The sequence below is a fragment of the Parasteatoda tepidariorum genome, chromosome 8 (genome assembly GCF_982258835.1).
Source record: "Parasteatoda tepidariorum strain Cologne lab strain chromosome 8, Ptep-v5.0, whole genome shotgun sequence".
Taxonomy (NCBI): domain Eukaryota; kingdom Metazoa; phylum Arthropoda; class Arachnida; order Araneae; family Theridiidae; genus Parasteatoda; species Parasteatoda tepidariorum.
In genome coordinates, this window is record NC_141762.1 from 37,376,322 (window position 1) to 37,641,172 (window position 264,851).

The following is a 264,851-nucleotide window of genomic DNA, read 5'->3' on the forward strand; positions in this document are numbered from 1 at the left end:
TATAGAGATTATTAAGCCTGTAATACAAGGTTTATCTGTAAGAATACTAAATTTTGTTTTTAATTACTTAAAATATGACAAATGTCTGCAGTGAAAAAAATGCGCAATTTTCTATTACTTTGATATAATTAAATAACGTATTGTGTCTATATCCTATTAATATCATTATTGAAATTTTCGTGTTGTTAAAACCGTCTACACCAACATTTTTTAAAAGAAGACTAAGGCATACTTATTTGAAAACCTTGTAGTTCTTTATACATATTTTATTTCATAGCCGTCTTTGAGCAACTGATCTAATTCTGGGCTTACACAATCGATGCTCAACTACGTAGCCATGAGATTTTTAAACATATCCAAGAGGTAAGGGAACTTTTGGATCAAGAATTGAGACAAACTAGCCTTCGTGGAGCACTTTTTGATGTAACTAACCTTCATCTGCGTTACATGGAGAGGAAAACTACGAAAGACTTCTTTAAGCCCGACAGCAAGGGGATTCTAATCCATAATCCTTCTACCACTGAGGATAATTTACGTCAGCACTGTGGTCGGTACGAGCATTGTATTCGTATCAGTCAGCCACTGCTGGAATTCGAACCTAGGTCATCTCATTGGAAAGTGAACGCACTGTCACCTATCTTTTTACACATATTATAATTTTAATAAGTATGAGCAAACCGAACTGAAGAAAAGTGGAGACAAAATAAATGAATGACTAAAAATGTATACTTTTAAATAGGCACTTCTAAGAGTAATCAAATGTAGTGAAATTTTGCCTATCAGATGAAAAGAGAAAAACAAATTAAAAACTTGGTTCCAAGATTATAGAATTAATGTATGATGTTTAAATATTTTTCCATTGTTTTCTCTTTGAATAAATATTTAAAAGCCTGGTGAGCCAAATTACCCAGACAGCCAGAGTAACTTTGCTCAACACTTGTTTTCTATTAAAAACTGCCTCCAAAGTATTTTATTTGGAAATTTTAACCCTAGGGAGATAAAATGAGCAGAAATGTGCTTGAATAAACTATTTACGGTAATCATAAATTCTATCTATACTAGGCACTCGCTAACCCTTTGGCGCAGAATTTTTATTAAACATGTTTTTCATACTTTTTTATTATTTTGTATTAATTTAGATCAAAATAAGTGAAAAGTATTATTTATGCTCATCATTTTAATTATTCCTATTTATGAAATACAACATGACACACAGATGTCTTTTTCTGTATTAAAGATAAAATCTTCCAAACACAGCTCACTTCCAAGCAATTTTTCAAATTTACACTTACTTAGATCTAAGAGAAACAGTTATTCATCATTAAAATTTCCTCAATTTACAAAATCAATTATTGATACATTTTTGAATATGAATGGAGAGAAAAATACTTTTTTTAGGATTTTATATTTTAGTACAAATATAATTCCGATAATTTAACAGATTTTTTACTTACAATTAGGTGACTTTTTATAATTAAAAAATACCAAAATATATTTTTGCTTGTAAATTGGAGAGTCAGAAAAAAATACATTAAAGGGATAGCCGTGCTCCATCTGCGTCAAAGAGTTAAATTGTTAGATTCTCGTTATCTATTAAAATTTAGCATATAACTATTAACAGAAATAATAAATAAGGTGATATAATATGTTGGTACACATAGTAACTCACAATGTTTAAAAAAAATGCTGAAAATCTTTATAGGAAAATAAAAATTAACCTTATTGTTTCTCTAGATGGAGTTTTTAAGAAAAAAAGAAAGTTGATTAGAGAAATGCTGAATTCATCCATTTTTCTCATGACAATTCAGTGGTCGGAAGTAGCTATTGTATTCGCTATTATATTTTGTTGTTACTCGATTAAACTTGTTTCTGAGAACAAGTTAAAAAGGCCAAAAGCATTAGTTTAATTCTAAGAACTTGAACCTATTTTTAACTATCACTTGTAAACTTTGGTTTCGTAATTATTGATATAGAAAGCACCTTATGACAGATTTACTGAAATTAATGAAATATTTAACAAAAAACGGTTGCGTTCCCTTTTTTCTTTTTTTTTTTTAGTTGATTTTTTTAACAGTTGCTAACACATTTTTAGAAGGAATAAAAAATCAAATAAACATAGTACTACATCCAATTAGGGTCGGGATAGCCAGGTTGGTAGGGCGCTAGGCCCATGTCCGAGAGTTCGTGGGTTCGAACCCAGCCGGCCGAAGACTCCCCGTGTAGTAAAGTGACTGCTGCATGTTAAATCTGTCGAGTCCTCCATGTTCCCATAACCCTCCATGTTCCCATAACAAATCAATACCTCTGGGGGTACTGGATTGGAGATCGATCGTTCTCTGATTCAGGTCAAAATTACGATCTGTGGATGGGATGGATGTATGAATGGGTCCGCCCTATAAACGGGTGTGACGCATGGTGTGGTGGAAGTAGAATACTTGACCATAGATGGGGCCACTGGAAAACAAGAACAATCGCACCCTCTCTGCTTAAACAGGCATACGTCAAAAACAACAACTACATCCTATTGAAGAAACTTTTAATAAAAAAAGTGTGTACCATGAGTCACGTGCGCATAAAAACAACGCTTTATTCCAATTAGTTTGTTTCATCTTAATTTTTACACTCCATATAAGTTGCTAGTGTTTTACTTTTTTATAAGGAAACAATGCAACAGGGGAGAGAAAGTTCGCTGAAATTTGAGTTATGACGATGTCTTAATGCGTTCTTAACACTTCTCCGTAAAAATGAACTAGATAAGACATTGCTTTTCCAAAACGCCTTTATAAGGGATGTGGTTAGCATTGATAAAAGGTTCACTGAAAAAAATTCTCAGAAAAACTAATAGAAAAATCTCCGCCGGAAAGTCTGGAGGAAAATTTAATCTCATTTCATTTTCTTTATTAAAAGTTCCACATGTTATTATTATGCGGAACAGAACATTTAGTTTCGAGATTAAAAAATGCCTGCAACAGAATTTGATAAAAAAAAAATAATAATAATCTGCTACGCCCACCATCGGGTTACTGAAGTTTAAATTGCAGTAATCTGTGCTTCGCCGTTCGTAAATAACACAGAAGCCATGCATATAAAAATTTATTCCAGAGCACAACTTTTCAGTTTTAAACGTTTAGTTTTTCAGTTTTTTTTCTTCTTTTTTTTCCTAAATTTTCAGTGCATTGCTACATTTTTTAAATTTTTTGCATTAAAAGAGAAAGACAGAGAGAATAATTTTTTTCGCGTCTGGGGAATTCAAGGAAATTAAGTGGCTATATTGTAACCGAAAGAACAAAAGAATAGATTTTCAATTATTTTATGGTAATTAACAAGTATTGCCTATGTATTTATCTTTGTTGAACCATGAAGTTTTTGTTTTTCTATTCTCTTTATTGTCTTTTCATCGTTCATGACCCAGGATTTAATTGTATTTTTAATATTTTCTCTGTTTTTTCGTTTTTTTTTTCCCAAAAGATTTGGGTTTTTTTTTCCATTTACTTTTACGCAACTTAAAGTTTACACTTGTTTTGGAAACTGATTTTATTATTTTTCTATGAAAAACTAATGAATAAAAATGATTCTTGTTAATAACTTTCTGAAGGGAATTCATTGTATTTTCATTGTTTAAAATATTTATATTATGCACTTCAGAAATACTTTATTTCCAAAAACGATTACTCAAAATCAATTTTAAATATTTTAGATATAGATTGGTACCTCATATAGTGATTCGATAAATATGCTTATTTTAGTGAAGATGTATAATGATACTTTAAATACCCACCAAGAACCATTTTTGTATTCCCCTCTGAAAAAGGAACGTTGTTTAACCCTTTATAAGCCAGGAGGAAGTATACTTTTCATCAACTTTGTTTATTTTTAAATGTCGAGGGCTATTTTCCTTTCTATGAGTAGTGCAACAATTTTCTGATTACTTCAGAAAATATAAAAAATACCAATGATGGGCTTCGTTTACATAAATATGTGTAACAGTAAAGGTTCGCGTGGTGTCAAAAAGAGAGACCAACTCTGGGAAGCTACTCTAGTGCTCTGTTTGTTAGCTCTTTTGATCATTTCTCATCGATTTTATTTGTAGTTATAATCACAAAATTTATAAACTTAATTATAAGCACACAAGTTTTAAGTCAATTCTTACAACAGGTTGAATTTTGAAAATGCAATCCACCAAATAAATCGTCTTAAATATCAAATTAATTTCGGGTAATGGGATGAAGGATTTTTTTTATTTATAAATCTCAATTCAAAATTATTTTAACGTATATTACTGGAAAAGAAAAGACAATATAATGGTTTAAGGCAAGTTTTCTTCTGGGAAAGGGAATTGTTTAACAACCATTGAGTAAAATATTAAAGGCAGTTATTTCTGTTTCTTTGCCCGAAACATTTGATAAAAAATGGAAAGAAAATAAGTTACCCACAGTGGATTCTTTAATGCATTTTTCCTTTAACAAAGGAGTGCGTTATATCGTAAGTGATATACATTTTAATTTATTAAAGTTTTTTTTTTCTTTTTAACTTTCAAACAGTCAATCCAAAACTGTTGAAAAGACATGAATATGAAAGTGAAGTTACACAGTCATTTGTGAACTTTAAAGTTTTAATATGCGATGTTTTACCTTTCCTTAAACTTACAATTAAATGCGTCAATAAACAAGCCAAAAAGTTTCTTTAAGTCAATAATTTCATTTGGATAATGCTATGAATTATTTTTTTATTTTATTAACTGGTAAATTTTTTATATAGATTAAAATATAAGCAGATTTTTCAAAATAATAATAATAATAATAATAATAATAGCAGAGTTAACCGGGTTGAAATATTCCACGCGTTGAACTACAGCAGTAGATGAAAAATATTTGTTACTACGTTTTTATTTCAAAAATGTGGTATTACTGTTGGTTACTTCGTTTTTATTTACTCGCTTTCGTGACTATGAAGTTGGAATCTTGCAATCAGAATTCAGCAGCTATTTTCTGGCAAAATAAAACCTCATATCTTTACTGAATCTTCGTGCTTGATAGCCAAGCAAATTTTATTTTAAATGCTAATTTTCAGACGACAGCAGACAGAATTTATAGTTATTTTATCTTCCGGTAGAATTTATCGTCAATCGAATTTTTCCTAATGAAACATAAGTTGCAATTTCCCAGACCACTCAAACAGAATTTATCATCAATCGAAATTTTGACTTCTTTCCGACTAATTCCTTTTAATTTGTCCTAGAGTGATCAAATTGAATTAGAGCTCTTGCTTGGTGAATTATTTTCCTGACCACTTAAGCAGAATTTATCGACAATCGAAATTTCTACTTCTTTCTGACTAGTTAGAGTGATCAAAATTGAATTGTAGCTCTCGCTGGGAGATAATATTCAGCACAGATGCTTAGTTCATACATTCGCTTCCTGAAGATTTACAAGCAGCAGTTATTGCCAATCGAAATCGCAAGAGAAGTTATTGCAATACAACACGCAAATAAGTTATTATAATTATTTATAAACTACCCTTTTTAAGTAGTTTTATAAATGGATATTGCGTTTTTATCACAAAAGAGAGAGAGAAACAAAACGCATGGCATTATATTATTTCCAGTTTGTCCAATATCAACATCTTTTTTTTTATATCCCAGCTGAAAATTTCCTGCTTTGTTTTTGAAAGTGCCATGCCATCGAAAGTGCCATACCATTTGAAAGTGATACCTGTCCTTTGTTGTTTTATATCTGAGAAAAACATTGTTATTTTCTCTCTTCTTTTCCATTTGAAAAGCGCAATTTTTTTTCCTTCATTTTATTATAAATCTATAGTTAGTTTACATGCTCTAAACCGGAAAAATGGTGCCTATGCTCTTTTTTACTAAAATAATTATTTATTTATCTTTGTTTTACTTTTATATGTATGTAATACAAAAATTAAATACTTTTGTATTAATAAAAGCATTAAAACTTCATTCCTTTTCATTAAATATCTTTAGTAAAAGATAAGGGTAGAAATTCTATTTTGGGACTTCAAGGCTAAAAACATGCCAATGAATAATAATTAGATTAATACTTCAAAAGAGAAGTTATTTTAAGATCTTTCACTTCCATATAAGGAAAGATTAAACGATTTGCTTTGAGTAATAAATAAATTTGATGAGGCGTAAGAATACAGAAAAAACCATATGGCTGGACTTTTTACTCTTTTTAATCATCCTATAAAATGCAGAGCGCTAATTTTTGCGTGGCTTTTTGTTGTTTGTTTTGCTAACATAAAATCCGTCAGCTTAGACGGGATATCGTTTCCCCCTCTCCCGCTTTGGAGAGGGGTTAAACTGCTATTTCACCATCGCAACTTAATAAAAGAAGATTATGCACAACTGGACTCTTCAATCATGTTGCTCTCAATACTAATTTACTAAAAAATCATTAGATGTATATATATATTTTAATTTTTTTTTTTTACCTGGAGTGGAAAAAAAACTCACTTCTAACTTTTTCTTAAAATATATATTTTATATTGTTTTACCTCTGTCGATGGTATAGCTTGTTCTCAAAACAATAAACGTTCTCCATATTCTTCTAACTTCCGAGCAAACTCAGAAAACAAAGGAACTCTTGAGTTCAGTGCCATCGGGACAAACTAACTTTTATTGCAGACTAAATTAATCTCACATTTTGTAAGAGCAAAACCTTTCCATGATTAGCCCCACAGAAACGAGACTCTAATAAAAGAATATTTTTTTTGTTTGTTCAGGGAAATATTTGCTACGAGCTATGATTCAAAAGGCAAGAAAAAGATCCAAAATACATTTTGCTAAGCCTTAAAAAAAAGCTCCACAGAAACGAGACTCTAATAAAAGAATATTTTTTTGTGTGTTCAGGGAAATATTTGCTACGAGCTATGATTCAAAAGGCAAGAAAAAGATGCAAAATACATTATTCTAAGCCTTAAAAAAAATTCTAACCAAGATTTTCCAATTCAAATCAAACTCTCGGTTTACACCTGACAATAATCCCCTTAAAAACGCTTCCTTTCTTAATTCCAATAATATACAGCTGTTCGAAGATTAGACAAAGAGGATCACGGGCGAATGCCCTTGGCATCATTTAGGATTACTTGGCGAAACTAAGGATGTAAACACTCCAACCCTGTGAGAGCGAACACGCGAATCTTTGAAATCATGTTTTAGAACCAAAACGCAACGGATACGGTGCATGATGCTGTGGCCTCAAAGTTGCCTTTTTAGAAAAATTATTTTATTTCTTGTAGATGATAGTTGTGGGTAGACATGTGTTTTTAGAATGATGCTTAGCATATGTGACTCGGATCTTTGGTTGTGGAAAGTTGGAATTTCTTTTTTTTAGTAAATTTTAAAGTGACTTGTAGCGTCTCAACAGTAAAGTTTTAAGAGAATCTTATTGGAATGATTTAGAGAACTTGAAAAGAATAATTCATGTAAGTATTTGATTAATATCTTTTGAGCATGGTATAATAGTAGCTTATTAGAAAGAAATTTACGTTACTTTGAGTTATTTAAACGCATTCAGTTGCGAACTAGAATTTGAGTCGAAGCAAATGTGGATATTTCATGTAAGTTATTGCTTTTAATAATTTAATTCAGAATGAATTGTAAAAAATTGTTCTAATTTAATAAGTGCAAGGTTGTTGAAAATAAGAAAAAAGCATTATTTTCAGTTTTTTTTAACAATGATAGAGCTGTTTAATAACTTAAAAAAAGGATCTCAAAATTTATTAACTCAGTTTCTGATTAAATTATTCTTGTTTCAATTTTATAAAGTCATATAGTTGCATCTATATTAACTCAAAAAGGAATTTAGAAAGCAATATAAAAATAAGTCACATTTTTAAATGGTTTTGAGAAGCGTTTTTGGAAAGAAACACCACGATTTTCTTGATTCGATTATGTATTGAGGGGAAATTCTCGAAATTTGCATCCATCAGAAAACAATACTAAAAAACGGATGTAAAAGAAAAATCTCATGGGAAACAAAGTGTGGCTTATTTTGATATTGTCTTAAGCTCTTCATTTATATGAAGCCAGTAGTAAAACTCTAGTAGTTCGATGCTATAAACTACCTAGATGAATCGAAGTGTTTTTAAAAAAAACTAGGCGTAAGCTTTTCCAATTCCTGAAAAAAAGGAAAAGAAATATACTGTAATTTTCTTTTTAATATTCCAGTGTATAAATAACCAATTTTCGTGTATCTACTCTTAATCCTTTTACTCAGCCATAAGATTTCAGATAAACAAGAGTTTTGCATTTACATCAAACTAAGTTTCTAACAGCTCTTGATTTATTTACCTTTAATCTGTATTATTTTTGGAGTATTAAAAATAATTTCTTTAAAATTTGCATTCTATTTAATCATAGAAAAATATTTTCGTATCAAACTCTTGAAAGCCGTTTATAAATACTAACCTTTCGAATTGTTGTAAATTTTTAGTATTTTCAACAAAATGTAATTTTTTTTACCGTCTAATTTTATATGCTTACTGTCATTATGGTTCACAATGGTTTACTATTTTTGTTCTGTACTTGTTCGGGCATAGAAAAATATTTAAATCTGAGTAAATGTTTTAAAACCTAAAAATGTATTCACAGTTCTAATAACTAAATCAAAAATTGTTATGCCTGTAAGATTTATTTAATTGGTGTTTTTACATCAGAACATTTTTAATCGTTTTGAAATATTCAAAATAGATTAATGACATTTTAATTGTTTGCTTTTTTTCAAAAAAAAAAAATAGTTGGAAATGAAATCGTTTGCATGTTGCAAAATTAAAGATATTGTTGCTTCATTTTTTAAATGTAATACCGAATTAACATTAAGTCAGTTGAATAAATTGTGCACTTTTAATTTTTATTGCGAAATTGTTCAAATTAATTTCCTACCTTATGTAACAGAAGTTTATTAGAACGTAAAGCAAGCCAAGCAATGAATTCTATTATTAAGTTATATAGTAAGAGTAACCGGTTGAGATTAAACTTGACCTTGATGAAACTTTCAAATGATTTCAAAGTATTTCTTTTAAACTACGTGAAATTAAAGCATTGTATTGGAGAACAATTTCATATTAAGAGGTAGGGATTCACGCGTAAATCTTTAGAAATATATAAATATACCATATAATATACAATATGCTTTCAATAAATTTTAAGCATTTTAGAAAGAAAATTGCATCTGATTGACGCAGAATTTTTACTAAGCATATTCTTAATACTTTTTTTTTCATTATTCTGTGTTAATTTAGATCAAAATAAGTGAAAAATATGATATTTAGCTTTGTAATAATTTATGATAGTCTTTTTCTGCGTTATAGGCTAAAATTTTCCAAACACTACTCAGTTTTACTCACTCACACTCTACTCAGTTTACAATATTTTTCAAATTTGCGTTTATTTAGATCTAAGAAAAACAGTTATTCATCATATTGAAATTTCTTTTATTTACAAAATCAATTATCAATAAATATTTGAATATGAATAAAAAATTTCAAGCAAATTTTTTTTTAAATTTTGTATTTTAGTACAAATATTATTCCGATAATCCAACTGATTTTTTTAGTTACTGTTTCTTATAACTAAAAAAATAACAAAATATATTTTATTTGTAATTAGAGAGTCAGGAAAAAATATATAAATTTGACACCGGTGTCCTATCTGCTTCAAAGGGTTTAGAAAAAGCAAAATCTTCGATTTCATAAATTTTTAGCAAATATTTTTACGATAAAATTTTTTTTTAGTAAATTCAATGCTTAACTGTTATTAAGCGATACAGTATAATACTTTGCAATTACGTGCAATTTCGACATAAAATAATTTTAATCTTTTAAGCTCTATTTTGAAAAAATGCTCTTTCGGTCGAAACAAAGTATGACCAATAGTGAGATAAGTAATGTAATTAGTAGATTGATAGTAATGAGATCTTTTTTTTCTTTTTTTTACAGAAGAATCCCTAAATTTCAAATTTTAACTGAAATATTCTCAATGTTACTATGCCCCAATTTTTCACACATTTTCTTTTCCATTTTTTTAATGTTATCAATTGCTAACTATATTGAAAATATATGTTGATTTTTAATCATGTTATGAACAAAACATTATAGCTTCGCTAATCCTTCACAAGAAAAAGTCTTCTAACTGCCCCCCCCCCCCAAAAAAAAGTAGAACAAATTCCCAAATGCTTATATAAGCATGGATTTATGAAAATATAGTGAAAATTATTTTTGTTGGAAAATGCTTGTTTATTAGTTTTCTTTTATTTATTGATAGAGATTTTTTTTAGTTTTAAATAAGGAACAGAAATTTGAAAAGGAAAAGCAAGTATTTAAAAACTCAGATTGTTTTTTTTATCATAAAATTGCATACATTCAGAGTTTATATTTAAAAGGAATAAAAAGAATCATACTTTTAAATCACTCGATTCAATGTTTAAAATTTAAGCCAACTTTTTATTGCCTATCCTTTTTAGTTTCTTTTACTCTTTAGGTTGAAAAAGATTTCAAAAAGTAAATATTTACCCTCTTTAATAAGCTTTACTGAAATTTTAAAGTCACTAGTCTGTAAAATAATTATTTTATAATTACAGTTCCTTTCAGTTATCTAAATTAGTAACCTTATCAATTTTATCAAAACTAAATCTAATTTTAATTAAAGAAAATCAATTGGAATTAATTCTAAAAATCTGTTGAAATTCTATAGATTAAAAAAGCTTTATATTATAAAAAAAAACTTGAAGTAATTATATCTATAGAAAAAAATTTTTTAATAACCTTTGCTTTTTGAGAATTAAACGCTACACATAAGTTTCAAAACGCTACACATAATAGTTTTGCAGATTATGCTACTGAATCTTGTAGGTTACGTGCTATTTGGTTAAAAAAAAAAGTAGCTTTGGTCAATGAATGTGACTTGATTGTATTCATTAAAATTTACAGAAACAGTAGTTTTATTATCAGTAGATGGGCAATATGCCTTGGCCGGAATAATAGTATAATTTAACATACATTGATGGAAATTTCAACAATGCATATCCTTTCTTTTCATGAAATAACTCTGCATCCGACTTGCTGACATTCATCAACGCTTGTTCCAACAATGCATTGGCGGATATATATTTAATTTCAGGGTCTCTGCAAATATTTGTTTCTCTTAATGCATGCTGAAAATGATGCGCACTTGGCAGAATTTTTATGATTTCAAGTTTTATGAGATATTCTTATCTTTTTAAAACCTTAAAATAAAGAGTAGATAGATAGTATTGAGAATAGCTATCCTCTTTTTTTATACCAATCTTATCATTGACATTTCATAAAACTGATGGAATTTCATGGGAAGGCTTAGCTGCAACTAAATCATAAAGCAATAGGTGATACTCAAAGAGTTAAATTATTTCAAATTTTATCTTTTGAAGATAATGCCATTCCTGATTATGAAAGTTTAGTCGTTCTTGTGATCGTGTAATTTTGTTTGGAAAAGCAGTTAATGTACAGAAAATCGTTAATAGTATTTTAATGACTTTTGCAAAACACAACCTAATGACTAGTGCAGAATAATGATAGAGAACAAGGTTGCACTTCAAAATAACTTATAGAGTGTACTCCAAGGTATACTGCAAAAAAATAGTGAATAATTGCCGTTATTTTTGGTGTATAGGTAAACTAAATGCATTTTTATGTACAGAACTTTAAATGTCGTTCAGAAAATTTAACAAAATAACTACTGCTTGAAAGAATTAGAGCGAATATAAAACAAAAATTTCACTTGTTATTTTTAAAGAAATGTTTTTGCAGTGAAATAATAAATTGATTTTAATGAGCATGAAAATATATGTTTTCAGAAAATAATCAAAAAATGAATAAATAAAACTATAACATTAAAAAAATTAATAAAAAAGGACTACATGCGAAAAGAAGTTCTAGTGTGACTCAACACCGAAAATGGTGGCAACTATGCAATAATTTTTTTACTGTGTAGGAATAAAAAACAAAACTTAAATAATCTTAAAAAAATATAGTACTTTAACTAGCTGTCAAAAGCTGTTCCTAGTCATAACCAGTAAAAGTGCACATTTTGACAATTATCGGTTAATATTTTGAGAGGGAGCTGTTGTTGCCAATTTTTAGTCGTAGCTTTCGTAAATAATAATTGTTAACCTAATTTTGTTGTCTGCATTTTACTAAAATAGATATTTATGTTATAAAAACATATCAAATAATTTCTCAAAATTATTTTCTTGCTTATGATTACGTAACTTTACGATTTTAAAGAAGGGCTACGGTTTTTTGTAACAGTAAGAGAGAAAATTCAGCATACGCTGCAGTCACGTTTCTAGCCTTGACATGAGCGAACCTTTGAACACCTTTGAACTTTAAAAAGATCATGAAGCGTGAGTCATATGTTCTTAATACATAAATATTTCTTATTAAATTACAGGCAATAAAATTATCTAAAGAATTATTTTTCATAATAAAAGCATGCAAATTCTATAAAAATTACACCAACAGCTGCGCATCGTCGATATATTTTATTTTAAAACCGTAGTTGAACAGCAGATCCAATTTTGGGTTTACGACTAATGTTCAACTCCGTAACATTGTAATTTTGAACCCAATCCAGAAGACAAGGAACTTTCTTGATCAACTAATGGGAGAAATTTGCCTTCGTGGTGGAATTTTTGCTGGAACTAGCCTGCATTTGCGTTACATTGAGAGGAAAACCTCCCACGGTTAGTCTGAGACGTCATGGGGACTCTGACCCGTAATCCGTCAACCACTGAGGACCACGTCAGCACAGTGGTTGATACAGGCCTAGTGCGGAATTAGTATCAACCAGCCATCACTGGGATTCGAACCCAGTTCACCTCATTGAGAGACGAACGTTCTATCCCCTGATCTACCACGGCTCCCGTCAACATATTAAACGTTATTTGGCAAATTTTGCACATAACTAGTACTAAATGTGACTTTTAGCTTCTATTAAAAATTGAATTGCGAAACTTTTTTCACAGTGTACCCCACCCTAGTATGTACACTCCAAAAATTAAAATGATGTAAATGATTTACCGAATCCAGTGATCAACTTGAAAGAAAATAAGAAAATAAAAAATATTCTTCGGGTCCTGGTGAAAATAGGATTAATTTAAGATTAATTTTTTATCATTGCCCTTCAATATTAAAAACTCACAATTTACATTCATATAATAAGCATAAAAACTCACAAATTTCAATATAGTTGTTTATGAATGATAGAGTAGACAAAAAAGTATGTTTTCAAGAAATTGGAAAATAAAACGAAACTCCAATTTTATTTAAAGTAATGATAAAATGACGATAGAGACAATTTCCTAATTGGCCATCTAATTGACCGTTGCACATAAGAATTTATTTATTGATAAAATGAAAGCATGTGGAAGAAACATAATTTGGATTCATAATTTGTTTAATAAAAGATGTAAATGCTATAAAAATTCCCGATTGAAGAGGAAATTGTATATTTCATAGAAATTTAATATTCTTTCTCTTTGCAAACAGCCAATATTCTTTTGCAAAGCGCATAACTAATTAGAAAAATCTCCAGTATTTTTTAATGAGCTTGACTGTAAAAATACAGGCAGGTTAGAAAATACAGATCCCTAATTTAATTAGCCTGATACTTAAAAAAAAATTCGAAGTTGAAAATATAGATGACTAATCTAATTAGCCTGAAACATTGCAAAATACCGGCGAGTTTTGCGAAGAGCCGGATTTTTAAATTAGCCCGTGACAAATACATGTTGGGATATGTTAAAATGAAATCGGAGGAAAATTGAAAGGAATCTAGTCTGAGAGTAGAGAAAATCAATATTTTAAGAAATCTCCATCAAAAATTAGCGAAAACTTATTTCTTCCATACGCGGGTCAATGCATAAAGTGCTGCATCATATTTATTAATTTTGCACCTGAATGCAAGATTTATATATAAGAGAATTATGCTTATTTTCTTGATTTCGCAGTTTTAATGTATCTCGAACGATCAAAACTATCTTCAAAAATGGGAAATTTAAAAATATTGTTAACAATTTTATGATTTAGCTTATCAGAATGATTAGTACTTTGCATACCCCTTTAATTTAATTAACATATGAAGAATCTCAAATCTAAACAATTTAATTTATTTTTGTGCCATCCGTTGAAAATAAGGTATTTCATTCTTTTAAAAAAAATTTTAATTTTAATTGTTAATCTGAATTTAATTCACACAAGATTCTTTGAGCTAGTGCTTCACAGTATGACAAACCCTTATGACAATAAAGCCGCTTAAATTCTCCTTTCGACTTTATATGTTTTCCTTTTATGTTTTGATGTCTTTTCCATTAGGATGAATATTTTAAGTTTTATTGCTATTTTTGCTTTTATTTTACTAGATAAAACTATCTAAATGTGTAAGCCCCCTAGATACTTAACTAATTTCTGTTATAAACTGGTCCCATGCCCCCCCCCCAGACACTCTAGGGATCTTTCCGTTTGTGTGCCATGCTTAGCTTTTCCCCCTTTGGGATTTTGTTATCTTATGTACGTAATGTCGTTTTTATTTGGCGTAGTATAGCCACCCCTGCCGTTTGTATCCTTAAACTTACCATTCAATTAATTTCCAAAAGAGTAAAAACTAAAATCGTTAGGCATAGAGGATAAAATATCAAAATTTTGCTTGGCCAATAATTTGCCAATAAATTCTCTTTTGACAGGAACTTAACTATGTTAAGCCAGGTCTAAGTAATGATTCTTTGACTTTACATCTTTTGCTGTATTGAAAACTACATTTTAACTGTATTACTGCCAAACCGTTATAGGTGTCTCCGTTATTCCGAGTATTTAAACGTCTCACGGCTTATTTACGACGTTGAAGTCACGTGATATTCAAATAAAAGCTTTATATTTGAGTTTGTTTGAAGTAGGAAGTGAAGTCTTAGTAAAATCGTTTGTTTACTCAACGCCTACCTGAACATACAATTGTTTTCTAATTTTTCCATTTATATAGCACGGCCCAGCGGAAAAGGCGTTTTTTTACTAACTTAGCTGCTCAAAAGCAAGCAGTCGTAAACAGCGACCGTGACACCGATATCTAAACATTTCTACATTTATCTAGGCTTTTTCAAAAGAAAATATTTAAAGCCTAATTTTCCAACAAATTGTTTACTTCCAAATTTAGAAATTGTTTGTTTTTTGGGTAGTTGAAAACTGTATGCATTAACCTCCCTTTGAATATGGCATGTATAGTAATGTCACTAGATAACATTAAAACATCTGTTTTGAAAAAATTAAATATTTCAATTATTTTACGAGTTGTATATTTCAAACACCCACAGCTAAGGGACACTTATTTGTAGAGTTTACTAATTATAGATTTTCCTAACCTAACCTAATAGCTTTCCCTCACCAAAATAACTTTATCACAAAATATATATTGCCAATGTAGTAAACTCCTGCAATCAACAGAATACTCAGTTATTGTAGAGAATGCCTGGCGTTTTTAGTCAAGCAATCTCTACAATGAATTAAATAATATACAACTTATTATAAGCTTTGCGTTGTAATTGGGTAGAATACTTGTAGCTTTTTTTCTCCTTTGGGCCGATGGGCGTCGCAAGGGTTCAATTTTTATGGGAGACGAAATTAAAATTCGCAATCAGAATAGTTCTTTAAATTTTGAACATAAGAAAATTTATTACGTCTGGAAAAATATTTTTATCTCTTGTTTTCAATTTTGATAAATTTAAATCTATAACTTCATTATTATTTTCTTTGTATAAAATATTGAGGGAGACTTTAAGATATTTATAATTATTGAGGGGGAGATGTACCCATCCTACTCGGCGGTGACGACGCCCGTGTGTCATTCTACGGAAGGCTTAGTTTCACATTGACGATAACACGTGCATAGCTCAACAAAAAAAAAATATATGAATTAAAAAATATTTAATTTTAGTACCCTACCCCTCATATATTCAATTAGATCATTTGAATCTATTAACTAGGTATTAAATCAAGAATTTTTAAAAAAAAATGAAATTCGAATTTTTAACGAAGTTATATGCAAAAACAAAAAAAAGTTTTTCGAACAATTTAATAAATAAGTTAAGCCTTGTTAAATTAGCTAAGCTTAAAGTAAGAAAATACTCTTCGATCAATATCTAGGCAATTATGATTTGCAAAAATCTGTAAGAATCTTAATGAGCCAGGTGAATTCGTTTTCTAGAAATCATATCAAAAAGAGAATTATATTTAAAAAAAACTTTTTTTCTTACTTTTTTTTCTCTATAATTATTAGTTGTTAAAAGTATGCGGAAATTAGAGTACTCTTTTGCAATATGATTATGAGTAAGAACCCAACGTTAAAATAACAAATAATTTATGCATTAAGAACCTGGACGCGTTTAGTTGCAACAAACTGTTCACCTTCATCAGCAGGGTAACATGACGAGACTTGCAAAAGCAGAGATTATTCAAAACGAACGATGTTTTGTAAAAGTGAAGTTAAGTATCAGCAGGTTGCGTCAGCCAATTTAATTAATGATTATTTAACTATTTATCAATGATTAAATTTTATAAATTATTTGTCATTTTTTATGTTATGACAAGCAATGATTACCTTGTTTCCACCCTGCTTAACACTTAATGATCATTATAACATTTTAATTTTATAACTGTCGTTAAACAGCCGATCAAATTATGAGTTAACTACTACCAATGCTCTGAAGCCTTTTTAATTTGAATCCAATCCACAAGATATCTTGGAAAGAGTATTGGGAAAAATTTTCCTTTACGAAGGACTTTTTATGGAACTAACACGCATTTGCGTTCTTTGTAGAGGAAAATCACATAAACCTCCCACGGTTAGCCTGACGCAGGGGGACTCTAACTCACGATTCGTCTTCCATTGAGGATACTTTGACGGCAGCACTGTTCTCTGTGCAAGCCGGGTGCGGAATTCATATCGATCAGCCATCGCTGGGAATCGAACCTGGATCATGTTCTTCAATCATTTCTGAGAATACATACGGGAAAACAAATATCACCTTGACCAATCAATTTCGATCAAATTTTGTATTTTATTTTGTCATTTTGCTTGGAAGTATTTTTGGACAAGCAACATTTTTAATTATGCGCAAAAGGCTTCAATTGACTTAAAAAGTTCCTGAGAGATGAAACAAGCTGAAGATGACTTTTAAGTTGAAACGTCTAAATGCTTTCTGCCTCACCCCAATATTTTGATTGTCAAATATCTAAAATAAAGGCACCTTATTTCCTGGAAGTACGCTTCTGAGTCTGATCTCGTAACTTAATTCGAAAACTTAAATTTTCGATCACTCTTTTAACTAAACTATTATAACAATATTTTCAATGTGGATGCTCACCATGTTTTAAAAGTTTTTTTTTGACGCTCCAATTCTGTCACAAAAATGGATATTTCTTAAGAAATACTTATTTGAAGTCAGCCCTCCAAACCTGTCAGATTGACAGTCATGCGTAAAAGTCATTCATGATAATTTGCTGTTTTTTTCTTTTTTTTTTTCTCGTACACAAGTATTAGCAAATTTAATTAGATTTAAAATATGCATTCATTACTGTCTAGTGTTTTAAACAATTTTGTTTTATTATATGAAGATAAATGTAATTAATAAAATAAATATTGAGAAAAAAAACTGAACTGTAAAATGAGATCATTGTCAGTTTTGTATTCATCGGAATATGCGATTGCCAGATAAGAAACTTTTTTCTTTAAATAAAAGTAGGCCAACAAGTGGTACATATCTTTCTTCTGTTATTGAAGAGTTAGTTTGTCATTAAAAGAAAGAGAAACACGTGTATTTAAAGTAAACTTAATGAACTGAGCTTCCACAGAAACCCCGTTTAAGCTATCCGTGGATGAGATTTAGAATAATGATAGCTGCCTTTCCGTTACATTTTTTTACGGAACCTTATTTAGAAATTTATTATAATTACATCCAGTGTTTTGAAAAAAAATCTTTAATAAGCATTTTGTTATTTAAATGTGTACCTATTTAAATATAATAGAAAAAAAAGTATAACAAAAATTGTTTACTGATTTAAAAGATACACGCGCCATGCATAGAAATATGTTAAAAATAAAGTTTTGTTAGTTTTTTTTTTCCGCTTGTTTTAGTTCGCGCATTATTTTATTAGAACTGGTCAATCCAACATTTCCTCCGGAACAATTAGTTCAACAATTCAATCGGAATAATTAGTTCAACATTCAACTCTTTCAACAAATGTTTTCAGGATTCGATATATTAGTCAATGAAAAAATTCGTTTTTTATTCACAAGTCACTTTCAGACACTGAAAAATACTTAGGGCGTTAAAAAGAAGAAAAATCCTCTATATTTATCTAAACCAATGGTTCCCAAATGGTATTCTACGGAACCTTAAGATTCCGCGGAAAAGTTAAAAGGCGTTCCTGAATACTTTAAATATTCTTTTTTTTATAACCTTTTTAAAATTTAATTATATTTTGATCCAACCAATAATCAATTATTTATTTCGATCACCTTTACAAAATGATTGAAAATAAAATGCCAATAAGAGAGAAACAGCTATTTTTTAAAGTATATATATGTATATACATTTATGAAAAGGTTATGCATTTGTAATAGAATACAATAGTATTTTCTATTGCCCTTTTCAAGTCAAAATAAAATTACTAAATTCATTAATAAAGAAGTATGCTTCCCTTATAACCATTTTCAACCTTTAAAGCAGTTTATTTTTCATTTTATAATAATACAAAAACAAATTTTTAGTTAAATTTAATTCGACTGCAAATTCAAATGTCGAACATAAAGCGAATTTAAAATTTTTAATGATAAAATGAAAAACAAAATTTCATTCCTCTTTATTTAAAGTATAAAAATATAAATATATTAATATATGTTTCAAATATAAAAAGTTATTGTCCATCAAAAGTACAATTTTGTACTTATACCTATTTACATGTCTGATATTGCTATTTAGACAAATGAGGCTTTGCTTCTTACAAATTTTTTATTATAACTTTAAATAAAAATTAAAATAAGATGCAATTGTTTCGGAGATAAATAAGTTATATTCATAAACGGATATAAATCAATTATATTTAAAACCCTGATTCCTTCTAAACAATTTGCTTCATAGACTTCATTTTTAAAAAAAATGGGGTTAGCAGAAAAAAGTAAGAAATAATGCCTCACTTGTCTAGGTGACAGTATGAGGCGCGTAAATGAGTAAAAGTAAAAATGCATACAAAACTATTAGTCCTATTGACTTGGGAATGATTTATTCAATTTAAGTGTAATAAAATTCATTACAAGCAATACACAATTTTTTAGATAGGAATGTTTAAGTTTCTCCTCTCTAATACGAGCCGTTTAAAACTAATATTTATCAACAAAAAAGTTTTTTTAAATAAAAATTTATGCATTTACGAGTTAATAGATTACAATACAATGGATTAGTGGTGGTGGAAATCGATATCAATATATGATACTATTTTTATTAAAATCATATACTATATTTACTGAAATCAGCATCCAAAAATCGATCAGAATCGGCAATTTGTTTCTTAACACTTTTTTGGTAGCAAGTTTGTATAATCTAAAAGTATGACATTTTCTGAAAGAAATCCTCCAAAATGTATGCCTTTGAATCAGTGAGGCACTTTCTTGTATTCTTATCTTGTATGCACTTTCTTGTATGCAATAGAACTCAGTTGAACTTTAAACGCGAATGTCTCAGAACCAATTCTTTTATCTGACTTATAAAATATATAACAAGTCGATGGACTGATTTGAGTTGATGTAAGCATGTTTTATAATCAGTCCTACCATTTTGAAATATAGTACTTTATTTAATATTTTTTTAATTTGACTTTATCTGATACTTTGATATTTTTTTAATTTGACTTATTTTTTTAATTTGATTTTAATATTTTTTTAATTTGACTTAAAAATAATATAATCATAATTTGACTTTATGATTATATTATTTCTTTTATTTGACTTTTGAATAAACAGTCATTAAAAAATGTTTGAACTGCAGCTCGCAGAATTAAAAAAAAATTGATTAAAATTGTTAAGGAAATTTTCAACCATAAGATCGAAAATTTTCATCCTCAAAACGCGCAAATTTTCAAATATTAATAAATCGTTGGAAAAAAGTCTCAACTGTTCAGTTTTCTTGCAAACATCTCCCAAAAGTGAATTTCCTTTATGAAGAACGTTCCTTAACCTAAATTCATGCTTATAAATAAAAAATATTTATGGAGTTATTTAAAAAAAAAAAAAAGAAAAGAAAAAAGAAACAGTCATTTACTCAAATTAAACTAGAAAATCGTGGTTTTTACAATAGCTAGTTTGCTGACCTTTACTTAATAAGATCATCGAGAGAAAAAAATCGAGTTAACACTTTATATCAAATGATTCTTACTTCATTAAAATTCTAAGCCATCTTTTCTTCAGTTCCCGAACTAAGTTATTTATTTTTAATATCCCAGAAAAGGTGACATTTTTAGATCTAAATTTGACGATGTTTTTCATACATTTCAGCTGCTATGTCACGCTTCAAATGTATTTTTGTGAAAGTTCTTCTGTCATTATAGAAATGTCCGTTTGTCGTGATGTAATTTTCTTTAACGAGATGTTATATTTAGAACTGGAGACAATTTATGAGAAATGCTTGAAACAGTTTTCTTAGATAAGTACCCTCAGAATATAAAATTGGATAAAGATTTGTTTATTAATTTTTCGAGGAAAAATTTAGCTTTTTTTAAGTTAAGAAAATACGTGAAACATTTTAATCAGCCAAATTGCTTTTATTAAAACTTATTCCAAATATAAGTTTATTAAACTATTTTCCTTTTGCTTAAGAATAGTACTTAATGATTCACGTGAAACTTTAGTTCTCAGAATATTTTTGATGATTATTTAAAATGGAATTTAGGTTTCTTTTCAAAAATTATCTTCAAAAAAAGAGAAAATCTTAGTTTTGTTCAACATTTAAGATATTTAAGTCCAAAACTGGGGGAAAAATTCTTTATTATTCTACCAAAACTACTCAGCGAGTGAGTAACAAAAAAGTGATTCAAGCTGGTTTTAAAATCGAAATGATCAAAATTTACTTCCAAATATTTGTTAACTTTCAAACAATAGCTGCAAAATTAGCCTCAATCAGAAGTTTTGATGTGCCTTATTTTATTAAAAAAAGTAGTATAAAGTAAAAAAGCCTCCTTTTCAACTTGCCGTTTTGTAAATAGAGCATAAGGGCCATCTTGAAAATTTTTCATTGTTATGAAAACAGTTGTAAAGTATGAAGACAGTTTTTTGGTAACAAATTATTCTATATTAAATTTGGAAAAAATTTGGAAGTTATTTTTAATTGAAAATGTGAATTAGGAGCAGGGCATCATTAGGGAAATAAGTCTAAAACCCTTATATTTTTTAAAGTATCATAAGTATAGTACATAAGTATAATAAATTAGAATTGGGCTTTCAAAACACAAAACAAAAAATATTTGTCGAAGCATGTTTAATGCATGGTTTTTCATTATTTTGACAAACAAACCTGTAGGGAGATTAAAATTTGCAATCCTTGCGCTATATTTAGTCCTGTTATGAATTTGTTTCTGGTGTTTATACATAAGCTAAAAAAGATTAAAATAAGACTAATTATGGCTTACTTCGAAGTGAAAACTTAAAAGAACTGCTGTTAAATGCTTGTTTTTTTTCCCTCGTAATATAGTCAATATATTGTAATTAGAAATTTAATATTTTCCTTTCAAAAATGCCATTTCTCTTTCACTGTTATTTTTTTTAAAATTAATTTCATGAAAGCAACCATAAGATTAAACAAATTATGAATTATAAGTTGGATCTAAATATGGGCAGAGAGGGGCTTCGAAACTCATCTCTGGTCATAAGAAATGCTAAATCGCGGAACCACTTTAACTCTTCCATAGAACCCTGGGGTTCCGGGGAACACCGTCTGGGATCCGCTGCAATACAGCTTCAGAGCATTCTCATAAATTTTCGGAATCTCAAGCGAGAGATCATAGAACTTTTTCTACATAAACTTTAACTAAAAAAGTTTCTTTCAGTTTACCAATCAATACATACGGATCTCCGTTTATTTATTTTCTTTAATTTAAGATATTTTTGCGGTAAAAAGGTTTTTTAAAAGGGAATGAATTTTTCCTTGTAAGTCAAAGTAGAAAAATTCATAATGAAAAAGACATGCTAGTCTCAGTAAAATTTAAACGTGTTTCAAGCTTCACTGAGAAATGAATATAAAAATGAACCTTGTAAGAAGCATAAAAATTGTTATTACTGTTCGTAAACATGCACTTTGAATAATCATTGAAACAGTCATAAATTATAATAATGGGTAATATTTTGTTTACTAAACGATATTTGTTAGTATGAATTAATTTGGAATCACCATTTATAATGATGGCGCACTTAAAACTTTGTTTGTAAAAAGAAGAGACGGGCCACTTCTTAATGCGACTTAAAATATTAATGTGCTATTCAAAGGACAATTTTAGCATTTTAATTGCTCTCTTAATTACACTGGGCTACAAATTTTCAAAACGTTCCCACTTCTTAGATGAATATGGTAAATCCCTAATGAATTCAACGCGCTAAACTGGAAAAAGCTGAATTTGTTACTTTTCTTTTTAAATTCGAACACGTTATTTGAAAAAGTGTGTGATTATATAACGTATTGGGAATACTTTTATCTGCTTCGGCCTTTCCAGTTTCATTATAAAACCCCTCTTTGCCTGCTTGTTATATTGAGTATCTGTACAACTCTTTAATCTGAGGCCTGAAAGAAACATCTTCAAATTTTGATACAGTGAATCGAGGTAATATGAATATGTACTAAATACTAACTCATCCTCTTTGTGCCCTTGAGTCTCCTTGACTCATCCTTGAGTCTTTTTCTCCACACCCTCCTGTCTCTGGCCAGGCAACGCGCTTTTCCCCCTCCAGTTAATCCTGCTCTACTAAGATCTTCTTTAATGCATCTTTGACATGGTAGTCTCAGTCTCCCTCTTTTTCTCTTTTCGTCAGGAGCCCATGAGCTTGCAACATTTGCATGATTGTTTCTATTTGTTCCATGTAGTAAATAAAATCTATAATGCATCTGAGCAATGTATCAAGTTGACCACCTGCCTAAGTTGACATTTATTATCAAGAACTGAACTTATCCTATTTAATAAAAGGGAGCAAAATCTTAATCTGACTATCTGTCTAGCGTGCATGTTGACTTTTGAATTTATCTAATAATGTTATTGAATTCTATCCTAAACCCTTCGTTTGCTGACTGAGAGAAAACGAATTTAAAAATATTTTTATGCGATTAAGTTAGGTTAGTTAGAATTTCCCTAAATAGGATAAATTGTATTAGAAACGAACTTAAGAAATTGATCATAAGTGAGAAAAAGCAAGAGCTTTTTGTTTTTGTAAATATAATAAACAAACTGCTAAATGTTGAAATAAACATAGTGCGTTCTCTAATCTCATTGATTCTTGCGTACTGTATATTCATCTTATATTAAAGGAATCACTTTAACAATAAGTTCGTGCAATCGATTTCATTTGAAAGTTAGATAAAATTTTATAGTGTTTAAAAAAATTAATTATATTGATCTACATTTTGATTAAAAATATGAATACAATGATATAATAAAGAAAAACTGACTACTTTTCTCTAAGTTGACCTCAAAGACAAAACACTGCAAGTTATCAATTTACACAAGTTTTGCATTATATTAAAGCCCTTTTATTACTAAAAAAAACGTTAATATCCATGCAAAGAGAAACAAATACCTTTTTTCAATGTAATATTCGTGTTCAGAACGTTAAATTCAATGGGACTGATAAGCAACCACGTACGAAGCAATTTCATTGTTGCCGAGTGTTATCTCTGAGTAAATCTCATCGGAAAGGTTTGTAATGTTTCGTGATATGCAAAAGATGCTGTCAATATTTTCAACTAAAAATTGCGGTATGTGTAATATAATTCTGATTTACATTATCTGCTGTGTTGAAAGTCTTATGAATTATTCTGATAAGGTCTTAACCAATGTTTTCTCACAGAAGATTTCCTACTGTTTATTTTTATCATGAGAGCTATATTCGAATAGGTAAAAGTGTAAAATAAAATGTTATATCAAGCAAAGCTTTTTTAAATAGATTTCGAGGCACTGAGTTTGAATACATTAATTTTAGGCAACATGAATGTTTTCTATTTGCGATCTACATGAAAAGAAAATTGTGATGTATGAAAATAAAAAAAAGGAAAAGGGGCTAATCAACATGTTAAGTATATAATCAATAAGAGGGCTGTCTTGCGAAATTGAAGTGATAACTTACTTACAATTCATGTAAGTCATCTTACGAATCATCATCAGTCTTCGAATACATCAGTCTACGAATTCGTATATTTCAGGTGTGTATATAATGCTCAAAGTTTCACAAATTCCAATGTTTGCTTAAGAGAAGTTTAATCTTACCATGAGTATGTTCAATTTCTAGAGAAACAGGTAAAAATATGACAGAGTTCAGGTATAAAAAGATTAAATTTATTTTCAAATAATGTTTACTGAGAAATTTCTACTCTATTTTATTTACCAAAGCCAACCATTGTTAGACTAAAACTTTTCATAACGGATAAAAAATTCATACCGGTGGTTGTTAACCTAGTGTGGTCCTCACGGAAAATCTCAATTCTATATTCCATTCTTCGTGACAATTGACAAGAAGGAATGCGAGAAGAATGAGAATTAGTTTTGTCATTCTCACAGAGATTTTAAAACTTAAGGTCGTAAGTTTGTTGTCCAATTTCACTGTCGTTGCTCCCACGCTCACGGTTTTATGTCTTCAGGGCAATAAAGAAGATTAAAGCTCCGAAAAAAAATAGAAGAAAGTGTTTTGCTGTACTTAGCTTATCTTGACAATAAGAAAAGGAAGTCTAAGCTTTATTTGGGGGAAATCAGTCATGCGTTGCGTCTGGTATATTTCGTTGAGATTCCAAATTTTTTTCAAGCTTTTTTTATTTCATTTTGACTGTTTTAGATGCAACTATTAATTTACAAGACTGATGCAATAACTCCATTAATATTATGTAAATCACATATTAATTAAATCTGCCTTAGAGTGTCCTCCAGCTGATGTAATCCATTTCTTTACTCAGTTGTAAAAACATCAACAACAATCTTTGAAGCCCTCTTTTTATACTGCTGTTTAACTCTGACATCCCTTGTATTTTCTACATCCTCAAAACTTAATCGTTTAGCTAATTTTGGAAACAAAAAGTTTGCAAGATATTTGTTCAACAGTATTGGGGATTTTGTAATTGCCATAACCTTCAGTACCAAAACCTTTGCCGAATGAACAAGGTATAAGGATGTCCAAATCTTGAAGGAAATCTCATCGTCTAAATTCAGCAGCATTCTGAACTAGCTCCAAACTTATAAAAATTTGCACAAAATGAGAATAAGGCTTTGATTTTGATAATTTTAATTTTGGTGGAAAAATGTAGTCGCATTAATGATTTTTAAAAAGCTTAAAATTCTTCAGTTTAATCTGTTGCTTACCAGCTACTGGGAAAATTTTTCGTCAGGAAAAGTGAAGTTTTTATCAGAATCTTCACAGTTGCCTAGCAACAGAGTGATTTAATCAAATTTCTACAGAACAATTTATCCCCCCCCCTTCAAAACCTCCCCTAAATATCGCAATGTTTCCTTGTTGAATTCCTGCTGGAATCATATAAAAAGTGATTAAAAATTATGTAATAATAAATAAATAAAAAAGGACACTCAAATATTGCAACATTGTATAGAAGGGCATTTAAGAAGTATAATCTTATCTACTTTATGTTAATATTAAAATTTCGAAATTAAATTCGAAATATAAATCTTCGGTTCTTGTTTAGAATGGCTTGTATTTTACAAAAAGATAATTTTTAATTCATAAGAACAATTTTACTTTTATACATTCATTTACAAATTTGAAAAGACACTGTTTTGATATAGTACCCTTTACAGTTAATAAATTCAAAGAGTTATGTAAAAACAAAATAGACTTTTGATGACTTTCTGAATTCGCTGAATTTGTGATACCTTGTTTTTTTTATTTCTCTGAATACTAATTTTAATAAGTTAAATTGTAAAAATCAAACACAACTGAAGTAGATTTTATTTTGATCAAAAGATAGTCCTACACGCATCGGAAATCAATCAATAAGTTTCATCTATTCAAAACGTTTATTAGCGTATATCAAACTCTAGCATTGTTGCAAATATCGAAACGCAAACAATTCATCACGCTATGTACCCAAGAAATGGAGTTTCCGATTTTGCATGCTGCTGCTAATGAAAATTAATAAAAAAAATCTAACAACTCTGAAGATTTTCCGGGCGAAATCATTCGATGACTTCCTAGTAGCGATCGCTTAGTCTTGACTTGAAGTGTTATGGAATCTGATTCTTTGAAAGAAGACGTGCGCATTAAATTAGAGATTAAAACCCATTGAACCGTGAAAAGATATCCTTTGTTGATGCCGGAAAATCAAAGAGCAGATAAATATTGCCGGTAATCGGGCATGCAAGTACTAATTAAGTGTGCACTCTTTATGAATGCGCTGGATCGGTTCATAGGCAAGCATCGAATCTGAGTTTCGTTAATTGACAGGAAGTAAAATATTCTTGGAAATTATTATTTTTTACATCCTTCATGTAACAAAAAGATTTCAAAAAGTAAAAGAAACGTATGCTCCAATTTCCGAAATCAATTATGTTAAATGAATTATTTTTAGTTTCGCGAATGTCCAATTGTAGCTTGTGAATGACTGTTAATGTTCTTATTAATTTATTTAAAATGTGTCTTGGAGCATTGTATTTCTCCTCTTCGAATCAAATGTAACTAATTTAGAATGTTTTAATTTCTTTTTAAAGTTTTAAAAAAATCAACTACGATAATATTACGTCACCAAGATAAATAAAATAAAAACAGTTTCAGTTTGCCAGGAAAAATAAAATAAAAACAGTTTCAGTGAATCATCAACAAAAACTATTAAAGCTTTGATTTTAAACTGCAAATCTTATCGAAAAGGATTCTCTGAACTTAAAAATGAACGATTAGCTTAAATATTTAACAAATATTACTTCTTTGCATTTCATTCGTAAGATGCTATTAAACTAGCAACTATAAAATACCTATTATTCAGAATTTTACATCTTAATTTTTAGTTATCACTTTATTTAGTTGCTTCCCGGTATTGTACGGTTATAAGTGTGCAGCTTGCAGTGAGTTAAGGTTTGTCTTATAAGATTTTAAAGTTTCTTTTTCTTTTTTTTACCGCAAACCCTTGAAAGAACTTAGATTGCAAGAGATTAAACGTTAAAAAAAAACGCCAATTTGGTGATTTTTTTTTATCTAGAAAAATAACTCTGAATTATTCTTCGGAGATTCGAAGCTAAGCCTAAACAATGCTGCGTTGGGGTGACTTTTCAAATATTAAAAAAGTATGCAAATACTTTTTATTTTGTCCTTATATTGACATTTTCCACCATTTTCACTGTCAAGAAAGCGCTGGCAAATAGTGGACTAAATGTAACAATAAGTAGCAAGTCGTTAACAGTTTATGGATTCAGATAAGTTGCAGAAATAGCATATTCTCTAAAAACGTTATTTGAAATAAGGACAGCCTTTGAAAAACATCCTTAAATAAAAAAATTTAATATAATTTAAGGCTATCGAGGAGAATGGCGTAAGTCAAAACAGCTCCAACTACGACAAAAATAACACTTCTCTGTAATGGCATCACTTTCCAAGCTGTCAGATGGATGTCTTTTCGAACAAAAAGTAACAAATATCTGTAATGTTTTGACAGATTTTCATATTTCCCTCCTATTTTATGCACTAAGGTGTGAATTTCTGATGCTGATTCTGACATCCAAGAAGCTGACAACGTAATAAAAACAAATCCTACAAACTGATTAATGCTAGTGCAAAGTATTAGCTCTTTAAGCTGCCTGCTGGGCACAACTTCCCCGTGAATAAAAATGCATAAGCAATAATGTACCATTGCTGCAACAATAATAATTGTTAAAAACACTAAAAACGATAGTTCATTATCCATATTCTCAACTAAAGAAGATAGTCTAATGTATCTTCGTCTGAAATTGTTGAAATCTACCACTCGTTCAACTGATAGAGATTTTTTCAGATTTTCAAACAGCATTTTTAACTGGTAACAGACTGAAACGTAATAAAAAGCAAAGCAATTCAAAGGAAGTAACAGACAACTTGCGTTCACAATTGACACTACGGCTCCAATTATAGAATCTGGTCGTAGACTCAACTCAATATTACACTTGAAAATCCATAAAGTAAGCATCGTGCTCGATGAAATCCACAATATAATAAAAACCTTGAATTTCAGGCTTAAGAGAAACAGACCTCTTTTAAAACATGCGGCTATTGCCACTAGTCGATTATATTTCAATATTATGGCACACCGAAATATAATGAGGGTCAAATTAGACGCGAAATAACTGAAAAATAATAGTGCTATTAGGTCGTTTTTAATGATGATAATAGTTGAGCAACTTGCAGTTATAACTGGAATCAGCATTATTGTTGTCATTATAATCTTCAAAAAGATGCGTTTTAGATGGTTTTTTGAAGCAATGTCTGTGGAAAATATCAATGCCAAAAAAAGAAAATTGAATATGATTTTATAAATATTTTTCATCTTGTTAATGGTTTCCTGCACAATTTTAATCCTTGGTGACTTTCTTAAGCTTCCTAAATGTAACGCCTATCTCCGTGTATGTTTAGAACGATGTTATGCAAAAATCAGAGTAAAATGTTTCCAACAATTTAAAAACTATATTATTTCACATTTAATTTTTTCTTAACAAGCAAAAATCATTCATATCTTTTCAGCTCGTGACTTTGGCATGCGAGAGGAAATCAATCTATTCTTAGAGATTCTCTCGTACGTCTGCTTAATACATTTGCAAATAGTTCGAAAAACCATTGCAGGGTCATGACCTTATATTCATTTTATGAAATTGTCGTTTATAATTCTCACTACCAAACACATTTTAAATTCGAAAGCCCAGAAAGGATAAAAAAAAAAAACTTTAGATAATCTCTTGGCTGCAGGTTTTAACGATTTATAGGCAATGCATGAACTGCTTAACTTATTTTAGCGAAGAATATTAAAACAACTACATCTTACTTGCTTGCATCGCAAGAGCCTATGCACATTTGGAGATTCCTTCCCTCTGTTGCACATTCCTTATCATTCTAAATTGTTTTAGAAAATTTTATTTTGATAAGGCTATTTTTTTTTATCTCCATTTAGAACTCCAAACTGTCTTTCAAAAGTATAAAGTTGATTATTTTAATTATTACGTGTCCATATTCTTCAAAACTGCTTATTTCCAACTATAAATACTTCAACAAATTTGATAATAAAACCCCTTCAGTAAATATTCTATAATTTATTCAAACACCGGACATAAATTGATGCCATGAATATTTTCCTATTATACTAAACATCTGAATATCAGTCATTTTCCTGTTAAGTGTTACGTTAATTTTTTTAGCAAATATCTGGGAAAAAAACACCAATACGAATAAAAGAAAATTGAATATAATTTTATAAATGTTTTCAATCTTATCAATAGACTCCTGCACATTCCTTGATGACTTTTCAATTTCTCGAAGAAAAAGAATAGAACGGTAAATGCAACCAAATTTTCAAAATTATTAAGAAACACTACTATTTTACAATTACAATCATCAAATAACTTTTTTTTTCTTAATTATTAGTGACTTTTTAAGAATCTTGAACAAAGACGAATAGTTCTCTTCATTTAAATTAACTAGTTTTTTATTAATTCAAAAATGTGATTACATTTAAATACTTGTTATCTACTCTCTCTGAATCACAAAGGAACGAGGTAGTGGTTGAAGTAACAACTATCTGAAGAAAAGAGAAATTTTTCCGTTTCAAATTTGCTTCCTATTAAATACTATCTTGTAAGTAAATTATATAAATTATAATAAAGATTTTAATCATTTTTATAAATTGTGGTTTTGTATCTTTCCTATAACAAAAACACAGATACAATTGAATATTTACTTCGTTGCCAAAGTAACCGAAGTTATTACCTTATACGAATAAACTTACTATCCAAAAATTTATTTTGTAATGTCTGGTAAAGAATAGCAACTCTTACGTCATAAACAACGACTATCTAAAATGTTATTTATTTATTTTTTGCAATATTCTTTATTGGTACTTTGCAGTAATCTACAGTATAATTGAATTTTTTTCTAAAGAAAAAAGGACCATATCGGATATTACCTTTTTCGAAACACCGAAAATATTATCAATAACTTAAAATATAAATGGTATTGAATGATTCCATAACAATGCGGCATTATAATTGTTTTGTTACTATAAGACAGTGCTGTACAATTGAATAATATTAATAACTATAATATTTATCGATTTACTCTTCGATGTAAAATTTCATTTAGCACATTTTTCATACTTTATTTTGTATTAATCTTGGTCAAAATTAGTGAAAAATTTAATATTTAGTATTTTAATAATTTATGATTATGAAATACTGCATGAAACACCCAAATCTCTCAAACACAGCTCGCTTCCTAACAATAATATTTGTTCGTAATTAGAGTGTCTGAAAATATTTATATAAAGAGTACCGGGGTTCCATCAAAGGGTAAATAAGATAATAATGATTAAATACTAATTATAGAAGGAAGTATGTATTAGTTTGGAATATTTATCGAAATTCTTTTGTTGATTTTTATTTTGCACCCTTAAAGTTTCAAATGAATGTTTTATATACAATCTCTGTGATTTGAATCGGCATAGTGTATTTTTTTTATGAAATGGTGTAAAATTATTGCTATCTACAAAACATAAGAGGCGTTCCTTCTATAAATTTTAAGATAATACATATTAAAACTATCGAAAAATCAAACGGTAACTTTTATTTTAAATCTATGTGACTGTTAGCTTATTTTTGAGAGAGAAAAAATGATATCCATTTGTGGTTTCTGATCGACATAAAATGCGGTAAATACATTTCTGAATTTTAATGTATTACAAAGAATTCTTAAGTTACCTAGAGTACGGGAGAATTCAGATTACAAAAGAATTCCTGAATCAAGTATCGGGGAAAATTTGCTTTCGTGGAGGACTATTCTGATGAAACTAACTCGCGTTTGCGTTACATAGGGAGGAAAACTACGAAAACTTTCCACAATCAGTGTGACGGCTAGGAGACTATAACCCTCAATAAAACCATATCATTAGCATAACCATATTATAGAGCAAAATGGTCGATACTACGGTTCTAGTTAAACATGGTTCATTTTATTAAGATTGTACAAGATTTTGGTTCTAAATTCCGATATCATGGTTATTTTTCTGAGTGTGAAGGCTCCCTAAGTGCGCAATTGCTCTGAAGAATTAGAAGGATGCTTTGAAATTTTCTAAATATCGATTAGAATTGACTATAAAATTATTTTTAGACACTTTAAAAATATTCAATTTTATAGAAATTAATTGCGGAATCTGAACTGTTATTGTTAAGAATTGGGGTTCAATCCCTAGCTTGGAGCCCACCCAGCGTCAGATCGATGGATACCAGCTGGTCTAGGAAGTAACAGTGACCTGTGCGCAATGCTGGCCACATTGCCATAATCATACAGTTGGTCACGAAATTGTGAATCCGTAACATCCATGACCCCCTGGCCGACAACGGGATTTTGCGGGAATCCTTCACTTTTTTTAACTGAAGAATCATTTAAATATTGAAGTCTGCATCAAAATAAGTATACTTAAAGCAAGCTTTTTCTATTAAGAGCATGAAGTGTAGCTCAACAAAAATTAAAAACCAACTGTTTAAAAAAAAATTTAGAGATAAGATTGCATTGAAAATTGTTTTTATTGCGAAGTGGGCGTTAATAGATAAAATTTAGAAACTCATAATCTTGTAGTGAAAGCGATGAGTGATATGAGGATTATTCAGGTTTATGAGTGGACACATTTAAAAAAAAAAAAAGATAGTATCAAATTCATAACTTCCTGAATCTCAGTTTCTTCTCTTTTTTCACATCAAAAGAGTAACTCAAATCTTTGTCCTATTTTTTTCCCTTGCTATTTTACCATGAAAACAAAGGCAAACCTTACTTTTGTTGCCAGCCGATTGTTGTGACGTATTAGAGGGTCACATATTTTGCATGATTTACGTGAGGCATGGTCATATTCAAGCATTCTTTTCTTAGACTACACCCTAGTTTATAAACTGTATGCTTGGCTGCTTTTTCACTAAAAATCGGCGAGCGTTGATCGTTTTATATAGAATTTTTTTCCCAAAAGGTGTTTAAGAGATGAAATGATACACTATATTGAGCAGGGAAATGATGGATATTTTTTTATTAGAAAAAAAAAGCATTTTATCGTATAATGTGATAAAAATATCATTTCGTTTTATTCTATAGAATTCAGCGTTCACTGTGAATGACGTTTGAAATTTCATGCGTGATTCAATTGATAAATTTCACGGAAATGTTTCTATTAAAAACTTTCTCTATTTGTATAATATTTAAAATGATCTATTTTTACTCCATTTTGGAAACATTTTATTAATTTGAAGAGAGATGACTACATATTTCGTTATCACTTTGTTAAAAACTTGAAAAAGGGACCATTAAATTACTCAGCCCATCTTTGGGTGGGGACTTATTATGATGTTGAGGTATTTGTGTAAAATCTCATCAACTGGGAGGTTTATGCGCGCATTTCACCAAATTGACATCATATTGTAAGCAATGCATTTTTAATGGGAATTAAAGCAAAACAAAAAACAAAAGATTTAAAAAGAATTTCTGCTTTTTTAGAACATACGATAAAAAAAATTTGGTGCGATTCATTGCGAAATAACTCAAAATAAAAGTACTTTAAATTCATTACATTATAAATCCTTTCACCAAACCTTAAAACACTTTGAATTCATTATACCTCAAAAAGAAAAAATATATATTATTTCATTATTCATTCATAAAAAATATATATATTCATTATTGGCGGAAAATCATTTTGTTTGGAGATATTGTTTGGTCAAGTTATAAATGGTCGACGAAATTATACACAAGAATGGTTATTGAGAATTTTCCTTTTTTCACCTGGACTAATCGAAGTGTACCTGGATAAAGATAAATTCATTACCCTCCTTAAAAGTGAATATTTGTTTTTCTTGTGTAGTTTTTGAAATTGTTCATTTCTTAATTAAAATTTGAATAATTTATAATGACTCAGATAAAATAAAAATAATAACATTTGGTACATTTTAAAGTGAGGGGATCAAGTTGAGGGTATTTTATTATAGACTATGTCAACCTTCAGCTATCAAAAGTTACCTCTAAATCGAATCGAGTAAACATGTCTTATATACTAGTGAATTGGTATTTAATATTTGTAGTGGTAGTTATACCACAAAGTCACTCAAAATAGTTATCTCAGTTTTTTTTTAGAAAGTTTAGGGGACTCTTTTTGACTTCCTTTATTCAGCTTTAATTGTTTAAGAAAATTTTCTTTTATGATAAGTAAGTTAAATTTTTAAAATTATAAAATATCTTTTTTTTTACCTCTTATTGACTTACAATGTCTTAATTTCTGTTCGGAAGTAACAATATACACAAGAAACTGATAAATAAAAGAAAATATACTCTAAATAGGATACTTGAGAGCGGGTAGCTGAATGTGGTATTCAAAAATGATTTCCATTATATTTTTTAAAATCATACTTGTCAATTTTCCATAAAATATTGTGAAATGTTGCAGCATTTTCTGTATCCCTATAAAAACTGGAATTAATTCTGGCTAATAATTATTTATTTTTATGCTACCCTTATTAATTACGAGTATTTAATGAATTAGTAATGCACAACTGTAAAATATTTATCCTTTCAATATCCCACAAATAAAGTTAAAGTTTTAGTCTTATCCAGAGTTGATTACCATAAATTTTTGAAGTTTTACAATATGTTCTTAGATCTTGAATGACAACCACTACCTTCCCTTTATGAGCTATTCAAATGAAACAAGTAATTTGTAGTTCTATTTTGAAATGTCATCGAATGCCTTAAAACAAAATGTTAAAAATATTCTGAGGCTAATTGTGGTTAAGTCTAATTTACTTCGACATTGTTCACTGTAAAATAATTTCATGTATTATATTTTTTTAAAAAAATTCCTCTTCTCTGCAAGGGAACGAATCTATATATTCGTACTTCTCGACAGCTGCATGTTAACTTACGACTTTACATCAACAAAAAAATAATAATAATAAACGAAAAGATCCCCCCATCGTAGAAGAGTAACTCGTGTTACGAGAACGAGGGATATTTTAAGAAATTCACCACAAAGCCCATGGAGGTTTTTTAATGAGCTATTTTATTGAAAAATCTTAAGTATATTCTTACTGTTGATAAAAGAAATGTTGCATAGCTGGATTGAATTGAAAGTTAGAGAAAATATTAGTTTATTCGTTATATTTTGTTCTTTTTCACGTTTCAGAATGTATGAAAGAAGAAAATTGAATTCCTGTTTATAAATAATCATTTTTTTAGTACATGCTCATGTAGTATTCCCTGGAATTATAACCTCACTATGTTCTTCGCCATCTTTAGATCAATTATTTAAATTGTTGAAAACTTTGAATTCTTATTTTTTATCTCTACAGGTAATAATTACATTTTTAAATCAATAGATAAAGCCAGAAGTTGTTACTTTTATATAAAATTTTGTCTGTAAACCGACCATAGATTGCAATATAACAGTACACAGAATTTCCAGCACGAAATAAATAATAATTAAATGCCTTTTAAACTATTAAAATGAGCTTCTTAACCCCATGATTTACTCTTTAGGTTACAGAAAAAGTTATGGACGTTTTATTTGGTCGAGATATTTCATTTTAAATTAAAAAATTAAATCTGTAACTAGACGATAAAATTAAGAGATTTGTTGATTCAAACGTGATTTTTAAAGATAATTTATTGTTGTAAAGTATTCCTACTTGTGATTGGCTATAAAAATAATGAACATTTATGGTCGAAAATTATTAGCCTATTGTTCAAAGAATTATTAAGATCTAACTTTTATATACATATGCTTAGGGTTTAACAAAGGAGCTGTTAATATTATAATGTTTTAACGCTGGAAAAGCGGTCCATTTTTCATTAAATAAGTCACTCTTCAAACTTGTATGAATAAATTGTGAATGAATAACTTGTTATTTAGCATGTGATAAATAAATTGTTATTGAGCATTAGAGTTAATATATAAGTCGAATCGTAACCGTGTACTAGATATAATTTATAAATAATGACTCTTAGGGTTTATCAAGATTAAGCCATTTTGCAAAAGATCAGAATATGAAAATGTACAATTTTATTTGCTTCCTTCCCTCTTTGTAATGTTAGATTTTCAAGGTGTTTATCTTCTGGCAAATGGGTTCTATGGTCCAGCCAGAGTTTTGCACTGTATAACCACTTCTGGATCTTGGGCCTTTTATTATCTCTTATGCAATGAATTTATTCTAGTATTAAATGTTACAATGTTGAAGAGGTTTATTGAATATTACAAATGAACTTTTAAATGTTTATCTGTCAATTATGTGAACTCTCAGAGAAAGATATTGTGAAGTTAAATCAATTTTCAGTGAATGTATTGTGACACTCTTGTGTATTCAAGGTGAAATAGATAATCGTCATTTATAACCTTTTTTTGTCATAGTTAAAATTAATTTTTGAAACTTAAATCAAATATTATAACCAATGAAATTTTTGTTTTTTAGAATGGAGGAAGTCTACGTCATCCGCTTACGGGGAGTACCTTCAACATCAACTTCAGAATCTTCATCAGCTGTTGACACAAATGATCTCATTCGTGGATCAGTCCTCGGTCTAGGCGTTCTACACTGCATATTTGGAATCCTGGTACTCATCTTCGGTGCCCTCAAGACGACACTGGAACACGAACCTCCCGCTACAGTTTTCGGAACCTTATTTGGCCCGGTTTTTGTCGCTACTGGCCTATCTGCTATTATGTCCTGGAAGCGTCCATTTCGCAAACTCAAAATTAAAGTCTTCTTCGGTTTCTCAGTCATTTCTTTACTCAGCTCCGCGACATTTCTTGGATTTTGCTTATTAGGTGTTGTCTATTTTCATAGTGTTCCACGTGTGTTTGGCGAAGGAGCTCACGTGACCGCCAATGCTATAATATCAGCTCTTGGCGAGATGATTGTCGCTGCTCTGTCAGTCTTGACCGCTGGCAGTGCAGTTTGGAAATGCTTGCAATGCGGTGCTTTTCGACCAGCAAACCTACAACAGCAGTCTACCCGTCAAAAAGTCATCGTCAAAACTGACATAGTCGGTGGTCAGTCAGCCGCTGAAATGCAGGGGGCACTCCACGAGGAAATGGTTCGTCATGTTAGCCCTCACTGTATTATTTCTTTGCGCGCCACAGATGAGCAAAGAAATGTGATTAAAAAGGTCCAAGAGTACCTTCATTCTCAAGATGAGCTTAGTTTTACGTTTTCTGATCCCAGCACATTACATGATGAACAAGATTTGGGTGTCGACTCTCAAAACTGGCGAAATGATGTTATGTCTGTGAGCTCGAACAACGGCATTCAAAATATTGAGCAGAATGATCAGAAATCCGATAATATTTGTCAGAACTGTGCTAATAACGATCAAATTAGAGACCAAAGTATTCAAAACAAAGATAAAACTGTTCAGAAGACTGATACATTGCCAGATGACAGCATACCGTTATAGTTTTTTAATCAGATAGTATGCTTATAATAAAATAAAGCTCTGTGATAGTTTTATTGTCATAGAAATTTTCTGGGCTGATGTGCCATATTTGAAGTTTCTATTAAATGTACCGATTTGTATTGTTTTAGTGAAATATCATTTCAGTTGTACTAATTTACATAAAATTTTGTGTAATGAATTTTACTTTGTATGATACATATTGTTTAAATGTTGACAAAAATGGCACCAATACACAATTGTTCGTTTAATAAAGTGTTTCTGAAATTTTAAAAGTCTTTTAAGTAACAAGTATATTAAAATTGTACAGAGACGCAATATGATCTGTTCAAAGATTGTTGTCCCAACAAAATTATTGTTCCATTGGATAAATACAAGTTCCACGCCCCCATTTTTTCCTTTCCATGCATTCCTACTTTCATTTTGAGTCAGAGGCAGTTTGTAGAAATATTTAATTTTATTACTTCGCATGTGTGTAACATTATAAGAATCTAATGCCATCATTAGCTTTTGTGCTAACTTAGCACTCAGACCACTTGTATCAATGTCATAAAGTTTCTTTCTTTAAATAAAAATTGTCGATGTGCTTCAGTAAAACTTTAAAAAGCTCCCTATATATGAGCATTTCGTTTAAAACTTTGCTCAGCAGAGAAAGTTTTACGATTATCCAGTAAAACGTTTAATTATGAATAACCATATGAACTCGTATTTTTTTAATAAACATCTAAGATCTGACTTTTTTTTTTCAAAAATAGGAAACAGTGATGAGTCTACAGAGGTATCTATGTTTATTATATATCTTTACATACTTATTAAGCGTTTATCATTATTATTACCTTTGCCGGTTTTGAAATTATTTTGAATTTTTTTAATTTTTCCACAAAACATAAATGAGCGTTTAAAAAAAAAGCCTGTGACATAGTTGTGGAATGAATTCATATAGACTAGAACGAAAATTAGGTTATAAAGTGTGTTTGTTTTGTTTAATGGCTGATATCTTAGAAAAAGAAGTTAATTCCATTAGTCTTAAACTTGTAGCGTTAAATTCTTTTTGCTGTATTTTTTTTCAGTTTTTCATTTTACTTCCATTTATTTTTTATTTATTTCCAATTTTTTTAATACAAATAAACTATATTTTGATCAAATTTTAAAAGTAAATATTTAGTTGCATATTTGATATTGGAAACAAAACTTTAAATGTAATTTGCCATTGAAAATCCTATATCACGTAGAAAAATTCAGGAAAGCTCAAAATTATACTTTTGACTCGAAAATTATAACAAAATTTCCCGATTGTTCTTATCGTAGCTTACTTACAAAAAAACACTCCCAAGCAAAACTTTTATAATTCGATGAAAATTTTACAGGTATTAGAAAGACTGGTGGAGAATCCATAACCTGAAAAAATCCAGCTAAATTTAACTGGTAAAGCTATAAAAAATTAATAAAAATCGATATTTTAAACACCAAATACAACCTAGCGTGATGAGAATCAAAGGAAGAAAAAAAATCCGATTTCCAAAATTAAGTATTCAAGTTTTCTTTGTGTGATTTGAAATTTGTGGGAGAGTAATTTTGCCTCCAAAACTGTTTGAAATGCGATTAAAATATGCATTTTGTATTTCATAGTGCATTTTCAGTTATTCTTTACACGAAGGTAAACGAACTAGCTATAAGCTTTAATTTTTTCATGTGTTTCCGAAAGAGTAGTTTTTAAATTTTTTTAAAAATTTAATCAGCATTACATTCTTAATTTTTCCTTATAATTAAAGTGTGTTTGGTGCAGCATGTCCCTTTTTGGTTTTTGTGCTACTAAACCCTACATTCAACTCACTTCCTTATAAGTAAAGGGTATACGCTATTTTATTGAAAAGTATTGTTGGTGGAATTGTTTTTTTAAACTTTTATTTTTTAAAAAATTATTGTTTGCGACTTTCAAAAAAAAATTTTTCATAATAGATAAATATTTTCAATAAGGTATGGATGTTGTATATCTAGTTTTCTATTCAGTATTTTTAGTTCACAAAAATAAAAAAAATCGTCAAGTTTTGATAGTTGTAGGATTTCAGGAACTCTAACTATATTTTCAATATTATTTTTCTCCACTATATATATATTTATCTAGCATCTAAAAATTTCAGTGCTTTGCTTGAGAACGTTTTTATGTTAGCAGGTCCCGTACTTGCACTCAATTAAGTAACAAATCAATCATAAGTATATAAATATATAGTTTGGTCATCCTAAGTAGTTCTATATAAAATGTCATACTACATCTTTTTTTCCATTTTAAACAAAACTTTAAAATTTCGTTTTCTTTTTTTTTTCTTCCCCCTTTTGTGAAATATTTTCATTTTTTCTCCACATTCTTGCCCATTTTTTAAAGTCATTTTTCTATTTCTTTCAATAGTTTTGTCTTCCTATCGATGCTTCCCTAAAAAAATTATTTTCTCTATTATGGTACGCCAACATTTTTACGTCAATTTAAAATTGAAAGGTTAAAGAATTCGATGTGTGATTTTTAGAAATTTACTCATTAAAAGAATAAAGAAATGGGTATTAAGATATATAAATGGTAGCAGGACAAAACAACTAATTATTCAAGTAGATGTTTACTATTTTAATAACTTATTAACTTTTGCTCTACATCATTCTAATAGAATGGTATAACTCTTTTACAATCAATCTTCAACTAACGTTAAAATTTCTAAGAGAAAGAGGGGGTAAAAGAAATCGCTTGAGTTTGGCAAAGACTCAGTGTTCGCAGCGTTTTAATGGTTTAGTGGCGTCATCTATGGTAATGTATGTAAACTAATCTAAAGAGAGATTAATCAAGAAAAATACTTTTTTAAATTTTTAAAGAAATTTAAATAATTTTTAATTCGGTGGCAATTTTTACATTTACGCAATGAAATTTTCCCAATTTCAAGAATTCGTTTAGACATATTTTCAATTATTAATTTTCTGAAAAAAATTTTAAGTTTTGAGCATCAAATTTTAATTTTCAAATGAAAATTAGGAAGGGAACTTACAATATTTTAATTAGTAAATCATGATTTAATATGAGCGCATGAAAATTAGTTTTATTATGATTCCAAATTCAATTTTTTTTTCTCTGGATATTAGCTTAAACTTAAAAATTCAACTTTTGACTTCAATTTAAATTTCTGACTAAAGGGATTCAATGTGGGACATTAATATAAAAAATAATAAAAAAGTGCAATAAATTGAAGCTTATCTTCAAAACAAAGTATTTATAGTTGACATGACTTTTGGGGTAGCAAGTATCTTCTCCCCACTTACAAACGTCTTCGATTGCAAACGTATACATCGTACATTAAATAATTAATAATAATTTTCTACTTTTACGCATGATAGATTCACTATTTAGCCTCCAAGGTGTATGAAATAAGAGTAAGAAAATAATATATAAGTTAAAAAATTGTCTTGAAGTAACTAATTAATAAATTTAACTGTTTTTAATATTTTTTCATATGAGACTACTTTACCTCATCCACATTATACCATTTTTTTTATTTATTCATTTTTTTTTTTTTTTTTTTGTGGTCAAACATTACAGAAAGATATGATAGAATAGATTTTTTTAGGAAATGTTTAAACCAAATAATGAGATGTGGCAAAATTTTTTATAAAAAAAAAAAAAAGGAAAAGGAAAAGAAATTTTAACAATTTTAAGCTACAATAAAGTAAATTTATATAGACATTTTTAAGACCCTAGGTGTGATTAACACCTGCCTTCATGCTTCTGAAATTCCATATCAGGTGAAAAAATTACTCTTCAATGCAGTTGTAATAAAATTGGAAAATTTTTTAGTTCATGATTGCAGTCATTGTTCGAAACTCTTTTTCATCATCATAATTAGCCAGACAGCCTAGTGCCTATCTTTGAATTTTTCCCCCTCTGCGTCTGTGTACAAATGGTTAATTCGAATGTTAGTGATGCTTAGTAAATTAATTTTTTAATGCAGAGTTATCGTTGATTCAATAAATATCAATGTGATGATAAAGATTACTAGCATAGAAAATTACGTGGTTTACCTGGAAACTTTTCTGAATTATTTTAATTTTATACCCCTCCAGCGGATGAAGCTTACATTCTTTATTAAGATAAATTTTTATGTCCATTGCTTGAAAATTTTAAAAAAACAAATTGCTATATAGCACATTTAGAATTTAATAAACTTTTATTTGTGGGAATTAAAAATTTGTTTTGTACGATTTTTTCCATAGATGGCAGCATCATCTCTCATTAGTATGAAAGTCAAACACTAGATGGCGCTAGCGTTTTATTTTGAAAAATTAATTCACTGTTCAATTTGATAAATGGGGTTTCTGTATTTAACGCTGACATCTGGTTAGGTTATAATAAATTTTTAATAACTGATGAGGAATAGGGAAGCAAAAAATTAGAAGTAAACTACAATTATTTTGAAAATTACAGTTGAATTATTTTGTACCAAAGGAACATATAAGTACTTATACTACTGAATTTAAGTTTTTTTTTTTATTTACTTCATTAATTTTTGCAAAGCAGTTGATATTTTTTCTATTAACTTTGATTAACTTCAGGTCAAGATTAAAATATGAACTATATTTTACGTGTTAGAAATAAAAATTATTTTTTTGAAGACATTTATAAAGAATATTTGGAATTACTGTAATTTTTTTCGATTTTTTTTATTTACTTCATTAATTTCTGCAAAGCAGTTCATATTTTTTTTATTAACTTTGATTAATTTCAGGTCAAGATTAAAATATGAACTATATTTTACGTGTTAGAAATAAAAAAAAAAAATTTTGAAGACATTTATAAAGAATATTTAGAATTACTATAATTTTATTTCGCACTACATTCAATTTGGTTCTCCTTCACTCAAAATTCAATTGATGGAAATTTAAAATAAATAATATATAATTTTTATAGATAAATTTAAGCATAATTCGATTATTCCCTCTTATTTTCCTAAAACGTCAAATATAGTTAACTAACATTTCACAAATTTTTTTCAAAAATAAGTTTAGAATTGCTATTGATTATTACCATTAGGACCCATCTTTTTTTTAAATACTACATAAGCTGATAAGGATAAATTATTTTTAATAATCTTTATATGTATCTTCATAATATTTATTATCTTCAGCACTACTTTCATGTCATGGGACTCGCAAAGACTCGTCTTAAAGCTTAATTATTTAATCTATTGTTATTTAGAAGGGAAAAAAAGAGAAAAACAAGACTAAAGTGGGACTAGTTTTAATTTACCAAGTCTCAAAAAAATAATTTTGTAACTTTTATAAAAGTTTTCTTTAAATCCTAGTGATTACTTGAAAGACTACTTTCAAGTATGCATAGTTTTTAATTAGAATATTTGAAGTTGTTCTGGAAATGTTGAGGTTAACTTTAAATATGATTTGCAATAATTTGCCTACTACTACGCATAGAAAAAAGAAATTAAAGAATTCTTATGACCTAATAAAAGTGTGTTGAAGTTTTGAAATGATTGCAAAATTAAACTAACTTTGTTTACCTCAATTTTAATTACACTACCACTTTAAGTATTGAAGGAATTTATTATGTTTGTCTCGTTTACTATGCATATATTGTATCAGGGTTTATATAAAACCTCACATGAAAATTCAACAGTGCAACGAAAAAGAAACTAACTGAATATGTCATCGGTAGTATAAAAATGCTCGATTATGTAAAGCATTATAACTGAACTGAAGACTATTCTGGAGTGGGTTACTTTTTCAACATCTCTCTGGTGAGTAGTAAAAATTCAAAATAACATAATTTCGATATTCAAGGTTGTTATGTTTTTGATACGCCTTCCTCATAATTGATTTGTCAGATTTTGACTTCTGTTTCTCTTCTCTTAAAGAATTATTTGCGGCCTTTAATGTGTATTCTTTGATAAAATATTTGACAAAGATTCTAACAATTTAGTATTAAAAATGTTCAAAAGCAATCAAGGTTAGTACACATAATCTTCTCGTAATCTTTTTTCGTTCCAAAATGACAGTTTGTGACCTCACAAGCTTAACTTTTGAACTAAGCCATTATTTTCTCGATTCGCTGTTAAATTCTATAAAGCTAGAATAATATTAAGACTATTTCAATACAACTTTACCTAATGATCTTTAGTATTTTTTTTTCTATACAGGTAATATCTAGATGGAATATTTATTTAATAATGTTTTAAATGCATTTTAAAAAAAAAAAACTCATTTCATTTTCATTTAATCATAATAATTCTCTCATAAATAGAAATTCAGTATATTCAAGAATGCTTACACAATTATAAAATTATTTAAATAAATTTCAAGTTTTCCCTAGCGAAATCTTATATGTGAGGTTATTAGTAATAAATAAAGCTTCAATAAAACCTCTAAATAGAAATACATTCTATTAGTATTTAATGTGTGGACAAATTAAAACATAAATCTGAGACTTCAATATAATTGTTAATACATGAAGAACCTTGTAAGATGTGATAGCTAAAGTCCAGTGAGCTTGTGCCATTAAAATTAATTGAATTTACTTTTAAAAAAATATGTGCATTTGTGTATTTTCTTTCATTAAGAGTTAAATTTTAGACGACTATTGGAATGTGTGGAATAGTGTATAATGAGTATATGAATAAAGAGTTCAAATTTCAGAAAAGGAATTTATTTTTTCGTTAACAGTACATAATATATTTCAATTAAAAAAAGATACTGATGTTATCATAAATCAGGAGCATCCGAATATTGATGTAAAAATTGAGATAGTGATAAAAAAAAAATATAGACTTTTATCTTGTATAGAATTTGTGCATTTAACACAATTTCTTCTTCATGGGTTTCCAGATTGAAAAATGGATTTAAATAAAACCAGTTTCAGCTTCTGAATATTATTTGAAATAGAAAGTTCTGGATGAAAGTTCTTCTTATTTCGGCATCACATTAAAATATTTTTAAAAGTATCGAACAGTTTTGCGTATAAAGCCAATATTAGGTTAAGCACGTTATATTGTTTCAATCATGGAAAGTAATTTGTTTTTGGAGTATAAAATAATGAACAAATTATTTCGATTCCAAATTCTGTAACAAAATAAAATCTTGTTTACAGTTTGACTGTTGTGGGAGAGTCATCAAGTTTCGGATGCACCTATAACAGGATGTCCACCATTGACGAGAATCTAAATAAAAATATCTTAGTGGTTCTGTTAATTACGATTCCTTTTTAAAAACTTATTAAATTTACACAATTTCGGATTCGTCAGAGAAATTGTAATTAATTAAGTCATTTGGTATAAAGGTCATCACGTGGCCGGTAGACACTCTGTATAACAATGCTCTAGAAATATATTTTAACTTTACCTTAATTCTGAAGATTATATGACATTCACATATATTATTCGAGTCCTGGATATAATAGCTGGAATAGATGTGAATTGAGACCTCAATTCTAGAAATTATATGACATTCGCGTATATTCGTAGTCGAGGATACTGACTTTACTTCTTTGATGGCAAGGCATTTACCTTGAGTTAAGTAAGTTCATTTCTTGATCAACTTAATTACGTTGTGTTTCATTATTGCTGTTTTCTTTCAAATGCTATAACTTGCTGGAAACATAGGTCTTGTCTGTTTTAAACAAAATACTGAACTTTTATTTTACTTCTTGAAACAAACAGTATGGAAATTAACTGAATATGTCCTTTTTTCTTCGTTTTTACGACCGTCTGCAATATGCTCAAGTAACTCATAATCAGGTAGTTAATAATGTGAGCGATCATAACTCATCATATTTCTCTCATCACATCCGTCATTTGATCAAAGGAACAACCAATTTAGCAGTAACGAAAACAGCGGTTAATTAAATATCGAAGTAATAGTAACTAAAAAAAACAGCACACAGCTGAAATGATTCTGTAAAGAAAATAAGATACATTAGTTGTGATAGGACGATACATAAGAAAATAAGTTTAAACAGAATTTGAGCAATAAGTAAAAATATAACTGCTTCTTTAGCATTAAGGAACTGAGCACTTCAAGTAGTTGACTGGGGTTTTTAACATACTTATAAGTGGGTTTTTAACTTACTTATAAGTGCTAACTAGTAGCACGAACAAATAAAATGTTCTGTTTGGTGAAAGTTTCCGAATTGTCAATTCATTTAACTTAGTTTATTATGTTTTTTTGTTAAAATATTTAAAATTTTATAAAATTTATTTTGGTGTGGCCTCCTCCTCCCCATAAAGCCACCCGTACCACCCTCAATATATATGCATACACAAGCATAAAAGAAAGAAACAACTAATATCATTTTATGCAGAACTAATCCTATTGAAGATATCAGTTTATCATTATGTTCCATTAAACATATTTGTGAGATAAATGATCAGTGAAATGCATCACAAATTCATAATTCATTGTAGTTAAACTCTACCTTGTATCACTGTTTTTGGTTAAATGTTTAAAATTTTATAAAATTTATTTTTATGTGGCCTCCTCCACCCCATAAAGCCACCCGAACCACCCTCATTTGAATGCTTATATCAGCATAAAAACTTTATAAGCAACATATTTTGTAAAGCTAATAACATTTAAATATCTATTATCAGAGTTTTATTGAGTTTTTTTTTATATACGATTGATATTTTGTAAAATATATCTCGATTTATTTTTCTTTGTGAGCATTGAAGTTCCATTTGGCCTAGACGTAATAGTTCAACAGAACTGATTGAAATTTTATAAACTTTATTTTACGTCGCTTCTTTCATCCCATAAAGCCACCCGATCCACTATCTAACAATGTGTATTTATATATTTATATAAGCATATAACTCCGCCGTCTTTATTATGAGCATCTGTATGATGAAACTCATCACATTTAAATTCCAATAACCATGTCTGTTTATTTGAGTACAATTTAAAAACTTTTTATAATATATTTTTTTTAATGTTATAAAATTTATTTTGTCTTTCTTTCACTTCAGAAATCCATTAGGATGAATTTAATGAGTGAAAATATAAAATTAAAGAACGAAATTTTTACAGAACTTATCAAATGCATAATTTAGTTACTGCACTTTATATTTAATTACGGACGAAGTCATTTTGTTTAAAGTTGGGGATGTAATTGAACTAAATAGTTAAATTCATAACTATTAACTATAGAGGTTTATTGGACTTTATTAATGTAATTAATATTTTTATTGTTTCGAAAATTATAGTGTAGATTATTTGTAATGAACTATATTGCCTCATGACTTTGCTTTAATTTATTTAAAATCATTATTTGATTTATTTATGCAATATCAAAAAAAGTTTAAAATAATTATTAAGTCAGAAATAATTTTGGAACATTCAGACTAATTTTATTTCCTTCGTTGGATCTTCAAAGCAGTGAATTGCTGGATTCGCTTATAAATTTTAAAAAGTTTCAAAAAACGTTTGTCAGTAAAATAAACTCATTGACTTAAAATCTTACCTTCATAAAATAAGTTTTTTTTTCTTTTTTGCCAAAATTTCGGACAAATTTTTTATGCCAGGAAATATTATGTTCTGCGACAAAACCTCGAATTACTTACGTAAGAAGATAAGAAGGAGTTAATAATTATATTTCTATTAATTCAAATTCAGTACCTTTGAATAACTGACAGATGAATCTCACAAAAATTTCATTTAAGAATAATTGTACTTACAAATACACATAGCTATTCGTACTGGTTAAAGAAATATAATATAATCCTTACCCTAAGGTTGCATTATCTATCAGCATGAAAATGTTAGAATTATTAATAGTTAATTCACTTTATTAAAATAGTTCTCTTCTAATCTGACATGATAATGTCTTGATACTTCAAAGAATCACCAAAAATATTTAATTAAAAATAAGGACTAACATATTTAACCTTTTTTTGTTGTATTTTTTAATTAATAATAACAGCAATAAAACATCAATCTCACCTACGTTTTCAATCTAGGGTGATAGTTAACTTTTGTTTTGATCTTACTAAATTAAGATAGTTGTACACTCGTTAACATCTTGTGGAATAGAAAATTTAGGTTGCAAATTTTAGTTAGGCAATACGTAAGTTACTGCGACCTCAGACAGTGTAGCCTTATAGAAGAGGCATACTTAATCTCGTTGTTGCTTAAAGAATAGCTAATATTAGTGAATGCTTAGTAGCTATTAATACTACTTATTTGGTGGTTTGAAACATTTTTGATTAAGTATAGTCAGACTGACAACACTGAGCCGGAAAGGGTTAATCTGTAAAAAAAATCTTAACAGTAATATTTTGTTGTTTTTATTTGACATGCTTTAACAACAGAAGGAGAAATTATTATTACTTTTTTTTTTTTTTTGAAATTCATTTTCCATGGAGATATTGATTTTATAATAAAGATTTTTAAATTTATTACAAATTTCCTAATTTTTTTTGTTAACTTTTGTTTACAATTAGAAACTTTAACTGCCAAGTATTATCTTTCTTCTTTTTTAAAATTGATTATTATTTCTAAATTTGCATCCAAAAAAGTGATACAATTTTATAAAATAACATTCTCAATATTTGAAATATCGTAAAACACGTAAATAAAATAATACTTAGCCGATACAATACCTGGTATGCCTATCACTTAGGTTTAGTATAAGACATTACTAAGGACTGAAAATAATTTCATAAATAACAGTAAAACTCAAATCAGTATGATAAAAATTTAAATACTTAATTGAGCTTTTAGAGCAAACCAAGATGAATCCATCAGTTGCAGTACTTAGTTTTTGACTGAGTGGTTTGTCAAAATTGAGCTATCTCCTCAGTCTCAAAGTTTCGTTGACAATATAAATTTAACAATCTTGATACGAATTTAAAATTAAGAATTTATTTATGCATTGCATTCAATTGTTTTAAATAATGGAAAAAAGGACATTCAATTCTCCTTATTCATTCCACTTTCATTACAAATTCATATTTAACAAACAATTTACTCAAACATGAAAAACAACCTTAAAGCAACATTCTTTGATCGAAATTATATTTTAAAGAAGAATATTAGAAGAGGGCTGTAAAATAATTTCATCAAATTATCTAACAAGAAATTTTTAATAATACTTATAGTTAAAGATTTAAAAATATCTATAATAATTTATATGATGAAGAAAAATAGGGAGAACCAAATTCAAACTTTTCTAATGTAATACAATTTTAATAAAGGAATATTATAAAATATGTAAGTGTCAGACTATTCTCAATTTCAAACCTTTCTCTAAAGTCAATTTTTTTTTACAATCGGGTCAAAAAATTCTTAAACTTCGTATGCCTAACATAAGAAAATTTTAACAGTTCATTATATTTTAAATGAGTTTATCAGAATATAATTCATTATTCGTTGCCAAGATCGAATTCATTATCAGATAACTTATAATTTGAAAACCACACATAAAAAACCAAGATTATAAATACTTTCAATACCTCAAACTTTCATTGACATCATTAATTTGGACGATTTCCAAACTGCTTCAAACTAAAGAATAAATTTATCGATATTCATCGGCTAATTATCAATTTACTCAAATTCAGAAAATCTCTCAGTAAAAATCGTAAAAAAACTAATTAAAAACTTCGATGACACTGTGAAATTATGCACTTTCAAACTACTAATAATTACGCAATTTACTTATATATATTCACTTATACCATGAAAAGGAACATGGTTAAACTTCTCTCAGGTAAACAATTTTAACTAAGGACACACTTTCTAATAGTTAGGTTAATACTACTATTAATTTCGAATAACTAACACAAGCCACGCTTTAGCAGTGAAAAATAATATTTCAATATTTAACATAGTTCGTCAATAATCTTAATTCTTTAAGAAATTACTAATACATTATTTTAAAAACATCCATAAAAATTCTCTATATCCGTACCTTCAAAACCTCAAACTTTCGTTGATGTTAAAAATTCAATAAACTTTACTTTGCTCTAAGCAATCGTATCAAGATGAAAATCAACAGAGTCACACTCCTCACAATTACTAATCAATAACTCAAAATTACACATAAAAAAAACCTCTATAAAAATACATTCATAAACTCGAAATTTTTAAGACTTAATGAATTTAATCACCTTTACTTTACTCATACGATGAAAAGGAACAGGGCCACACTACTCTCGAAGACAATTCAATTACTTAAAACCACTAATAAAAACATCTATGTCGAAAACTTCAAAAGCTCAAAATTGTAGAAATTATGAATTTATCACTTCTAATTTAAATAAACGATGAAAAGGAAGAGGGTCAAATTTCTCTTAATTCTAAACTTTTCACTAAGGAAACACTTTTTCATAGAAAGGCTCCTACAACTGTTAATTTTGTACCAATAGTACTAGCTACTTTTCAGCAGTGAAAAAAAATCTGAATATCAATCATGATTTATAGTCAATCTTACATCAAATTACTAATTCATTCTTTTTTAGAACAACACATTAAAACCCCTATTTGCATTCCTCAAAATTTCGATGACGTTATTAATTTAATGACATTTAATTAGCTTATACGATGAAAAAGAACAGGGTCACACTCTTAATTACAATTCAATAATTTAAAATTGCTCGTAAAATAACCTCTATGACTAAAACCTTCGCTACCTCAAAATCACGAAGACGTTATAAATATAATCACCTTAACTTAAACGATGAAAATCAACTGGGGTCACACAACTCTATATAGCATTTCAATTGCTTTAAACCACTAATAAGAAAAAACCCTCAAATATTGATGACATTTAAAATTTAATCACATACGATGATACGATTTTATACGATGATGAGGAACAGGGTCACACTTCTCTCAATTTTAAACTTTTCACTCAGGAAACACATTTTCATAGTAAGGTTCATACTACTCTTAATGATTGCTCGTCAATCTGAACTTTTTCAAATTACCAATTTTTATTTTATTTTGTAACTACTCATAAACACCTCCATAACCTCAAAATTTAGATGACATTATGAATTTATTTACTTTCAAATATATTTATAACTAAAAAATTAACCTTTATTTTTCTTATTTATTTATCCGATGAAATTTGGGATAAGGGTCACACTTCTCACGCTTTAACAATTTTAACTAAGGGCACACTTTTTCATAGTTTCATACTCTGTAGCAGTGAAAAAAATATTTGAATATCTATCACGCTTTGTCGTCCAACTTCCATCAAATTACTAATTCATTCTATTCTAAAACAACTCATAAAAACCTCTATTTATACTCTTCTAAATTTCGATGACGTTATTAATTTAATGACCTTTTATTTGCTTAGACGATGAAAAAGAACAGGGTCACACTTCTCTTATATTCAAGACAATGAATTTCTGTACTTTCAAATATACTTATAATTAAGGAATTAAGATACTCATTTATGCGAAGAAGATGGGGATTAGGATATGGGGCTAGATGATGATGATTATTATTACTTTAAAGAAAATCTCATTGCCAATTTTCAGTATGATCGACAAGATATTCCATGTAATAACAATCGCCAGAAAAAACATTTTAATGAGAAACGGAATTAGCCAATTATTGAGAAGAAATTTAGATCTGAATGTAGATGTTTCCATTGTGGGGAATTATGACACTTTAAGAAAAACTTTAGACATCGAGATTTAGAAAAAAATTACGATAGAAGTTGGAAATATAGTAACCAACAATCCGACTGTAAAAATATATCGCCAAATGTTTCCCGAAAAGTACCAAATTCTTATATCGAAACAAATGTTAATTCGAAGGACACAGAGTCTAGTTGGCTTAATATTGGTAAATTAAGTGGCACTAAGTCTGGAAATGTTGCCAAGAGTAATTCTAAAAGAAGCCAATCGACTTCCAAAAGAACAATAGTCCCGCCAACCATTGTACCTGAAGAAATGGAACCAATTACTAAAGTAAGTAAGAATGTGATTATAGATTGGGAAGAAAATATTTTTGAAAAAGTCTCTAATTGGAGTTCTCCAAGTTTTGAAGAGAATAAAAGAAAAAGAAATAAAGCTTATTTTCGTAAGGCATTCGAAAAATTTGATAAGTGTTAGAAATATTTTTATAGAGGATCGGAAGGAACAGAACCAAATAGTAGGAGCAGAAATAGATATGATATTGGAAGTTAGTCCATGCGTACTAAACACAGAAATAAAAAGTGCAGTACCAAAAGACGAATTGGTCGACGGAGTTTTTAGAGAGATAGTAAAGGTGGTTGAAGAAAAGGAATATCAAGTCATCCAAGAAAAAGTTGAGATGAAAAATTAAGGAAAAGATGATGCCCAAGTCAATCGAGTCAGTTTTGTGGTAGAAATTGTAGAAGATGAAATAGCACATCCAAAGGGCCAGAAAGAAGCATCATATGCAGATATTTTTTTGTCGGAAAATTGTGAAATGGTTTTGGTTGAAAATTATAAAGTTTGCCAGAAAGATGTAGATGTAAGAATTGAAAGGATTTCGGAAGTAAAATTTAGTAAAATTCATGTTAGTACTGAATCATCAGTTATGGAAGAAAAGATGAAGATTAATTCCAATAAAGGTTGCAAAAGTTTGCCAGAGATTGTGGGTGACAAAATGGGGACTAAGGCATTAGTTACAGAGAAACGTAAAAGATTTTCGACTAAAATAGTATCGAATAGTACTAAAAATAATATTGAAACCAAAGTGGTTAATTTGCCCTGTAGGAATGAACAATTTTGTTCAAGAAAGAAAACTCCAGCAAATGCTAAACAAGTAAAAATCTTTCATAAGAACTCTGTTATGAATGGAAGTGTCCAGGAAAGGAGCCAATGGCGAAAAATCAATGCCAAAATAAAAAGAAAAAAAAACTTTGATAGAATTAGCGTCACGCAAAGAGTTAAACTAAAATGGTCGCCAAATAATTTTGATCGCAAATTCATCGATACACGATTGACACAAAAAAAAGAATCGATTTCGAGAAAACTTAAAAGTTTTTGAGGATAAAAGTAAAGATGAAAATTTTCACAGCCAAATGTAATTTCGATCATGGAACCAAAGCGACCAAGTATAAGTGCAGAAGATATGCGCCATATTGGAAAAATTACAGTGTTAATAAAGTAAGATTGAAAGAAAAGTTCAATCATTGGTGCAAGAAGCAGAAATCTAGTGTCCTTGGCAGAGTTATTAAAATTTGCCAAAAAATTGATCAGTGGAACTGGAAGTTTAAGACAAGAATTGTGGTGAGAAAAAAACTGGTAAAAGAATATTGACATCTACAAAACTACAGAAGTCATTGCACTATGAAATTCGTCAATTATCCATATTTGGCTAACGAAGTAAAAATAATAATGAAAATATAATCTTTACTCGCCAAACGATGGTAGTAAAGTAGAACAATAATTAAGACTTAGGTTTTTTCTTATTAAACTATAAAACTAAAACAGTTTAAATAATAATTCAAGATAGGTTTTATAAACCATTTCACTTCAAATGATTTTTATTTAAATAATAAGATTTTTTTGCTATTTCTTTAGTTCTTTTGCTTTGTTTTACATATTGTTTATTTAATTGTAAACAGTATGTTGTGATGTTATGTTCAGATTAGTCTTATTTCTTTATTCATATGTATGATTTACTTTTTTAAAAAATTACCTCGTAGAGAAATTAGTTGCTATTTGAATTAAAGCTTTAATTAAGCTGGAAATATTGAAAAAAAAACATATTGAAGTTTTTGAAATTGAAACAGTTAAGTTTAATTTTAAAAAGTGTTTAAAATGATTATACTTGAAAATGAAACATAAGTGCTAAGCGAATTTGTTTGTAGAGAAAAGTGCTAGTGTTCTTAAATATGTTATTAGTTTTAGTTATGTACATAAATATTAATAAGATTGAGTTGGAATCTAATTATATGAAGCTTAAAAAAGTTAAGTATATTGTTTGAACTTAAAACTAGTGAGATACCAAGATAAAAATAAGCACTTAGAAAAAACAATCTGGTTAGCTTCAGTCTTTAGATATTGTTGTAGTCTTTAGATATGTAAATAGTTACAGTTATTTGCATTTATTTTATGTGAAGTTAAATTGCAATATCTATTTATATTCTAATTTTATTTTGAATATTTTAGTTAGATATCTAAATTGAGTTACAACTGAATTGTCTACTAATGTTTACTGCAAGAGTCGAAAATAATTTAGTAATTTTAAAGTTTTAAAGTTAATATTTGTACATCACTTCTAATGTAAAAATTGTATCTTGCAATTAATTTGGCAATTAGAAAATTTTATTTTAGAAGTGAAATGTTTTAATTATAACATAATGCATTGGTTTCAACCTAAAGTTTAACAAAAAATACGCAAATAAGTTCATAAATAACTTTTCCTTTATTTTCTATGGAAAAGTTCTTCCAAGGGGAGAGGAGTTATAAAGTCCAAAAATATAAAAAAGATAATTGGTTTGTAAAAGCATAAATAAAAGTAAAAATATTTAAAAACAACGGTCTGGCAAAAGCACAAATAAAATAAAATAAATACATGAAAAGAAAAATTTAAAAACATAAAAGCAGACGATTATTGTTTGGAATTAAAGTTCCCTTATATCCCGTTACGGGGTTTTCTTGTTGTTTTATGATCTATTCACTATCCCGTTACGGGTTATTCATATTTGTTACTGTTTGTGAATAAAAGTTTTTTATAAAAAAGCTGAACAGTTCCTTAATATAGATTGATACGCTAAAAGGGTCACACTTCTCTCAATTTTAAACTTTTCACTCAGGAAACACATTTTCATATAAGCTTCATACTACTCTTAATGATTGGTCGTCAATCCTGAAACTTTTTCAAATTACCAATTTTTTCTTATTTTGAAACTACTCATAAACACCTCCATAACCTCAAAATGTAGATGACATTAAGAATTTATTTTCTTTCAAATATATTTATAAAAATTAGTTCAAATATATTAAAAAATTAACCTTTATTTTTCTTAATCATTTATCCGGTGAAAATTGAGACAAAGGTCACACTTCTCACTCTTTAACAATTTTAAATAAGGACACACTTTTTCATAGTTAGTTTCATACTCTATAGCAGTGAAAAAAATATCTAAATATCTATCACGATTTGTCGTCCAACTTCCATCAAATTACTAAATCATTCTATTTTAAAACAACTCATAAAAACCTCGATTTATACTCCTCTAAATTTCGATGACGTTATTAATTTAATGACCTTTTATTTGCCTAGACCAGTGGTGCGCAAACGTTTTTCGACTGCGACCCCTTTTGTAGAGAGAAAATTTTTGGCGACCCCTAGAGATAAATGTTCACAAATACGATGTATATTTTGAGCATTTCTTTCGTTTCATCGAATAAAAACATCATCATATTTGACTCATATTAATTTTATTTATAATTTTAAGAAAATACTTTTTGTATAACACAAAAATCATTAATTGCCCTTTAATGAAATGTATGTGGCTGCAAGTTTCTAATTATCTCATCGATGTTTGGTTGTATGTTGCTAATTGCAATTCGCATATCATCTTCAGGGTTTAAACGCGAGCGGTATTTAGTTTTTATTGAAACTAGTTTGCTAAATCCAGTTTCACATAAATACGTTGATGCAAATTGTATTAACACTCTAATGGCATTCTTGCATAAAACGGGATATTGTTTTTCCACGGATAGCCAGATAGAGAATATATTACGCATTACGGTCAAAGAAAGAGTGGACAGCATGAAATTGCAATTAAACAGTGAGTTACGGCGCTTCACTCTTTATATGTACACTGTATAGTATGCAGCATGCAGGGATAATGCATTTCATAAAAATTTGGCGACCCCCACAGGGTTCGCGACCCCTACTTTGCGCACCACTGCCGTATAGTATGCAGCATGCAGGGATAATGCATTTCATAAAAATTTGGCGACCCCCACAGGGGTCGCGACCCCTAGTTTGAGCACCACTGGCCTAGACGACGAAAAAGAACAGGGTCAAACTTCTCTTATATTCAAGGCATAATGAATTTCTGTACTTTCAAATATACTTATAATTATGGAATTAAGATAGTCATTTATGCGGTACAGAAGGGGATTAGGGTCACACTTTTCTATATTTATCAATTTTAACTAAAGACAAAGTTTATTATACTTCGGTGCAAACTACACTTAATTTTAGTAGTGAAAAAAAAATCTGAATATCTTTGTGATACGTCCTCAATCTTAATTCATTATTCAATTTTTCGTTGGCGTTATAAATTAATGACGTTTTGGTTGCTTATACGATGATAATCAACAGGGTCACACTCTTAATTACAATTCAATAATTTAAAATTGCTCGTAAAATAACCTCTATGACTAAAACCTTCACTACCTCAAAAACAGAAAGACGTTATAAATATAATCACATTAACTTAAACGATGAAAATCAATAATTTTTCTTATTCATTTATGCGCTGAAAATTAGGAAGGGTCACACTTCTCACGATTTTAACTAAGGACACACTTTCTCATAAATAGGTTCATACTCTATAGCAATGAAAAAATATTTCAGAATATTTATCATGATTTGTCGTGAAACTTTCATCAAATTACTAATTCATTCTATTTTAAAATAACTCATAAAAACCTCCATTTATACTCTTCAAAATTTCGATAACGTTATTGATTTAATGACCTTTAATTTGCTTAGACGATGAAAAAGATATTTATCATTTAAGATATTTATCATATCACATATTCATTATTAGATGGGGATTAGGGTCACCCTTTACTCTATCAATTTTAACTAAGGACAAAGTTTCTTATATTTCGGTGCATACAACACTTAATTTTAAATCAATAATAAAAGCTACACTTTAGCACTAAAAAAAAAACTGAATATCTATCATGATACGTCCTCAATCTTGATTTCATTATCAAATTACCAATTTCACTATTTCAAAACTACTCTATAAAAATCTTAATATCAATACCAACAAAACCTCAATTTTTCGTTGGCTTTATAAATTAATGACGTTTACTTTGCTTATAAGATGATAATCAACAGGGTCACACTCTTAATTACAATTCAATTTTTTAAGATTGCTCTTAAAAAAACCTCTATAACTAAAACCTTCACTACCTCAAAATCACGAAGACTTTATAAATATAATCACCTTAACTTAAACGATGAAAATCAACAGGGTCACACAACTCTATATAGCATTTCAATTGCTTTAAACCACTTAAAAAAAAAAGCTCAAATATAGATGACATTTAAAATTTAATCACATACGATGAAAATACGATGATACGACTTTATACGATGAAAAGGAACAGGGTCACACTTCTCTCATTTTTAAACTTTTCTCTCAGGAAACACTTTTTCATAGTAAGGTTCATATTACTCCTAATGATAGGTCGTCAATCTTGAAACTTTTTCAAATTACCAATTTTTTCTTATTTTGAAACTACTCATAAACACCTCCATAACCTCAAAATTTAGATGACATTATGAATTTATAGGCTTTCAAATATATTTATAACTAAAAATTTAACCTTTATTTTTCTTATTCATTTATCCGATGAAAATTGGGAAAAGGGTCATACTTCTCACGCTTTTACGATTTTAACTAAGAGCACACTTTTTCATAGTTAGGTTCAATCACTATAGCAGTGAAAAAAATATCTGAATATCTATCATGATTTGTCGTCATACTTTCGTCAAATTACTAATTCATTCTATTTTAAAATGACTCATAAAAACCTCTATTTATACTCTTCAAAATTTCGATTAATTTGCTTAGACGATGAAAAAGAACAGGGTCACACTTCAATTATATTATAGACATGATGAATTTCTGTACTTTCAAATATACTTATAATTAAGGAATTAAAATACTCATTTCTGCTGTGAAGATGAGGATTAGGGTCACACTTTTCTCTATCAATTTTAACTAAAGACAAAGTTTCTTATATTTTGGTGCATACTACACTTAATTTTTAATCAATAATAAAAGCTACACTTTAGCAGTGAAAAAAAATATTTCTGAATATATATCATGATACGTCCTCAATCTTGATTCATTATCAAATTACCAATTTACACTATTTTAAAACTAATCTATAAAAATCTTAATATCAATACCTTCAAAACCTCAATTTTCGTTGGCTTTATAAATTAATGACGTTAACTTTGCTTATACGATGAGAATCAACAGGGTCACACTCTTAATTACAATTCAATTTTTTAAAATTGCTCCTAAAATAACCTTTAAAACTAAAACCTTCACTATCTCAAAATCACGAAGACGTTATTAATATAATCACCTTATTTTAAACGATGAAAATCAACGGGGTCACACAACTCTATATAGCATTTCAATTGCTTTCAACCACTTAAAAAAAAAAGCTCAAATATAGTTGACATTTAAAATTTAATCGCATACGATGAAAATACGATGATACGACTTTATACGATGAAAAGGAACAGGGTCACACTTCTCTCAATTTTAAACTTTTCACTCAGGAAACACTTTTTCATAGTAAGGTTCATACTACTCCTAATGATAGGACGTCAATCTTGAAACTTTTTCAAATTACCAATTTTTTCTTATTTTGAAACTACTCATAAACACCTCAAAAACCTCAAAATTTAGATGACATTATGAATTTATTTGCCTTCAAATATATTTATAACTAAACAATTAACCTTTATTTTTCTTATTCATTTAACCGATGAAAATTGGGATAAGGGTCACACTTCTCACGCTTTTACGATTTTAACTAAGGGCACACTTTTTCATAGTTAGGTTCAAACACTATAGCAGTGAAAAAAATATCTGAATATCTATCATGATTTGTCGTCATACTTTCGTCAAATTACTAATTCATTCTATTTTAAAATGACTCATAAAAACCTCTATTTATACTCTTCAAAATTTCGATTAATTTGCTTAGACAATGAAAAAGAACAGGGTCACACTTCAATTATATTATAGACATGATGAATTTCTGTACTTTCAAATATACTTATAATTAAGGAATTAAAATACTCATTTATGCGGTGAAGAAGGGGATTAGGGTCACACTTTTTTCTATCAATTTTAACAAAAGACAAAGTTTCTTATATTTAGGTGCATACTACACTTAATTTTAAATCAATAATAAAAGCTACACTTTAGCAGTGAAAAAAAAAATCGGAATATCTATCATGATATGTCCTCAATCTTGATTCATTATCAAATTACCAATTTACACTATTTTAAAACTACTCTTTAAAAATCTTAATATCAATACCTTCAAAACCTCAATTTTTCGTTGGCTTTATAAATTAATGATGTTTACTTTGCTTATACGATAATAATCAACAGGGTCACACTCTTAAATACAATTCAATTTTTTTAAATTGCTCGTAAAACAACCTCTATAACTAAAACCTTCACTACCTCAAAATCACGAAGACGTTATAAATATAATCACCTTAACTTAAACGATGAAAATCAACAGAGCCACACAACTCTATATAGCATTTCAATTGCTTTAAACCACTAATAAATAAAAACCTCAAATATAGATGACATTTAAAATTTAATCACATACGATGATACGATTTTATACGATGAAAAGGAACAGGGTCACACTTCTCTCAATTTTAAACTTTTCACTCAGGAAACACTTTTTCATAGTAAGGTTCATACTACTCCTAATGATAGGTCGTCAATCTTGAAACTTTTTCAAATTACCAATTTTTTCTTATTTTGAAACAACTCATAAACACCTCGAAAACCTCAAAATTTAGATGACATTAAGAATTTATTTGCTTTCAAATATATTTATAACTAAACAATTAACCTTTATTTTTCTTATTCATTTAACCGAAGAAAATTGGGATAAGGGTCACACTTCTCACGCTTTTACGATTTTAACTAAGGGCACACTTTTTCATAGTTAGGTTCAAACACTATAGCAGTGAAAAAAATATCTGAATATCTATCATGATTTGTCGTCATACTTTCGTCAAATTACTAATTCATTCTATTTTAAAATGACTCATAAAAACCTCTATTTATACTCTTCAAAATTTCGATTAATTTGCTTAGACAATGAAAAAGAACAGGGTCACACTTCAATTATATTATAGACATGATGAATTTCTGTACTTTCAAATATGCTTATAATTAAGGAATTAAAATACTCATTTATGCGGTGAAGAAGGGGATTAGGGTCACACTTTTTTCTATCAATTTTAACTAAAGACAAAGTTTCTTATATTTAGGTGCATACTACACTTAATTTTAAATCAATAATAAAAGCTACACTTTAGCAGTGAAAAAAAAAATCGGAATATCTATCATGATATGTCCTCAATCTTGATTCATTATCAAATTACCAATTTACACTATTTTAAAACTACTCTTTAAAAATCTTAATATCAATACCTTCAAAACCTCAATTTTTCGTTGGCTTTATAAATTAATGACGTTTACTTTGCTTATACGATAATAATCAACAGGGCCACACTCTTAAATACAATTCAATTTTTTTAAATTGCTCGTAAAACAACCTCTATAACTAAAACCTTCACTACCTCAAAATCACGAAGACGTTATAAATATAATCACCTTAACTTAAACGATGAAAATCAACAGGGCCACACAACTCTATATAGCATTTCAATTGCTTTAAACCACTAATAAATAAAAACCTCAAATATTGATGACATTTAAAATTTAATCACATACGATGAAAAGAAACAAGGTCACACTTCTCTCAATTTTAAACTTTTCACTCAGGAAACACTTTTTCATAGTAAGGTTCATACTACTCCTAATGATAGGTCGTTAATCTTGAAACTTTTTTAAATTACCAATTTTTTCTTATTTTGAAACTACTCATAAACACCTCGAAAACCTCAAAATTTAGATGACATTATGAATTTATTTGCTTTCAAATATATTTATAACTAAGAAATTAACCTTTATTTTTCTTATTCATTTAACCGATGAAAATTGGGATAAGGGTCACACTTCTCACGCTTTTACGATTTTAACTAAGGGCACACTTTTTCATAGTTAGGTTCAAACACTATAGCAGTGAAAAAAATATCTGAATATCTATCATGATTTGTCGTCATACTTTCGTCAAATTACTAATTCATTCTATTTTAAAATGACTCATAAAAACCTCTATTTATACTCTTAAAAATTTCGATTAATTTGCTTAGACAATGAAAAAGAACAGGGTCACACTTCAATTATATTATAGACATGATGAATTTCTGTACTTTCAAATATACTTATAATTAAGGAATTAAAATACTCATTTATGCCGTGAAGAAGGGGATTAGGGTCACACTTTTCTCTATCAATTTTAACTAAAGACAAAGTTTCTTATATTTCGGTGCATACTACACTTAATTTTAAATCAATAATAAAAGCTACACTTTAGCAGTGAAAAAAAAAATTTCAATATCTATCATGATCCGTCCTCAATCTTGATTCATTATCAAATTACCAATTTACACTATTTTAAAACTACTCTTTAAAAATCTTAATATCAATACTTTCAAAACCTCATTTTTTTCGTTAGCTTTATAAATTAATGACGTTTACATTGCTTATACGATGATAATCAACAGGGTCACACTCTTAAATACAATTCAATTTTTTAAAATTACTCGTAAAACAACCTCTATAACTAAAACCTTCACTACCTCAAAATCACGAAGACGTTATAAATATAATCACCTTAACTTAAACGATGAAAATCAACAGGGCCACACAACTCTATATAGCATTTCAATTGCTTTAAACCACTAATAAATAAAAACCTCAAATATTGATGATGACATTTAAAATTTAATCACATACGATGAAAATACGATGATACGAAGAAAAGGAACAGGGTCACACTTCTTTCAATTTTAAACTTTTCACTCAGGAAACACTTTTTCATAGTAAGGTTCATACTACTCCTAATGATAGGTCGTCAATCTTGAAACTTTTTCAAATTACCAATTTTTTCTTATTTTGAAACTACTCATAAACACCTCAAAAACCTCAAAATTTAGATGACATTATGAATTTATTTGCTTTCAAATATATTTATAACTAAAAAATTAACCTTTATTTTTCTTATTCATTTAACCGATGAAAATTGGGATAAGGGTCACACTTCTCACGCTTTTACGATTTTAACTAACCGCACACTTTTTCATAGTTAGGTTCAAACACTATAGCAGTGAAAAAAATATCTGAATATCTATCATGATTTGTCGTCATACTTTCGTCAAATTACTAATTCATTCTATTTTAAAATGACTCATAAAAACCTCTATTTATACTCTTCAAAATTTCGATTAATTTGCTTAGACAATGAAAAAGAACAGGGTCACACTTCAATTATATTATAGACATGATGAATTTCTGTACTTTCAAATATACTTATAATTAAGGAATTAAAATACTCATTTATGCGGTGAAGAAGGGGATTAGGGTCACACTTTTTTCTATCAATTTTAACTAAAGACAAAGTTTCTTATATTTAGGTGCATACTACACTTAATTTTAAATCAATAATAAAAGCTACACTTTAGCAGTGAAAAAAAAAATCGGAATATCTATCATGATATGTCCTCAATCTTGATTCATTATCAAATTACCAATTTACACTATTTTAAAACTACTCTTTAAAAATCTTAATATCAATACCTTCAAAACCTCAATTTTTCGTTGGCTTTATAAATTAATGACGTTTACTTTGCTTATACGATAATAATCAACAGGGTCACACTCTTAAATACAATTCAATTTTTTTAAATTGCTCGTAAAACAACCTCTATAACTAAAACCTTCACTACCTCAAAATCACGAAGACGTTATAAATATAATCACCTTAACTTAAACGATGAAAATCAACAGGGCCACACAACTCTATATAGCATTTCAATTGCTTTAAACCACTAATAAATAAAAACCTCAAATATTGATGACATTTAAAATTTAATCACATACGATGAAAATACGATGATACGAAGAAAAGGAACAGGGTCACACTTCTCTCAATTTTAAACTTTTCACTCAGGAAACACTTTATTATAGTAAGGTTCATACTACTCCTAATGATAGGTCGTCAATCTTGAAACGTTCTCAAATTACCAATTTTTTCTTATTTTGAAACTACTCATAAACACCTCAAAAACCTCAAAATTTAGATGACATTATGAATTTATTTGCTTTCAAATATATTTATAACTAAAAAATTAACCTTTATTTTTCTTATTCATTTAACCGATGAAAATTGGGATAAGGGTCACACTTCTCACGCTTTTACGATTTTAACTAACCGCACACTTTTTCATAGTTAGGTTCAAACACTATAGCAGTGAAAAAAATATCTGAATATCTATCATGATTTGTCGTCATACTTTCGTCAAATTACTAATTCATTCTATTTTAAAATGACTCATAAAAACCTCTATTTATACTCTTCAAAATTTCGATTAATTTGCTTAGACAATGAAAAAGAACAGGGTCACACTTCAATTATATTATAGACATGATGAATTTCTGTACTTTCAAATATACTTATAATTAAGGAATTAAAATACTCATTTATGCGGTGAAGAAGGGGATTAGGGTCACACTTTTTTCTATCAATTTTAACTAAAGACAAAGTTTCTTATATTTAGGTGCATACTACACTTAATTTTAAATCAATAATAAAAGCTACACTTTAGCAGTGAAAAAAAAAATCGGAATATCTATCATGATATGTCCTCAATCTTGATTCATTATCAAATTACCAATTTACACTATTTTAAAACTACTCTTTAAAAATCTTAATATCAATACCTTCAAAACCTCAATTTTTCGTTGGCTTTATAAATTAATGACGTTTACTTTGCTTATACGATAATAATCAACAGGGTCACACTCTTAAATACAATTCAATTTTTTTAAATTGCTCGTAAAACAACCTCTATAACTAAAACCTTCACTACCTCAAAATCACGAAGACGTTATAAATATAATCACCTTAACTTAAACGATGAAAATCAACAGGGCCACACAACTCTATATAGCATTTCAATTGCTTTAAACCACTAATAAATAAAAACCTCAAATATTGATGACATTTAAAATTTAATCACATACGATGAAAATACGATGATACGAAGAAAAGGAACAGGGTCACACTTCTCTCAATTTTAAACTTTTCACTCAGGAAACACTTTATTATAGTAAGGTTCATACTACTCCTAATGATAGGTCGTCAATCTTGAAACGTTCTCAAATTACCAATTTTTTCTTATTTTGAAACTACTCATAAACACCTCGATAACCTCAAAATTTAGATGACATTATGAATTTATTTGCTTTCAAATATATTTATAACTAAAAAATTAACCTTTATTTTTCTTATTCATTTAACCGATGAAAATTGGGATAAGGGTCACACTTCTCACGCTTTTACGATTTTAACTAAGGGCACACTTTTTCATAGTTAGGTTCAAACACTATAGCAGTGAAAAAAATATCTAAATATCTATCATGATTTGTCGTCATACTTTCGTCAAATTACTAATTCATTCTATTTTAAAATGACTCATAAAAATCTCTATTTATACTCTTCAAAATTTCGATTAATTTGTATAGACAATGAAAAAGAACAGGGTCACACTTCAATTATAATATAGACATGATGAATTTCTGTACTTTCTAATATACTTATAATTAAGGAATTAAAATACTCATTTATGCCGTGAAGAAAGGGATTAGTGTCACACTTTTCTCTATCAATTTTAACTAAAGACAACGTTTCTTATATTTCGGTGCATACTACACTTAATTTTAAATCAATAATAAAAGCTACACTTTAGCAGTGAAAAAAAATCTGAATATCTATCATGATACGTCCTCAATCTTGATTCATTATCAAATTACCAATTTACACTATTTTAAAACTACTCTTTAAAAATCTTAATATCAATACCTTCAAAACCTCAATTTTTCGTTGGCTTTATAAATTAATGACGTTTACTTTGCTTATACGATGATAATCAACAGGGTCACACTCTTAAATACAATTCAATTTTTTAAAATTACTCGTAAAACAACCTCTATAACTAAAACCTTCACTACCTCAAAATCACGAAGACGTTATAAATATAATCACCTTAACTTAAACGATGAAAATCAACAGAGCCACACAACTCTATATAGCATTTCAATTGCTTTAAACCACTAATAAATAAAAACCTCAAATATAGATGACATTTAAAATTTAATCACATACGATGATACGATTTTATACGATGAAAAGGAACAGGGTCACACTTCTCTCAATTTTAAACTTTTCACTCAGGAAACACTTTTTCATAGTAAGGTTCATACTACTCCTAATGATAGGTCGTCAATCTTGAAACTTTTACAAATTACCAATTTTTTCTTATTTTGAAACTACTCATAAACACCTCGAAAACCTCAAAATTTAGATGACATTATGAATTTATTTGCTTTCAAATATATTTATAACTAAAAAATTAACCTTTATTTTTCTTATTCATTTAACCGATGAAAATTGGGATAAGGGTCACACTTCTCACGCTTTTACGATTTTAACTAAGGGCACACTTTTTCATAGTTAGGTTCAAACACTATAGCAGTGAAAAAAATATCTGAATATCTATCATGATTTGTCGTCATACTTTCGTCAAATTACTAATTCATTCTATTTTAAAATGACTCATAAAAACCTCTATTTATACTCTTCAAAATTTCGATTAATTTGCTTAGACAATGAAAAAGAACAGGGTCACACTTCAATTATATTATAGACATGATGAATTTCTGTACTTTCAAATATACTTATAATTAAGGAATTAAAATACTCATTTATGCCATGAAGAAGGGGATTAGGGTCACACTTTTCTCTATCAATTTTAACTAAAGACAAAGTTTCTTATATTTCGGTGCATACTACACTTAATTTTAAATCAATAATAAAAGCTACACTTTAGCAGTGAAAAAAAAAATCTGAATATCTATCATGATACGTCCTCAATCTTGATTCATTATCAAATTACCAATTTACACTATTTTAAAACTACTCTTTAAAAATCTTAATATCAATACCTTCAAAACCTCAATTTTTCGTTGGCTTTATAAATTAATGACGTTTACTTTGCTTATACGATGATAATCAACAGGGTCACACTCTTAAATACAATTCAATTTTTTTTAAATTGCTCGTAAAACAACCTCTATAACTAAAACCTTCACTACCTCAAAATCACGAAGACGTTATAAATATAATCACCTTAACTTAAACGATGAAAATCAACAGGGCCACACAACTCTATATAGCATTTCAATTGCTTTAAACCACTAATAAATAAAAACCTCAAATATTGATGACATTTAAAATTTAATCACATACGATGAAAATACGATGATACGAAGAAAAGGAACAGGGTCACACTTCTCTCAATTTTAAACTTTTCACTCAGGAAACACTTTATTATAGTAAGGTTCATACTACTCCTAATGATAGGTCGTCAATCTTGAAACGATCTCAAATTACCAATTTTTTCTTATTTTGAAACTACTCATAAACACCTCGAAAACCTCAAAATTTAGATGACATTATGAATTTATTTGCTTTCAAATATATTTATAACTAAAAAATTAACCTTTATTTTTCTTATTCATTTAACCGATGAAAATTGGGAAAAGGGGCACACTTCTCACGCTTTTACGATTTTAACTAAGGCACACTTTTTCATAGTTAGGTTCAAACACTATAGCAGTGAAAAAAATATCTGAATATCTATCATGATTGGTCGTCATACTTTCGTCAAATTACTAATTCATTCTATTTTAAAATGACTCATAAAAACCTCTATTTATACTCTTCAAAATTTCGATTAATTTGCTTAGACAATGAAAAAGAACAGGGTCACACTTCAATTATATTATAGACATGATGAATTTCTGTACCTTCAAATATACTTATAATTAAGGAATTAAAAAACTCATTTATGCCGTGAAGAAGGGGATTAGGGTCACACTTTTCTCTATCAATTTTAACTAAAGACAACGTTTCTTATATTTCGGTGCATACTACACTTAATTTTAAATCAATAATAAAAGCTACACTTTAGCAGTGAAAAAAAATCTGAATATCTATCATGATACGTCCTCAATCTTGATTCATTATCAAATTACCAATTTACACTATTTAAAAACTACTCTTTAAAAATCTTAATATCAATACCTTCAAAACCTCAATTTTTCGTTGGCTTTATAAATTAATGACGTTTACTTTGCTTATACGATGATAATCAACAGGGTCACACTCTTAAATACAATTCAATTTTTTAAAATTGCTCGTAAAACAACCTCTATAACTAAAACCAACTCTATATAGCATTTCAATTGCTTTAAACCACTAATAAATAAAAACCTCAAATATTGATGACATTTAAAATTTAATCACATACGATGAAAATACGATGATACGAAGAAAAGGAACAGGGTCACACTTCTCTCAATTTTAAACTTTTCTCTCAGGAAACACTTTTTCATAGTAAGGTTCATACTACTCCTAATGATAGGTCGTCAATCTTGAAACTTTTTCAAATTACCAATTTTTTCTTATTTTGAAACTACTCATAAACACCTCAAAAACCTCAAAATTTAGATGACATTATGAATTTATTTGCTTTCAGATATATTTATAACTAAAAAATTAACCTTTATTTTTCTTATTCATTTAACCGATGAAAATTGGGATAAGGGTCACACTTCTCACGCTTTTACGATTTTAACTAAGGGCACACTTTTTCATAGTTAGGTTCAAACACTATAGCAGTGAAAAAAATATCTGAATATCTATCATGATTTGTCGTCATACTTTCGTCAAATTACTAATTCATTCTATTTTAAAATGACTCATAAAAACCTCTATTTATACTCTTCAAAATTTCGATTAATTTGCTTAGACAATGAAAAAGAACAGGGTCACACTTCAATTATATTATAGACATGATGAATTTCTGTACTTTCAAATATACTTATAATTAAGGAATTAAAAAACTCATTTATGCCGTGAAGAAGGGGATTAGGGTCACACTTTTCTCTATCAATTTTAACTAAAGACAACGTTTCTTATATTTCGGTGCATACTACACTTAATTTTAAATCAATAATAAAAGCTACACTTTAGCAGTGAAAAAAAATCTGAATATCTATCATGATACGTCCTCAATCTTGATTCATTATCAAATTACCAATTTACACTATTTTAAAACTACTCTTTAAAAATCTTAATATCAATACCTTCAAAACCTCAATTTTTCGTTGGCTTTATAAATTAATGACGTTTACTTTGCTTATACGATGATAATCAACAGGGTCACACTCTTAAATACAATTCAAATTTTTAAAATTGCTCGTAAAACAACCTCTATAACTAAAACCTTCACTACCTCAAAATCACGAAGACGTTATAAATATAATCACCTTAACTTAAACGATGAAAATCAACAGGGTCACACAACTCTATATAGCATTTCAATTGCTTTAAACCACTTAATAAAAAAAAGCTCAAATATAGATGACATTTAAAATTTAATCACATACGATGATACGATTTTATACGATGAAAAGGAACAGGGTCACACTTCTCTCAATTTTAAACTTTTCACTCAGGAAACACTTTTTCATAGTAAGGTTCATACTACTCCTAATGATAGGTCGTCAATCTTGAAACTTTTTCAAATTACCAATTTTTTCTTATTTTGAAACTACTCATAAACACCTCGAAAACCTCAAAATTTAGATGACATTATGAATTTATTTGCTTTCAAATATATTTATAACTAAAAAATTAACCTTTATTTTTCTTATTCATTTAACCGATGAAAATTGGGATAAGGGTCACACTTCTCACGCTTTTACGATTTTAACTAAGGGCACACTTTTTCATAGTTAGGTTCAAACACTATAGCAGTGAAAAAAATATCTGAATATCTATCATGATTTGTCGTCATACTTTCGTCAAATTACTAGTTCATTCTATTTTAAAATGACTCATAAAAACCTCTATTTATACTCTTCAAAATTTCGATTAATTTGCTTAGACAATGAAAAAGAACAGGGTCACACTTCAATTATATTATAGACATAATGAATTTCTGTACTTTCAAATATACTTATAATTAAGGAATTAAAATACTCATTTATGCCGTGAAGAAGGGGATTAGGGTCACACTTTTCTCTATCAATTTTAACTAAAGACAACGTTTCTTATATTTCGGTGCATACTACACTTAATTTTAAATCTATAATAAAAGCTACACTTTAGCAGTGAAAAAAAATCTGAATATCTATCATGATACGTCCTCAATCTTGATTCATTATCAAATTACCAATTTACACTATTTTAAAACTACTCTTTAAAAATCTTAATATCAATACCTTCAAAACCTCAATTTTTCGTTGGCATTATAAATTAATGACGTTTACTTTGCTTATACGATGATAATCAACAGGGTCACACTCTTAAATACAATTCAATTTTTTAAAATTGCTCGTAAAACCAACCTCTATAACTAAAACCTTCACTACCTCAAAATCACGAAGACGTTATAAATATAATCACCTTAACTTAAACGATGAAAATTAACAGGGCCACACAACTCTATATAGCATTTCAATTGCTTTAAACCACTTAATAAAAAAAAGCTCAAATATAGATGACATTTAAAATTTAATCACATACGATGAAAATACGATGATACGAAGAAAAGGAACAGGGTCACACTTCTCTCAATTTTAAACTTTTCTCTCAGGAAACACTTTTTCATAGTAAGGTTCATACTACTCCTAATGATAGGTCGTCAATCTTGAAACTTTTTCAAATTACCAATTTTTTCTTATTTTGAAACTACTCATAAACACCTCAAAAACCTCAAAATTTAGATGACATTATGAATTTATTTGCTTTCAGATATATTTATAACTAAAAAATTAACCTTTATTTTTCTTATTCATTTAACCGATGAAAATTGGGATAAGGGTCACACTTCTCACGCTTTTACGATTTTAACTAAGGGCACACTTTTTCATAGTTAGGTTCAAACACTATAGCAGTGAAAAAAATATCTGAATATCTATCATGATTTGTCGTCATACTTTCGTCAAATTACTAATTCATTCTATTTTAAAATGACTCATAAAAATCTCTATTTATACTCTTCAAAATTTCGATTAATTTGTTTAGACAATGAAAAAGAACAGGGTCACACTTCAATTATAATATAGACATGATGAATTTCTGTACTTTCTAATATACTTATATTTAAGGAATTAAAATACTCATTTATGCCGTGAAGAAGGGGATTAGGGTCACACTTTTCTCTATCAATTTTAACTAAAGACAAAGTTTCTTATATTTCGGTGCATACTACACTTAATTTTAAATCAATAATAGAAGCTACACTTTAGCAGTGAAAAAAAATCTGAATATCTATCATGATACGTCCTCAATCTTGATTCATTATCAAATTACCAATTTACACTATTTTAAAACTACTCTTTAAAAATCTTAATATCAATACCTTCAAAACCTCAATTTTTTCGTTGGCTTTATAAATTAATGACGTTTACATTGCTTATACGATGATAATCAACAGGGACACACTCTTAAATACAATTCAATTTTTTAAAATTGCTCGTAAAACAACCTCTATAACTAAAACCATCACTACCTCAAAATCACGAAGAAGTTATAAATATAATCACCTTAACTTAAACGATGAAAATCAACAGGGTCACACAACTCTATATAGCATTTCAATTGCTTTAAACCACTTAATAAAAAAAAGCTCAAATACAGATAACATTTAAAATTTAATCACATACGATGAAAATACGATGATACGAAGAAAAGGAACAGGGTCACACTTCTCTCAATTTTAAACTTTTCACTCAGGAAACACTTTATTATAGTAAGGTTCATACTACTCCTAATGATAGGTCGTCAATCTTGAAACTTTTTCAAATTACCAATTTTTTCTTATTTTGAAACTACTCATAAACACCTCGAAAACCTCAAAATTTAGATGACTTTATGAATTTGTTTGCTATCAAATATATTTATAACTAAAAAATTAACCTTTATTTTTCTTATTCATTTAACCGATGAAAATTGGGATAAGGGTCACACTTCTCACGCTTTTACGATTTTAACTAAGGGCACACTTTTTCATAGTTAGGTTCAAACACTATAGCAGTGAAAAAAATATCTGAATATCTATCATGATTTGTCGTCATACTTTCGTCAAATTACTAATTCATTCTATTTTAAAATGACTCATAAAAACCTCTATTTATACTCTTCAAAATTTCGATTAATTTGCTTAGACAATGAAAAAGAACTGGGACACACTTCAATTATATTATAGACATGATGAATTTCTGTACTTTCAAATATACTTATAATTAAGGAATTAAAATACTCATTTATGCGGTGAAGAAGGGGATTAGGGTCACACTTTCTTCTATCAATTTTAACTAAAGACAAAGTTTCTTATATTTAGGTGCATACTACACTTAATTTTAAATCAATAATAAAAGCTACACTTTAGCAGTGAAAAAAAAATCGGAATATCTATCATGATATGTCCTCAATCTTGATTCATTATCAAATTACCAATTTACACTATTTTAAAACTACTCTTTAAAAATCTTAATATCAATACCTTCAAAACCTCAATTTTTCGCTGGCTTTATAAATTAATGACGTTTACTTTGCTTATACGATGATAATCAACAGGGTCACACTCTTAAATACAATTCAATTTTTTAAAATTACTCGTAAAACAACCTCTATAACTAAAACCTTCACTACCTCAAAATCACGAAGACGTTATAAATATAATCACCTTAACTTAAACGATGAAAATCAACAGAGCCACACAACTCTATATAGCATTTCAATTGCTTTAAACCACTAATAAATAAAAACCTCAAATATAGATGACATTTAAAATTTAATCACATACGATGATACGATTTTATACGATGAAAAGGTACAGGGTCACACTTCTCTCAATTTTAAACTTTTCACTCAGGAAACACTTTTTCATAGTAAGGTTCATACTACTCCTAATGATAGGTCGTTAATCTTGAAACTTTTTTAAATTACCAATTTTTTCTTATTTTGAAACTACTCATAAACACCTCGAAAACCTCAAAATTTAGATGACATTATGAATTTATTTGCTTTCAAATATATTTATAACTAAAAAATTAACCTTTATTTTTCTTATTCATTTAACCGATGAAAATTGGGATAAGGGTCACACTTCTCACGCTTTTACGATTTTAACTAAGGGCACACTTTTTCATAGTTAGGTTCAAACACTATAGCAGTGAAAAAAATATCTGAATATCTATCATGATTTGTCGTCATACTTTCGTCAAATTACTAATTCATTCTATTTTAAAATGACTCATAAAAACCTCTATTTATACTCTTCAAAATTTCGATTAATTTGCTGAGACAATGAAAAAGAACAGGGTCACACTTCAATTATATTATAGACATGATGAATTTCTGTACTTTCAAATATACTTATAATTAAGGAATTAAAATACTCATTTATGCCGTGAAGAAGGGGATTAGAGTCACACTTTTCTCTATCAATTTTAACTAAAGACAAAGTTTCTTATATTTCGGTGCATACTACACTTAATTTTAAATCAATAATAAAAGCTACACTTTAGCAGTGAAAAAAAAAATCTGAATATCTATCATGATACGTCCTCAATCTTGATTCATTATCAAATTACCAATTTACACTATTTTAAAACTACTCTTTAAAAATCTTAATATCAATACCTTCAAAACCTCAATTTTTCGCTGGCTTTATAAATTAATGACGTTTACTTTGCTTATACGATGATAATCAACAGGGTCACACTCTTATATACAATTCAATTTTTTAAAATTACTCGTAAAACAACCTCTATAACTAAAACCTTCACTACCTCAAAATCACGAAGACGTTATAAATATAATCACCTTAACTTAAACGATGAAAATCAACAGAGCCACACAACTCTATATAGCATTTCAATTGCTTTAAACCACTAATAAATAAAAACCTCAAATATAGATGACATTTAAAATTTAATCACATACGATGATACGATTTTATACGATGAAAAGGAACAGGGTCACACTTCTCTCAATTTTAAACTTTTCACTCAGGAAACACTTTTTCATAGTAAGGTTCATACTACTCCTAATGATAGGTCGTCAATCTTGAAACTTTTTCAAATTACCAATTTTTTCTTATTTTGAAACAACTCATAAACACCTCGAAAACCTCAAAATTTAGATGACATTAAGAATTTATTTGCTTTCAAATATATTTATAACTAAACAATTAACCTTTATTTTTCTTATTCATTTAACCGATGAAAATTGGGATAAGGGTCACACTTCTCACGCTTTTACGAATTTAACTAAGGGCACACTTTTTCATAGTTAGGTTCAAACACTATAGCAGTGAAAAAAATATCTGAATATCTATCATGATTTGTCGTCATACTTTCGTCAAATTACTAATTCATTCTATTTTAAAATGACTCATAAAAACCTCTATTTATACTCTTCAAAATTTCGATTAATTTGCTTAGACAATGAAAAAGAACAGGGTCACACTTCAATTATATTATAGACATGATGAATTTCTGTACTTTCAAATATACTTATAATTAAGGAATTAAAATACTCATTTATGCCGTGAAGAAGGGGATTAGGGTCACACTTTTCTCTATCAATTTTAACTAAAGACAAAGTTTCTTATATTTCGGTGCATACTACACTTAATTTTAAATCAATAATAAAAGCTACACTTTAGCAGTGAAAAAAAAAATCTGAATATCTATCATGATACGTCCTCAATCTTGATTCATTATCAAATTACCAATTTACACTATTTTAAAACTACTCTTTAAAAATCTTAATATCAATACCTTCAAAACCTCAATTTTTTCGTTAGCTTTATAAATTAATGACGTTTACATTGCTTATACGATGATAATCAACAGGGTCACACTCTTAAATACAATTCAATTTTTTAAAATTACTCGTAAAACAACCTCTATAACTAAAACCTTCACTACCTCAAAATCACGAAGACGTTATAAATATAATCACCTTAACTTAAACGATGAAAATCAACAGGGCCACACAACTCTATATAGCATTTCAATTGCTTTAAACCACTAATAAATAAAAACCTCAAATATTGATGATGACATTTAAAATTTAATCACATACGATGAAAATACGATGATACGAAGAAAAGGAACAGGGTCACACTTCTTTCAATTTTAAACTTTTCACTCAGGAAACACTTTTTCATAGTAAGGTTCATACTACTCCTAATGATAGGTCGTCAATCTTGAAACTTTTTCAAATTACCAATTTTTTCTTATTTTGAAACTACTCATAAACACCTCAAAAACCTCAAAATTTAGATGACATTATGAATTTATTTGCTTTCAAATATATTTATAACTAAAAAATTAACCTTTATTTTTCTTATTCATTTAACCGATGAAAATTGGGATAAGGGTCACACTTCTCACGCTTTTACGATTTTAACTAAGGGCACACTTTTTCATAGTTAGGTTCAAACACTATAGCAGTGAAAAAAATATCTGAATATCTATCATGATTTGTCGTCATACTTTCGTCAAATTACTAATTCATTCTATTTTAAAATGACTCATAAAAACCTCTATTTATACTCTTCACAATTTCGATTAATTTGCTTAGACAATGAAAAAGAACAGGGTCACACTTCAATTATATTATAGACATGATGAATTTCTGTACTTTCAAATATACTTATAATTAAGGAATTAAAATACTCATTTATGCGGTGAAGGGGATTAGGGTCACACTTTTTTCTATCAATTTTAACTAAAGACAAAGTTTCTTATATTTAGGTGCATACTACACTTAATTTTAAATCAATAATAAAAGCTACACTTTAGCAGTGAAAAAAAAAATCGGAATATCTATCATGATATGTCCTCAATCTTGATTCATTATCAAATTACCAATTTACACTATTTTAAAACTACTCTTTAAAAATCTTAATATCAATACCTTCAAAACCTCAATTTTTCGTTGGCTTTATAAATTAATGACGTTTACTTTGCTTATACGATAATAATCAACAGGGTCACACTCTTAAATACAATTCAATTTTTTTAAATTGCTCGTAAAACAACCTCTATAACTAAAACCTTCACTACCTCAAAATCACGAAGACGTTATAAATATAATCACCTTAACTTAAACGATGAAAATCAACAGGGCCACACAACTCTATATAGCATTTCAATTGCTTTAAACCACTAATAAATAAAAACCTCAAATATTGATGACATTTAAAATTTAATCACATACGATGAAAATACGATGATACGAAGAAAAGGAACAGGGTCACACTTCTCTCAATTTTAAACTTTTCACTCAGGAAACACTTTATTATAGTAAGGTTCATACTACTCCTAATGATAGGTCGTCAATCTTGAAACGTTCTCAAATTACCAATTTTTTCTTATTTTGAAACTACTCATAAACACCTCGATAACCTCAAAATTTAGATGACATTATGAATTTATTTGCTTTCAAATATATTTATAACTAAAAAATTAACCTTTATTTTTCTTATTCATTTAACCGATGAAAATTGGGATAAGGGTCACACTTCTCACGCTTTTACGATTTTAACTAAGGGCACACTTTTTCATAGTTAGGTTCAAACACTATAGCAGTGAAAAAAATATCTAAATATCTATCATGATTTGTCGTCATACTTTCGTCAAATTACTAATTCATTCTATTTTAAAATGACTCATAAAAATCTCTATTTATACTCTTCAAAATTTCGATTAATTTGTTTAGACAATGAAAAAGAACAGGGTCACACTTCAATTATAATATAGACATGATGAATTTCTGTACTTTCTAATATACTTATAATTAAGGAATTAAAATACTCATTTATGCCGTGAAGAAGGGGATTAGTGTCACACTTTTCTCTATCAATTTTAACTAAAGACAACGTTTCTTATATTTCGGTGCATACTACACTTAATTTTAAATCAATAATAAAAGCTACACTTTAGCAGTGAAAAAAAATCTGAATATCTATCATGATACGTCCTCAATCTTGATTCATTATCAAATTACCAATTTACACTATTTTAAAACTACTCTTTAAAAATCTTAATATCAATACCTTCAAAACCTCAATTTTTCGTTGGCTTTATAAATTAATGACGTTTACTTTGCTTATACGATGATAATCAACAGGGTCACACTCTTAAATACAATTCAATTTTTTAAAATTACTCGTAAAACAACCTCTATAACTAAAACCTTCACTACCTCAAAATCACGAAGACGTTATAAATATAATCACCTTAACTTAAACGATGAAAATCAACAGAGCCACACAACTCTATATAGCATTTCAATTGCTTTAAACCACTAATAAATAAAAACCTCAAATATAGATGACATTTAAAATTTAATCACATACGATGATACGATTTTATACGATGAAAAGGAACAGGGTCACACTTCTCTCAATTTTAAACTTTTCACTCAGGAAACACTTTTTCATAGTAAGGTTCATACTACTCCTAATGATAGGTCGTCAATCTTGAAACTTTTACAAATTACCAATTTTTTCTTATTTTGAAACTACTCATAAACACCTCGAAAACCTCAAAATTTAGATGACATTATGAATTTATTTGCTTTCAAATATATTTATAACTAAAAAATTAACCTTTATTTTTCTTATTCATTTAACCGATGAAAATTGGGATAAGGGTCACACTTCTCACGCTTTTACGATTTTAACTAAGGGCACACTTTTTCATAGTTAGGTTCAAACACTATAGCAGTGAAAAAAATATCTGAATATCTATCATGATTTGTCGTCATACTTTCGTCAAATTACTAATTCATTCTATTTTAAAATGACTCATAAAAACCTCTATTTATACTCTTCAAAATTTCGATTAATTTGCTTAGACAATGAAAAAGAACAGGGTCACACTTCAATTATATTATAGACATGATGAATTTCTGTACTTTCAAATATACTTATAATTAAGGAATTAAAATACTCATTTATGCCATGAAGAAGGGGATTAGGGTCACACTTTTCTCTATCAATTTTAACTAAAGACAAAGTTTCTTATATTTCGGTGCATACTACACTTAATTTTAAATCAATAATAAAAGCTACACTTTAGCAGTGAAAAAAAAAATCTGAATATCTATCATGATACGTCCTCAATCTTGATTCATTATCAAATTACCAATTTACACTATTTTAAAACTACTCTTTAAAAATCTTAATATCAATACCTTCAAAACCTCAATTTTTCGTTGGCTTTATAAATTAATGACGTTTACTTTGCTTATACGATGATAATCAACAGGGTCACACTCTTAAATACAATTCAATTTTTTTTAAATTGCTCGTAAAACAACCTCTATAACTAAAACCTTCACTACCTCAAAATCACGAAGACGTTATAAATATAATCACCTTAACTTAAACGATGAAAATCAACAGGGCCACACAACTCTATATAGCATTTCAATTGCTTTAAACCACTAATAAATAAAAACCTCAAATATTGATGACATTTAAAATTTAATCACATACGATGAAAATACGATGATACGAAGAAAAGGAACAGGGTCACACTTCTCTCAATTTTAAACTTTTCACTCAGGAAACACTTTATTATAGTAAGGTTCATACTACTCCTAATGATAGGTCGTCAATCTTGAAACGATCTCAAATTACCAATTTTTTCTTATTTTGAAACTACTCATAAACACCTCGAAAACCTCAAAATTTAGATGACATTATGAATTTATTTGCTTTCAAATATATTTATAACTAAAAAATTAACCTTTATTTTTCTTATTCATTTAACCGATGAAAATTGGGAAAAGGGGCACACTTCTCACGCTTTTACGATTTTAACTAAGGCACACTTTTTCATAGTTAGGTTCAAACACTATAGCAGTGAAAAAAATATCTGAATATCTATCATGATTGGTCGTCATACTTTCGTCAAATTACTAATTCATTCTATTTTAAAATGACTCATAAAAACCTCTATTTATACTCTTCAAAATTTCGATTAATTTGCTTAGACAATGAAAAAGAACAGGGTCACACTTCAATTATATTATAGACATGATGAATTTCTGTACTTTCAAATATACTTATAATTAAGGAATTAAAAAACTCATTTATGCCGTGAAGAAGGGGATTAGGGTCACACTTTTCTCTATCAATTTTAACTAAAGACAACGTTTCTTATACTTCGGTGCATACTACACTTAATTTTAAATCAATAATAAAAGCTACACTTTAGCAGTGAAAAAAAATCTGAATATCTATCATGATACGTCCTCAATCTTGATTCATTATCAAATTACCAATTTACACTATTTTAAAACTACTCTTTAAAAATCTTAATATCAATACCTTCAAAACCTCAATTTTTCGTTGGCTTTATAAATTAATGACGTTTACTTTGCTTATACGATGATAATCAACAGGGTCACACTCTTAAATACAATTCAAATTTTTAAAATTGCTCGTAAAACAACCTCTATAACTAAAACCTTCACTACCTCAAAATCACGAAGACGTTATAAATATAATCACCTTAACTTAAACGATGAAAATCAACAGGGTCACACAACTCTATATAGCATTTCAATTGCTTTAAACCACTTAATAAAAAAAAGCTCAAATATAGATGACATTTAAAATTTAATCACATACGATGATACGATTTTATACGATGAAAAGGAACAGGGTCACACTTCTCTCAATTTTAAACTTTTCACTCAGGAAACACTTTTTCATAGTAAGGTTCATACTACTCCTAATGATAGGTCGTCAATCTTGAAACTTTTTCAAATTACCAATTTTTTCTTATTTTGAAACTACTCATAAACACCTCGAAAACCTCAAAATTTAGATGACATTATGAATTTATTTGCTTTCAAATATATTTATAACTAAAAAATTAACCTTTATTTTTCTTATTCATTTAACCGATGAAAATTGGGATAAGGGTCACACTTCTCACGCTTTTACGATTTTAACTAAGGGCACACTTTTTCATAGTTAGGTTCAAACACTATAGCAGTGAAAAAAATATCTGAATATCTATCATGATTTGTCGTCATACTTTCGTCAAATTACTAGTTCATTCTATTTTAAAATGACTCATAAAAACCTCTATTTATACTCTTCAAAATTTCGATTAATTTGCTTAGACAATGAAAAAGAACAGGGTCACACTTCAATTATATTATAGACATAATGAATTTCTGTACTTTCAAATATACTTATAATTAAGGAATTAAAATACTCATTTATGCCGTGAAGAAGGGGATTAGGGTCACACTTTTCTCTATCAATTTTAACTAAAGACAACGTTTCTTATATTTCGGTGCATACTACACTTAATTTTAAATCTATAATAAAAGCTACACTTTAGCAGTGAAAAAAAATCTGAATATCTATCATGATACGTCCTCAATCTTGATTCATTATCAAATTACCAATTTACACTATTTTAAAACTACTCTTTAAAAATCTTAATATCAATACCTTCAAAACCTCAATTTTTCGTTGGCATTATAAATTAATGACGTTTACTTTGCTTATACGATGATAATCAACAGGGTCACACTCTTAAATACAATTCAATTTTTTAAAATTGCTCGTAAAACCAACCTCTATAACTAAAACCTTCACTACCTCAAAATCACGAAGACGTTATAAATATAATCACCTTAACTTAAACGATGAAAATTAACAGGGCCACACAACTCTATATAGCATTTCAATTGCTTTAAACCACTTAATAAAAAAAAGCTCAAATATAGATGACATTTAAAATTTAATCACATACGATGAAAATACGATGATACGAAGAAAAGGAACAGGGTCACACTTCTCTCAATTTTAAACTTTTCTCTCAGGAAACACTTTTTCATAGTAAGGTTCATACTACTCCTAATGATAGGTCGTCAATCTTGAAACTTTTTCAAATTACCAATTTTTTCTTATTTTGAAACTACTCATAAACACCTCAAAAACCTCAAAATTTAGATGACATTATGAATTTATTTGCTTTCAGATATATTTATAACTAAAAAATTAACCTTTATTTTTCTTATTCATTTAACCGATGAAAATTGGGATAAGGGTCACACTTCTCACGCTTTTACGATTTTAACTAAGGGCACACTTTTTCATAGTTAGGTTCAAACACTATAGCAGTGAAAAAAATATCTGAATATCTATCATGATTTGTCGTCATACTTTCGTCAAATTACTAATTCATTCTATTTTAAAATGACTCATAAAAATCTCTATTTATACTCTTCAAAATTTCGATTAATTTGTTTAGACAATGAAAAAGAACAGGGTCACACTTCAATTATAATATAGACATGATGAATTTCTGTACTTTCTAATATACTTATATTTAAGGAATTAAAATACTCATTTATGCCGTGAAGAAGGGGATTAGGGTCACACATTTCTCTATCAATTTTAACTAAAGACAAAGTTTCTTATATTTCGGTGCATACTACACTTAATTTTAAATCAATAATAGAAGCTACACTTTAGCAGTGAAAAAAAATCTGAATATCTATCATGATACGTCCTCAATCTTGATTCATTATCAAATTACCAATTTACACTATTTTAAAACTACTCTTTAAAAATCTTAATATCAATACCTTCAAAACCTCAATTTTTTCGTTGGCTTTATAAATTAATGACGTTTACATTGCTTATACGATGATAATCAACAGGGACACACTCTTAAATACAATTCAATTTTTTAAAATTGCTCGTAAAACAACCTCTATAACTAAAACCATCACTACCTCAAAATCACGAAGAAGTTATAAATATAATCACCTTAACTTAAACGATGAAAATCAACAGGGTCACACAACTCTATATAGCATTTCAATTGCTTTAAACCACTTAATAAAAAAAAGCTCAAATATAGATAACATTTAAAATTTAATCACATACGATGAAAATACGATGATACGAAGAAAAGGAACAGGGTCACACTTCTCTCAATTTTAAACTTTTCACTCAGGAAACACTTTATTATAGTAAGGTTCATACTACTCCTAATGATAGGTCGTCAATCTTGAAACTTTTTCAAATTACCAATTTTTTCTTATTTTGAAACTACTCATAAACACCTCGAAAACCTCAAAATTTAGATGACTTTATGAATTTGTTTGCTATCAAATATATTTATAACTAAAAAATTAACCTTTATTTTTCTTATTCATTTAACCGATGAAAATTGGGATAAGGGTCACACTTCTCACGCTTTTACGATTTTAACTAAGGGCACACTTTTTCATAGTTAGGTTCAAACACTATAGCAGTGAAAAAAATATCTGAATATCTATCATGATTTGTCGTCATACTTTCGTCAAATTACTAATTCATTCTATTTTAAAATGACTCATAAAAACCTCTATTTATACTCTTCAAAATTTCGATTAATTTGCTTAGACAATGAAAAAGAACAGGGACACACTTCAATTATATTATAGACATGATGAATTTCTGTACTTTCAAATATACTTATAATTAAGGAATTAAAATACTCATTTATGCGGTGAAGAAGGGGATTAGGGTCACACTTTCTTCTATCAATTTTAACTAAAGACAAAGTTTCTTATATTTAGGTGCATACTACACTTAATTTTAAATCAATAATAAAAGCTACACTTTAGCAGTGAAAAAAAAATCGGAATATCTATCATGATATGTCCTCAATCTTGATTCATTATCAAATTACCAATTTACACTATTTTAAAACTACTCTTTAAAAATCTTAATATCAATACCTTCAAAACCTCAATTTTTCACTGGCTTTATAAATTAATGACGTTTACTTTGCTTATACGATGATAATCAACAGGGTCACACTCTTAAATACAATTCAATTTTTTAAAATTACTCGTAAAACAACCTCTATAACTAAAACCTTCACTACCTCAAAATCACGAAGACGTTATAAATATAATCACCTTAACTTAAACGATGAAAATCAACAGAGCCACACAACTCTATATAGCATTTCAATTGCTTTAAACCACTAATAAATAAAAACCTCAAATATAGATGACATTTAAAATTTAATCACATACGATGATACGATTTTATACGATGAAAAGGTACAGGGTCACACTTCTCTCAATTTTAAACTTTTCACTCAGGAAACACTTTTTCATAGTAAGGTTCATACTACTCCTAATGATAGGTCGTTAATCTTGAAACTTTTTTAAATTACCAATTTTTTCTTATTTTGAAACTACTCATAAACACCTCGAAAACCTCAAAATTTAGATGACATTATGAATTTATTTGCTTTCAAATATATTTATAACTAAAAAATTAACCTTTATTTTTCTTATTCATTTAACCGATGAAAATTGGGATAAGGGTCACACTTCTCACGCTTTTACGATTTTAACTAAGGGCACACTTTTTCATAGTTAGGTTCAAACACTATAGCAGTGAAAAAAATATCTGAATATCTATCATGATTTGTCGTCATACTTTCGTCAAATTACTAATTCATTCTATTTTAAAATGACTCATAAAAACCTCTATTTATACTCTTCAAAATTTCGATTAATTTGCTGAGACAATGAAAAAGAACAGGGTCACACTTCAATTATATTATAGACATGATGAATTTCTGTACTTTCAAATATACTTATAATTAAGGAATTAAAATACTCATTTATGCCGTGAAGAAGGGGATTAGAGTCACACTTTTCTCTATCAATTTTAACTAAAGACAAAGTTTCTTATATTTCGGTGCATACTACACTTAATTTTAAATCAATAATAAAAGCTACACTTTAGCAGTGAAAAAAAAAATCTGAATATCTATCATGATACGTCCTCAATCTTGATTCATTATCAAATTACCAATTTACACTATTTTAAAACTACTCTTTAAAAATCTTAATATCAATACCTTCAAAACCTCAATTTTTCGCTGGCTTTATAAATTAATGACGTTTACTTTGCTTATACGATGATAATCAACAGGGTCACACTCTTATATACAATTCAATTTTTTAAAATTACTCGTAAAACAACCTCTATAACTAAAACCTTCACTACCTCAAAATCACGAAGACGTTATAAATATAATCACCTTAACTTAAACGATGAAAATCAACAGAGCCACACAACTCTATATAGCATTTCAATTGCTTTAAACCACTAATAAATAAAAACCTCAAATATTGATGACATTTAAAATTTAATCACATACGATGAAAAGAAACAAGGTCACACTTCTCTCAATTTTAAACTTTTCACTCAGGAAACACTTTTTCATAGTAAGGTTCATACTACTCCTAATGATAGGTCGTTAATCTTGAAACTTTTTTAAATTACCAATTTTTTCTTATTTTGAAACTACTCATAAACACCTCGAAAACCTCAAAATTTAGATGACATTATGAATTTATTTGCTTTCAAATATATTTATAACTAAGAAATTAACCTTTATTTTTCTTATTCATTTAACCGATGAAAATTGGGATAAGGGTCACACTTCTCACGCTTTTACGATTTTAACTAAGGGCACACTTTTTCATAGTTAGGTTCAAACACTATAGCAGTGAAAAAAATATCTGAATATCTATCATGATTTGTCGTCATACTTTCGTCAAATTACTAATTCATTCTATTTTAAAATGACTCATAAAAACCTCTATTTATACTCTTCAAAATTTCGATTAATTTGCTTAGACAATGAAAAAGAACAGGGTCACACTTCAATTATATTATAGACATGATGAATTTCTGTACTTTCAAATATACTTATAATTAAGGAATTAAAATACTCATTTATGCCGTGAAGAAGGGGATTAGGGTCACACTTTTCTCTATCAATTTTAACTAAAGACAAAGTTTCTTATATTTCGGTGCATACTACACTTAATTTTAAATCAATAATAAAAGCTACACTTTAGCAGTGAAAAAAAAAATCTGAATATCTATCATGATACGTCCTCAATCTTGATTCATTATCAAATTACCAATTTACACTATTTTAAAACTACTCTTTAAAAATCTTAATATCAATACCTTCAAAACCTCAATTTTTTCGTTAGCTTTATAAATTAATGACGTTTACATTGCTTATACGATGATAATCAACAGGGTCACACTCTTAAATACAATTCAACTTTTTAAAATTACTCGTAAAACAACCTCTATAACTAAAACCTTCACTACCTCAAAATCACGAAGACGTTATAAATATAATCACCTTAACTTAAACGATGAAAATCAACAGGGCCACACAACTCTATATAGCATTTCAATTGCTTTAAACCATTAATAAATAAAAACCTCAAATATTGATGATGACATTTAAAATTTAATCACATACGATGAAAATACGATGATACGAAGAAAAGGAACAGGGTCACACTTCTTTCAATTTTAAACTTTTCACTCAGGAAACACTTTTTCATAGTAAGGTTCATACTACTCCTAATGATAGGTCGTCAATCTTGAAACTTTTTCAAATTACCAATTTTTTCATATTTTGAAACTACTCATAAACACCTCAAAAACCTCAAAATTTAGATGACATTATGAATTTATTTGCTTTCAAATATATTTATAACTAAAAAATTAACCTTTATTTTTCTTATTCATTTAACCGATGAAAATTGGGATAAGGGTCACACTTCTCACGCTTTTACGATTTTAACTAAGGGCACACTTTTTCATAGTTAGGTTCAAACACTATAGCAGTGAAAAAAATATCTGAATATCTATCATGATTTGTCGTCATACTTTCGTCAAATTACTAATTCATTCTATTTTAAAATGACTCATAAAAACCTCTATTTATACTCTTCAAAATTTCGATTAATTTGCTTAGACAATGAAAAAGAACAGGGTCACACTTCAATTATATTATAGACATGATGAATTTCTGTACTTTCAAATATACTTATAATTAAGGAATTAAAATACTCATTTATGCGGTGAAGAAGGGGATTAGGGTCACACTTTTTTCTATCAATTTTAACTAAAGACAAAGTTTCTTATATTTAGGTGCATACTACACTTAATTTTAAATCAATAATAAAAGCTACACTTTAGCAGTGAAAAAAAAAATCGGAATATCTATCATGATATGTCCTCAATCTTGATTCATTATCAAATTACCAATTTACACTATTTTAAAACTACTCTTTAAAAATCTTAATATCAATACCTTCAAAACCTCAATTTTTCGTTGGCTTTATAAATTAATGACGTTTACTTTGCTTATACGATAATAATCAACAGGGTCACACTCTTAAATACAATTCAATTTTTTTAAATTGCTCGTAAAACAACCTCTATAACTAAAACCTTCACTACCTCAAAATCACGAAGACGTTATAAATATAATCACCTTAACTTAAACGATGAAAATCAACAGGGCCACACAACTCTATATAGCATTTCAATTGCTTTAAACCACTAATAAATAAAAACCTCAAATATTGATGACATTTAAAATTTAATCACATACGATGAAAATACGATGATACGAAGAAAAGGAACAGGGTCACACTTCTCTCAATTTTAAACTTTTCACTCAGGAAACACTTTATTATAGTAAGGTTCATACTACTCCTAATGATAGGTCGTCAATCTTGAAACGTTCTCAAATTACCAATTTTTTCTTATTTTGAAACTACTCATAAACACCTCGATAACCTCAAAATTTAGATGACATTATGAATTTATTTGCTTTCAAATATATTTATAACTAAAAAATTAACCTTTATTTTTCTTATTCATTTAACCGATGAAAATTGGGATAAGGGTCACACTTCTCACGCTTTTACGATTTTAACTAAGGGCACACTTTTTCATAGTTAGGTTCAAACACTATAGCAGTGAAAAAAATATCTAAATATCTATCATGATTTGTCGTCATACTTTCGTCAAATTACTAATTCATTCTATTTTAAAATGACTCATAAAAATCTCTATTTATACTCTTCAAAATTTCGATTAATTTGTTTAGACAATGAAAAAGAACAGGGTCACACTTCAATTATAATATAGACATGATGAATTTCTGTACTTTCTAATATACTTATAATTAAGGAATTAAAATACTCATTTATGCCGTGAAGAAGGGGATTAGTGTCACACTTTTCTCTATCAATTTTAACTAAAGACAACGTTTCTTATATTTCGGTGCATACTACACTTAATTTTAAATCAATAATAAAAGCTACACTTTAGCAGTGAAAAAAAATCTGAATATCTATCATGATACGTCCTCAATCTTGATTCATTATCAAATTACCAATTTACACTATTTTAAAACTACTCTTTAAAAATCTTAATATCAATACCTTCAAAACCTCAATTTTTCGTTGGCTTTATAAATTAATGACGTTTACTTTGCTTATACGATGATAATCAACAGGGTCACACTCTTAAATACAATTCAATTTTTTAAAATTACTCGTAAAACAACCTCTATAACTAAAACCTTCACTACCTCAAAATCACGAAGACGTTATAAATATAATCACCTTAACTTAAACGATGAAAATCAACAGAGCCACACAACTCTATATAGCATTTCAATTGCTTTAAACCACTAATAAATAAAAACCTCAAATATAGATGACATTTAAAATTTAATCACATACGATGATACGATTTTATACGATGAAAAGGAACAGGGTCACACTTCTCTCAATTTTAAACTTTTCACTCAGGAAACACTTTTTCATAGTAAGGTTCATACTACTCCTAATGATAGGTCGTCAATCTTGAAACTTTTACAAATTACCAATTTTTTCTTATTTTGAAACTACTCATAAACACCTCGAAAACCTCAAAATTTAGATGACATTATGAATTTATTTGCTTTCAAATATATTTATAACTAAAAAATTAACCTTTATTTTTCTTATTCATTTAACCGATGAAAATTGGGATAAGGGTCACACTTCTCACGCTTTTACGATTTTAACTAAGGGCACACTTTTTCATAGTTAGGTTCAAACACTATAGCAGTGAAAAAAATATCTGAATATCTATCATGATTTGTCGTCATACTTTCGTCAAATTACTAATTCATTCTATTTTAAAATGACTCATAAAAACCTCTATTTATACTCTTCAAAATTTCGATTAATTTGCTTAGACAATGAAAAAGAACAGGGTCACACTTCAATTATATTATAGACATGATGAATTTCTGTACTTTCAAATATACTTATAATTAAGGAATTAAAATACTCATTTATGCCATGAAGAAGGGGATTAGGGTCACACTTTTCTCTATCAATTTTAACTAAAGACAAAGTTTCTTATATTTCGGTGCATACTACACTTAATTTTAAATCAATAATAAAAGCTACACTTTAGCAGTGAAAAAAAAAATCTGAATATCTATCATGATACGTCCTCAATCTTGATTCATTATCAAATTACCAATTTACACTATTTTAAAACTACTCTTTAAAAATCTTAATATCAATACCTTCAAAACCTCAATTTTTCGTTGGCTTTATAAATTAATGACGTTTACTTTGCTTATACGATGATAATCAACAGGGTCACACTCTTAAATACAATTCAATTTTTTTTAAATTGCTCGTAAAACAACCTCTATAACTAAAACCTTCACTACCTCAAAATCACGAAGACGTTATAAATATAATCACCTTAACTTAAACGATGAAAATCAACAGGGCCACACAACTCTATATAGCATTTCAATTGCTTTAAACCACTAATAAATAAAAACCTCAAATATTGATGACATTTAAAATTTAATCACATACGATGAAAATACGATGATACGAAGAAAAGGAACAGGGTCACACTTCTCTCAATTTTAAACTTTTCACTCAGGAAACACTTTATTATAGTAAGGTTCATACTACTCCTAATGATAGGTCGTCAATCTTGAAACGATCTCAAATTACCAATTTTTTCTTATTTTGAAACTACTCATAAACACCTCGAAAACCTCAAAATTTAGATGACATTATGAATTTATTTGCTTTCAAATATATTTATAACTAAAAAATTAACCTTTATTTTTCTTATTCATTTAACCGATGAAAATTGGGAAAAGGGGCACACTTCTCACGCTTTTACGATTTTAACTAAGGGCACACTTTTTCATAGTTAGGTTCAAACACTATAGCAGTGAAAAAAATATCTGAATATCTATCATGATTGGTCGTCATACTTTCGTCAAATTACTAATTCATTCTATTTTAAAATGACTCATAAAAACCTCTATTTATACTCTTCAAAATTTCGATTAATTTGCTTAGACAATGAAAAAGAACAGGGTCACACTTCAATTATATTATAGACATGATGAATTTCTGTACTTTCAAATATACTTATAATTAAGGAATTAAAAAACTCATTTATGCCGTGAAGAAGGGGATTAGGGTCACACTTTTCTCTATCAATTTTAACTAAAGACAACGTTTCTTATATTTCGGTGCATACTACACTTAATTTTAAATCAATAATAAAAGCTACACTTTAGCAGTGAAAAAAAATCTGAATATCTATCATGATACGTCCTCAATCTTGATTCATTATCAAATTACCAATTTACACTATTTAAAAACTACTCTTTAAAAATCTTAATATCAATACCTTCAAAACCTCAATTTTTCGTTGGCTTTATAAATTAATGACGTTTACTTTGCTTATACGATGATAATCAACAGGGTCACACTCTTAAATACAATTCAATTTTTTAAAATTGCCCGTAAAACAACCTCTATAACTAAAACCAACTCTATATAGCATTTCAATTGCTTTAAACCACTAATAAATAAAAACCTCAAATATTGATGACATTTAAAATTTAATCACATACGATGAAAATACGATGATACGAAGAAAAGGAACAGGGTCACACTTCTCTCAATTTTAAACTTTTCTCTCAGGAAACACTTTTTCATAGTAAGGTTCATACTACTCCTAATGATAGGTCGTCAATCTTGAAACTTTTTCAAATTACCAATTTTTTCTTATTTTGAAACTACTCATAAACACCTCAAAAACCTCAAAATTTAGATGACATTATGAATTTATTTGCTTTCAGATATATTTATAACTAAAAAATTAACCTTTATTTTTCTTATTCATTTAACCGATGAAAATTGGGATAAGGGTCACACTTCTCACGCTTTTACGATTTTAACTAAGGGCACACTTTTTCATAGTTAGGTTCAAACACTATAGCAGTGAAAAAAATATCTGAATATCTATCATGATTTGTCGTCATACTTTCGTCAAATTACTAATTCATTCTATTTTAAAATGACTCATAAAAACCTCTATTTATACTCTTCAAAATTTCGATTAATTTGCTTAGACAATGAAAAAGAACAGGGTCACACTTCAATTATATTATAGACATGATGAATTTCTGTACTTTCAAATATACTTATAATTAAGGAATTAAAAAACTCATTTATGCCGTGAAGAAGGGGATTAGGGTCACACTTTTCTCTATCAATTTTAACTAAAGACAACGTTTCTTATATTTCGGTGCATACTACACTTAATTTTAAATCAATAATAAAAGCTACACTTTAGCAGTGAAAAAAAATCTGAATATCTATCATGATACGTCCTCAATCTTGATTCATTATCAAATTACCAATTTACACTATTTTAAAACTACTCTTTAAAAATCTTAATATCAATACCTTCAAAACCTCAATTTTTCGTTGGCTTTATAAATTAATGACGTTTACTTTGCTTATACGATGATAATCAACAGGGTCACACTCTTAAATACAATTCAATTTTTTAAAATTGCTCGTAAAACAACCTCTATAACTAAAACCTTCACTACCTCAAAATCACGAAGACGTTATAAATATAATCACCTTAACTTAAACGATGAAAATCAACAGGGTCACACAACTCTATATAGCATTTCAATTGCTTTAAACCACTTAATAAAAAAAAGCTCAAATATAGATGACATTTAAAATTTAATCACATACGATGATACGATTTTATACGATGAAAAGGAACAGGGTCACACTTCTCTCAATTTTAAACTTTTCACTCAGGAAACACTTTTTCATAGTAAGGTTCATACTACTCCTAATGATAGGTCGTCAATCTTGAAACTTTTTCAAATTACCAATTTTTTCTTATTTTGAAACTACTCATAAACACCTCGAAAACCTCAAAATTTAGATGACATTATGAATTTATTTGCTTTCAAATATATTTATAACTAAAAAATTAACCTTTATTTTTCTTATTCATTTAACCGATGAAAATTGGGATAAGGGTCACACTTCTCACGCTTTTACGATTTTAACTAAGGGCACACTTTTTCATAGTTAGGTTCAAACACTATAGCAGTGAAAAAAATATCTGAATATCTATCATGATTTGTCGTCATACTTTCGTCAAATTACTAGTTCATTCTATTTTAAAATGACTCATAAAAACCTCTATTTATACTCTTCAAAATTTCGATTAATTTGCTTAGACAATGAAAAAGAACAGGGTCACACTTCAATTATATTATAGACATAATGAATTTCTGTACTTTCAAATATACTTATAATTAAGGAATTAAAATACTCATTTATGCCGTGAAGAAGGGGATTAGGGTCACACTTTTCTCTATCAATTTTAACTAAAGACAACGTTTCTTATATTTCGGTGCATACTACACTTAATTTTAAATCTATAATAAAAGCTACACTTTAGCAGTGAAAAAAAATCTGAATATCTATCATGATACGTCCTCAATCTTGATTCATTATCAAATTACCAATTTACACTATTTTAAAACTACTCTTTAAAAATCTTAATATCAATACCTTCAAAACCTCAATTTTTCGTTGGCATTATAAATTAATGACGTTTACTTTGCTTATACGATGATAATCAACAGGGTCACACTCTTAAATACAATTCAATTTTTTAAAATTGCTCGTAAAACCAACCTCTATAACTAAAACCTTCACTACCTCAAAATCACGAAGACGTTATAAATATAATCACCTTAACTTAAACGATGAAAATTAACAGGGCCACACAACTCTATATAGCATTTCAATTGCTTTAAACCACTTAATAAAAAAAAGCTCAAATATAGATGACATTTAAAATTTAATCACATACGATGAAAATACGATGATACGAAGAAAAGGAACAGGGTCACACTTCTCTCAATTTTAAACTTTTCTCTCAGGAAACACTTTTTCATAGTAAGGTTCATACTACTCCTAATGATAGGTCGTCAATCTTGAAACTTTTTCAAATTACCAATTTTTTCTTATTTTGAAACTACTCATAAACACCTCAAAAACCTCAAAATTTAGATGACATTATGAATTTATTTGCTTTCAGATATATTTATAACTAAAAAATTAACCTTTATTTTTCTTATTCATTTAACCGATGAAAATTGGGATAAGGGTCACACTTCTCACGCTTTTACGATTTTAACTAAGGGCACACTTTTTCATAGTTAGGTTCAAACACTATAGCAGTGAAAAAAATATCTGAATATCTATCATGATTTGTCGTCATACTTTCGTCAAATTACTAATTCATTCTATTTTAAAATGACTCATAAAAATCTCTATTTATACTCTTCAAAATTTCGATTAATTTGTTTAGACAATGAAAAAGAACAGGGTCACACTTCAATTATAATATAGACATGATGAATTTCTGTACTTTCTAATATACTTATATTTAAGGAATTAAAATACTCATTTATGCCGTGAAGAAGGGGATTAGGGTCACACTTTTCTCTATCAATTTTAACTAAAGACAAAGTTTCTTATATTTCGGTGCATACTACACTTAATTTTAAATCAATAATAGAAGCTACACTTTAGCAGTGAAAAAAAATCTGAATATCTATCATGATACGTCCTCAATCTTGATTCATTATCAAATTACCAATTTACACTATTTTAAAACTACTCTTTAAAAATCTTAATATCAATACCTTCAAAACCTCAATTTTTCGTTGGCTTTATAAATTAATGACGTTTACTTTGCTTATACGATGATAATCAACAGGGTCACACTCTTAAATACAATTCAATTTTTTAAAATTGCTCTTAAAACAACCTCTATAACTAAAACCTTCACTACCTCATAATCACGAAGAAGTTATAAATACAATCACCTTAACTTAAACGATGAAAATCAACAGGGTCACACAACTCTATATAGCATTTCAATTGCTTTAAACCACTTAATAAAAAAAAGCTCAAATATAGATGACATTTAAAATTTAATCACATACGATGATACGATTTTATACGATGTAAAGGAACAGGGTCACACTTCTCTCAATTTTAAACTTTTCACTCAGGATACACTTTTTCATAGTAAGGTTCATACTACTCCTAATGATAGGTCGTCAATCTTGAAACTTTTTCAAATTACCAATTTTTTCTTATTTTTAAACTACTCATAAACACCTCGAAAACCTCAAAATTTAGATGACATTATGAATTTATTTGCTTTCAAATATATTTATAACTAAAAAATTAACCTTTATTTTTCTTATTCATTTAACCGATGAAAATTGGGATAAGGGTCACACTTCTCACGCTTTTACGATTTTAACTAAGGGCACACTTTTTCATAGTTAGGTTCAAACACTATAGCAGTGAAAAAAATATCTGAATATCTATCATGATTTGTCGTCATACTTTCGTCAAATTACTAATTCATTCTATTTTAAAATGACTCATAAAAACCTCTATTTATACTCTTCAAAATTTCGATTAATTTGCTTAGACAATGAAAAAGAACAGGGTCACACTTCAATTATATTATAGACATGATGAATTTCGGTACTTTCAAATATACTTATAATTAAGGAATTAAAATACTCATTTATGCCATGAAGAAGGGGATTAGGGTCACACTTTTCTCTATCAATTTTAACTAAAGACAAAGTTTCTTATATTTCGGTGCATACTACACTTAATTTTAAATCAATAATAAAAGCTACACTTTAGCAGTGAAAAAAAAAATCTGAATATCTATCATGATACGTCCTCAATCTTGATTCATTATCAAATTACCAATTTACACTATTTTAAAACTACTCTTTAAAAATCTTAATATCAATACCTTCAAAACCTCAATTTTTCGTTGGCTTTATAAATTAATGACGTTTACTTTGCTTATACGATGATAATCAACAGGGTCACACTCTTAAATACAATTCAATTTTTTTTAAATTGCTCGTAAAACAACCTCTATAACTAAAACCTTCACTACCTCAAAATCACGAAGACGTTATAAATATAATCACCTTAACTTAAACGATGAAAATCAACAGGGCCACACAACTCTATATAGCATTTCAATTGCTTTAAACCACTAATAAATAAAAACCTCAAATATTGATGACATTTAAAATTTAATCACATACGATGAAAATACGATGATACGAAGAAAAGGAACAGGGTCACACTTCTCTCAATTTTAAACTTTTCACTCAGGAAACACTTTATTATAGTAAGGTTCATACTACTCCTAATGATAGGTCGTCAATCTTGAAACGATCTCAAATTACCAATTTTTTCTTATTTTGAAACTACTCATAAACACCTCGAAAACCTCAAAATTTAGATGACATTATGAATTTATTTGCTTTCAAATATATTTATAACTAAAAAATTAACCTTTATTTTTCTTATTCATTTAACCGATGAAAATTGGGAAAAGGGGCACACTTCTCACGCTTTTACGATTTTAACTAAGGGCACACTTTTTCATAGTTAGGTTCAAACACTATAGCAGTGAAAAAAATATCTGAATATCTATCATGATTGGTCGTCATACTTTCGTCAAATTACTAATTCATTCTATTTTAAAATGACTCATAAAAACCTCTATTTTTACTCTTCAAAATTTCGATTAATTTGCTTAGACAATGAAAAAGAACAGGGTCACACTTCAATTATATTATAGACATGATGAATTTCTGTACTTTCAAATATACTTATAATTAAGGAATTAAAAAACTCATTTATGCCGTGAAGAAGGGGATTAGGGTCACACTTTTCTCTATCAATTTTAACTAAAGACAACGTTTCTTATATTTCGGTGCATACTACACTTAATTTTAAATCAATAATAAAAGCTACACTTTAGCAGTGAAAAAAAATCTGAATATCTATCATGATACGTCCTCAATCTTGATTCATTATCAAATTACCAATTTACACTATTTTAAAACTACTCTTTAAAAATCTTAATATCAATACCTTCAAAACCTCAATTTTTCGTTGGCTTTATAAATTAATGACGTTTACTTTGCTTATACGATGATAATCAACAGGGTCACACTCTTAAATACAATTCAATTTTTTAAAATTGCTCGTAAAACAACCTCTATAACTAAAACCTTCACTACCTCAAAATCACGAAGACGTTATAAATATAATCACCTTAACTTAAACGATGAAAATCAACAGGGCCACACAACTCTATATAGCATTTCAATTGCTTTAAACCACTAATAAATAAAAACCTCAAATATTGATGACATTTAAAATTTAATCACATACGATGAAAAGAAACAAGGTCACACTTCTCTCAATTTTAAACTTTTCACTCAGGAGACACTTTTTCATAGTAAGGTTCATACTACTCCTAATGATAGGTCGTTAATCTTGAAACTTTTTTAAATTACCAATTTTTTCTTATTTTGAAACTACTCATAAACACCTCGAAAACCTCAAAATTTAGATGACATTATGAATTTATTTGCTTTCAAATATATTTATAACTAAGAAATTAACCTTTATTTTTCTTATTCATTTAACCGATGAAAATTGGGATAAGGGTCACACTTCTCACGCTTTTACGATTTTAACTAAGGGCACACTTTTTCATAGTTAGGTTCAAACACTATAGCAGTGAAAAAAATATCTGAATATCTATCATGATTTGTCGTCATACTTTCGTCAAATTACTAATTCATTCTATTTTAAAATGACTCATAAAAATCTCTATTTATACTCTTCAAAATTTCGATTAATTTGTTTAGACAATGAAAAAGAACAGGGTCACACTTCAATTATAATATAGACATGATGAATTTCTGTACTTTCTAATATACTTATATTTAAGGAATTAAAATACTCATTTATGCCGTGAAGAAGGGGATTAGGGTCACACTTTTCTCTATCAATTTTAACTAAAGACAAAGTTTCTTATATTTCGGTGCATACTACACTTAATTTTAAATCAATAATAGAAGCTACACTTTAGCAGTGAAAAAAAATCTGAATATCTATCATGATACGTCCTCAATCTTGATTCATTATCAAATTACCAATTTACACTATTTTAAAACTACTCTTTAAAAATCTTAATATCAATACCTTCAAAACCTCAATTTTTTCGTTGGCTTTATAAATTAATGACGTTTACATTGCTTATACGATGATAATCAACAGGGACACACTCTTAAATACAATTCAATTTTTTAAAATTGCTCGTAAAACAACCTCTATAACTAAAACCATCACTACCTCAAAATCACGAAGAAGTTATAAATATAATCACCTTAACTTAAACGATGAAAATCAACAGGGTCACACAACTCTATATAGCATTTCAATTGCTTTAAACCACTTAATAAAAAAAAGCTCAAATATAGATAACATTTAAAATTTAATCACATACGATGAAAATACGATGATACGAAGAAAAGGAACAGGGTCACACTTCTCTCAATTTTAAACTTTTCTCTCAGGAGACACTTTTTCATAGTAAGGTTCATACTACTCCTAATGATAGGTCGTTAATCTTGAAACTTTTTTAAATTACCAATTTTTTCTTATTTTGAAACTACTCATAAACACCTCGAAAACCTCAAAATTTAGATGACATTATGAATTTATTTGCTTTCAAATATATTTATAACTAAGAAATTAACCTTTATTTTTCTTATTCATTTAACCGATGAAAATTGGGATAAGGGTCACACTTCTCACGCTTTTACGATTTTAACTAAGGGCACACTTTTTCATAGTTAGGTTCAAACACTATAGCAGTGAAAAAAATATCTGAATATCTATCATGATTTGTCGTCATACTTTCGTCAAATTACTAATTCATTCTATTTTAAAATGACTCATAAAAATCTCTATTTATACTCTTCAAAATTTCGATTAATTTGTTTAGACAATGAAAAAGAACAGGGTCACACTTCAATTATAATATAGACATGATGAATTTCTGTACTTTCTAATATACTTATATTTAAGGAATTAAAATACTCATTTATGCCGTGAAGAAGGGGATTAGGGTCACACTTTTCTCTATCAATTTTAACTAAAGACAAAGTTTCTTATATTTCGGTGCATACTACACTTAATTTTAAATCAATAATAGAAGCTACACTTTAGCAGTGAAAAAAAATCTGAATATCTATCATGATACGTCCTCAATCTTGATTCATTATCAAATTACCAATTTACACTATTTTAAAACTACTCTTTAAAAATCTTAATATCAATACCTTCAAAACCTCAATTTTTTCGTTGGCTTTATAAATTAATGACGTTTACATTGCTTATACGATGATAATCAACAGGGACACACTCTTAAATACAATTCAATTTTTTAAAATTGCTCGTAAAACAACCTCTATAACTAAAACCATCACTACCTCAAAATCACGAAGAAGTTATAAATATAATCACCTTAACTTAAACGATGAAAATCAACAGGGTCACACAACTCTATATAGCATTTCAATTGCTTTAAACCACTTAATAAAAAAAAGCTCAAATATAGATAACATTTAAAATTTAATCACATACGATGAAAATACGATGATACGAAGAAAAGGAACAGGGTCACACTTCTCTCAATTTTAAACTTTTCTCTCAGGAAACACTTTTTCATAGTAAGGTACATACTACTCCTAATGATAGGTCGTCAATCTTGAAACTTTTTCAAATTACCAATTTTTTCTTATTTTGAAACTACTCATAAACACCTCAAAAACCTCAAAATTTAGATGACATTATGAATTTATTTGCTTTCAGATATATTTATAACTAAAAAATTAACCTTTATTTTTCTTATTCATTTAACCGATGAAAATTGGGATAAGGGTCACACTTCTCACGCTTTTACGATTTTAACTAAGGGCACACTTTTTCATAGTTAGGTTCAAACACTATAGCAGTGAAAAAAATATCTGAATATCTATCATGATTTGTCGTCATACTTTCGTCAAATTACTAATTCATTCTATTTTAAAATGACTCATAAAAACCTCTATTTATACTCTTCAAAATTTCGATTAATTTGCTTAGACAATGAAAAAGAACAGGGTCACACTTCAATTATATTATAGACATGATGAATTTCGGTACTTTCAAATATACTTATAATTAAGGAATTAAAATACTCATTTATGCCATGAAGAAGGGGATTAGGGTCACACTTTTCTCTATCAATTTTAACTAAAGACAAAGTTTCTTATATTTCGGTGCATACTACACTTAATTTTAAATCAATAATAAAAGCTACACTTTAGCAGTGAAAAAAAAAATCTGAATATCTATCATGATACGTCCTCAATCTTGATTCATTATCAAATTACCAATTTACACTATTTTAAAACTACTCTTTAAAAATCTTAATATCAATACCTTCAAAACCTCAATTTTTCGTTGGCTTTATAAATTAATGACGTTTACTTTGCTTATACGATGATAATCAACAGGGTCACACTCTTAAATACAATTCAATTTTTTAAAATTGCTCGTAAAACAACCTCTATAACTAAAACCTTCACTACCTCAAAATCACGAAGACGTTATAAATATAATCACCTTAACTTAAACGATGAAAATCAACAGGGCCACACAACTCTATATAGCATTTCAATTGCTTTAAACCACTAATAAATAAAAACCTCAAATATTGATGACATTTAAAATTTAATCACATACGATGAAAAGAAACAAGGTCACACTTCTCTCAATTTTAAACTTTTCACTCAGGAGACACTTTTTCATAGTAAGGTTCATACTACTCCTAATGATAGGTCGTTAATCTTGAAACTTTTTTAAATTACCAATTTTTTCTTATTTTGAAACTACTCATAAACACCTCGAAAACCTCAAAATTTAGATGACATTATGAATTTATTTGCTTTCAAATATATTTATAACTAAGAAATTAACCTTTATTTTTCTTATTCATTTAACCGATGAAAATTGGGATAAGGGTCACACTTCTCACGCTTTTACGATTTTAACTAAGGGCACACTTTTTCATAGTTAGGTTCAAACACTATAGCAGTGAAAAAAATATCTGAATATCTATCATGATTTGTCGTCATACTTTCGTCAAATTACTAATTCATTCTATTTTAAAATGACTCATAAAAATCTCTATTTATACTCTTCAAAATTTCGATTAATTTGTTTAGACAATGAAAAAGAACAGGGTCACACTTCAATTATAATATAGACATGATGAATTTCTGTACTTTCTAATATACTTATATTTAAGGAATTAAAATACTCATTTATGCCGTGAAGAAGGGGATTAGGGTCACACTTTTCTCTATCAATTTTAACTAAAGACAAAGTTTCTTATATTTCGGTGCATACTACACTTAATTTTAAATCAATAATAGAAGCTACACTTTAGCAGTGAAAAAAAATCTGAATATCTATCATGATACGTCCTCAATCTTGATTCATTATCAAATTACCAATTTACACTATTTTAAAACTACTCTTTAAAAATCTTAATATCAATACCTTCAAAACCTCAATTTTTTCGTTGGCTTTATAAATTAATGACGTTTACATTGCTTATACGATGATAATCAACAGGGACACACTCTTAAATACAATTCAATTTTTTAAAATTGCTCGTAAAACAACCTCTATAACTAAAACCATCACTACCTCAAAATCACGAAGAAGTTATAAATATAATCACCTTAACTTAAACGATGAAAATCAACAGGGTCACACAACTCTATATAGCATTTCAATTGCTTTAAACCACTTAATAAAAAAAAGCTCAAATATAGATAACATTTAAAATTTAATCACATACGATGAAAATACGATGATACGAAGAAAAGGAACAGGGTCACACTTCTCTCAATTTTAAACTTTTCTCTCAGGAGACACTTTTTCATAGTAAGGTTCATACTACTCCTAATGATAGGTCGTTAATCTTGAAACTTTTTTAAATTACCAATTTTTTCTTATTTTGAAACTACTCATAAACACCTCGAAAACCTCAAAATTTAGATGACATTATGAATTTATTTGCTTTCAAATATATTTATAACTAAGAAATTAACCTTTATTTTTCTTATTCATTTAACCGATGAAAATTGGGATAAGGGTCACACTTCTCACGCTTTTACGATTTTAACTAAGGGCACACTTTTTCATAGTTAGGTTCAAACACTATAGCAGTGAAAAAAATATCTGAATATCTATCATGATTTGTCGTCATACTTTCGTCAAATTACTAATTCATTCTATTTTAAAATGACTCATAAAAATCTCTATTTATACTCTTCAAAATTTCGATTAATTTGTTTAGACAATGAAAAAGAACAGGGTCACACTTCAATTATAATATAGACATGATGAATTTCTGTACTTTCTAATATACTTATATTTAAGGAATTAAAATACTCATTTATGCCGTGAAGAAGGGGATTAGGGTCACACTTTTCTCTATCAATTTTAACTAAAGACAAAGTTTCTTATATTTCGGTGCATACTACACTTAATTTTAAATCAATAATAGAAGCTACACTTTAGCAGTGAAAAAAAATCTGAATATCTATCATGATACGTCCTCAATCTTGATTCATTATCAAATTACCAATTTACACTATTTTAAAACTACTCTTTAAAAATCTTAATATCAATACCTTCAAAACCTCAATTTTTTCGTTGGCTTTATAAATTAATGACGTTTACATTGCTTATACGATGATAATCAACAGGGACACACTCTTAAATACAATTCAATTTTTTAAAATTGCTCGTAAAACAACCTCTATAACTAAAACCATCACTACCTCAAAATCACGAAGAAGTTATAAATATAATCACCTTAACTTAAACGATGAAAATCAACAGGGTCACACAACTCTATATAGCATTTCAATTGCTTTAAACCACTTAATAAAAAAAAGCTCAAATATAGATAACATTTAAAATTTAATCACATACGATGAAAATACGATGATACGAAGAAAAGGAACAGGGTCACACTTCTCTCAATTTTAAACTTTTCTCTCAGGAAACACTTTTTCATAGTAAGGTACATACTACTCCTAATGATAGGTCGTCAATCTTGAAACTTTTTCAAATTACCAATTTTTTCTTATTTTGAAACTACTCATAAACACCTCAAAAACCTCAAAATTTAGATGACATTATGAATTTATTTGCTTTCAGATATATTTATAACTAAAAAATTAACCTTTATTTTTCTTATTCATTTAACCGATGAAAATTGGGATAAGGGTCACACTTCTCACGCTTTTACGATTTTAACTAAGGGCACACTTTTTCATAGTTAGGTTCAAACACTATAGCAGTGAAAAAAATATCTGAATATCTATCATGATTTGTCGTCATACTTTCGTCAAATTACTAATTCATTCTATTTTAAAATGACTCATAAAAACCTCTATTTATACTCTTCAAAATTTCGATTAATTTGCTTCGACAATGAAAAAGAACAGGGTCCCACTTCAATTATATTATAGACATGATGAATTTCTGTACTTTCAAATATACTTATAATTAAGGAATTAAAATACTCATTTATGCCGTGAAGAAGGGGATTAGAGTCACACTTTTCTCTATCAATTTTAACTAAAGACAAAGTTTCTTATATTTCGGTGCATACTACACTTAATTTTAAATCAATAATAAAAGCTAATTTAGCTGTGAAAAAAAAAATCTGAATATCTATCATGATACATCCTCAATCTTGATTCATTATCAAATTACCAATTTACACTATTTTAAAACTACTCTTTAAAAATCTTAATATCAATACCTTCAAAACCTCAATTTTTTCGTTGGCTTTATAAATTAATGACGTTTACATTGCTTATACGATGATAATCAACAGGGACACACTCTTAAATACAATTCAATTTTTTAAAATTGCTCGTAAAACAACCTCTATAACTAAATCCTTCACTACCTCAAAATCACGAAGAAGTTATAAATATAATCACCTTAACTTAAACGATGAAAATCAACAGGGTCACACAACTCTATATAGCATTTCAATTGCTTTAAACCACTTAATAAAAAAAAGCTCAAATATAGATGACATTTAAAATTTAATCACATACGATGATACGATTTTATACGATGAAAAGGAACAGGGTCACACTTCTCTCAATTTTAAACTTTTCACTCAGGAAACACTTTTTCATAGTAAGGTTCATACTACTCCTAATGATAGGTCGTCAATCTTGAAACTTTTTCAAATTACCAATTTTTTCTTATTTTGAAACTACTCATAAACACCTCAAAAACCTCAAAATTTAGATGACATTATGAATTTATTTGCTTTCAGATATATTTATAACTAAAAAATTAACCTTTATTTTTCTTATTCATTTAACCGATGAAAATTGAGATAAGGGTCACACTTCTCACGCTTTTACGATTTTAACTAAGGGCACACTTTTTCATAGTTAGGTTCAAACACTATAGCAGTGAAAAAAATATCTGAATATCTATCATGATTTGTCGTCATACTTTCGTCAAATTACTAATTCATTCTATTTTAAAATGACTCATAAAAATCTCTATTTATACTCTTCAAAATTTCGATTAATTTGTTTAGACAATGAAAAAGAACAGGGTCACACTTCAATTATAATATAGACATGATGAATTTCTGTACTTTCTAATATACTTATATTTAAGGAATTAAAATACTCATTTATGCCGTGAAGAAGGGGATTAGGGTCACACTTTTCTCTATCAATTTTAACTAAAGACAAAGTTTCTTATATTTCGGTGCATACTACACTTAATTTTAAATCAATAATAAAAGCTACACTTTAGCAGTGAAAAAAAATCTGAATATCTATCATGATACGTCCTCAATCTTGATTCATTATCAAATTACCAATTTACACTATTTTAAAACTACTCTTTAAAAATCTTAATATCAATACCTTCAAAACCTCAATTTTTCGTTGGCTTTATAAATTAATGACGTTTACTTTGCTTATACGATGATAATCAACAGGGTCACACTCTTAAATACAATTCAATTTTTTAAAATTGCTCGTAAAACAACCTCTATAACTAAAACCTTCACTACCTCAAAATCACGAAGACGTTATAAATATAATCACCTTAACTTAAACGATGAAAATCAACAGGGCCACACAACTCTATATAGCATTTCAATTGCTTTAAACCACTAATAAATAAAAACCTCAAATATTGATGACATTTAAAATTTAATCACATACGATGAAAAGAAACAAGGTCACACTTCTCTCAATTTTAAACTTTTCACTCAGGAGACACTTTTTCATAGTAAGGTTCATACTACTCCTAATGATAGGTCGTTAATCTTGAAACTTTTTTAAATTACCAATTTTTTCTTATTTTGAAACTACTCATAAACACCTCGAAAACCTCAAAATTTAGATGACATTATGAATTTATTTGCTTTCAAATATATTTATAACTAAGAAATTAACCTTTATTTTTCTTATTCATTTAACCGATGAAAATTGGGATAAGGGTCACACTTCTCACGCTTTTACGATTTTAACTAAGGGCACACTTTTTCATAGTTAGGTTCAAACACTATAGCAGTGAAAAAAATATCTGAATATCTATCATGATTTGTCGTCATACTTTCGTCAAATTACTAATTCATTCTATTTTAAAATGACTCATAAAAATCTCTATTTATACTCTTCAAAATTTCGATTAATTTGTTTAGACAATGAAAAAGAACAGGGTCACACTTCAATTATAATATAGACATGATGAATTTCTGTACTTTCTAATATACTTATATTTAAGGAATTAAAATACTCATTTATGCCGTGAAGAAGGGGATTAGGGTCACACTTTTCTCTATCAATTTTAACTAAAGACAAAGTTTCTTATATTTCGGTGCATACTACACTTAATTTTAAATCAATAATAGAAGCTACACTTTAGCAGTGAAAAAAAATCTGAATATCTATCATGATACGTCCTCAATCTTGATTCATTATCAAATTACCAATTTACACTATTTTAAAACTACTCTTTAAAAATCTTAATATCAATACCTTCAAAACCTCAATTTTTTCGTTGGCTTTATAAATTAATGACGTTTACATTGCTTATACGATGATAATCAACAGGGACACACTCTTAAATACAATTCAATTTTTTAAAATTGCTCGTAAAACAACCTCTATAACTAAAACCATCACTACCTCAAAATCACGAAGAAGTTATAAATATAATCACCTTAACTTAAACGATGAAAATCAACAGGGTCACACAACTCTATATAGCATTTCAATTGCTTTAAACCACTTAATAAAAAAAAGCTCAAATATAGATAACATTTAAAATTTAATCACATACGATGAAAATACGATGATACGAAGAAAAGGAACAGGGTCACACTTCTCTCAATTTTAAACTTTTCTCTCAGGAAACACTTTTTCATAGTAAGGTACATACTACTCCTAATGATAGGTCGTCAATCTTGAAACTTTTTCAAATTACCAATTTTTTCTTATTTTGAAACTACTCATAAACACCTCAAAAACCTCAAAATTTAGATGACATTATGAATTTATTTGCTTTCAGATATATTTATAACTAAAAAATTAACCTTTATTTTTCTTATTCATTTAACCGATGAAAATTGGGATAAGGGTCACACTTCTCACGCTTTTACGATTTTAACTAAGGGCACACTTTTTCATAGTTAGGTTCAAACACTATAGCAGTGAAAAAAATATCTGAATATCTATCATGATTTGTCGTCATACTTTCGTCAAATTACTAATTCATTCTATTTTAAAATGACTCATAAAAACCTCTATTTATACTCTTCAAAATTTCGATTAATTTGCTTCGACAATGAAAAAGAACAGGGTCCCACTTCAATTATATTATAGACATGATGAATTTCTGTACTTTCAAATATACTTATAATTAAGGAATTAAAATACTCATTTATGCCGTGAAGAAGGGGATTAGAGTCACACTTTTCTCTATCAATTTTAACTAAAGACAAAGTTTCTTATATTTCGGTGCATACTACACTTAATTTTAAATCAATAATAAAAGCTAATTTAGCTGTGAAAAAAAAAATCTGAATATCTATCATGATACATCCTCAATCTTGATTCATTATCAAATTACCAATTTACACTATTTTAAAACTACTCTTTAAAAATCTTAATATCAATACCTTCAAAACCTCAATTTTTTCGTTGGCTTTATAAATTAATGACGTTTACATTGCTTATACGATGATAATCAACAGGGACACACTCTTAAATACAATTCAATTTTTTAAAATTGCTCGTAAAACAACCTCTATAACTAAATCCTTCACTACCTCAAAATCACGAAGAAGTTATAAATATAATCACCTTAACTTAAACGATGAAAATCAACAGGGTCACACAACTCTATATAGCATTTCAATTGCTTTAAACCACTTAATAAAAAAAAGCTCAAATATAGATGACATTTAAAATTTAATCACATACGATGATACGATTTTATACGATGAAAAGGAACAGGGTCACACTTCTCTCAATTTTAAACTTTTCACTCAGGAAACACTTTTTCATAGTAAGGTTCATACTACTCCTAATGATAGGTCGTCAATCTTGAAACTTTTTCAAATTACCAATTTTTTCTTATTTTGAAACTACTCATAAACACCTCAAAAACCTCAAAATTTAGATGACATTATGAATTTATTTGCTTTCAGATATATTTATAACTAAAAAATTAACCTTTATTTTTCTTATTCATTTAACCGATGAAAATTGAGATAAGGGTCACACTTCTCACGCTTTTACGATTTTAACTAAGGGCACACTTTTTCATAGTTAGGTTCAAACACTATAGCAGTGAAAAAAATATCTGAATATCTATCATGATTTGTCGTCATACTTTCGTCAAATTACTAATTCATTCTATTTTAAAATGACTCATAAAAATCTCTATTTATACTCTTCAAAATTTCGATTAATTTGTTTAGACAATGAAAAAGAACAGGGTCACACTTCAATTATAATATAGACATGATGAATTTCTGTACTTTCTAATATACTTATATTTAAGGAATTAAAATACTCATTTATGCCGTGAAGAAGGGGATTAGGGTCACACTTTTCTCTATCAATTTTAACTAAAGACAAAGTTTCTTATATTTCGGTGCATACTACACTTAATTTTAAATCAATAATAAAAGCTACACTTTAGCAGTGAAAAAAAATCTGAATATCTATCATGATACGTCCTCAATCTTGATTCATTATCAAATTACCAATTTACACTATTTTAAAACTACTCTTTAAAAATCTTAATATCAATACCTTCAAAACCTCAATTTTTTCGTTGGCTTTATAAATTAATGACGTTTACATTGCTTATACGATGATAATCAACAGGGACACACTCTTAAATACAATTCAATTTTTTAAAATTGCTCGTAAAACAACCTCTATAACTAAAACCATCACTACCTCAAAATCACGAAGAAGTTATAAATATAATCACCTTAACTTAAACGATGAAAATCAACAGGGTCACACAACTCTATATAGCATTTCAATTGCTTTAAACCACTTAATAAAAAAAAAGCTCAAATATAGATGACATTTAAAATTTAATCACATACGATGATACGATTTTATACGATGAAAAGGAACAGGGTCACACTTCTCTCAATTTTAAACTTTTCACTCAGGAAACACTTTTTCATAGTAAGGATCATACTACTCCTAATGATAGGTCGTCAATATTGAAACTTTTTCAAATTACCAATTTTTTCTTATTTTGAAACTACTCATAAACACCTCGAAAACCTCAAAATTTAGATGACATTATGAATTTATTTGCTTTCAAATATATTTATAACTAAAAAATTAACCTTTATTTTTCTTATTCATTTAAACGATGAAAATTGGGATAAGGGTCACACTTCTCACGCTTTTACGATTTTAACTAAGGGCACACTTTTTCATAGTTAGGTTCAAACACTATAGCAGTGAAAAAAATATCTGAATATCTATCATGATTTGTCGTCATACTTTCGTCAAATTACTAATTCATTCTATTTTAAAATGACTCATAAAAACCTCTATTTATACTCTTCAAAATTTCGATTAATTTGCTTAGACAATGAAAAAGAACAGGGTCACACTTCAATTATATTATAGACATGATGAATTTCTGTACTTTCAAATATACTTATAATTAAGGAATTAAAATACTCATTTATGCCGTGAAGAAGGGGATTAGGGTCACACTTTTCTCTATCAATTTTAACTAAAGACAACGTTTCTTATATTTCGGTGCATACTACACTTAATTTTAAATCTATAATAAAAGCTACACTTTAGCAATGAAAAAAAATCTGAATATCTATCATGATACGTCCTCAATCTTGATTCATTATCAAATTACCAATTTACACTATTTTAAAACTACTCTTTAAAAATCTTAATATCAATACCTTCAAAACCTCAATTTTTCGTTGGCATTATAAATTAATGACGTTTACTTTGCTTATACGATGATAATCAACAGGGTCACACTCTTAAATACAATTCAATTTTTTAAAATTGCTCGTAAAACCAACCTCTATAACTAAAACCTTCACTACCTCAAAATCACGAAGACGTTATAAATATAATCACCTTAACTTAAACGATGAAAATCAACAGGGCCACACAACTCTATATAGCATTTCAATTGCTTTAAACCACTTAATAAAAAAAAGCTCAAATATAGATGACATTTAAAATTTAATCACATACGATGATACGATTTTATACGATGAAAAGGAACAGGGTCACACTTCTCTCAATTTTAAACTTTTCACTCAGGAAACACTTTTTCATAGTAAGGTTCATACTACTCCTAATGATAGGTCGTCAATCTTGAAACTTTTTCAAATTACCAATTTTTTCTTATTTTGAAACTACTCATAAACACCTCGAAAACCTCAAAATTTAGATGACATTATGAATTTATTTGCAATCCAATATATTTATAACTAAAAAATTAACCTTTATTTTTCTTATTCATTTAACCGATGAAAATTGGGATAAGTGTCACACTTCTCACGCTTTTACGATTTTAACTAAGGGCACACTTTTTCATAGTTAGGTTCAAACACTATAGCAGTGAAAAAAATATCTGAATATCTATCATGATTTGTCGTCATACTTTCGTCAAATTACTAATTCATTCTATTTTAAAATGACTCATAAAAATCTCTATTTATACTCTTCAAAATTTCGATTAATTTGTTTAGACAATGAAAAAGAACAGGGTCACACTTCAATTATATTATAGACATGATGAATTTCTGTACTTTCTAATATACTTATATTTAAGGAATTAAAATACTCATTTATGCCGTGAAGAAGGGGATTAGGGTCACACTTTTCTCAATCAATTTTAACTAAAGACAAAGTTTCTTATATTTCGGTGCATACTACACTTAATTTTAAATCAATAATAAAAGCTACACTTTAGCAGTGAAAAAAAATCTGAATATCTATCATGATACGTCCTCAATCTTGATTCATTATCAAATTACCAATTTACACTATTTTAAAACTACTCTTTAAAAATCTTAATATCAATACCTTCATAACCTCAATTTTTCGTTGGCTTTATAAATTAATGACGTTTACTTTGCTTATACGATGATAATCAACAGGGTCACACTCTTAAATACAATTCAATTTTTTAAAATTGCTCGTAAAACAACCTCTATAACTAAAACCTTCACTACCTCAAAATCACGAAGACGTTATAAATATAACCACCTTAACTTAAACGATGAAAATCAACAGGGCCACACAACTCTATATAGCATTTCAATTGCTTTAAACCACTAATAAATAAAAACCTCAAATATTGATGACTTTTAAAATTTAATCACATACGATGAAAATACGATGACACGAAGAAAAGGAACAGGGTCACACTTCTCTCAATTTTAAACTTTTCACTCAGGAAACACTTTAATATAGTAAGGTTCATACTACTCCTAATGATAGGTCGTCAATCTTGAAACTTTCTCAAATTACCAATTTTTTCTTATTTTGAAACAACTCATAAACACCTCGAAAACCTCAAAATTTAGATGACATTATGAATTTATTTGCTTTCAAATATATTTATAACTAAAAAATTAACCTTTATTTTTCTTATTCATTTAACCGATGAAAATTGGGATAAGGGTCACACTTCTCACGCTTTTACGATTTTAACTAAGGGCACACTTTTTCATAGTTAGGTTCAAACACTATAGCAGTGAAAAAAATATCTGAATATCTATCATGATTTGTCGTCATACTTTCGTCAAATTACTAATTCATTCTATTTTAAAATGACTCATAAAAATCTCTATTTATACTCTTCAAAATTTCGATTAATTTGTTTAGACAATGAAAAAGAACAGGGTCACACTTCAATTATAATATAGACATGATGAATTTCTGTACTTTCTAATATACTTATATTTAAGGAATTAAAATACTCATTTATGCCGTGAAGAAGGGGATTAGGGTCACACTTTTCTCTATCAATTTTAACTAAAGACAAAGTTTCTTATATTTCGGTGCATACTACACTTAATTTTAAATCAATAATAAAAGCTACACTTTAGCAGTGAAAAAAAATCTGAATATCTATCATGATACGTCCTCAATCTTGATTCATTATCAAATTACCAATTTACACTATTTTAAAACTACTCTTTAAAAATCTTAATATCAATACCTTCAAAACCTCAATTTTTTCGTTGGCTTTATAAATTAATGACGTTTACATTGCTTATACGATGATAATCAACAGGGTCACACTCTTAAATACAATTCAATTTTTTAAAATTGCTCGTAAAACAACCTCTATAACTAAAACCTTCACTACCTCAAAATCACGAAGAAGTTATAAATACAATCACCTTAACTTAAACGATGAAAATCAACAGGGTCACACAACTCTATATAGCATTTCAATTGCTTTAAACCATTTAATAAAAAAAAGCTCAAATATAGATGACATTTAAAATTTAATCACATACGATGATACGATTTTATACGATGAAAAGGAACAGGGTCACACTTCTCTCAATTTTAAACTTTTCACTCAGGATACACTTTTTCATAGTAAGGTTCATACTACTCCTAATGATAGGTCGTCAATCCTGAAACTTTTTCAAATTACCAATTTTTTCTTATTTTGAAACTACTCATAAACACCTCGAAAACTTCAAAATTTAGATGACATTATGAATTTATTTGCTTTCAAATATATTTATAACTAAAAAATTAACCTTTATTTTTCTTATTCATTTAACCGATGAAAATTGGGATAAGGGTCACACTTCTCACGCTTTTACGATTTTAACTAAGGGCACACTTTTTCATAGTTAGGTTCAAACACTATAGCAGTGAAAAAAATATCTGAATATCTATCATGATTTGTCGTCATACTTTCGTCAAATTACTAATTCATTCTATTTTAAAATGACTCATAAAAACCTCTATTTATACTCTTCAAAATTTCGATTAATTTGCTTAGACAATGAAAAAGAACAGGGTCACACTTCAATTATATTATAGACATGATGAATTTCTGTACTTTCAAATATACTTATAATTGGAATTAAAATTCTCATTTATGCCGTGAAGAAGGGGATTAGGGTCACACTTCTCTCTATCAATTTTAACTAAAGACAAAGTTTCTTATATTTCGGTGCATACTACACTTAATTTTAAATCAATAATAAAAGCTACACTTTAGCAGTGAAAAAAAAAATCTGAATATTTATCATGATACATCCTCAATCTTGATTCATTATCAAATTACCAATTTACACTATTTTAAAACTACTCTTTAAAAATCTTAATATCAATACCTTCAAAACCTCAATTTTTTCGTTGGCTTTATAATTTAATGACGTTTACATTGCTTATACGATGATAATCAACAGGGTCACACTCTTAAATACAATTCAATTTTTTAAAATTGCTCGTAAAACAACCTCTATAACTAAAACCTTCACTACCTCAAAATCACGAAGAAGTTATAAATATAATCACCTTTACTTAAACGATGAAAATCAACAGGGTCACACAACTCTATATAGCATTTCAATTGCTTTAAACCACTAATAAATAAAAACCTCAAATATAGATGACATTTAAAATTTAATCACATACGATGATACGATTTTATACGATGAAAAGGAACAGGGTCACACTTCTCTCAATTTTAAACTTTTCACTCAGGAAACACTTTTTCATAGTAAGGTTCATACTACTCCTAATGATAGGTCGTCAATCTTGAAACTTTTTCAAATTACCAATTTTTTCTTATTTTGAAACTACTCATAAACACCTCGAAAACCTCAAAATTTAGATGACATTGTGAATTTATTTGCTTTCAAATATATTTATAACTAAAAAATTAACCTTTATTTTTCTTATTCATTTAACCGATGAAAATTGGGATAAGGGTCACATTTCTCACGCTTTTACGATTTTAACTAAGGGCACACTTTTTCATAGTTAGGTTCAAACACTATAGCAGTGAAAAAAATATCTGAATATCTATCATGATTTGTCGTCATACTTTCGTCAAATTACTAATTCATTCTATTTTAAAATGACTCATAAAAACCTCTATTTATACTCTTCAAAATTTCGATTAATTTGCTTAGACAATGAAAAAGAACATGGTCACACTTTAATTATATTATAGACCTGATGAATTTCTGTACTTTCAAATATACTTATAATTAAGGAATTAAAATACTCATTTATGCCGTGAAGAAGGGGACTAGGGTCACACTTTTCTCTATCAATTTTAACTAAAGACAAAGTTTCTTATATTTCGGTGCATACTACACATAATTTTAAATCAATAATAAAAGCTACACTTTAGCAGTGAAAAAAAAAATCTGAATATCTATCATGATACGTCCTCAATCTTGATTCATTATCAAATTACCAATTTACACTATTTTAAAACTACTCTTTAAAAATCTTAATATCAATACCTTCAAAACCTCAATTTTTCGCTGGCTTTATAAATTAATGACGTTTACTTTGCTTATACGATGATAATCAACAGGGTCACACTCTTCAATACAATTCAATTTTTTAAAATTGCTCGTAAAACAACCTCTATAACTAAAAACTTCACTGCCTCAAAATCACGAAGACGTTATAAATATAATCACCTTAACTTAAACGATGAAAATCAATAGGGCCACACAACTCTATATAGCATTTCAATTGCTTTAAACCACTAATAAATAAAAACCTCAAATATAGATGACATTTAAAATTTAATCACATACGATGATACGATTTTATACGATGAAAAGGAACAGGGTCACACTTCTCTCAATTTTAAACTTTTCACTCAGGAAACACTTTTTCATAGTAAGGTTCATACTACTCCTAATGATAGGTCGTTAATCTTGAAACTTTTTTAAATTACCAATTTTTTCTTATTTTGAAACTACTCATAAACACCTCGAAAACCTCAAAATTTAGATGACATTATGAATTTATTTGCTTTCAAATATATTTATAACTAAAAAATTAACCATTATTTTTCTTATTCATTTAACCGATGAAAATTGGGATAAGGGTCACACTTCTCACGCTTTTACGATTTTAACTAACGCCACACTTTTTCATAGTTAGGTTCAAACACTATAGCAGTGAAAAAAATATCTGAATATCTATCATGATTTGTCGTCATACTTTCGTCAAATTACTAATTCATTCTATTTTAAAATGACTCATAAAAACCTCTATTTATACTGTTCAAAATTTCGATTAATTTGCTTAGACAATGAAAAAGAACAGGGTCACACTTCAATTATATTATAGACATGATGAATTTCTGTACTTTCAAATATACTTATAATTAAGGAATTAAAATACTCATTTATGCCGTGAAGAAGGGGATTAGGGTCACACTTTTCTCTATCAATTTTAACTAAAGACATAGTTTCTTATATTTCGGTGCATACTACACTTAATTTTAAATCAATAATAAAAGCTACACTTTAGCAGTGAAAAAAAAAATCTGAATATCTATCATGATACGTCCTCAATCTTGATTCATTATCAAATTACCAATTTACACTATTTTAAAACTACTCTTTAAAAATCTTAATATCAATACCTTCAAAACCTTAATTTTTCGTTGGCTTTATAAATTAATGACGTTTACTTTGCTTATACGATGATAATCAACAGGGTCACACTCTTAAATACAATTCAATTTTTTTAAATTGCTCGTAAAACAACCTCTATAACTAAAACCTTCACTACCTCAAAATCACGAAGACGTTATAAATATAATCACCTTAACTTAAACGATGAAAATCAACAGGGCCACACAACTCTATATAGCATTTCAATTGCTTTAAACCACTAATAAATAAAAACCTCAAATATAGATGACATTTAAAATTTAATCACATACGATGATACGATTTTATACGATGAAAAGGAACAGGGTCACACTTCTCTCAATTTTAAACTTTTCACTCAGGAAACACTTTTTCATAGTAAGGTTCATACTACTCCTAATGATAGGTCGTTAATCTTGAAACTTTTTTAAATTACCAATTTTTTCTTATTTTGAAACTACTCATAAACACCTCGAAAACCTCAAAATTTAGATGACATTATGAATTTATTTGCTTTCAAATATATTTATAACTAAAAAATTAACCATTATTTTTCTTATTCATTTAACCGATGAAAATTGGGATAAGGGTCACACTTCTCACGCTTTTACGATTTTAACTAACGCCACACTTTTTCATAGTTAGGTTCAAACACTATAGCAGTGAAAAAAATATCTGAATATCTATCATGATTTGTCGTCATACTTTCGTCAAATTACTAATTCATTCTATTTTAAAATGACTCATAAAAACCTCTATTTATACTGTTCAAAATTTCGATTAATTTGCTTAGACAATGAAAAAGAACAGGGTCACACTTCAATTATATTATAGACATGATGAATTTCAGTACTTTCAAATATACTTATAATTAAGGAATTAAAATACTCATTTATGCCGTGAAGAAGGGGATTAGGGTCACACTTTTCTCTATCAATTTTAACTAAAGACAAAGTTTCTTATATTTCGGTGCATACTACACTTAATTTTAAATCAATAATAAAAGCTACACTTTAGCAGTGAAAAAAAAATCTGAATATCTATCATGATACGTCCTCAATCTTGATTCATTATCAAATTACCAATTTACACTATTTTAAAACTACTCTTTAAAAATCTTAATATCAATACCTTCAAAACCTTAATTTTTCGTTGGCTTTATAAATTAATGACGTTTACTTTGCTTATACGATGATAATCAACAGGGTCACACTCTTAAATACAATTCAATTTTTTTAAATTGCTCGTAAAACAACCTCTATAACTAAAACCTTCACTACCTCAAAATCACGAAGACGTTATAAATATAATCACCTTAACTTAAACGATGAAAATCAACAGGGCCACACAACTCTATATAGCATTTCAATTGCTTTAAACCACTAATAAATAAAAACCTCAAATATTGATGACATTTAAAATTTAATCACATACGATGAAAATACGATGATACGAAGAAAAGGAACAGGGTCACACTTCTCTCAATTTTAAATTTTTCACTCAGGAAACACTTTTTCATAGTAAGGTTCATACTACTCCTAATGATAGGTCGTCAATCTTGAAACTTTTTCAAATTACCAATTTTTTCTTATTTTGAAACTACTCATAAACACCTCAAAAACCTCAAAATTTAGATGACATTATGAATTTATTTGCTTTCAAATATATTTATAACTAAAAAATTAACCTTTATTTTTCTTATTCATTTAACCGATGAAAATTGGGATAAGGGTCACACTTCTCACGCTTTTACGATTTTAACTAAGGGCACACTTTTTCATAGTTAGGTTCAAACACTATAGCAGTGAAAAAAATATCTGAATATCTATCATGATTTGTCGTCATACTTTCGTCAAATTACTAATTCATTCTATTTTAAAATGACTCATAAAAACCTCTATTTATACTCTTCAAAATTTCGATTAATTTGCTTAGACAATGAAAAAGAACAGGGTCACACTTCAATTATATTATAGACATGATGAATTTCTGTACTTTCAAATATACTTATAATTAAGGAATTAAAATACTCATTTATGCCGTGAAGAAGGGGATTAGGGTCACACTTTTCTCTATCAATTTTAACTAAAGACAAAGTTTCTTATATTTCGGTGCATACTACACTTAATTTTAAATCAATAATAAAAGCTACACTTTAGCAGTGAAAAAAAAAATCTGAATATCTATCATGATACGTCCTCAATCTTGATTCATTATCAAATTACCAATTTACACTATTTTAAAACTACTCATTAAAAATCTTAATATCAATACCTTCAAAACCTTAATTTTTCGTTGGCTTTATAAATTAATGACGTTTACTTTGCTTATACGATGGTAATCAACAGGGTCACACTCTTAAATACATTTCAATTTTTTTAAATTGCTCGTAAAACAACCTCTATAACTAAAACCTTCACTACCTCAAAATCACGAAGACGTTATAAATATAATCACCTTAACTTAAACGATGAAAATCAACAGGGCCACACAACTCTATAGCATTTCAATTGCTTTAAACCACTAATAAATAAAAACCTCAAATATTGATGACATTTAAAATTTAATCACATACGATGAGAATACGATGAAAAGAAACAAGGTCACACTTCTCTCAATTTTAAACTTTTCACTCAGGAAACACTTTTTCATAGTAAGGTTCATACTACTCCTAATGATAGGTCGTTAATCTTGAAACTTTTTTAAATTACCAATTTTTTCTTACTTTGAAACTACTCATAAACACCTCGAAAACCTCAAAATTTAGATGACATTATGAATTTATTTGCTTTCAAATATATTTATAACTAAAAAATTAACCTTTACTTTTCTTATTCATTTAACCGATGAAAATTGGGATAAGGGTCACACTTCTCACGCTTTTACGATTTTAACTAAGGGCACAATTTTTCATAGTTAGGTTCAAACACTATAGCAGTGAAAAAAATATCTGATTATCTATCATGATTTGTCGTCATACTTTCGTCAAATTACAAATTCATTCTACTTTAAAATGACTCATAAAAACCTCTATTTATACTCTTCAAAATTTCGATTAATTTGCTTAGACGATGAAAAAGAACAGGGTCACACTTCAATTATATTATAGACATGATGAATTTCTGTACTTTCAAATATACTTATAATTAAGGAATTAAAATACTCATTTATGCCGTGAAGATGGGGATTAGGGTCACACTTTTCTCTATCAATTTTAACTAAAGACAAAGTTTCTTATATTTCGGTGCATACTACACTTAATTTTAAATCAATAATAAAAGCTACACTTTAGCAGTGAAAAAAAAATCTGAATATCTATCATGATACGTCCTCAATCTTGATTCATTATCAAATTACCAATTTACACTATTTTAAAACTACTCTTAAAAAATCTTAATATCAATACCTTCAAAATCTCAATTTTTCGTTGGCTTTATAAATTAATGACGTTTACTTTGCTTATACGATGATAATCAACAGGGTCACACTCTTAAATACAATTCAATTTTTTAAAATTGCTCGTAAAACAACCTCTATAACTAAAATCTTCACTACCTCAAAATCACGAAGACGTTATAAATATAATCACCTTAACTTAAACGATGAAAATCAACAGGGCCACACAACTCTATATAGCATTTCAATTGCTTTAAACCACTAATAAATAAAAACCTCAAATATTGATGACATTTAAAATTTAATCACATACGATGAAAATACGATGATACGAAGAAAAGGAACAGGGTCACACTTCTCTCAATTTTAAATTTTTCACTCAGGAAACACTTTTTCATAGTAAGGTTCATACTACTCCTAATGATAGGTCGTCAATCTTGAAACTTTTTCAAATTACCAATTTTTTCTTATTTTGAAACTACTCATAAACACCTCAAAAACCTCAAAATTTAGATGACATTATGAATTTATTTGCTTTCAAATATATTTATAACTAAAAAATTAACCTTTATTTTTCTTATTCATTTAACCGATGAAAATTGGGATAAGGGTCACACTTCTCACGCTTTTACGATTTTAACTAAGGGCACACTTTTTCATAGTTAGGTTCAAACACTATAGCAGTGAAAAAAATATCTGAATATCTATCATGATTTGTCGTCATACTTTCGTCAAATTACTAATTCATTCCATTTTAAAATGACTCATAAAAACCTCTATTTATACTCTTCATAATTTCGATTAATTTGCTTAGACAATGAAAAAGAACAGGGTCACACTTCAATTATATTATAGACATGATGAATTTCTGTACTTTCAAATATACTTATAATTAAGGAATTAAAATACTCATTTATGCCGTGAAGAAGGGGATTAGGGTCACACTTTTCTCTATCAATTTTAACTAAAGACAAAGTTTCTTATATTTAGGTGCATACTACACTTAATTTTAAATCAATAATAAAAGCTACACTTTAGCAGTGAAAAACAAATCGGAATATCTATCATGATACGTCCTCAATCTTGATTCATTATCAAATTACCAATTTACACTATTTTAAAACAACTCATTAAAAATCTTAATATCAATACCTTCAAAACCTCCATTTTTCGTTAGCTTTAAAAATTAATGACGTTTACTTTGTTTATACGATGATAATCAACAGGGTCACACTCTTAAATACAATTATATTTTTTAAAATTGCTCGTAAAACAACCTCTATAACTAAAACCTTCACTACCTCAAAATCACGAAGACGTTATAATATAATCACCTTAACTTAAACGATGAAAATCAACAGGGCCACACAACTCTATATAGCATTTCAATTGCTTTAAACCACTAATAAATAAAAACCTCAAATATTGATGACATTTAAAATTTAATCACATACGATGAAAATACGATGAAAAGGAACAAGGTCACTCTTCTCTCAATTTTAAACTTTTCACTCAGGAAACACTTTTTCATAGTAAGGTTCATACTACTCCTAATGATAGGTCGTCAATCTTGAAACTTTTTAAATTACCAATTTTTTCTTATTTTGAAACTACTCATAAACACCTCGAAAACCTCAAAATTTAGATGACATTATGAATTTATTTGCTTTCAAATATATTTATAACTAAAAAATTAACCTTTATTTTTCTTATTCATTTAACCGATGAAAATTGGGATAAGGGTCACACTTCTCACGCTTTTACGATTTTAACTAAGGGCACAATTTTTCATAGTTAGGTTCAAACACTATAGCAGTGAAAAAAATATCTGATTATCTATCATGATTTGTCGTCATACTTTCGTCAAATTACAAATTCATTCTACTTTAAAATGACTCATAAAAACCTCTATTTATACTCATCAAAATTTCGATTAATTTGCTTAGACGATGAAAAAGAACAGGGTCACACTTCAATTATATTATAGACATGATGAATTTCTGTACTTTCAAATATACTTATAATTAAGGAATTAAAATACTCATTTATGCCGTGAAGATGGGGATTAGGGTCACACTTTTCTCTATCAATTTTAACTAAAGACAAAGTTTCTTATATTTCGGTGCATACTACACTTAATTTTAAATCAATAATAAAAGCTACACTTTAGCAGTGAAAAAAAAAATCTGAATATCTATCATGATACGTCCTCAATCTTGATTCATTATCAAATTACCAATTTACACTATTTTAAAACTACTCTTAAAAAATCTTAATATCAATACCTTCAAAACCTCAATTTTTCGTTGGCTTTATAAATTAATGACGTTTACTTTGCTTATACGATGATAATCAACAGGGTCACACTCTTAAATACAATTCAATTTTTTAAAATTGCTCGTAAAACAACCTCTATAACTAAAATCTTCACTACCTCAAAATCACGAAGACGTTATAAATATAATCACCTTAACTTAAACGATGAAAATCAACAGGGCCACACAACTCTATATAGCATTTCAAGTGCTTTAAACCACTAATAAATAAAAACCTCAAATATAGATGACATTTAAAATTTAGTCACATACGATGATACGATTTTATACGATGAAAAGGAACAGGGTCACACTTCTCTCAATTTTAAACTTTTCACTCAGGAAACACTTTTTCATAGTAAGGTTCATACTACTCCTAATGATAGGTCGTCAATCTTGAAACTTTTTCAAATTACCAATTTTTTCTTATTTTGAAACAACTCATAAACACCTCGAAAACCTCAAAATTTAGATGACATTATGAATTTATTTGCTTTCAAATATATTTATAACTAAACAATTAACCTTTATTTTTCTTATTCATTTAACCGATGAAAATTGGGATAAGGGTCACACTTCTCACGCTTTTACGATTTTAACTAAGGGCACACTTTTTCATAGTTAGGTTCAAACACTATAGCAGTGAAAAAAATATCTGAATATCTATCATGATTTGTCGTCATACTTTCGTCAAATTACAAATTCATTCTATTTTAAAATGACTCATAAAAACCTCTATTTGTACTCTTCAAAATTTCGATTAATTTGCTTAGACGATGAAAAAGAACAGGGTCACACTTCAATTATATTATAGACATGATGAATTTCTGTACTTTCAAATATACTTATAATTAAGGAATTAAAATACTTATTTATGCCGTGAAGATGGGGATTAGGGTCACACTTTTCTCTATCAATTTTAACTAAAGACAAAGTTTCTTATATTTCGGTGCATACTACACTTAATTTTAAATCAATAATAAAAGCTACACTTTAGCAGTGAAAAAAAAATCGGAATATCTATCATGATACGTCCTCAATCTTGATTCATTATCAAATTACCAATTTACACTATTTTAAAACTACTCTTTAAAAATCTTAATATCAATACCTTCAAAACCTCAATTTTTCGTTGGCTTTATAAATTAATGACGTTTACTTTGCTTATACGATGATAATCAACAGGGTCACACTCTTAAATACAATTCAATTTTTTTTAAATTACTCGTAAAACAACCTTTATAACTAAAACCTTCACTACCTCAAAATCACGAAGACGTTATAAATATAATCACCTTAACTTAAACGATGAAAATCAACAGGGCCACACAACTCTATATAGCATTTCAATTGCTTTAAACCTCTAATAAATAAAAACCTCAAATATTGATGACATTTAAAATTTAATCACATACGATGAAAAAACGATGACACGAAGAAAAGGAACAGGGTCACACTTCTCTCAATTTTAAACTTTTCACTCAGGAAACACTTTTTCATAGTAAGGTTCATACTACTCCTAATGATAGGTCGTTAATCTTGAAACTTTTTTAAATTACCAATTTTTTCTTATTTTGAAACTACTCATAAACACCTCGAAAACCTCAAAATTTAGATGACATTATGAATTTATTTGCTTTCAAATATATTTATAACTAAAAAATTAACCTTTATTTTTCTTATTCATTTAACCGATGAAAATTGGGATAAGGGTCACACTTCTCACGCTTTTACGATTTTAACTAAGGGCACACTTTTTCATAGTTAGGTTCAAACACTATAGCAGTGAAAAAAATATCTGAATATCTATCATGATTTGTCGTCATACTTTCGTCAAATTACTAATTCATTCTATTTTAAAATGACTCATAAAAACCTCTATTTATACTCTTCAAAATTTCGATTAATTTGCTTAGACAATGAAAAAGAACAGGGTCACACTTCAATTATATTATAGACATGATGAATTTCTGTACTTTCAAATATACTTATAATTAAGGAATTAAAATACTCATTTATGCCGTGAAGAAGGGGATTAGGGTCACACTTTTCTCTATCAATTTTAACTAAAGACAAAGTTTCTTATATTTCGGTGCATACTACACTTAATTTTAAATCAATAATAAAAGCTACACTTTAGCAGTGAAAAAAAAAATCTGAATATCTATCATGATACGTCCTCAATCTTGATTCATTATCAAATTACCAATTTACACTATTTTAAAACTACTCATTAAAAATCTTAATATCAATACCTTCAAAACCTTAATTTTTCGTTGGCTTTATAAATTAATGACGTTTACTTTACTTATACGATGGTAATCAACAGGGTCACACTCTTAAATACAATTCAATTTTTTTAAATTGCTCGTAAAACAACCTCTATAACTAAAACCTTCACTACCTCAAAATCACGAAGACGTTATAAATATAATCACCTTAACTTAAACGATGAAAATCAACAGGGCCACACAACTCTATATAGCATTTCAATTGCTTTAAACCACTAATAAATAAAAACCTCAAATATTGATGACATTTAAAATTTAATCACATACGATGAGAATACGATGAAAAGAAACAAGGTCACACTTCTCTCAATTTTAAACTTTTCACTCAGGAAACACTTTTTCATAGTAAGGTTCATACTACTCCTAATGATAGGTCGTTAATCTTGAAACTTTTTTAAATTACCAATTTTTTCTTACTTTGAAACTACTCATAAACACCTCGAAAACCTCAAAATTTAGATGACATTATGAATTTATTTGCTTTCAAATATATTTATAACTAAAAAATTAACCTTTACTTTTCTTATTCATTTAACCGATGAAAATTGGGATAAGGGTCACACTTCTCACGCTTTTACGATTTTAACTAAGGGCACACTTTTTCATAGTTAGGTTCAAACACTATAGCAGTGAAAAAAATATCTGAATATCTATCATGATTTGTCGTCATACTTTCGTCAAATTACTAATTCATTCTATTTTAAAATGACTCATAAAAACCTCTATTTATACTCTTCATAATTTCGATTAATTTGCTTAGACAATGAAAAAGAACAGGGTCACACTTCAATTATATTATAGACATGATGAATTTCTGTACTTTCAAATATACTTATAATTAAGAAATTAAAATACTCATTTATGCCGTGAAGAAGGGGATTAGGGTCACACTTTTCTCTATCAATTTTAACTAAAGACAAAGTTTCTTATATTTAGGTGCATACTACACTTAATTTTAAATCAATAATAAAAGCTACACTTTAGCAGTGAAAAACAAATCGGAATATCTATCATGATACGTCCTCAATCTTGATTCATTATCAAATTACCAATTTACACTATTTTAAAACAACTCTTTAAAAATCTTAATATCAATACCTTCAAAACCTCCATTTTTCGTTAGCTTTAAAAATTAATGACGTTTACTTTGTTTATACGATGATAATCAACAGGGTCACACTCTTAAATACAATTATATTTTTTAAAATTGCTCGTAAAACAACCTCTATAACTAAAACCTTCACTACCTCAAAATCACGAAGACGTTATAATATAATCACCTTAACTTAAACGATGAAAATCAACAGGGCCACACAACTCTATATAACATTTCAATTGCTTTAAACCACTAATAAATAAAAACCTCAAATATTGATGACATTTAAAATTTAATCACATACGATGAAAATACGATGAAAAGGAACAAGGTCACTCTTCTCTCAATTTTAAACTTTTCACTCAGGAAACACTTTTTCATAGTAAGGTTCATACTACTCCTAATGATAGGTCGTCAATCTTGAAACTTTTTTAAATTACCAATTTTTTCTTATTTTGAAACTACTCATAAACACCTCGAAAACCTCAAAATTTAGATGACATTATGAATTTATTTGCTTTCAAATATATTTATAACTAAAAAATTAACCTTTATTTTTCTTATTCATTTAACCGATGAAAATTGGGATAAGGGTCACACTTCTCACGCTTTTACGATTTTAACTAAGGGCACAATTTTTCATAGTTAGGTTCAAACACTATAGCAGTGAAAAAAATATCTGATTATCTATCATGATTTGTCGTCATACTTTCGTCAAATTACAAATTCATTCTACTTTAAAATGACTCATAAAAACCTCTATTTATACTCTTCAAAATTTCGATTAATTTGCTTAGACGATGAAAAAGAACAGGGTCACACTTCAATTATATTATAGACATGATGAATTTCTGTACTTTCAAATATACTTATAATTAAGGAATTAAAATACTCATTTATGCCGTGAAGATGGGGATTAGGGTCACACTTTTCTCTATCAATTTTAACTAAAGACAAAGTTTCTTATATTTTGGTGCATACTACACTTAATTTTAAATCAATAATAAAAGCTACACTTTAGCAGTGAAAAAAAGAAATCTGAATATCTATCATGATACGTCCTCAATCTTGATTCATTATCAAATTACCAATTTACACTATTTTAAAACTACTCTTAAAAAATCTTAATATCAATACCTTCAAAACCTCAATTTTTCGTTGGCTTTATAAATTAATGACGTTTACTTTGCTTATACGATGATAATCAACAGGGTCACACTCTTAAATACAATTCAATTTTTTAAAATTGCTCGTAAAACAACCTCTATAACTAAAATCTTCACTACCTCAAAATCACGAAGACGTTATAAATATAATCACCTTAACTTAAACGATGAAAATCAACAGGGCCACACAACTCTATATAGCATTTCAATTGCTTTAAACCACTAATAAATAAAAACCTCAAATATTGATGACATTTAAAATTTAATCACATACGATGAGAATACGATGAAAAGAAACAAGGTCACACTTCTCTCAATTTTAAACTTTTCACTCAGGAAACACTTTTTCATAGTAAGGTTCATACTACTCCTAATGATAGGTCGTTAATCTTGAAACTTTTTTAAATTACCAATTTTTTCTTACTTTGAAACTACTCATAAACACCTCGAAAACCTCAAAATTTAGATGACATTATGAATTTATTTGCTTTCAAATATATTTATAACTAAAAAATTAACCTTTACTTTTCTTATTCATTTAACCGATGAAAATTGGGATAAGGGTCACACTTCTCACGCTTTTACGATTTTAACTAAGGGCACACTTTTTCATAGTTAGGTTCAAACACTATAGCAGTGAAAAAAATATCTGATTATCTATCATGATTTGTCGTCATACTTTCGTCAAATTACAAATTCATTCTACTTTAAAATGACTCATAAAAACCTCTATTTATACTCTTCAAAATTTCGATTAATTTGCTTAGACGATGAAAAAGAACAGGGTCACACTTCAATTATATTATAGACATGATGAATTTCTGTACTTTCAAATATACTTATAATTAAGGAATTAAAATACTCATTTATGCCGTGAAGATGGGGATTAGGGTCACACTTTTCTCTATCAATTTTAACTAAAGACAAAGTTTCTTATATTTCGGTGCATACTACACTTAATTTTAAATCAATAATAAAAGCTACACTTTAGCAGTGAAAAAAAGAAATCTGAATATCTATCATGATACGTCCTCAATCTTGATTCATTATCAAATTACCAATTTACACTATTTTAAAACTACTCTTAAAAAATCTTAATATCAATACCTTCAAAACCTCAATTTTTCGTTGGCTTTATAAATTAATGACGTTTACTTTGCTTATACGATGATAATCAACAGGGTCACACTCTTAAATACAATTCAATTTTTTAAAATTGCTCGTAAAACAACCTCTATAACTAAAATCTTCACTACCTCAAAATCACGAAGACGTTATAAATATAATCACCTTAACTTAAACGATGAAAATCAACAGGGCCACACAACTCTATATAGCATTTCAAGTGCTTTAAACCACTAATAAATAAAAACCTCAAATATAGATGACATTTAAAATATAGTCACATACGATGATACGATTTTATACGATGAAAAGGAACAGGGTCACACTTCTCTCAATTTTAAACTTTTCACTCAGGAAACACTTTTTCATAGTAAGGTTCATACTACTCCTAATGATAGGTCGTCAATCTTGAAACTTTTTCAAATTACCAATTTTTTCTTATTTTGAAACTACTCATAAACACCTCGAAAACCTCAAAATTTAGATGACATTATGAATTTATTTGCTTTCAAATATATTTATAACTAAAAAATTAACCTTTATTTTTCTTATTCATTTAACCGATGAAAATTGGGATAAGGGTCACACTTCTCACGCTTTTACGATTTTAACTAAGGGCACAATTTTTCATAGTTAGGTTCAAACACTATAGCAGTGAAAAAAATATCTGATTATCTATCATGATTTGTCGTCATACTTTCGTCAAATTACAAATTCATTCTACTTTAAAATGACTCATAAAAACCTCTATTTATACTCTTCAAAATTTCGATTAATTTGCTTAGACGATGAAAAAGAACAGGGTCACACTTCAATTATATTATAGACATGATGAATTTCTGTACTTTCAAATATACTTATAATTAAGGAATTAAAATACTCATTTATGCCGTGAAGATGGGGATTAGGGTCACACTTTTCTCTATTAATTTTAACTAAAGACAAAGTTTCTTATATTTCGGTGCATACTACACTTAATTTTAAATCAATAATAAAAGCTACACTTTAGCAGTGAAAAAAAGAAATCTGAATATCTATCATGATACGTCCTCAATCTTGATTCATTATCAAATTACCAATTTACACTATTTTAAAACTACTCATTAAAAATCTTAATATCAATACCTTCAAAACCTTAATTTTTCGTTGGCTTTATAAATTAATGACGTTTACTTTACTTATACGATGGTAATCAACAGGGTCACACTCTTAAATACAATTCAATTTTTTTAAATTGCTCGTAAAACAACCTCTATAACTAAAACCTTCACTACCTCAAAATCACGAAGACGTTATAAATATAATCACCTTAACTTAAACGATGAAAATCAACAGGGCCACACAACTCTATATAGCATTTCAATTGCTTTAAACCACTAATAAATAAAAACCTCAAATATTGATGACATTTAAAATTTAATCACATACGATGAGAATACGATGAAAAGAAACAAGGTCACACTTCTCTCAATTTTAAACTTTTCACTCAGGAAACACTTTTTCATAGTAAGGTTCATACTACTCCTAATGATAGGTCGTTAATCTTGAAACTTTTTTAAATTACCAATTTTTTCTTACTTTGAAACTACTCATAAACACCTCGAAAACCTCAAAATTTAGATGACATTATGAATTTATTTGCTTTCAAATATATTTATAACTAAAAAATTAACCTTTACTTTTCTTATTCATTTAACCGATGAAAATTGGGATAAGGGTCACACTTCTCACGCTTTTACGATTTTAACTAAGGGCACACTTTTTCATAGTTAGGTTCAAACACTATAGCAGTGAAAAAAATATCTGATTATCTATCATGATTTGTCGTCATACTTTCGTCAAATTACAAATTCATTCTACTTTAAAATGACTCATAAAAACCTCTATTTATACTCTTCAAAATTTCGATTAATTTGCTTAGACGATGAAAAAGAACAGGGTCACACTTCAATTATATTATAGACATGATGAATTTCTGTACTTTCAAATATACTTATAATTAAGGAATTAAAATACTCATTTATGCCGTGAAGATGGGGATTAGGGTCACACTTTTCTCTATCAATTTTAACTAAAGACAAAGTTTCTTATATTTCGGTGCATACTACACTTAATTTTAAATCAATAATAAAAGCTACACTTTAGCAGTGAAAAAAAGAAATCTGAATATCTATCATGATACGTCCTCAATCTTGATTCATTATCAAATTACCAATTTACACTATTTTAAAACTACTCTTAAAAAATCTTAATATCAATACCTTCAAAACCTCAATTTTTCGTTGGCTTTATAAATTAATGACGTTTACTTTGCTTATACGATGATAATCAACAGGGTCACACTCTTAAATACAATTCAATTTTTTAAAATTGCTCGTAAAACAACCTCTATAACTAAAATCTTCACTACCTCAAAATCACGAAGACGTTATAAATATAATCACCTTAACTTAAACGATGAAAATCAACAGGGCCACACAACTCTATATAGCATTTCAAGTGCTTTAAACCACTAATAAATAAAAACCTCAAATATAGATGACATTTAAAATATAGTCACATACGATGATACGATTTTATACGATGAAAAGGAACAGGGTCACACTTCTCTCAATTTTAAACTTTTCACTCAGGAAACACTTTTTCATAGTAAGGTTCATACTACTCCTAATGATAGGTCGTCAATCTTGAAACTTTTTCAAATTACCAATTTTTTCTTATTTTGAAACTACTCATAAACACCTCGAAAACCTCAAAATTTAGATGACATTATGAATTTATTTGCTTTCAAATATATTTATAACTAAAAAATTAACCTTTATTTTTCTTATTCATTTAACCGTTAAATATTGGGATAAGGGTCACACTTCTCACGCTTTTACGATTTTAACTAAGGTCACACTTTTTCATAGTTAGGTTTAAACACTATAGCAGTGAAAAAAATATCTGAATATCTATCATGATTTGTCGTCATACTTTCGTCAAATTACTAATTCATTCTATTTTAAAATGACTCATAAAAACCTCTATTTATACTCTTCAAAATTTCGATTAATTTGCTTAGACAATGAAAAAGAACAGGGTCACACTTCAATTATATTATAGACATGATGAATTTCTGTACTTTCAAATATACTTATAATTAAGGAATTAAAATACTCATTTATGCCGTGAAGATGGGGATTAGGGTCACACTTTTCTCTATCAATTTTAACTGAAGACAAAGTTTCTTATATTTCGGTGCATACTACACTTAATTTTAAATCAATAATAAAAGCTACACTTTAGCAGTGAAAAAAAGAAATCTGAATATCTATCATGATACGTCCTCAATCTTGATTCATTATCAAATTACCAATTTACACTATTTTAAAACTACTCTTAAAAAATCTTAATATCAATACCTTCAAAACCTCAATTTTTCGTTGGCTTTATAAATTAATGACGTTTACTTTGCTTATACGATGATAATCAACAGGGTCACACTCTTAAATACAATTCAATTTTTTAAAATTGCTCGTAAAACAACCTCTATAACTAAAATCTTCACTACCTCAAAATCACGAAGACGTTATAAATATAATCACCTTAACTTAAACGATGAAAATCAACAGGGCCACACAACTCTATATAGCATTTCAAGTGCTTTAAACCACTAATAAATAAAAACCTCAAATATAGATGACATTTAAAATATAGTCACATACGATGATACGATTTTATACGATGAAAAGGAACAGGGTCACACTTCTCTCAATTTTAAACTTTTCACTCAGGAAACACTTTTTCATAGTAAGGTTCATACTACTCCTAATGATAGGTCGTCAATCTTGAAACTTTTTCAAATTACCAATTTTTTCTTATTTTGAAACAACTCATAAACACCTCGAAAACCTCAAAATTTAGATGACATTATGAATTTATTTGCTTTCAAATATATTTATAACTAAACAATTAACCTTTATTTTTCTTATTCATTTAACCGATGAAAATTGGGATAAGGGTCACATTTCTCACGCTTTTACGATTTTAACTAAGGGCACACTTTTTCATAGTTAGGTTCAAACACTATAGCAGTGAAAAAAATATCTGAATATCTATCATGATTTGTCGTCATACTTTCGTCAAATTACAAATTCATTCTATTTTAAAATGACTCATAAAAACCTCTATTTGTACTCTTCAAAATTTCGATTAATTTGCTTAGACGATGAAAAAGAACAGGGTCACACTTCAATTATATTATAGACATGATGAATTTCTGTACTTTCAAACATACTTATAATTAAGGAATTAAAATACTCATTTATGCCGTGAAGATGGGGATTAGGGTCACACTTTTCTCTATCAATTTTAAATAAAGACAAAGTTTCTTATATTTCGGTGCATACTACACTTAATTTTAAATCAATAATAAAAGCTACACTTTAGCAGTGAAAAAAAAAATCTGAATATCTATCATGATACGTCCTCAATCTTGATTCATTATCAAATTACCAATTTACACTATTTTAAAACTACTCTTTAAAAATCTTAATATCAATACCTTCAAAACCTCAATTTTTTCGTTGGCTTTATAAATTAATGACGTTTACATTGCTTATACGATGATAATCAACAGGGTCACACTCTTAAATACAATTCAATTTTTTAAAATTGCTCGTAAAACAACCTCTATAACTAAAACCTTCACTACCTCAAAATCACGAAGACGTTATAATATAATCACCTTAACTTAAACGATGAAAATCAACAGGGTCACACAACTCTATATAGCATTTCAATTGCTTTAAACCACTTAATAAAAAAAAGCTCAAATATAGATGACATTTAAAATTTAATCACATACGATGATACGATTTTATACGATGAAAAGGAACAGGGTCACACTTCTCTCAATTTTAAACTTTTCACTCAGGAAACACTTTTTCATAGTAAGGTTCATACTACTTGTAATGATAGGTCGTCAATCTTGAAACTTTTTCAAATTACCAATTTTTTCTTATTTTGAAACTACTCATAAACACCTCGAAAACCTCAAAATTTAGATGACATTATGAATTTATTTGCTATCAAATATATTTATAACTAAAAAATTAACCTTTATTTTTATTATTCATTTAACCGATGAAAATTGGGATAAGGGTCACACTTCTCACGCTTTTACGATTTTAACTAAGGTCACACTTTTTCATAGTTAGGTTTAAACACTATAGCAGTGAAAAAAATATCTGAATATCTATCATGATTTGTCGTCATACTTTCGTCAAATTACTAATTCATTCTATTTTAAAATGACTCATAAAAACCTCTATTTATACTCTTCAAAATTTCGATTAATTTGCTTAGACAATGAAAAAGAACAGGGTCACACTTCAATTATATTATAGACATGATGAATTTCTGTACTTTCAAATATACTTATAATTAAGGAATTAAAATACTCATTTATGCCGTGAAGATGGGGATTAGGGTCACACTTTTCTCTATCAATTTTAACTGAAGACAAAGTTTCTTATATTTCGGTGCATACTACACTTAATTTTAAATCAATAATAAAAGCTACACTTTAGCAGTGAAAAAAAAAATCTGAATATCTATCATGATACGTCCTCAATCTTGATTCATTATCAAATTACCAATTTACACTATTTTAAACCTACTCTTTAAAAATCTTAATATCAATACCTTCAAAACCTCAATTTTTTCGTTGGCTTTATAAATTAATGACGTTTACATTGCTTATACGATGATAATCAACAGGGTCACACTCTTAAATACAATTCAATTTTTTAAAATTGCTCGTAAAACAACCTCTATAACTAAAACCTTCACTACCTCAAAATCACGAAGACGTTATAATATAATCACCTTAACTTAAACGATGAAAATCAACAGGGTCACACAACTCTATATAGCATTTCAATTGCTTTAAACCACTTAATAAAAAAAAGCTCAAATATAGATGACATTTAAAATTTAATCACATACGATGATACGATTTTATACGATGAAAAGGAACAGGGTCACACTTCTCTCAATTTTAAACTTTTCACTCAGGAAACACTTTTTCATAGTAAGGTTCATACTACTCCTAATGATAGGTCGTCAATCTTGAAACTTTATCAAATTACCAATTTTTTCTTATTTTGAAACTACTCATAAACACCTCGAAAACCTCAAAATTTAGATGACATTATGAATTTATTTGCTATCAAATATATTTATAACTAAAAAATTAACCTTTATTTTTATTATTCATTTAACCGATGAAAATTGGGATAAGGGTCACACTTCTCACGCTTTTACGATTTTAACTAAGGTCACACTTTTTCATAGTTAGGTTTAAACACTATAGCAGTGAAAAAAATATCTGAATATCTATCATGATTTGTCGTCATACTTTCGTCAAATTACTAATTCATTCTATTTTAAAATGACTCATAAAAACCTCTATTTATACTCTTCAAAATTTCGATTAATTTGCTTAGACAATGAAAAAGAACAGGGTCACACTTCAATTATATTATAGACATGATGAAATTCTGTACTTTCAAATATACTTATAATTAAGGAATTAAAATACTCATTTATGCCGTGAAGAAGGGGATTAGGGTCACACTTTTCTCTATCAATTTTAACTAAAGACAAAGTTTCTTATATTTCGGTGCATACTACACTTAATTTTAAATCAATAAGAAAAGCTACACTTTAGCAGTGAAAAAAAAAAATCGGAATATCTATCATGATACGTCCTCAATCTTGATTCATTATCAAATTACCAATTTACACTATTTTAAAACTACTCTTTAAAAATCTTAATATCAATACCTTCAAAACCTCAATTTTTACTTTATTTATACGATGATAATCAACAGGGTCACACTCTTAAATACAATTCAATTTTTTAAAATTGCTCGTAAAACAACCTCTATAACTAAAACCTTCACTACCTCAAAATCACGAAAACGTTATAAATATAATCACCTTAACTTAAACGATGAAAATCAACAGGGCCACAAAACTCTATATAGCATTTCAATTGCTTTAAACCACTAATAAATAAAAACCTCAAATATTGATGACATTTAAAATTTAATCACATACGATAAAATACGATGAAAAGGAACAATGTCACACTTCTCTCAATTTTAAACTTTTCACTCAGGAACCACTTTTTCATAGTAAGGTTCATACTACTCCTAATGATAGGTCGTCAATCTTGAAACTTTTTCAAATTACCAATTTTTTCTTATTTTGAAACTACTCATAAACACCTCGAAAACCTCAAAATTTAGATGACATTATGAATTTATTTGCTTTCAAATATATTTTTTTAACTAAAAAATTAACCTTTATTTTTCTGTTTCATTGAACCGATGAAAATTGGGATAAGGGTCACACTTCTCACGCTTTTACGAATTAAACTAAGGCCACACTTTTTCATAGTTAGGTTCAAACACTATAGCAGTGAAAAAAATATCTGAATATCTATCATGATTTGTCGTCATACTTTCGTCAAATTACTAATTCATTCTATTTTAAAATGACTCATAAAAACCTCTATTTATACTCTTCAAAATTTCGATTAATTTGCTTAGACAATGAAAAAGAACAGGGTCACACTTCAATTATATTATAGACATGATGAATTTCTGTACTTTCAAATATACTTATAATTAAGGAATTAAAATACTCATTTATGCCGTGAAGAAGGGGATTAGGGTCACACTTTTCTCTATCAATTTTAACTAAAGACAAAGTTTCTTATATTTAGGTGCATACTACACTTAATTTTAAATCAATAATAAAAGCTACACTTTAGCAGTGAAAAAAAAAATCTGAATATCTATTTGATTTGATCTATATGATACGTCCTCAATCTTGATTCATTATCAAATTACCAATTTACACTATTTTAAAACTACTCTTTAAAAATCTTAATATCAATATCTTCAAAACCTCAATTTTTCGTTGGCTTTATAAATTAATGACGTTTACTTTGCTTATACGATGATAATCAACAGGGTCACACTCTTAAATACAATTCAATTTTTTTAAATTGCTCGTAAAACAACCTTTATAACTAAAACCTTCACTACCTCAAAATCACGAAGACGTTATAAGTATAATCACCTTAACTTAAACGATGAAAATCAACAGGGCCAAACAACTCTATATAACATTTCAATTGCTTTAAACCACTAATAAATAAAAACCTCAAATATTGATGACATTTAAAATTTAATCACATACGATGAAAATACGATGAAAAGGAACAAGGTCACTCTTCTCTCAATTTTAAACTTTTCACTCAGGAAACACTTTTTCATAGTAAGGTTCATACTACTCCTAATGATAGGTCGTCAATCTTGAAACTTTTTTAAATTACCAATTTTTTCTTATTTTGAAACTACTCATAAACACCTCGAAAACCTCAAAATTTAGATGACATTATGAATTTATTTGCTTTCAAATATATTTATAACTAAAAAATTAACCTTTATTTTTCTTATTCATTTAACCGATGAAAATTGGGATAAGGGTCACACTTCTCACGCTTTTACGATTTTAACTAAGGGCACAATTTTTCATAGTTAGGTTCAAACACTATAGCAGTGAAAAAAATATCTGATTATCTATCATGATTTGTCGTCATACTTTCGTCAAATTACAAATTCATTCTACTTTAAAATGACTCATAAAAACCTCTATTTATACTCTTCAAAATTTCGATTAATTTGCTTAGACGATGAAAAAGAACAGGGTCACACTTCAATTATATTATAGACATGATGAATTTCTGTACTTTCAAATATACTTATAATTAAGGAATTAAAATACTCATTTATGCCGTGAAGATGGGGATTAGGGTCACACTTTTCTCTATCAATTTTAACTAAAGACAAAGTTTCTTATATTTCGGTGCATACTACACTTAATTTTAAATCAATAATAAAAGCTACACTTTAGCAGTGAAAAAAAGAAATCTGAATATCTATCATGATACGTCCTCAATCTTGATTCATTATCAAATTACCAATTTACACTATTTTAAAACTACTCTTAAAAAATCTTAATATCAATACCTTCAAAACCTCAATTTTTCGTTGGCTTTATAAATTAATGACGTTTACTTTGCTTATACGATGATAATCAACAGGGTCACACTCTTAAATACAATTCAATTTTTTAAAATTGCTCGTAAAACAACCTCTATAACTAAAATCTTCACTACGTCAAAATCACGAAGACGTTATAAATATAATCACCTTAACTTAAACGATGAAAATCAACAGGGCCACACAACTCTATATAGCATTTCAAGTGCTTTAAACCACTAATAAATAAAAACCTCAAATATAGATGACATTTAAAATATAGTCACATACGATGATACGATTTTATACGATGAAAAGGAACAGGGTCACACTTCTCTCAATTTTAAACTTTTCACTCAGGAAACACTTTTTCATAGTAAGGTTCATACTACTCCTAATGATAGGTCGTCAATCTTGAAACTTTTTCAAATTACCAATTTTTTCTTATTTTGAAACTACTCATAAACACCTCGAAAACCTCAAAATTTAGATGACATTATGAATTTATTTGCTTTCAAATATATTTATAACTAAAAAATTAACCTTTATTTTTCTTATTCATTTAACCGATGAAAATTGGGATAAGGGTCACACTTCTCACGCTTTTACGATTTTAACTAAGGGCACAATTTTTCATAGTTAGGTTCAAACACTATAGCAGTGAAAAAAATATCTGATTATCTATCATGATTTGTCGTCATACTTTCGTCAAATTACAAATTCATTCTACTTTAAAATGACTCATAAAAACCTCTATTTATACTCTTCAAAATTTCGATTAATTTGCTTAGACGATGAAAAAGAACAGGGTCACACTTCAATTATATTATAGACATGATGAATTTCTGTACTTTCAAATATACTTATAATTAAGGAATTAAAATACTCATTTATGCCGTGAAGATGGGGATTAGGGTCACACTTTTCTCTATCAATTTTAACTAAAGACAAAGTTTCTTATATTTCGGTGCATACTACACTTAATTTTAAATCAATAATAAAAGCTACACTTTAGCAGTGAAAAAAAGAAATCTGAATATCTATCATGATACGTCCTCAATCTTGATTCATTATCAAATTACCAATTTACACTATTTTAAAACTACTCTTAAAAAATCTTAATATCAATACCTTCAAAACCTCAATTTTTCGTTGGCTTTATAAATTAATGACGTTTACTTTGCTTATACGATGATAATGAACAGGGTCACACTCTTAAATACAATTCAATTTTTTAAAATTGCTCGTAACACAACCTCTATAACTAAAATCTTCACTACCTCAAAATCACGAAGACGTTATAAATATAATCACCTTAACTTAAACGATGAAAATCAACAGGGTCACACAACTCTATATAGCATTTCAATTGCTTTAAACCACTTAATAAAAAAAAGCTCAAATATAGATGACATTTAAAATTTAATCACATACGATGATACGATTTTATACGATGAAAAGGAACAGGGTCACACTTCTCTCAATTTTAAACTTTTCACTCAGGAAACACTTTTTCATAGTAAGGTTCATACTACTCCTAATGATAGGTCGTCAATCTTGAAACTTTTTCAAATTACCAATTTTTTCTTATTTTGAAACTACTCATAAACACCTCGAAAACCTCAAAATTTAGATGACATTATGAATTTATTTGCTATCAAATATATTTATAACTAAAAAATTAACCTTTATTTTTATTATTCATTTAACCGATGAAAATTGGGATAAGGGTCACACTTCTCACGCTTTTACGATTTTAACTAAGGTCACACTTTTTCATAGTTAGGTTTAAACACTATAGCAGTGAAAAAAATATCTGAATATCTATCATGATTTGTCGTCATACTTTCGTCAAATTACTAATTCATTCTATTTTAAAATGACTCATAAAAACCTCTATTTATACTCTTCAAAATTTCGATTAATTTGCTTAGACAATGAAAAAGAACAGGGTCACACTTCAATTATATTATAGACATGATGAAATTCTGTACTTTCAAATATACTTATAATTAAGGAATTAAAATACTCATTTATGCCGTGAAGAAGGGGATTAGGGTCACACTTTTCTCTATCAATTTTAACTAAAGACAAAGTTTCTTATATTTCGGTGCATACTACACTTAATTTTAAATCAATAAGAAAAGCTACACTTTAGCAGTGAAAAAAAAAATCGGAATATCTATCATGATACGTCCTCAATCTTGATTCATTATCAAATTACCAATTTACACTATTTTAAAACTACTCTTTAAAAATCTTAATATCAATACCTTCAAAACCTCAATTTTTACTTTATTTATACGATGATAATCAACAGGGTCACACTCTTAAATACAATTCAATTTTTTAAAATTGCTCGTAAAACAACCTCTATAACTAAAACCTTCACTACCTCAAAATCACGAAAACGTTATAAATATAATCACCTTAACTTAAACGATGAAAATCAACAGGGCCACAAAACTCTATATAGCATTTCAATTGCTTTAAACCACTAATAAATAAAAACCTCAAATATTGATGACATTTAAAATTTAATCACATACGATAAAATACGATGAAAAGGAACAATGTCACACTTCTCTCAATTTTAAACTTTTCACTCAGGAACCACTTTTTCATAGTAAGGTTCATACTACTCCTAATGATAGGTCGTCAATCTTGAAACTTTTTCAAATTACCAATTTTTTCTTATTTTGAAACTACTCATAAACACCTCGAAAACCTCAAAATTTAGATGACATTATGAATTTATTTGCTTTCAAATATATTTATAACTAAAAAATTAACCTTTATTTTTCTGATTCATTTAACCGATGAAAATTGGGATAAGGGTCACACTTCTCACGCTTTTACGATTTTAACTAAGGGCACACTTTTTCATAGTTAGGTTCAAACACTATAGCAGTGAAAAAAATATCTGAATATCTATCATGATTTGTCGTCATACTTTCGTCAAATTACTAATTCATTCTATTTTAAAATGACTCATAAAAAACTCTATTTATACTCTTCAAAATTTCGATTAATTTGCTTAGACAATGAAAAAGAACAGGGTCACACTTCAATTATATTATAGACATGATGAATTTCTGTACTTTCAAATATACTTATAATTAAGGAATTAAAATACTCATTTATGCGGTGAAGAAGGGGATAAGGGTCACACTTTTCTATCAATTTTAACTAAAGACAAAGTTTCTTATATTTAGGTGCATACTACACTTAATTTTAAATCAATAATAAAAGCTACACTTTAGCAGTGAAAAAAAAATCGGAATATCTATCATGATACGTCCTCAATCTTGATTCATTATCAAATTACCAATTTACACTATTTTAAAACTACTCTTTAAAAATCTTAATATCAATACCTTCAAAACCTCAATTTTTCGTTGGCTTTATAAATTAATGACGTTTACTTTGCTTATACGATGATACTCAACAGGGTCACACTCTTAAATACAATTCAATTTTTTTAAATTGCTCGTAAAACAATCTCTATAACTAAAACCTTCACTACCTCAAAATCACGAAGACGTTATAAATATAATCACCTTAACTTAAACGATGAAAATCAACAGGGTCACACAACTCTATATAGCATTTCAATTGCTTTAAACCACTTAATAAAAAAAAAAGCTCAAATATAGATGACATTTAAAATTTAATCACATACGATGATACGATTTTATACGATGAAAAGGAACAGGGTCACACTTCTCTCAATTTTAAACTTTTCACTCAGGAAACACTTTTTCATAGTAAGGTTCATACTACTCCTAATGATAGGTCGTTAATCTTGAAACTTTTTTAAATTACCAATTTTTTCTTACTTTGAAACTACTCATAAACACCTCGAAAACCTCAAAATTTAGATGACATTATGAATTTATTTGCTTTCAAATATATTTATAACTAAAAAATTAACCTTTATTTTTCTGATTCATTTAACCGATGAAAATTGGGATAAGGGTCACACTTCTCACGCTTTTACGATTTTAACTAAGGGCACACTTTTTCATAGTTAGGTTCAAACACTATAGCAGTGAAAAAAATATCTGAATATCTATCATGATTTGTCGTCATACTTTCGTCAAATTACTAATTCATTCTATTTTAAAATGACTCATAAAAAACTCTATTTATACTCTTCAAAATTTCGATTAATTTGCTTAGACAATGAAAAAGAACAGGGTCACACTTCAATTATATTATAGACATGATGAATTTCTGTACTTTCAAATATACTTATAATTAAGGAATTAAAATACTCATTTATGCGGTGAAGAAGGGGATAAGGGTCACACTTTTCTATCAATTTTAACTAAAGACAAAGTTTCTTATATTTAGGTGCATACTACACTTAATTTTAAATCAATAATAAAAGCTACACTTTAGCAGTGAAAAAAAAATCGGAATATCTATCATGATACGTCCTCAATCTTGATTCATTATCAAATTACCAATTTACACTATTTTAAAACTACTCTTTAAAAATCTTAATATCAATACCTTCAAAACCTCAATTTTTCGTTGGCTTTATAAATTAATGACGTTTACTTTGCTTATACGATGATACTCAACAGGGTCACACTCTTAAATACAATTCAATTTTTTTAAATTGCTCGTAAAACAATCTCTATAACTAAAACCTTCACTACCTCAAAATCACGAAGACGTTATAAATATAATCACCTTAACTTAAACGATGAAAATCAACAGGGTCACACAACTCTATATAGCATTTCAATTGCTTTAAACCACTTAATAAAAAAAAAAGCTCAAATATAGATGACATTTAAAATTTAATCACATACGATGATACGATTTTATACGATGAAAAGGAACAGGGTCACACTTCTCTCAATTTTAAACTTTTCACTCAGGAAACACTTTTTCATAGTAAGGTTCATACTACTCCTAATGATAGGTCGTTAATCTTGAAACTTTTTTAAATTACCAATTTTTTCTTACTTTGAAACTACTCATAAACACCTCGAAAACCTCAAAATTTAGATGACATTATGAATTTATTTGCTTTCAAATATATTTATAACTAAAAAATTAACCTTTACTTTTCTTATTCATTTAACCGATGAAAATTGGGATAAGGGTCACACTTCTCACGCTTTTACGATTTTAACTAAGGGCACAATTTTTCATAGTTAGGTTCAAACACTATAGCAGTGAAAAAATATCTGAATATCTATCATGATTTGTCGTCATACTTTCGTCAAATTACTAATTCATTCTATTTTAAAATGACTCATAAAAACCTCTATTTATACTCTTCAAAATTTCGATTAATTTGCTTAGACAATGAAAAAGAACATGGTCACACTTTAATTATATTATAGACCTGATGAATTTCTGTACTTTCAAATATACTTATAATTAAGGAATTAAAATACTCATTTATGCCGTGAAGATGGGGATTAGGGTCACACTTTTCTCTATCAATTTTAACTAAAGACAAAGTTTCTTATATTTCGGTGCATACTACACTTAATTTTAAATCAATAATAAAAGCTACACTTTAGCAGTGAAAAAAAAATCTGAATATCTATCATGATACGTCCTCAATCTTGATTCATTATCAAATTACCAATTTACACTATTTTAAAACTACTCTTAAAAAATCTTAATATCAATACCTTCAAAATCTCAATTTTTCGTTGGCTTTATAAATTAATGACGTTTACTTTGCTTATACGATGATAATCAACAGGGTCACACTCTTAAATACAATTCAATTTTTTAAAATTGCTCGTAAAACAACCTCTATAACTAAAATCTTCACTACCTCAAAATCACGAAGACGTTATAAATATAATCACCTTAACTTAAACGATGAAAATCAACAGGGCCACACAACTCTATATAGCATTTCAATTGCTTTAAACCACTAATAAATAAAAACCTCAAATATTGATGACATTTAAAATTTAATCACATACGATGAAAATACGATGATACGAAGAAAAGGAACAGGGTCACACTTCTCTCAATTTTAAATTTTTCACTCAGGAAACACTTTTTCATAGTAAGGTTCATACTACTCCTAATGATAGGTCGTCAATCTTGAAACTTTTTCAAATTACCAATTTTTTCTTATTTTGAAACTACTCATAAACACCTCAAAAACCTCAAAATTTAGATGACATTATGAATTTATTTGCTTTCAAATATATTTATAACTAAAAAATTAACCTTTATTTTTCTTATTCATTTAACCGATGAAAATTGGGATAAGGGTCACACTTCTCACGCTTTTACGATTTTAACTAAGGGCACACTTTTTCATAGTTAGGTTCAAACACTATAGCAGTGAAAAAAATACCTGAATATCTATCATGATTTGTCGTCATACTTTCGTCAAATTACTAATTCATTCTATTTTAAAATGACTCATAAAAACCTCTATTTATACTCTTCAAAATTTCGATTAATTTGCTTAGACAATGAAAAAGAACAGGGTCACACTTCAATTATATTATAGACATGATGAATTTCTGTACTTTCAAATATACTTATAATTAAGGAATTAAAATACTCATTTATGCCGTGAAGAAGGGGATTAGGGTCACACTTTTCTCTATCAATTTTAACTAAAGACAAAGTTTCTTATATTTCGGTGCATACTACACTTAATTTTAAATCAATAATAAAAGCTACACTTTAGCAGTGAAAAAAAAAATCTGAATATCTATCATGATACGTCCTCAATCTTGATTCATTATCAAATTACCAATTTACACTATTTTAAAACTACTTTTTAAAAATCTTAATATCAATACCTTCAAAACCTCAATTTTTACTTTATTTATACGATGATAATCAACAGGGTCACACTCTTAAATACAATTCAATTTTTTAAAATTGCTCGTAAAACAACCTCTATAACTAAAACCTTCACTACCTCAAAATCACGAAAACGTTATAAATATAATCACCTTAACTTAAACGATGAAAATCAACAGGGCCACAAAACTCTATATAGCATTTCAATTGCTTTAAACCACTAATAAATAAAAACCTCAAATATTGATGACATTTAAAATTTAATCACATACGATAAAATACGATGAAAAGGAACAATGTCACACTTCTCTCAATTTTAAACTTTTCACTCAGGAACCACTTTTTCATAGTAAGGTTCATACTACTCCTAATGATAGGTCGTCAATCTTGAAACTTTTTCAAATTACCAATTTTTTCTTATTTTGAAACTACTCATAAACACCTCGAAAACCTCAAAATTTAGATGACATTATGAATTTATTTGCTTTCAAATATATTTATAACTAAAAAATTAACCTTTACTTTTCTTATTCATTTAACCGATGAAAATTGGGATAAGGGTCACACTTCTCACGCTTTTACGATTTTAACTAAGGGCACAATTTTTCATAGTTAGGTTCAAACACTATAGCAGTGAAAAAAATATCTGAATATCTATCATGATTTGTCGTCATACTTTCGTCAAATTACTAATTCATTCTATTTTAAAATGACTCATAAAAACCTCTATTTATACTCTTCAAAATTTCGATTAATTTGCTTAGACAATGAAAAAGAACATGGTCACACTTTAATTATATTATAGACCTGATGAATTTCTGTACTTTCAAATATACTTATAATTAAGGAATTAAAATACTCATTTATGCCGTGAAGATGGGGATTAGGGTCACACTTTTCTCTATCAATTTTAACTAAAGACAAAGTTTCTTATATTTCGGTGCATACTACACTTAATTTTAAATCAATAATAAAAGCTACACTTTAGCAGTGAAAAAAAAAATCTGAATATCTATCATGATACGTCCTCAATCTTGATTCATTATCAAATTACCAATTTACACTATTTTAAAACTACTCTTAAAAAATCTTAATATCAATACCTTCAAAATCTCAATTTTTCGTTGGCTTTATAAATTAATGACGTTTACTTTGCTTATACGATGATAATCAACAGGGTCACACTCTTAAATACAATTCAATTTTTTAAAATTGCTCGTAAAACAACCTCTATAACTAAAATCTTCACTACCTCAAAATCACGAAGACGTTATAAATATAATCACCTTAACTTAAACGATGAAAATCAACAGGGCCACACAACTCTATATAGCATTTCAATTGCTTTAAACCACTAATAAATAAAAACCTCAAATATTGATGACATTTAAAATTTAATCACATACGATGAAAATACGATGATACGAAGAAAAGGAACAGGGTCACACTTCTCTCAATTTTAAATTTTTCACTCAGGAAACACTTTTTCATAGTAAGGTTCATACTACTCCTAATGATAGGTCGTCAATCTTGAAACTTTTTCAAATTACCAATTTTTTCTTATTTTGAAACTACTCATAAACACCTCAAAAACCTCAAAATTTAGATGACATTATGAATTTATTTGCTTTCAAATATATTTATAACTAAAAAATTAACCTTTATTTTTCTTATTCATTTAACCGATGAAAATTGGGATAAGGGTCACACTTCTCACGCTTTTACGATTTTAACTAAGGGCACACTTTTTCATAGTTAGGTTCAAACACTATAGCAGTGAAAAAAATATCTGAATATCTATCATGATTTGTCGTCATACTTTCGTCAAATTACTAATTCATTCTATTTTAAAATGACTCATAAAAACCTCTATTTATACTCTTCAAAATTTCGATTAATTTGCTTAGACAATGAAAAAGAACAGGGTCACACTTCAATTATATTATAGACATGATGAATTTCTGTACTTTCAAATATACTTATAATTAAGGAATTAAAATACTCATTTATGCCGTGAAGAAGGGGATTAGGGTCACACTTTTCTCTATCAATTTTAACTAAAGACAAAGTTTCTTATATTTCGGTGCATACTACACTTAATTTTAAATCAATAATAAAAGCTACACTTTAGCAGTGAAAAAAAAAATCTGAATATCTATCATGATACGTCCTCAATCTTGATTCATTATCAAATTACCAATTTACACTATTTTAAAACTACTCATTAAAAATCTTAATATCAATACCTTCAAAACCTTAATTTTTCGTTGGCTTTATAAATTAATGACGTTTACTTTGCTTATACGATGGTAATCAACAGGGTCACACTCTTAAATACAATTCAATTTTTTTAAATTGCTCGTACAACAACCTCTATAACTAAAACCTTCACTACCTCAAAATCACGAAGACGTTATAAATATAATCACCTTAACTTAAACGATGAAAATCAACGGGGCCACACAACTCTATATAGCATTTCAATTGCTTTAAACCACTAATAAATAAAAACCTCAAATATTGATGACATTTAAAATTTAATCACATACGATGAGAATACGATGAAAAGAAACAAGGTCACACTTCTCTCAATTTTAAACTTTTCACTCAGGAAACACTTTTTCATAGTAAGGTTCATACTACTCCTAATGATAGGTCGTTAATCTTGAAACTTTTTTAAATTACCAATTTTTTCTTACTTTGAAACTACTCATAAACACCTCGAAAACCTCAAAATTTAGATGACATTATGAATTTATTTGCTTTCAAATATATTTATAACTAAAAAATTAACCTTTACTTTTCTTATTCATTTAACCGATGAAAATTGGGATAAGGGTCACACTTCTCACGCTTTTACGATTTTAACTAAGGGCACACTTTTTCATAGTTAGGTTCAAACACTATAGCAGTGAAAAAAATATCTGAATATCTATCATGATTTGTCGTCATACTTTCGTCAAATTACTAATTCATTCTATTTTAAAATGACTCATAAAAACCTCTATTTATACTCTTCATAATTTCGATTAATTTGCTTAGACAATGAAAAAGAACAGGGTCACACTTCAATTATATTATAGACATGATGAATTTCTGTACTTTCAAATATACTTATAATTAAGGAATTAAAATACTCATTTATGCCGTGAAGATGGGGATTAGGGTCACACTTTTCTCTATCAATTTTAACTAAAGACAAAGTTTCTTATATTTCGGTGCATACTACACTTAATTTTAAATCAATAATAAAAGCTACACTTTAGCAGTGAAAAAAAAAATCGGAATATCTATCATGATACGTCCTCAATCTTGATTCATTATCAAATTACCAATTTACACTATTTTAAAACTACTCTTTAAAAATCTTAATATCAATACCTTCAAAACCTCAATTTTTCGTTGGCTTTATAAATTAATGACGTTTACTTTGCTTATACGATGATAATCAACAGGGTCACACTCTTAAATACAATTCAATTTTTTTTAAATTACTCGTAAAACAACCTTTATAACTAAAACCTTCACTACCTCAAAATCACGAAGACGTTATAAATATAATCACCTTAACTTAAACGATGAAAATCAACAGGGCCACACAACTCTATATAGCATTTCAATTGCTTTAAACCTCTAATAAATAAAAACCTCAAATATTGATGACATTTAAAATTTAATCACATACGATGAAAAAACGATGACACGAAGAAAAGGAACAGGGTCACACTTCTCTCAATTTTAAACTTTTCACTGAGGGAAACACTTTTTCATAGTAAGGTTCATACTACTCCTAATGATAGGTCGTTAATCTTGAAACTTTTTTAAATTACCAATTTTTTCTTATTTTGAAACTACTCATAAACACCTCGAAAACCTCAAAATTTAGATGACATTATGAATTTATTTGCTTTCAAATATATTTATAACTAAAAAATTAACCATTATTTTTCTTATTCATTTAACCGATGAAAATTGGGATAAGGGTCACACTTCTCACGCTTTTACGATTTTAACTAAGGACACAATTTTTCATAGTTAGGTTCAAACACTATAGCAGTGAAAAAAATATCTGAATATCTATCATGATTTGTCGTCATACTTTCGTCAAATTACTAATTCATTCTATTTTAAAATGACTCATAAAAACCTCTATTTATACTCTTCAAAATTTCGATTAATTTGCTTAGACAATGAAAAAGAACAGGGTCACACTTCAATTATATTATAGACATGATGAATTTCTGTACTTTCAAATATACTTATAATTAAGGAATTAAAATACTCATTTATGCCGTGAAGAAGGGGATTAGGGTCACACTTTTCTCTATCAATTTTAACTAAAGACAAAGTTTCTTATATTTCGGTGCATACTACACTTAATTTTAAATCAATAATAAAAGCTACACTTTAGCAGTGAAAAAAAAAATCTGAATATCTATCATGATACGTCCTCAATCTTGATTCATTATCAAATTACCAATTTACACTATTTTAAAACTACTCATTAAAAATCTTAATATCAATACCTTCAAAACCTTAATTTTTCGTTGGCTTTATAAATTAATGACGTTTACTTTACTTATACGATGGTAATCAACAGGGTCACACTCTTAAATACAATTCAATTTTTTTAAATTGCTCGTAAAACAACCTCTATAATTAAAACCTTCACTACCTCAAAATCACGAAGACGTTATAAATATAATCACCTTAACTTAAACGATGAGAATCAACAGGGCCACACAACTCTATATAGCATTTCAATTGCTTTAAACCACTAATAAATAAAAACCTCAAATATTGATGACATTTAAAATTTAATCACATACGATGAAAATACGATGATACGAAGAAAAGGAACAGGGTCACACTTCTCTCAATTTTAAATTTTTCACTCAGGAAACACTTTTTCATAGTAAGGTTCATACTACTCCTAATGATAGGTCGTCAATCTTGAAACTTTTTCAAATTACCAATTTTTTCTTATTTTGAAACTACTCATAAACACCTCAAAAACCTCAAAATTTAGATGACATTATGAATTTATTTGCTTTCAAATATATTTATAACTAAAAAATTAACCTTTATTTTTCTTATTCATTTAACCGATGAAAATTGGGATAAGGGTCACACTTCTCACGCTTTTACGATTTTAACTAAGGGCACACTTTTTCATAGTTAGGTTCAAACACTATAGCAGTGAAAAAAATATCTGAATATCTATCATGATTTGTCGTCATACTTTCGTCAAATTACTAATTCATTCTATTTTAAAATGACTCATAAAAACCTCTATTTATACTCTTCAAAATTTCGATTAATTTGCTTAGACAATGAAAAAGAACAGGGTCACACTTCAATTATATTATAGACATGATGAATTTCTGTACTTTCAAATATACTTATAATTAAGGAATTAAAATACTCATATATGCCGTGAAGAAGGGGATTAGGGTCACACTTTTCTCTATCAATTTTAACTAAAGACAAAGTTTCTTATATTTCGGTGCATACTACACTTAATTTTAAATCAATAATAAAAGCTACACTTTAGCAGTGAAAAAAAAAATCTGAATATCTATCATGATACGTCCTCAATCTTGATTCATTATCAAATTACCAATTTACACTATTTTAAAACTACTCATTAAAAATCTTAATATCAATACCTTCAAAACCTTAATTTTTCGTTGGCTTTATAAATTAATGACGTTTACTTTGCTTATACGATGGTAATCAACAGGGTCACACTCTTAAATACAATTCAATTTTTTTAAATTGCTCGTACAACAACCTCTATAACTAAAACCTTCACTACCTCAAAATCACGAAGACGTTATAAATATAATCACCTTAACTTAAACGATGAAAATCAACGGGGCCACACAACTCTATATAGCATTTCAATTGCTTTAAACCACTAATAAATAAAAACCTCAAATATTGATGACATTTAAAATTTAATCACATACGATGAGAATACAATGAAAAGAAACAAGGTCACACTTCTCTCAATTTTAAACTTTTCACTCAGGAAACACTTTTTCATAGTAAGGTTCATACTACTCCTAATGATAGGTCGTTAATCTTGAAACTTTTTTAAATTACCAATTTTTTCTTACTTTGAAACTACTCATAAACACCTCGAAAACCTCAAAATTTAGATGACATTATGAATTTATTTGCTTTCAAATATATTTATAACTAAAAAATTAACCTTTACTTTTCTTATTCATTTAACCGATGAAAATTGGGATAAGGGTCACACTTCTCACGCTTTTACGATTTTAACTAAGGGCACACTTTTTCATAGTTAGGTTCAAACACTATAGCAGTGAAAAAAATATCTGAATATCTATCATGATTTGTCGTCATACTTTCGTCAAATTACTAATTCATTCTATTTTAAAATGACTCATAAAAACCTCTATTTATACTCTTCATAATTTCGATTAATTTGCTTAGACAATGAAAAAGAACAGGGTCACACTTCAATTATATTATAGACATGATGAATTTCTGTACTTTCAAATATACTTATAATTAAGGAATTAAAATACTCATTTATGCCGTGAAGATGGGGATTAGGGTCACACTTTTCTCTATCAATTTTAACTAAAGACAAAGTTTCTTATATTTCGGTGCATACTACACTTAATTTTAAATCAATAATAAAAGCTACACTTTAGCAGTGAAAAAAAAAATCGGAATATCTATCATGATACGTCCTCAATCTTGATTCATTATCAAATTACCAATTTACACTATTTTAAAACTACTCTTTAAAAATCTTAATATCAATACCTTCAAAACCTCAATTTTTCGTTGGCTTTATAAATTAATGACGTTTACTTTGCTTATACGATGATAATCAACAGGGTCACACTCTTAAATACAATTCAATTTTTTTTAAATTACTCGTAAAACAACCTTTATAACTAAAACCTTCACTACCTCAAAATCACGAAGACGTTATAAATATAATCACCTTAACTTAAACGATGAAAATCAACAGGGCCACACAACTCTATATAGCATTTCAATTGCTTTAAACCTCTAATAAATAAAAACCTCAAATATTGATGACATTTAAAATTTAATCACATACGATGAAAAAACGATGACACGAAGAAAAGGAACAGGGTCACACTTCTCTCAATTTTAAACTTTTCACTGAGGGAAACACTTTTTCATAGTAAGGTTCATACTACTCCTAATGATAGGTCGTTAATCTTGAAACTTTTTTAAATTACCAATTTTTTCTTATTTTGAAACTACTCATAAACACCTCGAAAACCTCAAAATTTAGATGACATTATGAATTTATTTGCTTTCAAATATATTTATAACTAAAAAATTAACCATTATTTTTCTTATTCATTTAACCGATGAAAATTGGGATAAGGGTCACACTTCTCACGCTTTTACGATTTTAACTAAGGACACAATTTTTCATAGTTAGGTTCAAACACTATAGCAGTGAAAAAAATATCTGAATATCTATCATGATTTGTCGTCATACTTTCGTCAAATTACTAATTCATTCTATTTTAAAATGACTCATAAAAACCTCTATTTATACTCTTCAAAATTTCGATTAATTTGCTTAGACAATGAAAAAGAACAGGGTCACACTTCAATTATATTATAGACATGATGAATTTCTGTACTTTCAAATATACTTATAATTAAGGAATTAAAATACTCATTTATGCCGTGAAGAAGGGGATTAGGGTCACACTTTTCTCTATCAATTTTAACTAAAGACAAAGTTTCTTATATTTCGGTGCATACTACACTTAATTTTAAATCAATAATAAAAGCTACACTTTAGCAGTGAAAAAAAAAATCTGAATATCTATCATGATACGTCCTCAATCTTGATTCATTATCAAATTACCAATTTACACTATTTTAAAACTACTCATTAAAAATCTTAATATCAATACCTTCAAAACCTTAATTTTTCGTTGGCTTTATAAATTAATGACGTTTACTTTACTTATACGATGGTAATCAACAGGGTCACACTCTTAAATACAATTCAATTTTTTTAAATTGCTCGTAAAACAACCTCTATAATTAAAACCTTCACTACCTCAAAATCACGAAGACGTTATAAATATAATCACCTTAACTTAAACGATGAGAATCAACAGGGCCACACAACTCTATATAGCATTTCAATTGCTTTAAACCACTAATAAATAAAAACCTCAAATATTGATGACATTTAAAATTTAATCACATACGATGAGAATACGATGAAAAGAAACAAGGTCACACTTCTCTCAATTTTAAACTTTTCACTCAGGAAACACTTTTTCATAGTAAGGTTCATACTACTCCTAATGATAGGTCGTTAATCTTGAAACTTTTTTAAATTACCAATTTTTTCTTACTTTGAAACTACTCATAAACACCTCGAAAACCTCAAAATTTAGATGACATTATGAATTTATTTGCTTTCAAATATATTTATAACTAAAAAATTAACCTTTACTTTTCTTATTCATTTAACCGATGAAAATTGGGATAAGGGTCACACTTCTCACGCTTTTACGATTTTAACTAAGGGCACACTTTTTCATAGTTAGGTTCAAACACTATAGCAGTGAAAAAAATATCTGAATATCTATCATGATTTGTCGTCATACTTTCGTCAAATTACTAATTCATTCTATTTTAAAATGACTCATAAAAACCTCTATTTATACTCTTCATAATTTCGATTAATTTGCTTAGACAATGAAAAAGAACAGGGTCACACTTCAATTATATTATAGACATGATGAATTTCTGTACTTTCAAATATACTTATAATTAAGGAATTAAAATACTCATTTATGCCGTGAAGAAGGGGATTAGGGTCACACTTTTCTCTATCAATTTTAACTAAAGACAAAGTTTCTTATATTTAGGTGCATACTACACTTAATTTTAAATCAATAATAAAAGCTACACTTTAGCAGTGAAAAACAAATCGGAATATCTATCATGATACGTCCTCAATCTTGATTCATTATCAAATTACCAATTTACACTATTTTAAAACAACTCTTTAAAAATCTTAATATCAATACCTTCAAAACCTCCATTTTTCGTTAGCTTTAAAAATTAATGACGTTTACTTTGTTTATACGATGATAATCAACAGGGTCACACTCTTAAATACAATTATATTTTTTAAAATTGCTCGTAAAACAACCTCTATAACTAAAACCTTCACTACCTCAAAATCACGAAGACGTTATAATATAATCACCTTAACTTAAACGATGAAAATCAACAGGGCCACACAACTCTATATAGCATTTCAAGTGCTTTAAACCACTAATAAATAAAAACCTCAAATATAGATGACATTTAAAATATAGTCACATACGATGATACGATTTTATACGATGAAAAGGAACAGGGTCACACTTCTCTCAATTTTAAACTTTTCACTCAGGAAACACTTTTTCATAGTAAGGTTCATACTACTCCTAATGATAGGTCGTCAATCTTGAAACTTTTTCAAATTACCAATTTTTTCTTATTTTGAAACAACTCATAAACACCTCGAAAACCTCAAAATTTAGATGACATTATGAATTTATTTGCTTTCAAATATATTTATAACTAAACAATTAACCTTTATTTTTCTTATTCATTTAACCGATGAAAATTGGGATAAGGGTCACACTTCTCACGCTTTTACGATTTTAACTAAGGGCACACTTTTTCATAGTTAGGTTCAAACACTATAGCAGTGAAAAAAATATCTGAATATCTATCATGATTTGTCGTCATACTTTCGTCAAATTACTAATTCATTCTATTTTAAAATGACTCATAAAAACCTCTATTTATACTCTTCAAAATTTCGATTAATTTGCTTAGACAATGAAAAAGAACAGGGTCACACTTCAATTATATTATAGACATGATGAAATTCTGTACTTTCAAATATACTTATAATTAAGGAATTAAAATACTCATTTATGCCGTGAAGAAGGGGATTAGGGTCACACTTTTCTCTATCAATTTAACTAAAGACAAAGTTTCTTATATTTCGGTGCATACTACACTTAATTTTAAATCAATAAGAAAAGCTACACTTTAGCAGTGAAAAAAAAATCGGAATATCTATCATGATACGTCCTCAATCTTGATTCATTATCAAATTACCAATTTACACTATTTTAAAACTACTCTTTAAAAATCTTAATATCAATACCTTCAAAACCTCCATTTTTCGTTAGCTTTAAAAATTAATGACGTTTACTTTGTTTATACGATGATAATCAACAGGGTCACACTCTTAAATACAATTCAATTTTTTAAAATTGCTCGTAAAACAACCTCTATAACTATAATCTTCACTACCTCAAAATCACGAAGACGTTATAAATATAATCACCTTAACTTAAACGATGAAAATCAACAGGGCCACACAACTCTATATAGCATTTCAAGTGCTTTAAACCACTAATAAATAAAAACCTCAAATATAGATGACATTTAAAATTTAGTCACATACGATGATACGATTTTATACGATGAAAAGGAACAGGGTCACACTTCTCTCAATTTTAAACTTTTCACTCAGGAAACACTTTTTCATAGTAAGGTTCATACTACTCCTAATGATAGGTCGTCAATCTTGAAACTTTTTCAAATTACCAATTTTTTCTCATTTTGAAACAACTCATAAACACCTCGAAAACCTCAAAATTTAGATGACATTATGAATTTATTTGCTTTCAAATATATTTATAACTAAACAATTAACCTTTATTTTTCTTATTCATTTAACCGATGAAAATTGGGATAAGGGTCACACTTCTCACGCTTTTACGATTTTATTTAAGGGCACACTTTTTCATAGTTAGGTTCAAACACTATAGCAGTGAAAAAAATATCTGAATATCTATCATGATTTGTCGTCATACTTTCGTCAAATTACAAATTCATTCTATTTTAAAATGACTCATAAAAACCTCTATTTGTACTGTTCAAAATTTCGATTAATTTGCTTAGACGATGAAAAAGAACAGGGTCACACTTCAATTATATTATAGACATGATGAATTTCTGTACTTTCAAATATACTTATAATTAAGGAATTAAAATACTCATTTATGCCGTGAAGATGGGGATTAGGGTCACACTTTTCTCTATCAATTTTAACTAAAGACAAAGTTTCTTATATTTCGGTGCATACTACACTTAATTTTAAATCAATAATAAAAGCTACACTTTAGCAGTGAAAAAAAAAATCTGAATATCTATCATGATACGTCCTCAATCTTGATTCATTATCAAATTACCAATTTACACTATTTTAAACCTACTCTTTAAAAATCTTAATATCAATACCTTCAAAACCTCAATTTTTTCGTTGGCTTTATAAATTAATGACGTTTACATTGCTTATACGATGATAATCAACAGGGTCACACTCTTAAATACAATTCAATTTTTTAAAATTGCTCGTAAAACAACCTCTATAACTAAAACCATCACTACCTCAAAATCACGAAGACGTTATAATATAATCACCTTAACTTAAACGATGAAAATCAACAGGGTCACACAACTCTATATAGCATTTCAATTGCTTTAAACCACTTAATAAAAAAAAGCTCAAATATAGATGACATTTAAAATTTAATCACATACGATGAAAATACGATGAAAAGGAACAAGGTCACTCTTCTCTCAATTTTAAACTTTTCACTCAGGAAACACTTTTTCATAGTAAGGTTCATACTACTCCTAATGATAGGTCGTCAATCTTGAAACTTTTTCAAATTACCAATTTTTTCTTATTTTGAAACTACTCATAAACACCTCAAAAACCTCAAAATTTAGATGACATTATGAATTTATTTGCTTTCAAATATATTTATAACTAAAAAATTAACCTTTATTTTTCTTATTCATTTAACCGATGAAAATTGGGATAAGGGTCACACTTCTCACGCTTTTACGATTTTAACTAAGGGCACACTTTTTCATAGTTAGGTTCAAACACTATAGCAGTGAAAAAAATATCTGAATATCTATCATGATTTGTCGTCATACTTTCGTCAAATTACTAATTCATTCCATTTTAAAATGACTCATAAAAACCTCTATTTATACTCTTCATAATTTCGATTAATTTGCTTAGACAATGAAAAAGAACAGGGTCACACTTCAATTATATTATAGACATGATGAATTTCTGTACTTTCAAATATACTTATAATTAAGGAATTAAAATACTCATTTATGCCGTGAAGAAGGGGATTAGGGTCACACTTTTCTCTATCAATTTTAACTAAAGACAAAGTTTCTTATATTTAGGTGCATACTACACTTAATTTTAAATCAATAATAAAAGCTACACTTTAGCAGTGAAAAACAAATCGGAATATCTATCATGATACGTCCTCAATCTTGATTCATTATCAAATTACCAATTTACACTATTTTAAAACAACTCATTAAAAATCTTAATATCAATACCTTCAAAACCTCCATTTTTCGTTAGCTTTAAAAATTAATGACGTTTACTTTGTTTATACGATGATAATCAACAGGGTCACACTCTTAAATACAATTATATTTTTTAAAATTGCTCGTAAAACAACCTCTATAACTAAAACCTTCACTACCTCAAAATCACGAAGACGTTATAATATAATCACCTTAACTTAAACGATGAAAATCAACAGGGCCACACAACTCTATATAGCATTTCAAGTGCTTTAAACCACTAATAAATAAAAACCTCAAATATAGATGACATTTAAAATTTAGTCACATACGATGATACGATTTTATACGATGAAAAGGAACAGGGTCACACTTCTCTCAATTTTAAACTTTTCACTCAGGAAACACTTTTTCATAGTAAGGTTCATACTACTCCTAATGATAGGTCGTCAATCTTGAAACTTTTTCAAATTACCAATTTTTTCTTATTTTGAAACAACTCATAAACACCTCGAAAACCTCAAAATTTAGATGACTTTATGAATTTATTTGCTTTCAAATATATTTATAACTAAACAATTAACCTTTATTTTTCTTATTCATTTAACCGATGAAAATTGGGATAAGGGTCACACTTCTCACGCTTTTACGATTTTAACTAAGGGCACACTTTTTCATAGTTAGGTTCAAACACTATAGCAGTGAAAAAAATATCTGAATATCTATCATGATTTGTCGTCATACTTTCGTCAAATTACAAATTCATTCTATTTTAAAATGACTCATAAAAACCTCTATTTGTACTCTTCAAAATTTCGATTAATTTGCTTAGACGATGAAAAAGAACAGGGTCACACTTCAATTATATTATAGACATGATGAATTTCTGTACTTTCAAATATACTTATAATTAAGGAATTAAAATACTTATTTATGCCGTGAAGATGGGGATTAGGGTCACACTTTTCTCTATCAATTTTAACTAAAGACAAAGTTTCTTATATTTCGGTGCATACTACACTTAATTTTAAATCAATAATAAAAGCTACACTTTAGCAGTGAAAAAAAAATCGGAATATCTATCATGATACGTCCTCAATCTTGATTCATTATCAAATTACCAATTTACACTATTTTAAAACTACTCTTTAAAAATCTTAATATCAATACCTTCAAAACCTCAATTTTTCGTTGGCTTTATAAATTAATGACGTTTACTTTGCTTATACGATGATAATCAACAGGGTCACACTCTTAAATACAATTCAATTTTTTTTAAATTACTCGTAAAACAACCTTTATAACTAAAACCTTCACTACCTCAAAATCACGAAGACGTTATAAATATAATCACCTTAACTTAAACGATGAAAATCAACAGGGCCACACAACTCTATATAGCATTTCAATTGCTTTAAACCTCTAATAAATAAAAACCTCAAATATTGATGACATTTAAAATTTAATCACATACGATGAAAAAACGATGACACGAAGAAAAGGAACAGGGTCACACTTCTCTCAATTTTAAACTTTTCACTCAGGAAACACTTTTTCATAGTAAGGTTCATACTACTCCTAATGATAGGTCGTTAATCTTGAAACTTTTTTAAATTACCAATTTTTTCTTATTTTGAAACTACTCATAAACACCTCGAAAACCTCAAAATTTAGATGACATTATGAATTTATTTGCTTTCAAATATATTTATAACTAAACAATTAACCTTTATTTTTCTTATTCATTTAACCGATGAAAATTGGGATAAGGGTCACACTTCTCACGCTTTTACGATTTTAACTAAGGGCACACTTTTTCATAGTTAGGTTCAAACACTATAGCAGTGAAAAAAATATCTGAATATCTATCATGATTTGTCGTCATACTTTCGTCAAATTACAAATTCATTCTATTTTAAAATGACTCATAAAAACCTCTATTTGTACTCTTCAAAATTTCGATTAATTTGCTTAGACGATGAAAAAGAACAGGGTCACACTTCAATTATATTATAGACATGATGAATTTCTGTACTTTCAAATATACTTATAATTAAGGAATTAAAATACTTATTTATGCCGTGAAGATGGGGATTAGGGTCACACTTTTCTCTATCAATTTTAACTAAAGACAAAGTTTCTTATATTTCGGTGCATACTACACTTAATTTTAAATCAATAATAAAAGCTACACTTTAGCAGTGAAAAAAAAATCGGAATATCTATCATGATACGTCCTCAATCTTGATTCATTATCAAATTACCAATTTACACTATTTTAAAACTACTCTTTAAAAATCTTAATATCAATACCTTCAAAACCTCAATTTTTCGTTGGCTTTATAAATTAATGACGTTTACTTTGCTTATACGATGATAATCAACAGGGTCACACTCTTAAATACAATTCAATTTTTTTTAAATTACTCGTAAAACAACCTTTATAACTAAAACCTTCACTACCTCAAAATCACGAAGACGTTATAAATATAATCACCTTAACTTAAACGATGAAAATCAACAGGGCCACACAACTCTATATAGCATTTCAATTGCTTTAAACCTCTAATAAATAAAAACCTCAAATATTGATGACATTTAAAATTTAATCACATACGATGAAAAAACGATGACACGAAGAAAAGGAACAGGGTCACACTTCTCTCAATTTTAAACTTTTCACTCAGGAAACACTTTTTCATAGTAAGGTTCATACTACTCCTAATGATAGGTCGTTAATCTTGAAACTTTTTTAAATTACCAATTTTTTCTTATTTTGAAACTACTCATAAACACCTCGAAAACCTCAAAATTTAGATGACATTATGAATTTATTTGCTTTCAAATATATTTATAACTAAAAAATTAACCTTTATTTTTCTTATTCATTTAACCGATGAAAATTGGGATAAGGGTCACACTTCTCACGCTTTTACGATTTTAACTAAGGGCACACTTTTTCATAGTTAGGTTCAAACACTATAGCAGTGAAAAAAATATCTGAATATCTATCATGATTTGTCGTCATACTTTCGTCAAATTACTAATTCATTCTATTTTAAAATGACTCATAAAAACCTCTATTTATACTCTTCAAAATTTCGATTAATTTGCTTAGACAATGAAAAAGAACAGGGTCACACTTCAATTATATTATAGACATGATGAATTTCTGTACTTTCAAATATACTTATAATTAAGGAATTAAAATACTCATTTATGCCGTGAAGAAGGGGATTAGGGTCACACTTTTCTCTATCAATTTTAACTAAAGACAAAGTTTCTTATATTTCGGTGCATACTACACTTAATTTTAAATCAATAATAAAAGCTACACTTTAGCAGTGAAAAAAAAAATCTGAATATCTATCATGATACGTCCTCAATCTTGATTCATTATCAAATTACCAATTTACACTATTTTAAAACTACTCATTAAAAATCTTAATATCAATACCTTCAAAACCTTAATTTTTCGTTGGCTTTATAAATTAATGACGTTTACTTTACTTATACGATGGTAATCAACAGGGTCACACTCTTAAATACAATTCAATTTTTTTAAATTGCTCGTAAAACAACCTCTATAACTAAAACCTTCACTACCTCAAAATCACGAAGACGTTATAAATATAATCACCTTAACTTAAACGATGAAAATCAACAGGGCCACACAACTCTATATGGCATTTCAATTGCTTTAAACCACTAATAAATAAAAACCTCAAATATTGATGACATTTAAAATTTAATCACATACGATGAGAATACGATGAAAAGAAACAAGGTCACACTTCTCTCAATTTTAAACTTTTCACTCAGGAAACACTTTTTCATAGTAAGGTTCATACTACTCCTAATGATAGGTCGTTAATCTTGAAACTTTTTTAAATTACCAATTTTTTCTTACTTTGAAACTACTCATAAACACCTCGAAAACCTCAAAATTTAGATGACATTATGAATTTATTTGCTTTCAAATATATTTATAACTAAAAAATTAACCTTTACTTTTCTTATTCATTTAACCGATGAAAATTGGGATAAGGGTCACACTTCTCACGCTTTTACGATTTTAACTAAGGGCACACTTTTTCATAGTTAGGTTCAAACACTATAGCAGTGAAAAAAATATCTGAATATCTATCATGATTTGTCGTCATACTTTCGTCAAATTACTAATTCATTCTATTTTAAAATGACTCATAAAAACCTCTATTTATACTCTTCATAATTTCGATTAATTTGCTTAGACAATGAAAAAGAACAGGGTCACACTTCAATTATATTATAGACATGATGAATTTCTGTACTTTCAAATATACTTATAATTAAGAAATTAAAATACTCATTTATGCCGTGAAGAAGGGGATTAGGGTCACACTTTTCTCTATCAATTTTAACTAAAGACAAAGTTTCTTATATTTAGGTGCATACTACACTTAATTTTAAATCAATAATAAAAGCTACACTTTAGCAGTGAAAAACAAATCGGAATATCTATCATGATACGTCCTCAATCTTGATTCATTATCAAATTACCAATTTACACTATTTTAAAACAACTCTTTAAAAATCTTAATATCAATACCTTCAAAACCTCCATTTTTCGTTAGCTTTAAAAATTAATGACGTTTACTTTGTTTATACGATGATAATCAACAGGGTCACACTCTTAAATACAATTATATTTTTTAAAATTGCTCGTAAAACAACCTCTATAACTAAAATCTTCACTACCTCAAAATCACGAAGACGTTATAAATATAATCACCTTAACTTAAACGATGAAAATCAACAGGGCCACACAACTCTATATAGCATTTCAATTGCTTTAAACCACTAATAAATAAAAACCTCAAATATTGATGACATTTAAAATTTAATCACATACGATGAGAATACGATGAAAAGGAACAAGGTCACTCTTCTCTCAATTTTAAACTTTTCACTCAGGAAACACTTTTTCATAGTAAGGTTCATACTACTCCTAATGATAGGTCGTCAATCTTGAAACTTTTTTAAATTACCAATTTTTTCTTATTTTGAAACTACTCATAAACACCTCGAAAACCTCAAAATTTAGATGACATTATGAATTTATTTGCTTTCAAATATATTTATAACTAAAAAATTAACCTTTATTTTTCTTATTCATTTAACCGATGAAAATTGGGATAAGGGTCACACTTCTCACGCTTTTACGATTTTAACTAAGGGCACAATTTTTCATAGTTAGGTTCAAACACTATAGCAGTGAAAAAAATATCTGATTATCTATCATGATTTGTCGTCATACTTTCGTCAAATTACAAATTCATTCTACTTTAAAATGACTCATAAAAACCTCTATTTATACTCTTCAAAATTTCGATTAATTTGCTTAGACGATGAAAAAGAACAGGGTCACACTTCAATTATATTATAGACATGATGAATTTCTGTACTTTCAAATATACTTATAATTAAGGAATTAAAATACTCATTTATGCCGTGAAGATGGGGATTAGGGTCACACTTTTCTCTATCAATTTTAACTAAAGACAAAGTTTCTTATATTTTGGTGCATACTACACTTAATTTTAAATCAATAATAAAAGCTACACTTTAGCAGTGAAAAAAAGAAATCTGAATATCTATCATGATACGTCCTCAATCTTGATTCATTATCAAATTACCAATTTACACTATTTTAAAACTACTCTTAAAAAATCTTAATATCAATACCTTCAAAACCTCAATTTTTCGTTGGCTTTATAAATTAATGACGTTTACTTTGCTTATACGATGATAATCAACAGGGTCACACTCTTAAATACAATTCAATTTTTTAAAATTGCTCGTAAAACAACCTCTATAACTAAAATCTTCACTACCTCAAAATCACGAAGACGTTATAAATATAATCACCTTAACTTAAACGATGAAAATCAACAGGGCCACACAACTCTATATAGCATTTCAATTGCTTTAAACCACTAATAAATAAAAACCTCAAATATTGATGACATTTAAAATTTAATCACATACGATGAGAATACGATGAAAAGAAACAAGGTCACACTTCTCTCAATTTTAAACTTTTCACTCAGGAAACACTTTTTCATAGTAAGGTTCATACTACTCCTAATGATAGGTCGTTAATCTTGAAACTTTTTTAAATTACCAATTTTTTCTTACTTTGAAACTACTCATAAACACCTCGAAAACCTCAAAATTTAGATGACATTATGAATTTATTTGCTTTCAAATATATTTATAACTAAAAAATTAACCTTTACTTTTCTTATTCATTTAACCGATGAAAATTGGGATAAGGGTCACACTTCTCACGCTTTTACGATTTTAACTAAGGGCACACTTTTTCATAGTTAGGTTCAAACACTATAGCAGTGAAAAAAATATCTGATTATCTATCATGATTTGTCGTCATACTTTCGTCAAATTACAAATTCATTCTACTTTAAAATGACTCATAAAAACCTCTATTTATACTCTTCAAAATTTCGATTAATTTGCTTAGACGATGAAAAAGAACAGGGTCACACTTCAATTATATTATAGACATGATGAATTTCTGTACTTTCAAATATACTTATAATTAAGGAATTAAAATACTCATTTATGCCGTGAAGATGGGGATTAGGGTCACACTTTTCTCTATCAATTTTAACTAAAGACAAAGTTTCTTATATTTCGGTGCATACTACACTTAATTTTAAATCAATAATAAAAGCTACACTTTAGCAGTGAAAAAAAGAAATCTGAATATCTATCATGATACGTCCTCAATCTTGATTCATTATCAAATTACCAATTTACACTATTTTAAAACTACTCTTAAAAAATCTTAATATCAATACCTTCAAAACCTCAATTTTTCGTTGGCTTTATAAATTAATGACGTTTACTTTGCTTATACGATGATAATCAACAGGGTCACACTCTTAAATACAATTCAATTTTTTAAAATTGCTCGTAAAACAACCTCTATAACTAAAATCTTCACTACCTCAAAATCACGAAGACGTTATAAATATAATCACCTTAACTTAAACGATGAAAATCAACAGGGCCACACAACTCTATATAGCATTTCAAGTGCTTTAAACCACTAATAAATAAAAACCTCAAATATAGATGACATTTAAAATATAGTCACATACGATGATACGATTTTATACGATGAAAAGGAACAGGGTCACACTTCTCTCAATTTTAAACTTTTCACTCAGGAAACACTTTTTCATAGTAAGGTTCATACTACTCCTAATGATAGGTCGTCAATCTTGAAACTTTTTCAAATTACCAATTTTTTCTTATTTTGAAACTACTCATAAACACCTCGAAAACCTCAAAATTTAGATGACATTATGAATTTATTTGCTTTCAAATATATTTATAACTAAAAAATTAACCTTTATTTTTCTTATTCATTTAACCGATGAAAATTGGGATAAGGGTCACACTTCTCACGCTTTTACGATTTTAACTAAGGGCACAATTTTTCATAGTTAGGTTCAAACACTATAGCAGTGAAAAAAATATCTGATTATCTATCATGATTTGTCGTCATACTTTCGTCAAATTACAAATTCATTCTACTTTAAAATGACTCATAAAAACCTCTATTTATACTCTTCAAAATTTCGATTAATTTGCTTAGACGATGAAAAAGAACAGGGTCACACTTCAATTATATTATAGACATGATGAATTTCTGTACTTTCAAATATACTTATAATTAAGGAATTAAAATACTCATTTATGCCGTGAAGATGGGGATTAGGGTCACACTTTTCTCTATTAATTTTAACTAAAGACAAAGTTTCTTATATTTCGGTGCATACTACACTTAATTTTAAATCAATAATAAAAGCTACACTTTAGCAGTGAAAAAAAGAAATCTGAATATCTATCATGATACGTCCTCAATCTTGATTCATTATCAAATTACCAATTTACACTATTTTAAAACTACTCATTAAAAATCTTAATATCAATACCTTCAAAACCTTAATTTTTCGTTGGCTTTATAAATTAATGACGTTTACTTTACTTATACGATGGTAATCAACAGGGTCACACTCTTAAATACAATTCAATTTTTTTAAATTGCTCGTAAAACAACCTCTATAACTAAAACCTTCACTACCTCAAAATCACGAAGACGTTATAAATATAATCACCTTAACTTAAACGATGAAAATCAACAGGGCCACACAACTCTATATAGCATTTCAATTGCTTTAAACCACTAATAAATAAAAACCTCAAATATTGATGACATTTAAAATTTAATCACATACGATGAGAATACGATGAAAAGAAACAAGGTCACACTTCTCTCAATTTTAAACTTTTCACTCAGGAAACACTTTTTCATAGTAAGGTTCATACTACTCCTAATGATAGGTCGTTAATCTTGAAACTTTTTTAAATTACCAATTTTTTCTTACTTTGAAACTACTCATAAACACCTCGAAAACCTCAAAATTTAGATGACATTATGAATTTATTTGCTTTCAAATATATTTATAACTAAAAAATTAACCTTTACTTTTCTTATTCATTTAACCGATGAAAATTGGGATAAGGGTCACACTTCTCACGCTTTTACGATTTTAACTAAGGGCACACTTTTTCATAGTTAGGTTCAAACACTATAGCAGTGAAAAAAATATCTGATTATCTATCATGATTTGTCGTCATACTTTCGTCAAATTACAAATTCATTCTACTTTAAAATGACTCATAAAAACCTCTATTTATACTCTTCAAAATTTCGATTAATTTGCTTAGACGATGAAAAAGAACAGGGTCACACTTCAATTATATTATAGACATGATGAATTTCTGTACTTTCAAATATACTTATAATTAAGGAATTAAAATACTCATTTATGCCGTGAAGATGGGGATTAGGGTCACACTTTTCTCTATCAATTTTAACTAAAGACAAAGTTTCTTATATTTCGGTGCATACTACACTTAATTTTAAATCAATAATAAAAGCTACACTTTAGCAGTGAAAAAAAGAAATCTGAATATCTATCATGATACGTCCTCAATCTTGATTCATTATCAAATTACCAATTTACACTATTTTAAAACTACTCTTAAAAAATCTTAATATCAATACCTTCAAAACCTCAATTTTTCGTTGGCTTTATAAATTAATGACGTTTACTTTGCTTATACGATGATAATCAACAGGGTCACACTCTTAAATACAATTCAATTTTTTAAAATTGCTCGTAAAACAACCTCTATAACTAAAATCTTCACTACCTCAAAATCACGAAGACGTTATAAATATAATCACCTTAACTTAAACGATGAAAATCAACAGGGCCACACAACTCTATATAGCATTTCAAGTGCTTTAAACCACTAATAAATAAAAACCTCAAATATAGATGACATTTAAAATATAGTCACATACGATGATACGATTTTATACGATGGAAAGGAACAGGGTCACACTTCTCTCAATTTTAAACTTTTCACTCAGGAAACACTTTTTCATAGTAAGGTTCATACTACTCCTAATGATAGGTCGTCAATCTTGAAACTTTTTCAAATTACCAATTTTTTCTTATTTTGAAACAACTCATAAACACCTCGAAAACCTCAAAATTTAGATGACATTATGAATTTATTTGCTTTCAAATATATTTATAACTAAACAATTAACCTTTATTTTTCTTATTCATTTAACCGATGAAAATTGGGATAAGGGTCACACTTCTCACGCTTTTACGATTTTAACTAAGGGCACACTTTTTCATAGTTAGGTTCAAACACTATAGCAGTGAAAAAAATATCTGAATATCTATCATGATTTGTCGTCATACTTTCGTCAAATTACAAATTCATTCTATTTTAAAATGACTCATAAAAACCTCTATTTGTACTCTTCAAAATTTCGATTAATTTGCTTAGACGATGAAAAAGAACAGGGTCACACTTCAATTATATTATAGACATGATGAATTTCTGTACTTTCAAATATACTTATAATTAAGGAATTAAAATACTCATTTATGCCGTGAAGATGGGGATTAGGGTCACACTTTTCTCTATCAATTTTAACTAAAGACAAAGTTTCTTATATTTCGGTGCATACTACACTTAATTTTAAATCAATAATAAAAGCTACACTTTAGCAGTGAAAAAAAAAATCTGAATATCTATCATGATACGTCCTCAATCTTGATTCATTATCAAATTACCAATTTACACTATTTTAAAACTACTCTTTAAAAATCTTAATATCAATACCTTCAAAACCTCAATTTTTTCGTTGGCTTTATAAATTAATGACGTTTACATTGCTTATACGATGATAATCAACAGGGTCACACTCTTAAATACAATTCAATTTTTTAAAATTGCTCGTAAAACAACCTCTATAACTAAAACCTTCACTACCTCAAAATCACGAAGACGTTATAATATAATCACCTTAACTTAAACGATGAAAATCAACAGGGTCACACAACTCTATATAGCATTTCAATTGCTTTAAACCACTTAATAAAAAAAAGCTCAAATATAGATGACATTTAAAATTTAATCACATACGATGATACGATTTTATACGATGAAAAGGAACAGGGTCACACTTCTCTCAATTTTAAACTTTTCACTCAGGAAACACTTTTTCATAGTAAGGTTCATACTACTTGTAATGATAGGTCGTCAATCTTGAAACTTTTTCAAATTACCAATTTTTTCTTATTTTGAAACTACTCATAAACACCTCGAAAACCTCAAAATTTAGATGACATTATGAATTTATTTGCTATCAAATATATTTATAACTAAAAAATTAACCTTTATTTTTATTATTCATTTAACCGATGAAAATTGGGATAAGGGTCACACTTCTCACGCTTTTACGATTTTAACTAAGGTCACACTTTTTCATAGTTAGGTTTAAACACTATAGCAGTGAAAAAAATATCTGAATATCTATCATGATTTGTCGTCATACTTTCGTCAAATTACTAATTCATTCTATTTTAAAATGACTCATAAAAACCTCTATTTATACTCTTCAAAATTTCGATTAATTTGCTTAGACAATGAAAAAGAACAGGGTCACACTTCAATTATATTATAGACATGATGAATTTCTGTACTTTCAAATATACTTATAATTAAGGAATTAAAATACTCATTTATGCCGTGAAGATGGGGATTAGGGTCACACTTTTCTCTATCAATTTTAACTGAAGACAAAGTTTCTTATATTTCGGTGCATACTACACTTAATTTTAAATCAATAATAAAAGCTACACTTTAGCAGTGAAAAAAAGAAATCTGAATATCTATCATGATACGTCCTCAATCTTGATTCATTATCAAATTACCAATTTACACTATTTTAAAACTACTCTTAAAAAATCTTAATATCAATACCTTCAAAACCTCAATTTTTCGTTGGCTTTATAAATTAATGACGTTTACTTTGCTTATACGATGATAATCAACAGGGTCACACTCTTAAATACAATTCAATTTTTTAAAATTGCTCGTAAAACAACCTCTATAACTAAAATCTTCACTACCTCAAAATCACGAAGACGTTATAAATATAATCACCTTAACTTAAACGATGAAAATCAACAGGGCCACACAACTCTATATAGCATTTCAAGTGCTTTAAACCACTAATAAATAAAAACCTCAAATATAGATGACATTTAAAATATAGTCACATACGATGATACGATTTTATACGATGAAAAGGAACAGGGTCACACTTCTCTCAATTTTAAACTTTTCACTCAGGAAACACTTTTTCATAGTAAGGTTCATACTACTCCTAATGATAGGTCGTCAATCTTGAAACTTTTTCAAATTACCAATTTTTTCTTATTTTGAAACAACTCATAAACACCTCGAAAACCTCAAAATTTAGATGACATTATGAATTTATTTGCTTTCAAATATATTTATAACTAAACAATTAACCTTTATTTTTCTTATTCATTTAACCGATGAAAATTGGGATAAGGGTCACATTTCTCACGCTTTTACGATTTTAACTAAGGGCACACTTTTTCATAGTTAGGTTCAAACACTATAGCAGTGAAAAAAATATCTGAATATCTATCATGATTTGTCGTCATACTTTCGTCAAATTACAAATTCATTCTATTTTAAAATGACTCATAAAAACCTCTATTTGTACTCTTCAAAATTTCGATTAATTTGCTTAGACGATGAAAAAGAACAGGGTCACACTTCAATTATATTATAGACATGATGAATTTCTGTACTTTCAAATATACTTATAATTAAGGAATTAAAATACTCATTTATGCCGTGAAGATGGGGATTAGGGTCACACTTTTCTCTATCAATTTTAAATAAAGACAAAGTTTCTTATATTTCGGTGCATACTACACTTAATTTTAAATCAATAATAAAAGCTACACTTTAGCAGTGAAAAAAAAAATCTGAATATCTATCATGATACGTCCTCAATCTTGATTCATTATCAAATTACCAATTTACACTATTTTAAAACTACTCTTTAAAAATCTTAATATCAATACCTTCAAAACCTCAATTTTTACTTTATTTATACGATGATAATCAACAGGGTCACACTCTTAAATACAATTCAATTTTTTAAAATTGCTCGTAAAACAACCTCTATAACTAAAACCTTCACTACCTCAAAATCACGAAAACGTTATAAATATAATCACCTTAACTTAAACGATGAAAATCAACAGGGCCACAAAACTCTATATAGCATTTCAATTGCTTTAAACCACTAATAAATAAAAACCTCAAATATTGATGACATTTAAAATTTAATCACATACGATAAAATACGATGAAAAGGAACAATGTCACACTTCTCTCAATTTTAAACTTTTCACTCAGGAACCACTTTTTCATAGTAAGGTTCATACTACTCCTAATGATAGGTCGTCAATCTTGAAACTTTTTCAAATTACCAATTTTTTCTTATTTTGAAACTACTCATAAACACCTCGAAAACCTCAAAATTTAGATGACATTATGAATTTATTTGCTTTCAAATATATTTTTTTAACTAAAAAATTAACCTTTATTTTTCTGTTTCATTGAACCGATGAAAATTGGGATAAGGGTCACACTTCTCACGCTTTTACGAATTAAACTAAGGCCACACTTTTTCATAGTTAGGTTCAAACACTATAGCAGTGAAAAAAATATCTGAATATCTATCATGATTTGTCGTCATACTTTCGTCAAATTACTAATTCATTCTATTTTAAAATGACTCATAAAAACCTCTATTTATACTCTTCAAAATTTCGATTAATTTGCTTAGACAATGAAAAAGAACAGGGTCACACTTCAATTATATTATAGACATGATGAATTTCTGTACTTTCAAATATACTTATAATTAAGGAATTAAAATACTCATTTATGCCGTGAAGAAGGGGATTAGGGTCACACTTTTCTCTATCAATTTTAACTAAAGACAAAGTTTCTTATATTTAGGTGCATACTACACTTAATTTTAAATCAATAATAAAAGCTACACTTTAGCAGTGAAAAAAAAAATCTGAATATCTATTTGATTTGATCTATATGATACGTCCTCAATCTTGATTCATTATCAAATTACCAATTTACACTATTTTAAAACTACTCTTTAAAAATCTTAATATCAATATCTTCAAAACCTCAATTTTTCGTTGGCTTTATAAATTAATGACGTTTACTTTGCTTATACGATGATAATCAACAGGGTCACACTCTTAAATACAATTCAATTTTTTTAAATTGCTCGTAAAACAACCTTTATAACTAAAACCTTCACTACCTCAAAATCACGAAGACGTTATAAGTATAATCACCTTAACTTAAACGATGAAAATCAACAGGGCCAAACAACTCTATATAACATTTCAATTGCTTTAAACCACTAATAAATAAAAACCTCAAATATTGATGACATTTAAAATTTAATCACATACGATGAAAATACGATGAAAAGGAACAAGGTCACTCTTCTCTCAATTTTAAACTTTTCACTCAGGAAACACTTTTTCATAGTAAGGTTCATACTACTCCTAATGATAGGTCGTCAATCTTGAAACTTTTTTAATTTACCAATTTTTTCTTATTTTGAAACTACTCATAAACACCTCGAAAACCTCAAAATTTAGATGACATTATGAATTTATTTGCTTTCAAATATATTTATAACTAAAAAATTAACCTTTATTTTTCTTATTCATTTAACCGATGAAAATTGGGATAAGGGTCACACTTCTCACGCTTTTACGATTTTAACTAAGGGCACAATTTTTCATAGTTAGGTTCAAACACTATAGCAGTGAAAAAAATATCTGATTATCTATCATGATTTGTCGTCATACTTTCGTCAAATTACAAATTCATTCTACTTTAAAATGACTCATAAAAACCTCTATTTATACTCTTCAAAATTTCGATTAATTTGCTTAGACGATGAAAAAGAACAGGGTCACACTTCAATTATATTATAGACATGATGAATTTCTGTACTTTCAAATATACTTATAATTAAGGAATTAAAATACTCATTTATGCCGTGAAGATGGGGATTAGGGTCACACTTTTCTCTATCAATTTTAACTAAAGACAAAGTTTCTTATATTTCGGTGCATACTACACTTAATTTTAAATCAATAATAAAAGCTACACTTTAGCAGTGAAAAAAAGAAATCTGAATATCTATCATGATACGTCCTCAATCTTGATTCATTATCAAATTACCAATTTACACTATTTTAAAACTACTCTTAAAAAATCTTAATATCAATACCTTCAAAACCTCAATTTTTCGTTGGCTTTATAAATTAATGACGTTTACTTTGCTTATACGATGATAATCAACAGGGTCACACTCTTAAATACAATTCAATTTTTTAAAATTGCTCGTAAAACAACCTCTATAACTAAAATCTTCACTACGTCAAAATCACGAAGACGTTATAAATATAATCACCTTAACTTAAACGATGAAAATCAACAGGGCCACACAACTCTATATAGCATTTCAAGTGCTTTAAACCACTAATAAATAAAAACCTCAAATATAGATGACATTTAAAATATAGTCACATACGATGATACGATTTTATACGATGAAAAGGAACAGGGTCACACTTCTCTCAATTTTAAACTTTTCACTCAGGAAACACTTTTTCATAGTAAGGTTCATACTACTCCTAATGATAGGTCGTCAATCTTGAAACTTTTTCAAATTACCAATTTTTTCTTATTTTGAAACTACTCATAAACACCTCGAAAACCTCAAAATTTAGATGACATTATGAATTTATTTGCTTTGAAATATATTTATAACTAAAAAATTAACCTTTATTTTTCTTATTCATTTAACCGATGAAAATTGGGATAAGGGTCACACTTCTCACGCTTTTACGATTTTAACTAAGGGCACAATTTTTCATAGTTAGGTTCAAACACTATAGCAGTGAAAAAAATATCTGATTATCTATCATGATTTGTCGTCATACTTTCGTCAAATTACAAATTCATTCTACTTTAAAATGACTCATAAAAACCTCTATTTATACTCTTCAAAATTTCGATTAATTTGCTTAGACGATGAAAAAGAACAGGGTCACACTTCAATTATATTATAGACATGATGAATTTCTGTACTTTCAAATATACTTATAATTAAGGAATTAAAATACTCATTTATGCCGTGAAGATGGGGATTAGGGTCACACTTTTCTCTATCAATTTTAACTAAAGACAAAGTTTCTTATATTTCGGTGCATACTACACTTAATTTTAAATCAATAATAAAAGCTACACTTTAGCAGTGAAAAAAAGAAATCTGAATATCTATCATGATACGTCCTCAATCTTGATTCATTATCAAATTACCAATTTACACTATTTTAAAACTACTCTTAAAAAATCTTAATATCAATACCTTCAAAACCTCAATTTTTCGTTGGCTTTATAAATTAATGACGTTTACTTTGCTTATACGATGATAATCAACAGGGTCACACTCTTAAATACAATTCAATTTTTTAAAATTGCTCGTAACACAACCTCTATAACTAAAATCTTCACTACCTCAAAATCACGAAGACGTTATAAATATAATCACCTTAACTTAAACGATGAAAATCAACAGGGTCACACAACTCTATATAGCATTTCAATTGCTTTAAACCACTTAATAAAAAAAAGCTCAAATATAGATGACATTTAAAATTTAATCACATACGATGATACGATTTTATACGATGAAAAGGAACAGGGTCACACTTCTCTCAATTTTAAACTTTTCACTCAGGAAACACTTTTTCATAGTAAGGTTCATACTACTCCTAATGATAGGTCGTCAATCTTGAAACTTTTTCAAATTACCAATTTTTTCTTATTTTGAAACTACTCATAAACACCTCGAAAACCTCAAAATTTAGATGACATTATGAATTTATTTGCTATCAAATATATTTATAACTAAAAAATTAACCTTTATTTTTATTATTCATTTAACCGATGAAAATTGGGATAAGGGTCACACTTCTCACGCTTTTACGATTTTAACTAAGGTCACACTTTTTCATAGTTAGGTTTAAACACTATAGCAGTGAAAAAAATATCTGAATATCTATCATGATTTGTCGTCATACTTTCGTCAAATTACTAATTCATTCTATTTTAAAATGACTCATAAAAACCTCTATTTATACTCTTCAAAATTTCGATTAATTTGCTTAGACAATGAAAAAGAACAGGGTCACACTTCAATTATATTATAGACATGATGAAATTCTGTACTTTCAAATATACTTATAATTAAGGAATTAAAATACTCATTTATGCGGTGAAGAAGGGGATAAGGGTCACACTTTTCTATCAATTTTAACTAAAGACAAAGTTTCTTATATTTAGGTGCATACTACACTTAATTTTAAATCAATAATAAAAGCTACACTTTAGCAGTGAAAAAAAAATCGGAATATCTATCATGATACGTCCTCAATCTTGATTCATTATCAAATTACCAATTTACACTATTTTAAAACTACTCTTTAAAAATCTTAATATCAATACCTTCAAAACCTCAATTTTTCGTTGGCTTTATAAATTAATGACGTTTACTTTGCTTATACGATGATACTCAACAGGGTCACACTCTTAAATACAATTCAATTTTTTTAAATTGCTCGTAAAACAATCTCTATAACTAAAACCTTCACTACCTCAAAATCACGAAGACGTTATAAATATAATCACCTTAACTTAAACGATGAAAATCAACAGGGTCACACAACTCTATATAGCATTTCAATTGCTTTAAACCACTTAATAAAAAAAAAAGCTCAAATATAGATGACATTTAAAATTTAATCACATACGATGATACGATTTTATACGATGAAAAGGAACAGGGTCACACTTCTCTCAATTTTAAACTTTTCACTCAGGAAACACTTTTTCATAGTAAGGTTCATACTACTCCTAATGATAGGTCGTTAATCTTGAAACTTTTTTAAATTACCAATTTTTTCTTACTTTGAAACTACTCATAAACACCTCGAAAACCTCAAAATTTAGATGACATTATGAATTTATTTGCTTTCAAATATATTTATAACTAAAAAATTAACCTTTACTTTTCTTATTCATTTAACCGATGAAAATTGGGATAAGGGTCACACTTCTCACGCTTTTACGATTTTAACTAAGGGCACAATTTTTCATAGTTAGGTTCAAACACTATAGCAGTGAAAAAAATATCTGAATATCTATCATGATTTGTCGTCATACTTTCGTCAAATTACTAATTCATTCTATTTTAAAATGACTCATAAAAACCTCTATTTATACTCTTCAAAATTTCGATTAATTTGCTTAGACAATGAAAAAGAACATGGTCACACTTTAATTATATTATAGACCTGATGAATTTCTGTACTTTCAAATATACTTATAATTAAGGAATTAAAATACTCATTTATGCCGTGAAGATGGGGATTAGGGTCACACTTTTCTCTATCAATTTTAACTAAAGACAAAGTTTCTTATATTTCGGTGCATACTACACTTAATTTTAAATCAATAATAAAAGCTACACTTTAGCAGTGAAAAAAAAAATCTGAATATCTATCATGATACGTCCTCAATCTTGATTCATTATCAAATTACCAATTTACACTATTTTAAAACTACTCTTAAAAAATCTTAATATCAATACCTTCAAAATCTCAATTTTTCGTTGGCTTTATAAATTAATGACGTTTACTTTGCTTATACGATGATAATCAACAGGGTCACACTCTTAAATACAATTCAATTTTTTAAAATTGCTCGTAAAACAACCTCTATAACTAAAATCTTCACTACCTCAAAATCACGAAGACGTTTTAAATATAATCACCTTAACTTAAACGATGAAAATCAACTGGGCCACACAACTCTATATAGCATTTCAATTGCTTTAAACCACTAATAAATAAAAACCTCAAATATTGATGACATTTAAAATTTAATCACATACGATGAAAATACGATGATACGAAGAAAAGGAACAGGGTCACACTTCTCTCAATTTTAAATTTTTCACTCAGGAAACACTTTTTCATAGTAAGGTTCATACTACTCCTAATGATAGGTCGTCAATCTTGAAACTTTTTCAAATTACCAATTTTTTCTTATTTTGAAACTACTCATAAACACCTCGAAAACCTCAAAATTTAGATGACATTATGAATTTATTTGCTTTCAAATATATTTATAACTAAAAAATTAACCTTTATTTTTCTGTTTCATTGAACCGATGAAAATTGGGATAAGGGTCACACTTCTCACGCTTTTACGATTTTAACTAAGGGCACACTTTTTCATAGTTAGGTTCAAACACTATAGCAGTGAAAAAAATATCTGAATATCTATCATGATTTGTCGTCATACTTTCGTCAAATTACTAATTCATTCTATTTTAAAATGACTCATAAAAACCTCTATTTATACTCTTCAAAATTTCGATTAATTTGCTTAGACAATGAAAAAGAACAGGGTCACACTTCAATTATATTATAGACATGATGAATTTCTGTACTTTCAAATATACTTATAATTAAGGAATTAAAATACTCATTTATGCGGTGAAGAAGGGGATAAGGGTCACACTTTTCTATCAATTTTAACTAAAGACAAAGTTTCTTATATTTAGGTGCATACTACACTTAATTTTAAATCAATAATAAAAGCTACACTTTAGCAGTGAAAAAAAAATCGGAATATCTATCATGATACGTCCTCAATCTTGATTCATTATCAAATTACCAATTTACACTATTTTAAAACTACTCTTTAAAAATCTTAATATCAATACCTTCAAAACCTCAATTTTTCGTTGGCTTTATAAATTAATGACGTTTACTTTGCTTATACGATGATACTCAACAGGGTCACACTCTTAAATACAATTCAATTTTTTTAAATTGCTCGTAAAACAATCTCTATAACTAAAACCTTCACTACCTCAAAATCACGAAGACGTTATAAATATAATCACCTTAACTTAAACGATGAAAATCAACAGGGTCACACAACTCTATATAGCATTTCAATTGCTTTAAACCACTTAATAAAAAAAAAAGCTCAAATATAGATGACATTTAAAATTTAATCACATACGATGATACGATTTTATACGATGAAAAGGAACAGGGTCACACTTCTCTCAATTTTAAACTTTTCACTCAGGAAACACTTTTTCATAGTAAGGTTCATACTACTCCTAATGATAGGTCGTTAATCTTGAAACTTTTTTAAATTACCAATTTTTTCTTACTTTGAAACTACTCATAAACACCTCGAAAACCTCAAAATTTAGATGACATTATGAATTTATTTGCTTTCAAATATATTTATAACTAAAAAATTAACCTTTACTTTTCTTATTCATTTAACCGATGAAAATTGGGATAAGGGTCACACTTCTCACGCTTTTACGATTTTAACTAAGGGCACAATTTTTCATAGTTAGGTTCAAACACTATAGCAGTGAAAAAAATATCTGAATATCTATCATGATTTGTCGTCATACTTTCGTCAAATTACTAATTCATTCTATTTTAAAATGACTCATAAAAACCTCTATTTATACTCTTCAAAATTTCGATTAATTTGCTTAGACAATGAAAAAGAACATGGTCACACTTTAATTATATTATAGACCTGATGAATTTCTGTACTTTCAAATATACTTATAATTAAGGAATTAAAATACTCATTTATGCCGTGAAGATGGGGATTAGGGTCACACTTTTCTCTATCAATTTTAACTAAAGACAAAGTTTCTTATATTTCGGTGCATACTACACTTAATTTTAAATCAATAATAAAAGCTACACTTTAGCAGTGAAAAAAAAAATCTGAATATCTATCATGATACGTCCTCAATCTTGATTCATTATCAAATTACCAATTTACACTATTTTAAAACTACTCTTAAAAAATCTTAATATCAATACCTTCAAAATCTCAATTTTTCGTTGGCTTTATAAATTAATGACGTTTACTTTGCTTATACGATGATAATCAACAGGGTCACACTCTTAAATACAATTCAATTTTTTAAAATTGCTCGTAAAACAACCTCTATAACTAAAATCTTCACTACCTCAAAATCACGAAGACGTTTTAAATATAATCACCTTAACTTAAACGATGAAAATCAACTGGGCCACACAACTCTATATAGCATTTCAATTGCTTTAAACCACTAATAAATAAAAACCTCAAATATTGATGACATTTAAAATTTAATCACATACGATGAAAATACGATGATACGAAGAAAAGGAACAGGGTCACACTTCTCTCAATTTTAAATTTTTCACTCAGGAAACACTTTTTCATAGTAAGGTTCATACTACTCCTAATGATAGGTCGTCAATCTTGAAACTTTTTCAAATTACCAATTTTTTCTTATTTTGAAACTACTCATAAACACCTCAAAAACCTCAAAATTTAGATGACATTATGAATTTATTTGCTTTCAAATATATTTATAACTAAAAAATTAACCTTTATTTTTCTTATTCATTTAACCGATGAAAATTGGGATAAGGGTCACACTTCTCACGCTTTTACGATTTTAACTAAGGGCACACTTTTTCATAGTTAGGTTCAAACACTATAGCAGTGAAAAAAATACCTGAATATCTATCATGATTTGTCGTCATACTTTCGTCAAATTACTAATTCATTCTATTTTAAAATGACTCATAAAAACCTCTATTTATACTCTTCAAAATTTCGATTAATTTGCTTAGACAATGAAAAAGAACAGGGTCACACTTCAATTATATTATAGACATGATGAATTTCTGTACTTTCAAATATACTTATAATTAAGGAATTAAAATACTCATTTATGCCGTGAAGAAGGGGATTAGGGTCACACTTTTCTCTATCAATTTTAACTAAAGACAAAGTTTCTTATATTTCGGTGCATACTACACTTAATTTTAAATCAATAATAAAAGCTACACTTTAGCAGTGAAAAAAAAAATCTGAATATCTATCATGATACGTCCTCAATCTTGATTCATTATCAAATTACCAATTTACACTATTTTAAAACTACTTTTTAAAAATCTTAATATCAATACCTTCAAAACCTCAATTTTTACTTTATTTATACGATGATAATCAACAGGGTCACACTCTTAAATACAATTCAATTTTTTAAAATTGCTCGTAAAACAACCTCTATAACTAAAACCTTCACTACCTCAAAATCACGAAAACGTTATAAATATAATCACCTTAACTTAAACGATGAAAATCAACAGGGCCACAAAACTCTATATAGCATTTCAATTGCTTTAAACCACTAATAAATAAAAACCTCAAATATTGATGACATTTAAAATTTAATCACATACGATAAAATACGATGAAAAGGAACAATGTCACACTTCTCTCAATTTTAAACTTTTCACTCAGGAACCACTTTTTCATAGTAAGGTTCATACTACTCCTAATGATAGGTCGTCAATCTTGAAACTTTTTCAAATTACCAATTTTTTCTTATTTTGAAACTACTCATAAACACCTCGAAAACCTCAAAATTTAGATGACATTATGAATTTATTTGCTTTCAAATATATTTTTTTAACTAAAAAATTAACCTTTATTTTTCTGTTTCATTGAACCGATGAAAATTGGGATAAGGGTCACACTTCTCACGCTTTTACGAATTAAACTAAGGCCACACTTTTTCATAGTTAGGTTCAAACACTATAGCAGTGAAAAAAATATCTGAATATCTATCATGATTTGTCGTCATACTTTCGTCAAATTACTAATTCATTCTATTTTAAAATGACTCATAAAAACCTCTATTTATACTCTTCAAAATTTCGATTAATTTGCTTAGACAATGAAAAAGAACAGGGTCACACTTCAATTATATTATAGACATGATGAATTTCTGTACTTTCAAATATACTTATAATTAAGGAATTAAAATACTCATTTATGCCGTGAAGAAGGGGATTAGGGTCACACTTTTCTCTATCAATTTTAACTAAAGACAAAGTTTCTTATATTTCGGTGCATACTACACTTAATTTTAAATCAATAAGAAAAGCTACACTTTAGCAGTGAAAAAAAAAATCGGAATATCTATCATGATACGTCCTCAATCTTGATTCATTATCAAATTACCAATTTACACTATTTTAAAACTACTTTTTAAAAATCTTAATATCAATACCTTCAAAACCTCAATTTTTACTTTATTTATACGATGATAATCAACAGGGTCACACTCTTAAATACAATTCAATTTTTTAAAATTGCTCGTAAAACAACCTCTATAACTAAAACCTTCACTACCTCAAAATCACGAAAACGTTATAAATATAATCACCTTAACTTAAACGATGAAAATCAACAGGGCCACAAAACTCTATATAGCATTTCAATTGCTTTAAACCACTAATAAATAAAAACCTCAAATATTGATGACATTTAAAATTTAATCACATACGATAAAATACGATGAAAAGGAACAATGTCACACTTCTCTCAATTTTAAACTTTTCACTCAGGAACCACTTTTTCATAGTAAGGTTCATACTACTCCTAATGATAGGTCGTCAATCTTGAAACTTTTTCAAATTACCAATTTTTTCTTATTTTGAAACTACTCATAAACACCTCGAAAACCTCAAAATTTAGATGACATTATGAATTTATTTGCTTTCAAATATATTTATAACTAAAAAATTAACCTTTACTTTTCTTATTCATTTAACCGATGAAAATTGGGATAAGGGTCACACTTCTCACGCTTTTACGATTTTAACTAAGGGCACAATTTTTCATAGTTAGGTTCAAACACTATAGCAGTGAAAAAAATATCTGAATATCTATCATGATTTGTCGTCATACTTTCGTCAAATTACTAATTCATTCTATTTTAAAATGACTCATAAAAACCTCTATTTATACTCTTCAAAATTTCGATTAATTTGCTTAGACAATGAAAAAGAACATGGTCACACTTTAATTATATTATAGACCTGATGAATTTCTGTACTTTCAAATATACTTATAATTAAGGAATTAAAATACTCATTTATGCCGTGAAGATGGGGATTAGGGTCACACTTTTCTCTATCAATTTTAACTAAAGACAAAGTTTCTTATATTTCGGTGCATACTACACTTAATTTTAAATCAATAATAAAAGCTACACTTTAGCAGTGAAAAAAAAAATCTGAATATCTATCATGATACGTCCTCAATCTTGATTCATTATCAAATTACCAATTTACACTATTTTAAAACTACTCTTAAAAAATCTTAATATCAATACCTTCAAAATCTCAATTTTTCGTTGGCTTTATAAATTAATGACGTTTACTTTGCTTATACGATGATAATCAACAGGGTCACACTCTTAAATACAATTCAATTTTTTAAAATTGCTCGTAAAACAACCTCTATAACTAAAATCTTCACTACCTCAAAATCACGAAGACGTTATAAATATAATCACCTTAACTTAAACGATGAAAATCAACAGGGCCACACAACTCTATATAGCATTTCAATTGCTTTAAACCACTAATAAATAAAAACCTCAAATATTGATGACATTTAAAATTTAATCACATACGATGAAAATACGATGATACGAAGAAAAGGAACAGGGTCACACTTCTCTCAATTTTAAATTTTTCACTCAGGAAACACTTTTTCATAGTAAGGTTCATACTACTCCTAATGATAGGTCGTCAATCTTGAAACTTTTTCAAATTACCAATTTTTTCTTATTTTGAAACTACTCATAAACACCTCAAAAACCTCAAAATTTAGATGACATTATGAATTTATTTGCTTTCAAATATATTTATAACTAAAAAATTAACCTTTATTTTTCTTATTCATTTAACCGATGAAAATTGGGATAAGGGTCACACTTCTCACGCTTTTACGATTTTAACTAAGGGCACACTTTTTCATAGTTAGGTTCAAACACTATAGCAGTGAAAAAAATATCTGAATATCTATCATGATTTGTCGTCATACTTTCGTCAAATTACTAATTCATTCTATTTTAAAATGACTCATAAAAACCTCTATTTATACTCTTCAAAATTTCGATTAATTTGCTTAGACAATGAAAAAGAACAGGGTCACACTTCAATTATATTATAGACATGATGAATTTCTGTACTTTCAAATATACTTATAATTAAGGAATTAAAATACTCATTTATGCCGTGAAGAAGGGGATTAGGGTCACACTTTTCTCTATCAATTTTAACTAAAGACAAAGTTTCTTATATTTCGGTGCATACTACACTTAATTTTAAATCAATAATAAAAGCTACACTTTAGCAGTGAAAAAAAAAATCTGAATATCTATCATGATACGTCCTCAATCTTGATTCATTATCAAATTACCAATTTACACTATTTTAAAACTACTCATTAAAAATCTTAATATCAATACCTTCAAAACCTTAATTTTTCGTTGGCTTTATAAATTAATGACGTTTACTTTGCTTATACGATGGTAATCAACAGGGTCACACTCTTAAATACAATTCAATTTTTTTAAATTGCTCGTACAACAACCTCTATAACTAAAACCTTCACTACCTCAAAATCACGAAGACGTTATAAATATAATCACCTTAACTTAAACGATGAAAATCAACGGGGCCACACAACTCTATATAGCATTTCAATTGCTTTAAACCACTAATAAATAAAAACCTCAAATATTGATGACATTTAAAATTTAATCACATACGATGAGAATACGATGAAAAGAAACAAGGTCACACTTCTCTCAATTTTAAACTTTTCACTCAGGAAACACTTTTTCATAGTAAGGTTCATACTACTCCTAATGATAGGTCGTTAATCTTGAAACTTTTTTAAATTACCAATTTTTTCTTACTTTGAAACTACTCATAAACACCTCGAAAACCTCAAAATTTAGATGACATTATGAATTTATTTGCTTTCAAATATATTTATAACTAAAAAATTAACCTTTACTTTTCTTATTCATTTAACCGATGAAAATTGGGATAAGGGTCACACTTCTCACGCTTTTACGATTTTAACTAAGGGCACACTTTTTCATAGTTAGGTTCAAACACTATAGCAGTGAAAAAAATATCTGAATATCTATCATGATTTGTCGTCATACTTTCGTCAAATTACTAATTCATTCTATTTTAAAATGACTCATAAAAACCTCTATTTATACTCTTCATAATTTCGATTAATTTGCTTAGACAATGAAAAAGAACAGGGTCACACTTCAATTATATTATAGACATGATGAATTTCTGTACTTTCAAATATACTTATAATTAAGGAATTAAAATACTCATTTATGCCGTGAAGATGGGGATTAGGGTCACACTTTTCTCTATCAATTTTAACTAAAGACAAAGTTTCTTATATTTCGGTGCATACTACACTTAATTTTAAATCAATAATAAAAGCTACACTTTAGCAGTGAAAAAAAAAATCGGAATATCTATCATGATACGTCCTCAATCTTGATTCATTATCAAATTACCAATTTACACTATTTTAAAACTACTCTTTAAAAATCTTAATATCAATACCTTCAAAACCTCAATTTTTCGTTGGCTTTATAAATTAATGACGTTTACTTTGCTTATACGATGATAATCAACAGGGTCACACTCTTAAATACAATTCAATTTTTTTTAAATTACTCGTAAAACAACCTTTATAACTAAAACCTTCACTACCTCAAAATCACGAAGACGTTATAAATATAATCACCTTAACTTAAACGATGAAAATCAACAGGGCCACACAACTCTATATAGCATTTCAATTGCTTTAAACCTCTAATAAATAAAAACCTCAAATATTGATGACATTTAAAATTTAATCACATACGATGAAAAAACGATGACACGAAGAAAAGGAACAGGGTCACACTTCTCTCAATTTTAAACTTTTCACTGAGGGAAACACTTTTTCATAGTAAGGTTCATACTACTCCTAATGATAGGTCGTTAATCTTGAAACTTTTTTAAATTACCAATTTTTTCTTATTTTGAAACTACTCATAAACACCTCGAAAACCTCAAAATTTAGATGACATTATGAATTTATTTGCTTTCAAATATATTTATAACTAAAAAATTAACCATTATTTTTCTTATTCATTTAACCGATGAAAATTGGGATAAGGGTCACACTTCTCACGCTTTTACGATTTTAACTAACGCCACACTTTTTCATAGTTAGGTTCAAACACTATAGCAGTGAAAAAAATATCTGAATATCTATCATGATTTGTCGTCATACTTTCGTCAAATTACTAATTCATTCTATTTTAAAATGACTCATAAAAACCTCTATTTATACTCTTCAAAATTTCGATTAATTTGCTTAGACAATGAAAAAGAACAAGGTCACACTTCAATTATATTATAGACATGATGAATTTCTGTACTTTCAAATATACTTATAATTAAGGAATTAAAATACTCATTTATGCCGTGAAGAAGGGGATTAGGGTCACACTTTTCTCTATCAATTTTAACTAAAGACAAAGTTTCTTATATTTCGGTGCATACTACACTTAATTTTAAATCAATAATAAAAGCTACACTTTAGCAGTGAAAAAAAAAATCTGAATATCTATCATGATACGTCCTCAATCTTGATTCATTATCAAATTACCAATTTACACTATTTTAAAACTACTCTTTAAAAATCTTAATATCAATACCTTCAAAACCTCAATTTTTCGTTGGCTTTATAAATTAATGACGTTTACTTTGCTTATACGATGATACTCAACAGGGTCACACTCTTAAATACAATTCAATTTTTTTAAATTGCTCGTAAAACAATCTCTATAACTAAAACCTTCACTACCTCAAAATCACGAAGACGTTATAAATATAATCACCTTAACTTAAACGATGAAAATCAACAGGGTCACACAACTCTATATAGCATTTCAATTGCTTTAAACCACTTAATAAAAAAAAAAGCTCAAATATAGATGACATTTAAAATTTAATCACATACGATGATACGATTTTATACGATGAAAAGGAACAGGGTCACACTTCTCTCAATTTTAAACTTTTCACTCAGGAAACACTTTTTCATAGTAAGGTTCATACTACTCCTAATGATAGGTCGTTAATCTTGAAACTTTTTTAAATTACCAATTTTTTCTTACTTTGAAACTACTCATAAACACCTCGAAAACCTCAAAATTTAGATGACATTATGAATTTATTTGCTTTCAAATATATTTATAACTAAAAAATTAACCTTTACTTTTCTTATTCATTTAACCGATGAAAATTGGGATAAGGGTCACACTTCTCACGCTTTTACGATTTTAACTAAGGGCACAATTTTTCATAGTTAGGTTCAAACACTATAGCAGTGAAAAAAATATCTGAATATCTATCATGATTTGTCGTCATACTTTCGTCAAATTACTAATTCATTCTATTTTAAAATGACTCATAAAAACCTCTATTTATACTCTTCAAAATTTCGATTAATTTGCTTAGACAATGAAAAAGAACATGGTCACACTTTAATTATATTATAGACCTGATGAATTTCTGTACTTTCAAATATACTTATAATTAAGGAATTAAAATACTCATTTATGCCGTGAAGATGGGGATTAGGGTCACACTTTTCTCTATCAATTTTAACTAAAGACAAAGTTTCTTATATTTCGGTGCATACTACACTTAATTTTAAATCAATAATAAAAGCTACACTTTAGCAGTGAAAAAAAAAATCTGAATATCTATCATGATACGTCCTCAATCTTGATTCATTATCAAATTACCAATTTACACTATTTTAAAACTACTCTTAAAAAATCTTAATATCAATACCTTCAAAATCTCAATTTTTCGTTGGCTTTATAAATTAATGACGTTTACTTTGCTTATACGATGATAATCAACAGGGTCACACTCTTAAATACAATTCAATTTTTTAAAATTGCTCGTAAAACAACCTCTATAACTAAAATCTTCACTACCTCAAAATCACGAAGACGTTTTAAATATAATCACCTTAACTTAAACGATGAAAATCAACTGGGCCACACAACTCTATATAGCATTTCAATTGCTTTAAACCACTAATAAATAAAAACCTCAAATATTGATGACATTTAAAATTTAATCACATACGATGAAAATACGATGATACGAAGAAAAGGAACAGGGTCACACTTCTCTCAATTTTAAATTTTTCACTCAGGAAACACTTTTTCATAGTAAGGTTCATACTACTCCTAATGATAGGTCGTCAATCTTGAAACTTTTTCAAATTACCAATTTTTTCTTATTTTGAAACTACTCATAAACACCTCGAAAACCTCAAAATTTAGATGACATTATGAATTTATTTGCTTTCAAATATATTTATAACTAAAAAATTAACCTTTATTTTTCTGTTTCATTGAACCGATGAAAATTGGGATAAGGGTCACACTTCTCACGCTTTTACGATTTTAACTAAGGGCACACTTTTTCATAGTTAGGTTCAAACACTATAGCAGTGAAAAAAATATCTGAATATCTATCATGATTTGTCGTCATACTTTCGTCAAATTACTAATTCATTCTATTTTAAAATGACTCATAAAAACCTCTATTTATACTCTTCAAAATTTCGATTAATTTGCTTAGACAATGAAAAAGAACAGGGTCACACTTCAATTATATTATAGACATGATGAATTTCTGTACTTTCAAATATACTTATAATTAAGGAATTAAAATACTCATTTATGCGGTGAAGAAGGGGATAAGGGTCACACTTTTCTATCAATTTTAACTAAAGACAAAGTTTCTTATATTTAGGTGCATACTACACTTAATTTTAAATCAATAATAAAAGCTACACTTTAGCAGTGAAAAAAAAATCGGAATATCTATCATGATACGTCCTCAATCTTGATTCATTATCAAATTACCAATTTACACTATTTTAAAACTACTCTTTAAAAATCTTAATATCAATACCTTCAAAACCTCAATTTTTCGTTGGCTTTATAAATTAATGACGTTTACTTTGCTTATACGATGATACTCAACAGGGTCACACTCTTAAATACAATTCAATTTTTTTAAATTGCTCGTAAAACAATCTCTATAACTAAAACCTTCACTACCTCAAAATCACGAAGACGTTATAAATATAATCACCTTAACTTAAACGATGAAAATCAACAGGGTCACACAACTCTATATAGCATTTCAATTGCTTTAAACCACTTAATAAAAAAAAAAGCTCAAATATAGATGACATTTAAAATTTAATCACATACGATGATACGATTTTATACGATGAAAAGGAACAGGGTCACACTTCTCTCAATTTTAAACTTTTCACTCAGGAAACACTTTTTCATAGTAAGGTTCATACTACTCCTAATGATAGGTCGTTAATCTTGAAACTTTTTTAAATTACCAATTTTTTCTTACTTTGAAACTACTCATAAACACCTCGAAAACCTCAAAATTTAGATGACATTATGAATTTATTTGCTTTCAAATATATTTATAACTAAAAAATTAACCTTTACTTTTCTTATTCATTTAACCGATGAAAATTGGGATAAGGGTCACACTTTTCACGCTTTTACGATTTTAACTAAGGGCACAATTTTTCATAGTTAGGTTCAAACACTATAGCAGTGAAAAAAATATCTGAATATCTATCATGATTTGTCGTCATACTTTCGTCAAATTACTAATTCATTCTATTTTAAAATGACTCATAAAAACCTCTATTTATACTCTTCAAAATTTCGATTAATTTGCTTAGACAATGAAAAAGAACATGGTCACACTTTAATTATATTATAGACCTGATGAATTTCTGTACTTTCAAATATACTTATAATTAAGGAATTAAAATACTCATTTATGCCGTGAAGATGGGGATTAGGGTCACACTTTTCTCTATCAATTTTAACTAAAGACAAAGTTTCTTATATTTCGGTGCATACTACACTTAATTTTAAATCAATAATAAAAGCTACACTTTAGCAGTGAAAAAAAAAATCTGAATATCTATCATGATACGTCCTCAATCTTGATTCATTATCAAATTACCAATTTACACTATTTTAAAACTACTCTTAAAAAATCTTAATATCAATACCTTCAAAATCTCAATTTTTCGTTGGCTTTATAAATTAATGACGTTTACTTTGCTTATACGATGATAATCAACAGGGTCACACTCTTAAATACAATTCAATTTTTTAAAATTGCTCGTAAAACAACCTCTATAACTAAAATCTTCACTACCTCAAAATCACGAAGACGTTTTAAATATAATCACCTTAACTTAAACGATGAAAATCAACTGGGCCACACAACTCTATATAGCATTTCAATTGCTTTAAACCACTAATAAATAAAAACCTCAAATATTGATGACATTTAAAATTTAATCACATACGATGAAAATACGATGATACGAAGAAAAGGAACAGGGTCACACTTCTCTCAATTTTAAATTTTTCACTCAGGAAACACTTTTTCATAGTAAGGTTCATACTACTCCTAATGATAGGTCGTCAATCTTGAAACTTTTTCAAATTACCAATTTTTTCTTATTTTGAAACTACTCATAAACACCTCAAAAACCTCAAAATTTAGATGACATTATGAATTTATTTGCTTTCAAATATATTTATAACTAAAAAATTAACCTTTATTTTTCTTATTCATTTAACCGATGAAAATTGGGATAAGGGTCACACTTCTCACGCTTTTACGATTTTAACTAAGGGCACACTTTTTCATAGTTAGGTTCAAACACTATAGCAGTGAAAAAAATACCTGAATATCTATCATGATTTGTCGTCATACTTTCGTCAAATTACTAATTCATTCTATTTTAAAATGACTCATAAAAACCTCTATTTATACTCTTCAAAATTTCGATTAATTTGCTTAGACAATGAAAAAGAACAGGGTCACACTTCAATTATATTATAGACATGATGAATTTCTGTACTTTCAAATATACTTATAATTAAGGAATTAAAATACTCATTTATGCCGTGAAGAAGGGGATTAGGGTCACACTTTTCTCTATCAATTTTAACTAAAGACAAAGTTTCTTATATTTCGGTGCATACTACACTTAATTTTAAATCAATAATAAAAGCTACACTTTAGCAGTGAAAAAAAAAATCTGAATATCTATCATGATACGTCCTCAATCTTGATTCATTATCAAATTACCAATTTACACTATTTTAAAACTACTTTTTAAAAATCTTAATATCAATACCTTCAAAACCTCAATTTTTACTTTATTTATACGATGATAATCAACAGGGTCACACTCTTAAATACAATTCAATTTTTTAAAATTGCTCGTAAAACAACCTCTATAACTAAAACCTTCACTACCTCAAAATCACGAAAACGTTATAAATATAATCACCTTAACTTAAACGATGAAAATCAACAGGGCCACAAAACTCTATATAGCATTTCAATTGCTTTAAACCACTAATAAATAAAAACCTCAAATATTGATGACATTTAAAATTTAATCACATACGATAAAATACGATGAAAAGGAACAATGTCACACTTCTCTCAATTTTAAACTTTTCACTCAGGAACCACTTTTTCATAGTAAGGTTCATACTACTCCTAATGATAGGTCGTCAATCTTGAAACTTTTTCAAATTACCAATTTTTTCTTATTTTGAAACTACTCATAAACACCTCGAAAACCTCAAAATTTAGATGACATTATGAATTTATTTGCTTTCAAATATATTTTTTTAACTAAAAAATTAACCTTTATTTTTCTGTTTCATTGAACCGATGAAAATTGGGATAAGGGTCACACTTCTCACGCTTTTACGAATTAAACTAAGGCCACACTTTTTCATAGTTAGGTTCAAACACTATAGCAGTGAAAAAAATATCTGAATATCTATCATGATTTGTCGTCATACTTTCGTCAAATTACTAATTCATTCTATTTTAAAATGACTCATAAAAACCTCTATTTATACTCTTCAAAATTTCGATTAATTTGCTTAGACAATGAAAAAGAACAGGGTCACACTTCAATTATATTATAGACATGATGAATTTCTGTACTTTCAAATATACTTATAATTAAGGAATTAAAATACTCATTTATGCCGTGAAGAAGGGGATTAGGGTCACACTTTTCTCTATCAATTTTAACTAAAGACAAAGTTTCTTATATTTCGGTGCATACTACACTTAATTTTAAATCAATAAGAAAAGCTACACTTTAGCAGTGAAAAAAAAAATCGGAATATCTATCATGATACGTCCTCAATCTTGATTCATTATCAAATTACCAATTTACACTATTTTAAAACTACTTTTTAAAAATCTTAATATCAATACCTTCAAAACCTCAATTTTTACTTTATTTATACGATGATAATCAACAGGGTCACACTCTTAAATACAATTCAATTTTTTAAAATTGCTCGTAAAACAACCTCTATAACTAAAACCTTCACTACCTCAAAATCACGAAAACGTTATAAATATAATCACCTTAACTTAAACGATGAAAATCAACAGGGCCACAAAACTCTATATAGCATTTCAATTGCTTTAAACCACTAATAAATAAAAACCTCAAATATTGATGACATTTAAAATTTAATCACATACGATAAAATACGATGAAAAGGAACAATGTCACACTTCTCTCAATTTTAAACTTTTCACTCAGGAACCACTTTTTCATAGTAAGGTTCATACTACTCCTAATGATAGGTCGTCAATCTTGAAACTTTTTCAAATTACCAATTTTTTCTTATTTTGAAACTACTCATAAACACCTCGAAAACCTCAAAATTTAGATGACATTATGAATTTATTTGCTTTCAAATATATTTATAACTAAAAAATTAACCTTTACTTTTCTTATTCATTTAACCGATGAAAATTGGGATAAGGGTCACACTTCTCACGCTTTTACGATTTTAACTAAGGGCACAATTTTTCATAGTTAGGTTCAAACACTATAGCAGTGAAAAAAATATCTGAATATCTATCATGATTTGTCGTCATACTTTCGTCAAATTACTAATTCATTCTATTTTAAAATGACTCATAAAAACCTCTATTTATACTCTTCAAAATTTCGATTAATTTGCTTAGACAATGAAAAAGAACATGGTCACACTTTAATTATATTATAGACCTGATGAATTTCTGTACTTTCAAATATACTTATAATTAAGGAATTAAAATACTCATTTATGCCGTGAAGATGGGGATTAGGGTCACACTTTTCTCTATCAATTTTAACTAAAGACAAAGTTTCTTATATTTCGGTGCATACTACACTTAATTTTAAATCAATAATAAAAGCTACACTTTAGCAGTGAAAAAAAAAATCTGAATATCTATCATGATACGTCCTCAATCTTGATTCATTATCAAATTACCAATTTACACTATTTTAAAACTACTCTTAAAAAATCTTAATATCAATACCTTCAAAATCTCAATTTTTCGTTGGCTTTATAAATTAATGACGTTTACTTTGCTTATACGATGATAATCAACAGGGTCACACTCTTAAATACAATTCAATTTTTTAAAATTGCTCGTAAAACAACCTCTATAACTAAAATCTTCACTACCTCAAAATCACGAAGACGTTATAAATATAATCACCTTAACTTAAACGATGAAAATCAACAGGGCCACACAACTCTATATAGCATTTCAATTGCTTTAAACCACTAATAAATAAAAACCTCAAATATTGATGACATTTAAAATTTAATCACATACGATGAAAATACGATGATACGAAGAAAAGGAACAGGGTCACACTTCTCTCAATTTTAAATTTTTCACTCAGGAAACACTTTTTCATAGTAAGGTTCATACTACTCCTAATGATAGGTCGTCAATCTTGAAACTTTTTCAAATTACCAATTTTTTCTTATTTTGAAACTACTCATAAACACCTCAAAAACCTCAAAATTTAGATGACATTATGAATTTATTTGCTTTCAAATATATTTATAACTAAAAAATTAACCTTTATTTTTCTTATTCATTTAACCGATGAAAATTGGGATAAGGGTCACACTTCTCACGCTTTTACGATTTTAACTAAGGGCACACTTTTTCATAGTTAGGTTCAAACACTATAGCAGTGAAAAAAATATCTGAATATCTATCATGATTTGTCGTCATACTTTCGTCAAATTACTAATTCATTCTATTTTAAAATGACTCATAAAAACCTCTATTTATACTCTTCAAAATTTCGATTAATTTGCTTAGACAATGAAAAAGAACAGGGTCACACTTCAATTATATTATAGACATGATGAATTTCTGTACTTTCAAATATACTTATAATTAAGGAATTAAAATACTCATTTATGCCGTGAAGAAGGGGATTAGGGTCACACTTTTCTCTATCAATTTTAACTAAAGACAAAGTTTCTTATATTTCGGTGCATACTACACTTAATTTTAAATCAATAATAAAAGCTACACTTTAGCAGTGAAAAAAAAAATCTGAATATCTATCATGATACGTCCTCAATCTTGATTCATTATCAAATTACCAATTTACACTATTTTAAAACTACTCATTAAAAATCTTAATATCAATACCTTCAAAACCTTAATTTTTCGTTGGCTTTATAAATTAATGACGTTTACTTTGCTTATACGATGGTAATCAACAGGGTCACACTCTTAAATACAATTCAATTTTTTTAAATTGCTCGTACAACAACCTCTATAACTAAAACCTTCACTACCTCAAAATCACGAAGACGTTATAAATATAATCACCTTAACTTAAACGATGAAAATCAACGGGGCCACACAACTCTATATAGCATTTCAATTGCTTTAAACCACTAATAAATAAAAACCTCAAATATTGATGACATTTAAAATTTAATCACATACGATGAGAATACGATGAAAAGAAACAAGGTCACACTTCTCTCAATTTTAAACTTTTCACTCAGGAAACACTTTTTCATAGTAAGGTTCATACTACTCCTAATGATAGGTCGTTAATCTTGAAACTTTTTTAAATTACCAATTTTTTCTTACTTTGAAACTACTCATAAACACCTCGAAAACCTCAAAATTTAGATGACATTATGAATTTATTTGCTTTCAAATATATTTATAACTAAAAAATTAACCTTTACTTTTCTTATTCATTTAACCGATGAAAATTGGGATAAGGGTCACACTTCTCACGCTTTTACGATTTTAACTAAGGGCACACTTTTTCATAGTTAGGTTCAAACACTATAGCAGTGAAAAAAATATCTGAATATCTATCATGATTTGTCGTCATACTTTCGTCAAATTACTAATTCATTCTATTTTAAAATGACTCATAAAAACCTCTATTTATACTCTTCATAATTTCGATTAATTTGCTTAGACAATGAAAAAGAACAGGGTCACACTTCAATTATATTATAGACATGATGAATTTCTGTACTTTCAAATATACTTATAATTAAGGAATTAAAATACTCATTTATGCCGTGAAGATGGGGATTAGGGTCACACTTTTCTCTATCAATTTTAACTAAAGACAAAGTTTCTTATATTTCGGTGCATACTACACTTAATTTTAAATCAATAATAAAAGCTACACTTTAGCAGTGAAAAAAAAAATCGGAATATCTATCATGATACGTCCTCAATCTTGATTCATTATCAAATTACCAATTTACACTATTTTAAAACTACTCTTTAAAAATCTTAATATCAATACCTTCAAAACCTCAATTTTTCGTTGGCTTTATAAATTAATGACGTTTACTTTGCTTATACGATGATAATCAACAGGGTCACACTCTTAAATACAATTCAATTTTTTTTAAATTACTCGTAAAACAACCTTTATAACTAAAACCTTCACTACCTCAAAATCACGAAGACGTTATAAATATAATCACCTTAACTTAAACGATGAAAATCAACAGGGCCACACAACTCTATATAGCATTTCAATTGGTTTAAACCTCTAATAAATAAAAACCTCAAATATTGATGACATTTAAAATTTAATCACATACGATGAAAAAACGATGACACGAAGAAAAGGAACAGGGTCACACTTCTCTCAATTTTAAACTTTTCACTGAGGGAAACACTTTTTCATAGTAAGGTTCATACTACTCCTAATGATAGGTCGTTAATCTTGAAACTTTTTTAAATTACCAATTTTTTCTTATTTTGAAACTACTCATAAACACCTCGAAAACCTCAAAATTTAGATGACATTATGAATTTATTTGCTTTCAAATATATTTATAACTAAAAAATTAACCATTATTTTTCTTATTCATTTAACCGATGAAAATTGGGATAAGGGTCACACTTCTCACGCTTTTACGATTTTAACTAACGCCACACTTTTTCATAGTTAGGTTCAAACACTATAGCAGTGAAAAAAATATCTGAATATCTATCATGATTTGTCGTCATACTTTCGTCAAATTACTAATTCATTCTATTTTAAAATGACTCATAAAAACCTCTATTTATACTCTTCAAAATTTCGATTAATTTGCTTAGACAATGAAAAAGAACAAGGTCACACTTCAATTATATTATAGACATGATGAATTTCTGTACTTTCAAATATACTTATAATTAAGGAATTAAAATACTCATTTATGCCGTGAAGAAGGGGATTAGGGTCACACTTTTCTCTATCAATTTTAACTAAAGACAAAGTTTCTTATATTTCGGTGCATACTACACTTAATTTTAAATCAATAATAAAAGCTACACTTTAGCAGTGAAAAAAAAAATCTGAATATCTATCACGATACGTCCTCAATCTTGATTCATTATCAAATTACCAATTTACACTATTTTAAAACTACTCTTTAAAAATCTTAATATCAATACCTTCAAAACCTTAATTTTTCGTTGGCTTTATAAATTAATGACGTTTACTTTGCTTATACGATGATAATCAACAGGGTCACACTCTTAAATACAATTCAATTTTTTTAAATTGCTCGTAAAACAACCTCTATAACTAAAACCTTCACTACCTCAAAATCACGAAGACGTTATAAATATAATCACCTTAACTTAAACGATGAAAATCAACAGGGCCACACAACTCTATATAGCATTTCAATTGCTTTAAACCACTAATAAATAAAAACCTCAAATATTGATGACATTTAAAATTTAATCACATACGATGAAAATACGATGATACGAAGAAAAGGAACAGGGTTACACTTCTCTCAATTTTAAATTTTTCACTCAGGAAACACTTTTTCATAGTAAGGTTCATACTACTCCTAATGATAGGTCGTCAATCTTGAAACTTTTTCAAATTACCAATTTTTTCTTATTTTGAAACTACTCATAAACACCTCAAAAACCTCAAAATTTAGATGACATTATGAATTTATTTGCTTTCAAATATATTTATAACTAAAAAATTAACCTTTATTTTTCTTATTCATTTAACCGATGAAAATTGGGATAAGGGTCACACTTCTCACGCTTTTACGATTTTAACTAAGGGCACACTTTTTCATAGTTAGGTTCAAACACTATAGCAGTGAAAAAAATATCTGAATATCTATCATGATTTGTCGTCATACTTTCGTCAAATTACTAATTCATTCTATTTTAAAATGACTCATAAAAACCTCTATTTATACTCTTCAAAATTTCGATTAATTTGCTTAGACAATGAAAAAGAACAGGGTCACACTTCAATTATATTATAGACATGATGAATTTCTGTACTTTCAAATATACTTATAATTAAGGAATTAAAATACTCATTTATGCCGTGAAGAAGGGGATTAGGGTCACACTTTTCTCTATCAATTTTAACTAAAGACAAAGTTTCTTATATTTCGGTGCATACTACACTTAATTTTAAATCAATAATAAAAGCTACACTTTAGCAGTGAAAAAAAAAATCTGAATATCTATCATGATACGTCCTCAATCTTGATTCATTATCAAATTACCAATTTACACTATTTTAAAACTACTCATTAAAAATCTTAATATCAATACCTTCAAAACCTTAATTTTTCGTTGGCTTTATAAATTAATGACGTTTACTTTGCTTATACGATGGTAATCAACAGGGTCACACTCTTAAATACAATTCAATTTTTTTAAATTGCTCGTACAACAACCTCTATAACTAAAACCTTCACTACCTCAAAATCACGAAGACGTTATAAATATAATCACCTTAACTTAAACGATGAAAATCAACGGGGCCACACAACTCTATATAGCATTTCAATTGCTTTAAACCACTAATAAATAAAAACCTCAAATATTGATGACATTTAAAATTTAATCACATACGATGAGAATACGATGAAAAGAAACAAGGTCACACTTCTCTCAGTTTTAAACTTTTCACTCAGGAAACACTTTTTCATAGTAAGGTTCATACTACTCCTAATGATAGGTCGTTAATCTTGAAACTTTTTTAAATTACCAATTTTTTCTTACTTTGAAACTACTCATAAACACCTCGAAAACCTCAAAATTTAGATGACATTATGAATTTATTTGCTTTCAAATATATTTATAACTAAAAAATTAACCTTTACTTTTCTTATTCATTTAACCGATGAAAATTGGGATAAGGGTCACACTTCTCACGCTTTTACGATTTTAACTAAGGGCACACTTTTTCATAGTTAGGTTCAAACACTATAGCAGTGAAAAAAATATCTGAATATCTATCATGATTTGTCGTCATACTTTCGTCAAATTACTAATTCATTCTATTTTAAAATGACTCATAAAAACCTCTATTTATACTCTTCATAATTTCGATTAATTTGCTTAGACAATGAAAAAGAACAGGGTCACACTTCAATTATATTATAGACATGATGAATTTCTGTACTTTCAAATATACTTATAATTAAGGAATTAAAATACTCATTTATGCCGTGAAGATGGGGATTAGGGTCACACTTTTCTCTATCAATTTTAACTAAAGACAAAGTTTCTTATATTTCGGTGCATACTACACTTAATTTTAAATCAATAATAAAAGCTACACTTTAGCAGTGAAAAAAAAAATCGGAATATCTATCATGATACGTCCTCAATCTTGATTCATTATCAAATTACCAATTTACACTATTTTAAAACTACTCTTTAAAAATCTTAATATCAATACCTTCAAAACCTCAATTTTTCGTTGGCTTTATAAATTAATGACGTTTACTTTGCTTATACGATGATAATCAACAGGGTCACACTCTTAAATACAATTCAATTTTTTTTAAATTACTCGTAAAACAACCTTTATAACTAAAACCTTCACTACCTCAAAATCACGAAGACGTTATAAATATAATCACCTTAACTTAAACGATGAAAATCAACAGGGCCACACAACTCTATATAGCATTTCAATTGCTTTAAACCTCTAATAAATAAAAACCTCAAATATTGATGACATTTAAAATTTAATCACATACGATGAAAAAACGATGACACGAAGAAAAGGAACAGGGTCACACTTCTCTCAATTTTAAACTTTTCACTGAGGGAAACACTTTTTCATAGTAAGGTTCATACTACTCCTAATGATAGGTCGTTAATCTTGAAACTTTTTTAAATTACCAATTTTTTCTTATTTTGAAACTACTCATAAACACCTCGAAAACCTCAAAATTTAGATGACATTATGAATTTATTTGCTTTCAAATATATTTATAACTAAAAAATTAACCATTATTTTTCTTATTCATTTAACCGATGAAAATTGGGATAAGGGTCACACTTCTCACGCTTTTACGATTTTAACTAACGCCACACTTTTTCATAGTTAGGTTCAAACACTATAGCAGTGAAAAAAATATCTGAATATCTATCATGATTTGTCGTCATACTTTCGTCAAATTACTAATTCATTCTATTTTAAAATGACTCATAAAAACCTCTATTTATACTCTTCAAAATTTCGATTAATTTGCTTAGACAATGAAAAAGAACAAGGTCACACTTCAATTATATTATAGACATGATGAATTTCTGTACTTTCAAATATACTTATAATTAAGGAATTAAAATACTCATTTATGCCGTGAAGAAGGGGATTAGGGTCACACTTTTCTCTATCAATTTTAACTAAAGACAAAGTTTCTTATATTTCGGTGCATACTACACTTAATTTTAAATCAATAATAAAAGCTACACTTTAGCAGTGAAAAAAAAAATCTGAATATCTATCACGATACGTCCTCAATCTTGATTCATTATCAAATTACCAATTTACACTATTTTAAAACTACTCTTTAAAAATCTTAATATCAATACCTTCAAAACCTTAATTTTTCGTTGGCTTTATAAATTAATGACGTTTACTTTGCTTATACGATGATAATCAACAGGGTCACACTCTTAAATACAATTCAATTTTTTTAAATTGCTCGTAAAACAACCTCTATAACTAAAACCTTCACTACCTCAAAATCACGAAGACGTTATAAATATAATCACCTTAACTTAAACGATGAAAATCAACAGGGCCACACAACTCTATATAGCATTTCAATTGCTTTAAACCACTAATAAATAAAAACCTCAAATATTGATGACATTTAAAATTTAATCACATACGATGAAAATACGATGATACGAAGAAAAGGAACAGGGTTACACTTCTCTCAATTTTAAATTTTTCACTCAGGAAACACTTTTTCATAGTAAGGTTCATACTACTCCTAATGATAGGTCGTCAATCTTGAAACTTTTTCAAATTACCAATTTTTTCTTATTTTGAAACTACTCATAAACACCTCAAAAACCTCAAAATTTAGATGACATTATGAATTTATTTGCTTTCAAATATATTTATAACTAAAAAATTAACCTTTATTTTTCTTATTCATTTAACCGATGAAAATTGGGATAAGGGTCACACTTCTCACGCTTTTACGATTTTAACTAAGGACACAATTTTTCATAGTTAGGTTCAAACACTATAGCAGTGAAAAAAATATCTGAATATCTATCATGATTTGTCGTCATACTTTCGTCAAATTACTAATTCATTCTATTTTAAAATGACTCATAAAAACCTCTATTTATACTCTTCAAAATTTCGATTAATTTGCTTAGACAATGAAAAAGAACAGGGTCACACTTCAATTATATTATAGACATGATGAATTTCTGTACTTTCAAATATACTTATAATTAAGGAATTAAAATACTCATTTATGCCGTGAAGAAGGGGATTAGGGTCACACTTTTCTCTATCAATTTAAACTAAAGACAAAGTTTCTTATATTTCGGTGCATACTACACTTAATTTTAAATCAATAATAAAAGCTACACTTTAGCAGTGAAAAAAAAAATCTGAATATCTATCATGATACGTCCTCAATCTTGATTCATTATCAAATTACCAATTTACACTATTTTAAAACTACTCATTAAAAATCTTAATATCAATACCTTCAAAACCTTAATTTTTCGTTGGCTTTATAAATTAATGACGTTTACTTTACTTATACGATGGTAATCAACAGGGTCACACTCTTAAATACAATTCAATTTTTTTAAATTGCTCGTAAAACAACCTCTATAATTAAAACCTTCACTACCTCAAAATCACGAAGACGTTATAAATATAATCACCTTAACTTAAACGATGAGAATCAACAGGGCCACACAACTCTATATAGCATTTCAATTGCTTTAAACCACTAATAAATAAAAACCTCAAATATTGATGACATTTAAAATTTAATCACATACGATGAGAATACGATGAAAAGAAACAAGGTCACACTTCTCTCAATTTTAAACTTTTCACTCAGGAAACACTTTTTCATAGTAAGGTTCATACTACTCCTAATGATAGGTCGTTAATCTTGAAACTTTTTTAAATTACCAATTTTTTCTTACTTTGAAACTACTCATAAACACCTCGAAAACCTCAAAATTTAGATGACATTATGAATTTATTTGCTTTCAAATATATTTATAACTAAAAAATTAACCTTTACTTTTCTTATTCATTTAACCGATGAAAATTGGGATAAGGGTCACACTTCTCACGCTTTTACGATTTTAACTAAGGGCACACTTTTTCATAGTTAGGTTCAAACACTATAGCAGTGAAAAAAATATCTGAATATCTATCATGATTTGTCGTCATACTTTCGTCAAATTACTAATTCATTCTATTTTAAAATGACTCATAAAAACCTCTATTTATACTCTTCATAATTTCGATTAATTTGCTTAGACAATGAAAAAGAACAGGGTCACACTTCAATTATATTATAGACATGATGAATTTCTGTACTTTCAAATATACTTATAATTAAGGAATTAAAATACTCATTTATGCCGTGAAGAAGGGGATTAGGGTCACACTTTTCTCTATCAATTTTAACTAAAGACAAAGTTTCTTATATTTAGGTGCATACTACACTTAATTTTAAATCAATAATAAAAGCTACACTTTAGCAGTGAAAAACAAATCGGAATATCTATCATGATACGTCCTCAATCTTGATTCATTATCAAATTACCAATTTACACTATTTTAAAACAACTCTTTAAAAATCTTAATATCAATACCTTCAAAACCTCCATTTTTCGTTAGCTTTAAAAATTAATGACGTTTACTTTGTTTATACGATGATAATCAACAGGGTCACACTCTTAAATACAATTATATTTTTTAAAATTGCTCGTAAAACAACCTCTATAACTAAAACCTTCACTACCTCAAAATCACGAAGACGTTATAATATAATCACCTTAACTTAAACGATGAAAATCAACAGGGCCACACAACTCTATATAGCATTTCAAGTGCTTTAAACCACTAATAAATAAAAACCTCAAATATAGATGACATTTAAAATATAGTCACATACGATGATACGATTTTATACGATGGAAAGGAACAGGGTCACACTTCTCTCAATTTTAAACTTTTCACTCAGGAAACACTTTTTCATAGTAAGGTTCATACTACTCCTAATGATAGGTCGTCAATCTTGAAACTTTTTCAAATTACCAATTTTTTCTTATTTTGAAACAACTCATAAACACCTCGAAAACCTCAAAATTTAGATGACATTATGAATTTATTTGCTTTCAAATATATTTATAACTAAACAATTAACCTTTATTTTTCTTATTCATTTAACCGATGAAAATTGGGATAAGGGTCACACTTCTCACGCTTTTACGATTTTAACTAAGGGCACACTTTTTCATAGTTAGGTTCAAACACTATAGCAGTGAAAAAAATATCTGAATATCTATCATGATTTGTCATCATACTTTCGTCAAATTACTAATTCATTCTATTTTAAAATGACTCATAAAAACCTCTATTTATACTCTTCAAAATTTCGATTAATTTGCTTAGACAATGAAAAAGAACAGGGTCACACTTCAATTATATTATAGACATGATGAAATTCTGTACTTTCAAATATACTTATAATTAAGGAATTAAAATACTCATTTATGCCGTGAAGAAGGGGATTAGGGTCACACTTTTCTCTATCAATTTTAACTAAAGACAAAGTTTCTTATATTTCGGTGCATACTACACTTAATTTTAAATCAATAAGAAAAGCTACACTTTAGCAGTGAAAAAAAAATCGGAATATCTATCATGATACGTCCTCAATCTTGATTCATTATCAAATTACCAATTTACACTATTTTAAAACTACTCTTTAAAAATCTTAATATCAATACCTTCAAAACCTCCATTTTTCGTTAGCTTTAAAAATTAATGACGTTTACTTTGTTTATACGATGATAATCAACAGGGTCACACTCTTAAATACAATTCAATTTTTTAAAATTGCTCGTAAAACAACCTCTATAACTATAATCTTCACTACCTCAAAATCACGAAGACGTTATAATATAATCACCTTAACTTAAACGATGAAAATCAACAGGGTCACACAACTCTATATAGCATTTCAATTGCTTTAAACCACTTAATAAAAAAAAGCTCAAATATAGATGACATTTAAAATTTAATCACATACGATGATACGATTTTATACGATGAAAAGGAACAGGGTCACACTTCTCTCAATTTTAAACTTTTCACTCAGGAAACACTTTTTCATAGTAAGGTTCATACTACTCCTAATGATAGGTCGTCAATCTTGAAACTTTTTCAAATTACCAATTTTTTCTTATTTTGAAACTACTCATAAACACCTCAAAAACCTCAAAATTTAGATGACATTATGAATTTATTTGCTTTCAAATATATTTATAACTAAAAAATTAACCTTTATTTTTCTTATTCATTTAACCGACGAAAATTGGGATAAGGGTCACACTTCTCACGCTTTTACGATTTTAACTAAGGGCACACTTTTTCATAGTTAGGTTCAAACACTATAGCAGTGAAAAAAATATCTGAATATCTATCATGATTTGTCGTCATACTTTCGTCAAATTACTAATTCATTCTATTTTAAAATGACTCATAAAAACCTCTATTTATACTCTTCAAAATTTCGATTAATTTGCTTAGACAATGAAAAAGAACAGGGTCACACTTCAATTATATTATAGACATGATGAACTTCTGAACTTTCAAATATACTTATAATTAAGGAATTAAAATACTCATTTATGCCGTGAAGAAGGGGATTAGAGTCACACTTTTCTCTATCAATTTTAACTAAAGACAAAGTTTCTTATATTTCGGTGCATACTACACTTAATTTTAAATCAATAATAAAAGCTACACTTTAGCAGTGAAAAAAAAATCGGAATATCTATCATGATAAGTCCTCAATCTTGATTCATTATCAAATTACCAATTTACACTATTTTAAAACTACTCTTTAAAAATCTTAATATCAATACCTTCAAAACCTCAATTTTTCGTTGGCTTTAAAAATTAATGACGTTTACTTTGCTTATACGATGATAATCAACAGAATCACACTCTTAAATACAATTATATTTTTTAAAATTGCTCGTAAAACAACCTCTATAACTAAAACCTTCACTACCTCAAAATCACGAAGACGTTATAATATAATCACCTTAACTTAAACGATGAAAATCAACAGGGCCACACAACTCTATATAGCATTTCAATTGCTTTAAACCACTAATAAATAAAAACCTCAAATATTGATGACATTTAAAATTTAATCACATACGATGATACGAAGAAAAGGAACACGGTCACACTTCTCTCAATTTTAAACTTTTCACTCAGGAAACACTTTATTATAGTAAGGTTCATACTACTCCTAATGATAGGTCGTTAATCTTGAAACTTTTTTAAATTACCAATTTTTTCTTATTTTGAAACTACTCATAAACACCTCGAAAACCTCAAAATTTAGATGACATTATGAATTTATTTGCTTTCAAATATATTTATAACTAAAAAATTAACCTTTATTTTTCTTATTCATTTAACCGATGAAAATTGGGATAAGGGTCACACTTCTCACGCTTTTACGATTTTAACTAAGGGCACACTTTTTCATAGTTAGGTTCAAACACTATAGCAGTGAAAAAAATATCTGAATATCTATCATGATTTGTCGTCATACTTTCGTCAATTTACTAATTCATTCTATTTTAAAATGACTCATAAAAATCTCTATTTATACTCTTCAAAATTTCGATTAATTTGTTTAGACAATGAAAAAGAACAGGGTCACATTTCAATTATATTATAGACATGATGAATTTCTGTACTTTCTAATATACTTATATTTAAGGAATTAAAATACTCATTTATGCCGTGAAGAAGGGGATTAGGGTCACACTTTTCTCTATCAATTTTAACTAAAGACAAAGTTTCTTATATTTCGGTGCATACTACACTTAATTTTAAATCAATAATAAAAGCTACACTTTAGCAGTGAAAAAAAATCTAAAATAAGAATAACAGGTCGCATTCATTAACTCACTCAATTTTCGAAATCTACTTACCCATAACAAATGCTTTTTAACTTTTGCGGAGACCATTACCATTGATTTTGACCATTTTTAAGTTTTCTTTAAAAGATTAGTTTATTCATAGTTATTTCAAAGACTAGTTAAAAGTTCTCTAAATTTTAGTGGTTATCCAAATTACTGTGAACTAGTTCCACAAACTTGAAATATCCATGAACTTACAATTACAAAGATACTTACAATTTTTAGAACTTAATCAATTTACTTTCACTTAAACGTTGTATATGGGGATTAGGGTCTCACTTTACCAAGGTCACCCTTGTATCCCCAACATCAGCTACACTTTAGCAGCATACTACGAAATTTGAATAATTATCAATGATCTCAATTCACTAACAAGCTACTGTATTTTAAAACCACAAGAACAAACGCAGTATAATTATATTCAAAATTCAAACATTCTAATGTTGTGTGAAGGTGGAAATTTCTTAACGATAATCACACAACTTTGTAGCATGTACTGCTTATACAAGCAACGCTTTTTCGGTGAAATTATATTTCGTAAAGAATATCAGAAGATTCGTGATTTTACGTTGCCAAGTTTAATATCTTGATCAAATTAAATATTATAATACCATTAAGTAAAACTATAAATACCTTCAAACTTTTATTTTGGCTATCTCGAGAATGTTTAAAACTAAGGAATTCATTTATTCCAGTTTTGCTTCAAATGTGGAGAAAATGTATTGTTTAATTAAATTTCGCTGACGAATTATCAATTTACTAATTTATGCAAATTTGGATAACCTCTCTGTAAAAATCTTGAAAAGTCTCTTAAAAATTATGACACGAATTTAATCTTCCAAAAAAAACTTAGTATTTAAGAATTTTGAACATCTTGCATTCATTCGTACGATTTAATAAGGGTTTATGATCACAAATCTCTGAATTTAAAATTTTCAGGTAAACTTCTCACTAAGGTAACTCTTTCTTAATGATAGGTAACTATTTCAAAAAAAGCTCTCCTTCACAGTGGAATTATATTTTAAATAAGAATATCAGAAGATTTATCATTGTTCCTTGTCAAGCTGGCTTACATTAAAATATTACTAAATTTTCGAAATCTACTGCCAAAATATCCATTGCTAAGACTTTCAATTGATCTTTGACTTCATCAATTTGAACTATTTCAAGGCTACTTTAAAAATAAAGAATTCTTTTTTATATTGTCTAGTTAATAATTTCCTGAAATTTTGAAAAGCTTTCTTTAAATTATATTCTGTAGCAATATTAACACTAACTTAAAAGTACCAATCACATTATGAATTTAACTATTTTCAAAGATACTTTTAATTTAAGTACTTATTCATTTCGATCTTTCATTTATACAATGAAAAGGTAGAACAGGGTCACGATTCAATTTAATAATTTTATTGGGCACACTTTCAAATAGCTAGATTCATACTACTGCATTTCATTTTACAGAAGAAACACTTCAGCAGGGGGTAATTTAATTCGTTGACAATCAAAATACTTAATTACACACTTCAAAACCACTAAAAATCTGAATTTACTCAATATTAGAAAACACTCATAACATATGTCTTATAATTGCTTTCACCTTAAACTGGTTCAATGCAAGGCTTTTTAAATTTAATTTATTGTTTGCATACCAAGGTGAGTTTCTCATAGATAGGGTAACAACGAATTTTCTAACTAACAAAAGCAAAACATATCGGTACTCATTTCAATCTTCAAAATCTTAAAATTATATAATATTAATTAATAAAATTATATTATTACGATGAAAAGGTATAGAGGGCCACACAACTCCTACTTTTTCCTAAAGTCTAACTTTCTAATCAATTAGGTCACAACTTTTAGTTATTTCTAACAAAAGAACACTTTCACAAAGCATAGTTTTTAGAAAACATCTAATAATCTTAGCATAAAGTTACTAAGCCAAATTAATAAAAACCACAAAATTGTGGTGAATATTTAAAAAAATAAATATTCAATCACGAAATAATGGTAAAAGCCACTCTCATATCACAATTTTAATGGATAGTGAAACACTAGTTAATTTCTTTTCATAAACAAATGCCACACTTTCATAGAGAAATATTTGAAACAAAAATATCAGAACACTTATTATTTGTTAGGCAAGATAAGCGGTATTACCAACTTACACAATAAATGGAATTAACAAGATGAAGTCATTAGGGTTAACTCAATTTGGAACTTACAATGAAAGGTCACCCTTAAAAACCTTAAGACTAAATCATAAGACTTATCATTTGATCTCAAAATTCACTATTAGTGAAAAATTTTATATACACTTGGTTCAACTCTAAACATATTTTTTTTAATGGTTAAGAGGAAGTTTTAAGTTTCGAGACAAATCTAATTAGCATCACTCACTTATAATATTTTAAAGATTCTTATAATTACCTATTTACTATGAATTAATTACTTATTTACTATGAATTGATTCCATCTTATTATCATTGTATCAACTTTTGTTAACTCAATTTTATTAAAACCTAAGAAATATTTAGATTTATTAAAACCAGGTTATCCACATAATACAATATGTAGTTATTTTGATAAATTTGATCTTCTCTGTTCGGGCTAATGCCTTACATTAACTTATTCAATTTCTTAATTTGTCTTACATGGCAATAATCTTACTTAGGTGGAATAATACAGAACAGTTTTAAATAGAAGAAAAAATTGTAATACCATTCAACCCTCACGAAAGCCTTTCATGTAATATATTACTAATATATTTCGAATTTGGATAAACTAACTCAAATATTAAGACATATCGTGAGAGCTCAATTTTAAATTACTACCTACCTTTCAACCTTCATTTTAAGCAGTGAATAAGGGGACCTACACCACTACCACAAGTCTTAAAATCAAATTAGATGTAAATTGACCAAATTCACTGCTTACTTAAGATGATTAATTTACAAAGACACAATTATTAATAAAATAAATCAGATTTTATTAATCTTATTTACAAGATTTATTTACGCTAGTTATTTGTAACTAGGATATCACAGTATAACTACATTTAAATCCTTGCACAATGATAATGTAAACAAAACCGTTGGTAGTCATTTTTAATCATACTCTAATTTTAACAACCATTTTTAATTGTAACAAAGTTGCGGAAGTCCAATATGTATATTGAAGTTTTCAAACGTATAGTTCAGTTCACGATAAACATGAAGTTGGCGAGCAAATTTAAAGACATAAGGCACTTCGGACGAGTAAAACTGTTAAGAGGGTCACACACAAATGGATGATTCGACAAATGGAAGGATGAAGTTTAATAGCACATAGTCCAAGTAGGACCTTCACGGATAATGATGAAAAGATATCTTGTAACACTAACCAGAAAGAAATGAGCTACGGATTTTCTTGAACTTTGGGGATGAATATTCACTGTAATTGAATGGATTTCATTAAACTATTTTGAGAATGAATACCTGCCAGGTAATTTTATAAGTTATGTCTTTTTAATTAATTTGATAAAATGCATAAAACAAAACTTTAGACTAAATTATGCAGATAATTAAAAATAACTTTACAAAATTTAATTCTGAATTGGAGTTTTAAAAATGTTAATTTTTGATACTTAGTTGCTGACACTTTGATAGAGTTGACGTAAGCCGAAGTTGATAAAATCAATCACTCAGAACTAAGTTGAAGTTGATTTTTTGGGTATTCTTTGAGGACTTTCCAACAAGACAGCTGGCTCACGAGACAATTCATTAAAGGATAACTGGCAGAGAAAGATACAATATAACTGGCCCAAATGTAGAGTTACCCAGATTATAAGCAGCTGCTGACAGAACCCTGCAAATAGCATTTGTTTTCTAACACCAATACAATTCTAGGGAAAAATTCAGGTATTAGAGAAAGCTTTTGAACATAATACGTTAAAAATAAATGGAATGCAAGTAGCATTATTAATAATAGCTAAATTTTTTATTTCTTAGATTAAAAAGCAATGTATTAAAAAATTTTAATGACATGAATTTTATTTAAAGATCAGCTACTCTAGCTTAAGATCTCTTTCTTAGTTTTCAAGTTAAAAGCATAAATCTACAGTATTTTTCTAAAGAAAAAAATCAGAATTTTAAACTGATATACCACTTGAGAACCTTTCTTTCAGCCTTTTTCTCTCAGCTACTCCATGAACTATATAAGGTTGATGAATTTATGATCTGACAATAAACTTAATTTTCCAAATAAACACCTGGTATGTTAATGATTTATGGTTTCTTAAATAACCTAAAAAGGAAAAATTTTTGAATCTCTCATTGAAAGAATTAAAAAACTTGAAAGGAAAATAAGAAAATTTATACTGATTTTTAGCCTAGGTCAGTCTTAATAGGAAACTTCTGATGTAGTAACGTCTTATAAAGCGAGAAAAGATATCCTCTTCTACCACTCAAGAAATTGAAATGATACGAACGCAATTAAGTTTACTCTTGTAATCAAGGATCTAGGAGGAAAGCCTGAAAATATTCTTCACAAAAGAGCATATCGACAAGGGGTTAGATAACAAAAATTGTACCAGTTTTCTTTTAATGAAAAATTATGGACAAAGTAAAACAGTTAACACAAAAATCTCAAACTGAAATTAATCAAAATAGTTTAATAGACCAATTTTAATCAACTATTAAAGATGAGCAAGGATAAAACAGGATCAGCTTATGCAGCACAAGATCCTAAATCATTTAACATATCAAATCAATATTAACCTAAGACATAAACATGATCAAAAATTTTAAAAATATACCACAGGTCAAATTTCTTGATGAGTTTTCATTCTCCTATTCCTGTTTCCAGCATTACCAATAAGAATCATAATAGACTTAATTTCATTTATCTCTAAAGCAATTTTCATTGTAACCTAAAGGAAGGGGAAAATTGCTGGTAACTAAGGTTTAATAAAATTTATATGATATAAAGGGTAAAAGAAAGCAGATACTCCATATCAGCAAAACCCCAACTATCAGAAGTAGATGCTCCTTTCCGAAGGACTCAAATCATGGATAACAGTGAGATTTAACTGCAGGACATGACGAAGGTACCTCTTGTTCGCACTCGGACAGTACAGTTAGAACTTTTGAGGCACATCAAGTAAGGGGATATGGAAGCAAACAAGGACTGCATTCAGACGCAAGATGCCTGCAAATAATTTAGCTAACACAACATATCGACATTGGTTAATTCAATTAATGTAGTAGATACTAATAGTATCTCTAGAAAATTTTAAATGGTTCACTTATTTATTAGAAAGAGTAGATATCAGTACAAAGCTTAATAAACATTTCATAATAATGCAATATGAAGAAAACTTATGTATTAACTATATGTAATTGAGAGATAGCTAAACAAGCCAAGTATCTCTGATAGCTGTCAGCACAAACATCAGTTAAATGCTAGATTATAAATATTTAATTGCATATTAAATAGAAACATTTTAATAAAAAGATTGGCAAATGATGCACCTAATATTTTTAAACTATGCCAAAGAAACTTATTACATTAAAAAACAAAATTTTACTATAATTTACATGTAATGTATACCACATGATGAGTCCTTTAAATTTCTTTCTCCCCCACCACAATCCAGCAATTAAGATTCAAACTTAATTCTTGTAACATATCCTTCAACATTAGTTATGTTTGCGAGCGGTTTTTAAAATTACCACGAACACCTAAATAAAAATTTATAACAATCAGTTTTAAATCTTAACACAAGAAACTAAAAATTGAATAAAATATGCTAAATACTCCTTAGTAACCACATTTCCATAGCAAATTCCTTGCCGATAGACATTTGAAATTAAATATCGTTCCAGTAGACCAATATTTCAGCAGTTAGATTTCATAAGAATCAAAACAGCATCTACAGCTATGTTGTAGTTACAACCAGACTGCCATTATTTTCATTTTAACAGTTGTATAACTAGACTCAACTTCAACTAACCTGCAAAATGATAATATTAACAAGAGGGGCAGTCATCCCAAAAGTCGCAAATGAATGGAATTTATCAAAGTAAAGTTTATAATACTGTTTACTTGACATCTTGATCTTTAATTTCTCCTTTATTTTTTGTTTCAGAGCTTAAAGACTGCATGCTTAGAAAAGGCATTTTCTTAATTTTCTGTAAAAATATTTACAAGAAGGAAACGAAGCAAAAAGCATTTCAATTTTTAGAACAGATGGCATTATGGATAATTCTTGTACATATTTTTCATAGCATAAGTTCTATCTCTTGAAGAGTAAACATACCCATAGAATATTTTAACCTTTCTCAAATACAAGGAAGAATAAGAGATATTCAACATTTCAGAGGATAGGGAACTATTTCATTTCACACTCAGTTAAAAGAGATTATCAGCGGCACTTCATACTTTATTGGTGCTTCATATTTGTTACTTCTGCAAAATTAAAGTGATTATGGGGATAAACCCCAGAAAAACAAAATATACGTTTAAAAATGAAAAATCATTAAAAATCACTCATTTTAAAAACACATAACTTATAACCCACAATTAAATGAAATGAAAACGCTACGTTATTGAAATATATACACGTCCACAAAAGAATAAGGCATGTTAAAATACTATAACTACAATTAAATTACCATGTAATAATAAGCAAACGAAGAAAATGTAAACAGAAAAGTTGATGAATAAAACCACAAATTTTATCACGCATTACATACCAACAACGGAAATATTGATACACAAAAATGGGACAGTGGCTCAGTATGCAACACCTCCATACTTTTTATTCAGCTGTTTTACGGTAACCAAATGACAGATAACGGTCTTACGTCAGGCATTTATCTCTATTCAGACAGGGAAGTATAAAACCAGACTTATTGAAAACTGAAAATAGACTGTGGAAGAATATTTTTGCAGCCTAAATATACTGCAGTTAACAAATATATCATTTCTTAATTATAGCAGTATACAAAATAGCACACATTTTTATAGTTTAACAAAAGGAATAAAATCTGAATCTCAATTTTAGAAAAAATCATAATTTACAAAATATCACCGATTTTTTTCTCCTTCACTCCATAATTGACTCTTATAAAGGAAAATTCAAATCAATACAGCGCTGGTGTTGGTGTTACTCTGATCATATTTATCAGCATTGATCCACAATAACGCCCACTTAAAATATCAGTCTTACACCTAAACAAGAGTGCAAATTTTTTTTAAAAAAATACGTGTTTCTAAGAATATATTGATAAAATTGATTAAACAAAAATTTAAATATATTTCATCAAACCAATTCATTGTAAAGTTTTTGGCATTTCCATCCATTTGCATAGGAGGGAGGGGGATCCACATTTCTAAGCTATTATACTTCGTAATACAACCAAATTTCAAGAAATCATAACCTAGTTTAATCTGTAAATATTATTCATTGTAAGTAATTGTGCATTCTATTATCGTAGCAAAAAAAAGAATAAAAATTTTACAAACGATACTAGTTCACCATAACAAACATTGAACCAAAGCGACGTAAGTGCGCACTGCATATTTCACAATCGGGTGCATTAGAAATTGTAAACAGCATATCTATTAAGGTGTAAACATTTTAGCAAGAACACAAGTAGAAATCTGTAAAAACGAAAACGTTTCAGCATTGTGCAAGATCTAGGTAAAATAAATAAAAAGGAACTTATTCCAAGCTATAACTAATAACGCTCAATATTAAATGGAGCACTAAGGAACATTAAATGAAAACATAAACATGCTTAGCAATTACAGTTCATTTGCAATACAATAGTATTCAAGTACATTCTATTTATTACAATAAAGGTAGAAAAACTTTTTAAAAACTAGTGAATTTTATAAATCATTTCTTGACTAAGACTATGGTGCTCCGAAATAATTAATCAGGGCAAGGATAGAGTTAGGAGTTGATGCATAAACAAAACATCAAAATAAGTAAGCCATGCTATATTACAGCATTCGACCATTAAGAATAATCTATCAATAAGTTAAAATTCTATAGCTTGACTAACCTTAATTTAATTTTCTTCACAAGAAATAAAATTTTCTACTTACCCCAACCTATACCAATACTTACCCGATGCGACAGACACAAATCAGTCGCTAAGGAATAATACTCGTTCCATACAAAGTGACATGAAGTAAACAACTCTTATTAATCCAAACAGCAACCCTGGCACTTTTATAGACTAAAAAAGACTTCCCTCTGTATTCTTAAGCAAAAAGCTGCAAATAGTTCGATACTATTACTATGATTATTCATTTAATATTTGCTTTCATATCTGATCACGAAGCATCAAATCACTTTTTTAATTATATTTGATAAGTAATTTAACTTTTTTATGCCTATAATGATGTTATATTATCCTAAATTTAAAGGAAATAAAAAACAAGATTATTTGCAGCGTAAACATAAAATTGAGCAGGAGTAAACTGGCTACTACGTAGTTGTCAGGGTCTCGCAATGAAAAATACGCATGCGCAATGAGTTTCCTATGCATCTAGAAACATCTTTTCTCTACTGCATAACGTAATATTGAATCGATCGTTTACATCAGAAATATACATTTTTTCTTTCTATTAAATATATGCATTTAATTGATATTATAACTAAGTTAAAATTTTAATGTCAATAAGAAAGCTAAGGAAAAAAGTTTTTTTTCCTTTAAATTTTTCATTTTAAATAAAAAAAAATTTATAATATTAAGTTTTATTAATTAAAAGAATAAACACAAAACAAATAATTTCTAAAACAAATAATTCTGATTCATAATTTATAATGCATAATTCTAATTCATAATTTTTGTTTCCTAATAAATGTTAATAGTTTTTATTTTTATATAAATTATTAAAAAGCAGAAACATATTTAGATTATTAAAACTCTACATAAAAATATAAGATGATGAAAATTATCAAACATTTTCACATGCATAACTTCCAGAAATTCTTGTAAAACTATGTAGTTCTTTTTTGACATTTTATTTCATTTCTAAAATAGATTGTTTGAAATAATGGCATTTATTTTTACAAAAAAATAATAACATATATGAGTTATAAAAATAAAGGAAAATGTCAGGATATAGAAGTTTTTTAATTTGTTATCACAGATAAGTATATGAAGCATATACTTATCTGTATATGCTTGTTTCTAAATGTTCTAACGAAACATATAGAAACAAGCATGTTTCTAAAGAAAAAAAATGTATAAGTACTATTTATTTATTGAAGGGTAAATTAATGAACAAAAAAATTATATTTCCAGCATTAATTGTATTAAAATGTAATTTTTGAATGAAAATTTAGTTTTTAATTTAAAGTAGAATTAATGATTGGGAAAAAAATTATTTGCCTCTTTTAAAAACATTTAAATCACACCTGCTTTGAATATATTTTTTTTTTAAATCTTATTATCTTAAACAATTTGAAACTTAGAAATATTTCGACAGTTTTTCGGACTTAGCAATATTTTTAAACTTTTTGAACTTTGAAATATTTTGGAAATATTTCGACAGTTTTTCGGACTCAGCAATATTTTTAAACTTTTTGAACTTTGAAATATTTTGAAGTACTTAGAAATTTTCGTGATTTTTTCGGACTTAGCAGGATTTTTAAACTATCTAAACTTTGAAATATTTTGAAGTTGTTTGTACTTAGAAATATTTTGACATATTTTCGGACTTAGCAATATTTTTAAACAATTTGAACTTATAAAATATTGTTAAGTCAGAAAAAATCTCGAAATATTTCAAACAACAACTTTAAAATAATTTGAAGTTGTTTGTACTTAGAAAGATTTCGGCATTTTTTCGGACTCAGCAATATTTTTAAACTATTAGAACTTTGAAATATTTTGAAGTTGTTTATGCTTAGAAATATTTCGAGATTTTTTTCACACTTAACAATATTATTTAACTACAACTTTAAAATATCTTGAAGTTGTTTGTACTTTGAAATATTTCGACAGTTTTTCAGACTTAGCAATATTTTTAAACTATAAGAACTTTGAAATATTTCGAAGTTGTTTGCACATAGAAATATTTCGACATTTTTTCGGACTTAGCTATAATTTAAAAAATTTTGAAGTTGTTTGCAACTTAGAAATATTTCGACATTTTTTCAGACATAGCTATATTTTTGAAATATTTTGAAGTTGTTTGTACTTAGAAATATTTTAACATATTTTCGGACTTAGCAATATTTTTAAACAATTTGAACTTATAAAATATTATTAAGTCAGAAAAAATCTCGAAATATTTCTAACAACAACTTTTAAATAATTTGAAGTTGTTTGTACTTGGAAAGATTTCGACATTTTTTCGGACTCAGCAATATTTTTAAACTGTCTGAACTTTGAAATATTTTGAAGTACTTAGAAATTTTCGTGATTTTTTTCTGACCTAACAATATTTTTTAATTATAAGTTTGAAATATTTTGAAGTTGCTCGTACTTAGAAATATTTAGATATTTTTTCGAACTTAACAATATTTTTCAACTAGAAGAACTTTGAAATATATTGAAGTTGTTTGTACTTAGAAATATTTCGAAATTTTTTCGGACTTAGCTATATTTTTGAAATATTTTCATGTTGTTTGTACTTAGAAATATTTTGACATTTTTTCGGACATAGCAACATTTTTGAACTATTAGAACTTTAAAACATTTTGAAGTACTTAGAAATTTTCGTGATTTTTTCGGACATCGCAATATTTTCAAACTAGTATTTGAACTTAAAAATAATTTGAGATTTTTTCAGTCTTAGCAATATTTTTAAACAATTTGATCTTGGATATATTTCGAGATTTTTTCAGATTCAACAATATTTTTTAACTACAATTTTAAAATATCTTGAAGTTGCTTGTACTTAGAAATATTTCGACAGTTTTTCGGACTTAGCAATATTTTTAAACAATTTGAACTTAAATATTTCGAAGTTGTCTGCACTTAGAAATATTTCGACATTTTTTCGGACATAGCAATATTTTTGAACTATATGAACTTAGAAATATTTCGAAGCACTTAGAAATTTTCGTGATTTTTTTCTGACTTAACAATATTTTTTAATTATAAGTTTGAAATATTTTGAAGTTGTTCGTACTTAGAAATATTTAGATATTTTTAAACTATAAGAACTTTAAAATATTTTGATGTTGTTTGCACTTAGAAATATTTCGACATTTTTTCGGACTTAGCTTTATTTTTGAAGTTGTTTGTACTTAGAAATATTTCGACATTTTTTCGGACTTAGCTATATTTTTGAAATATTTTGAAGTTGTTTGTACTTAGAAATATTTTGACATTTTTTCGGACTTAGCAATATTTTTAAACTATCTGACTTAGAAATATTTCGAAGCACTTAGAAATTTTCCTGATTTTTTCGGACTTTGCAATGTTTTCAAACTATTTGAACTTAAAAATAATTCGAGATTTATTCAGTCTTAGCAATATTTTTAAACTATTTGAACATAAAAATAATTCGAGATTTTTTCAGACTTAACAATATTTTTTAACTATAACTTTAAAATACTTTGAAGTTGTTCGTACTTAGAAATATTTTTACATTTTTTCGGACATAGCAATATTTTTGAACTATATGAACTTCGAAATATTTCGAAGCACTTAGAAATTTTCGTGATTTTTTTCTGACTTATCAATATTTTTTAACTATAAGTTGGAAATATTTTGAAGTTGTTCGTACTTAGAAATATTTAGATATTTTTTCGAACTTAACAATATTTTTAAACTATAAGAACTTTGAAGTATTTTGATGTTGTTTGCATTTAGAAATATTTCGACAGTTTTTCGGACTTAGCAATATTTTTAAACAATTTGAACTTAAATATTTCGAAGTTGTCTGCACTGAGAAATATTTCGACAGTTTTTCGGACTTAGCAATATTTTTAAACTATCTGAACTTTGAAATATTTCGAAGCACTAAGAAATTTTCGTGATTTTTTCTGACTTCGCAATATTTTCAAACTATTTGAACTTAAAAATAATTCGAGATTTATTCAGACTTAGCAATATTTTTAAACTATTAGAACTTTGAAATATTTCGCGATTTTTTCTGACTTAACAATATTTGTTAACTACAACTTTAAAATATTTTGAAGTTGTTTGTATTTAGAAATATTTCGACATTTTTTCGGACATAGCTATGTTTTTGAAATATTTTAAAGTTGTTTGTACTTAGAAATATTTACATATTTTTTCGGACTTAGCAATATTTTTCAACTATATGAACTTTGAAATATTTCGAAGCACTTAGAAATTTTCGTGATTTTTTCGGACTTCGCAATATTTTCAAACTACTTGAACTTAAAAATAATTCGAGATTTATTCAGACTTAGCCATATTTTTAAACTATTAGAACTTTGAAATATTTCGAGATTTTTTCTGACTTAACAATATTTTTTAATTATAAGTTTGAAATATTTTGAAGTTGTTCGCACTTAGAAATATTTAGATATTTTTTCGAACTTAGCAATATTTTTGAACTATTAGAACTCTGAAATATTTTGAAGTTGTTTGTACTTAGAAATATTTCGACATTTTTTCGGACTTAGCTTTATTTTTGAAGTTGTTTGTACTTAGAAATATTTCGACATTTTTTCGAACTTAGCTATATTTCTGAAATATTTTGAAGTTGTTTGTACTTAGAAATATTTTGACATTTTTTCGGACTTAGCAATATTTTTAAACTATCTGACTTAGAAATATTTCGAAGCACTTAGAAATTTTCCTGATTTTTTCGGACTTCACAATGTTTTCAAACAATTTGAACTTAAAAATAATTCGAGATTTATTCAGACTAAGCAATATTTTTAAACTATTAGAACTTTGAAATATTTCGAGATTTTTTCAGACTTAACAATATTTTTTAACTACAACTTAAAATACTTTGAAGCTGTTTGTACTTAGAAATATTTTGACATTTTTTCGGACTTAGCAATATCTTTAAACTATCTGAATTTTGAAATATTTCGAAGCACTAAGAAATTTTCGTGTTTTTTTCGGACTTCGCAATATTTTCAAACTATTTGAACTTAAAAATATTTAGATATTTTTTCGGACTTAGCAATATTTTTGAATTATAAGAACTTTGAAATATTTCGAAGTTGTTTGCACTTAGAAATATTTCGACATTTTTTCGGACATAGCAATATTTTTGAACTATATGAACTTTGAAATATTTCGAAGCACTTAGAAATTTTCGTGATTTTTTCGGACTTCGCAATATTTTCAAACTATTTGAACTTAGAAATGATTCGAGATTTATTCTGACTTAACCATATTTTTAAACTATAAGAACTTTGAAATATTTTGATGTTGTTTGCACTTAGAAATATTTCGACATTTTTTCGGACATAGCAATATTTTTGAACTATTAGAACTTTGAAATATTTTGATGTTGTTTGCACTTAGAAATATTTCGACATTTTTTCGGACTTAGCTTTATTTTTGAAGTTGTTTGTACTTAGAAATATTTCGACATTTTTTCGGACTTAGCTATATTTTTGAAATATTTTGAAGTTGTTTGTACTTAGAAATATTTTGACATTTTTTCGGACTTAGCAATATTTTTAAACTATCTGACTTAGAAATATTTCGAAGCACTTAGAAATTTTCCTGATTTTTTCGGACTTTGCAATGTTTTCAAACTATTTGAACTTAAAAATAATTCGAGATTTATTCTGACTAAGCAATATTTTTAAACTATTAGAACTGTGCATTGTATGTAACAGAAAGCGGACTGTAGTGTTTTTATTTAACATTTATTAAACAAACTTAATAACATAATGAACTATATACACGATGAAAATTGAAAATTATTATGACTGCTGCAATAGCAGTAAACAATGAAAGATAGCTCATGAGAGAGCTGACAAGTGAACTTCCTTGTTCGAAGTTCTTGATTGAACGAATGCTTGCCTCTCTGACAGAGATGCAAAGTGGAGTGGGGGGCGCGATAAGGGTAAAACGCGTAGGCGTATATTTTTGAGATCTAACATATTCCGCCCCACCGTGCAAGGTCTGTCAGATTGTCAAGACATTGCACAAACTATTCAATAACTAAAAATTAACATACATAGTAAAAATTATAAGTTTCACAACTAATCAAATATATGCATGACAAAAGCTATATATATGGACATAAATTATTTAAAATTTCACAAGTGTAATGGCTTACTAGAATAATAATAATAAAAGAAAAAAACACAATAAAATAATAATTTCAGAATAAACAATGCTTAATTAGTTGAAACTGGTAATACAGCCAATTTGTTAATTGATCTTTTATATATGCCATTTTTTGTTTTCACAAGACAAACTCTGACGTTATTGTCCTTTCCAAAAAACAATTTCTCAATTTTTCCTAATAACCAATTATTAATTGGAAGATTATCTTCCTTAACTAATACTATATCCCCAACAGAAATATTCTGTTTTTGGAAAAACCATTTATTCTTCTGTTGCAAATGATTTAGGTAGTCTCTATGCCACCTTTGCCAGACATATTGGACAATTTTAGTTACACGTTGCCAACGTTTTATGGAGTTATCTGACAAATCGGTCAAATTAGGTTCTACCATGGCCAAAATCGGTCTTCCGATTAAAAAATGACCTGGAGTTAATGCTTGTTCTTCATTTGCATCAGAAGAGAGAGGTACCATTGGTCTGGAATTTAAGATTCCTTCAATTTGATTTGTTACTGTTAAAAATTCCTCAAAATTTAATTTTAAGCATCCTACTGCTCGTAAAAGATGAAATTTAAATGATTTCACTCCAGCTTCCCAAAGGCCTCCGAAATGTGGAGATCTGGGGGGAATGAAATTCCAACGAATGGCTTCAGAACTGAGATATTTCACCAAAATATTGTCTGGTTTGCTTACTAGTTTAAATAAGCGTTTGAGTTCATTATTCGCACCTACAAAATTACGGCCATTGTCTGTAAAAAGAGTTGAGACTTTACCTCTTCGAGACATGAATCGTTTTAAAGCAGCTATGAAAGAATCTGATGTCAAATCTGTAACTATTTCAAAGTGTACTGCGCGAGTTACAAAACAAATGAAAATTGCAATGTAAATTTTTTGCAATGGACCTTTTCTTTGAAATTTGTTTTTAATTTGAAAGGGGCCACAGAAATCAACTCCTGTAATATTAAATGGGAAAGATTGAATGCATCTTTCCGCGGGTAAATCTCCCATTTTTTGCACTGAGAATTGAGGATTAAATTTTGCACAAATTACACAATTATGAACAATACTTCTAGCTAAATTTCTACCTCCAATAGGCCAATATTTTTGTCTCGTTAAATGCAAAAGTGTTTGAGCTCCTACATGACAGTTTCTTTCATGTATATCTAACAGAATTAATTTAGTGATGTTATGATTTTTAGGTAAAATCAAAGGAAATTTTTTATCATAAGATAATTCTGAATTCCTCAGTCGACCTCCAACACGAATAACCTTCTGATTTTCATCAATAAATGGAGATAAAAATTTTAAATTGGAATTTTTTACCTGTTGAGAGTTGCTCAACCTATCATAATCTTGATTTAGGCTTTCCTTTTGAATTAAGGAAATCAACTTTAATTCGCTGCCATTCAATTCTTCTGCGGTTAACTCACCTGATTTCTTTTGTTTTCTGCAGTTTCCTATGAACCTAAGGACGAAACTAAATACATGGATTAATTTTCTATAATCATTAGTTGATTTCAAAAAATTATCTATAAAGTCAGATTTGACAGCAATTAAGTTCTGAGTATTAGTGTCTTTTAGTTCACACAAAAAGTCTGTATTTGATGAAGGATCATCTAAGTGGTTTGATGCCAAGGAAGCAGGTTCTTGCAGAAAGGTAGGTCCCTGCCACCAAAGTTTGTTAGCAACGAGCTCATTTGGAAGCATTCCTCTGGAAATTAAATCTGCCGGGTTGCACTTCGATGAAACATGTTGCCAATTACAGTTTTTGCTTAATTGTTGAATCTTTCCAACTCTGTTGGCGATAAAAGTCTTTAGCTGATGCGGTGGTGTCCGAATCCAGGCCAAAGAAATCGATGAATCGGTATGCATGATTATTTCATCAAGGATAATGTTCAAAGATTGTTCGACTCTTGTCTTGAGTTGAACAGCCAGAAGGCAGCCACATAATTCCAAGCGAGGTATGGAAATGGTTTTTAATGGCGACACTCGAGACTTGCTAGTGACCAATCTTACACTAGCTGAATTGTTTGGAAGTATGCATTGAATGTATATAACTGCGCCATATGCAGCCTCAGAAGCATCTGAGAAACAGTGTAAAATAACCTTTGTTGGGTTATCTACTAAAATCCAACGGGGAATTTTTATTTGTTCAATGTCCTTTAAAGACGAAACTAAAGCACACCAGTTCTTTGTTAGTGCTTGGGGCAAAGTATCTTCCCAATTAAGTTTTTGTAACCATAATGATTGCATGAAGATTTTAAACTTGCTAATGACTGGACCCAGAAGACCAAGTGGGTCATACAACTTGGCAATTAACGAAAGTATGGTTCTTTTGGTATAAGTAGTGTCCTGGTTACATTCAATTTTGTAAACAAAAAGATCATCGAAATTTAACCAGTTCATTCCAAGAGTTTTGGCAGTTGCATGCTCAAAAATGGAAAAAGAATGTTCTTTCAGTGAACTAGATAGATCATTCAACAGTTCTGGGGAATTAGATGTCCATTTATGAAGACTCATTCCACAATTAGCGAATATACTTTTCAACTGTTGTTGAAGTATTTGTGCTGATTCTATGTCTTTGGAACCCGAGATACAATCATCCATATACATATCTCGTAAAACTACTTCAGATGCTAATGGGTGATTCGTCGCTTCATCGGTTGCAAGTTGCTGAAGAGTTCTTATTGCAAGAAATGGGGCACAAGCAGTTCCGTAGGTAACAGTCTTTAATTTGAAAGTTACAAGCTGATTGGTTATATTATCTGTCCACAAAATACGCAAATAGTCCCTTTGTGAAGGAGTTATGAGTATTTGCCTGAACATTTTTTGGACATCGAAAGTAAAGGCAAACTTATGCGTTCTAAATCTGAGTATTAGATCAAAAATATCTTCAACAATATCTCCTTTCATTAATACATCATTAAGTGAATTTCCATTTGAGGAAGGAGACGATGCATTAAAAACAACTCTAAGAGGAGTGCTTTTAGATTCTGATTTGAGAACACAATGGTGAGGTAAATAATAGTTATGAGAGGGTAATTTATCCTCATTAACTCTTTCCATATGATTCAAATTCTCATATTCATTAATAAAATTAGAATAAAGTTCCTTCATGTGAGGGTTTTTCTCTAATCTTCTATTTAAACTATTTAACCTTTTCTCTGCGATATGTTTTGATTCCCCTAAATTAGGTGGTTCCTCTTTCATTGGCATCTCAACTATAAATCTACCAGTAGAATCCCGTTTATGCGTTAATTTAAAATGCTCTTCGCAATAAACCGATTCCTCACTTAAAGAACAATTTTTATCTTTAATATCTTCGATTTCCCAAAACCTTTCAATTAAGTCTTCAATTGGATCAATTTGAGCTATTAAACCACAATATTGTTTACTAACATTTCCTTCAATAACCCCACTGGTTAAATACCCTAGTTTTGAATTTTGGAAAATTAAGTTACCAGTGCTATATTTACCTGGTAACAAAATTTCAAAAAGAAACTGAGCAGATAATAAAATATCTATCTTATTTGATTCCCAAAATTTTGGATCAGCTAAAATTAATTCCGAAGGAATATTCAACCTTTCAACATTTATGTTTTGCGACGGGATCCAATCTGTAATCTTGGGAGTGATTAAAAGATCAACAGTCCTCGAATAGGACTCATCTTTATTCGAAATATCTGTACATATCTTTGAATGTAGTTGCGTAATACATCCATTTATTCCCGAAATAGATATATGATTTTTAACCTTTTTTATATTTAATCTATTAGCTAATTCAGTCGAAATAAACGATTGCTGACTTCCCGTGTCAATTACACCGCGCGCTATTAATCTGTTACCAGATGCATTTTTTATGTATAAAACACATGTGGAGAGTAAAACACTTTGTTTCGGAATTATTTCCTTCCCTGCGATAAGAGAAAAAGATAAATCTGATTGTGTTTGGGAATCTACGAATTTATGGGTTTTTGAGTCCTCCGACTTCAAAGGCGGCTCCTCAAGAGCATGTTTCTTATCAACCTTGCGGTGTAAGAGGGTGTTGTGTTTCCCATTACAGGTGGTACAAGCACGTGTTGATGGGCATTGAGCTAACTTATGATGGGGGCTTAGGCAATTGATGCAGCAATTATTTTGTTTTACGACATGAAATCGAGCAACTTCGTCTAAACTTAAGAATGACTCACATCTGAAAATGGGATGGTTTTTTTTACATAAGACGCAAACATATTTATGATCATTTTTTACAAAAAGTGCTTTTCCCTTTTGATTCTTTTCAAATGAATGTTTTGGTTTTGTTATTATATTAGCCTGAATATTCTCTAGCATTAAACATCTTTTTTCTAAAAATTCAATGAATTCTTTCCACGCCGGTAAATCAGTTGATACCAATGAAAGTTCGAACTGTTTTTTAGTTTCTTTATCTAGCCTTTTCAAAATTAAATTAATTAACAATGCTTCAGAAAAATCATTTAACTCTAAACCAATTGTTTTTAAAGCTCTAACATGTTTTTGAATACAATCAACAAAATTTCTTAACCCTTTTGCGGATTCTTGAAAAGGTATTTCTAAAGATAATATTTCATTAAAATGACTGTTAACAATTAATCTTTTGTTCTCAAATCTCTCAGACAATGCTTTATATAATGAATCATATGAATCATCTGAAGTCACTATGTCTGCTGCTGGACCAATTAACGTAGACTTCAAATAAAACAGTTTTTGAGCATCTGATAATTTGTAATTTGAATGAATTACATTCTCAAATTGCGATTTAAAGTTATGCCATTCCTGATATTGCCCAGCAAATTTAGGTAATGGAATTTCTGGCAATTTAATGTTGACACATTCTGTTTTTGACAAGAGTTCTGAATTATGCACACTATTTTCAGTTGAAATAGTTTGTTTACTAGAGGTCAAAATTGTTTTGAGACTTACCTCTAGTCTTTCTATTTCTTCTTCCAATTCCGAAAATGAAGTTTCAATCGTATCCACATCATCATCTTCAACGATTTCGAAGTAATCATATTTTAACTCTTCAAGTTTGCATTTGATTTTTTGCAAAGCTTCCAATTTTGTTTGGCACTTCACAATATCCAAGACCGTTTCAGTAACTAGAAATTGGTCAATTTTTGTTAATTGAGACTTAAATGAGCCTCTTTTGCGATTTAGGATAGTAATTTTATCCTTTGAAGCCATTTTTAATGGTAACAGCTCCGGCTCGACGGACCAAATTTATGTGCATTGTATGTAACAGAAAGCGGACTGTAGTGTTTTTATTTAACATTTATTAAACAAACTTAATAACATAATGAACTATATACACGAAGAAAATTGAAAATTATTATGACTGCTGCAATAGCAGTAAACAATGAAAGATAGCTCATGAGAGAGCTGACAAGTGAACTTCCTTGTTCGAAGTTCTTGATTGAACGAATGCTTGCCTCTCTGACAGAGATGCAAAGTGGAGTGGGGGGCGCGATAAGGGTAAAACGCGTAGGCGTATATTTTTGAGATCTAACAAGAACTTTGAAATATTTCGAGATTTTTTCTGACTTAACAATATTTTTTAACTACAACTTTAAAATATTTTGAAGTTGTTTGCACTTAGAAATATTTACATATTTTTTCGGACTTAGCAATATCTTTAAACTATCTGAATTTTGAAATATTTCGAAGCACTAAGAAATTTTAGTGTTTTTTCGAACTTCGCAATATTTTCAAACTTTTTGAACTTAAAAATAATTCGAGATTTATTCAGTCTTAGCAATATTTTTAAACTATTTGAACATAAAAATAATTCGAGATTTTTTCAGACTTAACAATATTTTTTAACTATAACTTCAAAATACTTTGAAGTTGTTCGTACTTAGAAATATTTTTAAATTTTTTCGGACATAGCAATATTTTTGAACTATATGAACTTCGAAATATTTCGAAGCACTTAGAAATTTTCGTGATTTTTTTCTGACTTATCAATATTTTTTAACTATAAGTTGGAAATATTTTGAAGTTGTTCGTACTTAGAAATATTTAGATATTTTTTCGAACTTAACAATATTTTTAAACTATAAGAACTTTGAAGTATTTTGATGTTGTTTGCATTTAGAAATATTTCGACAGTTTTTCGGACTTAGCAATATTTTTAAACAATTTGAACTTAAATATTTCGAAGTTGTCTGCACTGAGAAATATTTCGACAGTTTTTCGGACTTAGCAATATTTTTAAACTATCTGAACTTTGAAATATTTCGAAGCACTAAGAAATTTTCGTGATTTTTTCTGACTTCGCAATATTTTCAAACTATTTGAACTTAAAAATAATTCGAGATTTATTCAGACTTAGCAATATTTTTAAACTATTAGAACTTTGAAATATTTCGCGATTTTTTCTGACTTAACAATATTTTTTAACTACAACTTAAAATACTTTGAAGCTGTTTGTACTTAGAAATATTTTGACATTTTTTCGGACTTAGCAATATCTTTAAACTATCTGAATTTTGAAATATTTCGAAGCACTAAGAAATTTTCGTGTTTTTTTCGGACTTCGCAATATTTTCAAACTATTTGAACTTAAAAATATTTAGATATTTTTTCGGACTTAGCAATATTTTTGAATTATAAGAACTTTGAAATATTTCGAAGTTGTTTGCACTTAGAAATATTTCGACATTTTTTCGGACATAGCAATATTTTTGAACTATATGAACTTTGAAATATTTCGAAGCACTTAGAAATTTTCGTGATTTTTTCGGACTTCGCAATATTTTCAAACTATTTGAACTTAGAAATGATTCGAGATTTATTCTGACTTAACCATATTTTTAAACTATAAGAACTTTGAAATATTTTGATGTTGTTTGCACTTAGAAATATTTCGACATTTTTTCGGACTTAGCTTTATTTTTGAAGTTGTTTGTACTTAGAAATATTTCGACATTTTTTCGGACTTAGCTATATTTTTGAAATATTTTGAAGTTGTTTGTACTTAGAAATATTTTGACATTTTTTCGGACTTAGCAATATTTTTAAACTATCTAACTTAGAAATATTTCGAAGCACTTAGAAATTTTCCTGATTTTTTCGGACTTTGCAATGTTTTCAAACTATTTGAACTTAAAAATAATTCGAGATTTATTCAGACTAAGCAATATTTTTAAACTATTAGAACTTTGAAATATTTCGAGATTTTTTCTGACTTAACAATATTTTTTAACTACAACTTTAAAATATTTTGAAGTTGTTTGCACTTAGAAATATTTACATATTTTTTCGGACTTAGCAATATCTTTAAACTATCTGAATTTTGAAATATTTCGAAGCACTAAGAAATTTTCGTGTTTTTTCGGACTTCGCAATATTTTCAAACTTTTTGAACTTAAAAATAATTCGAGATTTATTCAGTCTTAGCAATATTTTTAAACTATTTGAACATAAAAATAATTCGAGATTTTTTCAGACTTAACAATATTTTTTAACGATAACTTTAAAATACTTTGAAGTTGTTCGTACTTAGAAATATTTTGACATTTTTTCGGACTTAGCAATATTTTTAAACTATCTGACTTAGAAATATTTCGAAGCACTTAGAAATTTTCCTGATTTTTTCGGACTTTGCAATGTTTTCAAACTATTTGAACTTAAAAATAATTCGAGATTTATTCAGACTAAGCAATATTTTTAAACTATTAGAACTTTGAAATATTTCGAGATTTTTTCAGACTTAACAATATTTTTTAACTACAACTTAAAATACTTTGAAGCTGTTTGTACTTAGAAATATTTTGACATTTTTTCGGACTTAGCAATATCTTTAAACTATCTGAATTTTGAAATATTTCGAAGCACTAAGAAATTTTCGTGTTTTTTTCGGACTTCGCAATATTTTCAAACTATTTGAACTTAAAAATATTTAGATATTTTTTCGGACTTAGCAATATTTTTGAATTATAAGAACTTTGAAATATTTCGAAGTTGTTTGCACTTAGAAATATTTCGACATTTTTTCGGACATAGCAATATTTTTGAACTATATGAACTTTGAAATATTTCGAAGCACTTAGAAATTTTCGTGATTTTTTCGGACTTCGCAATATTTTCAAACTATTTGAACTTAGAAATGATTCGAGATTTATTCTGACTTAACCATATTTTTAAACTATAAGGACTTTGAAATATTTTGATGTTGTTTGCACTTAGAAATATTTCGACATTTTTTCGGACATAGCAATATTTTTGAACTATTAGAACTTTGAAATATTTTGATGTTGTTTGCACTTAGAAATATTTCGACATTTTTTCGGACTTAGCTTTATTTTTGAAGTTGTTTGTACTTAGAAATATTTCGACATTTTTTCGGACTTAGCTATATTTTTGAAATATTTTGAAGTTGTTTGTACTTAGAAATATTTTGACATTTTTTCGGACTTAGCAATATTTTTAAACTATCTGACTTAGAAATATTTCGAAGCACTTAGAAATTTTCCTGATTTTTTCGGACTTTGCAATGTTTTCAAACTATTTGAACTTAAAAATAATTCGAGATTTATTCTGACTAAGCAATATTTTTAAACTATTAGAACTTTTAAATATTTCGAGATTTTTTCTGACTTAACAATATTTTTTAACTACAACTTTAAAATATTTTGAAGTTGTTTGCACTTAGAAATATTTACATATTTTTTCGGACTTAGCAATATCTTTAAACTATCTGAATTTTGAAATATTTCGAAGCACTAAGAAATTTTCGTGTTTTTTCGAACTTCGCAATATTTTCAAACTTTATGAACTTAAAAATAATTCGAGATTTATTCAGTCTTAGCAATATTTTTAAACTATTTGAACATAAAAATAATTCGAGATTTTTTCAGACTTAACAATATTTTTTAACTATAACTTCAAAATACTTTGAAGTTGTTCGTACTTAGAAATATTTTTAAATTTTTTCGGACATAGCAATATTTTTGAACTATATGAACTTCGAAATATTTCGAAGCACTTAGAAATTTTCGTGATTTTTTTCTGACTTATCAATATTTTTTAACTATAAGTTAGAAATATTTTGAAGTTGTTCGTACTTAGAAATATTTAGATATTTTTTCGAACTTAACAATATTTTTAAACTATAAGAACTTTGAAGTATTTTGATGTTGTTTGCATTTAGAAATATTTCGACAGTTTTTCGGACTTAGCAATATTTTTAAACAATTTGAACTTAAATATTTCGAAGTTGTCTGCACTGAGAAATATTTCGACAGTTTTTCGGACTTAGCAATATTTTTAAACTATCTGAACTTTGAAATATTTCGAAGCACTAAGAAATTTTCGTGATTTTTTCTGACTTCGCAATATTTTCAAACTATTTGAACTTAAAAATAATTCGAGATTTATTCAGACTTAGCAATATTTTTAAACTATTAGAACTTTGAAATATTTCGCGATTTTTTCTGACTTAACAATATTTTTTAACTACAACTTTAAAATATTTTGAAGTTGTTTGTATTTAGAAATATTTCGACATTTTTTCGGACATAGCTATGTTTTTGAAATATTTTAAAGTTGTTTGTACTTAGAAATATTTACATATTTTTTCGGACTTAGCAATATTTTTCAACTATATGAACTTTGAAATATTTCGAAGCACTTAGAAATTTTCGTGATTTTTTCGGACTTCGCAATATTTTCAAACTACTTGAACTTAAAAATAATTCGAGATTTATTCAGACTTAGCCATATTTTTAAACTATTAGAACTTTGAAATATTTCGAGATTTTTCTGACTTAACAATATTTTTTAATTATAAGTTTGAAATATTTTGAAGTTGTTCGCACTTAGAAATATTTAGATATTTTTTCGAACTTAGCAATATTTTTGAACTATTAGAACTCTGAAATATTTTGAAGTTGTTTGTACTTAGAAATATTTCGACATTTTTTCGGACTTAGCTTTATTTTTGAAGTTGTTTGTACTTAGAAATATTTCGACATTTTTTCGAACTTAGCTATATTTCTGAAATATTTTGAAGTTGTTTGTACTTAGAAATATTTTGACATTTTTTCGGACTTAGCAATATTTTTAAACTATCTGACTTAGAAATATTTCGAAGCACTTAGAAATTTTCCTGATTTTTTCGGACTTCACAATGTTTTCAAACTATTTGAACTTAAAAATAATTCGAGATTTATTCAGACTAAGCAATATTTTTAAACTATTAGAACTTTGAAATATTTCGAGATTTTTTCAGACTTAACAATATTTTTTAACTGCAACTTAAAATACTTTGAAGCTGTTTGTACTTAGAAATATTTTGACATTTTTTCGGACTTAGCAATATCTTTAAACTATCTGAATTTTGAAATATTTCGAAGCACTAAGAAATTTTCGTGTTTTTTTCGGACTTCGCAATATTTTCAAACTTTTTGAACTTAAAAATAATTCGAGATTTATTCAGTCTTAGCAATATTTTTAAACTATTTGAACATAAAAATAATTCGAGATTTTTTCAGACTTAACAATATTTTTTAACTATAACTTTAAAATACTTTGAAGTTGTTCGTACTTAGAAATATTTTGACATTTTTTCGGACTTAGCAATATTTTTAAACTATCTGACTTAGAAATATTTCGAAGCACTTAGAAATTTTCCTGATTTTTTCGGACTTTGCAATGTTTTCAAACTATTTGAACTTAAAAATAATTCGAGATTTATTCAGACTAAGCAATATTTTTAAACTATTAGAACTTTGAAATATTTCGAGATTTTTTCAGACTTAACAATATTTTTTAACTACAACTTAAAATACTTTGAAGCTGTTTGTACTTAGAAATATTTTGACATTTTTTCGGACTTAGCAATATCTTTAAACTATCTGAATTTTGAAATATTTCGAAGCACTAAGAAATTTTCGTGTTTTTTTCGGACTTCGCAATATTTTCAAACTATTTGAACTTAAAAATATTTAGATATTTTTTCGGACTTAGCAATATTTTTGAATTATAAGAACTTTGAAATATTTCGAAGTTGTTTGCACTTAGAAATATTTCGACATTTTTTCGGACATAGCAATATTTTTGAACTATATGAACTTTGAAATATTTCGAAGCACTTAGAAATTTTCGTGATTTTTTCGGACTTCGCAATATTTTCAAACTATTTGAACTTAGAAATGATTCGAGATTTATTCTGACTTAACCATATTTTTAAACTATAAGAACTTTGAAATATTTTGATGTTGTTTGCACTTAGAAATATTTCGACATTTTTTCGGACATAGCAATATTTTTGAACTATTAGAACTTTGAAATATTTTGATGTTGTTTGCACTTAGAAATATTTCGACATTTTTTCGGACTTAGCTTTATTTTTGAAGTTGTTTGTACTTAGAAATATTTCGACATTTTTTCGGACTTAGCTATATTTTTGAAATATTTTGAAGTTGTTTGTACTTAGAAATATTTTGACATTTTTTCGGACTTAGCAATATTTTTAAACTATCTGACTTAGAAATATTTCGAAGCACTTAGAAATTTTCCTGATTTTTTTGGACTTTGCAATGTTTTCAAACTATTTGAACTTAAAAATAATTCGAGATTTATTCTGACTAAGCAATATTTTTAAACTATTAGAACTTTTAAATATTTCGAGATTTTTTCTGACTTAACAATATTTTTTAACTACAACTTTAAAATATTTTGAAGTTGTTTGCACTTAGAAATATTTACATATTTTTTCGGACTTAGCAATATCTTTAAACTATCTGAATTTTGAAATATTTCGAAGCACTAAGAAATTTTCGTGTTTTTTCGAACTTCGCAATATTTTCAAACTTTATGAACTTAAAAATAATTCGAGATTTATTCAGTCTTAGCAATATTTTTAAACTATTTGAACATAAAAATAATTCGAGATTTTTTCAGACTTAACAATATTTTTTAACTATAACTTCAAAATACTTTGAAGTTGTTCGTACTTAGAAATATTTTTAAATTTTTTCGGACATAGCAATATTTTTGAACTATATGAACTTCGAAATATTTCGAAGCACTTAGAAATTTTCGTGATTTTTTTCTGACTTATCAATATTTTTTAACTATAAGTTGGAAATATTTTGAAGTTGTTCGTACTTAGAAATATTTAGATATTTTTTCGAACTTAACAATATTTTTAAACTATAAGAACTTTGAAGTATTTTGATGTTGTTTGCATTTAGAAATATTTCGACAGTTTTTCGGACTTAGCAATATTTTTAAACAATTTGAACTTAAATATTTCGAAGTTGTCTGCACTGAGAAATATTTCGACAGTTTTTCGGACTTAGCAATATTTTTAAACTATCTGAACTTTGAAATATTTCGAAGCACTAAGAAATTTTCGTGATTTTTTCTGACTTCGCAATATTTTCAAACTATTTGAACTTAAAAATAATTCGAGATTTATTCAGACTTAGCAATATTTTTAAACTATTAGAACTTTGAAATATTTCGCGATTTTTTCTGACTTAACAATATTTTTTAACTACAACTTTAAAATATTTTGAAGTTGTTTGTATTTAGAAATATTTCGACATTTTTTCGGACATAGCTATGTTTTTGAAATATTTTAAAGTTGTTTGTACTTAGAAATATTTACATATTTTTTCGGACTTAGCAATATTTTTCAACTATATGAACTTTGAAATATTTCGAAGCACTTAGAAATTTTCGTGATTTTTTCGGACTTCGCAATATTTTCAAACTACTTGAACTTAAAAATAATTCGAGATTTATTCAGACTTAGCCATATTTTTAAACTATTAGAACTTTGAAATATTTCGAGATTTTTTCAGACTTAACAATATTTTTTAACTACAACTTAAAATACTTTGAAGCTGTTTGTACTTAGAAATATTTTGACATTTTTTCGGACTTAGCAATATCTTTAAACTATCTGAATTTTGAAATATTTCGAAGCACTAAGAAATTTTCGTGTTTTTTTCGGACTTCGCAATATTTTCAAACTATTTGAACTTAAAAATATTTAGATATTTTTTCGGACTTAGCAATATTTTTGAATTATAAGAACTTTGAAATATTTCGAAGTTGTTTGCACTTAGAAATATTTCGACATTTTTTCGGACATAGCAATATTTTTGAACTATATGAACTTTGAAATATTTCGAAGTACTTAGAAATTTTCGTGATTTTTTCGGACTTCGCAATATTTTCAAACTATTTGAACTTAGAAATTATTCGAGATTTATTCTGACTTAACCATATTTTTAAACTATAAGAACTTTGAAATATATTGAAGTTGTTTGTACTTAGAAATATTTTGACATTTATTCGGACTTCGCAATATTTTCAATTTATTTAAACTTAAAAATAATTCGAGAATTTTTCAGGCTTAGCAATATTTTTAAACTATCTAAGCTTCGAAATATTTTGAAGTTGTTCATACTTAGAAATATTTCGAGATTTTTTCAGACTTAACAATATTTTTTAATTACAACTTTGAAGTATTTTGAAGTTGTTTGTACTTAGAAAGATTTCGACATTTTTTCGGGCTTAGCAATATTTTCAAACTATATGAACTTAAAATAATTTGAGATTTATTCAAACTTAGCAATATTTTTAAACAATTTGAGCTTAGAAATATTTCGAGATTTCTCCTGACTTAACAATATTTTTTAACAACAACTTTAAAATATTTTGAAGTTGTTTGTGCTTAGGAAGATTTCGACATTTTTTCGGACTTAGCAATATTTTTAAACTATTTGAACTTTGAAATATTTTTAAACTATTTGAACTTTGAAGTATTTTGAAGTTGTTTACACTTAGAAATATTCGATTGCTACATAGTCTTTCACCATCAGTGTTTTACTGAGGCAGTATTAATATTGAACAATTTCGAGCTAGTTTTGGGATTAGATGCTAAATTTTCTTTTCAGAACTTTGCAGGCCAAAAAAGTGCATTGATTTCACCTGATAATTGCTCATTTGGCAACAATATTTTGCACTTTTCAAACAAAGACTACTCATCAAAAAAAATTTAAAGAGTGCCTAAATTCCGCAGTATTAGCGCCTTAAACCCACTCCTCCCGGAAGAGAGAAGGCCTCAGCATGGATCAATTTAGTGGTCCGATGTAACAAACATAAACTGAGTAGTGGTGGAAAATAAAACAGATGTCACTATATTCTGGCTACTAAGCTGCGTAGTGGGAAGATATACGAAATATGTCATTACATTTGGACTACTAAAGGAAAAAATTTCTTGTATATTGTAACCCGTGCTGAGGCCTTCACTCTTCTAGACGATGCTTAAACACCCAAAGTTTACCCCGTGATTGATTGTTAGACCCAGAGAATGTAAAATTGCACTATCTTTTCTCATTTTCACATAAAACAATTTTTTTATTTAATTTAAATTTAAACATATGCGTTCCTAACAATTATTAGAGCTTTTTTTTTTCATCAAAGGTAAGAAATAATATACGGTCTTCACAATTCCACCTTCTGTTGTTTGGACTGAAATTAATGAAGGTTTCAAGATTAAATAGAATTCTCTTAACCTCAAAATTCCATAATGCTTTACCGAATGGCTTTTTGAAGTCAATCCTATATTGGTTTCGATATAATTGCGGCTTTCCAAGCAACTTCACTACGAGTTGTTCAACAACAAGCTAATTGCTACATGATTAAATAGTTCTCTCTTAATCGCAAAATGCTATAATGCGTCACTGAATAGCAATTAGAAGTTAAAGTCCTGTGATGGTTCTGTTATTATTACTGAGTAACGGACAGCTCCAGAATAAAATAACAAATCAATAATTATGGTCTCGTGATTAAATAAGAGGACTCTCTTAACCACAAAGAGCTATAACGCTCTTCCAAATGGCAATTAGAAGTTGGTCCTGTAATAGTTCTGTTAGTATTGCTGTGTTCCAAGCAATTCCATTTGGAGTTGTTCAGAATAAAATTACAAATTGAAAATAATTTCAAAATTAAACAGAACTCTCTTACCCTCAAAATATACTGTTAATGCTTTACCAAAAGCAGTGGTCTGTCTAGACATTTTGTAAAAGGTCCGGTTTTTGTAAAATTCTGAAAAAATTACTCGTAATTTGAGAATATAAAATAAGCGTTAAGTCACATTCTTTCAACCAGGGTCCTGCTTTTGTGAATTTGTGCTAATAGGATCCTGTTATTGCGAAAAACCTTTTCAAGGAGTTCTTAAATTGTAGATGGATACAAGACTATGTTCTACACTGTAAAATTATAATTAAAAAAATTAAATTTTCAGAAATAAACAGCTATTGCTGCTACTAAATTAGAGATGCAACATACAAATATTTGGCATTTAGCCTACACTGCGCAACACAGAATATTCATTTCGGACGAATAATAGAAACAAAATCACTCACATTTTTAATAATTTCAATTGACATATTTTAAATAACACAACTTAGTTACGTATCACTTCTAATGCGTTGCACATTAAGTAAACTTAAACAATTCTTAAATTTGTGATATTTTTCTTAAAAAATTGACATAAGTTAATTTTTATTTACATAATATTTTATCAATTAATTTTATGAACAATATATTGCTCAATTATTTAATTGCAAAAAAAAATATCATTTAATATCAATAAGAATGCACACACGATGTTTGTAGAAGTATAAATATTTTCTTAGAATACTACATTTGGAATTTAAAATTTTTTTTTTTACTTCAAAGATGTTAAGGTACATAATATAAATTAAATGAGATCAAACTTAGTCTTAGAATTAAAGCAGAAAAACATGATTAACAAAATATTAAAGCATTATACGTCAATTGCCAGTAGATTTGATAATATTTAAACTGCTGTTTGTAGAAAATGCAACACCATGAAGGAATCATCAGAATCAAATGAAATTCGCAGCAAATGTCAATTATAGGATATTATGCAAATTAATAAAGTTTCAGAGCCATCGCGCGTGCGTGGCGCGCGCAGCTCCCTCTGAATTGATGCTGAAAGCGTATAAATAAAGTGCTGTAGCGGGACGTTGAAAATAGTCTATGATTATTTGTTAGTGGCAAACGTTTAGTGAGACCTGAGTATGCCTCCACGACGGAAGAATAAGAAATTCAAGCAACTTACGGAGTTTGAACGAGGGAGGATAATCGGTCTTCGAGAAGGAGGATTTTCCTATCGCGCAATAGCAGCTCGTATGCAGCGGAACAGTTCCACAGTGATGCGAGTTTGGAAGCAGTGGACCGACGAGCACCGAACAACTCGAAAAACAGGCACTGGACGACAGAAGGTGACGTCAGAGCGCGATGATCGACACCTGCTCCGCATGGCGGTGAATGATCGCACAGCTTCCTCCAGGCAGCTGGCAGCACATTGGTCTACTGCTACAGGTGTACAATTGTCGGCTTCGTCAATTCGTCGTCGTCTGCTGCGCCGTGGATTGCGTGCAAGGGTGCCATTATACAGGATTCCCCTCACGGCGGATCATCGACGGCTGCGTCGGCAGTGGGCTCTTGAGCACAGAGACTGGCGAGCTGATTGGCACCAAGTTGTCTTTTCAGATGAATCACGCTTCAATTTGTGGACCCATGATGGCCGTGTTCATGTTAGACGTTATGCCGGTCAACGCTGCCTTCCTGAGTGTATTATTGAACGACATAGTGGTCGAACACCCGGAGTTATGGTCTGGGGTGCGATTTCGTATCATGGACGATCCAATTTGATACGAATTGAGGGTAATCTCAATAGCAACAGATACGTCCGTGAAGTGCTACAGCCCGAAGTCGTTCCTTTCCTTCAAGGCATCCCTGGAGCTATCTTTCAGCAGGATAATGCACGCCCACATGTTGCGCGGACTGTTAGAGACTTCTGTTCAGCACAACGCATGCAACTTCTTCCTTGGCCTGCTTATTCGCCGGATATGTCGCCTATTGAGCACGTGTGGGATATGGTTGGTCGGCGTCTCACTCGTGATCCGCGTCCTGCAGTTTCCAAAGACGAACTTTGGTTGCGCATACAAGCGATATGGAATTCTCTTCCTCAAGCAGATATTCAACATCTGTTTGACTCCATGCCACGTCGTATAGCAGCACTTATTGCAGCGCGTGGTGGCTGCACCAAATACTGATTTCGGACGCTTAATTTGTTTCTTTTGTTTTGAAAATTTCATCATTTATTTGTATCAGTACAAGTCGTTTCTGCATTAAATTTCATTTGATTCTGATGATTCTTTCATGGTGTTGCATTTTCTACAAACAGCAGTTTATGATAGCTGAACACTCAGCATCAGTCAATTTTTCCGGCCCATTTACAACAATACGCAAATGTCTATCGAGTGTCTCTTTCATCCTCGGTGGCAACTCGGTGCAAACAAGATTCATTTTCGAAAATAACCTTTCAACAGTATCTGTTGACGTTGGTATAATAACCGACAATGCTAATAGTTTTATAAATTAGGAAAAGTTTCGCAGAAATGGGATTCTTTTTCAAAAGAATTTAATGCATCAAAGGAAGATATGTTCTTCTCAATGCATTTCTTAGCTTTTTCTTTCTTATTACACTTCAGAAGTGATTGCACCGCAGCATTTTTATTCAAGTCATAAGTCACTTTTGCAAGTGACATTTGTGTCTCAAAACTATCTATTTCTTTCTTCGCTTCTACGGAATTTATAAATTGTGGTGAGATTTTAATAACACCTTGAAATTTATCAGTTTGTTTATTCCCATAAAAAGAGAACAAAGTAGAAAGGTAACTTTGTCTGGACTATTTGGTAACTTATAATTAATGTCAAAATTACTGAACATATCAAACTCAGTTAAAACGTCATTATGGATTGCAAATGCCTCCGAAATCTCTAACATAAAATCACATAAAAAAGTTTTAACAAAGTGTTCTATAAATTTTTGGATCCTATCGGAAACATTTTGATTGTTACCTTTGTAACGAGTTTTCATACTAAGCTCAATGCACTCATCAGAGTGCATTCTTCGGCTTTCCCAAAATTTTCGGCATCTTTCAAATTAAGAGAAAGCTCTTCTACTTCTTTTATGATGACGGATACTTTGGTTTTAACAGAACCAAACAAAATGGAACTGTTTTGCAGTCAAAGACTCAATTTGTTAATTATTTTGAGAAAGTCGGATAAAAATAAACGGCAAAGCAAAACATAAACATTTAGCAACTGCTCTCTGAGCTCTGGTTCTCTTTTATTTTGGAACATGGCGTAGACAGTTTCAACAAGCTGTTGATAACGACTTACTATTCTCTCACATGCAAGTCCGTGTGAGAGCCATCTTGTGACAGGCACTTTCAGTGTCTTCAAAACATTGGTGCAATATACATTCGATTGAATGTCTTTAAAAAATTTTGTTTAGTCGAACTATAATAGAAAAGTTTCCGTAAACTAATAAGAAGGGAATCAACATCTTGTGAAATTGCATGCTTCTTCAACAGATGTGCAAAAATTAGAGCTAATCTATGGTTTCTGCAATTTATGTATATAGAGTGGGGGGATAGATGTCGAACTCTTCTTAGAACAACTCTTCTCAGATAATTCTCCACTCATAACATTTGCCCCATCTAATGCCACAAAAAAATTGCTATATTTATTCCTTTCTTCATCATAAATTTTTCTATTGCACTGGTTATTGATTCATTCAGCATTCGTAGTAGCCATGTTTATCACCCCAAGATATTCTTCTTAGACTATCGGAACTCCTTTTAACTTAGAGCGCTCCTTTTAATTTATATTTCTAGTACCGCAATTCTGGTGTGTACGCTTCATGATTTGAAATGTAAGCACGTGAGATGCTTTAGAGAGCAAGAAAGCGTGTTTGCGAAATTAATAAAACGTGAAGTGACCAACGTTGCCATACAAACTTTTATGGGACGAAATAAATGTTATTCGCAGAGAAGCTGAACTTTTATCCTCTCCTGCTACACGCAAAGTCAGAGCCCCGATCAATGACGTCATCATCTTCCACGCAGTCTGGAAGAGAGGAGCTCTAAAAAAATTTCAAGACTGAACATATTTTTTTGGCCAATTAACAAGGTCTAGTGCCAGGGCTCGAAAAACCGTCCGTCCCCGGCGGTCAAAAATTCCCTGCGGACGGCCATTTTCCCGCTAATTTTCTTGATACACTTTCAATTTTTATCTTACAAGAGTCTAGCTCCTCACTTCTAAAATGACCCTCAAATCTAGAAATCCCGTACAGCAACATACTGCGCATGGTGGATAGATGTTTTCTCTGTCTGGGAGTACTGCAGAGGTTTAAAGGGACTTTTCAGCAATGAACTTTCAAAAAAACACATTACGTAAGCGTTAAACGCAATTATGAACATCCACCTAAATGGAAAACCCTTTTCTGATTTCTGTGCAGAAACCTCTGTAAATGAAAGGCTTAATTGTGGAACTGGCAAACGTCATATTTGATTCATTTAAAAAACGTAGTACCCTCGGATAAATTGACATTCCAGATAACTTGACCTTTGTCATTTAAATTATTTCATAAAAGAAATACTAGGTTTTACTATTAGTAACCTAGTATTTCTTTTATTACTGTATAATGTAATCCTAGTAGCTACTAATTCATTGTGAAATTTATAAAAATGTTTGTAATAAATAAGAAAACATAATATTTTTATTTATTTAGAAGCTACGGGTTAGTTTCAAAGGAGAGGACGGGTACATTGTTAGACAAGCCGTCCTCGGGAACGAGTAAAATTTTGGAGTTTTTTCGAGCCCTGTCTAGTGCTGTTTACCAGAATTTTCAAAAATCACTGAGTCTTAAATGTACCTTTGCATGATAAAGACTCATATATCATAATCATTTTCTCATAAATCATTATCAACTAGGAATTGATAATTTTCTAAAAACTTTTTATTTATTTATTTTTACAGCAAACAAGATAAAAATAACGCCCAACCTTGACATCTTTTTACACCAAATACTAAATAGTGAACTACGTACTAATTTTTTGCATGAATTTATTCCTTTCAACTTATTTTTCAGTTCACTATTATTTATATTTGTCCTATCTCTACAAATTAAAAAAAATAATAAATCTTAATTTAACTTTGGTCAGCATTTTAAAGCGTTGGGGGGAAATGAAAACTCGCTTAATCAAGCAGGTGCTAAATTTTCAATCTTATTCATGAATTTTCATTACAGTATGACATAGTTACTTGATCATTTGGCAATAATTATGTAAAAATAAAAAAGTTTTCGTTAAAATATAATATTTATTTTTAACGGAATATATGTTACTTATAAGGGATAAAATTAATAAAAAAAAATGGGAAAGAGATATTAATTGATGAAATTTAGTCTATTGATTTTAACTAATTAATTAGTACTGATTTTTTCTCCAGACTGATTGCAGTCCCCAGGACAGAAGAGTGGCACACATGGAGAGCAGAGAACATTGGAAGAGGAGAGACGATGGGAGGAGGAGAAAAAAGGACAGCTGGTTAACCTTTTAACTGCCGTAATTCAAATTTTTAATTTATAATTTTAATTTCTTGCTTAAATGACTCATTTTACCTCTAGTATAGCTAATCTTAACATATTTTGGCGAAAAAAAAATTTTAAGTAGGGTTTTCACGATGTTCCCATTTGGGAACATCGGCGTTTGGAATGAAGTAAACGGGGTGATTTTTCTCAAAAGGTTATTTATTGAAAAAACATGAAAAAATTTTAATATTTTTTGTTTCTTTTACATACCATTTTACTTTTTTCTTCTGGATGACATTTTTTTCTTATTGTCCATGGTATTGGGGGAAGCAAGAAGAATGGAGCCGCTTTTCGCAGGCAACGGGAGTGAAGGAGACTAGATAATGCTTATCCGTTTTTCTACTTATGACAGGAAGATGTGGTCGAGGACCAGGTTTACTTGACTCCTTCATCTGAGAATATAATAAGGCCATTGTGACGTTGCGGCGGAATTGGAGGTGCGACAACTCACTTTTAGTGCCTTTATTGATCTCACAGTGTATCAACCAGCTCGCTACTACTCCCATATTCAAAGCATTGGAAAATAAGTTCCACCACCATTTTTTGCTCCTAAGCTGTGGACGGTAACTTCCTAATAATCTGTCTAACAGATCCACGCCGCCCATCCCTTCATTGTATCTCTGAATCAGAGCCGGCTGAGGAATGTCAACTCTTTTCTTTTCTGTTCTAGAATATCTCTTTGCTTTAGAGATTGGCTCGTGTGTAGCATAATTTGAAGCAACCGTTACCACAGAGCTATCATTCCAGCGACAAACAAAAATATTTCCATTGGAACTGTAGTCATATGTCCCTCTCTCTGTTTTTTTCATATCCTTGGCGAATCGAAGAGGACACTCTCCAGTCCTATTTTCTCGAACAGTTCCAACAGCTCTTATCTTCAGAGAAGTCAGTTGATTCATCAAGTTGTATGATGTGAAAAAATTATCAAAAAAAACCTCGCGCTGCTCAGGATGTTCCACAACAGACAGCATGTCCATTACGACTCTAGATCCAAGTGGAGTATCTGCCTTAACACCATTTTGTTTTCCAGAATAAATTTCCATCTTATATGGGTATCCATTTGATGAGCATGTCATCCAAATTTTGTAACCAAATCTGATTGGCTTTCCTCGTATGAACATCTTACAAGAATGATGTCCGTAATACGGTACCATTGATTCATCAATACTGAGTTTATCATGAAAAACGCCGAACTGAATTAAATTTTTACATAATTCATCATATATGGGAGCAATCTTTGCGAGCTTATCACCTGATTTCACATCTTTTTTGTTATCCTCTAGATGAAAATATTTTTTTAGTTGACGAAAGCGTGACCTGCTCATTATTTTCGAGAATATTTGATTAGACGTGTCCTCAGAAGTACTCCAATACAAGTCTTCTGAAGGTACGGTGTGATATCCACTTAAAATAAGCAAGCCAAGGAACTGCTGAATATCCTTACTGGTAACAGTTATTGTCTCTCCTTTTCGCAGAGCATACAACGTTGTCATATCAGCTAGATGTTGCATATAATCCAAAGGAAGTATTTTGAAAAATAACTGCAGAGGATCCATTGTCTGAAGCTCGGGAAATTTTTCAGTTAATTTTTCGAGGTTTTTTCCGTGAAGATTTTCTTCAAACGTTGCCTTTTTTTCCATCTGGGATAGGGTTCTTGTTTTCGTTTCTTTGCTTTTGGAGCCAAGCAAGAGGGTGTGCTTTTCTTTTGATCTCCTGAATCATGAAGCTCATCATCTGAACAATTTGAATTTCTATCTTCATTGCTTTTGTCAAGCATCAGGTCAATCTGGCCGCAGACATCTTGTGGATGAACTTCATTTAAGGCTTCGTCGTTTATCTGCTCATCCTCGCTCAGATTCGCGTCTTCATCAGGTGGCAAAATACAAAGATCAGGCTCCTGTGCGTCATCGAGTTCGCTATCGGATAGGCTATGAAAATAGTCTAACGCAGCTTCTAACGTTAAAAACTTGCGAGGCATCTCTAGATGGTAGTTTATACCCAATAATAATTGTAAAACACTAAACGGATGAAAACTATTTCATTCAGAGTCTAATAATACTCTAAAAACACAATCGTTGATACGTATGAAACTCGGTAAAAGAAACAGATCGCAACTTCGTCGAATCGTGAAATGAAATGAGACCGCTCATCGAAAGTCCCGTGTCTTTACCTCCCCCTGAGTCAAGTGATACATTTCTAAGGAATGTGAAACACATATGCAAATCTTAAAAATTGAATAGTGTAGAAGACAAGCAGATTTCCAACTGAGAAACTGTGATTGACTAACAATAGAGCGAACGAATTACACAGAATAAGGGTGTGAAAGGCAAGCTGATAACAGATGTCCATTGAACACGCGAATGAAAGAACCAAGCCCCTGTCCACAACAAAAAACAGGGGGGGGGGCTTGTGGACAGGTGTTGTTTGCTTTCACAAAATAATTGTGAAAGAAAGAATAGAATCGCACTCAAATTTTGCGAGTTACGAAAAAACCCCTCAAATACTATACTCCAAACGCCGATGCTCCCAAATGGGAACATTTTAATTTTTACGGAAATAACTCCCTAGAAATAATAATTGGACATATTTTGGTACGTTAAAACGAACTATATGTCCCCTGGCTACTAAATAACACCAATAAAAAAAATTTTCTATTACTTTTTTTTAAAATTAGAGACTGAAAAACTTAAGAAAATTCTAAGTTCAGAAATTCTGTAAATTTGGCCTTAAATCTATAAAAAAATTTAATGATTTTCCAAAAATTAAGAGCATCTAAAATAAATTAATACTGTTCTGTGTCATTTCAGAAAATATGACAAATGTAAACAAATAATTAGGGTAGTAAAAAAATTCACAAAAAAATATTCCCATTTGGGAACATCGGCAGGTAAAACGAGTCAGAAAAAAGCATCGGCCGAAGACAAAACTTTGTCTTTGTCCGTTTACATCTGTCTTTCTTTTTTTCCCCTGAGAAGGGTTTATTCTATTAACAAAACAATAATAAAGATAAACAAATCTGTGAAGGGTCCAATTGAAAGGTAAATTATTTTGTGAAATGTCCGTTTTTATGAAAAGATATTTTGTGAGGGGTCCGTTAACGGTTCTAAACAGACCCCTTTAAGGGAATGTTTAAGTCTATTCTTTAGTATTTCCGTAAGCATTGCAGCGTTCCGAACAATTCCACGTTCAGAATTAAATAACAAATTAATGATGGTTCCATGGTTAAATAACAGAAAAGGTATGTTCTCGGAATCGTATACTTTTGGAATTTTCACAAGGGCAATTGTGAACCAAAAACACTTGTGATGTTTTTCCAAGTATTTTATGACGTTCGTAGATGACAAGGGTTATTTTCTAAAGTCAATTTCGGTAATTTTCATCTTCCCGTATCGTATCGATCAGGGAGAAACCCTTGAAAAAATTTATGAATGAGGGGAGGGTATTGTCTCACCCCACGTATTAACCAGGTGTTGTGCTATCGGATTTCCTTTTATTACGATCCTCACAACATTTTTCAAAAGGCAAAAAAGTATCAAAATTTGTATGATGTTAAAAATTACTAGATAGTTTTCTCGAAACCTCATTGACTTTTATCGATCCGGCCTAGGAAATTACCACATTAGAAAAAGGCCGTGAGTAACGAGGGTGATATATCAATGATTAAAAATAAAGCCTTGATAAAAATTTATATGTTTTAACTTAATTAACATTAAAAATAAATGACAGCATTACGGTTTTTTTAAGACTAGAGTTTAAGTGCAAGACGAGGATTATGGAGATCTCCTCACATCAGCAGAAGAAGCAGTTAGAAATAATGACTCAAAACAGTTTTATGACATCACTTACAAATTAGTGGAAAGCGACTAGCAACTGTTAGACCAATTAGGAACAAAGTTTAAAACTTAGATCAATAGAAGACCGGACCAAAAGGTGGGTTAATCATTTTAATAAAACCTTAAACTGTTTTGAAAGATATTCCAAAAGAAGTAGCCAGACAACTAGACATAGATACAAGTCCAATGACACAACTTGAGGTGCAGCAAGCAATTATATTGCTTAAATGTGCGAAAGCTGTTGGCAGGGATAACCTACATGGTGAAATATTCAAAGAAAGTTTAAAAACTTTAATCAAAACTTTAATTGGCCGGTAACACATTGCAAGCTTGATATGATGTCATAAAAAGCGCCCTTTTTTACACAAATATAGCCGAATAAGGGATAACATTCAAAACATGGCAAACTTTACACTTATTTACGCAGTGATATTAATTTTCTTAAATTTGTTTTAGACTCACAACCTTGTTAGTATTTATAAATTGATGAAAACTCTTATAAACGGTAAAACTACGCGTAAAATTAAACACAAGTCACAGTAATAAAGCTTCCTGTAATATTAAGCCTGTAAACACATCGCCTCACAAACATAACATAATTTTCTAAATTTCTTTCGGTTTCAGGAAGCTTATTATTGTTTATAATATACTTTACGGCTATAAATACTGCAGATGAAGGGAAAAAATTTATCCGACCATCAACATTATGATTTATCATTTCTTCAAAATGTGAACATTTCTGTTTATCAATTGAATAACTTTATTTTCCATTTAAATCATGGCAATTTCGATTTAAAACTAGATAAATTAAACCGGAACAAGATGAGAGAAACATTTCACTTAAGAATGCTTCAAATTTATTCAACTTTCCTCTCTTTTTTTAAGTTTTGAGATTTATATTTTTTTTTAAAAATCGTAACTATGATCTATACTGTAACCGATGTTTAAGATATTCATTGAAATATTTCGTTCAAAGTTATTATATTTCTCAGCTGAGAAATCCGAAGCAATTAAAATTCATTGTCATACAAAGCCATTAAAAAGTAGTTTTTTTTTGATAAGCGCAAAAAAATCTTTGACTTTTTCTCATTTTCCGCTTAAGAATATAAAAAATTCGTAATTGTTTTGCTATATATGTTTACATGACATCATGAATTCATATACTATTTATTTGTCATTCTGTCTGATCAGAAGTTTCAATAAGCAAAATATTCAAGAATGAAATCTTTTCAAAATATAGCTATATTTTTTAGGGCCCTTTACATATTGGAGTAAATCAACTTTCTTTTTTTAATCGATATTTAAGAGAAAAAAAAGGGGGATACTTTTTCAATTGCTACTTTTTAAAACGCACATGTGTGCCTATAAAAAGCCTTTAATTTCATTATATTTCTATAACGTAGATTGACATTTTTAGATTTGAAACTAATAATTTTCCTTTTTTCAAAGGTTTGTTTCGGAAAGACCTTCCTAGTGTATAAATATATAAAATTGGTGTATTATAATATATTATAAAATTGGTATTTTATTATTAGTATTATATTTAGGGGAAAAAGAGGATAAGCTTTCTGCGGATTTGGGGCAAGAGTGGTCAACATGAATAGTTTTTTTTCCGAGTAAAATTTTTTCTGTCGGATGTCGTAGATTGGTAACATTGATATAGAGTACGCGAAAACATGATACATAAATAGCTAAAATGACGATTTGAAATGGAGTACCGAAAGTTTTAGAACGGGCACGGGCCAAAAATTTTTCCTCGGGGCCCCGAGGGGTGAAGTTACGGCACTGGTGATGTCTACGTTACATGAGTTTGTATGCGTGGTCCTCTCTTCTTCAAGAGTACCCAACTGAAAATAAAATAACCAGATTCGACAATAAAAACATGTGTTCCCCTTCTCAACGTTTATAGCAATTGATTTTCTTTCAACGTAATTCACAATTCAGCCTATTTGATTTATTTTCAATTCAGCAAAAATAAATCAAAAAGAGACTAGATGCAGCCTTTTAAATTCTAATGTCTGACATAAACCCTAACTTGAAAACAATTTTTTACAACAAAACATTTTTTTTCATAACAACCAATATTTACTTAACAATCAATTTTTTTTTAATATAAACATTTTTACATTTATTCCTGAACTTTATTAATTAAGAATTGTTTCTTCGTTACAAGTCTTTCTTTGCTTAGAAAGTAATAACACGATAAAAATATTTTAGTTTTCCATAAAATGCTAAGTAAAAAAATAAATCCCAACTATTAATTCCTCTGGAAAAAAAATTATAAAATAAACTGTACCCGTTGTCTGACTAACATTTCATTCTTAGGTACATGATACAACATTACGTACATTAGGTTTACAAACAAATGCGTTATATTTATTCAAGGCTGACTTAACGGTTTTATCTTTGACGTCTTCACTAAAGATTTCATTTCCTGGCTCAACAAATAAAGAGATGTAGAAGTAGAAGTGATGTTCCACCTGGATGAATTTGCGATTGCGAAACGATTTTTCCAACGTCTACCCTTTTTGGCTGATAGGATGTGAGACGAAAGAATAAAAATAATGACTTATGGAGTTTAAGAAACTCTATTTCGAGTTCTTAGAATAACCGCAATATGTAATTCGAAATAACTAGTAATGATATTGGCTGCAATTCTAATTAAATTGACTTTATCCATTTTCTTTATTTACTTTCTAATACGAATATAAAACTGAAATTTTTTTTCAATGTTATTTATGAATTTTAATTAATAATTTACACTTTATGTTTCATTATTTATTTAGAAAAAAGGATAGAAAGAAAAGAACGAAAAAAAAAATTCATTTATTCAATGGGTTTATTTCAACTAACGTTCAACATATTATAATGCAACCGATAATTGCGATTTAATTTAACAAATAATAGTCAATAATGCAGACTCTATCAGTTAAAGTTACACTGAACTCTTATTGTCCTTTTGTTATAATGATTGCCATTCTTTGGAATAACTATTAAAGTATTGTCTGTCATGAAAATTAACTTTGAAAGTATTTTTTATTTTGTATATTAATTATATTTATAGTTAATTTATTAAAATATATTTGTCTTAGCTCAGTAGTTGGTAAATCGTGGCTCATTTAAACATTTCCAGCTTCAATGAAAATGTCTAAAAACAAAAAAAAAACTTTGATATTTTGATACAAAAAGATACAAAAGTTCATTTTTACATTATTTGATGTATCAAGTTAACGATGCCATTGTATTGATTTCAGTACAACTGTATCTACAGGAATAACACTGAACTACTTAAGTGAATGGCAATATAGCTACCTACAAATGCTTAGTAAAAAATATATATCTTGAAAGAGATTTTACTTTCTGAGTTCTTGCTAATTGGTTCTCTTGACTAATAACTTTGCCGACCACTGACTTAGCTTTGTGACTGGATTTTTGCAACAACTTGTCTGAAAATAAATTATCACCAACAAAAACTGAAGCATTCAAGCATTTTCTGTCTCTTATAATGTTAAACTATATAGGGTCCCCTTCAGACAAAAAAATTTCTTACTTCTCTATTTACTGAATCTATTCTCCCACCCCCTCGTTTTTTAACTCTACATAAACTCTTTTGGGGGTCTTTCAGTTATCAAAGTGACCATTCTTTGTTGTGTGGTAATGTGGTTTATCCAGTCATGGTGTATTTTGAAAAGCCGAAAATACCTTTCGTAAGACGCTTTTCGTTCTTTTAAAATCATTATAAAAAAATCTGGAGAAACGTTTGAATGCTTCAGTTAGTTATGTTTATAAATGGTTCTCAAAATAAAAGTAGAACACACAAACAATAAAAAATAATCTTTCTCCAATTTTCCTTTTTTTTTAAAAAAAAAATCTTATGTTTGCTTACAGATATCTTTCTACTTCAGCATTCAAAATTATATAAGCTTATGTATATTATAGACAATAACAAGCATAAAGTATATTATAAGCAATAACAAGCATAAAGTATATTATAAACAATAACAAGCTTCCTGAAACCGAAGGAAATTTAGAAAATTATGTTATGTTTGTGAGGCGATGTGCTTACAGGCTTAATATTACAGGAAGCTTTATTATTGTGATTTGTGTTTAATTTTATGCGTAGTTTTACCGTTTATAAGAGTTTTCATCAATTTATAAATTCTAACAAGGTTGTGAGTTTAAAACAAATTTAAGAAAATTAATATCACTGCGTAAATAAAGTGTAAAGTTTGCCATGTTTTGAATGCTATCCCTTACTCGGCTATATTTGTGTAAAAATGCGCGCTTTTTGTTGGGGGGGGGGGAGGTGGTATCATATCAAGCCTGCAATGTCTTACCGGCCAATTAAAGTTTTGATTACAGTTTTTTTTAACTTTCTTTGAATATTTCACCATGTAGGTTATCGCTGCCAACAGCTTTCGCACATTTAAGCAATATAATTGCTTGCTACTCCTCAAGTTGTGTCATTGGGCTTGTATCTATGTCTAGTTGTCTGGCTACTTCTCTTGGAACATCTTTCAAAACAGTTTAAGGTTTTATTAAAATGACTAACCCCCCTTTTGGTTCGGTCTTCTATTGATCTAAGTTTTAAACTTTGTTTGTTCCTAATTGGTTTCTCAGTTGCTAGTCGCTTTCCACTCGATGTGAGAGGATTTTCATAATCCTCGTCCTGCACTTAAACTCTAGTCTTAAGAAAACCGTAATGCTGTCATTTATTTTTAATGTTAATTAAGTTAAAACATAAAATTTTTTATCAAGGCTTTATTTTTAATCATTGATATATCACCCTCGTTACTCACGGCCTTTTTCTATTGTGGTAATTTCCTAGGCCGGATCGATAAAAGTCAATGAAGTTTCGAGAAAACTCTCTGGTAATTTTTAACATCATACAAATTTTGATACTTTTTGCCTTTTGAAAAATGTTGTGAGGATCGTAATAAAAGGAAATCCGACACTACCCTCCCCTCATTCATTAATTTTTTCCAAGGTTTCTCCCTGATCGATACGATAAGGGAAGATGAAAATTACCGAAATTGACTTTAGAAAATAACCCTCGTCATCTACGAACGTCATAAAATACTTGGAAAAACATCACAAGTGTTTTTGGTAGCAACTGTTACGTAGTTGCCCATGTGAAAATTCCAAAAGTATACGATTCCGAGTACATACCTTTTCTGTTATTTAACCATCATTAATTTGTTATTTCATTCTGAACGTGGAATTGTTCGGAACGCTGCAATGCTTACTGAAATACTAAAGAATAGACTTAAACATTCCGTTAAGGGGGTCTGTTTAGAAGAAGTTTGGGTCCGTTAGCGGACCCCTCACAGATTATCTTTTCATAAAAACGGACACTTCACAAAATAATTTATCTTTCAATTGGGCCCTTCACAAATTTATTTATATTCATTATTGTCCAATTTGCCCATTTCCCGATCGTTGAATATTTTTACTTCCAAGCAAAACTTCTTGAAAGTGCTATCTTGATCTCTTTAGGGCAGGGGTGACAAACTTTTTTTGATCGGGGGCCAAAAATCGAGAAAAAAAAAGTTTGGTGGGCCGAGTAAAACTTCTAAAATAAAACTTCTAACTTCTGAAATAAAATGAAGTCAATTCATCATTGAACGCATGGCACTATCAACTTTACGTTTTTTAGTTGCCATTTTGGGGTGAAATTTTTTTACAAATAACTCAAAAAAGCAGTAGCCATTTTATACATTTAATAATTTCACCATTATTTACAATGACGTTGCATGTGAGCAATTTTTTGATACGCAGTAAATAAAGTTAGAATTCGCGCCGGCAAAAAAATTCGCTCGTTTGAGCTTAAAATGCGCAGTCTGCCACATGTGAAGTATTCACCTATATTAGAGTCCATATGTCTGCTCCTCGAGAAAGACAAACGCTCAATGGAGCCAATCTATGACTATTCTATAAAGAACTTCTGCTTTCAACATTTTACCAATTGAAGCTGTCTGTGCTATCGTTGTGTTGTATTGAACTAGATTTGGAAAAGAATTACTCAGCAATTAATTTTTGTCCTTTATGACCCTTTTACATTAAACCCAACTCAGAAGACAAGGATGCCAAGTAGTCGTACTTTATTTAAGAATTTCATGTTAGAGTTTTTAGTTACACAATTTCACTTGTTGTCGTTCTAGCCATTGTGATTTTTTTTTATATCACAAATTCCTGTTTGAAGTTTAACTCGTTACAAATATTTTTAATACTAGGAGGCTTCGCCCCCTGCTCGCTGGCGCTCACCAACCCCCGGAACTGCTTTCGCAGTTCATTTCGGATTGCTTCACAATCCGATGCTCGCTTTGCTCGCTCATTGGATACGTTCTTAACGTCTAGTTTTTGTATACTTTTTTGAATACTGAAGTTCCAAAATCTTTTCACTGTAGAAAATTCTAAATCTGTACATTTCAATATTAATTTGAAATTGCAAACAGTTCACATATTTTGCATAATCACACTATTCTAAATTTCAGTTGTTGAGAAAAGTAACTGTTGTAAGTTTTGTTTTAAAGTCTTTCCCACCAGAGGGCTAAAGCCATGTGTTGTAAAACAATATGAAATAGTAGTCTGCCACTGAACGCCGGATGTAAAGCATCGGCTTTGATGAAGATAATTTTGTATTTTTAATTCTCTGAAGGGCGCCACCCTAATAATATGGAATTTGTAAAATAAATGTATATATTTTTGATAGTTGATGAAGCCCATCATTTTGTGTTTTCATCCGTGTTCAGAAGCAGAACAACTATAAGTTTTTATTTTATCACAAAAATATAAAATGTATAAAAAACAAAGAAAAAGAGTAAGAAAATGAGTATAGTCATAGAAAAAATTTAAACTATAATATAGTATTTATCAGTTAAAATAAAACTTTTTGTTCAAGTCGTTGCTAACTATTCAAATTTCTCCGAGGCAATTCTAAAGTATAAATTAAGGTAGTATTGTTAAGTTGAAACACAATAATTTTAGTTTTGATGTCAACAATACAATTCAATTTTTCACAAAAACGATTGTTTCCATTGTTAAATTCAATGTCAACAATTCAAATTTTTCTGAGGCAACTCTTAACCTCTAAATATTATTTTTTTTATGCACACATTTCTAAATGTCAGTATTCAACCACAAAACAACTTTGCAAATTTAGCAACACAAATTTAGCATGAAGTTGTAAAATGTAATGAAAGAGGGTCATAGCAATAATGAAAGTAGAAGTAAAGTTAGTACTGTAAAATTGAAACAATATTTTTAATCAATGGGCCAAGTTCTTCAAGAAGCAGTTGTTAAAGTAGGTTGCTTATTTAAAACTTTTTATAGAAATTCTTTAAAAACACAATTGTTAATTTAGGCATTTGGCGATACAACACTTATAAAATTGAAGGATTTGTTACGTCAAGCGCTCAGGTATCATAATTTTGATCTAGTTGCGCTTCTATGTCATTTTGATTTATGTTGCTAAGTTAACTTTCAAAAAATTCTATGGCTGGCGGCAGCATTTTTATTTTTTAAGTTGTTTATTTTTATTTCTTTTGGAATTCGTTATTTTTTTTTTAGAGAAATGTTTTTTAACCTAACAGAATTCTTTGCCGACTGTTTTCTCTATAAATGAAGAAAATGAAGTAAATATTTAAGTGATGTGAAAAGAATCTTATTTAGTTGTACAAAGTACTTCAGCCAAAATTTGGGAGCCACGTAAGAGAATTATATATATTAGATCAGAAACACATCATTAAAAGGAAGACTACTTTGGTATTTTCAAAACTAAGCAAAACAAAGCAAACGTTGCCACCGGCGGAAAAGAAATACAGCCAAAATTTGGGAGCCACGTAAGAGAATTATATATATTAGATTTTCAATTTCAAAATATCTTCAATTGTTTTAATATTTGAAGCTGGATTTCATTTTTTGCATTATCATTTACCAATGTGTATGTAAATAAATTATGAAAAAGTCATTCGGAAAAATATTTGTTTTAAGTGCCACATAAATTTGTAAAAGACTTTTTGAATTAGAATTAATTGCATCAATCAAGATAACTTGAAAAATTATTTTATTAAAACCAAAAAAAAAAAAAAAATACTAGTTTAATAATGACAAATGAATAAAACAGAATATTTTAGTTAATATTTCAAAATACTTAGTTTTTATTAATAATTAGCTAATTTTTAAGAAAAAAATAAAAAAACAGAAAAAAACTATGCCTGATTTTTTTTTCTCCCTAAAATTTGTAATACTAATAATAAGTATTTTCAAAAGTATAAGTATTTTCAATAAGTGCAATTTCTAACAAAATTATTAAAACAACGTGATTTTAGAAATATTTTAATGTTCATTTTAACAAATTTTATTCTTGAAGTATGACATAATTTTCAAAAAACAAATTTTCCAATATATTTCGATATTACAGTTATAAGACTAGAAATATGTATAAATAATTTTTTCCTGAAATATTTAGAACGGGAAAATTAAGGGGGTAGAAAAATTAAGGAAATAAATAATAAAAAAAGGTTTTTTAATTATACATCTAAATTTATCAGCAACTTTATAATAATTCACAAACAATTTTATTGAAAAAGTTTCCTTTCCTTATATTCTGTTTTTTTTTTTTTATTACGCTCTTATATTGAATCCAACTCAGAAGATAAGGGTGCCAAGAACTTTAGTTACACTAAGAACGTAAGAGCTTTTTTCGAACTTTTTGGAGTTAGAACTTTTAGTAACACAATTTCATTGCAGTCGGTCTAGCCAGAAGGATTATTCGTAATTTTATTTTATTCCAAATTCGTGTTATCGTAGTTTAACATGATGCAAATATCAAATAGTTTTCATTGCATACATTTTTAATAACAAAACTCTTTCAATTGTTTTTCTTATTAACGCAAGATATTTTTTCTTTTGATTTACCATTCTGTATGCAAATGAATTATGCAAAAGTAATTCAAAAGAAATTCTCTTTTTTTACACGTCGCATAAATTCGTTATAAACGTTTTGAAGTGGAATTAATCGCATGCATTAAGATAATCTGAAGTATTATTTGAATAAAAACAAATAGCGCTAGTATAATATATAATAATAAATGAATATCCTTAGAATAACTTAGATGATATTACAAAAGCTTCCATTCTTTCAACTCTCTAGCAGAAAATTGTGCAGCGTATGAAAAACAAGTATACAATTTATGGTAATTCTTATTTATATTATATACGAATTTATGCACTAATCTCAGTTATAACTCACCAATTTTTTTAAAGAAAAAATAGCAAAATTTTACTAAAAAACGAGTTTTTCTTTAAACCAAGATACATTTTTTTTCACCAAATATTTTGAAAATATTACAAGGCAGGGTAAACTAACCAGTGAAGGAACACTTAAGATTCGCTAACTTTTTAAAAAATTATATTAATTTCAAAATTCGTAATTTTAGTTAAATGACAGTGTCAACATACTTGTTACTAATTGTAAATTATGTAAAAAAACTGTAGAGAATTTACATAATATTGTTTTAAAGTTTTGGAGGTTCAAATAACAAGTAGTAAGAAGACCAAGTGAAGGAACAGCTCTTACTAGTGAAGGAACACAAAATTTCCCAGTGAAGGAGCACTTAATTTTGGTTATTTTTTAATGCTCCTTATGATTTTATAAGCCATACAAATATTTAAAAACCAGGCTATTCTTGAAATTATAACATATAAATACTTGGAAAATGTTAACTCTTGTTTGTAATCATGAATTGAAAATTAAAGTGTCAGCATATTAACACATACTGCTCATTCACTGGGAAATGTATGCCAAGTAAAGGAACATGCCTGTTCCCTCACTGGTTAGAAGTCATTTTCCGTATTTTTAACATACTTTTGATGCGGAACATCACTAAAGGTACAAGAAAATTAAAGTTTATCTTTTATTTTCATTAACTTAGAAAAAAATCCAGTAAAGGAACACTTGTTCCTTCACTGGCTCTTCCTCGTTTGGTGATCCAGTGAATAAACACCCCCTTATCTCAGTACTTTGTTATGCTATGATGATGCTTAAAAAAGTAAAACGTAACTTCAATAATTATATTTTGAATTCTCTTTTTCACAGTGAGAAAAATAAAACTATTACATGCAATTAATTCCACTTCAAACATATAACTACAAACACTCACCTTATAATTTTTTCAAGTAAACAATGTGTTCCAGAGATAATAACGAATTCAAAATTTTTTCCAGAGAAGTATAATTGACCAGGTAATCCAAAACATTGCTAGATGACTTCCTATAGTTTGGCAGTAAGCTATTGTTGCCAATCAATCTAAAGAAAAACTTTAAAACTCTTATTTTTAATCAATATATATGAAATGTTCCTTCACTGGTTGCTTTACCCTAGTTAAAATAAAAACACGGCAATAATTATACTAAACATATTATGGCTAAGAATACACAAAAATTTGGAACAAAAAAATTTTCACGTTTTATTTAAAGCTGTGCCAGATTATTATAGATTTTATTATAAGTTCTGCAAGAAACTAATTATTTAATCTATTTATTATATGAAATAATAAATTTGTGAGAGGAAAAATTACGTCTGGAATATATTCATAAAATATCCAGATAAAATATATTCATAAAATATCTAGATGATTATAAAAAATCATAAAATATCTTGGTAGAAATTATCTTTGAAATCGGAAATCTAATTTAATCTCAGCGTTACATGCATCTTATTCGAACCGCTTTCGCCAGCAAATTGTTAGGGAGAAAATATGAAGATCGCAGCCTTTTAGCAAACTCCGTTTGAAAGCGCGAAGTTACAGGTTTTACAAGAGAAGTTTTGGAGAAAAAATTATCCACGTTAAGTTCCTGAAATGCAACGGAGAATTATTTGCAGTTAGGTAGTCGATAAGTAACCATGCGTGAGGGGGAGAAAGCGAATGATGCTCACAAGCTCCGCCATTACAACGACTGAATTGATTTGCCATTGCTAGAGTTTCTTTTATCGTTCTACTCAATAATATAATTTATAATTGCTACTTTTCCTAAAAATTAAACGTTTCATGTAGTTGGTTTCGAGAAATAAGTTAGTATATATATTTTTTATTATTTTCTCATTACTATCCACGTGCTTTGGTTTAATATGTAAACCCTAATTATTAACGTTTAATTTCAATAGATGTTATTTAAATTAATCACTCCAAAATTGAAACCCGAAAATAATATTAATTTGTAACTGACTCAATTGCTTAGCATCATGTAAATTTTTTTTCTATATTCAAAGAATTAAATGCAGGATAGTATTGTAGGTGAATGTATTTTAAATGAGATTTTCATCAAAGCAAGTAGATGTAGTTATTTCTTTTTTTTCTTATGAAAAGATTTAAAAAAAAAAAAAAAAGGATGGATTATCTCTTTTTTTTTTTTGCAAGCTTTATCCCCTGTATGGGTTGAGTTACTAAGTGCCTTAATTTTGTATTTTAAGATTTTCTTTTAATATTGTACATATTTTCAGTTAGTCTATCAAATAAGATATTTGTGTCCTATTGCGTCCTGTTTCTCAAAGTGATCTGACAGAGTCTTGGAAAGAATTAGGCTAAACATATTAATATGTAGTGTGGTTTGTGTTGCAAAATTCAATCACAATATATATTAAAGAGATTTTGGCTGTCATGTTCTACTCTCACTGTTCTTGTGAAAGGTTATAGGAGTCTTCTATTCTTCCTTAAAGATGTTGGATATTAGTATTTAGCTTTGTCTGATCAAATCTTCTCAGTAAGTGTATTGTCCTTTAAACTACTCCTTTTTATTTATTTTAAAATGTTTTAAAAAGAAAAGTAGTTTAATTTTAATTACATTGTACTAGTTTTATTGAGTAATGCAATAGCACTTTAGTATTCCTAGTTTAGTTTCTCAATGACAATTATCCTCGGCTCAAATATTGTTATTGATAATTCTCAACTTTTTATGACCATAAATTTCATTTGAGTATTCATATTTACTTATTTTTGTGTACTTCTCTGTTCGCAGGTCCCAAGAAGTAATCTGTTGAACACAAATGAAAATTGATATTTCCAAAAAAAAAAAACAATTGTTGAATTTTTCTGATTGAGATAAAGAAAAGTACAAGTTTTAGAGAATGCACTTTTCTGAAAGAATCCTACACTTTTTTTAAAAATCATAAGTGATAGGGGAGTTAAATTATTTTAATTTTATGCAATTAGCAAAAATCTTAAACATTTTCGTCTTTAATTCTTAATTTTTTTAAAAATATTAACAATTAAATAGTGTATATTATATCTACAGGGTATCCGCACACCTTGAAAGTCATGAATTTCGATATTGAACAAGATTAGTCATGATTTTAACTATTTTTTTTAAAAAAAAGTCATGTATTTAGGTCACCGAAAAATCTAATTTTTTAAACTGGAATCTATTCCTTCTCCCCAATTCTATAGTGTTCCGAATATCTGAATTTGTAACAAAATCCCCACTCACAGTTATATTTGATTAAGATATAAAATGTTTTTATTGTGTTCTTAAAAATTATGGTGTTCTTTCAAAAAAATCAAAGAAAATAACATTTCTAGAGGGAATTATCTTTTAAACTTCTGTGATTTCAGAATTTTCGTTATGATTTATTTTTTTTACTTTATCAATTTAAAATTTTAGCTGATGCAAACCAGCCATTGGACGATTTTTTTATTCCAAAATGAGAACAGAAAAATCAGGAGTATTTCTTTCCCTTCTGATGAACAAGAAAAGTATCTTTAGAATGTAATTCTGCAGGAAAAATTATTTGCTTTTGTATTTTTTCAGCTATTTTATTGCCTCAACTCATTCTTTACTCTGTTTTTTAAATTTAAAATCTATAAATATGAAGATCAGAGTAACAGTTTTGGTTATACCTATCATTTCAATGAATATTATTATAATGCTTTTTTAAATTTATTGTTGTGTTTTGTCTTAAATAGTAACTTTGTTAAGTCATGAAAAATTCTTGGAATTAGTTATGGAAAGTCATGAATTTAGAAATTTAAAATGTAGCAGATACCCTGTATTTATACTCTTACTGTGATTCATAGTAGTTCTATTAAGGTTGGCACAGTTAAAAATAGTTTTTTTTAATTTATTTTTTTAAAGTTTCTTAATAACTGCATGAATTTTTTTCAAAAGAAATAAGTGACAATGAAGGCTTTTCACAAATAAATAATGAGAATGGGATGTATGTAAATAATAAATCGAGATAGACTAAGAGTTAAGAAGCTTAAAATGTTCCATTTGCTGTATGTAAAATATGTCTACAAAATAAATATAAAGTGAGAGAATTGAAATCTCCGTGAAAGAATAGAGAATGTGTCACGTAAGAGAATGGATTCTTGGCTTACTTAAAATAGAATGGAAGGAACAGTTGCTAACGTAAACAAATGCCACGTTTCAACAACCACTCAGGATTGAGATACCCACACTGCGTCCACTTGCAGGTATCACATTGGAATGTTGGATTGCAAATACTAATGCCCTTTTATATAATTTAATATCGTTTTCATAATTTTGTGGATATTTTTTTTAAAAAAAATTGATTTTTAAACTATGGGTTATTAACTGGATGTTTTGAAAATGAATATAAATCAAAAAAGTTTCAGTATCTATGCTTTAAAAAATAAATTGACTATTTATGCCTAGCACACTCTCGTCAGTCAAATGTAGCCTTTTCTCCAGTTAGAAAAAGAATGGAAAAAAAGAAAGAAAGAAAATCTCTGAATTGAAGTAGAATGTAGCCTTTTTCCCGGTAAAGAAGGGAATGAGAAAAAAAGATAAAAAATCTTTGGATTGAAGCACATGTGTGCTATTTAGCAAAATGATTAGAACTTTTAAGCAATTCTAAAATTGTTCATAATTTTAATAATTATACTTATGGCATAGCTATGTTATAATATTCAAGGAATACTTCCTTTGTCTAATATTGCTATTTTTTTTAAAAATCACATTTTTTAAAACTGGATGCTTTATTATTATTGTTAATATTTGCAACTTATTAAAATATTAACCCCTCGGGAGACTATTGTAAGTTGATATATTCTAATAAGAAACGATTATTATATATTATGTAATTGTATACTATAAAATTATATTTACAATTAAAAGTACATAAAGTACTACAAGATCTTATCACCCGACTTCAAATGACTTTGTATACAAATTATTTTCCGTAAAAGATATTTAATTACCCTCGTATAATTATGTTATTAAACATAAATGTCGGGTAAGGAGTCTTCATACCGGCGGCTGCAACAGCAACAAATCGCATGTTGCAATGACTTTACGCATGCGCACTTCTTTCATCCTCCCTCTGTTGCAACAACCAGCGATCGCCGTCGCACTGGTTTCAAGAATTGGATGGGATTCAATTTTCGTCGCTGTTGCAGACTCAGAGATTCTATCTGATTCATATATATTTCTAATCTCAAAGGGAAAATACGATGAAATCACGTATGATTTTAATGTTAACATTATTCAGAACATAGTAACTTATGTTTATATAAAATATTTGAATGTACGTATTTGAAAGATTTTTTTGTCGTACATTAAAAGACATTTTTATTACAAAAATATAGTTTAAATGTTTTTATTTTCATAACTCTTAGTTGAAATTTTTATTAAATATATATAAAATAATTTAAATTTTAAAAAATATTGATTAAAAATATATAAATATAAATATATTTATACGTAGGTCTTGATTTAGAAACAGTGTTTCTAATTTCATAGATCCTACGATAAATTTTTAAAATTCTAAAGTGGGATTAATCTGCTAATCTCACTTAGGTTTAAGCTATTTTAGCGCTGTTTGTTAATTATGAAAAATGCATTCAATAGAAACTTTTCCTTATTTAATTCTCTAAAAGTATTTTGAATTAATTGCGAAAAACTAATAGCATATATCTTTTCTTCAATTAGTTTATTTTACACATTTTTAATTGTTTATGCACAAGTGAACAGAATATATATTTAAATACACATATGTTTGCTTTTTTTTGCTCTTCATTGCAGATATTCTCGAGTGGTAGTAAAATAACTATTAATATACAATTAGACAGAGAATCATTTATGAATTTTGCTAGAACATAACTTGACATTCAAATAAATATCAAGCTGTTTAAATTAATTCTTTTTATACTGGTTAAGATAACTTTAAAGTGATTTTACTAAACCAAGAATAAAAAAATAAAGCATTACTCTTGAATCATTAAGAAATAAAAATAAAATGTTCAGCGAAACAAGGAAAAGTCTTTAGCGTTGCTAAAAGATTAGAAAGCAGTAATTTTTAATTAATTATTTTTTATTTAATTATTTTTAATTATATATTTTTTCTAGAAGAGCAAATTTTATTTTTTATTTGCTATTAAAAAGTATTTATTATTAAAAATTAGAACGTTTGTTTTATCAGAAAAGATTTTCGAAAAATTATGTTTAATAAAGAAATGCAAAACAAACGCTAAAGAGAAAAAGGCAAACATTTTTAATTGGTTGAAACTTTTATTAATTGTAACAAAAATTATTTTCAATTCAATTCTACTCTTGGTTAATGAATGGACCATCAATGGGCAATTATTACAAAAACTGAAATCTTGAATGAAATGATTTAGAAAATTTCGTACGAAGTTTTGATTATATAAAATTTTATAAATACAGCGATGGTGCACAAAACTGGGTCCTTAAATTTTCTTTTCATAATCAACTTCATAAACAGAATAGCTTAAATTTTTATTTGCATGAAGTCAGATCTATCTTTAGCTTAAAAAATAAAACATCTTTAAAGAACAAAAAAAGCTGTATTTTTTTTAGTGTAAATTAGTTATTCTATGGAGGTATGCTAAAGGTCGATATTCTTCATCATTATCGGATAAAATTGAGTATGTATAGAAATAATGAAAAAAAAAAAACGCCTTTTTTCCTGCTTAAATATTTTCATAGAAACAAAAATTATAATTTGATTTTACTGCTCTGAGAAACTTACGGGAGTTTAAAAAATCAAGGAAGATAAGGAACATATTTGGAATTTTTCGCCAATTAAGTGAATGGACCAGATTCAAGAAAAGAAATTACTAATAAAGTTTTCATTATATTTCTCTGTTATGCTATATCTATCACGAATTTTTATTTGGAGTGTTATAAAATATATCTACTAGTGGTTCTGTCAGACTGGCTTAATGCGACAGTATCATTTAGCAGGAAAAAGAAATTTAGCATATTTAAAACGTGATGTAATCCTTTATATTATTTTTATTTTTACAAATTTTGGAAAATGTAATTTTATGCGAAAGTAAAACATAAATGAAAAAAGAAAAACACCAACACATTCTTGTACTTCTCATAAAGTAGTATCTCATCAGGGGTCTGTCCAGGCCGAATTTACTACCGTTTAGCGGTACCTTCACAAATTCAACTTTAGGAAAAACGGTAATTTCACAAATTCAATTTTAGGAAAAACGGTAGTTTCACAAAATACTTTCTCTTAAATTTTTATTTTTGTATCCCTTAAGAAACGATAAATCCATATTTTTGTGTTGATTTTTTAGTATAATTTTTAATTTTTCACAAATTATGTCTAAATTTTCACAAAATAGGTACCTCTCAGAAAAACCTAGACAGACCCCTGCTCATGGTCATATTATAAAGGGTCACTAAATAATAAAAGGGGTTCATTTTAAAGTGTTGTGTAAGTGACTCCACTTGGAAATTCCGCTGAGTGAAATATTGATCTCATAAATCTCTATCCACTTGCGAATGTAAAAAAAAACTATATGCATTTGCATAGCATTGAAGCATTTGCATATGGAAAGAAAATCCTTTTTATCACTTCTATATTAAATGTTAAGTTGCAAACTTGATATAATTGTAATATTCTAAATATTGTTCACAACAATGTTCTGAAAAAAAATATTTTTCCTAACAAGACTTCTGATAATAAAATAATTTCTGTTTTTCATTTTTCCTAACTTTTTTTATTTGAATTATTTAATATTTCAGCAATTTATTTATTTAACAAAATAAAAATACGTGTTATAGCTGGAAAAAATAATACAAAAAAAATTCTTTTTTTTCCCATAAAAGGATTAGTTAATTAAAAATCAGTCGACAAAATTATAAGATAAAAATTTAGAAAAATAAGTAAATAATTTTGTATAAATTATTGATACGATGTTCGTAAAAATGTGACGCAAAGTTTATTTCGGCAATTTATAAAGAATCTTGTACTGAAATCAAAAAGAAATATAAATATAAAAAATAATACATATATACAAAATAATTTAATAAATACAAAAAATAGCGATAAAACGAGCTATGCAACAAAAACTAGATACAGAAGAAAAGTGTGAGGAAACAGGTTTGTTGTCGCATGCGGTGTGAAGGTACTTGCAAACTTGCAATCACTTGCAACAGAGGAGAAAAATCGTGTTTCGTATTGCTGTTGCGTTCGATGTGTGGACACCTAAGTGATGTCACACTGTCTTCAAAAATTTTTTAACTCCTTCCTTTGTCTGGAGTACCATATCAAAGCTCCTGACCTATCCACTCATCACATGTCCCACTTGTAAATTCCATTTTTATCGCAAAATGTTACGGAACAAAAAATCTATTATACCGTAATTTTTACAATAATAATTATCTTAAAATCACTGAATCCCTCTAATTATATAAATATTACAGTAAGAATTTTGGAATAACATTTTACAGTAAAAATGGAATTTACGCAAAAATGGATTTTACGCATGATGCGCGCAGCGTGCCGCTGCTTTAATATAGTAAATTGATAGATAAATTAAACCGCAAAAATACAATTTTTTCAAAATTTGATTGCTCAGAAACCATTAAACCGATTTCGCTCAAGTTTTGTATTTGGCCATTTGAAATTGTTCCTTAAAATGATGCAAAACATTTTATACCTTACAATTAAAATCTTTTACTATTAACAAATTAATTAATGTAAAATAATAAATATTTGCTAAAAATTATGTTTTGCATGGAATTATCTTTTAATAAACGAATTTTATAATTGTGAGCAAAAATTTTTCAATTTGATTAAAAGATTATGAGATAGAGTGAAATACGAGAAAAGTAAAGTTAACATTAAGGTTTCCAAACGTTGGCCCGCCCTTCTAATCAAGCTATGGGTCCATATTTTGGCTATCCCTATACTTTGAGGGTTAGAGATACGAATTCGTCGATAAAAAGGTACATTTATTCAGGGAAAGATTGTTTTTGTGTGTGATATCTTAACTTTATTTCTTCTTCACTGATTAATTAGCATATTTGAGACCACCACCTTGAATAGTTAAATCTCAGTAACAAAGTATTACGTTATAAAATCATACTTCAAATTTTATTTTTAAACTGAAATCAGAAATGTCGCATCTCGTGGCACATTAGCGTTTTCTAATAATGCATATTAAAAGAAATTATAATAAAATAAAAAAAAGTTAAAATGATTTTTGAAAAAAAGACGACATGAAAAAAAGTCCCTGGAAATAAAAACGTTGCTGAAAAAGAACCTTTGAAATCGCAACGCAAAAATGACGCCAGAATTTAGAGTAGCTGAATATTTGAATTTAGATAAAATTTTTTAAAAATGAATAACTGAATAAATATTCAACTGTTAATTTATTGTATTAGTTTTTAGTTTCCGAAAAGTAATTTTTTATAGTTTATATTTTTTTAACTTGTATATATCCCATTATAGTATACTTTTTTTAAACTATATCTCCTATAAAACGTATGGTATTGATTTATCCATAATGTATAGTATATCTCAACGATAGTTTCTCAGGCCGTTTATCTTGTGATTTACTAAAATTAACAAAAGCTATTAAGTGTTTCATTAAAAATATTATTAAGCCTAAAAAGCATTACATACTATTCTATCACAATAGGATAACACTAACTATTAAAATTTAGAATGGAATTTTAGAGTCAAGAATAGAGTTTATAGAGTCAAGATCGTTTGTATAAAATCTGAACAAATAAAATCTGATAATTCCATACATTCAAATTTGGGCTAGGTTCGCAATGAAGTTTTAAAGTGACGTTTTTTTCTTCTTCTTCCGGAAACTGACTTTTTTCTGTTTATAAGAAGGATTAGGATCACCCTGAACGAAAGTTTTAGTTACTGTAGACATCGTCCTCAAAAAATTGGTTTGATCATTGTCATAAAGGAATGTATCAACAATTTTTATACATTAAAATAGAAAATAAATGAAAAGAAAATTTCGTGGCATCTGTATAGAAAAAGAATATACTGTTGCTTTAGATCTGATATGACTGATGAAATGATGATCAAAATTACTATCACTTGACTGTTGTATTCTTTTCAATCTTGTTTTTGGAATTCTACATCATTATTTCATTAAATTACAGAAAAAAACATATTTTTATTAAAAATAAACTGAAAAATTGATTATCCTTTATTTATATTTTAAAGGTAGTTTTTAAAACTACACGGATTTTTTACAAGTATAAGGAGTTTACAAGAATATGATAAATGGAAGAAACTAGATAATGTTACAAATCACCTCATCGTATTGAAAGTGAGTTCACTCCATTATATAAATTACTGTTAGAAAATAAAATGGTATTGCTGATAATACAATAGCTAGATATCTTTAATTAATTAATTATGGATTAAATGATGATCAAAAATTTGATATCGGACACTTTAATAATACCACTTAGCTACGATATTCTTTTCATTTTTTCAGACATCAAACGCAACTATTGGCGCTGTGTGGGCGTGCCTGTTTCCCGACCCTCGAACCCGGGCATGAGGGAGGTCCTCCACAGGGCTAGGCTTGTAGGGGGGGGGGGCTCCAGCGCCTTCGTGCAAAGCAGGCGACGGTAGCGACACCTACAATGTGTATAAAAATAGAGATTTGACAGTAAGTTTCTCATACAGAAATTGAATTTGAGCGTTGTTCTTGGGTAAAAAAAGTTTTTATTATGCCTCGTGTAAGAAGGAGAAATGCCTACCAGCACGTGTCTGAGTTTGATCGAGGTCGAATTGTGGCCTACCGGGATTGTGGTTTATCGTACCGAAGTATTGCTTCTCGCGTTGGTCTAGATCCCACGCCTGCTATCAGAACATCGAATCGACGGGTTCATGATAGTCATACGCAACGCCATGCTGGATCTCAGCGGGACCCCATCACTAACAGCCGAGAAGACAGACATGTTATCCACATGGCCTTAAGGGATCTTACAGCTACGCCACGAACCCTGAGTCAACAAATGGAGTCATTTGCAAGACAACAAGTGTATGCACGAATAGTTCGACGACGTTTGCGGCAGCATGGATTGTCAGCACGGCGACCATGGCTTTGGCTACCCTCGGCGCTGCATCGCAGGCAGGAGTGCTTCCAATGGTGTGATCAACGACGAACCTGGACCCATCATGATGGCCGCATCCGTGTTTGGCGACATCGTGGAGAACGCCTATTGACAGCTTGCATTCGACATCGTCATACTGGCCCATCACCTGGAGTAATGGTATGGGGTGCCATTGGAAACACGTCTCGATCACCTCTTGCTCGCATTGCTGTCACTTTGAACAGCCAATTGTTTCTTATTTGATAATAAAAATCTTACTTTTGCTGTGATAACTGATTGTAAGAGTTTTATTTTATTATAATAACATCGATTAATTGTTTTAGAGAAAAGTGTATGTTCTCATCCTTTCAACCCAATTGCTTTAAAACTACTTTCTTTATTTAAAGTAAATTATTAAATATAAAAATTGTTCTGTTTGATTCTCTTATTTTACTCAATATCTTGTCATACATGAAGTCTTTCCTGAATCAGGAATAAATAAACAGATGGTCTTTAAATTGTTATACAGTTTTGATATGAGAATGTCAAAGTAGATGCTTATTGTTTAAATCATAACAAACATTATAATTTTTATTTCGCAAGTCATAAAAACTTTTCTTTAATCAAAATTGTGCTCACCTAATAAATTTATTTTAACTGCCTCACAATTTTAATCCTTGAAGACCAAAGCTGTAGAATTGGCTAACATGCATAAAGGAATTTATCGCTTGAGACATAACATTTACAAAAAAGTGTCAAAGCTAAGTGCTATTATTTGGACGTAAATATTATTGGCACAAAAGCTGCAAATTGGAATCGCTACATCAAATTTAAACACGGATATCAATCTGAAAAAAGTAAAAAAAAAAGAATAATAAATTAAGGTATAAAGCTAACAGCAACAATCTCCACATCATTACACACATACAAAAAGAAAATGCTTGAAACTCATAAATTGTGCAGTTACATAAATTGAAGGATTTAAAAATTAAACAATAAGGTACAAAACCCGGCTGCATTATTATTTATTGCGGCCACATGCTTGGTAAAGACACCATAAATTATTTGAAATAAATTCATAAAAATAATTAATAAGCTACGTCACAGAAGAGAAAGAAAAAAGTTCAAATATAAAGCAAACTAAATCTTTTCGGAAACGAGATAAGGATTATAAAACAAGTTTAAAACTAAAAAGGAAACAAAAAACTAAGAAATAAAAAGGTGTTTCAGAAAGTCCGCTAATAAAGAGATTGATAATACGTAAAATCTTATAATAAATAAGGTACAAAAGCCGGCTGCATTATTATTTATTGCGGCCACATGCTTGGTAAAGACACCATAAATTATTTGAAATAAATTCATGAAAATAATTAATAAGCTACATCACAGAAGAGAAAGAAAAAAGTTCAAATATAAAACAAACTAAATCTTTTCGGAAACGAGATAAGGATTATAAAACAAGTTTAAAACTAAAAAGGAAACAAAAAACTAAGAAATAACAAGGTGTTTCAGAAAGTCCGCTTATAAAGAGACTGATAATACGTAAAAACTTATGAAGCAGCTAAATTTACTCACACCTCACTCTGTGTTTAAAACAAACATCTAAAGACAGCGAAATCCCCTAATGTTAAATCATAGAAACGACACAGTTTTGCTTCAGGGCTTCTTGCAGTGAAGTAGTCGACAGATTGCCACTATAATATTTCTAGGAAGTAAACTGTAAGCAAATGACATCATAGCGTCACCTTATGATCAAAACGACGCCATTTTTGAAAATGTATGCATTCATCTTTAGGTAAGCGTATCAATATTAATAACTTCTTGAATTAATATTACTTTTAAATAATTGGTTTATTTATTTTTTTGTTTAAGTTTATGCTTGTTTGTTGTTTTAGCAGCCTATTTAATATATTTGTTACGATGATACTTGTAAAAGATTATTATAAGATATATTATTAGTATAAATATGTGGTGGATAATGGTTGATTTAAAAAATCTAGATATATGATCCGTCATTAATCAAAAATATTCTTTTATTATACTTGGACATAAATTTAACAGAAGCTACCATGAAATTTATCCGAAATTAATCTTTCCCGATTTCTCACTATTTAATACCTTACATATACGTAATCCTCTAATATAATTTCTTTTTATTTTGTGCTATTGGGCTAGCTTCCCTCACCTTGAAATAGTATATACAGATTCTTCCAACAAAGTTAAAAATCATCCATTTTTAAATTAAAATTATACATTATTAATTGTCCAGCTTATTTTATTATTTATTAACTGTTTTGACACAGATGTACTTTCTTAATTCTAATGTGTTATGATTAAAATGTGTTACATTCCAACACCTATATTATTATGGAAGATTAACTTTTGATATTGTTCGTAATTTAGTGTTCTTAATTACCGTTATGTACTTTGTGCAGCGGGGGCTGCTTTGTGCGAATTCGAATTTGGCACTTTTCAAGTGCTGCTATTCAGTATTATGTTTTTTTCACGTTAAAAATGTGTGGAATTTGAAGATAGAAGTCTACTCTATTACTACAAACATTTTTTCGAATTTTAAAACAATCTCAGAGTGTGTTTTGTTTATCCAATGTCAACAACTTTCCGAAAACGTCGGACGTCGATAAGTGTGCGTGGAAACTTTAGCTGAGAAATGCAAAGACGTTGATAAAACAATTGTCGTAAGTGCAAATTCTTTTATTTATATATAATAAACAATTATATCATGTTAGCGTTAAAAAAATTTGAAAATTAATAACAAATAAACGGAAAATGGAAAAAAAATGCACTGTGGTGCTACTTTGTGCAAAGTTTCATTCTTTTTTTTTTCGACAGAAAAATTGTCAGACCTTATAAAATAAAATACCTGGAACGAGAAACTACCGTGATTACACTTTAGAAAAGCTGCAATAATGTTTGCAAGCAGTTGCTGGTGGTATGTCGATTGCAGAAGCTTCTCGGAAGTACAAAATCCACAGAAATACTATCTCTAATAAAATTCACAAGAAACACGTGAAACGTGTTGGTAAACTATTATTTTCCTTCTACAAAGATTTTTCTATTGAATTAATCAAACGATTTAACACATAAAAATATATTTTATAGGACATCAGGTGATTTTGACAGAAACTGAAGAGCAAGTTCTGTCATGTTCATTCAAGCATGTTATGTTCAAATTTATCAATATTATAAATGTTAATGAATATGTAATAATAATTATTTTTGAAATTTCATCCATTTCAATGTTCAAAAATGTATATGGTTTCCTTTTGTTTGAACTCAAATGTTTTGAAATAAACATTCCTTTTAAGAAAAAATTCTTTATAAAAATGGTTTTTTAACACTGAAAATTATTTTCAAACTAATATCTTTTCATATCTTGATGTTTTTGTAATTAAAAATGACAACAATTAACTTTTTTAACAATTTTATATCAATATTTTACTAAAAACATGATTATTAAACTGAATTCCTATCGCTACACAAGATATGTCTTGTGCAAGATATGTCTTAACTTATTATTCGTAAATATTAGATACAAATAATGCAAATATTGAACAAATTCACTCATCTGAGTCTATGAATATAATATCGATAAATTTTACTAAAGTTTGAATTAACATAGTTTTTTTACATGTCAAAGTTCAAAAACTGAGAAATCCTGCACAAAGTAGCCCCACATGACGGTACTTTAATCGCATTTACAAACGTTTGCTGCACATAGTCATACATAAAGTTAATTACCAAAGTGAATATAACTTATTTTGCAGTTTAAAGATTCTGAAATCGTTAATTTTAAATTATGTTTATCTTAAAATTTTTCGTAGTTAGGTACCTAATATATGATTATATTATAAAGGAATACTGATATGAGCTGTAAGCTCTTAATTTGAAATAATGATTAAAATTTAAAATGACTAGAATAATTAGCAGTAAACATTTAAGAAAGATGGTAATTTCATTTTTGAGTTGAGATATTGTTGAGTAAATAATAAATAAATTACCATAGTAAGAGATATTAAAACTCGTTCGGTTTATCATCTCCACTATAAGAAGCCCTCAGGCAAAACTACGCCGTTTCTATGATTTAACTTTAGGGGACTTCGCTGTCTTTAGATGTTTGTAAAGAACTGCTGATTATTGACATTTCCTTTGAGCATTTTCGTTTACTTCCTATACTTATAGTTAAAACTGTTGGTAACTAGACCCAAAGCTAAATTTCAGGAAAACTTGAATGGGCACTCCATTCATTGTTTATCCATTAGATGTCCCACTACTAAGTTTTATGAAGAGATTAATTTTGTTTCAGTTTTCTTGTTGACGGTAGACATCTTAACTTTACTGTAGATTGTGTTCTTTTTTAATAATTTTTTTTACACTGCATTCTTGTTTCTTCTTAATATATTGTGTATAATATGTACAGGGAAAACACAGGGAATTTTTTTCCAGATTTGAGTGGCAACCCTGGGGGAGTTATTTAGAAGAGAAAAAAAAGAGGCTACCACTGCCTGATTAATAATTTTATTGAGTAAATGTATCAATTTCTTAATACAATTACCATTAAAATTGTTTGTCGGTCTATATTCAAAATGGAAAGTTCTGGATACTGGGATATTTGAATGCTCAGGCAGCTTTAATGATTGGAAACTCCTTTGAATACCCATTGGTAAGTTAATTAGTATATATATTTATATTAAAATTGAAATCATTTCTTTTATCGATCAACAAAGCGAATGTTTTTGTTATTTTTTATAACCAAATCTATATATATACTTATATATTATTATAATATTAATATATATTATAATATACTATTTATAATATAATATATTTACATTTATATATATCTATTATATATATATTTATAATAACCAAATCTATATATTTTGACTTTGAATAACAACTTTATGTTGTTCACATATTCTGGAACAGGAAAATGACACATTTCTTTCAATGTCAGAGAAGTTTGAAATATCTACATCTCGAGTAACTTTACCCAGTAGTTTTTTTAATCTTTTTTGAAAAGGGATATGTGTAGCATATGCCCCTGTTTCTACAATGACTTGGTATAACTATAGCAACAGTGTATCATGAAGAATCAATTGCAATTATTGTACAATAGCTAATTAAAGTAATTACTGTAATCAGTGCTAGAAATAAACGTTAATAAGCATTATGTTTTCGTTATTGTGGCGAAGTGAGACTTATTATTTTACACTTATCCCCAGTTGCTTAATAGAAGTACATGAATGGCGTATTTTATGTCAGGAAAATGAATTAATGCAGATTAAAAAAATATAGCAAGTCAAGTGTGAGTGAAGACCTTATTACTCAAACAAGCACTTCATGTAGTACAATGTCTTTCAAAGTTTCACAGCATACTGACATACAGAAAATCTCATTAAAGACAGTGATTGAAGGAGTAAGACTGTTAACATGTACCTATGATTTGTCCTTAACTTTTACAATATGTTAAAATATTTGTTTCGGGAATAAAATTATTGCTTTTAACAAAGAAGGATAATTCTTTATTCATTAATTTATCCTTTTTTCTTCATTACTTTTTGTTGTTGTCAATGTTAAATGGGGATATGTGCTAAATTTTAAAAATACACATTTGCAACAGCTATACCCATTTCTTGATAACCAATACCAAGGCATTTTTCAAACTGCGTAAACAAAAGAACCTAACAATTTAAAAGCAATTAAAATAATCTTTCCACAATTAACTGTTTTTTATTTTCTCGAAAGCGCAATATATGTAAATAAAACATATTTTTAAAATTGTGCATTATCTATTAATTGCATTTATTATTCTTATATTGAAAGAGTATCAAGGTATCTATGACCTCCATGATAAATGAAGTATTTACGGACTTTTATATACATTAAGGAATTGGATCAATTTTTCACGAAGTTTAAGATGTTATCTCATTTCAAAAAAAGTAATTTAATAAATATTTTCTTTTTTACAATAAACGCTTCTAGTAATGAAACAAACGCTTTCAAACTTAATTTTTTATATAGTTTCACTCAAACTTGTTTTAAGACTCAGGTAAACTCCAGGTTTTCAGTTCGAACTGATAAAATAAAAAACACAGTCAAAACTCACATAATAACTTACAAGTTTTTTCTTAATTTACTTTTAATCAATTCTCATTAAATCAGATACAATTAGATATCATTTATATGAAATCAGATATTTTGATAGATTCAGATTAAGTTTATATCCGTACATAAGTTATAGTGGTTGTAAATTATGGAAATCATGTTCATTCCTTTACCTTCAAAAGTATTGAAAAGCTATCGAAAACAAAAACTGCTACAATGTTTTTTTTTATTTGTTTTTATTTTTCGAAATTATTGGTTAAATAAATATAATTTCAATTTTGTCAAAAAATCAATCATCCTTTAACCAAATCGGTGTAATAAATAACTATAGTTTGAAATATTTATAATTTTTAAATGATTAATTTGAAATTAAATATGCGAATTTTATAAATAAAAATAAATAAACTATAATGTGAATTATTTAATAATAAGTAATTTTAAAAATATTTTTATACGTCGCCAACACATTTAGATGATCTAGATCAGTGTTTCCCAACGTGGGGCCCACGCCCCACCGGGGGGCAATTTGATTGTAAAGGGGGGCAATTCACAAATGGACTCGACATGAGTTTAAACCTTTTGCTCTGGGCCATTTAAATACAATGCGAGATTTCGGTGACAAAATCGAAAGAAAAAAGCAAATTCTTAAATAATTGCGGTCACTAAATATTATGTGACTTAGGGATTTTTTAAGCGACAAACCTGAAATGAAGTATCTGTTTACAGTCGATGGTAAAGCATTTGTGAGTTACTTAGCCAATATCTTTGAAAAACTGAATATATTAAATAAGAAACTTCAAGGAACAAATAAAACTCTTGTTGATGCAAAAGCGAAGATATTTGGCATCATTACCCTTATTGAGTTACGTCAGAAATATATTAACAACAAAAACTTTGAACAGTTTCATTGGCTCCAAAAATGTGAAGTAAATGATACCGCTTTACTTGTTATTGTCTATCATCTGAAAATTCTATCGGCTGATTTAAAAGAAAGATATTCTGATTTAAAACAAATTTATTTTCCAACATGGATATTGCAGTTCATGTTAGTGGATTTGTCTGATATATCAAATATATCAAGAAGAACTTGCAGAAATGCAAAATGATGATTCAGTTAAAACTTTATTTAATATGAAAGGAGTGATGGCATGGCTTCGTGAGGAAACAGAAAACAAATACCCAAATTCGATCAAATGTGCAAGAAAACTATTGTTACCGATTCCATCTTCATATTTAGCTGAATTTAGTGCTGTAAATGATTTTATTGGTAAAAAAAGAAATCGTCTGGATATAACACAACGGGGAGACTTGAGACTGAAGCTAGCAGCAAGCATCAAGGGCAAGAATCTCACTAAATTAAAATAATAAATTATTATAGAAAAATCTTTATTAAAATTATTTCGAATTTTAATTTTAGTTTTTCATTATATGTTCTGAAAATTTACTTACTTTGTTTCGCTTACAATTTCCTAAATTATTCTAAAAATTATGTATATGTTACATAGGGGGGCATAAGAATTTTAGAAAGGCTTAGGTGGGGCATGGTACAAAAAAGGTTGGGAAACACTGATCTAGATAAAACATAATAAATTAGTATTTTCTTAAAATTGAATGCCTAACATACAAAATTGTTTTATTTAAAAGTTGGCCTTCTTTCCTGAAAATTTTGACCACTAAACTAGAGTACAATAAATATTAATTCAACAACAGTTTTAATTATGTTTTAATTAGTTCAAATTGTTTATAACGAGCAGCGATGGCTCAGAGAATAGAGCGTTCG

The 264,851-nt window shown here is 28.2% G+C and overlaps 2 protein-coding genes and 2 long non-coding RNA genes across 4 annotated transcripts; 2 read left to right on the top strand and 2 right to left on the bottom strand.

Annotated features, from left to right (window-relative positions):
• Nucleotides 1-6,991: 6,991 nt before the first annotated feature.
• On the top strand, nt 6,992-37,218 carry LOC147806074 (uncharacterized). The gene is made up of 2 exons (XM_087150126.1): nt 6,992-7,446; nt 35,962-37,218. The coding sequence occupies exon 2, from the start codon at nt 35,963-35,965 to the stop codon at nt 36,944-36,946; it is 984 nt and encodes a 327-aa protein (XP_087006252.1). The 5' UTR covers nt 6,992-7,446; nt 35,962; the 3' UTR covers nt 36,947-37,218.
• A 6,397-nt stretch (nt 37,219-43,615) lies between these two features.
• LOC147806075 (uncharacterized) lies at nt 43,616-206,654 on the bottom strand. The gene is made up of 2 exons (XR_015428705.1): nt 145,889-206,654; nt 43,616-143,609 (listed from the first exon to the last, which is right to left on the bottom strand). It is a non-coding gene; the product is annotated as an uncharacterized LOC147806075 (long non-coding RNA).
• A 5,645-nt stretch (nt 206,655-212,299) lies between these two features.
• On the bottom strand, nt 212,300-217,450 carry LOC147806076 (uncharacterized). The gene is made up of 3 exons (XM_087149529.1): nt 216,792-217,450; nt 213,835-216,440; nt 212,300-213,096 (listed from the first exon to the last, which is right to left on the bottom strand). Exons 1-3 carry the CDS (start codon nt 217,448-217,450, stop codon nt 212,300-212,302), a joined length of 4,062 nt encoding a protein of 1,353 aa, XP_087005655.1.
• Nucleotides 217,451-244,830: 27,380 nt separating this feature from the next.
• Nucleotides 244,831-253,246, top strand: LOC122270801 (uncharacterized). The gene is made up of 3 exons (XR_011636872.2): nt 244,831-247,667; nt 248,097-248,356; nt 248,612-253,246. It is a non-coding gene; the product is annotated as an uncharacterized LOC122270801 (long non-coding RNA).
• The last annotated feature ends 11,605 nt before the right edge of the window (nt 253,247-264,851 follow it).

Coding starts and splice junctions, on each gene's coding strand:
- LOC147806076 (XM_087149529.1), bottom strand. CDS start 217,450: ATGGCTTCAAAGGATAAAATTACTATCCTAAATCGCAAAAGAGGCTCA. Junction 216,441..216,791: donor TTTCAAGAATCCGCAAAAGG/GTTAAGAAATTT, acceptor TCCCATTTTCAG/ATGTGAGTCATTCTTAAGTT. Junction 213,097..213,834: donor ATCAAATACAGACTTTTTGT/GTGAACTAAAAG, acceptor TAACTCGCGCAG/TACACTTTGAAATAGTTACA.
- LOC147806074 (XM_087150126.1), top strand. CDS start 35,963: ATGGAGGAAGTCTACGTCATCCGCTTACGGGGAGTACCTTCAACATCA.